Source organism: Pipra filicauda, unplaced genomic scaffold (assembly GCF_003945595.2).
Source record: "Pipra filicauda isolate LSUMZ 115617 unplaced genomic scaffold, ASM394559v2 scaffold71_size5581439_pilon, whole genome shotgun sequence".
Lineage (NCBI taxonomy): Eukaryota > Metazoa > Chordata > Aves > Passeriformes > Pipridae > Pipra > Pipra filicauda.
Genome location: NW_024104887.1, coordinates 1060123 through 1280836, shown reverse-complemented (window position 1 = coordinate 1280836; position 220714 = coordinate 1060123). Strand labels below are relative to the sequence as shown.

The 220714-nt window shown below is 41.2% G+C and overlaps 2 protein-coding genes across 2 annotated transcripts; one reads left to right on the top strand and one right to left on the bottom strand.

Moving 5' to 3' along the window:
* Nucleotides 1-14050: 14050 nt before the first annotated feature.
* Nucleotides 14051-44125, bottom strand: MUSK (muscle associated receptor tyrosine kinase). Its single transcript, XM_027710297.2, has 9 exons — nt 44029-44125; nt 39893-40019; nt 36572-36723; nt 35034-35161; nt 34448-34589; nt 20406-20530; nt 18636-18795; nt 17123-17129; nt 14051-14394 (listed from the first exon to the last, which is right to left on the bottom strand). Exons 1-9 carry the CDS (start codon nt 44123-44125, stop codon nt 14124-14126), a joined length of 1209 nt encoding a protein of 402 aa, XP_027566098.1. The 3' UTR covers nt 14051-14123.
* A 46388-nt stretch (nt 44126-90513) lies between these two features.
* On the top strand, nt 90514-213217 carry SVEP1 (sushi, von Willebrand factor type A, EGF and pentraxin domain containing 1). The gene is made up of 50 exons (XM_039389307.1): nt 90514-91113; nt 107240-107495; nt 108696-108872; nt 131928-132086; nt 132329-132508; nt 138060-138239; nt 142241-142438; nt 144867-144985; nt 146405-146534; nt 147199-147306; nt 147512-147643; nt 148949-149143; nt 150180-150301; nt 152254-152362; nt 154267-154455; nt 154767-155000; nt 155502-155663; nt 156356-156517; nt 157347-157508; nt 158092-158186; nt 159324-159420; nt 160025-160138; nt 161006-161119; nt 161939-162140; nt 162938-163095; nt 164236-164437; nt 165114-165289; nt 166600-166724; nt 171161-171284; nt 171816-171986; nt 174059-174232; nt 177210-177329; nt 178088-178264; nt 179055-179139; nt 179454-179645; nt 181969-182136; nt 184168-184840; nt 186251-189030; nt 190223-190448; nt 191562-191717; nt 193387-193450; nt 194140-194313; nt 195266-195439; nt 195895-196068; nt 196434-196610; nt 198110-198280; nt 203318-203413; nt 206097-206192; nt 208936-209029; nt 210663-213217. The coding sequence occupies exons 1-50, from the start codon at nt 90595-90597 to the stop codon at nt 210691-210693; spliced, it is 11073 nt and encodes a 3690-aa protein (XP_039245241.1). The 5' UTR covers nt 90514-90594; the 3' UTR covers nt 210694-213217.
* Nucleotides 213218-220714: the final 7497 nt, after the last annotated feature.

Here is a 220714-nt window from a genome sequence, read left to right as displayed (position 1 = left end):
TCTGGCACTGGGAAGCTATTCCCTGTGTCCTGTCCCTCCATCCGTTGTCCCCAGTCCCTCTCCAGCTCTCCTGGAGCCCCTTTAGGCCCTGCCAGGGGCTCTCAGCTCTCCCTGGAGCCTTCTCTTGTCCAGGGGAACCCCCCCAGCTCTCCCAGCCTGGCTCCAGAGCAGAGGGGCTCCAGCCCTGGCAGCATCTCTGGGGCCATTAATCCATTAGGAGTCAAACCCAAATGCCTTTAAAAGCGTTAGAAAGGACAATCTCTTCCTTTTCACTTGCTCCTTCATCCTTCTCTTCCCCCCATCACTTCCCTGGCCTGGTCTTTGCTTCCCACCCTGCTCAGCACCGAGGGTGAGGTGAGAGCCCCAAGTAGGACCCTCCAACCTCTGGAATTCAGCAGATCTCTTTTATCAACAGTGAGATCCTTGACTCTGCCCAGCAGAAAATCCACTTTGTGCTCGGTTCTTGCTCCCAGACACCCGTGGGCTGTATCCCTGCAGTTCCTTCTCCGAGCTCTCTCCATTCCCTCTGCTAATTACGGGACACAGCACCAGGATGTGCTTGGGAGGGTGGGGGAAAGAAGCTTCATCCCGAGTTTGTTCCTTCGCTGGGGGTGGGGAGGTGAAGAAATCTGCTGTCACAGCCCAGGCAGAAACAGCAGCTGCCATCCTGCAGCCCCGTGGAACACGTGTTTATCTGCCTCGCACAGAGCAGCGAAATCCCGCCGCAGTCATCGCAGGGAACGGGAGATATGGAAACAGCTTTAAGTTTCATTTTGCTGGCTGTCGTCTCCCTTTGTCTTTTTTATTGAGCAGCAGTAATTTAACAGCGTTGTTTGACTCCTGTTCAGGGCTCTTTCAGTGCCTTGTGCTGTATTGAGTTTCTGTTGAACGTTCAAGTGCAGCGCTGCAGTTTGATGCCTGATGGAAAAAGCAATAATTATTTCATTAATACCAGGGTAGAACTTGTCCATACTGAACAAGAAAGCAGAAAGCACCGAGTGTGTCATGTAAAATAATGTTTCTCAGCTTTGTTTTTGCTTTGTTGTGGAACAAAAGAACTCATTCTTTTGTACCTGTACTCATTGTGTACTCTTGCAACCTCCTCTTTTTGGAGAAGAGACCTCCTTTGGGTTGGAAGGGACCTTAAAATCATCCAGTTCCAACCCCCTGCCGTGGGCAGGGGCACCTTCCACTAGCCCAGGTTGCTCCAACCTGGCCTTGGACACTCCCAGGGATCCAGGGGCAGCCATAGCTTCTCTGGGCAACCTGTGCCAGGGCCTCCCCACCCTCCCAGCCAACAATTCCTTCCCAATATCCCATCTAACCCTGGCAGTGGGAAGCCATTCCCTGTGTCCTGTCCCTCCATCCCTTATCCACAGTACAACTCTGTTGGAGTTACCAATTCACGCTTTACCTGAAAACTTTATTTCATGACCATATTTGCAATATAAGTGTGAAATACTCTTATTCTAAGTAAAGAGGCTCCAGTAAAGCATGTTAAAGAGTCCTCCATCTTAGCCCACTGGAACTGGATCCAGAGCCAGGATCGTGGGATCCTCTGCTCTGCTGAATCCTCTGCTTTTCTGTTTCAAAAAGGACAGTACAATCCCATGGAATTCCTAAAGCTCTTCCAGCTCTCAGAGCAACCAGGAGGCTGAGAACACAGTCCAGAGGGATCTAGAAGGCCACTGGAGAATGAACATGACCCCTCCAGAAAGAACAGAACCAAAAGACAGAATTGAGGGAACACAAAGCAAACAACTGAGAAAGAGAGAGTGGTTTGGGGGAATCACATCACAGAGTCGTGGAATGGTTTGGGGTGGAAGGGACCTTAATGGCCACCCAGTTCCAACACCTTCCACTCTCCCAGGTTCCTCAGAGTCTCATCCAACCTGGCCTTGGGTGCTTCTTTTTGTTCTTGGGGGAATGTTCTTCGCTGTGTTCATGCACAGAGCATTGTGGGGGTGAAACCTGGAGTTTAACTCTGGAAAGAGAAGTCGAACCCGGTCCCCGTGGTCGGATGTGCCGATGCTGTGGGTGCTCTGCCAGTGGGTTCGAAGGAAAAGCAAACCCAGCCCTGTTGTTTAACATGAGCTGCTCCTCTGTGATTGAATTTAGGGAGAAATACCAGCCCTGTGTAGTGCTTGGCTCTGTAACAGCCTGACTTTTATGAAGTGCCGGCGTTTCTTTGCGAGGGCTCGGGTTTGATTGTTGCTGACACCGGTTTTAGCTTTGCTGGCTCTGTGCTGGAAACTTGCCAGGCACAGCAATGTGGTTCATGCCCTGGAGCTTGCAGGAGCTGGGCAAGCCAAGGCTGGGGGAGGAGGGAGGGTGGAACAGGCTGTGTGACAGTTGTTTTGTCCCCTTTTCCCCCCCTGCAGACGGTACCAAAGCCCATCGCGCTGGAGCCCTGCTTTGGGAACAAAGCGGCCGTTCTCTCCGTCTTCGTGAGGTTGCCTCGAGGACTTGGGGGAATTCCACCACCAGGACAGTCAGGTGAGGGTTATCCTTGTCTCTCATGGCTTGGTATTAACTCCATACTCCTTCCCCAGCCTTACAGATTCACCTTTCCTGATCCCACAGAGCTTGCTGTTCCCACACCCCCGGGTGTTTTAGGCTCCCTGGGTTGGGTTCTGAGCTGAACTTTGAGGCAATTCCTTGGGTCAGGTGGTGGATGAACATTTGATATTTGGATTATACTTTAATTAATGCCTGGGGGAAAAGGGCCATCTAGTACAGACAGCTTAGCAGGTGTTCCTTACGAAAAGTAACTTGTCACCGGCCTGTTCCACTTCATTCCCAGCTCCATTTGTAGGGAGATGTCAAGTCATAGAATCATGGGATGGTTTGGGTTGGAAGAGACCTTAAAGCTCATCTCATTCCACCCCCCCTGCCATGAGCAGGGACACTTTCCACTAGACCAGGTTGCTCAAAGACCCATCCCTGGAAGTGTCCAAGGCCAGGCTGGAAAAGGCTTGGAGCGACCTGGGGTAGTGGAAGGTGTCCCTGCCCATGGCAGGGAGTGGAACTGGGTGGTCTTTGAGGTCCCTTCCAACCCAAGCCATTCCATGATTCCCTGCCCTGCCCTGAGGAGGTTGCAGAGATGATGGATCCCTGGGAAGTGCAGTGGAACCTCTATGCCCACGTTCTTTCAGGTTTATTGTCGCCCATCTACTGATGCAGAAACACCTTCAATACTAAGGGTTCACCCTTCAACATTAAGACTTTCACACCCATTAATCCTCACACTTCCTGCAGCTTTTCCTGCTCAACTTTCTCCCTGTTTCACCTTATTCCAGAACGTTGGCTGGAGTTTAATCTCTTCAGCCCAAACACTCTTCAGCTCTGCTCAGAAAATTCCACGTATTTTGTGACCTGGAGGCTTTTCCTCAGCCATGGCTGTGGGATTTGCTGCTGTGACCATTTTGTTCCCTGACTCTTTGCTCTGCTGTCCCCCAGGTCTCGCCGTGGCCAGTGCTCTGGTGGACATTTCACAACAGATGCCAATTGCCTACAAAGAGAAATCGGGCGCCGTCCGAAATCGGAAACAGCAGCCCCCTGCACAGCCAGGAACCTGTATTTGATGCATGGACATCACAAACTCTCTAGGGTTTTAAACAAAATGGAAAAGGAATACCGAGGAGGAGGAGGAGGAGGAGGAGGAGGAGGAAGATTTCCAAGTTGTGTCCCAAGAGACTCGAAGCACTCGGAAAAAAAAAACAACAAACAAAACAAAAACGAAACCACACCTTCCTTGATCCCGACTTTTTTCTCTCTCATCTCCGTGCTCTAGTTGGCTTTATTTGACAACTGCTCCACTTAAGTTTTACTGACAACGTGGCTTCAGGTTGCTCCTTTTTTTTTTTGTTTTCCTTCGAGTTCTAAGTGAAATAATTTTATTGCAGGGGGTCGGTGCCGCCGGTCCCTGCTGGGTGTAAATAGAACAGTAGTCCAATATGAATGACACTCAGGTTTCTACATGGAAAGTGCTTTGTAGTTCATGTATTTATCAAACTGTACAAAAGAGAAAAAAAAAAAAGATCCAGTGTTTACAGGTGTCAGCTCTCAACACATAAACACTACTATTAATCTTCAAAGCATCTCCTCATCCTTTGTTTTCATTTAGTGTTTAATTCCTCCCTTCATTACTCGTTTTCAGTGGAACTCTCTTCCAGGCACAGCCTTTTTTGTTTGTTTGTTTGTTTGTTTGTTTGATTTTTTTAAGTCATCACGGTCCAGGAATGCAAAAGCTGGGATGGTTTGAAGGTTGATGTCGCTCAGAACCGCGTGAAATAACTGGAAAAAGTCGGATGTTGCTTTGGAAGGACTCGGTGTTTGCACAGTCTTAACCTGCTTGGAGTCCACCACACACAAGTGCCTAGACTTGAACAGATCTAGGGAGTGAGGAGACTGCTCCACATGCTTTTGAACACCATTAAATTCCTTTGAAATATCTGTACACTCAACATGCAGAGTTGCCCGAGGCAGTCTGTGTTCTCTGTCCCAGGAAAATGGCATTTTCCTGGCTGACCAGCTGCTCACCCAGGTGGAAATACCTGGAGGGCGAGTAGAGTTTCGGCGTCTCACGAGCAAACTCCTGGTTCCACCAGCGTTTTCCCAGCAGCAGTTTGTGTTCCAGGTCAGGTCCATCAGATTCCTCCTGATTTTGGCCTCTTTCCTCCTCCTCCTCCTCCCCTTTCCCTTCTCCCGCCCTGGATGAGAGCTGAGCCGGGAGCCGTCGCTCCTGGGTGGTTACAGGGTTTGCTCCACCTCCTGCAGGGTGTAAAAACCAACACTCCACATCCCAGAGCGCTCGAGGATGAATTAAAAAAAAGAACTTTAAACAAAAACCAAACAGAGCAACTTGGTTTGGCCACAGGTCTGAGACCTGCTGATGTTTGAGCCCTGGTGGATGTCGAAGAAGTGGCTGGTTGGGGAAGGGGTTTTGCAAACAGCAGAGAGAAGGTTTGGCTTTTTTGGGGAGGCATCAAACCGTCTGAACTGCTCTGGTGAGTCAGGGTTGTGTTTGGAGGCTCAAGGCTGGGCTTGATGAGTTGAGGTTGTGTTTGGAGGCTCAAGGTTGGGCTCAGGGTTGGGCTTAACCCTTCTGCCTGTGCGTGGTGGTGGTGCCCAGTGTTTCCTTGGAGTCTGGAACGTGGCACAGCCAGGGCCTCAGGACGTGGTGGTGTTTTGGAGCTGGTGGGAAGGTCTTAGTGAAGGTGCCAAACTGTGTAATTATGGCTCAGGCACAGTAATTTTGGGTCCGGTCACTGGATTGTGTGGAGAACATCTAATATTTATTAAACACCCGGGAATTGCTCTTGGATCTTCTGGTCAGGTGGCACTTTCCAAACTGAAACCCAAAGCACTGCATCTTTTTTTTTAATGCACATTTTGGTGATCAGTCACATCAACCACTCATTTTTTGGACTGTTTTCCTTTTTTTTTTCTAGCCATGTATTTTGAAGAGGCTTTTCAGAGCGTGGAGTTGCTGGCAGAGGTGATGGGAACAGCCTGGTTGGTGGTCTGGGGGACCCTGGTGGGTGATAATTCCGAATTAATGTGTCATTTAACAAGTGCAGTGGGACTGCAAAAGGGTGTTGGGGCTGGAGAAAAACATTAGGGGAAAAAAGTGCATTTTATATATAAGTATATATAAATATATATAAATGCATCTGTTTCTAAACCAGAAGTTTAAATGCCCTCTGGGAAAAAGGAATTCTGGGTGGAAAAGGGGTGAGTTTTGTGTTTTAGGATAAAGGGATTTAGGTAGTTTTAAGTTTTACCTGATGCACAGATTACCTCAGACAGATTCATCTCCTTCCTAACTTGCTCTGTGATAGGACTGACCTGAACTGGAGAAATAAGACTGGACTAAAATCCCCCCCTATTATTCCATGTTTTCAGCCACGACGCTCATCCTTATGTTTGGAAATGTCTTCTTCTTGCTCTTGCAACCCTTTTTTTTTTGGGAGGAAAACTGCCACCTCACGTGGAGAAAACCCTTAGGCTTGAGTCTCCCTAGGCGGGACAGAGCTTAAGGAGGGGCTTAAATTTCTTGCTGAGATTATTCCTGAGCAGAAACAGCTCCAAGAACTGGAGGCCCTGGAGGGGTGATAGATTTTTTTTTTTTACATTCATAAAAAGACATAAATATTGCTTTTCTGTGGGGGAGGGTTTCCCACCCCTGGAGAGATGGATTGTCAGGTCTCCAAAGCCACGAAACGAGGTGTCGAGATTTTGGGCAAAAAGAGCAAAAATGATCAAAGTTTTGAGGTTTAGCAGGACAAAAAAAAAAAAAAAAGTCAGTAGAGGGACAAGAGTTAGTGATATAAATAGCAGGGTTATTTGTATAAATAAAAGCTCCTTTAGGATGTAGCTCTGCTCTGCATCTGATCTCCAAACCGATGAGGGACAAGAGAACTCATACAAGAGCTCTGCTGCAGTTTCATCCCATCTTGAAGGTAAAACAGGGAAAAAAGTGGGAAGGAATGGGAATTTCTAGTGGTTTATCACCAAGCCAATATCAACAGTGAAGGATTTATGGGAATATTTCCTTTGGAAGTGAAGTGGGGAGGGGAAAGAACAACCTGATTTCCTGGGAGAATCTGTAAATAAATGACAAACAACACCCGGATTTTGCACTTGGACATAAAATCTCCAGCAACTTGCAGGACGTGGAGGGATTTAAAACGTGCATAAACCAGAAAAAAACCCCATTGAATGTATTTTTGATGCTTTTTAAGTGCTGTCTGAGTTTTGTCTTAATAACTCTTTCGGCTGATCAGGTGACTTTCCAGAGCTTGAAACATCAGATTATGTCTCGTGGTGTCTCACCAAGCAGGGAGGCATAACTTGATTTTTTTGTGTTCAAATGCATTTCACTTCAGTGTAGAAACCAAGGGAAAGAACAGCTTTTCCCATTGAAAAAAGGAGGGAAAACCCAACACTTGGGAGACAAGGAATAAACGTCCTTAAATTTAGTCACCACGTGAAGGATTAAGGCAGCAGTTGAAGCCTCTGTTATTAAGATTGTGGCAGTGATTCCCATCCAAAAATCACTATTTTCCATCCAAAATCACTGTTTTCAGGTGTTTAGAACCGGTTGAAATTCAGCATTTGATGTCTCAGCCCTCAGAACTTTTCAATTCTTTGAGAGGAGCCTTTTTTAAAAAAAAAAAAAAAAAGAAGAATAAAAGGTCAGAAGTGTTTTAGCCCTTTTTATTCTGCTGGGTTTCCAAATAACAAAAAAAACAAGCTTGTTTTTCTTTTTAATTCCCTGTTTTCCATGGGTTTTGGCCCGGAATTTTCTCTGGGCTGTCACAACCTGACCCCACCAGGCTCTGGGTGGATATTCTGGGTACAAGAAGGTTTGTGAGACACAACTTTGGAGTTGTTGTCGCTCTCCCTGGGCTTAAAAAGCGCTGGGTTGAAGTTGCCAAAATAAAGCTGTCGAACAGAAATCATGGCATGGAGTGTCCCAAAATTCAGTGGGGCGGTGCCATTAACACGTGGCAGCTTCCTTAGGGATAGTTTAAGTCCCAAATATTGCTCAGAAACGTCATTTCTCCGTGGTAAATGTTCCCAAGGCGCAGGGTCAGCGGGATCATGGAATGGTTTTCAGTGGAAGCTCAGCTTGTCCCGCCCTAAATAAGCTGAATTTTGAGGCTGAAACCGAATTTAGGCTTTTCCCACGACCTGCTGGAATTCCAGGGCCGCAGAGCCGAGGCCAACTCTCCATCCAGGTGTTTTCCAGCTGCTTTGCCTTTCCCACAAGCCCCTGAGTTAGGACATCAGCTGCATCCCAGGAGCCTTTTCCCTGGAAACAGGGCCTCACTGGTGAGGCAGCAAAGAGTGGACTCTGCATTCCCAGAGCGACTCCCAACCTCATCCACCCGCTCCCAGCCAGCAGTGGATGCCTCTGCTTCTCCCATTTTATCCATTTGGGAATGCCACAGGGAAGGGGAGGGCTGAGCTGCAGGAGCAGGTGGGAGAGGGAATTGTGAGGGGTTTATTGGGAAGATCCTCAGGAGCTGCGGGAGGAAAGGGGGGGTCTCTGTCTTATTTTTGGGCGCGTTCTTGGCAATTTTTGGTCGAATTCCCGCTTTTCCCGTCGGGAGCTGCTGAAACGAGCTGGGTTTGCCACGCCAGGACTACGACAATGTGTGTATATGCTGGTTTTTTGCTGCATCAGGGCAGGTTTTATTCAGTTTATTCCCTTTGTTCCCACACTACCCCCGGGCCGTTCGTGTGCGTCTTCCAGGTACTACAATTCCTTGGCCGTTCCCTCTCTCCGTTTGTCACCCATTCCACAAACCCTCATCAAGGAGAAAGAAGGAAAAAAAAAACCACAAATTAATAAAAAAATCACAATTGTGGAGGAGCGTTAACATACGTCAGTCCATTTTTTTACAAAAAATTAAAAAAAAAAAAAAAAGAGAAAAAAAAGAGAAAATAAAAATAAGAGTTTTATATTACTCCGAAATTTGTGCACAATAAATGTTCTTTCAGACCCTCGAATTAATTGCATTCTGGATTTTCTTTTTTCCCCCCCCCCCCTCTTTGTCCTGTAATTATTTACGATTCTTCTGTGTGTTCAGACTCGGGCTTAGTTTGTTAATATGTATAATTTAGCATTTCTTGCATTCATATGTAAATAGGAGCAAGTATTGTAAACTATTTCATTGCTGGGGTCGTGGGTGTTATACATACACACATTTAGGACTGCAGTTTTTTGGTATAATTTTTTTGTATTGTAAAATAACAGCTAATTTAAAAGCCGGAACGAGGAAAATCTTGGGAGGTCTGTGCATTTTAAATACAAATGTGAAGTACCTGTATATAAATAAAAGTAAATAATGCAAAATCTTTCCTCTGAAATAAAAAGTAGATGATCTGGTTAATTTTTTTTTTGTTTCCTTTTTTTTTTTTAATTGATTTTGTTTATTTGTTTTAATTGGTTTGTGTTTATTTAAAGGCTCCTGGGTGGGGTGAAAGGGGAGTTTCTTCCAGGGTGGATCTCGAGGGGTTCCTGCCACATCCATGGAATTTGGGAGGAGGAAGGAGGGACGTGTCTCCCATCACTTTAAATAATTAAAATAGTTCAATCTGTAGATTTTAAAGGTAGAGACAGTAATTTAACAGTTTCCATTTTAATATATATATTTATAATATTTATATATATATATATATTTAGTAGCCCATCACCATGACATGAACCCAATTTTCCCACTAAACTTCATTTGAATCCCTGTGCCAGGGCCGACAATTCCCTCCCTCAGCTCATTTTGGACAGCAGGATAAAACACAGGGATGGGGGGGTGTGTCATCCCTGCTCTGGTTTGCGTTGGAGCAAAGAAAAGAGGTAGGAAAGGAAAGGGAAAGGGAAGGGAAGGAAAAAGGAAAAGGGAAGGAAAGGAGAAGAGAAAGGAGAGGAGAAGGAAAGGAGAAGGGAAGGAGAAGGAAAGGAAAGGAGAAAGAAGGGAAGGTTTGGGAAGGGAAGGAAAGAAAAAGGAAAGAAAAAGGAAAGGAAAGGAAAGGAAATTTCAGGAAAGGAAAGGAAAAGGAAAGGAAAAAGGAAAGGAAAAAGGAAAGGAAAAAGGAAAGGAAAAAAAAGGAAAGGAAAAAGGAAAGGAAAAAGGAAAGGAAAAAGGAAAGGAAAAAGGAAAGGAAAAAGGAAAGGAAAGGAAAAAGGAAAGGAAAAAGGAAAGGAAAAAGGAAAGGAAAGGAAGGGAAAAAGGAAAGGAAAGGAAAGGAAAGGAAAGGAAAGGAAAGGAAAGGAAAGGAAAGGAAAGGAAAGGAAAGGAAAGGAAAGGAAAGGAAAGGAAAGGAAAGGAAAGGGCAGGAAAGGAAAGGAAAGGAAAGGAAAGGAAAGGAAAGGAAAGGAAAGGAAAGGAAAGGAAAGGAAAGGAAAGGAAAGGAAAGGAAAGGAAAGGAAAAAGGAAAGGAAAGGAAAGGAAAGGAAAGGAAAGGAAAGGAAAGGAAAGGAAAGGAAAGGAAAGGAAAGGAAAGGAAAGGAAAGGAAAGGAAAGGAAAGGAAAGGAAAGGAAAGGAAAGGAAAGGAAAGGAAAGGAAAGGAAAGGAAAGGAAAGGAAGGGAAAGGAAAGGAAAGGAAAGGAAAGGAAAGGAAAGGAAAGGAAAGGAAAGGAAAGGAAAGGAAAGGAAAGGAAAGGAAAGGAAAGGAAAGGAAAGGAAATGAAAGGAAAGGAAAGGAAAGGAAAGGAAAGGAAAGGAAAGGAAAGGAAAGGAAAGGAAAGGAAAGGAAAGGAAAGGAAAGGAAAGGAAAGGAAAGGAAAGGAAAGGAAAGGAAAGGAAAGGAAAGGAAAGGAAAGGAAAGGAAAGGACAGGAAAGGAAAGGAAAGGAAAGGAAAGGGAAAGGAAAGACACTGTACTATAAAGTTTGTGGACTTGTTGTATTGGTCAATTTATCACTTATTTGCTTATTTCTGCAGTTATTCTTGAGAGTTTGAGTTGAAAAACCAGCTTTGTGCAGAGGTTACTTTTACTGAGTTCAGCTGAAGTCCTTAACAGATCCACAACTTTTCCAACCATCACACAGTGATTCAGAAAGGTATTGTTGGGGTCCATGGGGAAGGATTTAGCCAAATTCATCACCTGATGCAATCTGATTAATTATACAACAGTTTTGGCAAGAGCTGATGGCCATGACATTTGGAAATGACTATCAACACTCCAAATACTCTAAAGGACCTGAAGGATGCAGGTCATTGGGAATTCTACCAGGGCAACAGCTTTTCTGCAACACTAATGGATGCCCTTCAAGTCTGCAGGTTGAAGCCATCAAAGCTCAGCTGCTCTTTGCTTGGTTTTAGCCAGTGCTGGTTTATTCCTTCCTCACTTCATGGAAACCAGAATGCAGCCAGATGGCATAATTTATCTTTTTTATGTTAAACAACATGTGGAACAGGAATGACCTTCTGAAGTAAAGAAATGCTTAGATAGGGAAATGAGAAAAACTTGCATTTGCTGAGACTTGGGAGATCTGGGTTGAATTAGCTCTGTTCACTCCTGGAGCCAGAGCATCCTTAAATAAGACCTTTATTCAATTGCAAAACACAAAAGACCCTTCCTCTGCAATGTTGTCTGCCCCAGCATTAAAGGAATGTTATCTTTACCACAGACCCACCCTGGATGCATGGTAAGGCAGCCAGAGGGAGTGATGATCAGTCTCCTCTAGCTGGGTTCATACCATTGTTGTAACACTTAATGCTGAGCAGGGAGAGCTTGATGAGATCATATGCAAAGATAACTTCAGATTATTATTAGAAGTTTCATGTCACGTAAATGACAGATGGACAAAGAACAGTAATGGCAGAAGAGAACAAGTGTGGCAGTAGTGTTTTTAGGGACCACAAGAGACTACTTAAGAGGAGGTGGGGACACTTAGGCCCAAACAAAGTGAGACATTTTCCAACAAAAGACAGTTCCCTGCAGCCTTGTCACTTCATATCAGCAGTGATTGAAATAGAAACTGAGGATGTTTCTTTTGCTGTCACAATAGCAGCCAGTGGCAAAAGGCAGACGTAATCAAGAATTATGAAATGAGACATCACTTTTCTTAAAAACTCTCATTTTAATCAACTTACATCTTAATTTACATGAAGTGAAACTTTTCCCATGTTGCTTTTTTCTGTTTCATTTCATATTGTTTTATTCCCTGATCACTTTTATAAAAGCTTTACTTAGTCTATCAGTTGTTATTCTGGCTAGATAGCTCCCAAACCAAAATGAACATTAAAAAAATATGACATGGAGTGAGAAAAACTGGTGCAGAGAATAAATAATAAGACAAAACTACATGAAAATATGTCAAGGGGAATATATCCCTCAAAAACTGGGAGAATTCTCCCACCTCTGAGATGGTTAAATTTTTACTCATGAAGTATTTCAGCTGAAAACTTGTGTAGTCTAGCCAGTGTCTGCAGAGAGGTATAAAGTTGTCAGTAAAAAGTAATCAAGATAATTGGAAAGTAACCAAGACCACGTGAGATGTGTTAAAGAGCCCCCAGACCTCTCTCAGCTGTTCAGAAGTACATATTAGATGTGTGAGTTTTCAAAAGGAGTATTGGGGTAGGGCTTTGGAAGAACTGCTGTCCAGCTGATGTGCTCTGGGAACAAGAATTGGAAAGGATGCTGTTACAGGGCTTTTGTTATGAAGAAAGCTGCATTAAAATTGGGGGGGGAGGTGGGGGAGGAGCAGGGGGGAGGGGGTAATAATCAAAAAAAACCCAACACTGATTCATGGATTTGAAGAAGAATGATGCCAGGCAAATCCATTAACATTTAGACATATTTGCAAATGCTGTACCTGTTAGCTCAAGATCAAGTGCAGATTTATGTTGATTTATGTCACTCTGACTTTAGAACTGCCCCAGAAGTGCAAGCCTTCAGTCACTTACCATGAGTTCTGGTCCTACAGGGCCACATTTGAGTAGAAGTAGATGAAGCAAGGCCCTGATCTAACTGAAATGCTTTGTGGAGCACTGTGCAAAATCCCTAGCTGACAAATGTGCCGTACATGTGTGGCTGAAATATAAATACTGACACACATCTTGAAAAAAGGCACAGAGATCATGTACTTAAGGGCACAGTGACAAAGAGGAGAATAATGAGGTGGCAGGGAGAAGTCTGCCAGTAAAAAGCAAGTTTCATTACTTGGCTGCATGATTATCTGTGGATACTTGCACATACACTTTTTTTTGTAGCATATATGCCACCACTCTGTTGATGGTGGAATACTGAACATCATAGATACCAAATAGAAAACTGAATGTATAGTCAAGCTGCATACTGGGCTTTTCCTCTGTGCCTTTGTTTTAGAGACCTTAAAGGAGGAGCAAAGAGTAAGATCCAGATTACAAAAACAATGTGCTGCTATTGCCCTGAAAAGCCCCTACATAACTGGAAAAATGACTGCCAGTAGACCATATCTAACCCAAGTCCAGCTGGCACTGTGCTTGCCATGTCTGCACAGAAGACTTGTATTTTAGTTGAGACAGTAGAGTTGGGGCTGCTCTTCCAACAGAGACCTGAATAAATTTTTAAAAAGTGTTTCAAGGAAGATGAGAACAAAGCACTGCACTTCGGGCAAGGATGTCAGTTGCCCAAATGTGAAATGGGTAATGACTAGTCCTCCAGGGGGTGAATATGCTAGGAAAAAAAGAAAGCTTCATCCTGATATATCTATGAGGGGCTGTCCTCGGCAAGACACACCAAGCAATCATAACTCCATTATAGTCAACAGTAACAGAACTTGGACCTGGCCACAAAAGGAAGAGCTATGTACAGAGCTTGGAAAAAACTGGTTTTTCTAGTCAGAGAAATGGGGAAGATTTAAAATCTCACTGCAAAGAGGAAGGGAAGAAACTCGCCTCCATGGCCGTGGTGGGAGGACAAGGAATGAGGGAAGGACTGCTCAGGAGGTTGCATGAGGAGGGAGCAGTGTCTCTGCCACTGGGATGTGTGCACAGATATCTGTCAGCAGTGGATTAGTGAGAGATGCTTTGGACTCCTCAGGGTCCCTGTCAGCCCAGTTTCAATGGACATTTCTCTGCATATGGAAGGATATAAGAGCCAGACTGGAGTTTTGGTTTAGTAGGTACAATTACAGTGTCAATATCTCTGATGTTGTCTTTTTTTGTTCCATCTTTGTCTTAGTACAAGGTGCTAAATGATTGCCTTGGCCAGATTTATTGCATAGTCTGGGGCTGTATTTAGTCAAAGTTCTAAATAAACAATTACTTTTGATAGTAATAGTAAGTACAGACTGACATAGGAAGATTTAACTGATAACAACATGTTAATTATTTAAACAAACTGTGTCATTCAAATGGATACTTCTTTTCAACACTGTCCACTAAATGCTTGATATAATACAAAGGTCTGGGCCTGGAATTCAGTCCGTACCCTAGCAATGAGCACAGACAGAGCTGAATCAGTCATCTCTGGGTGTACAGAGAAGAAAGCAAAGGGAAAACCTATGCAAAGCTAGAGGGCCCAACTTCACTTAATGCTACTGCAAGCCTGGTCAGTCCCTCACCACTCCACAGCTGCCTACACATCCCCATGAAATGAAAGTGAAATATGAGCATTTTTTTCTTCATTTACCTGCACACTGGTTTTGGAGCTGGCCCAGCTCCGGAGGGATTGCACTCCTGGAAGATGTAGTTACACAGCAGAGACTCAGCAGCCGGTTGGCAGAATGAACTCACCATTTTCAGTTCAGTCCAGGCAGTGTGCACAAGCAGCTCTTGGGTCTCCTCTGGGTCAGCATAGGAGGAGTTGAAGAAAACAAGAGCATTCTTCGCCAAGATAGCACTGCACACCTCACCTCTGTAAGTGCTGCAGTAACCTGCATCACCCTTGTACAGTTTGCTGTTGAGGACAAGAGAATACACACATAGAGTAAGCTCACAGCTCTAAATAGCTGTAGGCTCACAATGCCTAGGCTCTGTTTCTGAATAAAGTAGAATGTATAAGGCTAACAGAGGGCAGAGAAGATAGCAGACGGTTATAATCACTAAATCCAGCTAATATATTCCAAAAATGAAAATTCTGCAAAGTACCCTGGTGTGAGCCCTAGTGAGTTCCAGGAGTGAGGATCTTTCCAAGTATTGTGAACTTTATAACTGGGCAAAAGACTGAGCAATCAAACACAACCATGGCCTAGCATGGCCCCTCACCCTCTCCCTAGGCCCTATGGGAAACCATTTTATTTTCCCTGCAGTAGGTATCAGCCATGCTTCCTTTTGCAGCCCTGTTATAACTCAGTGTTTTTTGCTCTGCTGTCTAACAACTGTTTAATTTAGGATGGACTTGATGAGCAAGAGCCAGAAAAGTCCAATACAACAGGTGCCAGGGAATTTTTCACAAGATCAGATCAAATTCCTGCCTGCCCCTCCTCAGCTCCTGCACCCCTCCTGACCCTACCTCACTTCCACATGTGTTTAGGTGGGAGACACAGAGAGGAGGAAGACACAAGTCTCTGAATTTTTTCTTCCTGATTCTTCCCTTCAAGGTCCATCTTCTCCTCTCCTAACCATATCTCCCACATTGCAAACTCTTGCCACAAAGGATGGAGACAAAGCTATGCAGGAGCAATAAAAAGCACACTAGGCCCAGCTCATTTGAGGGCCATTTATTTATCTTTCCTGTGATTTTTGCATCTAGGAGATCCCTCCCTTCTTCCCTACAGCCATGAAAATGGAGCAACAGGGCAAGGGAAGTGCACAGGTCAGCTGTAGCTGTAGCTTCCACAGTCACCCAACAGCAGCAAGGTCTGTGGGTGAGGAGATGCCCTCTGCCTAGGCAGCCTGTGGGATACAGTGTCCTTAGCATGGGAGGGAAACCTGGGTTAACAGACTACCTGTGCGTGGGGGATGGCCAAATCGGGAAGGGAGGAGGGCGGGGTGCAGCTGTCCCCATTGCTCATTTGGTCAGTGTAACTGGGGTCAGGGAGTTCAATTCACAACATGCCAACCATTTGGAGCAGTCAACAGAGCTATTTGTTTCTTTGCCTTGTATTTCTTTCCCCTGTTGAAATAATCACCCATTGTTAACTCTGGGTTTTCTTGCTGTTTTTTCTTCAGAAAGCTGGACATACATGGACAAGGAATTACACAGTATGCTCACATTTCTCCTTTTCAAATGCTGCTCTCTGCAGATGACACTCCCTGGCCCTGTTTCAGCTGCTATACTTTGGGTTCCATGTGAATTTTTTTTAAATTATATTTTTTTCTATTTCACATTGGCTAAAAAATAAAGGAATCAACCCCTTGAGATATTACCAAAACGGCAGTGATGCTGTGACACCCTGCATCATCCCAGGCTCCATGGACATGCCTTCATGTGACACAGGTGTCCCCCAGCATGTTGCACCAGTCTCACAGCCCAAGACATCACCCTGGTGTACAGCATGTTGCCCCAAAGCGATGCAATGCCCCCAGCACCCTGATAGAACTGTTTGTGGCATTCAGGGTTCATGTTGTTTACATTTTCCCAATCATACCCATTGTGCTTAATCTGAAAGTTGCTACCTTCCTGTGTCCAAGAGGCAAAAGCAGGGGCAGGTGTGCATGAGGCTGCTGTGCTGCTGACTTTAGTGGGCTGCAGAAGCTGCCTGACAACAGCCCTCAGTGCTTAGGCTGTGGTTCCTTGATTTTCTAAAACATTCAAGGAGATACAGACCAAGTTGCAATGGAGAAGTAGCAACAACGTGTTTCTCACATTGCCTTGTCACAGAAAGGGAATTTCGTGCAGTGAGTGTTGAGAACATCTATGGGACTGAAAGGCTCAGCATTTGACCACTGCTCCCATGCCTGTGACACCTTCACAGGTGCAGGTGTAAGGCATAGGTCTGCCATCATCACTAGTGGTCACTTAATCACTTACAGACTTCCTGAATCAATCTAGCAAGCCCCTGTAATGGAGACGATGGCCTTTGCAGGGGGCCTGTGTCAGCAGACTGGCAAAGCCTTCTGCTCAGACTTTCTCAGGCCATGCTGATTTCTCTGAGGGCCAGAAGCCCCCAGCCCACCTCCCAAGCTAATCCTCTCTTTTCCTTCCAGAGTGATCTGCCAGTGCAGCATGTAAAAATATGGTAAAAACAAAAATCCAGCTAAATTGTTCAAAAATTATTACGCAGAGGTGCATTTCCCATCACACATAAGTGGCTTTACCATTCATAACTGCTTGGAACAAATTTAAACTTCTCTTGCCCTAACCTGGTCATCACCAAACCAAATTACATTTACTGACTGTGTATACACAGGAGTTTAACTTGCAGTTAAGCTTTGCCGTGTAAGTTTATAAGGTCAAGTGAAGTTGTGGGTCTGTAACTGTGAACAGAATTTACTACAAAATATTCTGTCCACTACTATATTTCAAACACCCCTACTGTTGTGTGACCCACCACTTGCTTGATAGAAAATCATTCTTATCTACCTGAGCTCAGTCTCCAATTATGCCTCTATAAAGGAGCTCAGTGTACCCTTCAGGTGAACCTCATCTGCGTGACTGGCATACGGAAACCCTCTCCCTTTATTTAAGCCAAACTAACCAAATCCCCTTGGTTCATCACAAAGCCACAGAAAGTCATTCTTACCTCCACTCTGCCAAGAAGCACCAAATCCAGGAATTGTGATGAACCAGGAGAAAGAAGAAATGGAAAAGATATCAGTGACACTTCATTGCTCCCTCTGAGATGTATAAGTTGGCATTTCCATGATAGGAAATCTGTCTGAGAACCATAAGCTGTCTGAAAAAGAATGCACCTAAATTCTGTCCTTTTTTTTGTACCTTCTTGTGGGGAAGAAATGTTGGGCAACACTGGATGCTGTAAAGAGAGAAGTAATGAGGAAGAGGAAGTGCATTGTTGACTCAGTGCCAGCTGAAGTGGACTGTTGCACCCTAAACTCACATTTTTACCCTGATCCTTTGGGTCCTACATAACTAGCAGGTAGCACCCTCTGTTTAAACCACCCATGTACTCATTACTTCAGGCAGCAGCTGTAACAGGTAAGAGAAACTAGGGCTGGAGATGCAGCACTGTCACATGACAGTGCCCCCAGCTTGCCAGTGCCACAGGAAGCTGGGCTGTGCCAGCCAAGGACCAGGACACCTCTGCCCTGGGACTCTTGTGAGATGGAACAAGGCTAAGGCAGACTCCTGATCAGGTCTAGGCAACTGTTCCCCTCCTGCTAAACACAGACAGCCCAGAGGAGAGCAGTGCAACCCCTCCCACCAGCCCAAAGCACCTGCCCTCCCCACTGCATTTGTGGGACAGAGACTTGCCTGGGCTAAAAGCAGAAGTTGAAAAATACAAAAAGTACGGAAGTTGTGAAATACAGCATCAAGTGCTGAGTCTCTTACAAGGCAGAGCTTGCTGCTAGGTTTCAATGCCCAGTGTAAGAAAGAGCATGGTTATTTTTTCAACAAAGAAGCAGCTAAGGCACAGAGAGAAGAACAGGTGCATGCCTGGTTAAAAGCAGGACCAGGGCTATCATCCCATGTCCTGTGGGATTGCTCTTTCCTCTAACTATACCTCCCTGAGTGTCCAAAGAGGGAAGGCACAAGATGCCACCTTTTTCTCTGTGTGCCCAATGTTGCTAGCTAGCTCTGACCTTTGGTATTTCTTCCCTTTGGAACATCTTTTTCACATTTAGGAGATGTCTCTGGAAGCAGAGATTACTCCAGACAGGGTGGGATACTACTCTGACAGCAACCTCCCTGCTTTCTGGATGCAATCCCCTGTGAAGCTAAACTGTTCAAAGCTATTTTCACTTTGCTGTTAGGTGATACCAATGCTGGGTCATGGCCATGACTTCCTTCACATGGATGAATTTACCAAGTGCACTTCTGGGACACAAAGTACAAGACAGCATCAAACATTCAGGAAATGACAGCTGTGGCAGTCTCCAAAGTATAAGAACATATGAGGAAATAGCCTGGTGGGGGATGCACTTGTACTCAAATTTAAGCCCCCGCACGCCATCAGCTTTCCAAGGCTTTCCGTCTTCCTCCAGAGTACTTCACGCCCCTTTCTTCTCTCCCAGTAGAAAAGCTAAGACTGTGATTGCAAGAGTAAAAAATTAATCACCCCTTCTCTCCCTGCCTACCTGAAATGCTGATGGTTGCTGCTGCTTTTGCAGCTCCAAAAGTTTTGCTGTGTTTGTTCGTGGCAAGGCAAGTGAACAGGCCAGGTCGGGTGACGTACACCTGCAGTCTGGAATCAACCACTCTGTCCTTGACACTTTCCATTATAGACCCTGCAGAAACCTAAAAGAGTGAAAAGCCCAGTACAGTGATATTTCCAACAAAGGGGCAAACAAGCAAACTAAGGTAAAATCTAAGAGGTACAGCCACAAGCATTTAAATTAGCAGAGAAAGATGTGGCATATAGATGGAGGTGGCAGAGAGCTAAAGCTGCTGGGGTTACTTTCGTGCTTTCATAGCAGCTGAGTTCACAGACAAAAGTAAATGTTAAAGGTCTCTCCTATGTCACACTTCCGCAATATTTTTGCAATTATTTGTCAGTTCCAGAGGGCCACAGTCGCAATTTGGCTCATGTAATTTATCTGGCTAATTACTCCAGGACTTCTTGTAGTAGATTGTTTGCCTCTTCATGCCTTAGCAAGGAAGGGCACAAGGTGACTTTGTGGACATCTGCTATACAGAGGAAGAAAAGAAAATAGTTTGGAAGTCATTGATACTGGATTAATATAACCACTGCCACACTTTCAAAGCAGTCATGAGCAAAGAAAGTGCTATAGCTCCAACACTTCTGCAAATATCTAGTAGATTTTTTTTATCTCACAACTGGCAATATGGAAGGGGCTGCAAATGTAGTGATTTTGGCCAGATCAGAAATTCCCAGGTAAATGAGCTTGGAGCCTGCTAATTTTGGCCAGTTGGGCTTGATTTTATCAAGTCTTTCCTGCTCATATGGAATTCATTGAAGTAGGAGGGCATGGTACATCAACCTTGTAAGAGCAATAGGAAGGAGCAGCATTGCCTGCTTTAATCTTCATACTGAGAGGAAGCATCAAATGTAATTCAAGTGAGATATGTTTGACTGTGGATCCCAGAGGTGTGACCTGACTCTAAGAACAGTGATAATTGTCTCCCTGGACCCATCCCAGCAAAACACTCTACCTATGTTTCTAATTGAGAAGACAGAGATATCAATCTGACCTCCCAGAGGGTTAGTAGAAATGTGCTTTCAATGAGATGTTTCAATGAGATGAAATACCCATATGTATTAACAGCTACAATTGAAAAAGCAAGAAGGAACACATCAGTGCTGTATCACATCTTTTGTAAGTAGATTGGATCCTCTCTAAAAAGAAAATGCCGAAAAGAAAATATTTGCTTTGCCTCACTCAAGTTCAACTCGGAATTGTGGTAAGAGAATGTGCATGGGAAATATGCTGTGGAAACATGGGTATTTTACCTTAAAACAGTTGGCTCTATCTAACTCCTTGGTTTTTGTTATTTTTCAAATAAGCAATTTTACCATATATTTGTTACCACACTAGAAAAACGGAAAGGGAAGATAGCTGCAGAAACACTTAAACCCACAATAAAGTCCTAGAAACCCTGGCTTGGAGAAAGGTTGAGAGTGTCTAAACCACCCTGCAGCCTGGGGTTTCCAGATCCTAAAAAATTCACTCATGCAACACCCTGAAGAAGGGGGAGAGTGTTTTTCAGAAGAGAAAGTTGGAGCAGAGAGGTGAGGTGGACTCAACCAGATTGCACAACAAGGTGCTAAGTAAGGCAGAAATAGAAACCACTGGTGCTGGCTCCCAGCCCTGCATTTTAGTCCCTGGGCTGTGCTTCTGTCTGCTAGCAGTGCTCCAGGGCCAAAAGCATGAAAAAGAGGCACTTACAGCTTTCCCATTTTCCAGCCAGGTGACAGTAGGGACTGGAAGACCGGCCGCCGTGCACCGCAAGGTCACCACAGAACCAAAGGTGATATTTTGGGATTCGGGAGCCTTCAAGATTCTGGCAAACACTGTAAGAGAAGAAAAAGGTGCTAGTTGAACAGTAATGTAAAGCTGAGGCTGGTGCCAGCATGGGGGAGCTCCCTCTCCAGTGTGTCTTGATATAAGCCACAGCTCCATGAGTAAAAGAAAAGAATAGCACAGGCTTCCCAGTGAGTTTTGGGAGAGGAATGAGGAGAAGAAAGAAAGTGACCAGAGTGGTTACATTACAGACCAAAATTTTACCTCTGGAAACTTCTACATCGATTCGATGTAGAGGGGGTAATGTGCAAGAAAACCAAGGGCAAACTCATCAGTAGCATGCAAATGGAACAGCTTACAGCAAATACCCAAAGTTACCATGCTGCCCTGCCAAGGGTGACCTCCTGTAAAATTTGCTCAAAACCATCAAGGAAGACCACCGGTGTGATCGCACACCATGAAGGTTAAGGGTCAGACAAACTCCTCAGTCTGATCACAGTGATTAGGACTTGCCATGGATTGGGCAAACAGCAACATTTTCATTGCCGTGACAAGCTGCCCCTAGGGGAGAGAGTCTAACATCGAGTTAAGGAGGAATGGCTGGCAAAGACTTAAAGAAGTTGAGATTACAGTAGGAAAGTAGATTTTTAAAGTGATTTCTCATTTCTACTGCTATTGCTTCTTTTGTGGCAATAGGATTACTGGGCAGTTTAAAGACAAGCGCTCTCCTGTCTTCAAGAAATTTTATTTTTTTTCTTTGGTGGGGTGGAAATAACAACTGAAGCACTTTTGCTGAAAACCTACTTCAATCCAGAATCACAATTCTGATGGTCTTCACAAGCTGCTGTACTTGGACCACATAGAGGAAAGCAGAGAAGAGATATTTCCCACCTGGAACATTTGAGTTTTGACCCAAAATTTTTAATAGAGATGCCATAATGTCTATACCAAAGCAAGTTGAATAGCTCTGCCATTTCTTACTCCAATTTCTCATGCTTAGTGAGTAACACCTTCTGGCCTGCACAGCAATGACTAAAAGTCTCCAACAGAAACTTTAGTAGGCAGAGGAATTTCTCTTGGAATTGTCAGACAAGCCTGATATCTTGTTTGCTACTTTTTCTATCAGTATGTTATCAACATATCTGATCAAGTCACAGTCTTCTGTGTCTCTGTCTGCCCTATTCAGAAATAGAACATCTGACTCCAATATTTGGGACAGGAAGGCTTTGCAAAATTTCAGTTGGAATGAAAAAATATATGCTTTCCACATAGTCCTTTCACCCGGTTCTGACCTGGGATGGGACTGAGATTTGTTTTAACAAAGAGCCTAAAACCAGCTTTTCCTCATGGATAGGTAACACTGGGAGTTAATTACAGAATGCAAACCTTTTCTTCTTAGGAGCACAGTCATTCAGTAGACTCCTGGGCAGGGTTTATTTTAGGAAGATTAAATTTAATGTCATTGAAGTGAAAATGGGGGGAGGATAAACATTACATTGAGTTTGCTAATTCTTCTGTGTGTTCCAAGCAGCACACACACACTGTGCTCAGTGCCTCTTCCTTAAAGTCAAAGCAGAGCAGCATCAAGCTTCTGCACCGTACTACACTTCAGCGAGACAGCAGCTATGAACCTCCATCACTAACGAGTAAAGCTGCAGTCACTGGCCAGGGACTTTTCTGATGGATATTAAGTAAAATGAAACCTTTGCCTGAAGTTTTTCTTCAGGCCATTAGCACCAGATGGTTATGAATTCAGACCTGAGTGTTACAGGCCAAGCTCGTAATTACTTTTATACTTCATTTGGAGAAATACTAAACTTTGGGCCTATCCCCTGGCAGCAGTTACATTCTCATGGCTTCTGCTGAAGCCAGCACGTTAGATCCCAGAGTGGAACGCAGCCCTTGGTGTTTTTCTCATGTTGCTCAGTGCAATGTTGGGATCCTGCCCACGTGATGACTCCGCTGCTCAGATCATGCCCAGCTTAGTTAATACAAAGTGACTAACTACCAGCACTCAGTCATGCAGGCACATATGTCCTCCTCCGTACTAGCTGTTCTCCTAAGATCTGCTACGATCTTTAAACCAGGAATAAAAAAACCACACTTTTTGAAAATGACAATAGCACAGGCAGCATGCAAAGCCACAGTGAGTGCCGTGGCTGGTCCAGCTTGTGCATGGCATCACGCCTATGGAGAGGCCAGAAAGCTGCATCCCACTTCCCAAGGTCCTCCCACTAGCACTGATCACAGTACTTCCTTTAGTGGCACACTGCTGGCCTGAGAGTTGTCCGCCAGCATAGGGAAGGCAAAGGGCCAGGCTATTCAACCTTAAAACACCAGATACAGGGATAAAAAAATCCAGTAACAGCTGCTAAACATTCACATGTTTCTTGTGGGAAGTACTGCATGGAGGAATGGCTAAATAAAATTTGGCCTATAAGGAAATAAGGTCATTTCCAAAGTGTTATTTCCAAAGCGTGGAGGAATTGAAACTGCTGCTATCCCTTGTGCCACCATGTTAACTTTCAGGACCTTCAGAACTGAAGTTACAGATGCAATTCCTTAACATTTCAAGTACTTACGCTTGCATATTTTAAAAAAGTATTTTACTTAAAGTTTAGCTATTTAGCCTAAGTACTTAGCTGTAGATACTTTTATTGCAATAACCTCGGGGGAGGGGTTACATTATTTTATTTTTAAATGAGAAATTTCCTGAGACAACGGCTGGACTCCCCAGATCCCAACAGTGACAGCTCATTGACATGCCCAGAGGCATATTTTCTAAAGGGAATTTTCTTAATGACTTTGGAAAACAGTATTAAAAATAATAGCATCAACTATTTCTCAGCCACATCACCTATGGGTGAATGATCAATGCACTGCCATTGTTGTCAGACTTAGGTGCTGTGGGAAAGCCAGGACAGGCTGTGTAAGAGCAGCCAGTGTCACCTTCCACCAGAGCAAAATAGGGCAAGACCCCAGGATGAGCTCAGGGTCCATTTTGGCAACTGCATCAGCAAGGAGATCTGTCCTGCGGTTAAATGGCAGAACACAGCCACCAAAACTCTGATTTCTACTTTTTTTCTCTCCACTGAATTACACAAAGAAAGAAAGAGCCAAAGGCAAGGAAGAAATAGCAACTCTGATGGCGCAGCTGGTAGGAAGAGGTGGGTAAAAGGCAGGAAGAGGAAGGATCAGGAAATAGTAATAAATGTTTGTAAAATTCACATTATTTGGTGGGCTCAGGACATTGTTTTGTTCTCATTTTTTCCTCAGAGTGAAAATTCCCAACAGTCAGGTGATTTTTAACTCCATTACTTGTACTCCTTTTCTGGATCCTCCTGAATGTGGATTTTGGCAGGACCTTTGCCTGCTTAGCCACATTGTCACAAGGTTAGCAACATTCACATCAAGACCCCCAGGCTCTCAGCACTGGATTTACCCAAAGGCATGCCAAAAAGCAGTTAGGACAGGCAGGCAAGAGGGCTTCATTTATTTATTTATTTATTTATTTATTTATTTAAGCAGAAAATAAAACAGAGGAGCTATAAATGAATCCAGTCATCTAAAAGCCAAGCCAGCATGTCAAATTTCACTCCCAAGCCCCTTAATAAACGTCCTTTCTTTTACAGCCCCGGTAAATGATGTGCTGTGCACTGCAGGGCTTGCTAAGAGGTATCTGTACCTCAGCCAGCTGCTCTTGTTTCTGAGAATTGCATAACATCATCCAGTCCAAACAGTAGGGCTTTAATTCAGTCACAAAATGTTTATATCATGAAAAGATTAAAGCAGCACCCCTTCCCCTGGCCCCTCTCTCCCCTGCCCCCACTTTGAATGGCTAACTCTTTCCAGGTGACTTTGTTTTCCCATTGCCTTTAACTGAGCTGTGTTTCATTTCCCGGGTTTGGGGCCTGATCCTGCAATCCTGCCAGATGCCTGCCCTCTGCCTGGATAAGGCCTGTTTTTTTGTTAAAGCAGATTGGATTGGGTCAGTCACAGCCAGACAGCTGCGTAGGTGGCCTGGGGCCATGCTGCTGCTTTTGGGAAAGTACAAAGTGATGCCCAGAGCGTCAGGACCATTCAAACATTTGTTTTGGGGTGTGGGGTAGGTTGTATTTATACAAAGCCTACCGTGGCTTTGGTAAACCCCAACTTTCAGAGAACATGAGCAATACTTACTCATGGACATGAATTAACCCAGCTTGTCAACATCCACATGTGTTCATGTCCAAGAATTTGTTATTAGTCCTGGCACAGAGTAAAGCATCCCTGATAGTCCAAATCAAGATAAGACCACCAGGAGCTAAACTTGTATTGGCAACCACCTGACTACAATAGGTGCACAGTCCCTTCCCACCACAGCCCAAGCATGCCCTTACCTGTCAACCAGACCCAATTTGTCCATACTGCCAGATCTGATATCTCAGCCTGCTCCCCTTTCCCCAGTGTTTCTTTATATAATGAAAAATGGCCTTTTGGGTGACTGCAACCAGGTCTTATGCTTTCTTTTTTTTTTCCAGCTAAGCTGCAAAACACAGTGGATAAAGGCAAATTCTCTCACATTTTCTTCTGGTACAGCTGGTGCCATGTTGAGCTCCCATGTGCCTACATTGCTGCAGCAATAAGCTATGTATTGTCTCAGAAACTTTCCTGGTATAAATACCCTAGTAAAGACTTTGCACCATGCAAAATTCTTATGTAAGCACTTAGGAGCAAAACTGCAAGCATTTTTTGTTTGTGTTTGCCAGTGTTCCCTTAGCTCTTTCACAGTTTGAAGCATGAGAGATGGAAATGACCTCTCTACAGAGGATAATGTTCTCTGGGCTGGCACTTTGCTTACTAATCCATAAAAAATGCTTGCCACCTATATGCTCTGAAGAACCATGAACTTGTGTCACTATGATCGCAGTCTTTTGCCAATGAAAAGTCCAGTTGTCTAAATCCCCATTCAGATTCATTCATCTCATATCCATTCACACTTCCTGACAAGTCTAAACTGGGCAGTCAAGGAAAGGTAACAAGTAGAGGGGCTACCATTTCCTTCCCACCGGTGAGAGATGAGGGAAGGTCTGACAAATACGTTTTTAAGCGCATAGAAAGCCAAGGCATTTGTGTTTTCTGCCATGAAATAACCTGTGTAAAATCAAAAAAATTCTTGAAATGCCAGGGCCAAGAACAGGCCACACACCCTGTTCATGGATCAGAGGTCACAGAGACAGCCATGCCAAGCTGTGCAGCAGCTAGTCACATTCCAAGAGCCAGGGCTGAACAAGCAAGGCACAGTCTCTGCAGCTGACATGACAGGACCAAATCCCAGCTTGGTGAACAAAGAAATTCTTCAGTAAGGGTAGTTAACAACTCCTCTCTCAGCAGCAGCAGCAGGCTCTGCACATGGCTTACCACTTCCAAAACTGACAGGTTAATAGTTAAATCCCAAGATAACCGTGAGGTCAGTTTCACTTTGATCTCCAACTATTTCTTACCAAAAGGGCAATATTTATCTTTTCTGCAAGTCTACCAAGTAAACATAAAGAGGAGCAAAATGGCTCAGGCAAAGTTGATATAAGACACTTCCACTTATCTCTATCAAATTGCTTACCTATTTTTATTTAGTTCATGTCCAAACGTGCTTATTGCTAGAGAACCATCTGTATACAAGTTATCAAAAGAAAAAGAAATGTACAAATGCAATAGGAAATGCACACAACCACTGTATTATTTCTCAAGGAACAGCATTATTAGGTATGGGCCCCAAAAGAGCAAGCTGAGGAAGAGCTGTAAGCAAGCAGTACTTCATCGCTCACTTGCCCCTCACCCTGTTATCATGGTTACCTGGGAGGATAACCTTCCAATGCATCTGAAATATCCACATTTTGTACAAAATCTCAAAATTTCCAAGCTCTTCTGGCTCCTGATACATGATATGGTTGGCCTGGGGCTTGTAGTAGTCCTTAATACATCATGCAGCACAGACCAGCCTGCACAGCAATACATAGGTACTCAACCTGGAGCCTGAGGCTGTGAGAGAGACAGCAGGGACAATTTAAGATCCCTGTGGAAGGGAAACAGAGCAAAGCATATCATCTCCATCCTGAAGCATATCCCTTCAGATTCAAAGCTCTAGTGTCTAATATCAAAGAAAGTTTTTCTTAGCAAGGCAATAAGTTTTCAAGGTAACTTTATTCTAGGATGAACTCCCAGATTTATGGATGGTGGGACAATTTGCATCAGCAGAAGGACTCATGTTAAACACAGTCATTAACTTCTCAGCTGTGAAAGACTTTACATTGCATGTAGATGTCTCTGGAATCCTAAAAGGAGACATCTCAAATATGCAACGATATAATAACCAGGAGTAAAATGTAAGTAGATAGCTTATATCCTGTGTAACTATATAAAATCTGTTCTTTACAAGTGTTCATCTCTATATACAGAGCAAACACCAGATTCAAGGACAAGTGAGGATAGCATGTTCAAATTACTTCCCAAGGAAATGAACAAGGAAATTCTTTTCATGTCAGTACTGGTCTTATATATGTATTTCGTTTCTTTGAAGGAAAGACCCTTTTAAGCCTCCCCATGTCTCTTCTACAGTACAGAGACATATCGTGTGCCATTTAACTCTGACATTACCCGTTACTGTATGTGAAATTGGAAAGGAAGTTTCCAGCCTCCTGAGTCAAGGAGCAACTCCTTTGCTTATTCCATTTGTGATCACAACCCACCATGACTGCTGCCAAGGCTACCAGTCTGTCTGCAGGTACCAGGAGATATCCACAGCTATACACAAGTCTCTCTCTCCCTCTCTTACTCTCAGGAATTGAGCAGGCCATTATGGGAATCTCTGGGATACCCAAAAATGAGATAAATCTTGCAGTATCCTGACATCTGGTCTCCACCAAAGGCTAATAGCAGTGCCGTAAATCTAATTCCATGCCATATGAAAAGTACTTCCTTTCATCTGCTTTGAAGTGCTGCTAGCAGTACCTGCTAGGATGTTTCTTGTTTTGCGTGACAGCAATTAGCCTGTTCCCTGCTCACCTTACCCATCAGGCATGCTTGATTTTCAGTGCTGAAAACTCAACTAGTCCCTCCTACCTCAGAGATCCATCTTTTTCCAAATTCTCAGCTCCCTGTTGGATATGCCCTTTTTGTGAGGGGCTGCCTGGGGCTGCAGTCACTTCAGGATAGTTGTCTCAGTTTGCTCTAACCCCCTTATCCTCTACTCTCTTTGTTGCTGTGTGGGAAGCACATGCTTCCCAGCTAGCCAACAGTTTAAAACAAAGAAGAATTTTATCTGCCATATTTATTTTTTTCCTTAAAACCACAACTCATGCAATGATGTAAGAACTTCATATATTTTTTAAGTGCTTTTCCAAACCCTTTGTTAGAGGTAAGAGTTTTTTGCAAAAGGAAATATTAGGCTCAAATGTTTCTTAAAGAAGAATTGTGTGCTTATGCCTTCTCAGAAGCTTCATGCTCCCAGGAGGCCTGCACTGCAGCTCCTCAATGCAGGAGGCCACCCTGTGACACTTACTCAAAGGCAGCATGCATCTCCTGTCAGTGTCACAGCAGAGCAAGACTCAGGAGTAAATTGAATATCTCACGCTTGTTTGTTCATTTGCCAAAGGTCTGGGGCTGTTTTCTTTCTCCTGCAGCTTGCCCTGTTACCCTGTAATTAGGGATATGGTTGTATCTGCGGCATCTGAGATCCTTGGGATGACTATGGTGAATGCCATAGGTAGGAGAAGATTTAATGAGATATTCTAGGCTTTCAGTTACACCCATGCCACCCTGCTGAGGCCAGTCAAATACCTTGGTGTAATTACAGGCAAGCTTGTTCTTTCCCTGTAATGATGCCTCCCCCAAAAACCCTTGCAATTTTTAACAGCAAACTGCAGCATTCACCATTTACCGTTGTAGGACACAGCCTGCAGGTACATACACCAGCATCAATGAAGATAGGGAAGGCTATCCTGTCCCAGAGTTTCTTCCTCTATTCACAGCAGAGCCAAAGACTCTTCCTCAGTGTTGACATCAGAATTTCCACGAGGAAATTTCACTCAATACTTAAATGAAGATCTACAAACTTCCTTGCCAGTCTGCTATTTGGCAATTCACCTCACCCAAAACATCCTACCTCAGAAGATGGCATAGATAAAAATTCTGATTTCACCTTGATATTTAATCTACAGGAAATGCGGCAAGAGTCAGGGTCACAGTGCTGACGGGCTGCTTTGGTGGTCTCTTGCTATCTCTCTTTCCTACATAGTCTATGCCAAGTACAGACAAGTTGACACAAAACTGTAAAAAACATTCTGGATGGCACATCAGGAGTCAGCTTTCATTTGAAATAGAGACCATCTCTAAATTGTGGGCCACCCAAATTGATAGATTACCTGCACTAAATACATACTTTCACTCCTGTTACTTGAATTTGGGTGTGACTTTCTAGTCTGTTGATTTATCTATGATGCAAATTTGTCCCAAGACTACATAAAGGTCCAAAAACCGGATGAAGGAAGCCAGTGCTTTACACTTTATGGGATAGTTAGTTAACTAAGTACCAATGGCATTGCTTTCTATTGTCAGCCTTACTGCTGTCTCCTCACTAACACAAGAATTAGATAAAATTGTTTTTAAAAAATCAAGAATCTAAATCAAATCTGGCAGATCCTTCCTTCTGTAGGAATGATTCTCCGAGGAAAACCCTCCTATTTTTAAGGCTAAGGCAGTTCTCAGAAGTGGCTTATAGGGGAACATTTTTGTGGCCTGTGGCAGGGTATTATTTTAGTAGCTAGTAATAAGCAATAAAGTCTGGGCAGGAAAAGACTTCAATCTATCAGAGTTGGAATGTAAAATCAAATATCTAGTCAGGGGAGTGTGGGGAACATTGTTTCTGTGCTTGTTTTGATTTGATTGCTTTGTATGCTGTCACATAATAACACAGGATCAAATGGAACAGCTACACTTCAGCAAAAAGGTGAATGAAACTGACCGGATAAAGAAAGGATCACTAGCACCAGCTGACCCCATTCTGATTGTTAAAAATTGCAGAGAAGATTTGATCAAAAAATGTTATTAAATCCATGAAGAATCCCATTTGTTTCTTGTTAAACATACTGGATCTTCCAGCACTTGTCCTGGTTAATTTGTTTATTTGTTTCCTTACAGATTTGTAACTGCTAATTTCTAGACATGGCTCTGTAAAGTGGTGGCTTCAAAGCTAAACCTTATCACACTCTATAGTCCAAAACTCCTGAATTCCACCATTCTCTGGTGCCACAGGCTGAAGATCAAGCTCAGTTTCACACAAGTCACAAGATGGAGGTTCATCTAACTCTGTACACAACCAACAGGACTATCCGTGTACCCTTTCCTTTAACATTACGGTTCACGTATTTATTCCTTTTTTCTTTCTTTTTCAACATTAAAAATGCATCACTGGGCAAACTGGGAATTCAAAGGTTTCACTAGCTGCATACAACACCTAAAAAGGCACAACAGGAAGGTTGTTCTTCATCCTTAGGGAAAGAAAAACCTATTGCACAGTCCCAGTAGACTATTCACACTGTCTTCCTACATCAGAGGACTGCCACACACATGCTTCTGTTGGATTGGAAGGACACCTCTAGGAAGAACATTCTGCCTTCAATTGTATTAGTGCCCAATCCATCACAACCCTTTGTACATTTCAATGACAATAACTCCATCAGTTTCCAGAAAATGCTCTTTCCATAGCTGAAGCTAAAAATAAGGCTAAGGATGAAACGTGTGGTTCATGGCTTTATGTCTCATTTTTTAACAGTTGTTACGTCTAATGATCAATTTTCCAATTTCCTTTGTGACTTTTTATTTTGAAGAATGAAGAACGTATAAGAGAGGAACTCATTCTACTAATTCACAAGATGGCACTTTCCTTCTACCAAGGAGAGAAAGAAACATTCTCCAAAACAAAGCAAAAACTAGAACACGTCAGACAATGAAGTCTGTAAATCATCACAAAATTTACTGGTTTATGATTGTTCTTCAGTAGATACTTCCTATTTGATGCAGGAGTTACATATACTTTGAATACTTGTTATAAGCACAACATCTGGAAAAGATAGCAAGGGATTAAAGCAAAACCATCTAGAGGAACTTATTTTGCATATTAAGAAAAAAAAAATACCAGGCAGCTTCTCTCTGTGTCTGAGTGACAAGCATGCTCTTAACTGGAATGTTCCCATACCTCTCACCAGGAAAGAGCTCATGGCTTTAAATTTAGTCTTTTAATATCATATAATTCATACACAACGCATATGAAGAATATCATTGTGATACACTTCAAACCTTGGGGACTACAGAGGGTGTATGGTTTAAGGCAGAAGGCCCAGAAGCTGAACCTGAGGAGCTCATGCACAGCTTTTATGAAACTGGTCCTATTAGTGGACCGGATCAATGTCGCTGGAAATACCAATGAAAATCAAAATTCCTCCTGTTCTACAGCCTATGCATGAAGGGAAAAACAGACAAAGGTCTTGCAAACACTACAGATTTCAAATGTTCAGACAAGGTTTAAAAAATACGTTCTCCGCACAGCTGAAAAGTCTTTACCCTGTCCTGAATTTTCACTGACATCAATGGGAATTTCTGCACTTGAGGACAACTCTCAACACTACTAAAGGCAATAGCTGCTCTCATATTTATTTCTAGAGGAAAAACTGGTGAAACTTGATGGAACATCTTAGCCATCTCAGCCAACATCTTGTAAATAAACTTCAGCCTTCAGACATCTGTGTCTGAAGGTAAGCCAGGTAAGCCAGCAAATGCTTCTCTTCTACCGTAGTCCTGAATCTTGGATTCATCCAGGAATCTTTCAGTCAGAGATTCATTTTGGGCATCAGTATAGCAACCAACAGGAAATTTTTAGAAATCCTTTGGCAATGAGCTATTTCATTGAGTATATAAATGCTCTTCTACAGTTAGCAGAAGTGTACATTATCAAAACTGATAAAGTAGTGATTAAACATCTAGTTAGCAAAATCCTTAAGGTAATAGAAAATTAATACAAAACTGCAGGTCAGAAATATGGCCTCCAGGAAATTAAAAACACATTTCTTGGCAAACAGCCAAGATTACAATATCGTTCCTTTATCTCAGTGCATATATTACCTTTTGTAGACCTCTCTGGATGTACAAGCAAGAACAAGAACATTCACACACTAATTTTAACTGACCCAGCAGACTGATCGTTGCTTATTTGTTTCACTTTGCAGAGTAGTGTGGAGAAGGCTTGTTTCTGCCTATTGCAATTCTGCTTCATGCAAGTACTTTTACTAGTCCTTTTTTTCATAATTTGAGTGGGTTGTAACTAAAGAAATCAAATGGGGAAAATACAACCCAACACAATTATACAGCTTCTGCAGAGCTGTAAACCAGAGCACTAGTGGAGAAGCACTTCATAGTGACTTCTTTCTCTCTTCCACTCTTAAATCCACCTCTCTCTCTCGCTGCTTTCCCTTTCATCCCACCCCTTTATCCAAAACCCACTGCTGTGTGCTTACGCAGGAGGTCAGGAATTAACAAACAAATTTCCATGCCAAATGTGTAACTTACAAATAAAACTTTGTAAGCTTTTAAGTTTTGCAGACTCTGACTGTTGTCATTCCTTTCAATGAGGACCTATGAATCTTGGGTGCTCCCTTCCCCTTAAGGGTGGGACACCACACAGGACTAACGCTGGACCCATTAAAAAGGAAAGCTCACAACAGAAATCAGGTTCTGCATGATCTAGATTTAGCTAGGTATAAATATTTGCACTGCTCTTTGAATGAGCACTGGCCTTGGAATTAAATATTCATAGTTATCCAGCCATGCTTAGTCATTTTATTTTAATATTAAGCCACACTGTGCAGAGTGGTGACTCCAGTGAATACTAGCACCAAGATTTAAGGAAAAATATTGTAGTATTATTAGAGAAGCAATGAACAGCAATTTTCACAAGTTTTGTGAACACAGTGTGTGCTCAAACACTACTACTGGAGTGTAGTTTTCCTGCTTTGAGTAATTTTAGTATATTATTTACTTGGAGTTATTTTAAAATTCTGCTACTAAGGGGGTAGGAGAGACAGGAGGAGAGGGATACTAAAAGTAATAATAAAAGAGTTATGTGAGGGTGATGTGTATGTGTGTATGTGTTTACCTGCATGTGTACACAGGTATATGTATACGTATCTATGCATGCTAAAGATCCATGAGAATTAATCTAAAGTACCATGAGAGGAAGGGATTTGAATACACAGCAAGCTGCAGTCAGATATAATAGCTTTGGATTTTGGAAGCTAAAACTGTAAACCAAGCATACATCAGTCTAGTTTGGGTGACAGCCTGAAATTAGATATATTATGTAAGTGTTCTACCAGAGAAATAAAGGTGAGCCTGAAGAACAGCATTTCTTTGTTCACCCAACACATGCAGGGAATATGAGGGCATAGCTTGTGTGGGAGCACTGAGCTCCCATTGATTAATTAGGAATTAATCTTCCTCATTTTAAAAAGAGCATTCATATGCTCTCCTTTTCAGGTAGGATATTAGTGGATTATTTTACCATTCCTTGAATGAGCAGGCCACTGCATAATTCTGCAGATGGGGACAAAAGAAGATATCTACCTTAGCAACCTGGATTTCTGGTGCAATTCCAGGCTGCTTTTAGGTTCCCTGACTGGCTCTGGTAGGTCTGGAGCAATAAAATCTCAGTTCCTGAGGCCCAGAGAGGGCTGTTTGTGTGCATGGCACCAAGTATTTGCCATTTACAGTTTAACCCTTGATAAGCCTCTGCCCATTGCCTCAGTGACGGGGCAAAAACCCAAGCTGTTCACATCAAGATCCAACTGTTTTCATTTTGCCTCATCACTTTTATCCTGGGATAAACATGGCTCTGAATCTAGACTAAGAATAGCTATCTTCCGGATTTAAAGCTATTTAAGGAATTTCTGACACACTCAAAATCTATATGTATAAATATTAAAAAGAGAAGGGAAAAAAAACCCACCTGGAAAATTAATGCATTCTTTAGGGAAACAGCAGACCTACAGTGATTTCTAGTTGGATCTAATATACCTGATCCTGCTCCCAGGTGTCAATGTTCCTCTTAGAAATGAGATTGCACCCAGGCCAAATGTAACCCACAACAATCTTTTGAAGCTTACTAGGCAAATGGAAACCCTTCTGCACTTTCCAGAGTGTGGTCATTCTGAATCAGAAATAAAAATTAATTCATATACTGAATTAGTCATTCCTCCACCCACTCTACAAACCCTTACACAACTGAAATTCTCTTAGAAGATTCAGGAAGATAGAATGCCTTGTTGCCTATGTTTGGGTTTTCCTGCAGTCCACAGATCTCAGCACTCTAAAACTGTTGATGATTTATACCACCAAGCAAATATCTTCTCTACATAAAAGATAGACACTGAGAGCATAAAGACCAGAAACTGAAAAATCAATCTGGTGTTCAGTTTAGCGTGCAGAAAATGTTCAAGTCCACAATGAGGAAAGCTCTCCCTCTCCCTCTCCCTCTCCCTCTCCCTCTCCCTCTCCCTCCCATCTCCCTCTCCCTCTCCCTCTCCTCTCCTCTCCTCTCCGAACCTCTCCTCTCCGAACCTCTCCTAACCTCTCCGAACCTCTCCTCTCCTCCCTCCCGAACCTCTCCTAACCTCTCAGAACCTCTCCTCTCCTCTCCTCTCCTCTCCTCTCCTCTCCGAACCTCTCCGAACCTCTCCGAACCTCTCCTCTCCGAACCTCTCCTCTCCGAACCTCTCCAAACCTCTCCGAACCTCTCCGAACCTCTTCCTCTCCTCTCCTCTCCTCTCTCCCCCTAAGATGTTTTTGTTAACATCAGTGTAATACTTCAGGTTAATTCAAGTTAACCAGGTATGACAAGGAGCTGGCACGTGGAGCTGGAGCCTGGTGCAAGGGTTACTCACCTTCCACTACAACAGTTGCGGGTTTCGAATAGGCTGTGCCCAGACTGTTCTTGGCTACACAACGATACTGTCCTGCGTCTTCTCTCTGAACATTGTGTATCCTTAAATTCCCTGAATCGAGGACAGCAATGCGAGCAGTCTCCTGCCAGAGGAAGGAGCAATTGAGGTGAGGCCTCTACACGCAGGCTGCACACAAGCAGCACCAAACATCTGTTTACAAAGATTGGGCTTACATGCATGAACATTATTTGTGTTGTCCTACAACTGAAGGATTTGGGGCCAGCTCTCCCCGCTCAGCATTGTCATGACAAACTCACCCATCCCTATTTTTGCGATTTTTGAATTATAGCTTCAAAAGAGCTCTTATTTATGAGAACACTCACAAGTGCTTTCATCAGCATTTGTCCACAATTAGTGTAATAAGGATATAAAATATACGATACAGATATCCAGAGAGATGAACCCTGGATTTTCCAATGCTTGCTTTCTAGCAACTAAAATTTACAAATACTATAACTGATGATAATATTTAACACAATACCTTTAAGAAATAATTATCACTACTTAAAAATCATTCTCTACTCACCTTTACAACTGTTTCTCCTTTGACCCATGAAACAGAAGGTTTTGGATTCCCCATTGTAGTGCATGGAAGAACAGCCTTTAAGCCTTCTATTATTTCCACATTTACAGGTGGTCGGGTTATTTTGGGTCCTAAAATTTTAAAAGTCCAAAATTAAAGTTGAAATGAAGCTAAGAGATACTAGGACAAGACAAATTCAGAAATTACATCAAAAATTTTTATGCTTTTTCTCTATATTGCTGAAAGGTGGAGCAGTCTTACTTCATCATGAACTGCCCTGGAAAGAAAGAACTTTCTTCAGCACAGCATTAAGTTTCAGTTTATGGATGCAAAAGCAGTTAACTTACATGGGTTATTTGTTTTCCTGAGTGGAGTTTGATGGTCATTTGAATTAAGGCCTGGGCTAAAATCCAAATTCAGATAAGAGTATTTCCAGTATTGAAGAATGTTTGCATTCCAGGTTTTGACATTCTTCACTGTGTAAACACTGTCTTGTATGAAAGTTCAGATCTGGATTGAATTGATTTTGAAACAGTTTTAACCCAGGCTTGCCTCTAGCTCAACAAGAAAGGCACGTAAACTCAATTAATATCCCGAATGGAAGGATTTATAACTGTGCTAGTTAAAAGAAGAAATGATCTTTAAAGAAAAAAGCAATCAAACTCCCTTAAAGTTAATAATGGATAAATTTAAATTTTTTTTTGCCCAAGGAACCATATGGCCTAGCTTACTCTGAGCAGGGAGTAAAAAAGATTGTCATCTCAGTATTTTGGGAGACCTGACATTTTGAGTCCCTTGCGTGATACTGAACCAGCAGAAAAACAAGCTTCAAGAGAGCATCACCTTCCAGCCCCCACCCGCCAGTGACTGGGGTGCTGTAGAACTCCAGAATTACCGGACCTGGAGGGTCATGCTCATTAGCACAAACAAATCCTTTCCTACAAACAGATGCTTTAGCCAGACTATACCTCTGCTGCCCTTTAAAGTGTTTGTGTTAGCAACTGCAGCCATATGAGTTCAGTTTCACCAAGTTCAGAACCTACATTGCCCTTTGCAAGACTAAGTACTTTGCCTTCCATGTAAGATTATGACATTTACCTCATAGTGCTCCGACCATTCCACACTACTACTGAGAGCACCTAAACATCATTTACTCGCTTTTGCCATCCTCAGGCAGAAATCTGCTTAGTGAAATTTTACATTTAATATTCACAAGGGATTTATGCAATGTTACCATGGAAGTCTAATTTATCAAATTGTGCCTCTTTTATGGAGTTTGCACAAAAGGCATTCTTCAAAGTATTGGGATTTATCCCCTGATCCTGGCACAAGTGTGTGTTACTCAAAGTGAATAATCAGAACAGCATTAAGTTAAGATATGACCCAATATGCTGTGTCACTGCCTCAAAGGACTGCACCCAGGCTCATGAGAACATGGGTCTGCCCTGAACAGAGATCACCAGGGGCCATACCTGGGGGTCTGCTCAGGCTTTCAATTAAATACTCACATGGTGTCAGGAAGAAATTGCATTCCCACTTACGCATTTTCACCTGGAGAGCCCCACAGCTCTGTGCAGCTGCTCCAACCCCGTTATCTGCTGTGCAGCAGTACACCCCATCATCACTGTCCTCAACGCTCAGAATGGTCAGGAGCTGCCCGTTCCTCTGTATGCTGTACCGCGTGTCGAACAGCCTGCAGGGCACAGCACAGATCGTCAGGGCTGGGAGAACAACAAGGGACAGAGAAGGGGAGTTGCATTTAAATCTACAGACAACTGACACTGCTACAAATGGCAGTAAGCTTTACCTTTTATTTTCAACCTGCAGGGGGAAGGAAAGGTGCTGAAAATGTTGAGTTGGGCTTTAAGATTCACTTAGATTCTCACTAGACCGTGCAGCTCCTGACTGCCACTGGTGTAGCAGCAATTCTTCCTCCATCCAAATATCGGTTAAGTAAATAGGTATCATATTTTGTTTTCTGACTGGCTAAGGACAGGCATGAGCACAAATAATCTTTTCCAGCTGGGTCCTGTTAGCTGTAATTGTGCAATGCAAAGGAAGGACTGCTTATATAGGAAGTAGAACTGGCTGAAGTTGTTTAAAGAAACCTTCTCCAGAATAAAAAGGAAAGCTTTTTTCACTGAACAGATAAAGTTACACAAAGATTTATACTGTTGGGAAAATAGACACAAACAAGCAACCATGTATTTTTGTGTCTATATCAAGGAGCAGTTTTGTCCAATTTTTTTGGAAAAAATGCAAACCAACAAGCAAAAAACCAAAATGAAACAAGCAAAGAAATGTGATGAAGCATTCTCAAGGTTAGAGGATTCAAGGAGAGCTACAGTTTTAACAAAGCAGGATTTAACCTGGAGACTTCAGAGAAGACAAGAGAAGCCCTGAAGTTGGAACAATAAAGATGTAGGATATTGTAACAAAATATGTGGAGCAAAGACCAATTCTATATGTGAACATAATAGGGGGGCATGGGGAGGGAGGGGAGTGGGGTAGGGTGTGGGTGAGAGCAAGGGAAAAGCAGAAAGGTGATGAGAAGTCAGAGGATTGAACTCTTGATTTTCATTACAAAAGTGGAAAAATATAAGAAAAGTTCAGTAAAAAACGTTTGCACAGCATTTTGTAAATTCCTTTATGTTTGATTTTCACACCGTCATAGATGATTTTTGGAAGCATTTTCATGCACCTGGACTTTGATTCTGATGAACAGTAGCAGAACAGTTCTGACCTAAGGATTGTCTCCCAAGCTATCACAAATATCTGACACCTAAATATGTCCTGTTTTGTTCTTTTACTGTTAGAAATCGTAGTGTAGTCACTGAGTAATCTGAACGTGCCATTGACAAGCACATATTTCCTTTTAACAGCCTTTTGCCTTTCAGTCTTATATCTCGCTCCTCTTTTTCACCATGGGAAGAAAAAGTGCCATGAACTCATCCACAGTGTAAAAGATGTGCTAACTCTATACCCTTGTTTCCCTGAGAAAGGCTTATTGTGGACAGCCCTGTCCTGGGGCTTTTCAGTCAGCACAGGGCACCTACTGGTCTCCTTGCACAAGTTTTGGTGCCAAAAGAAAAGACACATCCAGAATACTAGTGCTGACAGCAGTCTCTGTCCTGGCCCTATTCCCATCGAAGTTGAAAGTTTACACACTGTTCTGTTTTGAAGGTTAGCCTAGCTGTCTGTTCAGGATGCTGAGACTTGGCAAGAGAAGAAAATCCTGTAAATAAAATAACTGATATTAATTGCTTGCAATAACTAGGCCCTTTGAAGTTTGATATATACACAGAGGCACAGAAATATATTTATATGGAGTTTTATTCAGAGAAAAAAGCCCGCTGATTCGATCCTTTTTCATTCTGCAAATATTTTCATATGAGTTCTTAGAAAGTAGCAGAAATATATTCAGCTTATCCATTTCCCTGTCTTTGGTCTGAGCTTTTGTACCCAGCAGTACTGAATATTAATGCCGCAGAGCTTTGTGAAAGTGAAATGGTTGCTGATATTCATGTTGTTCCAGAAGCCTTAGTAAAGGAATGAAGCACCTGAGCTCTCTGGCCTTACCAGCAGAGATGTTTTTACCTGTATTTTTCTTTTTGGTCAATGTTGTGGAAAAGGCACTCTATCTCAGAGAGAGAATGGGATGGCTTTTAGAAAGGTATGTTGGGCTTCTAGAAGTGGGGATGGTGGTACGAAATGGTCTGGTTTTCATGTTATCTTAGAACGCATAGAGAGTGACCATTTTAAAGATCTGGGGAGAGAAAGGCACGGCCCTGCATGAGCGACGTCCTCTCCCAGCTTTGATTTTCAGTCATGGTGTCACTGATGGGGAAGGGATTGGGAGAAACATGACCTGATTTGGCAATAACATCCATGGAAGTTCAGACCTCCATGTTGCAACAAAGCCAGGGTCAGAGGATTAAGCCCAGGGTTTTGCTGAGGTTGCAGGCAATGAAAAAAACTGATTTCTGAAGGCTAGCATGCATATGTGTAAGTTTCTGCTTTCCTCCTATTTTAAAATTATTTACCTCCTGCTACCACTGACTTATTTGGAGTTTCCCAAGCCAATGGTTCAAAGACTCTTTGGATGCTTGACCACAACAGTGAGAACCATGCTTCAGGTGACCATCTGCCTAACATGGACATCTCTTGTAGAGAATAGGTATTAACCAAGAAAGGGAGTGCTGTAATTTTCCTTTGCAGAGGGAGTCACTAACAGCAATCTAGAATAAGAAACATGTGAAGGCATGTGTTAGATGTAACGTGATTTCAGAGCTGGAAGATCAAGTACAATTTACTTTGTAGAAGCCTGTCTATGGCAACAGACCAAAAGCAATGATAGCAACTTCCATAAGACACTTCCAAGGCTGCCGCCTTCATCTGCATCCTCATGCCTGGTGGTTAGCGTTTGAAAGTGTAACAATGAGAAGCCACTTTCCTAGAGTCAGATCCAGAACTAGAAGTAAACAAGAATAGCATAGTGTGACCCATTCCACACAAAGTTCCCAAGAACATTGAGATAGGCAACAAGTCTTGCAAAGTTTCTTTTAAATATCATACAGCATCCTCCCACCTCATAAACTGAGGAACAGAGCGGATTGAACTGCCTAAAGCTAGAAAGAAAATTCTTGCATAGCTTGTAGCAGAAACCAACAGTCTTCAAGCTCAAGTTTGTGAAGTTGCTCTTATCATTCTGTAAGGAACACAGATTCCTATATAATTACAGCCACTCACCCTCTTCCCTGCCACAGACCTATTTTTATAATTCCAGATATCTCCTTTATCACAGAGGAAAGCACTACCAGTTTTGGCAGGAGATGCTGGAGCGGGTTGGGGCTGCTCCCTACCTGATGGGAATGCTGTTGCGTGTCCACGTAATCTCCGGCTCAGGGTACGACTCCACTACACAGACAAACTTGGCCACGTCCTCTACCAGGGCATCCACTGTTTCCAAAGGAGTGGTGATTAAGGGAGCTGTGTGAAGGAAAAGAAAATGAGAAAGCCTTATGGTGACTCCTGGAGAAAGGCACATAGACTGCCAGACATCTTTGGTGGAGGCAGCTGTCCCTGCAGGGTCACTCAATGGCATTTTGCTTTGTGATCTCTCCACAGGGTGCAAAGCAGAGCAAAACAAGCTCCAACAAGCCCTATGGATCCCATGTTTCTAAGCCTCCTCTCCCCCAGGGTTCACAGCACTAGGTGGCATACTGCAAGAACATAGATGAGGCTATCCCCGTGCCAGGCTGCCCCCCTGGCATTGTGTAGGCTGGAAGTGCAAGGAGCAGCACACCAACTGAAGCCAAGCTGATCTTCCCCCAGAGTGGGCAGAGTGCTTCTTTATTATTTCATAATGCATGAGATTTGGACTTCTTTGTCATTATTACAGGATTTGTTCCACTCAACTATTTATCTTTTTTTTTTTCAAACACCAAACCTATTATATAGCACTATATTTTTCAAAGCCAGGCTCACACAGTCATTAGGGTCCTTCAGATTTGTGTCATTACTGGTACCTGCTCTCTTTTTCTCACTTCTTCTTTACAAGTAGCACAAGAGTTAGAAGTCTGATAGCTATGTCTGATGCTTATTATCAGACCTGTTATCATACCTGTTGTGATACTCAAATGCATCTTTAGAAACACTTGCTGTCACTCCAGTAAAAGACTTGAATCATAGCTGGAAGGGATTAAAGCATAAGCCTAGTGAATCACTTTCCCTGCACATGATATGCATTGCAGCCACTGTCTCCAAAGACACTTGAATAACTTTTAATCTATGGCTGCAAGGGACACACACCCATACTTGTTGGACTGGATTTCATTGATTATTGTGCTGAGATAAACTAATTTCATACCATATTCCTAAACACCACCTTGAAAATTCATAATGGATACAGGAGTCTTCTTATTCCTCTCTGACTGTAACAGTATGTGGCATACTGTTTGTGTTTTCGCAGGACAATATCAACTGCTGTTTATCTGCTGGCCCTCCTTAGTATACTAAAGTTTAAATTCAGGGAAAAAATAAATTATAACAAATTTACCCCTCCCTCCTAAGAAAGGGGAAAAATAGAAGATACTCAGATTTCAGTGACTGAGAATAATAGAAAGTCTACACCTCAATGCTTTTTCAATTTACATGGGAGTCAAAATTAGAATCTCTTTGGAGTTCTGCCGGAATAAAGCTAGAGGAAGAAAGAAACAGCTTCCACTATCAGGTTTATGTAAAAATCTTTACACTTTTGACATTTTATTAGAACAAATCTGCATCAATAATATTTCTATATTTTATAACTTCAAGTTCCACCATTGATTACCAGTAATGACTGTACTCATATAAATCTCAAAACTATAGCTAAGGTAGTACTAAACATTATATTAAAGAAAAATTAATTAAAATAAGTCCATGACACACTCACTGTTTAAGATCACTGCTTAAATTGTATCACTCTTCAATGTATTGGGTCATTTTGGGTTACATTAGATAGAAACAATCTCTGTATTGCACCCCCGATAAATTCTATGCCAGTGAAACCAAATGGAAGATTTCCATAAAGCCTAAGTTTTCCTGCTACTGAAGGTTGTCTTAGAAGAATAACCCCCACTGATGGCTATCGTGACTACTTCAAAAGGGACATTGCTGGTTTTTGACAGAGTTTATTGTCTTTTGATGGCATTAACCCTGGAGTTTTGCAATCTAATTTCATATAGTATGTTTTCATTGCTGCTGTCCGCATGCCTTGGTCTCCGGTAGGATGCTTCTAACACTGAGAAATGTAAATTTTTACAGTAATGATAATTCAAAGCAACCAGTTTTATAAGTGTTGTCTGCATAAGCACAGCCGTTCTCACAAGGAATAAAGCTACATTTGTACCAAGAGTCAATATGCGTAACTACAGTAACTTATTCTTTTGGGCAAACAAGACCCGTCAGCTTTACCTATTAATAAATTATCTAGAAACAGTTAAATACTTTTATGGTGTGTCTTTAATTCAGTGCATGACAGAATATTGCCTACACCTGGTCTCATCTGGCACCTCCCAAAAGCCAGCACACAGCTCAGAAGTCTGTAAGCCTCTTACTTACGAACGATACTGCCCAAACCAACAGCACAATGGTAAAAAGAGAAGGAACTTCTTTACAGCTGCCTCCCCAAATTCTGAATCCTCAAAGAGCAGCTGTGACAGCAACAGTGATGTGGTATTTCCTCGTATGCTATTTTTTACCTTTGTGATGTTAAAATCAAGTGGAGACAGCGAGCAATGATGCCATTTTGTTGTGAGGCTGCAACAGAGCCCCAAAATGGCTGAGATGCTGCTTGCTTTTGCTTCTAAAAGCCATCCAAACTGCTCAGGTGTTGCTGTCAGTTCATGTTTTCTTCAGAAAGCACTCAAAACTCTCAAAACTTGGGATGCCTATGCTACCAGATTTTAACATGGGAAAATAAAATCCAGTGTACGGACATATCTATCAGCATACAGAAATGAAGCCAATCTTTTCCATGAGTAGCCCTTTGGGTTTTCTGACATTTTTAAGGCAACCCTGTGGCTTTAAGTAATACTGAAAATCAATTAACTTATATATGTGCAAATCCACATAGGTGCCCTTTCTCTGGGTGTCAGCTGTAGTTTCCCGAGATAGCAAAATGACCCAAGGCTGGTCACGGGACTACGAGAAAGCAAATCCCCTCCTATCCCCAGCCCACCAGAAGCTTTCAGATTGCTTGGCTTTGGATCTGGATTCACATTTTTGAAACCAGACAAGCCAGGCAAACAAAATAATGCAGAAAGCAGAGCCAGTCCCTCCTGCAAAATTGCAGACACCTAGAGAAATTGCAGTTCCTCTGGTCAAAAACCGCTCAGTTGTGTTTCCAGCTAATGCTGCAAGACCTCTATAGGGCAATTGGACTACAGTCACCTCTCAGCTTCTCTCGGGGAACAAGTCGATTCATCCACCTGATGCGATGTTCTAGAATAGGATATGTGTCTGTTCATTGTTCTGTGACACCAGGAAAAAAAATGGTATCCTTGTCCTCTTTGTTCTTCTTGCTCCTCAGATCCTGCCTTACCACAGCATTCAAAAAGACTAGGGTTCACTCAATTATTTTAGTGCCTTAGGAAAATATTTACATTTTTATTTCAAAAGGTTTTTATGAAGGAGATACCTCTTTTTTTTCCATTTTGAGAATAATCTGACTAACAATTATAAAAGCACAGCCTTGCAAGAGCCGCAATGTTTACCTAACATGTGAATAAGATTTTGTTTTGTTTTCCTGAAGCTGCAATGTTTCTAGTATGCGTTGAATGGCTTTGGACAATCATTGTGCAGCAAAAATTGTTGCCCAAAGCATTATCAGATGGTATGTCCAGAAGACCATGGTTGCAACTAGTACCTCAGAGAGTTTCCTAAGCAGATTTTTTTGTCCAGTTCTTTTGCTGGTTAAAAATATGTGTGCATGTGTCCATATGTGTGTGTGCACATAAGATAGGAAGAAGGTATAATAACTTCTATATTATATCCTATACAAACAATGTATGTTTGTATTTATATACATACGCTTTGTAAAGACATAATAGCTATTTAGTTCTTTTGAAGTTTTATGTACCTATTAGTGTACACAGACATGCCAAATATCACAAGTCTTGGGCTCTGCAGCAACAGGTACTATCAGCCCTTAACTCTTCTGAGCTTCCTTTAACAGGAGAAATACACATCCCACCCAGGCTGAACCCAAAGATCCCTCTGCCCATTACAATGGACTACATGATCTTCATAGACAAAGAACCTTCAATTCCAGAATATTTTCACTGCTATCCTTCTAAAAGCAGTGAAGTGACCACTTAAAGCAGAGCATTTTTGTCTTTTTTGGAAACACTACAGCACCACCCACCCTGCCATTACCAGAGACACCCCCCTCTTTGGAAAACCTCTTTCAGCAAGTGACAGAAGAAGAAGACCAGGGCAAAAGCCCCACCAAGCAAACCTTTCAGGAGTGTCTCAGCCAAGCTGAGGGCTGCCAGGGTGAGGACGTGCACCAGGGGCACCTTCAGCAAGTCATTCATGTTTGATCCAGAAGGCATCCGGCTCCTTCAGGCGAGGCGTGTGGACCTCCCAGCCGGCTGCATTTCGGAAGCAGTGCTCAAGCAGAGCTTCTCTGCTAGTGACAGAGTGGGGTCTGAGGGATCTAAGTATAATCAGGAATTCTCCCACCCAGCGGTGATGATGGACATGGCCATCTGGTGCATATCCACTTTGGTCAGTGTGAAAGCATGGGGCTCATGAAACAAGAGAAAGCAAATCCCTTCTGAATTCCTTCTAAGCAAACAGAGAGCAGTACAATGGGCAAATGCATTTCCAGGGCAGTACCCTACCCCAGTGCTGCAACGTCAGCAGACCTTCATTCCAGCACCATGTACGTGCAGTAGTGGAAAAAATGCTTGCCCCTAGATTTTCCTTCAGTTTAGTCACCCTCTTTTCCATTTTTTTCTCCTCTCTCTCTCACATACACTCCCTCTTATTATAACCTTTTAAGATTGGCTTCAATATGCCACCTGTTGTCCTGCTGATAGCATTTCTTTCCTTAACAGATGCATTTGCTGGAGCAGGAGAGGTTGGCATTGGTGGCTGAAAGTGCCTTTCTTTGCCAAGAAGGTTATCAGTGTTTGAGAACCAGGGCAGCATACTGAAAAAAACAAAGCCTTATAGCCTTATCCTGGAAAGAGATGCCAGAATAAGTAAATACCCACAGCAGAAGTGAAATTCATAGCATAGGAGAAAAGGACCATTCCATTTCAACAGCAGCAGCAGCCCAGGGCAGTTGGGCATGGGTAAAGGCATTACTGTAGGGAAATATGACTGTTGGACATTGATATTAATCTTTGGAAATATCTTATTAACTACCGGGTCTCTGCCTAGGGTGAAAGACTAAAAAGCAGTTCTCATTTTCTAAGAAGATTTAGAGGAGTATTAGAGTCAAGCATATCTCCTGACTCACTTTGTCTTGCCCCATCCTAATACAGTGGTTTACATGTCATATTCTTATTCCAAAATATCAAGTAATTTGTCTGCCTGTTTTTCCAGCACACGTATTTATACGAAAAATGTTTGCAAAGGGGCTTACCACTGTGGAAAGGTTGATGTGGGGGCAACATCTGCATGAGCAGAAGAGAAAAAGGTGAATAATCAAGCTGGAAAGAACCCATGCTCATTGAACATGATTCCAAATAGATTTCATCATGTTATCAGCAGAGTGCATGACAGCTTCACGCTAAATTACATGGTTTGAGGAAAGGGAATGCACAATCATAACATACCACAGTAAAAGGTACTTTGAGATCTCTGGAATTTTGTTTATGTGCTGAAAATCTTCATTTCAACCACTTCTTAGCAGTCATTTCTGCCATGAACATACATAGTTCAGCAGTGCTTCTTTTGAGGAGTAAATGGAGTAAAACTGGCCAGCGCTATGAGTGTGTGAATCCCTATGATTTGGCATGGCTTGATAATGGCAGTGTTACTGTGGGGACATGCCATGGCTCTGAAGATGAATAAAGCCCAAAACACTCACAGAAGATGTCAAAGATATTCCAGGAATACTGGAACTAGCAATGACAACAAAGAAAACAAAAGACAACAATGAAACAACAGTAATCCTACCAGGCAACAGAGAAATCCTGATTCATGGCTGAATTTACAAATATTTCTTTTGTTCAAGTCCACATATAATCAATTAATCTGGTCCATAGAAATGCAACTTGGTCTTTTAGAGTAAAATTCTCAAGTTTTTCGAGGCTGCCTGTATGTGAGAGGCCAGCAGCTTTGAGGAGGGAAGCAGCAAGGGTGCACGGGGCCTGAGGTTAGTGCATGCAGGGACATGTGGGTGCATGCTTTCCAGGAAAAGACCACACAGTACACGCTTTCAGGCTGTCTGCTGGCTGGAAGTAGGCTTGGAGCTGTGACGAAGGAGCTTGAGATTTGAAGACCACTTGTTTTTTGTGTCTGTACACATCTGCTTACCTTAACACATAAGGGTGCGCTCTTTCTCCTGGCTTGCCTTCAGCAAGGCACAGACAATCTGGGTGGTTCTTGGAAAGCATTTACCTGCCAGACTTCAGATTCAGGTGAGGCTGACTGTCTGGCAGTTCCCTGGATCCTCTTACCTGCCCTATGACTGAGTGACATTTGCTTTCTTCCAGTCCTCAGACACCTCTCCTGGTCACCACGACCATTCAAAGGTTTGGTATGAGGTCCAACAGCACACCCTCTGTTGCTGGCTCCTCCACCTCTTGTATCAGAAAGTTATCATCAATGCTTTCAAGTACCTCCTAGATTGTTTGTGCCTTGCTGAAGGCAAGTCAGAAAAAGAGCGCACCCTTACCTGCTAAGGTAGCAGATGTATACAGACACAAAAGACAAGTGGTCTTCAAATCCCAAGCTCCCATATCACGGCTCCAAGCATACTTCCAGCCAGTAGAGAGCCCAAAAGCATGTACTGTGTGGTCTTTCCCTGAAATGCATGCACCCACATGTCCCTGCATGTGTTACTGCTTTCCTTCTCAAAGCTGCTGCCTCTCAGATACAGGCATCCTCACAAAACATTTGACAGTGAAAAACACTGACCACTTGGGGCTGCACACAGGCTTCTTACACAGAAATGAATCAAGGTCATTGCCATAGGGTTATGGACACACCAGTGCTCCCAATCCACCCCGCCCACTTTGCCAACAGTACCTAAAGGCAGCACAAGCTCCTTTGTATGTCACGAAAGAGCATCTTTGACAATGCATGCCAGCACTAGGGGAGGAGATAAATGTCGTTTTAGCTCTTTTATTACACATTATAAATCACTTCTTTACAGGGATCCTGAGTGGAAGCAGCTGTTACAGTCACTGGCTCCAAGAGGTTTAACTCAACCTGCAACACACATACAGCCAGTAAGTTGTTGTTGCTTGTGTCAGAAGAGGGAATACTGTTCTCATTGTAACATGTAAAGAAATAAGCTGTGCTGCTGCTGTTCTTTACCCTGCACTTGAGGCTTTTATGTTTACTGTTTTGGGTTTTTAAATGAAGTTTGGGTTTTTCTCTATAGTCTTTTAAGAAACACAGACCCATCCCAAAGCCCCACTTACTGTGTTTAAATTGGAGGGTTTAAGGCACATTTGGCTTGGCCTCTACCCTCAGCCATCTGGACCAGTCTCTGATCTCCTACTAATATTTCAACACTTACTGAGCTCTGATGTCTGAATCTAAAATGGTCCTCCCTTTTTCTCTTGAGATTTTGTGGCAATTGGGAAACCTAAAAATTGCATTTATTTCTTGCTATCATCTTGCTGTAAAGTTTCCTGTAATTTTTCATCTCATAGGATCTGACAGTACTGACTAAGGACAATCTAAGCTGCTGTACTATATTTTGTGGTGGGGCAAAATTTTGTAGTGTTATGAGATGTAATTACTGTAGTAAAATGGTGTAAATACTGTAATGAACGAGGAAGATCCCTTGTCATGCATCTAGCTAACACTGCACAGTGTATATAACACAGAGGGCACATTGAATGAAGTTATTTCATAATATATAGAATTAATTTCTCTGATGGGAGACCTACCTCCTATTTCAGCTTGTTGCCCACATTATCCAGTCCCACACCGCAACAAGGAGAAAGATCCCACCTTCAATAATCCTCTCCTCCATGAGAAGATAATGCTGTGACAGTGCTGAGCTGAGCTGAGCCGGAGATGCCCCTGTTTGCCCAAAAATGGATGCCACAGGAAAGTAAAACCCTTTTTCCTCAGCCTCTGATTTCGGCCTTTTATCCTCTGCTTGCCATCAGAAGAGTGCAATCTGTGGGGCCAGGATGACTGCTGACACAGAAAACCTGCTCTCCATCACATGGTACTGCAACCCAGCAAGTGAGAAACAAGACCTGCATTTAGAAACAGTTATAGCATAACCCTGGCTTAACCCCCCAGGGAATAGGGGGAAGGAGGGACTTGGTGGGGATTCCCAGGCCATGGGAACAGCATGAAGGAGAACATGTCCCTACAGAATTCCTTCTTGCAGAAACAAGGAAGTGCTTCAGGACAGCAGTGCATTAGGGATTTAATATATCCCATTGATTTTGATCCCAAAATACTGCATCTTGTAAAATCTCACTCTCAACAAGAAGTAAATTCAACTTCATCTTGATTCAACAGCAATACCTGTGGTTACTGCACAAACACAATCACTACGCAATAAATTCTGGCTATTTAATAAGAGAACTCCTGTGAGTAATATTTTAATTATTGCCAACACCTCTTTAAAACAACCACAAATAAAACCAAGGAACACCACAATGAAATAAATATATGTACAGTGATATCTCGTGTCAGATTGGAAAATGCGCAATTTTCGATTTTTGCCTGTCATTATTTGTTGATCTTGTTTGTTGTTTTAGATTGTGGAGTAGCAAAAGCCAAGAAGCAGGAGTTTATAGGCATGCCACAAGAAGCCAACCAATTTGGTTTCAAACATAAGCTTCCAGCACAACTGGTTTCAAGTGAAGGTTTGTGGTCCTGTGCATAGTGTGGAAATCAACTGTCCTGAGTGATCATAGAATCACAGTCCTGTAACTACCTTTTCCTTCCATCACTATAGCATCTCTGAAACTCACAGCACCTCTCTGCAGCCAAATGGGATCCAAGAGGTGTTACAACATATGGGTGTGATATGAGGAAACACTCAAGTTTCAAAAGTACCTGCACCCATGCAATAGCATGTCTGCCAGTGGAACTAGACACCTGAAATGGAGCTGCCGCATCCTGCCAGCTGATGGCGGATTGCCATGAGTGGTTGCAGGAGGTGTGCAACACCCAAGTCCCAGGGGCATCCTATCCCCTTTCATTTCACTAAACTGTGAGCAGCGTGCTGCGACATGTGAAACAGCTCCACGAGCCTTTTCCAGACAAGATAGCTTTTTTTTCTGTTGCTGTGATAGAAAGAAGAACTTCGCAGACTGTGCAGCTGAGGAGTAGCTGGTGACATTTTTAGACACTGTACCATATGCTGAAAAGCATTTTGGGGGGCTTTGGCTACACTCATTAAAAATGAGGAATTAAATTCTGCTCTGAGTTAACCCCAGGCCACCCCACTGACGTCAATGGAGTGTAACTGAGAGCAGAAGGTTGCCTGTGATCTTTATTTCTTAGAGTTCACCTGCTGCTCATTTGAAGCCATAATCCTTGGTGACATCCCAGTCATTTCTACAGGAGAGAGTCTTGCACTGCAGAGATTTGGTCCCAGTGCAAACTTCACTTAATGAGCAATTCTTGGCTATAGTGTATTGGACCATCCCAATATCTACCTGCTAAAGGAGTCACATTGGCTGCTATTTAAAAGCTGTTGTGTATTATTTGGAAGCACCACAACTAGCATAGCATGTATGCGTATGTCTCCTTAATCAAATGGCGGATCTTTATCCAAAAGATGCATTCAACACACTCAGCACACTTGAAAGCAAGCACTGCAAGAGTGATATGTACCCAGATGACATGAGGTAAGAAATGGGAGGAGAACCAAAGACACAAACCTCAAGGAAATGTCCTTAGCAATGCACAGCTCCCCATGGAATATGGGCCCCTGCATCAGCTGCAGGGGGACTGCAGACTTCTGCTTTGTGCAAGAACCACAGCAGCGTTCTGTGTCCCTGTGAAGCTTCTGCAGCCTTGCAAAAAAAGCCTGTGGGGCACTCAGAATGAGAGGAGGGAGTTCAGGAGTCCCTAAGGTGTTACAAAAGAGGGATAGGTATGGGATTTTGCATGTGCTTGATGAGCCTAGGGAACAAAACTAGACAATGAGAAGAAAATTTTGCAGGTTCCGCATAATAGGCAGCATTTATGACAGGTATGAGATGTTATGCTCAGACTGGTGACCTGTCACTAGTGGGGTTCTGCAGGGCCCCATCTTGGGCCTTGTGCTCTTCAACATCTTCATAAATGGCTTGGATGAAGGACCAAGTTTGCAGGTGATCCAAAAGTAGGAGGAGCTGTTGACTCCCTCGAAGGCAGGGAGGCCCTGCAGGGAAACGTCGACAAATTAGAGGACTGGGCAATCACCAACACCAACTCTATGAAGTTCAACAAGGGAAAGTGCTGGATTCTACACCTGGGATGGGGCAACACTGGATGTTTGTACAGAACTGAGGAATGCGAGGCTGGAAAGCAACTCTATGGAAAGGGATCTGGGGGTCCTGGTCGATGGCAAGTTGAATCTGAGTCAGCAGTGCCCTGGCAGCCAGGAGGGACAACTGTGTCCTGGAGGGCATCAGGCAAAGCATCACCAGCCAGCCAAGGAGGGGATTGTCCCGCTCTGCTCTGACCTGGGGTGGGACAGACCTTGAATATTGTGGCACAATGTAAAAAAGATATATTAAGCTATTGAAGAGTGTCCAAAGGAGGGCAATGAAGATGGTGAAGGGCCTTGAGGGGAAGCCGTATGAGGAGCAGCTGAGGGCACTTGGTGTGTTCAGCCTGGAGAAGAGGAGACCTCATTGCAGTTACAGCTTCCTCTTGAGGGGAAGAGGAGAGGCAGGCACTGGTCTCTTCTCTGTGGTAAATTTTGACAGGACCCCAGAAAATGGTCTGAAGTTGTGTGAGGAGAGGTTTAGATTGGATATTAGAAAGAGGTTCTTCATTTCTACCACCAAAGGCTGGTTGGGCACTGGAAGAGGTTCCCCAAGGAAGTGGTCACAGCACCAAGCCTGACAGAGTTCAAGAAGCGTTTGGACGATACTCTTGAGCATATGGTGTGACTCTTGGGAATGATCCCATGCAGGTCCTGGAGTTGGACTCGAGGAGTCCCTTGTGAGTCCCTTCCAATTCAGCATGTTCTCTGATTCTATGAAAATACCAGCATATGCACAGGATTAGTCCTTTAACTTCTGTAGACTTGGGCTGTTGGCCCTGTCCCTGCCTGTTGTTGATGTAGCACCATTAAACATGTTTGAAATAAGGGCAATTTGAGCAGTTTGTAGGCCTGCCCCTACAACCCAAATGTGTGGCCAGCATGATGTCCTTCTGTCATTTAATGCAATGTGAGTAATTAATTAATTATTATTAATTAAATAATTAAGTAATTGTGCTTCAGCTGTACAGTTGGTCAGAAGATAATAAAGATGGGGGTCAAGGGTTTGCACCTAAGCTGAAATTGTCTTCTAGTCAACTAAACCAAAACACTTTCATTCGAATATCAAACAGGGCAGAAGCTACCCTGGATAACTCTGCAAGAAGCTGATGCTCAGCAGGTAGCCTTAGAGCCCTTTCTAAGAGCCAAGGACCTGCCAAGGAGCAGTGACTTCTCCTATACACACCTTCCCTGCCTGACATGCTGTTCCCAGAGGACAGGTAGAGGGGAACATTTGCCTGGGTGAGGCTCCTTTCTCCCCTCCACCTCCTCCATCCCAACCCAGATGGAGAGGGGGTTTCTGGTCACTTCTTCAGCACATTTCTACCTTGGACCTTCTTCCCCCACCAGTGGCAGATTTGCTGTGGGCAGGTGGTCATTGGGAGAGAAGTTAGTGTTAGGGAAACCTGTATGAGTTCAGAAGTTCCCCAGGAGTAGTAAGCATCCTTGTAGTGGTGGCCAAGATTTCACTCTGCCCTAGAAACCACTTCGCAAACAGCACCGAGCTTTGGTCCCCAAAATAGCTTACAACTCGATCAGTCAGTTCTTCCAGTCAGTGCTTCCATGGAAAGCTTTTGTCTGGAGCATTTTCATAATATTCACCTTTTTCCTGTAAGTAGCAGTAGCAACTCTGGAGCATCCAGACAAATAAAAAATTCACTGGGTCAAATTCATCTCCTCTGACCACTGCAGCAGGCATGCAGCACAGCTGGAATTCCCCCTCCCCAACACCATGTTTAATGCACTGCAGCTGCTGAGCAGTGCCTGACAGCACGTCTGGAGGAAGCAGGGTCTTTCCCATGGCAAGATCCTCGTGTGGTTGCAGACTAGGTTCTGCCAAACTGCAGAGCCATCCATGCTGCTTGGACAGGCCACACAGCCCCACACGGTGCAATCACCTGTGCCCTAGGGCCCTCTCTGCCCTCCAGCAAGGGATAGATCATCACATTCCAAATCTATGACTCTTTCCTGGCCACTTGGGGTCATGGGATATGCCAACGAGGTATGCACGAAGACCCACTACTCTCTTCACAGGGGCTCAAAATCCCACTTTCACTGACACCAGGGGCCCAATTCCTACTTGTGCTGATAAGAAAGTTGAAGATGGAAGACAAAAAAACCAAAATGGACTTGAATTTCAACAAAATGCCTACAAACTTCCCACCAGTGTAAACTGCTATCATTCCCTTGGCAATAGTGGAGCTATGCCAGTTTGCCCTTGCTTGAGAACTTTATATATTTGATTAACATCACTGAGACTTCATCTTTTTGTCTTATCTGTGCATCAGAGTTTCCCTATGCCGTGTTTATTCTCTGTGAACACTCTGCTCTCCCATGCCCTACCTCCAGCTGAAAAAGAAGTGGTTTAGCCCTTGAATACATTTTAAATCAAGTCTCCATGAAGACTTGTGTCACAGAGACTGTGTAGAATCTAAATTAAAACTTCAGTGGATGTATCTTCCTACTTTAAACCAAATCAGACCAGGAGCCAGATTTTGCATTTTGAATATGAAGTTTCTGTAAAAAGTCTGAATCTTTTATAGTGTGCCATGTGTGAAGCAAAATGTAGTTTCTTTTCACCGGACCTAGACAAAGTGAGAAGGCTCTATAACAGCAACCACCACCACCAGTCTACATCTGTACTACTGATCCACATGAGGTGGACAACCTTCCAATAGCCTGTTGGTGAGGCCCCATTCTAAAATGCAAGCCACCCTTGAGAATTGTTTTAACATGGCCCAAAAGTGGGCCAAATAAGCCACTCAGTAGTATGGACTTGGAGCTTCTAGCACTGGGAGCATGTCCCGCTGTGCGATCTACAGGTATATATGGAGCTACAATGTCCCAAAGTCAGGGAGCCCCTTTTAGTGCAGCAAGGAGAGGCTAGACTTTTGTCCAGACCAAAAAAATGTCTTTGGGATATCTGGGTGTTAGGCTTTTCTTCAGTTTACATGAACCCCAGAGCTGTTCTCCCCAATCATGCCAGTGTGCTTTTCACACCAGCAGGAGTACCCAGGACAGCCCTTCACAAATGACAGTCACTTTCCTTTCCACACCCAGCAGAGTTGGGCACTTATTAGGCAATCATGTACAGCTCTCTGTAGAGATCACAGCCCTACCTCCAGGAGCTGTTGTCACCAGTGCCAGATGGGGATGCTGGTCCCATCCAATATGCTTGTTCCAGTAAACTCCTCTCAAACACTGCTGCCTATCACCTTCAGCTCAGAGCTATAGCACAATAACTCACCCACACTTTGGTGGAGGCATTGTCTTCTTCCCACTCAGTTCTCTCCTTTTCCTCCTATGAGCAAGGAAAGCATTGCAAGGTCATGCAAGAGGCAACATCACTCACTAGCATTGTCAGGGGTCACACAGCATGGGATGCATTTCTTCCAGAAGTTCCCTGAGTGGGATGAAAGCATGTTACTGAGTAATGCACTATTTCATCTCCCTAGATACTAGGCCAGAAAAAGGAGGAATCACTCATACCTATAAAGCCACAAAAGCACACAGAAAGGATGTACATAGAGTCAAGGTGCATATATGGGTGCTTTACAGCAGTGACCAATTTGGTTTCTGGGATTGTTTTTTTAACATGCATGATTTTGAAACTGTAAATGTGTGGTAGCACATTTGTTAAGGCACCTCCAATGACAGATGCATGACAGAGGCTCCTGGGGGCTTGCTTCTGGCATGTCAGAAATGCATTACAGAGCTACATTGTTCAAAACATTCAGAGAAAAAAAAATCCCTGAATTAGGCAATTCTGTCAGGCTGAGGAAATAAGAAATCAAGCTGAAAAGCTGAAAAATATATTTTTGAGAATACACTAGTGTCCCTCAGGCATTCAAAAATCATGAGTCAGGCCTTAAAAAAAATCATAGTTGGCTTAAACATAATAGTTTGGGGGGGTTAGTAACCTTGCATTGTCTGTACTATTAATGGTCACAATTTTAAATTCTTCTGGAAAAACTGGAAATTGAACTGTATTTTGTAATGAAGGCAGAGATTCTTACATAACCTAACAGCCCTAGGGGTTGAAGCATTAAACAGAACACCAGATAATGCGATAAAATTCCAACTGCTGAAAATGCTGGAGCTAAACTAATTTGTGTAGCCCTGCCATAGGTTTGGAAGGTGGTTCAAGAACCCACATCCACAGGAGTAGTGTTCTCTGGTGAAGTCATTCATAGATATAATTTTTCCAGGCTGCAGTTTTTCGATGGTGGCTGTCAGAAATCACACGATTGTTCTGTTTCAGTCCATGGAAAAAGTCTCTCTGAATAGGAAAAAAGAAAAGCCCCTGAGGAACACACTTATGCAGTGACAAATGAACTAGCAGAACAAAGCATAGCATTTCAAAGGACATTCTGAGGTTTTAGAGGCTTTGCTTAGGGAGAATGTCTCCCATTGTATTTCAATAAATGCACCGTATTCCTCTAAAACTTGTCCCCTGTGTATCGCATTGTGGTGACATTCATGTAGCATTAGGTTTGGCTAAAATACATTTATTTATTGCTAACAACTTGATTTTTAAAGGGGCATAAAGTTTGGTTCAAAAGCCAGAAAAAATCTCAGCTTCTGACACTTTTATAACTCACAGAATCAGATTCACAGAATCAGACAATATCCTGACTTGGAAAGGACTCACAAGGATCATCAAGTCCAATTCTTAGCCCTGCACAAGAGTCACACCATGTGCTCAAGAGTATCATCCAAACGCTTACTGAACTCTGTCAGGTTTGGTGCTGTGACCACTTCCCCGGGGAGCCTGTTCCAGTGCCCAACCACCCTCTGGGTGAAGAACCTCTTTCTAATATCCAGCCTAAACCTCCCCTCACACAACTTCAGACCACTCCCTGGGGTCCTGTCAAAGTTTACCACAGAGAGGAGACCAGTGCCTGCCTCTCCTCTTCCCCTCAAGAGGAAGCTGTAACTGCAGTGAGGTCTCCTCTCAGTATCCTCTTCTCCAGGCTGAACACACCAAGCGTCCTCAGCCGCTCCTCATATGGCTTCCCCTCAAGGCCCTTCACCATCTTCATTGCCTTTATTTGGACACTCTAATAGCTTAATATCTTTCTTATATTGTGGTATCCAAAACTGCACACAATATTCAAGGTGAGGCTGCCCCAGTGCAGAGCAGAGCAGGACAATCCCCTCCCTCCACCAGCTGGTGATGCTTTGCCTGATGCCCCCCAGGACAGGGTTGTCTATCCTGGCTGCCAGGGCACTGCTGACTCAGATTAAACTTGCCATCAACCAGGACCCCCAGATCCCTTTCCATGAAGTTGCTTTCCAGCATCTCATTCCATGTTTCTGGAATTGTTTCTAAATATGGAATTGTCCCCAGTCAAATATGGGAAGTGTTTCTCCCCGGGTAAAGTGCATGATAACATCCTTAAAGACTTGGGAACCCACCCCAGATCCATCCTCAGAATTCAGAGATGCTTCTTGCTGCTGTAGGGATGTGATTGTTTTCACCCTAGGCCTTCCTGGAGACCAGCTTGTAACCAGGAATGGACTAGAAAAGTGACAAAGGAAGTATTCCATATCATTCCTTTCCGTAACACAACATATAAAAAGGCGCAGATAAGAGAGTTCGCTCTCTTCTCTCTTCCGATGGCTGAAGGTGACAGGTCTCTCCATAGACAGGCTTTGCTTATATAGGCCAGGGCCTGCTACTCAGACCTGCTGTTATCTCTGGTCTCTCCGGGAGGCGTGGGAGAGTTGGCTTCTGCCTCGCACAGCTCTGCTGTCCCGCTCAGGGAAGTATTTAATTCGCTTTTATATTTATTCATTAGCTCTCTATTAACGGGTGTATTTAGGAGATATTTGTTTTTTTGGTTTCTTTTTATCCCTGTTTTCCACCTCCCTTTTCCCTTTTTCCCCCTCGGACGTTCTCTGTTGTGTATAATATATTCAAATTGTAGATATAATTGTAAATATATGTTATATATATATATATTATATAATCCCATTTTGTTCGAACTTCTTTCAGTTTTTTTCCCGTGGTTCATTTTTTTTTTCCTTGCTTGGGGAGAGTGGGAGGGGTAAGAGACAGCTTGGACTTGGCAGGAGAGCCAGGCCAAACTGATACGAGGGAGAAAATTCATGCAGCCAAAGCTCAGTTGGAGTTGATGGTGCCAGAAATGTGGGGGACAAGAAAGGAGTTTTTTCAACTATATTAATGGCAACAGGCAGTACAGAAGTATCATCAGCCTGTTCCAGGATGAGGATGGTCACCACACAAACAGGGACTGAATAAGGCAGAAGGGTTTAACTCTGTCTTTGCCTCTGTCTTCAACATGGATGATGGATCAAGGGCATCTCAGTGCCCTGAACTGGAGAACCATAACTGTGAGAATGATAAACTCCCTGTTGACCCTGAAATTGTTCAAGATCTGCTGCTCCAGCTGGATCCCTACAATTCTATAGGTCCTGATGGGGTTCATCCCAGAATTCTCTAAGAGCTAGCTGATGTCATTGCAAAACCCCTCTCTATGATTTTTGAGCTGTCTTGGCAATCCAGAGAAGTCCCATCTGACTGGAAGTTGATGAATGTTGTCCTGATTTTCAAGAAGGACAAGAAGGAGGACCCCAGAAACTCCAGACCTGTCAGTCTGTTAGTCCCTTCAGTGCCTGGTAAAGTGATGGAGAAGATTATTCTGGAAGGTATTGAAAAACCCCTGAAAGACAACGCAGTTGTTGACCAGAGCCAACACAGCTCCATGAGAGTAAAGTCCTGCTTGTCAAACCTGATTTCCATCTATGACAAGGTAACCCACCCAGTTGATCAAGGGAAGCCAGCTGATGTAATCTTTTTGGAATTCAGTAAAGCTTTTGATATTGTCTCTCATGGGATCCTACTGGACAAAATGTACAGCACACAGCTGGATAAACACATCATGGACTGGGTGAGCAATTGGCTCACGAGTGGAATACAGAAGGTGATAGTGAATGGGGTAACATCAGACTGCTGACCTGTCACTAGTGGGGTTCTGCAGGGCCCCATCTTGGGCCTTGTGCTCTTCAACATCTTCATAAATGGCTTGGATGAAGGACCAAGTTTGCAGGTGATCCAAAAGTAGGAGGAGCTGTTGACTCCCTCGAAGGCAGGGAGGCCCTGCAGGGAAACGTCGACAAATTAGAGGACTGGGCAATCACCAACTCTATGAAGTTCAACAAGGGAAAGTGCTGGATTCTACATCTGGGATGGGCCAAGCCCACGGCCAACGTCTGGATGTACGTACAGACTGGGGAATGAGATGCTGGAAAGCAACTTCATATCTGATTTTAGCCTTGAAAGATGAAGGCACTCAGTGGGCTGGAAGAAGGTCTCAGATAAAGGGCATTGTGCTAATGAAAAGAATTAATGCTTGGTGTGTTTACCCTGGCATCATCAGCAGATGCAACCAGCCTATCTGCTCTGTTTGGGAATGGCATTTCTGCAACCCAAGCAGGCTCATTCAGACTTTCACACTGAGTGGCTGCACATCACATATTTCCATATGCTGCCTACACTTGGAGAGGTCAGAAACCCACTCTGAACACCACTGCAAAAATAAGCAGCTTAATTTCTTCTCAGCAAAAGTTCAGAGGATCATGTTTGTGGCATACAAGCTAAAAAGTATAACCTGGGAATCTCAAACTGAGAAACTAAGGACCAATCAAGGGTGCTTGAAGTCAACAGAAAGTCTGTTAGGACACAACCTACAATACATCCTGTGGCTTTTTCACCATCCTTGTGCTGCCTGTCTGAGTCTGCTTCCAGCCTGCTGTCTTAGGAATGCTCTTTAACTCCTTGCTTCAGAATGGAGGCATTAATCTGTAAGTATCCACATGAATCACTGGGCATCACCAGCAGCCAAGTGACTGTGCAACCAGTTCAAGAGGCAGTAATTAAATCTTGCCATAATAATAGCTTCTCTACTTATTAGCCGCTGTCCTGTAAGTTACCTTGTTGAGCAGACATTTTAGCACTAGACTGAGAGTGTGGGAAAAGAAACCTAGCCAGAAAATCCCTGACTGTTGTGGCTGAAAGTGTGGGAGCATTTCCCTGGTGGTACCAAGCACCACGAGACAGCAGAAACACGGGGCACAAGGCTCAGACTGCTCTGGGTGGGACACCAGAACAGCAATGAAGAGGTCTAGTATATTTTCGCCCTGTTGTAGGTAACTGGTGACCTGGGAGCCAATGAGCATGGCTGGTGCCTCTTACAGGGTCTTCAAAAGACACCTTTCCCCCAGCAGTGTGGACATTAAGGGCATGAAGCTTTACAGCGGTACTCAGCATAGGAGAAGCTATATCACAAACACAACATTCATAATGAGCAAATGGGAGCATAATAACAAAGGGATAGTTCTAAAAGATCTGCCAAGGTGCCAAAAGATTTGTTGCAGTTATGCCCCTTTATTTTGAAGTTTATATGCATTACAAACATATTAAAAAAGTCAAGTAGCAGTTCTAATAATAATAAAATATATAAGTTGTTGTTTGGAAGTGGATTACAAAGATCTGTTCCACTTCTTTGCAGAGATATACATTAATTTCAAAAGACTTTGAATTACAACTGGGAGTCATCTACAAAAGCTTTTCCTATGTAAATTTTTCTGTGCATCAAATATTGATCCTACAGAATCTCATATAAAAAACTGGCAATGAACAAAAATGCAAGGAAAGACTCCTGATTTTAAGTTGGATTCTTATTCAATCTTCAGATAACCATTCTTTAATGCTGTGTTAAGTGCCTGATTTTATCTAAAAGCTATCACATTTTAAAAGTCATTTAATATGGATCATAGAACACTGCCAAGTTAAATCTTTCCAAACACTAAGAAAAAAAAGTAAGGCACTAAAAAGAAAAATGCATTCTGGGACTAATTCCCATGAGATTTTTAGAATACAAAGCCTCTATTATATTAAAAGTACTGATAATTCATAGGAATAGGTCATGGATAATCTTACTTTGATTTAATTATGCTTCTATTTATAGTAGTTTAAATCCAACTGTGTTTGGACTACTAAAACATCTGCAGAGTGGTTTCAGGTTTGAGGAAAGGCGACATGAATGGGGTAATGTGGTGCATTGCCCATTCGCTGATCTGAAAAATACCCTCACTTGGTACAAAACACAGCATCCCCTGTGGACTGGTTTTAAACCATAGTCCCTGGCAATAGCAAGTGCAAAGCCTAAAGAGACTCACTCTGTGCACCACAATTAGACAGAACTTCAGGTATATATCTGAAATTGTGCACCTTATTTACTTCCAGTGAGCTCACTCTTTCAACAAGAAAGAGTATGAGTCAGAGTATCTGAATTTCCAGGGACAGAGGAGCAATATATTCCTCATAGGATCAATTTAAAAAGTCCTGTTGCTCAGAGGAGCAATACATTGGGCATGTGCAAGTTACTGAACTAGAGACCATTTTAAGAAAAGTTGAAGATGAACTTGGGAAGCTACAATCAAGTCAAAAGCAGGTAAGAAATTAAATTGTGTGTAAAGTCTTTCTGGAAGGAAAATTCTGCCTATCTCCAGAAAGAGCCATTGCTGTGTGAGTTCCCTCCTGAGCCCCTGTGCTGTCTAAAGACACAGAATTATCTGCTTCCTTTGCATACGCCCTCCACTAAAAGGATCGCACTAGGCCTTGGACATTATTTACTATTAAACTCCTACAGAGTAAGACATTCATTTCCAAGAGACTCAAGCTTGAGCTGGTTGAAGCCATTTCACGGGGAACACTCAGACTTGGTCATGTTTTCATTCCTTGTTGTGGATCACAGCCCTCAAGAAATATTGTTCAGTGATGTGAAATTACATACAGTCTGGTGCGTGTCATAAATCTTTATTTTGAACATGTGGTCTTAAGACCCACCAGTACTCCAAGAAACCAGTATCTGGCAACTGGATAATACTGGGCATCCACGATACAAGGATTAAATCAAAACTATTAAGATAATAGGCCTGGGGCCTTTTTGTCTCGGAAATGGTCATTATTATGAAATTTCATTAAGAAAGTCTGTTTTCCTATGGCAATTTCTTTGACAGGGCATGGTCTGTTTGGTTTTTTAATTGGATGATCCTGAAGACTCTAGTTTGAAACCACAAGGAAATCCATCCATAGGTTGTGGCAGATAATGCTGTTCCTCATGGCTGAAGGCCAGGCCATTGATAGCACAAAAAAAAACTGTGAAAAAAATAACACAGTTTGACATGTCTAACAGGAAAAAGAAAATCTTGACTGTTGGGACACCAGTTCCTCCCAGTCCACTGTTTTAACAGCCCACAGGATAAACTGCAGAGTTGACTTGGACTGGATGGGTCCTATTCCTGCAGTCTCTGTCTGTCTTGTTCCTGGCAAAACATGACCACAGCCTTTCTGACACAATTTAATGATGCTGAAAGCCTTGTGCAAGTAGGCACTGGAATTTTTCATAACTGTTTTCATGCCTCCATCTCTGATTTCCTTCACAGGGCATGATCCTGTCAAGGGCACAGACGGGGAAAAAGTCCATTCTTTCAAAAGCAGAGAATCTGGTTTGTTTCTATATTACTGTTTATTTTATGACAGTGTAACAAAGCCTGTAAATGTTGTTAAGCCAGAGTCAGTATTAGCAATGGAAATCATTACTACTGCTTTAACTGACATTTTGTTAATGTTATTGTAGAACTGTCTCATGAGTCATGACAGGATGGAAATTAATTTGTCACTGCTGTAGGTCTCTTTCTTTACTATAAAGCTAAAATTTCTCCTCTTCATCTGCTCTAGTGTCTGTAATAAAACTAATAAACCAAAAACATGCTTGAACATCCTTGTACATGCTGCCTTCTCCGTGGTCAAGGCATTTTAAATGTTGTTTTGCTTAGGTAATGGAACAGTTGTGTGAAAACTGAGGCCCTGGAGAAGGCATCTCTGAAAGTCACATAACAGCTCTGGGTTCCTTCAGCCTTTGAAAAAGTATATTCTTACAGTCTTCACAAAGAAATTTGCTTCTGGGGACTTTGTGGTGTAAAAGTCATGCCTCCTGTCAATTCACAGCACAGCCAGCTGTCCCTGCCCAAACTCACCTGCCAGCATGGCAGCGTTATAGAGCCCATGTGGTCCCCTTGGCAGCCAGCAGCAGATCTTCATTCCTTCTTGCGATTCAAAGGCTTCTTGACGATAAACTAAAATACAATGAGACCATATAAAGAATAAGCAAGAAGGTGCATATTCTCCCTGGTGACCACAGAAGGTCCTTGCAGCTATTAGGGCTGGAGCATAAGGCATATGAGGGAAGGTAGAGGGTGCTGGACTGGTTCAGTCTGGAGAAGAGAAGGAGAAGGATGGACCTTATGTACGGTCATTACATAGTGCACAAGAGGCAAGAGGACATGATTTGCAAAAAGAGTAATTCTGGTTTACTTATTAAGAAAAGTTTTTCACCATGAGGGTGGTCAGACACTGGAAGAAGGGCTTGGAGATGTTGCAGGATCTTCAGCCCTAAAAATACTAACATTTTGATGTCACGAGGCACACAGTAATTGGTCCTGCTTCATGCAGGGGGTTACACAGCCAGAGGTCCCTTCCTATTTCATTTTTTCCATGAGTTAATGAAGTCTTCCAAGGGTTTGTTGGTTTAGTTCTTCATCTGAAGAACTGGTTTCTAATGTCTGTTAAGTTTTTCTGCCTTGAATTTAGGAAACTCACAGTTTCAAGAAAAGTCTTTGACCGACTTTCCACATAAGGGCCTTTATCCTAAAAATTCCAGCAGGAGAAAATAGGTAGATCCTGAGACAGAGAGTTTTAAAGAGGAAATTCCTCTTCACTTTTTCTTTACCTGTTAGAACATGAAATTCTTCTATTTGTGCAACCATTTTGCCATTGTCTGCAAATATGTTCATCCCTTTCTTCAATACACCCAGACTGCAGCAGTCTGTTCAGTTTCTAGCTGGTGGCATAATCTGCATTTTCCAATGTGGATTATGACTGAGACAGCTGCAAACTTAGCTGACTTCACCTGCACTCTCTATGTCTGCTTCCAAACTCTCTCAAGAGTGAGAAAGTAGGAGTGTTCATGCTAAACTGTTTCTACTGAAAAGCTTTTTCTCATTTTCAGAGCTTGAAGAGGCCTTTCTCCATTGTTGAGGGATTTTTACTTTATAAATTAAATTTAGCCTTTACTGAAACTTGAATTTGTTGTAAGTTGGAGGACTGTAGTTTGAGGGAGTTTGTGATGTTTCAATGTCTGAAAGTGATGCAGTCAGAAAAGCTGGAAGAAATTAGACTCAAAATGAAAAACAACTTTTCTTGAAAACAGACTCCAGCAGTGAGGTCTGAGGAAGCCTAAAGCGCTTGTCCACATGTGCAGGGATCCAGCTTTGTCCCTGGGAAAGTACGTCTACCTTCTGTGACTGATGAGGAATCTTAGCCAATGGTTTTCCTGCCTTGTACCTGAAGAGCAAGATCTGAGTCCGCAGCACACCTCCGCCTGCTCTCTTCGCCCAGGCTGGTGCGTGGCTCCATGGCCTGAGCATCCTTGAGAAGATGACAGCTCCCCTATGCTCTCATAGCAGCTTGCACGTTCGGCATATGCATCCAGCCATGAAAGGACCTGCGGACATAGAAAACGCTAGACTTCTTTTCAAAGACTTCAAACATGTATTTTAACACTTTAATGTTTCATTATGCCAGGATGTGCTTTGACAATATACAGAGGAAACAACAGTGGGCTTTCTGTCTGCCAACTCTATTATTTCAGGTGAAACTTCAGCTCTTGAAACCAAATCCTATTGTGAAACTCCTTCCAAATCGCTTTCTGTGAGCCTGATGCATATTCTGCAAGTTCTGAAGCAACACAATGCCCCTCTCATGACACGAGTAAACTGCACCACTTTCCTCATTTCACCATGGCTGTCTGGTTTTAAGCATTACAGCAATACAGATGCGTATTTGAAAGTTGAGAAGAAACAGAACATTGACAGCCTACATGGTGTATTGGTCTACAACAAGGGTCTCTCTTGCTTCAGGCAGAACAGTCTTATCAGAAAACGACCTGAGAAGGAAAACACTGACTAGTACATGACAAACAGCTGATCATCTTAGGGGCTAGGAGGGGTTGGCATGACTAATTTCTATCCCAGTAGCCATGTCACTTAATTCAGTTCTTCTGGAAAATTATTGGACTTGAGAGCTTGTTCCCAAAACTGCACCAAGTTTCTCTAACCACTGCCTGAGAAAAGCATGACCATCACGCCAGCATGTTACCCACAGTTTTCACAGTACCCACAAATTAAGACCTGAAGGGCATTTTCTCATATTTACTGAGCAAGACTGATAGACATCATGTCCTGGCTGTTTCTTATCTTTTCTTCTGTCTCTCCAATCTTCAGTCTCTTGACCCATGACTTTCACTTCACACACCCACACACATTTTCCTAAATAAACAGATCACATCACTAGTCAAAATAATAGAAGAAGTGAGGAAAGCTACAAATCTCTTTCAGTAGATGTTGCATGTTAGCATCTGGACTTGTCACAGATTCAATGCTATGCTGCAGAGCAGATGGAAACCAAGAGTGTACTTCCATAACACATGAAGATTTGCTCAACTAAGTAAAATGAGAAAACCTAAATTCTTTTTGTAGGTCACAGATTGTTTCTGTTGACTTGGCATTAACTACAACAAAGAACTTTAAAACAACAAACAGGATTTGGCTCCTAATACATTATTCAGGAATACATCATCTTGCCTCCTTCAGCTACAGAGAGGTTTTGCCACCCTTATCGACTGAAGCAATAGAGCAGAGCACATTCAGCCTGAGACAGTATCTAAAGCTCTTGAGACATCTGTTTTTCAGAAGGGCTTTACTTTTTCGTGGGTGTATAGATGCTGTCATTGAATGACAACAGAAAGCTGTCCAATGTGTGATTCAAGTCAAGGAAAGCTCTCTTGCAAGTTGACAAGGCAAATAATTAAGTCTTCTTTGTCACTTTTATCTTATCAACTTCGTAAATGTTCTCTTGGGTGGGAGAGAATGGGAGGACCGCCTAAGATATAAATAAGGTCTGAGATGATCCCTATTGCTTCCTCAAACTGTCTTTAAGCAGGCAGCTTGTTCTTTGTGACCATTACTTCTTGGCTTCTTTTGCATACTTGCTTTGCTTGTTAGAAGCACTGATTTATGAGATGGGGAGTGTCTGTCCATGAGCAATTCCATGGAGATCATTAAATCAAAGGCACAAAAGACTTGTCAAATGTTAACAGCACTCAATCAATAAAATCTGACACAGGTGTGACTCAGTAATCTAGATGCCATGAGTATTTTCAGTAAACATCAGCCCTGATTTTCATCTCTTCTTTTGGTTTCTCTTTACTTAGAGCCCTTTCATAGGCTATAAGTTATAGAGGGCAGGAAAACTGTTATATTTTAGAAATAGATGGCTGCTGCCTGACTTTATCTGTGAGTAAAACACTGGTGCTAGTAGCTTTCCCATGTGAATATTGAACAATTTTAATTGTCCAGGAGGAATCCCTCTCCTAAGCCATGTCAGATATGGAAATTATATAATCTAAATATTAAGTTCTTAGGTGGAAATAAGTATCTATTCCATAAAGTGTCCAGCACAGCTTAATACCATCTCCAGCAGTTTGTTCTTTGTGAGCATGGTGACATCTCGTGGTTGAAACTGTGACCAGTTCATAAACAGAAACAAAGTTTCTGCAAGGGATAGTCTAACATTTTTACATAAGTTGCATTGTTTGGGCTGATTCCAGGAAAAGAGGCCACAAGTGGAGAAAAAAATTAGATGCTAAAGTTGAAAAGCAGAAGGTTTGTTTTTAAAACAGCTGTTGCTAAAGAGGCCAAACAGACTCTGAAGCAGTGCGGTTCAGGAAGTCAGTTTCTGGCAGAGCCAGCAAAGATAAGATTCAAATCTGCTTCCACCCTCTACTGCACTGTCTTCAGATAGAGGTAGGTGAAGTGATTGTCTGGGGGATGCTGACTCAGTGTGACTCCCCCCGACCGCTGCAGGGGCACTTACACATGCACTGTCCTAGACCACTGGTGTGATCTTGCATGCCTAGAAGATCAGTTCTGGTTATGCCAGAGAGCATTTTCGAATGTTGGCTAAATCAAGAATAAGGACAGCTGAGTAACATGTACATTCAGGCCACAAATAATCTGTTTTGTTACTAAAAATCTCAGCTTTTCCAGACAAGGAGTTTTAACAAAGTATGCGTTTAGTATGTACATACAATTTTTATTGTGGTTTTGGTTTGGGGAGGCTTAAAGCAAAACCAAACCTCCTGACTGTGAACACCTGAAATATTTCATTCAAACATACTGGAGGAAGAATGGTCTGATGTTTTATCCTTGTTTTTCCTTCTCCATTCCTCACAGCAGAGCTCTTACTGATCTTTAATCGCTTTTCTGATAAGAAAAATGTCCAGATTTTACAGCTGCTGTGTTGTATTGATTTATTTGATCAGTAAATACACTCAGTGTCTTAGGAAAACATTACTTAGTGCTAAACTTTCTAAGCATGTCTGACTTGGGTACATTTTCTGTGATTCTAGCCAATGAAATCCTGTTATGCAACAATTTACTGTAAGTGAGAAGAAAGTGAGAAATGTTATTATAAAACCAAAAACCCCCAAACCAAAACAAAAACAAAGCATCAAAAACACAAAAATAAACAAACAAAAAAACCCCCACCTCTCTGCATATAGGGGTAAGTCATGTTCATGTAGCTAGTTCCCAGCCATTCTGCACAAGATATAAAAAACCTAGAGCAGGGGCTGAGTCTGAGCTCACCAAGGCATATTCGCCACCTGTCTGGTGAAGGATACTGTGGAAAATATTCTTGCCTCTAACTTCAGTTAACTAATCTGTTTCAAGAAAATTTGGAAGTTGGTCCTTGATCTTCTTCTTCTGTATGTGTGAGTGGGGATTGTTGTCCCTCTTAGAGTTGCAGTGATGCTAGAGGCTTGTGGAGAATGACAGAACACCAACATGGTCATATCTGTTCCCTCCACAAAGCCAGAAATAAGCAGAGCTGGGACGTTGCGGAGGGCTGAGGAGGACAGTGGAAGTGATTTTGAGGTTGTACTGCAGGCAGCTCAGTGAAGGGTTTTTCACCAAAGACCTGGAAACGAAGGCTTTGCTAAAAGGCTGTGCAAAAAGTAAACTTTGGAGATTATAAGCCCTGGGTTGCTGCTGACCCTTTCCTAGATGTAGTGCTGAGAAGGGCATTCTCACTGAGCAGTGATCCCAGGAAGGAGTCCCATAGGCATGGCCAGACTTCCCTTTCCTCACCCCTTGGCAGGAGATGAACTCTCATGTCAATCAGGAGAGCCAAAACAGCACAGTGGAAGCTGTCATGAAAGGGAATAGACCAGGACATGAATAGGAGACTATTAATTTGTCATGGAGCTACTCCAACTCAGGCATACAAGTTTTCTCTTATGGGCTTCACGGAAAAAGACCTTTTTTCCATGAAAGTGGTACTCACAGGAAGAAGGGGAAACAAGAAACAGGAATGCTTTTAACACCAGCACAGATTATGTCATCAATTTCTACCTCTGCCAAGCAGTGAAAACTGGACCAGGTGTTCACAAAACAGCAATATATTATGCATGCAAACTACATATAACAATAGCTGCTGTGTTCACATATGGACCTTCTGGTTGAACAGAAGCACTTGGCAAAGGCAAAGCCCAGGGAACCTACAGCCTCTCACCACGGGGCACAGTGAATCCCTCATGGGTCTGTGTACCCCATGCAAACTGCAAACTGCTGCACAGGCAACTGCCCTTCCCCTTCCCTGGCTGGCCTCCATCACTGGCCCCTGGGAAAGTAGCCTTCAAAACATATAAAGCCAAAGATACAGGCTCACGTTTCTAAACACTCTCTCAGCTTGAGACAGGAGGAGGATAACCATGTTAGGAAGGTGACCATCTCAGCATGCAAAGAACTGATGAGACAGAGGAAAGTTCTGTCCCTTATAGTCTTTCTTTAGAGGGACAGTTTTTCCTTTCCCTTAAAAGATTCATATTGATGTCTCTTTTGGACAAATTATCTGGACTAATTTCTGTTTTGATTCAGCATGACTTCTTTCTTCCTTTTTCATATAATGTCTAATCAATTCTATGAATACACTGGCACCAGTCAATGTGCTGGGGAGCAAGTCCAGTATTCATCTTTGGCCATCAAAGCATGCAAGAATGTTTTGCCTAGAGCCAAGGTAGCCTTCGTGGATAATTAGGTGTAAGGTTTAGTCTGAGGTTCAGGCTGTAATTGCCATACATATCCCTGTAGTGATGCCTGTTACACTGCAACTTAAATTCCCTCTGAGACACCCTTGTTACTGTTGGGAATATGATGCAGGAGGCAAACTACATGAGGCAGAGGGGTTATATAGTGTAGTACAACAGGAGAAGAAGTGTTGCTTCCTCACTTCAGTGCTTCCTGAAAAAAAAAGAAAAACCCTAACAAAACACAAACCAAACCAGGGATTTTGTGAGGGAGACTATTCCAGTTTTCGTATGAGCTCACAGATAATACTGCATTGAATGGGTAGTTACTTCTTTCACTAGCCAGAGGACATTGTCTGTTTCCCCTGAAAAGAGCATTCCAAAGCTCAAAGTATTTACCCCAGAGCAAAAGGCTGGAGACTCTACTTCTGGTCACTCCTATAAATGCTTAGGGTGCATTGCTCTCAATACCAGCCTTTCAGGAGCTGCAGAGAGTATTTTACTCTAAGTCAGACTTGTGCAATGCCTCAGCTCATGCTGGGTCTGCTGCATTTTAGTTATTTTGGAATGGGTTCTCCTAAGAGCATAAGAACTTGCAGGTTTGGAGAAACACGAGCAACCTTTAGAGGGCAGGAAGGTTTCCCTCAAAAACATGTGAGACTTCACTGTTTACAATCTGCATTTATAACGCGTCATAAAATCCATGCCAGCCCCTCCTGCTGGCTTTTCACCCCAGTTTGGCTGAATCTCAATGATGTCCACAACAAGAGGCTCTGGCAGGGTGCACGGCCACCCACAGCAAACGTTGCCATGTGGGCTCCTTTGATCTGGATGTCAGGCAGACTTTGTGACAGAGGAAGCAACAAGCAAATGTCAAGCTGTCAGCTCTGGCCAGAAATAAGCTTCTAGTGAGTGGAGCGCACAGCCGGGTGGAGAGACTACCCTCCAGGTTTGGCCACTCTCAGACCTCTGAGGTGCTCTCCCCACTCTGTAATTTAGTTTCTCATCCCTCACTAATTGATCTCAAAGGCCTGTGGGGGAAGGGATCAAAGTAAAGTTACTGCAAAATGTTGTTTCAACTCATAAAGTCCCTGACAAGGGAAAAACAAGAGCAGAAAAGAGAAGTCATACAAAATTGGGACTGGGAAAATATCTATCAATGGATTTTGGATCAGCCCTTCAAAGCTATTCATAACTAGATTTTGTCCTCATCGCTTTCAACATAATTCTCTGTTCCTTCACCTGAAATGTTGTGACACCAACAATTCTGATGGATAACTCTGCACATGCATCTACCAGGGCCTCAAATGCAGGACCATTTCCTGCGGCTTAGCTGTAATGGAGGTGATAACAGATGCTGCAACAAGGCAGACAGAAGACGGGGCAAGAAAAAAGAAGGACAAAATATTTTCCTGTATCTTCAGCTGACAAGACTGTTTATTCTTCTACCATCCCAAAATGGAGAGGAAGAAGTCTCAAAGAAAGCAAGAGTATTATTGGGTTGAAACAAAAACAAATTATTATTGATATTTAAATGAAACCGAATATTTATGGAGTCAGATTCCCTTTGGATAAACATAATTTTAAGTGTTGAAATGGCACAATTTGATAGCTCATGCTTTCAAACATCTATTTTCTTGCAGTCTCAAAACAGACTAATATTGCTTGAAAAAACTTCATGGGGAAATGCCACTTCTTGTTGTCTACTCTACAGTGCATCACTTTACCCTGAGGTAAACTATGAGGACACATAAGATTATGCCAGCAAGTACAAGTGACTAGCTGCTTGGGTTTTTTGACTTCCTTTGCTTCATTTGTGCTGCTTATTTCAAATCACTTGTGGGTGGTATAAAAAATGTTTAATGATCTCAGTGACTGGTAGTTGCTCAGATTCTGCTCAGAGCCCTTGGGCACTAGAGCAGCTTCAAATGTCATCTATAGTATGTAAATATTTGAATATTTGCAGCCTCCATAATTTTAAACTTTTCTCATATCTGTCTCTGACCAAAAAAAAAATCATAGAACATGCAATAATAGCTTACAAGTTCCTCTTTTTTTGATTGTTTGGTTTTTTCCCAAGTATACTATAAAGCACAGCTCTGACCGACTCCTTATTTTTAATCAATCTTCATCAGGCATTGCAAGCATGTCGTGTTCAGCAGAATCAGATGGGCAATCATAGAAATTGGTCTTTTTCAGGTTTGGATCATATATTAAGAGAGCATTTGTACTAGGACTGTCCAAGAAACTGCTATTGCTTGTGATCTTCCAGCAGTTTCTCCAGAGCATCACCAGAGGGTAGCAGGATGCTTTGCTGCAGCAGCTGCTCCTGGGTTGCAATGGTGAGCTTGTACAGACGCCCCACCTCACCTTGCCCTGCATTTGTTCTCTTGATCCACAAGAGATATTAACCTCCTGAAACAGTAAATGTTATTTACTGTCTTTATTCTTTTGAAAGACAGCACAGAAAATTGGTACTGAAATCCCCACCAGAAGACTTTAGGTTGTTACCCTCGCATGGCAAGAAGTGTGCATTGGGGCTCAGATTTAGTGGGAAGACCAGACTCACTCTTCACACACACTTGCAATAGCAGTCACCATTCTCTGATCTTCTAGTTTCAAGAGCAAAATCACTGAAATAGTACCCTGTCTTCTACACTTTTCAGAGTTGCCTCTACAGAAAGCAGTTGCTAGAACGCTAGTTTCCGGGATGCAGTTTGCACAGCTTTGCACAATTGCTGCTTATTTGTGAGTACTTGCAGGACCAAAGGTGCCTGCTTCTTCACAGCAGTGCAGACTTGTTTTCTTTCTCAGCATTGATGGTGTTGGAAGGCTTCCCAGCTAGAACCAAAATGGTTCTTGTCAAGAAAGTAAGAAAGTAAGCAAAGGAGAAAGCCATGGATGTCTCCCAAGAACTTCAATGCACCTAAATCAGTTCCCACTCATTGGCATAGAGAACCACAGTGTTCATAGGTGCACTGGCATGTTGATACTGCTGCTTTTACAAGCTTCATTTGGGAATGTCTGGGAACAGCTCTGCAGAAGGAGAGGACCACCCAGGGTGGAGACACTCAGCTGATCTAGCAGCTACTACACCAGCCCGTGTGTGGCTTGGCTGGACCAAGTCCTTCCTTCATAGGTAACCTTTTCTCCCTGGAGGAAGGGGGATATTTGCTCCACCATGTAAAAAAAAAAAAAAAAAGTGCTATGGGCATTCGTTGATGTTCAGCAACTGAATCATACAACCATGACCTGAATAGTTGTGGTCAGTTTCCACTAGATGATGCTGCAGCCTCTCCAGGGAAAAGGGGCTATTGCTGTTAGAAGGGAAAAAATACATTTTTAATTTTAACTATAAATTTAGCTGAAGCACTGTTTCTGCTCATCCATTCACTTCCAAACCCTAGTCTTCCATCTTATACTAAGGGTACTCTAAGTGAAGTATTTTGCATAAACAACAACATGTTTATGAGCCCAAATGACTACCCACCTACTCAAAAAGATATTCAAGCCTGGGTGGCAGCAGATTTCCAGTGTTAGCCTGAAGTTCCAGATCTCTTCTATCATCCTACTTTCTTCTGCATAAGACATTATCTAGGGTATCCTAATATCAGAGTTTGGTGGTCTATTTCCAGCATATGTCTGCTGCAGTCAAGCAGGGCAGATGTCCAAAATTCTGCTCCATTTAACTGGAAGCTGAAGTGACTCTTCTGGTAAATCTATGAAGTGGTAGCAACGGGGCTCATAATTTTAGGAAAACAAACCTAAATTGTCATCTTTCATGTTGTAGTCATTGGGGAAAAAATGAGAGGGAGGGAAATTGTGCGCACATCCTCTGTGACTTTCCTAATGACACTCTCATTGAAAGTAATTTCTGCCAAATGCTGTTTACTTTTTGCTGTCAAATCTGTCTGAATTAATCATAAGCAACTCGACTGAAAAGTCAGACTTGTTCTCCTCTGCTTGCTAAGTGACACACAGATTGAGTGCAAGAAACAGCCTGCCAATAGCTCCATCAGGAATCCTGTGTCAGTACAACAGCTGAAAAATAGAATACACTTTGCCAAGTCTCCATCTTAGCCCATGGTCTCTCCTACTGCTCTCCCATGGGTGCAGTTATATGGCCAGAGTATGGAGAAGGCTTTGTTGTGCAGAATTCTCATCTGTGTAGGTGTTCTTGCACTGATGAAAGATTCAAAACAGAAATAATGCAAGAATCTTATTTCAGCCCAGGCTGGTGACACACAGCTTAGGACTGAGAGAAATTAAGCTTGAATGGCAAAATATATGAATTTGGGAGGCTGCACGAAGCCAGACTAGTGGACTAGGGAGCGGTACATGAGATGAAATTAATTGTGGTAAATTCCAGGATCTCAAAACTGTTACAGGCTTTAATGCAGCCTTCATGGGGTAGCTGGACTCTAGAAGAAGATGTCCTCAGTCTCTCATCCTGTCAACACCTTTTCTACAGTTAAAATACCTGATTTGTCCTTGGCCTTCCATGTACTTCATAAGGAGTTAGATCCATATCTGTCCAAGTCACATGGTCAGTACTGTAACTTTCAGGAACTGGTTATAACTGTGAAGATTTTCAGCTGACAATTCTTGATGTTGCGCAAAGTCTTTTTGAGCTTGACCAAAATACATGACTTCTTGGTGCTCCAATTCACACAGCTGCAAAAAGTGAAGAACTCAAGCGAAAGTGAACAACCTTCTTTGAGTTCCCGGAAAAACTGCTGACAAATGGGAAGCATAAATAGTATTTTTAACTGTAAGCATAAGAAGAGAAAACTGGCATGTTGAGTGATCTCAGATGCTTCCACACGAACAGCCAAAGCAGTGCTCAGGAAGCCCTTTGTCTCCCATGTGGGTTACATATATCCTAGGCAATCACTGTTGCTTTTTTATCTCCCCATGCACTTTTTACGTGACAGAGGTCTGTATGAAAATGAATTACAGGAGACAAAAGCTTTTCTCCATGTGATTCCCATTGAGGGGACATTATTGTCACTGTGTGGTCTCCTCCCTACCTGCCTAACTCCTCTGTTTCAGAGAGAGGAACAAGGAAACTTCATAAACCAACACACTAAGACAGAAACACTGGGGATTAACTGTATCATGGTCTTAGAAATCTAGAGGATTTTGCATAGCCATCCTCTGCCTTCGCACTGATAATGCTTTGTCTGAAAAATCCTTGTCAGTTTGACAGAAAGAGCTAATTCTCTGCAAAGACATTTTATGATTTAACTGACACTAGCATGGTGAAAATCTGTTTGTTCTCTGCACCTCAGAATCTCTAAGCCAAGTATCATGGCTGTGATCCAGACAAGCTTTTAGTATGAATGTACACTCTAAGCATGTGCATCAACTTATCTGATGCAAGCATTAGCATAAATAAGAGCTACCATAACAGAAATGTTCTCTGGATTGCATATGTAAGAATTCATCTCATCAAAATGGATGCTGAATATCCGCTTTACATGCACTTTGCATTGTTCCTCACTTGCACGGAAAGCTTCTTTAAGAATTTTTTTGTAACCAAGTGGGAGGGAAGGGAAACAGATTAAGAAATGCCCCTGCAAACACGTACAATGACAATTTCAAGTTACCATGAGCTTGTATAAAGTCTGTACAAATCCTTTATAAGTTAGTATAGTGAGGCTTGTTCTGCATTATTTTTGGAAGCTGGGTGGGGTTCCTCCACCGTCATTTCCAAATTTCTTCTGCTGTCTGTACAGGCCTCTCAGGCTATCCCATCTCTTGGGTGATACATCCAGGTCTGTCTGGTATTCCAAGGCTCTGACCTAAAAATCATGTTTAAACAACGCCCCTGGGAGTAAGCTATCCTTCCCTGTCTGTCTTTAAGATGGGTGGGAAACAGACTTTCAGCTCTCAGATATGCACAATGCTCTGTTCTTGCTGATTCTGTCCAGGTTAGCAGGATGCACAAACACACCCAAGAACACAACTTCTGCAGTGACAAGCTAGATACGGCTTACAACAGAACATGTCTTGCTGCATTAGTAAGTGGCTTGTTTTATGATAAACTGTAAAGCTACTCTATCACGTTTATTGTACTTTGAGGCACCTGAATGAAACAAGACTTTCCACTGTCGAACAGCTGTGTTAAAAGTACTGACTTGCTTACAAGCAGGGAAACATTCCAGTTATGTAAACAGCAGAGAATTAGTTTTCTCCTCTGCATTCCTAGAGTAAGCTGGCTTTAGCTGAGTCCATAACTTCTGTGTGTGCTGTTCCCTTTGCTGTCTCCACACACATAAATTGATCTCTTTAGAACCACAGACTGTTGGCCACTTAAACAAGGGGTTTCAATGTGTTCTTGTAAAAGCCAGCAAAAGATTTTGAAAAGACTTTGAGTGACCAGCTCTAAAGTGCATTTCCAAAATAAGCAAAAATTGCTATGCTGGATGAGGCCAAATGCTGCTTTGAGTAGCAACCATTTCCAAAATCAGTCACTAATGAGAGTTTAAGAAAACCTTACAACAGGACCAGTTAAAACCCCTTTGTTTTCTCCTTCTCCTTCTCTCTTTCTTCTTCTTGTCCTTCTCCTTCACCGTCTTCTTCTTCACCTTCTCCTTCACCTTCCCCTTCTTCTCTTCCTTCTTCTCCTTCTTCTGCTTCTAAGTTTAGACTTGAAGTACTGAATTTAATAGAGTTTAATAGCCATATGTAGTTCTCTTCCTTGAACCTATTGGACCTATCTTTACCCACTTCTATCACTGTCCTCCACGATGTTCCATCCTGGTGATTTTCAGAATCTAACTTCTGTAGTGTGTATAGCAGAGAAGAGGTCAAAAAAAAGGGGGGAAAGAACATAATTTTGTTGGTTTAAATTGGCTGCCTCACATTTCCAGTCTGTTATCTTTAGCCCTTGAATTATTACCTGTACTAATTCTCCATCCTCTACACTTCTACTTTATATAGTTGTATTCTCAATCATTGTGTTCCCAGAAGCAAGAGTTATTTCACATATATGATGACTTTTTTGTTCTATTGTTTTGTTTGACTCTGAGATGAGGCAAGAAAACAGGCATATAAGAATATTGATGTGACTACATAACAGGGTTATATAGGACTGCAATTTATTTACTCTGTTTTCTCTCTGTAGCTATGAGAGGAAGATGAAAGGATTCCTTTCTTATTTTTCCCCACAACATATACAGGAATTTGAAATTCATGAAGTGCAAGAATACTGTCACAAAAATGCACAGAGGGCTCTGTTTCCCCTTCATTTGGATTGGACCTCCATGTGGACCACAACAACAGAAAGCAAATGGAAATTATGTTTGAAATAAAAATACAAATCTGGGAGTCATCTTCTGCAGCTCAAGCTCATTTCTTCACTCTTCTACTTAGGAATGCTGTCTGCAGCGTACATTGCAGTCCAATTCTGCATCCATCCTACTAAACTGACTCCACCCTATGAACAAAAATGTTATAAATTTTCTGGTTCGTTGCCTTTATAAATTCAGCTTTGACAAATAACACTGGTCTTCTAACCTGCAATGCAACTGTTTCACCTTGTCTTGACTCTTTCAGATGTATTTCAGGCAAAAGAGCAGAACAGACAGCTTCATTTCACCTATTTGATAACTAGTGTCTGCGTGGTCCTCAAAGTAAGGCTGCTCTGGAATGTTAGAGATAGTGAAAGCCTCATATAACTAAACAAACAGTTCAGAATAATAAACTGATACATGCAATTTCCTGTATTGTCTCTTTGGAGTCAGTGGACTCATGAGGCTCCTAAGTGAGCAGGAAAAAGACAAATAGCTCAGCCAAAAAGAGATGTACCATCATAAAACAAACACTCTGTAAAAGCTCTGTCAGCTGCAGTGGATGTAATTCCATCTTTTCAATCTGCAATCAAAATTGAGATTATCGGAAAAAAGAAGTGTGGGAAGTTTGAAGGATGTGTGTCAAGGCATGCTCAGAAGTAGCATTGGCTACAATGGTCCCAGCATTAGCATTTATTCTGTAAATAAAGTGTGGAAAATACATTATGAAAATGCACTTTTCAGGTTTCATATCACATAAACATATGGAAATGGGGGCCATGTTCTCAAATGTTGAATACTGTCCTCTTTCTACTCATACCAGGGAGAGTTGCATTGGTGGGTACATTATTTTGCATGATGGAGCTTATCTAAGCAGCAAGTAGCATTAGATATGCACCTGTTTGCACCAATTATTGAAAAATTCATGGATTCATGGAATGACAATGAAATGCATTCTCCTTATGTCTCTTCTATTTCTGATGGATTTTCTTTTTTTAAAAAACTGCACGGGAAAAAAAACCACCTGATCCCTTTTCCAATCTGGAGATGAAGTCTGATGCTTCTTAAATAAGTAGCAAATGTTTTCTTAGCCACACTGTGTTTGGCATTTGGGTGTAAGATAATAAATCTGATGCGCAGCTTAAACTGACTTTAAAGGACTCTGTACATCCACATAATGCTGCACCTTCACTGAGTTTATAAATAAAATCAGAAGAATAGCATGAAGTCAATAGACCTGCAAGCCCCTGTTTCTATCAACATATATGCTTGTCAAGTGTTTGGTAAGCTACTATGAATATTTGTTGGTCTAGTTAAAGAATCCAGCAATATTTGTACGGAGTAGCTAGCCAAGTGAGAGGCATAGCTTTAATTCAGACTAATCCAGTGTGTGCACGTATGTAGCAAGACCAATTATGTCAGCACTCCTTATTCATGATAATTCCTGCCTCACTTAGTGCAAGCAATTTTGTCCGAAGAGTCAAAAAGACAAGCCAGCTGCGTTTTTTCCCAGCCTCTGAGTAACCACTTTTGCAACTTGAATGTATCCCTAAAACTTTTCAAGTGGTCTTAAATATAGGATTAAGGTAGCAGTCAGAGATTGCATGTTTCCCATGGCTCTCTGAAAAAAAAGGTGTTCTAGACACAATACAAACTTTAAAACATTTGGAAGGCAAAAGCAGCAGAGCTTGCCAGAAAATGACTGTTTCACAACAGCTCTCAAGGTTTCAAAACTTGTTTTCAATGTGTGCTAAAGGAAAAACAAAGCTCTTCCAATGTTTTCACGAGGCAGAATCATAATAAAATGGATCTCCCAAGACACAGAAGTTCTCCACCTCTCAGCAGCAAATCTCTCACGTTCAGCTCAAGAATCCTCTCAAACTGTAGGTAAGACTTTATCCAAACTCATGTTTTGTTAAATGAGGACGTTTTGAAAGCCTTTGGGTACATCCAGTGGGTCTATCAGCTTTAAACCAAGTGTCATCTTGTGGATCTGACAGAAGCTGAAGGTTCCACCACACAAGCCCCGGCCCAAAGGCAAAGGTGACAATAGAAACACTCTGGATAACTTTTCTAGGATATGATTTTTTTTGTTGTATTTCTTAGTCTTTTCTAAGTCCTACATTTATTGCCTGAATACAATTCTTCCTGTTTCTCTTGAAAATAGATTAAAAAAAATCCCATGGTGAGGAGAGCATGCAGAAAAACCATGTCAGAAGAGCAGAGCCATAAGCCTTCCAGAAAGACACATGCACATGCTGCTTTTATTTGTTCTCATAGTGTAGGAGCACATTTTGTATGTTCTGCATACTCACTCATAGGATGCCAGAACTTTTGCTGATGAACTTATCATCTTGCCATTTAACCTTTTGCCACAACTATGCAGACTATTTAACAACCCAGGCTAAGGAAGTTAAAGTTTTTAGGCATACTTGCACAATGATCTTAGCATTTTAATGTGTAAGTGGTCAAATCTTTCTATATTCAAAGCCCAGAAAAATAAATGAGCTTTCCCATTTTGCTTCATGGGACTGTTAAAGATTGTTTAATGAAACAACAATCATTTTGACTTTCCAAGGTCATGTGCATGCTAGTGACAGAATTCAAATATAAAATGTCAATGCACTCTTAATTAGGACAAGATGTCTGAACAAAATTCCTTCTGTCCAAAGCATCCTCTTATTCCATGTGTAGGATAATTAAAATAAATTACGCCCATGAGAAAAGCCATGCTCTATCATCAAAAACCCACATATCTAGATAAGTTTCAAATCCCTCCTTGTTTTGTTCAGATAAAGTTCATCTGTCTTTATTTGCAATTGATCTGACTTTGCTTAAGCTTAGTGCAGTGGGTTATGGGGCTTTTTTGCCTTTGTGCCCTCCGTGATTAGGTTAACGTCATTGAAAATAGCAATCCCTAGCCCCTCTACTTTCCAGCTGCCCTCATGCTCTTTATCTTAACCTTTTAGGCCTCCCATATTTGGCTATCCTTAAGAAGCAACAATCTAGAGTCATCAACAGGTCTTCACCCTGAGGTTATAAGGTGAGGCAATGATTAGATTGCAGGGGAAATGTCACACTTTCCTCATAGGTATAGCAGTGGACAGTACACTTCACCCCATCTGTACTCTGGGGAGATGGTTTGAGACAGGCAGTTGTGCCAAAGACGCTGGAAGAGGATGAAATGCTCTATTATTTATTTTTCTAATAGATACTTCATTTCCTGTTCTTTCTTTTCAGTGTTTACATAAGAAAGCACCTCTAGCTCCACCGCATTTTATGGTAAAGTCCACTAGTAGTAATCATGTGCACACATAACAGTATATTCAACACCAAAAAGAATAGTTGACCCTAGCCTTTAAAACTAGAAGAGCACCCTCCCTTCTTTCCTATCATCTGGAGTAAGAAAACTAGCCTCCACACATAAGAGCAACTGTTTCCCTTACTCCTCACAGTTTTCCAAGAGTTCCTCATCCCTTTTCTACTCTGGGTCTTTCTGAACAGTTGTCTGGGGGGGGGGTGGTTTACACTGGAGTTTTAACACTGCAGAAAAACGTTTCCCTTACTGTATACTCTTACATGTGCTTGCAGGAGAAATAAGTAAAAGTAAACAATGAAGGGGAAGGGATGAAATGAAGACAAAAAACTTTCTTCTTTCCATTTAATGGAGGAGGGGAAATCCTAGTTATATTTGTTATTTTAGAAGGTTCTTGCTTGCTGGTTTGTAACATATGCAGCTGATAATAAATTAAAAAAATTTGGTATAAGAAATTAGCAGGTTTTAAACCTCACAGTACCCTTTTGTGGAAAAAAACATTTTTGTATTTTTGTACCCTTTCATTAAGGACAAAAAGCAATTTCCGTTATTATCTCCTTTTCAGTTCTGCAAACTTTACTTTTTGAATTAAATGTTGTACTCCTCTAAATCCAACTGTTTAATGACTTCAGAGTGAATTTTAGCTGTCGCGGAACTTGGTTTCAATTTCAAGTTTTTTTATCATGTATGTCTTTCCTGCCCAGGATTACATATCTGGACATGAGCATTAAATGCATGTATGAATATCAATTTCTTTATGACTTTCTGTAGGCATGCTGGCAACTCTTGCAGCTGTGAACTTGAGCTTGCATAGGACAACACAAAGTAAAGAAGAGAAATTGAGAAATAATTTTGGTGTTCATAAATCTATGGGAGTTTAAGAAACACACACAGTAGCATAACTAATTACTTTTTTAAGGACACCACAGTAGTAAAACTTGTTTATAGATTTCATGCAGCATTAGGCTTCCTCTTCCCTCTTTTCCATATAGACTTTTTTTCAGTGTTTAACAAGTACAGGGAACTTCAAAAAAAACATGTGAATGTACTCTATGCTTCATTTTCTAACATTAACACTTTCCTAAGTTGTAATAATGTGGATTTGTAATATACTGTATTTTTTCTCCCTGAAACAACATCTCAGCCATGGCCATATTGATCACCATAACTGGTCTACTCTGGCCTCCAATCGGGAGGCCTGGAGACACACCATCTATAACGCAACTGTCTCCTTTGAGAACACACGCAGGATCACTCTTGAGGAGAAAAGACAACGCAGAAATCGTGCCTTGCAGAATTTACGACCTAAGGTGTCTTTCTGCTGTACCTTCTGCAACCGGACTTGTCTATCTCATATTGGCCTTTTTAGCCACCAGCACACTTGTGACAAACGTGGGTAGTGCCCTTCCCAAAACTTCGTTCGCGAAGCCTGGCCATGATGATGATGATGTATTTTTTCTTACAATTTTTTAAAATACAATAATATTACACTCCTTATCAGTTTATTTTTACAAGTGGAATATGAAAATCTGCAAAACTCTTGCTCATGAAAACCAGAAAACCCTTCAATGCAACAAGATACTTTTACTTTCTATAGTTCTTGAAGGCCTTATTACCTAAATAAGAAGAAATCACGGAAAGATTTTTTTTTTTTCAGTGATTGTGGTAAGAAGCACCACATTCCTGCTTCTTTCTTCCTCTAATTTTAAGTAAGATTTCTTTCAAATTTTTTTATCCAAATTGCCATGTCTACTTGAAAGTTACAATTCTCATGAACAGTGACCAGAGAAAAAGAAAGTAAGCTTCTGCTAGCATGGACCTAGTGCATAGAAGCAGAGGAAAAAGGAAAAAGTATCATTTTATGTTTGGATCCTAGTAAAGCTGGTGTGCTTTAAGGTGACTAATTACAGTCTAGTTGCTATGGGTACTGACATTGTCAATTATCTTCGAAGAGTTAACATATTCTGTTTATTTGGAAGGGCAGGGACAGTCACTGCTCAGAGCCTGTCCATTCTTGAAGATGGACTGAAGACTATGTGGCCCCCACTACTATCATCCAGTAACAAAATTGCTTCTAAAAGTCTTACTCTTTCCTTTTTAAGTGATGTGATATGATACAACCTGCAAACACCTTAACTAGCTCTATCAAACTGTGTGAACCCATGGGCTGACACTTGCACATGCACAAACAAAACAACATAGCAACAAAAAGAGAAGCAATTCTTGTATATCTGGAAAGTAAAAATGTGTTCCGTGTAGAATGATTTTGCAAGTGCGCGTAATCAATTGCAAATAAATAGGAAAAGTTAATGTTTATAAACAAGAAACTTTGAGTGTAAAAGATAGTTTAAGCTGGGGTGAAAGAAGCCATTGCTTTCATTCACAAAGAGAGTTTTCAAACCAATTATGTGCTCTTATGACACTTTTGCTGGAAGACATTCTAGGGATTGTATCTAACATGGAATTCTGTCATTTTGTTGGCTCATTCTGTGCATAATGGTGTCTTAAAAATATGAACAGAAATTGTCCCCATTTTCCTGGTGTATATGTAAGAACAGTCTGTGTCTATCTGTGTCTATTCCAACTTAGAATTTAGAATCAATGTAGAAGCCTATGGAGGTGCCATCTGCTATTTGGAGACCTGAAGGAGCTATCTGAAGGACTGGAATACAACCTGGTTACTAAACACTGATATCACAGTATTGCACTGATATGTTCAAAAGAGGAAGGAAAATCAAGAGCATATGTTTTGTGTGTACATTCAAATGATGAGGAGGGAAAATGCAAACGCTAACTTTGGAAGGAGAGTTGAAACCACCAATGGGCAGGAAAGAAAATAACAAAACAGTACCAAAGTGCCTCTACATACAACTCATGATTCATGACCTTCAGTTCCTACCTAACGGTTGTTAAAAAGCCCTGGAATTTCCCTCCCTACATGTGAATAGGCATGATTTATAACTTGTTGGATAACTTCTCCACACTGCCCTAAGTGATTCCATCCCATGTTTCTGGTAAAAATGTGTGCTTAAATCTTCAACTCATATAATTTTTAAGAGGCTTGATCTAAGCAAACTTGAAGTTGATTGATTCTCTTAAAGGTCCAAAAGCCATAAGACTTACACTAGGATCCACCAGGCTATTATAACTCATCTAGAAAATGGGGTTGTAGCATCCTCAATGATGAAGAGTGCTGCAAAAAGCAATAGATGCTAATTGCAGCTGAGCCTGCTCATGCAGTGCTATTTAGTGCATGGCCCTGATGACAGCTCTGTAACCTGGAATGTCTGAGAATAAGACATTGCTGAAGCAGAATGAAGGTCTGCTCTGCTAGCTACCCTCACCCAAAGCTCTTCACTCCCTAAGCACTTCTTTCCTTGCCCACAGTACCTGGTACAGAGAAGGCCTTTTTCTTCAGCGATGACAGAGACTACATCACAGCAGGAGAATCCTTAGACCAACTCTATCCAAAAACTTGGTGGTTTAATGCACAGTAAAAAAGTTTAATCACAAGAACTTCAATCAACATGGGACTGAAGGCCAAAATGAAATCATACTTTCTTTAAAACATAGTTTCAATTACCTGTGTCTGGAACAAGAACAGAGCACAAACGTACACATAAGTAGAGTAGCTTTATAAAATGAAGGAGTAGTACCACTGAGTCAACCAGAAATGACTTTTCAACATGACTTCATTCTTGCACACCTCAGTTAATTTCAGTAGAGAAAAAATCATTTATTCCTGTTTATGTCAAAAATAGGCTTTGTACAACATACAACAAATTTATTCTACATCTTTTTCCCCACGACTTGTTAGTAAGTAGTGACAGTACTGACACATATAGCAACTTTTTCATAGTATTACGTGAATTTTTAGTATAAGTTGCCCCTTGACAAAAACTGTGCAACTCATCTTCTACCATACACTTTGTAAAGAGATAGTAATTAACTTTGCTAATGTTTTTTCTGGTCACAATCATCCTTTTATTTCAGCTGAGGATCATACTTAACTTCTTGAGAAAGTTCAAAAAATGGCAAACATCAAAAACAATAGAAGTGAGAGCATATGTTGACTGAACTAGATTCATCTAACTCCTTCTTCCTCTATGGTCATGCAATACTGATCCGCTGACACATATGCAGGAAATCTTTGTGACATGTAGATAAGTATAAGACCATGGAAAAGGTAAATAGCAAGATATAGTTCCAGACACAATTTCTGTACAGAGACCAGAGTACACAAAGCATATAGCTCATCATACTGATGTATTTTCATGAACCAGGCGGAGAGACTTGGGGCCAATCACTTACATGGACACATGTATGTGAAGACAGAAAGACAATTCTTTCCTCTATGCAACAAAATACAGGTATAACATTTAGGTGATTAGCTTCAGACTCAAATCTGGGCTTATGAAATGGTGTCAATTGCCATGTCTCCTTGGTTTCACTGATTTCCAGAGTCAGTCCAAATTTTGGGGTCTTTCTTAGACCTTACTGTGACAAAATTTCCATCAGTAATAAGGACGAATTATGCTTGAATAGGCACAGAAGAATTAGACCCAGAACACTCAGTCTCAGTTTGAGTTCCCTGATGTTTTATTCTGTTTTGCTGAAATTTTAGTATTTATCTAGCCTTTGTTAACCACACAGGAAAGGAGACACTTTGGACTGTTAACAATAGGCTATAACCTGAATGTCCCTTCAATCAGAAAAAAAGCCACATGAACCAAAGACGTCAGACTGCTAAAAGAAGAACTAAGCTTACTCCAAACACTTTTTTAGTTTAACTGCTGCAAACATGTAGACTTTTATGTGATTTCAAGTGGGCGAGGGAGCCAAACACAAAACCCAGCACATCCTCCTTTATGTTTGCTTTATCTTCTGATGGGCTGATGAAAGGGACATGGCATAGTTGTGCGCGTGACTTCAAATAAGGGTTTGTAAGCTCTTGGGGTGCTGAGTGTACCTACTGTTAGTACAGAAAAGATGCAGCAGATGTCTGGAAGAGGACAGGATAAAGGTTGACACTCTTCCAGCTGTCCCAGTATTGTGACATGACTGCTGGCTAGGATGCCCCAATGCTGTCCTCATTTATGTGTAAAAGAGGTAACTGGACCTTTCTACTGCTCTAGCTCTCATTTCAGTTTTTGCCTGCTCCCATTTTAACATCCTGAGATCAGTGTTAATTATTTCTGCTGTCCCTGAAGTTAGCTAAGAAATTCATACTTTTTTCTGTAGGTGAAAAAAGAGCATGTTCTCTCCCCAACCTTGCATATTTTCTTTCTCTTGGCACTGCGTTTTGAAGAGCTCTTTGTCCTAGATGTGTATCACAGTAACTGAAAGCATTTCCATTTTTCATGTCTTCAGTCCTGGGTTGGTTTAATTGCAAAATAATATTTTTTGTAACATGTATACGAACTCTCAGACATAGGAAGAATGAGTTTATATGAATATAATATGAGCCATACCAGACTAGACTAAGGATCTAGGTTTCAATCTTCTTTTTAACTAAAACATTTTAGGAAACAGTTTAAAGCTAGGCAAGTGTAGTTAATACTGTCTTAAAATCTGTGATAGACCACTCCAAATTTTCAGAGATGGAAGAGATACCTTTGTACTATGTTGGAGAAACAGGCACTGGAAGGATTTTTATTCCACAGTTTTTTTGCACACAAACTTGTAGTATACACTGCATTATTATATAGCTTGAGTTCAACTGCTCAAGTGCACACCAATGTGTGAAGCATCTCCTTTTGTAAGAGGTCCCTGACATTTTCACTTAATGACATGTATTTTTTTATTAGAAACAACAGTGAAGTCTCTCTCTGTGCATCACCTCTGTTTTTCCTCATAACATACTATCTATCCTACTCTTTTGCCTGTCACACCTCTTTTCAGTTATCTCTTCCAGGATGAAGATAATTTCTTGTCTGAGAGCAGTATTTTCATCATAATATCCAAAATACACATCTAAAATATGTTATATTCATACATGACACTAAAAGTTGTATGAATTTTAATGAGGAAACTGTATCCTTGGAGACTGGAGTCCTTTCTTATCCACAGAGAAAAGTCACATTTCTCCTGCTTGTGAGTTTCTGTTGCAATAAAAAAGATCTCCTCCACATGCCCCAAGCCGTCTTTCCTTGACTCCTTAAAACTGCAGTAGCTCTGGAAATTACTGAAGTCCTCATTCAGAAAAGCACTTTCCAAACATCCTTGTGAAGACCATTTCTTAGATTCTTTGGGCCCCATTTGATAAAGCGAAGAGAGTTCAGAAATTTATTCTCATTCTCCAGAGCACCATCCTGCTTTGCTGAGTTAGTGCAGAACATCTTGTGAAACACATATGTGCAGTGAGCAGTAACTATGCAATGTAAGGAAGCAGAGTGAAAGACTGATGGTGCTTTTGCATTTCAGTACTAGAGTACACAGCATGTTTTGAAAAAGCAACCTGAAATAGCTTGTCTACCAAACATATTTTTTAATTGTGCCAGCCTATTAAGGAGCAAAAAATGCCATAAACAGGCTTCACCCTACAGACCTTGTTTGTATCTTGTCCTGTCACACTACAGCCTGCAAAGTCTCCAGTTACCTTGAATATGAACCTCTCTTTTATGATCAAAGACATCTTCCACATTTTTCCAATATTCACTGTCTGCCTAGATCTTTACAAAAATCATACAGCACATACTTCAGGGTGTAGACTATGACAAAATATACTCACTTTAGCATGAATGTACAGTGTACTAGGCCAAAGACAGACTGACTTTGTGCTTATGAACTCTGATGAGCTTAACTTAGAAGTATAGTCAACATCTGCTGTGCAGACGGAGACCAGCAGATGTTTTGATTTTGCCTACCTTTTTTTTAATCTTGGAAGCTAGCCATATGATATTCTTATTGTGCACTGGGCTTGTCCACCAGTAAAGACAAAATTCTTATGACTAAACTTTGTCATTGTCTGAATACTAAGAAGCAATATGAATCTTGTTTTTCTTTTTTTAAAGCTTGAACTAATAACCCATAACTTGGCTCATTCAAATGCTTGTTTGCTCTGCTGAAGTCTAAAACGCCTAGACTTCTGCCTGAAAGAAGAAACTTTTGGCAGACTGACTCTTCTCCTCCTACGTAATAATCTTTTTCCAAAGTCATGTGGACAGATATTTTGCTCTCATTTAAGGGCCATGTATTCTCTTCAGTGTGTGTCAGAACTCCCAGAGGTGTCAATGGGATTTGCATGTATAAATCAAAAGTGACTGCCCTCAATTTGTTTTGTGTTTAAACAATGTTTATGTGGGAAATCTGAACTTCAAGTTTCTATTACTGAACAATTTATCTTAAAATAATTAAAGCCAGTGAATTACTGATATTCAAAAGGATTGCGAAGTATCTATCCCAGTTTTTAAAAGTAAAACAAATTATAATGTAAGAGACTACTCTCCTTTTTTCCCTCTTTTTTAAGAGTATTCTTATATTTACAGAAAATTCTTTGTTTCTTCAGTATGTTTCTTCATGTTCTGCTTAAGCCAAGAGCTGAGGCCTAAAACTGCGGAAAAAAAAATCCACTCAGTTTTTATGAATAAGATCTTAATAGCCTAGCTTTGGTTCCTCAATACTGAATGTATAATGCATCCTGATCCCTCCTCCTCGCTCCTTTCACTATTGCCACTTAGAAAGAAAAAAATAAATAAATTAATGGTCAGAAACTGCTCAGACAATGTGTCGAAGCAACATATTTTAACATAGGGAGCTCCCCACAGCAGACTCTGCTTTGCGACACGACTGCAGACTTGCCTGGTCTTTGTCATAGTTTGGGGGCAGTGAATGAAAAGCGTAGTTAGAGCTGCAAGCAGGTAACACACTACAGTTCTCAGCTGTGAGAACACACTCCAGAACTCAGGAGCTGGACCTGGTCTTTCTGCCTTCCTCCCAAAAGGCACAGGAGGAAGAATTTTCCCTTCTTTCCACCCGTTTCCTAGAATAGCTCTGCTGCTTTCACTTAAGCCACCAAGACTGGATATAAGCTACCAGGGACTGGCACTTTTCTGATACTGCATCAATCACTCCCCTGTGGCCAATTTCAGGGGTCATTTTCTGAGATTGGAAATATTTCTACTCCTACTCTGTAAATACTATTCCTGAAAGCTTTGCTCTTTCTATAGAGCCTTAAACACCCCCCACTGAAATCTGCAAAGGGAAGTGGACAGCACCAAGTAATCCTGTACTCTGGCAATGGCTGAAAGCAAAGAAAGACTAGCTCTGCTAGCTACGTATTGTGTAAGGTTTCCCCAAATCAACACTGTGGACTTGAGCACAAAGAGAGTCTTAGAAGCAGCTTAAGTAACATCAGGTTCTGACTTGTGTTCTTAAGCTGTCACTTTATCTCTAGCTGAAATTTAGAATGCTGAAAGCTTTCTGCAGAAACTTAAGAACACAGAGAAGACATTCCAATTGTGGCTGTTTCTGCTGTGGCAAGAAGTTGCTAACAGAACATCCTTACTGTAAAAACAAAAATTACCTGCATTCCTTCAAAAATTGTAGGGTATGTGATATTGCGGCGTTGTCTCTGCAGGCACAAATACTGTGTGGGTTGAGTACAAGGATGTGTTCTGTACAGCTGTATTTGGGGGAACACAAAGGGGGAGGAATACATTGCTTTTCTTCTCCATATTTGGAAAGATGCTTGGCCATGTTTCATTGAGTAATTCAAGCAAAAAGCTATTTGGCTAAAGGACAGCAATCCTCAGACTGTTTGTTTGCAGAAGGGTTTTTAACTGGGGGTAAAGATTTCCCTTTTGTTTAGTAAGCAGGGTGGTATTAAACGACCATATGATCTTGTGGGGAGACAGTAAAGAATTACTGGAATTCATGAAGTCTGTGGATTTTAATAAGACAATTAGAGAGATACAGTAACGTGATTGTAGAAGCAGCTTAAGTGCTGCTTTCAAGCTTTCCTTAAGACCAGTCAGCCCTCTTCTGCCACATGACAAAGGCAGTTTATTCACAAGATCTAATGTTTTTTTGTTACCTGCTGGTTTGTAATGGAATAGTCGCAGTCCAGCATCACCTTCTTATGCACACTGTCATCAAAAGCCACATGAAACCTGCATTTTCTGTTCAAATAATGAAGCCCAGGGCAGATATTTTGACCGTCAGGGACGCTTAAAGTGGGAAAAACTCCTTCTGCTCTCCATTTTCCCATCTGCTACAGATAAGTATGAACCAAAGCACAAATAATATGCATGAATACAACAGGGAAAAGACCATCAAAAGAAGAGGGCTTAAGCGCACCAACATGGAAAGGATTTGTAAAGAGCTGGCAGGCAGGCTCGGAGAAGGCAATTTCATTACAACAGAGATTTCCCCTGGAAATGCTGCTTTCAGAAAAGCTTAGTGAACATATAGTGAACAGAATGCTTGCTGTTTACACAAACACACACACACGACCTCCACCAATAGCAAGGTGGTTTTTTTCTCTTGCAAGAACAACCTCGTGGAAAAAATTCCTTCTTGAGGATTTCACTGGATGAATTCAAGCTTTTAAGTTAATACCAGACATTTTTCTATAGTTTTCTTAAATCACATCAGGAACACACTTGAATACTTTGGCTGCCCTCACTCTCCCTCATACCATTAGATCGTGCTTACTACAGATGTTGATACTGCCTTCTCAGAGTGTCTTGTAATGCTTTACTATCTCCTCTCTGCACAACTAGATTGAATGTCAACGAATGTAAAGAAAGCTACCTGTGTTATGTACAAGGGAAAACATATGAGAAGAGTTATTCACTATATACAGGTCACTGATTCTTTTCAAAGTCTTTCTCATGCTAATTACTCAGGGTCTGAAAGGAAATTTCTCCTCACCATTCAAATTTTCCTGGATTTTGCTTCACATCAGTACCATGCTAGAGCCTCAGTCTTGCATACACAGTCAGAACTTAGCTGTTCACCTATTTACTCCTTTTCTACTGTGAACTCCCTGTGTGACAAATATATTTACATTTCACACTGATGACTTCATTCTGCTGCCCTGTACACATACAAATACAGCTTTTATTTACACCAGTAAGAGCTTCTGTGTAGCATGACTGCAGGAGCTGCATGACCTAGGAGAATACACATTTTCACAAATTGTAAATGTATTGAGGATTAATTTATAATTGCCCTGTTATCTTTTGCATTCATAATTTTGATGAGATCACTAAGACTGACATCAACTGCTCTGTTCTCACAGTTAGTCACCTCTGATTGCATACTGGCAGTACAGGAGGTGCATATGAAAGCTGGCCTTTGATATTAACTGTCTTTCCTTTGCTAAAAATATTTCTAATACATTTTCCTTTGCTTTGCTTCTGAGTCCTAAAATGTGTGGCATTTATAAATATGAATCTGGCTTTATGTAAACATTCAGAAAACAACGGAACTAGCAGTTAGTTTCCCAACAAACTAAACCAGTCTAGAGAAAAGTACTTTTTACAATCTGAAAACTCAGGAGTAGCAGCAGTACATCATAACTGCAATGGTCCACTACAGTTAGGAGCATCTTGCAGAAACCAGACTCCTCTTGGTTATACTTTTCCATTCTTTCATTCTGCTTTGTGCAAAGACCAACATGATCTATAGCCCAGTACAGTGCAGAAGAAGGGCATTGTAAGGCGTACTAGTAGTGTGACTCAGACCAGAGCGGATGCAACTACAGCATCACTTCTTTAATCTTCCAAAGATCAACGATGCAAATCAACTTTCCGAGAATTTTGGTGGTTGTAGCAATTTTCAGCTGCCTGTCCGAAACAAAAAGTTTGAGGAGTAGCCCAAGTGTGATGTTATATCCTTTATTTCACTATAACATTAGCAGAAACTGGTCTGTCCACCAGCTATTCATCCTTCAGTACCAGAACTACTCTTCACATTTGACTCCGTAAGAGTGTCTGATTGCTATCTTCTCTTCAAGCACTAAGTCGCAGAAGTATACTTCCTGCAGAAGAAACAGATTTTTGTGAAGCACTTGGACTACTACATAAAGTAAAAAAATAATGTTGGATCCACATATCAGATGCATCATTTCCCTAATTAAATATCTTCTGTCACTTAGTCTCCTGTCATTTGCAGCCAAACTTGAGTATTGCTGGAAAGTCAAAAGGACAGTATTGGATCAATTTTCCACCACTGGGAGCCCCAGTGAACAAAGAGTAAATAATTCCATTACATGTAAACGTGGGGTTTGACTTGCAAATGTACCAATGTACCTGTGTATTCCATAGCACTGTGATATGTCAACAAAAGTAAACTAAAGGAGAGAGGAGGAATAGAAAATGTATAAAGGAAGGAGAAATACCAACTAAAGGCGAAGAGTTGTAATCAACATGTTTACATGGCTGATCTATCCCAGGGGAATGTTTGAGACCGAGTTTCTCCTGGAAATGGAGTTGATTAGGTAGAAAACTGTTTTATACTAAACTAATGGCTAAAATAAACAAAAGTTCTTGCCTCATAACAGTCTAGAGAATTAAATCTGTAGCGAGGTTGGTTGAAGGAATAGTGGGTCCTGAGTTTGGGCAGGAGGTCTCTTCGGGAACATTTCTCTCTTCCAAAGTGATTCACAGACAGCAAGACAACACAGGAAGAAATTTCCAAGAAATGGCTTGTAATCGCACACGTGGCTATAAGGAATTTTTCATAACAAACCCAAGTTATTGTCACTGTTGCTACCTCCATGTATATCTCTCTATATATTTATATACACATATCGATGTACACCCTTGTGGACACACACCCCTCTGTATCCAAACACTTCGCCGACACTTCGGTGAGACATACATCAATAGAGTATTGTATGTACATCTTGAAAGTTGGAAAACTGAGTCCACAGATGGCTGAAGTGAACAAGAGAGTGAAACTGTGACAGCCGGGAGCGGGACCAGAGCATTCGGACCCTTCAAACCTCCCAGCCGCAGGCGCATCCTCCGCGCAAAACAAAGGACTAAATTAACCACGATTAATTCAGCACGTGTCAGAGCAAGCCCTTGCTCCGTACCCGCGAGCAGCAGCTCCAGCCCGCGCGGCGGGGAAGCGGAAAAGGCGCTCCTCTCTTTTCGGGGGGGGGTCCTGCCTTTTCGCCCCCCTTTCCCCCCCCCCCATCCCCCGCTTCTCGGAAGCCGGGCATCGCTTCGCTTCGGCTCGCCGCGTTTCCAATGACCGCCAGCTGCCGGGCTGGCCCCCGACAGCCGTGTGGGACCCATCGGGGCGGGACGAGGCGGCGGGAGGCGGGGAGGGACGGGGGAAAAACGTTACCGAAAGGCGCGGGGGGGGCAACCGAGAGGGGGGCGTGCGAGGGGCAGCGCCTCAGCCGCGGGGGAGGCCCGCGGGGGGATTAAAGGGCGCGGATACCTGCGGGGGCAGGCGGGGAGGGAGGAAGGGAGGCAGGGAAAGAGGGACAGGCCGGCCGCCCCTCCGAGCAGAGAGGAGGTGGGGCGTCAGGGGGCGACCAGCCGCTCTCCTCCCGCGGCTGCCGGCGTGTCCCCGCGCCTGCCGCCCCGCCATGTGGACCCTGGTGGCTCTCTGCTGTTGGGGGGGGCTGTCGCTGTCGCTGTCGCCGTCGGTGCCGCAGGGCCGGGCGGGCGGCCCGCCGGGCGCCCTCTCCCGCGCCCCGACTTTGGCGTCACCCGCGCTGGCGGCGCCGGCGCTGCCCGATACGACGGAGAGCAAAGTGGAGAAGCTGGGACGCGCCTTCAAGCGCCAGGTGCGGCGGCTGCGGGCGCGCAGCGGGCGGCTGGAGCTGGTCTTCCTGGTGGACGAGTCGTCGAGCGTCGGGCCGGCCAACTTCCTCAGCGAGCTGCGCTTCGTCAAGAAGCTGCTCTCCGACTTTCCCGTGGTGCCCGCGGCCACGCGCGTCGCCATCGTCACCTTCTCCTCGCGCAGCAACGTGGTGCCACGCGTGGATTACATCTCCCGGCGGCGGCCGCAGCAGCACAAGTGCGCTCTGCTGGGACGCGAGATCCCCGCCATCGCCTACCGCGGCGGAGGCACCTACACCAAGGGCGCCTTCCAGCAGGCGGCGGTGAGACGGGGCGGCGGGCGGGAGCTGTGCCCTGCGCTGGGGGGCCTGGCACCGCGGTGCGGGGGCGTGCGGGGGTGCGGTGTGGTGAGGAGCGCGGTGAGGAGCGCGGTGGGATGTGTGTTGAGCGGTGCGGTGAGGGTGAGGTGAGGGGTGCGGTGAGAGGAGCGAGCGGTGGTGCCGTGAGGTGCGGTGCGCTGCGGCGAGGGGACGTCTCGGCAGCGAGGGGAAGCGCGGCTCAGTGTGCGGCGCAGGAGTGCTCGGGGTGTTGGGGCGTGACGGCTCGGGGTGTGGTGTGCTGGGCAGTGCGTGTGTGCGAGTGTGTCTCTCCGTGCCGTGCGACGGTGTTCAGCATCAAGGGATATAGGGCTGTATGATGGGGTGTGGAGTGGTGTAGTTATAGTCTGGTCAGGGCAATTAGTCATTATCTGCCTGTGCTGTGGACGCCTGCGATTCCCATATTTTCTGCTGCCCTTGCAAACAAATGTGCGAAATTCACTCTTTGAAGGGGCATGGAGCCCCTGTCTCTATTTCAGAAGTGATATATATGAGACAACTCTGGCATCTGAAACGTCTACCTTGTTTTATGGTGGTGGGACTTGGGTACCCAATAGCTATCAGCAGTCAGAGATACCAAATACTGTCACCAGGAGACTACTTTAATTACTGATGACTGACAAAGATGCCCTTAAGTATGTATATTATACCAGTAAATAGAAGCACGTCCAGGAACGTTTTCAGACCCTGGAACGCAATCATCTGTAGTGTTGTCATACAGATCATGGCAGAACTTTGCTTTAGACAGCTCCTGGGCATGTATTCACACTTGATCACGCTGAGAAGGCTTCCCAGTAGATGGTTCATGGACGGCCAGTCCACTCTGGAAATTTTTTTACCAGGCTGCTCCTTGTCATTTGCCCTGTGGGTGCAGGAGCAACCCCCAAAGCAACTCTCGTTTTCTGGGGTTTTTGCGTCTAATTTCTGGTAGTGTTCTGTAGCTGAGCATTGGGTGTACTTGTCTTGACACATCTTATGCATTCTCATACAGAGTTGAGGAGTGAGACTGCAAGAGGTGCATCACTGCTGGGCATGTGAAATTGGCAAAGCTTATTCTCTTCTTCACATTTGGCAGGAGAAAGCAATTGTCTAATGTGCTCAGAGCTGCACAAATCAAACCTGTTTTAGGAAAACACATCCCTGTATTAGATCTTCCACCTGAAGCCATGTTTCAATATAGATCCACATCAGAGGTGTTGTGTGAAATGGTTAAATGATACAAGTTAAAAATAACGGTTACAAACAAAATGTGAGCTTAAGAAATACCATCTGTTTTCTTGATACAAAATCTTGACTAATGATATATTTAAAGTGAAATAAACAAAAATTCCCTTCAGAAACCTACAATTTAGTTTCATGAGCCCAGCTAAACTTTGTGGCTGCAACAGCATGACTGTCATTTTACACTGTGGTCTTATAAGAATGTGGGAAGAAAAATATTCACATGGTGACAGGGAGAACTGCAATAGAATGACAAGGTTAAATTCCAGTCTGCTTGCTGGCTCTTGATTAAAGATACTGTACTGTGGTTTTGTTCAGTATGATTTCTTCATGTCAGACAAATTAACATCTTCAGGAAACACTCTCTTTTCTAGACACTTTTCTGAAAATGAGTGTTCTAAGCTTAAAATACTGCGATTGGAAGATCTCTATTTAAAGTCTAACAGTTATTCCCTGTCTAAAGTTATTCCCTGTGGACTCTTACACTGCTGTCTTTTGTTTTTAACTGTATTTTGGTACAACTGTAATTATTTCTTCTTTCACTTTTCTAAAATGTCACTTTTTTTTCTTATGTTACACTTTAATATGGGGTTTCTTCTGCTTCTGACCAGAATTCTCTGCTTCTTTTCCAAACTCAGAAGTCTCTGTGAAGCATTATGAAGTCCCCAAAATAGTATCAGTTATGTGTTCTAGTAACAGACTATGAAGCAAAGTGCACAGTTAGAATAATCCCAGCACTTAAATCGTCATGCAGCACTCTTGATTGTTAGAGATAAAGTGATTAATTCATGCCTGTGACAGTTCTACGGAAACTACTGTGGGGGGAGAGAGATAAGTGAATTCTGCAAAGTCATCAGGCTGGTTAGAGTTGGACCTGGGAACACCAGTGAACAGGAGCAAGATTTACATAGCAGTTGTTCAGCAGGTCTCAGAACCTGTGGCAGCAAAACCATTCATTTAACGCCATCCTAAAACCAGAGCTGCTCAGTTTGACAAGCTGCTGTGCAACCACGTAATGTCCATCTTCTTTGAAAACATAAGGGAGTTCTCCTTGGCGCTGTAGTTTTGCATCCTCTCCAAAGGTGCTTCACAGAGCGGAGTTTCTCTGTTTTGTCAGAGCTGTCCATGCTTATTTTTAACACTTTTGCCCCACTTTGACATTCCTACCCAGCAGATTGAAGATAAATTCTGTGATGTTTACAGAAATATGCTGGATGTACCACAAGAGACAGTGGCAGGAGATACCACCTTGATCCAGACGGCTGATCCAGGTGGTGTCAATGTTTGGGTTTGATACCTTGTTTGGGAATTTCGTGCCACACTTGAGCCAGCAAGTGCTTATGTTCATCAGTCTTTCTTTTAGGGCACATGCAAACCATCTAAGAAAGGGGAAGAAACTGAGCTCACTCATGCAAAACTCTCTGGCTTCAGTTTTTCACAGCATAAGTTCGTGGGACAGCACAAACTACATGCAGCTTATGTTAAGCAGATTGCTTATTGCATTATGGAGAGCTACAGAGATGTTGTGACAGCGAGAAAGAACCAAAGCAGAATTGAAAATACGAACAGGTTTGAGTAAGCATTGGTGTTGATGACTAAAGAATACATATAAAACCCAAATATCTTAGTAGTCATAACTTCTGAATTTCTGAGCTGTAGGCACCTGTATTGGAGCTTCTGATCCTAAGAGATAACCACTGCTATCATCACTCACTGTGCCTCATGGGAAGGATGTGCATTTGTTGCCAGATGAGTTCTGAAATAGAAATGGGGGGGTCATCATACGATGTTGGAAGTTTGATGGGGTGTTCTTGTCTTAGCAGCCAAGACTCACACTTACATATATGCCAGCATTGATGTGCCAGCTTTATTGATGAACAGTTTAAACATCCTGAAGCTTCACTGGTTTTTGTGGGCTACTCTGCGTTGCAAACTCTTGACAAAATAACATTTGCTTCTAAGAGGACAGACTTGTTTCTGTCTTTCAGTGGAAGTAAAATGGGAAGCATTTCTCTTCAAAACTGAGCTGGAAGTTGTAGGTATGTACTGCTATTGAGCAGAAGTCATAGATACCACTCAACCAGCCTTAGACAAGCCAATTTTTCTAAACAATCTGGCAAAGTGGTAGCTGCGGGAGGCTTTGGGAGTCATTCTGTGTTAGTATAATAATTGTTGCATTAAAAAGTCTTCTGGCTTTTGTATTTCACCATCACTCTATACAGTGGTATATGTAAGCGGAAGGTTTGTCACAGCACCTACAGAATAAGGTGGCACATTTTCTGAGTATATGGTCCCTGAAATCTGGTTTTGAATCTAATGTGGATCATGACAAACAGCCAACCAGCATGTCAAATCCAGTGTTCTGTTGTTGTCCAATTAAAAAACATTTTAAAAAGCCCCTCAAAAGAATGTAAGCACATATCAATTGAGAATAAACAGTTATAATGCTTATTTAGTGCTTGTTTAAATAAGTAATGGTGGCTCTGTTTGTTCGGTATGTCAAAATCGTGAAAGTACAAGATGCAGTATTGTTGCCCGCTAGGAAAATTAGCTTTTAATTTCAGTGCATTTGCAGATTCAGAATCTCATTTTCAAATTAAAAAAAAAACAATTAGTTGACACAAAGGAAATTGAAAATCTTTTCACAGAATCAGAGAATATGCCACATTGGAAGGGACGCACATGAATCATCGAGTCCAACCCCTGACCCTGCACCCATTCCCAGGAGTCACACCATGTGCCCAAGAGTATCATCCAAAATCATCCTGAATTGTCAGGCTTGGTGCTGTGACCACTTCCCCAGGGAGCCAGTGTCCAACCACCCTTTGGGTGAAGAACCTCTTTCTAATATCCACCCTAAACCTCCCCTCACACAACTTCAGGCCGTTCCTTCAGGTCCTGTCACTGGTCACCACAGAGAAGAGACCAGTGCCTACCCCTTCTCTTCCCCTCAAGAGGAAGTTGCAACTGCAATGAGGTCTCCCCTCAGTCTCCTCTTCTCCAGGCTGAACAGCCATGTGCCCTCAGCTCCTTCTCATACGGCTTCCTCTCAAGGGCCTTCACCATCTTCATTGCCCTCCTTTGGACACTCCAGTAGCTTAATATCTTTCTTATGTTGCAGTGCCCAAAACTGCACACAATATTCAAGGTGAGGCCTCCCCAGGTCAGAGCAGAGCGGGACAATCCCCTCCCTTGACCAGCTGGCAATACTTTGCCTGATGCCCCCAGGACATGGTTGTCCCTCCTGGCTGCCAGGGCACTGCTGACTCAGATTCAACTTGCCATCGACCAGGACCCCCAGGTCCCTTTCAGTGGCACTGCTTTCCAGCCTCTTATTCCCCAGTCTGTATGAACATCCGGGATGGCCCATCCCAGGTGCAGAATCCATCACCTCTCCTTATTGAACTTCATACAGTTGGTGATTGCCCAGTCCTTTAACTTGTCCTGGTCTCTCTGCAGGGCCTCCCTACCTTTGAGGGAATCAACAGCTCCTCCCAGTTTTGTGTCATCTGCAAACTTGCTTAGTATCCCTTCCAGTCCTGTGTCCAAGTCATTTACGAAGATGTTGAAGAGCACAAGGCCCAAGATGGGGTCCTGCAGAACCCCACTAGTGACAGGTCAGCAGTCTGATGTTACCCCATTCACTATCACCTTCTGTATTCCACTCGTGAGCCAATTGCTCACCCAGTCCATGATGTGTTTATCCAGCTGTGTGCTGTACATTTTGTCCAGTAGGATCCCATGAGAGACAATATCAAAAGCTTTACTGAATTCCAAAAAGATTACATCAGCTGGCTTCCCTTGATCAACTGGGTGGGTTACCTTGTCATAGATGGAAATCAGGTTTGACAAGCAGGACTTTCCTCTCATTAAGCCGTTCTTACCATGTGCATGGTTCAAGGTTTTTTTGTTTTAAAAAAATGGTGCCCTCACTGAGAAGATGAGCATTCAGAATCATGTATGTTGTGTGTTTATCAAAAATGTGGTTATGGGTTTTTATTCCTATAACCTCTGCAAAATGAGCAGCTGATAACAAGAGAGCAGCAGATTCTAAACTGATGATCTTTGGCATCATGCTCTAAATATCTTAGGTCATTTAGAGCTAACTGATTAGATGACAGTGTTGGGGCTCTCTAAGTTTTAATATGGCCTTGACAATCTGTATTAAAGATACAGTGGAAAAAAATGAAGCCAGCCTGGTTTACCTCTGTGGTCACCTCTGAAATTGCAGAGCTATGAGGTAGGGACTACTGGTCAAATTGAAAGTAGAGTTCCTATCAGCAATCACTAGTGTCAAATCTAAATCACCACTTTTAATCAGTGTAGTGTTTGTGAAAAGTACTAGTCCTGCTTACTACAGCTTTGCATGAGATTTGTTCACAAGATTAATGCATCAGGGTCAGAGGCAAGGTACACATCTGCACATTGTTCATTGTCTTTAGACCTGGCCTGAAACGTGGCTGCCTTAAGAAATTATTAAGTAATTTTTTCTCTGACTTTTTGGCCGGGACAGGCAAAAAGTGCTCTGCTTAGCATCATGTCTGGGGCTGGCTAATCAGGATTAATATTTTCTTAGGTTGAAAACCTGTTTTTTGGAAATTGATCTGTTTGTGCTTCCAAAATTGTGTCTTGAATTTGGGTCTAAGCAGAAGTTGTGATTTGGAAGTCTGGTGTTTAGCAGATTAGTCACTTACTATCTTCCCTTTAACTTAAGTGCAGTTTGTTTTTAAAATGCTAAAATATGTGCCTTATAAGAAGCACTGAAGGATTCTGGTACATATCCTTCAGCCTCATTCTTCATTGAGGCGAATTGAGTTTATAACTGTGAGGTAGTAAAGGGAGACAGCCTGGCTTCAGGCACAGACTGAAGTGAGTCTGTACTCCAGTAGAGACCACTGGTAGGGTCATCTCCACGTGTAGTGCCTCTATATGGCAGTTCTGCATTAGGTGTGCTGAAGCCCTTTATTCCGGTGCTACCCTCTTCACTGAGTATGTAGGAAGCTGCAAATGCATTGATACACCATCTTACTCTATACTCTGAATTGACTGCCTGCTTAACCTCACTATTTTTTCATGTTCTTCTTTCTCTGATATCCCTAGAAGCAGTACACTTGGTAGTTCTGATGAATAAAAGGCAAAAAATACTAGTGAGTGTTCTGTTCTTCATTGCTTTTTAAAGCATTGTTTTTCATGGCTTGAAAAAGTCACTTGCCAGTTCCCTTTAACATTTTGTACTACCCCTCCACAACATGGGCTTTATACCTTTGAACATACTGCAACAGTATTTTCATGCTAGTACTAGGGATAATTCAAAATATTGTATAAAAAGAATTGTTATCTGATGTAGTGATTTAGACTACTTTCATGCAAAATTCATGGCTTATTAAAACCTGGCTTGTTAGCACTCAAGTTACCATCTATGCTTATACTTTTGCACAGCTCCTGGCCAAGGAATTTGCTCATGTAACTTTGAGAATGGCAAATCAGCCCACAAACATTACTGTTCTCTTGTTGTTTGTTGATTTCTGAGTGCTTATTGTGGCATATTGTTTATCGCTTGTTGCACTGCTGTAAGTTTGATCAGCAGTATTCAGAGATGCTAGTAAAGTAAGGTTGGTTTTTCTTGTGCAGCCACACCCCTACACTCTTCTGTAGAAGTTTAAAAAGTATATGAACCTGAAAGCTAGGCAAACCAATATGACACTTAAAGAAAATAATCCATTCCGGAAGCTTTTCAGGATGACAGCTATAATTATGAGTGCCAGCATCCACTGCGTTGCATATCTGCCAAGACAGACGTCCCTTAGAAGGCACACTCTGTATTTACAGTATGGTACTACAAAGCCTTTAGCCATTTCCCAGTGTAACATACAGAGGCAGAAGCGAGAAACTAGGGATATTGCTGCAGGAATTAACACAAATCTCACTGATATAATATCAGAACTAGCTGCACAACAAATTAAATCTTTCACAGCTGTGGTATGTGGATGACATCACCCTAAATGTTTCAGGAATAGAGATTCCTTTTCAGTATAAAGCCATTTTTTGTTGTTGTCTCAGGACCTTTGCCGGAGGGGTCTGATTATAAGTACCTTCTGATCCGCAGTCCTTAAAATTAGCACCTTCACAGAGAAATCAGTCCTAGCATGTGCTTTGCTCCAGAGATACGAAGATAAACCAGAAAAGCTACAGAGTGGTTTGTTCCAAGAGAAGGAAATAAATTCCCAGCATTAAAATTTTGAAGAAGTTAGGACAAAATAAGTTGGTTTATTTTTAACGAATTTCCTAGTCTTACGAGAGGTCTTTACACCAAAACACATCATGTTTAGCAATAGTTCCTAACACGAGCTTCAGTGTTAATATTCCATATGAAATTTATTTTGCATGTTCTATGATACATATTTTATCCTTTGTCTTCCCATTCCACGTGTTACTGGAATTTGTAATTCAGATTTTACAGTGAGACAAAATGTTTGTTGTGGTCAGAATTTTTTGACTTTTCCAGGTGCAGAAATTAAAAGCACTATTGCCTTTAGCAACAGGTAGGCTCTTTATATGACCAGGAACCTGTTCAAATCTTGGAGCAACTTACTTCTCTATGATGTTAACACAATTCAAAACAAAGGCTTTTTTTAAAATTATGATGCTCCCTTTGGTTCAGAGTCTCACTGGTAACTTCAATCAGTAAGACATGAGCAGCAATCTGTAAAAAGCTTTAGCATTCAGTGGCGTGGTGCTCTGCTGGACGTATACAGTATAAACAGGTAATCAGGGACTCTTATTTATCTCCCAGACACTCCCCAACACCCACTTGGTCTGGGACAATTCTTAGCAATGATAATCTCTGTTAATGTTGCTCAATTCTAGCAGTCCTGGAGCAAAAAAAAAAATATTCATATATATAAAAAATAGATATATTCAGAACATAATTGAGCAGTGGCAGCCGGCAGTAGATGGGCAAGGTTATGAACTGTGTTTGTCCTTTTGGAATTGATTTTGCTGTTCAGCTCTTTTTTCCCTCCTGCTTTTTTTAAAATAATAAATGTTTAAAGCAAACACAAAAGAGACAAATATTTGGCAGATGCACTAGTCAATAGTGTTGTGAATGCTTGGTCTGAAAATACATGGAGATCAATTACATATTCAGTAAAATATTTTTGAGTCCTTGTTTTTATTATTAGCAGAAGACTGGAGCAGTACTGGAGAAATCAAGTCACAGCTTTGTTACTTTAATGATGGAAATTGCTCACAGACAAAGAAAACTAGGATTTTTAGTTTTTCAAATCAAACAGATCTATTAACAAGATGATATTTTGAACATGGCACACAACATAGCAGCATATAAGGGCCTCCAGTAATTTTTGGAAGTCGTGATAAAGTTGTTAGAAGGTTGTATAGCACCAAGACCTTAGAAAATGGCTATGTACGTAACATGCTTTGTCTTTTAATGTCCTGTTTAGAAGACCTCAGAATGATAGAGAGTGAAGGATATGTATGTTAGTTGTTTTCTGGAAATTAGGCGCATTCAGTTCTTTCTAGTTCAGGGCTCAAAACTGCAAGCCACACAATTTCAAGTCGCCAGATCCAACAGTCCTCACACAACTGTGTAAGCCAAAATTCTATGTAGTAGTTCCTGTTTTTGCAAAGCCAGTGGTGATTTTGAGTTATTTGTTTTTTCTTTAGGTTGCTCAGGACTGTGTCCAAGTTGGGTTTTGAGTATTTCTGGGGATGGAGATCCTATAAACTCTCTGGGAAACTTGTTTCAATGGTTGATCACCCTTGTAGTAAAAATGTTTTTTCATAGAATCACAGAATCTCAGAATATGCTGAGTTGGAAGGGACCTACAAGGATCATCAAGTCGAACTCTTAACCCTGCACAGGACCATCCCCAAGAGTCACACCATGTGCCCAAGAGTATCATCCAAACGCTTCTTGAACTGTCAGTCTTGGTGCTGACCACTGCTGTTTGACCACTCCCCCGGGGAGCCTGTTCCAGTGTCCAACCACCCTTTGGTGGTAGAAGTGAAGAACCTCTTTCTAATATCCAACCTAAACCTCCCCTCACACAACTTCAGGCCGTTCCCTCAGGTCCTGTCACTGGTCACCACAGAGAAGAGATCAGTGCCTGCCCCTTCTCTTCCCCTCGAGAGGAAGTTGCAACTGCAATGAGGTCTCCTCTTCTCCAGGCTGAACACACCAAGTGCCCTCAGCTCCTTCTCATACGGCTTCCTCTCAAGGCCCTTCACCATCTTCATTGCCCTCCTTTGGATTCTCTCCAACAGCTTAATATCTTTCTTATGTTGCAGTGCCCAAAACTGCACACAATATTCAAGGTGAGGCTGCCCCAGTGCCGAGCAGAGCAGGACAATCCCCTCCCTCCACCAGCTGGTGATGCTTTGCCTGATGCCCCCCAGGACAGGGTTGTCCCTCCTGGCTGCCAGGGCACTGCTGACTCAGATTCAACTTGCCATCGACCAGGACCCCCAGGTCCCTTTCCATGAAGTTGCTTTCCAGCATCTCATTCCCCAGTCCATACGAGCATCCAGTGTTGCCCCATCCCAGATGTAGAATCCAGCACTTTCCCTTGTTGAACTTCATATGGTTGGTGATTGCCCAGTCCTCTGATTTGTCCAGGTCTCTTTAAGTGGAATTTTGGTCTTTAAATTTGTGCTTTTTGCCTCATGCTATCAAAATTCTTTATACATCTTCTTTACTCCCCCACTCATTAAGTATTTATATATATACATGGATCTATGTATATGGAATATTTATGTACATAAATTATATATATATTTATGTATGTAATTCAAGTATTTATATATATGCATGGATATGTACATTTTGCCTTCTTTTCTTCATCTGAACAATTCTAGATCTGTCAGTCCTTCCTTAGATGACATGGCTCTACATGTCCTGGCCATGAGCATACCTGGCCTTTTTATCTGTGTGCTTTCATCCATAGATTGGTGGTGTCTGACAAAGTTGTAAGATTTACTGAGATGATACTTTGCAGTTACTCAGAGCACTATTTAAATATATCCAGGTTATTTCTATAGATACATCTTTTCTCTGAATTATGAGTGCATTTTTTGCTAGGGAAATATCTAATGAAAGCTTTAAAATTAGTTAATTTTTTTTTCTGTCTAGGTAACAGCACTAGAGTCGCTCTAGAGCTTGTGTAGCAGTGCAGAAGAAAGTAGTAAAAGCTTGGAAACCAAAACCTCTGACTGTGGAATATCTTTTAGTTCATTTGATTGGAACAGTGAAAATAGCAGTGTTCAGTGACCAAAAGAAAAGGTGGTAAAATCAGAACTTTGCTGTTTTAGAGAGGGAGTACAAGAGGTATAGCTAGCTCTTTTATGTAAGGGAATAGCAGCATTTGTGTCATGATGAAGGGGAACTGTACTTGTCACCCCCTGGCTTTGCATTGCTCTTGTGAGTGAGCAGGTTCCTTAGGGTTGCTCTGGATTCAGTGATAAGTGCCTCATCTCCACCAAAAGCTATGGTTGATTCCAGTACTCATTATTCTTTTGTTTATAGAATATTTATTTGTATAACATTTTCTGCCAGATTTGGATCTTTTTACCTGCAGGAAGGATGAAAGCAAAGAAACTTTGAAACAAAGGTTGAGCATTGCAAAGAGATTTAGCATTGCCATTTCCTTTGTGAATGACATGCAGATCTGCTTCTGAAGCCATCCGTGATAAATTAAGACATACTGTTTTAATATTCAGATGAATATATATGTCAAATCTATGCAGTACTTAATAGTGAATATGTTGTATTACATATAGTTAAATTCTGTTATATTATGAAATGGGAATTATTCCTTTTATAGTGAATAAGTGATCCTCTGGGAAAAAGGAATAATCTCATTCTATTCAGAAATCATCCCTTAGACTGTAAGTTTTATGTTATTCCTAGAGTGAAAAGAAATTCAGTGTAAGTGGTCAACTGGTATAGTGGAGCTGAATGGCTCTTTAGTGGAGGGCTTTCTGTTTTGCTTCTGAGATGCAGTGGTGGTTCTTCCTGACCTATAACAAAAAACATTCTCTTAGGTAGTGTATTTCCTACAAGGTGAATGCTTGGATAATGTTATTTTGAGGGCTGGGTTCCAACTTAAGCCTTTTAAGGTAAACTTCTCCTAGCAAGGATCCTGGAGCTGTCTAACATTACCTAAGGCTTAGTTTGTAAAGTGAGAGAGGTTAACTCATTTCAGTTTGTTTCCCTCTAGACAGATTTATTAATAGCCAGTTCTGTATGGTCAGAATCTTCTTTAAAAGCAAACCAGAGAGTAAGGACAGGGATCAGGCCCAAGCTTATATGTTTACATACTGGATGCAGATGAGGTAATTGAGGCAGTAACAAAGAACCTTTGACAACATCCTTGCTGTGTCTGTCAAGCGACTGAAGGAGTCTTTGCCCTTGGATGCTTCTTGCCTCCTAATTTTATATTACAAACTCCATATTAATGTTAAAAACACTAAATTTAGAGGTTTAGCTGTTTTTGTGACTTTACTAATGGGATTTAACTTCCCTTACAGTAGTGAATTTCTAGAGGAGGATTTTGTACGACAACTCTTTTGTTGCACAAGGCTTCATTTTTTAATTCTAAGGGGTGTTATTGGCACAAAAAATTGGGCAAGTCTGTCAGATATTTGTGCACCCTAAACAGACACTGAACACAATACAGATGGTAATAACTTTTTGCTAATGTGAAAAGAATGTTTTAGTTAAGATCTGGAAGGTTTACTGAAACTGACTGATCTATCACTCCTGTAAAAGAATTGTAGACAAGAAAATAGTTACTAAAATGGTAAAAGACTAGATATTTCTAGTGACCCCACGCATTTCTTGTCAATCATCAAGAGCACTAATTGGTTTGTTTTGTTTGTACTTACCCCTTATTAATTTACAGCATTGACCAAATGGGCTGTGTTCTCAATTAAACGTCATTCAGCACTGTATTTTGAGTTATAGCTTGTACTCAGTTTCATTTGACAATAAATCAAAAGCAGATGCGGATATTCATACCAAAGAAACAGGTTCTCAGGATCCTTTTAAATTCCTAGTACCATTTAGTGGGCTTTTAAACTGTATTTATTGAAGAGCATGACGATTTATGAAGGGACTGCAAAGCCTTGTCATGAAAAAAAGTCATCTTTATATAGATACAGTCCATGAAGTTGGCAGGGACTGGTGAAATACGTGGAATGATCTCTGTGTGTGTTCATAAGTTTAGGGGTTAAGTGAACACACATTTAAAAATATATGATATTTCTGTTGGGGAAAAGAACAGCTTTCAAAACCACTTTCTGGAAAGGAAAGGAGAGAGGTTTCTCAGAATAGAGGAATGTGAGTCAGGGTTAGAGGAAACAAAGATTATCTGAAATGCCACACAAATATTGGAGAGAAGAGCTAGAGTAATGTGGAGTGATACCTGGATTGTCAGCAGCTCTGGATGGTGGCCTTTGTCACTGTGCTTTCACAAAAAGAAGCGAAACACTAACTTGACCACCAGACATACACAAATTATTTAAAAATAGACTTTGGTCTCCCCTCCACCCCGTGCTGAATGTTTTTTTCCTTCCCTTGTTATTTCCCTCTGCCGTTATACAGCAGGGATTCTGTGTCTAGAGTTACAGCTGCAAGACACGAGGGCCAAGCTGTTCAGTGGTTTTGTTTTGTTTTGATTTCTAGGGGCAATATGTAGCAATCTTGTCTGTTTGTCTGTCTGTTTCTATATTCAGATCCCCTGATGCCTGAATATTCAAGTCTTCATGTAGCAGGAAGACAGCCTCATGCTCTTTTACCTGTTAGCTCAGTTTGTGTCTGTGTGTGACAGAAGTGCTGTCCTGAAGAGGTAATTGCTCTTTGAGATGCAGAGAACAAAAAGCTGTTTGCTGCTTGCCTTGTCTGAAAGTCATGTAGCTAAGGTGTATTTTCCCCTCAGAAATGGTCATTTGCTCCTCAAAAATGGTCTTTTACTGATGCTTCCCACTTACTCAAACCCTCATCTTTTAAGAGGGCTTGGTAAGCATTTGTTCATGGGATCAGGAACTTTCTCGATCGCATAGAAAGACATGGAGAGTTTGTGTTTCAGCAGTTTCAGAGTCTAATTTTGTAAAACAGAGATCCCTGGTAATTTACTAAGCAGAATTAAATCATTTATGAGGTCTCTGTTGTCCTGGCTAGACTACTGAGGCACAAGCTAGTTGATTCACTGTTCATGCAGACATGTTTCTGTATTTATGGAAAACATAGAAGTTTGATTACTATCTGAGTATCAATTGCTGAAGAACTAGGGCAATGTGTAATGCCATCCACTACCTTCGCCTTCAAAGTTTGTGCACCTTTGTGTTATGCACAGGGAAACAGATACTACAGAAATTGCAAAGCTACATCCTTCAAAATTAAGCTTTGTTCCCCTTTCTGTGCATGTTATGACATAATCACGAGTTGAAATGGTATGCTGCTAGAGCAAGCTGCTTGTAGATGGGATCTTCAGAGAATTGCACTGGCAATCTCTGTTATGTGTCTTAATCCTGTGTAAGTTGTGGGTTTTCCTCAGTTACACATATTCCACAACTTGAGTGTATTTGGGGCGTACTTTTCCACCTTTATTATGTGATTTGCAGATTGAAAGTTCTTTCTTCAAAGCTCAGAGATGCTGTGGTTGCCAAAATCAAAGAAGTATGGATGGAACATATGGTTTTTTCATCTTGTTTTTCAAAAAAAAGCCCTTTTCACTGAAACAGCGTGAGAGAAACATCCTAGTGGAGAATTTCATCCTGAATACTTAAGAAGTTGGATAGAAGTTTAAGTTGCTTATATTCTATTTTAAAATAGCACAGTTAATGCTTAATATGTTAATTATATGTTAATTATAAATAGCACTACCCTCTCTGCCTGCAATGTCCCTTGTCTTATAGCATCAGTTTTACAATCCATTTTTAAAATAAGGCATTTGTACTTTTTTTCCTATTTGTCTTCGTGTTGTCTTTTGTCTTGTCTTTTTTCTTCCTGATTCTTTTCATTCTAGCTTTCTACTTCATTCCACTTTTTCACTTCATTCTGGTTTTCCACTTACGACTTAAACAATATGAGGAACAATAGGTTTGACTTGTGAAGGGTATTTTTGTCCAAGAGAATTTGGTTTCACTCCCTTTGGGTTTTGCATAGAAGCAGTAACAAAATCAAGTCCAACAGCAAAACATTGCTTGGCAGTCTCTCAGACCACAGTGTCAATGGTATATGCTTTGATTTGCGGTCTGTGTACTTGTTTTTGTGTAGTATCTACCTGAAATCAGTGATTCACCATCCCTGGAGGTTTTTAAAAAGAAATTGGATGTGGCCCTTGGTGCCATGATATAGTAATTGAAGTTGGATCAGGGGTTGGACTTGATGATCTTGGAGGTCTTTTCCAACCCAATCTATTCTATGATTCTATGAACTGACAAATCAAAATCAAATGGTCCTGAAATCAGATCGTCCTGGCCTGGCTTACTGAGAAGGATGTAAAAACTCTGCGGGTTATTTAGACTCACCTAGACTGTATGCTTTTGTTTGAGCTCAAAGGCAGATGATTTTACTTCATAAGTTTTACTTTAAGATTTTGTAATAAAACTACTCAACTCAGGTCACCTCCATTTTTGGAATTTGTGTTTGTTAAGGGTGGCTTAAATACATTTACCTACTCATCATACAACAACATGATTTTTGGAGTATCATTCATAGGTCTGTCAAATGTGGTCTTTTGTATTGATCGTAGCATGGTACGATCTATTATTGAAATAAACATGGTAGTTATTTGCCTGCTACCAAACTGAAGGTCAGAATCTAATTCCTTCTACAGAAGTTCACAAAGGAAGGAGAAAGTACACCTTCACAATCCTTTGCTTTAGGGCTGCAGTCAGCACCTGACCACCAGTAGGAGATTGGTAGTGGTCCCATATTTACTCAGACTCTGACAGACAGTGGCTAATCAGCATGGTAACTGCATGGTTTCTAGTCCATGGCATGTCAGCATTGCATTTTTGGAGGCGCTCTGCCTGTCATCCAAAACCAAATGTACTTAGAGAGTAATTAGCAGTGCAGTAGTGCACTGTCAGACTGGAGGGATGAAATGGGCAGGAATCTGTGGCATTTGTTCTCACTCAGGTGCTACTGAGTAGTGTCGCAAGTGTTTTGTGTGAAGTATTAGAAAGAATGATCCTTAATCTGTAGATGGCAGCAGGGTGGAAGGGACTACAGGCAGTTTTGATGCCCTAATGGACAATCTGAAGTGATGCTAGCAAACCATTGTAAGGGAGAAAAGGACAATTCAACAGGAATGATGGGAAGTGCTGTGCTGGGGTTAAAATAACCAACTGTCCAGATGGTTGTTGAGAAAAGACTAAGAATAAATCAGAAGTGTGGTTTGTAATAGTGGATCAAAACGTAAGATTATGTTAAAATATGTTAGATCATATTTTGGGTCTTGCACTAGATTTTCAATGTTTGGATTACCTGTTTAAGCAGAAGACAACAAAGTTGCTAAAGCACTGGTCAGAATCATTGCTGTCTGATTCATAGGTGACTATCAATCAATGTAAAAAGTGTCTCATTTCAGATGGTGTTGTGATTTCTGTGATTTTGCAGACTGTGACTGCATTGTAAATTAGCGGTTGGCCTTGTTTAACCACAGGCTCTGCTTGCAGCTGGTTCACCTTTGTTATAGTGGGAGATCTTGCAAGGGCCTAATTTATCTGTATAATTCAAATAAAAGGAGTCACATCATGAGGGAAGTAGTGTACAGATCAACCACTGTTAACTCTTTGCTGAGGTGTGCAATTTCATTTTCTCTTCCAGCAAATATTGCGGCATGCCCGTGGAAATTCCACAAAAGTGATATTTCTCATTACGGATGGATATTCCAATGGGGGAGACCCAAGGCCCATTGCAGCATCCTTGCGTGAATTTGGAGTGGAGATCTTCACCTTTGGGATATGGCAGGGGAATATCCGAGAACTGAATGATATGGCATCCCACCCAAAAGAAGATCATTGTTACCTTCTTCACAGTTTTACTGAGTTTGAAGCTCTGGCACGCAGAGCTCTTCATGAAGGTATTAATGTACTAACGTCAGAAATCTACAGAGAGCAGAGGGGTCTGAACAGAAAGATCTCCAGTAGTGTCTTGCATTTACATGTCATATAGTGTTGATTCCCTTTTGTTTCCTCGTACATTCTAGCGGAGGTGTTTGTTCCTCCATTAAAAGCATAAATTTTATTTGACTAACTCATCATAAACAAAATGTGAGCAAAATTCTCCTCATTGATGTATATACGTATTTACATCCATTCAGCTCTTCATTTTGTCCATGAAGAACAGCCTGTATTCTTAGCCCAACGTAGCTTGTGCTGGAATGGATGAACCTTACATGATTGCCCTAAAGAGGCACCTAGTATACACTTCAGGACTAGACATAATACCTTTTGGTATCTTACATAACAACAAAATTTAGTCTGCTCAGAACTGATTTAGAACTCTCTGTGTAAGAGTAAATACAATTGTTTTTATGACCTTATACATTCAGTAAAACTGGCAAGTGCAAGCGATAGAATGAGTTTGGACTGTGGTTTTACCCTCTTTTAATCTGCTATATTCTAGAAAAAAAAATTCTTCCTGAAAAATAGAGTAGGTTTAGACAAGCGAGAACACACAATGAAACATTTGTTTGCAAGGCTTGACTGAGGCTTAGAAATGCATTTTCATGCCTTAGACTAGCCATTTGCATGAATTTGCTACAATTTTTAAAAACATGTGGCTTTTAAATAAGCAGGGCTTTACTGCCTTTCTGGTGCGTTACTGCTATCCTGTTTGTTCCCGGTAAGGTTGGATTGGTCTATGTGAATGTGCCAGAAGAAAGACTTGGGTTTTTTTATGGTATGACCAACTGGTTACACATGCCATGACCAAATACTCTTCTGATGCCAAATCTGGCATCCACCAAAGCTGGGAAAAGCTGTCTCAACAGCTTCTGTTGGGAGTGAGTCTGCATTCTGGCAGTGTTAGACTCAAATGAAGCCAAGTGAAAAAATTTGAGTGCACTATGGATTTCAGTGAGCCTTTTTCCAGAACAAGGACACCAATTTATTTTCTTTATTACATTTTGGGCATAGCAAGGCTTTGCTTCACGCTGATGTCACTAGTACTTAGAACTGGAACTTAGGGTTTTTAACAAACATTCCACTAGTGGCATAGTATGAGGCTTGTGTGAGAACTTCTGTTTGAATTTTTTGTTAATAAGTTAATACTATTTCAGACCTACCCTCTGGCAGCTATATCCAAGAAGATATATCGCATTGTTCCTATCTCTGTGAGGCAAACGAAAACTGCTGCGACATCATGGCAAGCTGTAAATGTGGTACTCACACTGGCCAGTTTGAGTGTATATGTGAAAAAGGGTACTATGGGAAAGGACTACAACATGAATGCACAGGTGAGTCTCACGTCTCAGTATTTGGGTTTCTCTGTATGCCCTGAATACGTGGCTAATCCAGTTGAGAGTGAAAAGATTTGTTTGGAATTATGGATATGAACCTGGATCAGAATGCATCCAAGTCTGGAAGACTCTCTGACTGAAGACACAGAATAGCTCTAGCAGATAAACTCACCTCATACCTTGTCTTCAGCAATAGCTCAAAGAGATGCACAGGAAAGAGGTAAGAATCGGGCAAATGTTCTGACAAAGTAAAACTTCCTTAAAACACAGCACATCAGAAATTTGTTACTAGGAGTTTACCAAGTCTCAGGTAATATGTTTTGCTCATAGTACCTATTTCCTTCATGAATTTTTCTGATCATATTTTGAGCTTTCATAAACATCCCTGTTTGCGGAGGGGCTATATATCTGGATCTTTGCAGGATAAATTCTTGGCAAAACTTACAGTCAAGTAAATGTGCTTTAATTCCCTCATGTTGACTTTCAATTACTAAAGAGGAAGAAAGCATTTGGGTCACTAAAGAGAAACTTGTCATCACATTTTGGTGAGATTGTTTTTGTTACTACTTTTTGGAAATGTCCTTTTAATAGTATGCATTCAAAGTCCATGGTTAAAATGACAGCACTTTACAATTATTTGTTGCAGTATTGTATTATATTATATTCCCTGCCAATTAACACATTCTAATTCACTTAGTGCTTCTGGAACACCTTTCCTTTGTTCTATAGGCAGGCAGGAATTCACTGAGGTTTGAGTGCAACATCTGTAGAGGAATGTAGTTCAGAATTGATGTCAGCACTGGCACATGACATCAGAATCATATTTTATGTAAGTGGGTGCAGCTTCCTTGTGTACTCAATTAACTCTTAACAAAGACTATTCCATTTTGCTTATTTTCAGTTGTAAATCTAATTTATTTTAAATCAAATTTTCATAGGATTTTTTTCATTTGTCATTAAAGTCAATTTCCTTCACCTCAGGTGCCCTAGTAATCTATTGAAAAAAATAGATACAGCATTTCTGCCTCTATCAGTAGCTTGTGTCATTAAATATTGTTTTGAGCTATTCCTAAAGATAATGGGCCATCAAAAAGACTCTTTTGGTGGGGTGAGCACACCTTTCAAGCACCACCAAAAATGGTAAAAGTCAGATGTCTTTAAAGGGATGCTTTGCAGCTGCAGACAAAAGTTGCATTTTTACTTCTTTGGCAGGTGCTTCTGAAATAAGTTTGTAGAAGGGGGTTGTATTAGATGATTGCAGCCATCTGCTGTGTATGTGAAAGTAATTGAAGTTGCATACATGTATTTTAGGGGGAATTTGACCTGAGTAACTCAAACCTATTCTTTATGTCTGTTCTGTTCAACTGCTGTATTCTTCAAGACAGATAAAAAAAAGTACAGTATGTGTTCTTTGAAGGAAAAATGGCCTATTTTGAAATCTTTTATTCTGAAAAGGATTCCAACCTTTTTCTTTTTTTAACATTTCAGAGCTGAGCATAGCTGTGAGTTTGTAAAGCTGTTGACTTGTAAAGCATAAGGAATCTTAAGAATGCATCTTAACTTTTCTTCACTGTATAATGTGCAAGAAGACTTGTGGCAAGTTTACAATGACAGGACTTCAATTTTAATTGAGCCACTTTTAGCTTTTGTTTGGTTAAACATGCAGATAGTCCACTAGCCCACGTTTGTTTAATACAGTAAGACTTTTTTTAAACAGTTTTCATTGAGATGGGAAATTGTTCTTCTGCTGTTATTTTTGCTATATTTATCTGTTATTTTTGCTATTTTGTTTATTTTCTGTGAATATTTTCTGCATGCACTTGTCTTCTGCATTATACCACTCTGTGGTTTTAAATATGAGGCATCAGAGGAACATGCAAAAATCGTCATAATAAAAATTCATAGCTACCAGAAATTACTCTCTAGGAAGCTTCTATAAAATAAAATAGCCACATGCTTAGTACCAAAAAGTAGAAATTGGCTTCAGTGCCCTCCTCCTGTTCTTTGTAATAATGTTCATGATGTGCCACAGGAGGAGGAACAGACTGACTGTTTTCTATTTCAAAAAGCAAACCAGACAAAAGCTTCTTGGCCAACACTAGGAGCCTCATGTGGCCAGAGATGTCTGTGACAATTGTGGCAGAGGAAGGGAGAGAGAGGAAGAAGGGAGGCAGTATTGTGATTGGTCCCAAGTATTGTAAAGTACATGAACACCTCTTCTTCAATACTCTTCACTTTTTCTTCTCCTTCTTTTCCTTGATTACAAATATTGAGTTTCAAACTAGACAACAAAATAAAAATTCAGAAATCAGGAAAAATAAATTTCGTGAGTTTCACTGAGATTGTGTCTTCCATTTCACCAGTAAAAAGGTGACCTGTTCAAGGTAACTGCACCTTTTATAGAAGAGTAAAACAAATGTCCAGATCTCTATTTGTATCTTCTTCTCTGTCATAGAAGATTAGGATATATGTTTTTAACACAGTCTTTTCACAGGCTGTGGGGGTTTTTTTGCAAGACTCTTCTGGTAAAGTTCTATTTTAAGATACAAGATGATGCAAATAAAGGATGATACCCATCATGTTCATCTCATCAATTACTCCTAAACCTAGCCACAGTTACTGGAGAGATTAGGAAATTGTTGTATTATAACTACTAGTTTCTTTTATATAACATGTAGACTCCATTTTCTGTATCCATGAAGATGATGTGTAGTTCACAGGGCAGAACTAGTAAATTAATTCCATGCAATCTAGGCTGGTTTTTTGTTCTTTTGTTTATATTTGGTTCACTGTTTGGCTATAATTATTGAAATGTAGAATTTCATCATAGGTATGAGTATTTAGTAGGCTGCTTAGGCTTTTATTTAGGACTATGCAGCATATCAGTCATCATATGCACAACCACTAGGGCAACAGTTTTTTCTTCAAAACACCACATGGTTTAGATCTGTAAAGAACCTTTTCAACAAAACCCAGAATAATATGAAGACTTTACTTTTTTTTTTTTACAAATTTTGATTCAGAACACATTCACTGAAAAGACTTTGAACTGAGAAAATGTAGGTCCAGCAAGGCAGGGGAGATTTGCATTTTCTGGTTTCTTGTGTTGTGGACCCAATTTTCAGCAGAGCATTTCTTCCATGAGATTTTCAGGATTGTTCCTGTTAAGAATGCAAAACAAACCCCGCTGTTCATAAATTGGATAGCTTTCGAGTTAGAAAAAAAATTTGTGTTTAGTATATTACTAGCAGTTCTTTTCTTAGTCACACAGAAAGAACTTTACTTCCAGTGGTGATTCCAAGAGCCTAGTCAAAGAAAAGTAAATATCTCTTCTGCCGTGCTGTCTGTTTCCTCCCTTCCTTTTGAGAGGAGCTTCTACCCCACAGGAGGCTGAATCACCCTTTCTCAATATTTCTTTATGGGAGGTGTTTCTTTAGCTATCTTGTAGGAGTTACTGGCTTAATGAAGGTTTGCCGACCATCTTGAACTTACCAGACAGTACTTGGAAATTTTCACTGAGTTTACAAGATCCCTCCAAGTCCGAAGGGATCCATACTTAACAAGACATGTAATAACATACCTGTATTCTTCAGTAGGTGCCTAGAATGAATCTGGAGGAGAACCACAAACAGCACTTTGAGATTCCCATAGACAGGGAGTGAAAAGAAAGCAAGAAAAGGGCTGTGAAAAAGAAAGTGTACAAAATGTTTCCAGTCATAGTAAGATTTCAGGCTGAATTTGCCTTTGAATCTGAAGGTTTGAATTAGTTCACAGAACTGCAGATTTTTAAGCTCTTAGAACTTAGGTTCTTGCTCTCTCACAAAGCAATGCTATTTAATGCTTTCAGTCATTGATTCTGCATCTTAAAACTTGGCAGAAGTTTGTTTTGATTCCTCTTTTCTCCTTTGCTTTTAATTTATAAATCAGAAAAATACTCTTCAGTTCTAACTTAGCTATCACTCCAAGAAGGCTCCTTGTGAGACCAGCAGCAATTGAAAACTGACAAATTGAAAAAGGAGCCTTTCTTTGAGGAAAAAGTTAAATGGCTACTACTACTGTGTTGTTTTGTGTCACATAAACCTGCAGATCTTGATAAACGAAAAGAAGAAAGCAAATAAAAATTTTAAAGAGGATAAGTTAGAAAAACTTGGATTACAGCTGAGCAAGGAAGTTTGGATGTACATACTTAATGAGGCATTAATGTAATGCTTACAAAACCTGATCAGTTTGGAAAGACTGGGGGGTTAGAGTCACCTACTGTAGGGACAGAAAGGCTTTATTGGAGAGACCTTTTTCTGTGTACAACATCTGTCAGTCAGTGATTCTCTCCTTTTATTGAACAGCTCTCTAATCAGGAACCCATTTCTGTAACCCTTTGGGAGATGAGATAATTTGCTATACTTTACTCTTTGATTTGTAATTTATTTGTTTTTTAAAAATTATACTCCCAAATTTGGTCTTCTTTTGTTAGGGCTTCTATTGAGTGTCTTCTTGTCTGTGACAATATGCAGAGGTTCTGTTGTGAAAAAATGATTGGCTGTCATGTAAAGAGGAGGGATGCAAACTACTCATGACTAAGCAATGGTGAATCAATGTCTAATTAATACGAGTAAAAATATTCCTTACTGCCATTCTATGTATTTTTTTCCTCTTTCTTATAAATCTTGTGACTCTTTATGGGTAACAGTTTGAGGATAATATTATGATGATTAAATACAGAAGAAATGTAAATGTGTTTTTCTAGTGAGGGTATCCTTTTGTGATTAAACTCTGCATTAACATGATAGGTGATTACGGGAGAAATATAAATCAATCTGCTTTTCCACTGAGAGTGCTGGAAGACAAGTGGATGAGAAAGGTGAATATAAAAAACAAGTGCTATACACAAGAGTATGGAAATTTAGTAGGTTAATTATATTTTTAAAAATCTTTTCAAGACTTAATAATGCAAACCCATTAATAATTATTGTTTTCACAAAGACTGAAGAAAATGGCTTTTACAAGTATTTTGTGTGTAAAATAAATACATTTAGAAGCATGCAGACATGGTCTTCCAGATTTTTTACATTTAAATCTGCTTTCTCAAGAATTTGTTCCCTGAAGCCCAGTATTTCCTGCTTTGCTTTTGGAAATTCAGGTAGAGGTTCTCCTACTTGTTGCTGTAGGAAGCAAAGCAAAGGGAGAGGGAAAAAATTATTTGGATGCTGCAAGATTTTTGAAAATGAAGGACACCACAGAGAAGAATTCCTTTGGTTTGATAATTTAAAAGCATGTCATTTCCCACCTTTACAATGTGCTTTGTGAAGATGAGGGTGGAAGCTTCTTTTGCTGAGTCCTTCAAGCCTTATGACCTTGTACCCATAGAGTGATACCAAAATGTTCCTAAGGCATGGTGTGTATGAAGTGATAACGGGTTTGTCAATTACTAAAGTGTTTCTTGTGATGGTATAAAACCTCTGTGATCTGCTCTTCTTCTGAGAAGTCTGTGAAGAGAAACAGAAGCAAAACAAGTGGGTTATTTCCAGGAAAAAAAACCTGGAACTGATGAGGTTGGAATTTTATTTTCTTTCTTTTGGAATCTAAATACTCACAAGTCAGGTGGGACAGATCATGCAGATTTTCTTGAGGGCTTTCATTTGTTTTCTTGGAGGATTGTCGCTCTGTTTAAGATAATGTGAACCCCATAATTTCCAAGGTGGAATTTAAATCCAGATCCAGTCCATTAGTTAAAATCTTTAACAAACTCTAGAGTCAGACACTGAGCTCTGCAAACCATAATAAAAACGTCAAAGTTCTGATGTCTAACCCCAAGGGCTGTGCCTGCAAAATTCTAAAGAAGAAGCTTTTCTTAGTTAATTTGGTAAAAGTTTTTTCACATAAACAAATGGCACACGAAGCGTCTGGTGATTTTTAACCATATCCATAGCTTTGATAAGCCAGTTGAAGTGGAACAGAATTTCCAATAGTTTTAATGAGTTCTGGTCCTTGGAACCAAGTGACTCACTTTTCACCCTTCAGCAGGCCTTGTGTATCAATTTAAATACATTTTCTGTTGCAAAAGCAAAAATTGTAAGTAACATGATAGCTAATATGGGTAACAAAGTTTCTATGGTATATATTTTTGTAACTCTGTACATGTCACTTGTTTCCTTTGAATTTTAAACCTAACTGTAGTGGAGAAAACACACAAAAACTAAAAAACAAACAAACAAACAAAAAAACCCCAACAACGACAAAAAAAACCCATATCAGCACAAAGGTTTTATCTGCATTCCTGCACCATTTCTGAGGAAATTCTTTAAAAATTAAGCTGTAAGGTGAAGGTTCAATTTTGATATATGCAGACCAGAAAAGCCGAGGTGTAGTTTTACGTCTGTACAAGGTGTTGAAAAACATCCCATCCTTTCAAACTAGATGTCATCTGAGGCTTTAGAAAATAAATTTCTATGCCCAAACTTTTGTTCTTTTGTAATAAATACAGAACTCTTTGTGAAATAGATTTGTGATGCACAAGTTACCCTTTTTTCCTTATCTTGGAAGTGACTTGTCCTGGTCTCCTCAGAATGTCATGAAATAAATCTTCCAGACAAAGTACGTATGTGCAATCTGGGGAGAAAAATCAACCATTTGCAGGGCTTAAGAGGAGCTGAAACAGGCCTCTGATTAGAAATAGACATGACATAGAAATAGCCTCCAGCTTTCTGTGCCAATCAGACTTAGGCTCTCTGTGGAGCACCCAAGCTGTTCTTTGGCCACAATGCAAACATTACATGCAGTCATCCTAATGAAGAAGGCTCCAGGTGTAAATGCAGCACCAGCTAGGTTTAGCCTTTGGTCAAATGCCTGTAAAACCTTTACTGTTAAGCCTGGGCTTTTCCCTGAGACTCTTGACAGGATAAAAAGCAGGTTCTCTTACCTTCATTCAAATTTTACATGATTTGGAAACATTTTCAGCTGTACAGTCATGGGAGAGGTGATAGTTTACAAAGTTTATGCTGAACACGCCTTCTTTAACTGCTTGAAATGTTCCTCAGCCAATTATCATTGATTTTTAAACAGTTTAAACTCACACCATTTTAACCCAAGGATCCAAGGGAATGGCCTGAAGCTGTGTCAGGGAAGGTTCAGGTTGGATATAAGAAAAAGGTTCTTCATGCACAGCGTGACTGAGCACTGGAACAGGATCCCCAGGGAAGTGGTCACAGCACCAAGCCTGACAGAGTTCAAGAAGCACTTGGATGGTACTCTCAGGCACATGGTGTGACTCTTGGGGATTGTCCTGTGCAGGAGTTAGGAGTTGGACTCGATGATTATTGTGGGTCCCTTCCAACTCAGCATTTTCTGTGACTCTGTGATCAAGGGCCTTTGATAAGCCTTTGATGGTCTTGCAGATTTGAAAATCTGTTTCAGGATTGGGACTTGCATCGTACCAGGCACTTATTGGAATAGTTGTCCATCAAATCCCTTAATGAAAATCTTTCTACTGCAACATTCTTTTTTTACCTCTGTGGATCCCTTGGTGACATCTTGCCTTCTCTACCTTGTCATAAACATATAGCCAGGATGTTTTCATAGACATGCATGCACATGTATTGTTCCTGAATTTGTGCTCTCTCACAAGTTAAAAGCAGACATCTTAGCATGCTGTGAGCTGTTAAGTAGCTCTTGTCTTAGTGGAAAAAAAAAATCCTTGAAAGAGTGCATCAGGGATGAAACAACATAGCAGTATATAGCAAAGAGTGTTAATTTTTGAAGGGAGGAGAGAGATTAAGAAACTTAGAACTTGTTTTAATTAACTGTTTTGTCCATAGTGGCTCTCTAAGGCTCCAAAGCTTCACCTGTAACTACTTATGTCATTGCCAGGATGTAACTTACTCTACAATTAACTTGTAATGTTTAGTGTTAGTGCCTGTACATGTGAGATTGTGAATAGGTATCAGGATTTCTAGCTCATAAAGTTGCTCCCAAAGTCATGTCAAAGTTGATTCGTTTAACTAGACTGGAGCATAATGCTCTTAATGTGATAAAATCAGGCATCCCCTGTGTCTCTGCATTTGGATTTTGATGGATTATACGCAATGTTTTTGTCACTTAGACAAATTTGACTCTTAACTCTCAGAATCAATTTTGAATTTAACATGGAGTTTAGGAATATTTTCATTTTGTTTTAAATCCTTGTCTGGACTTATGCTGTGAAATTCACTCTACCCAGGCCAGTGAGTATTTGCGGAGTGCCTTCTCTGTAAGAATGAGTTCTGTTCCTTTCAACATTTTAAACAAAATCTTCTACTTTTCTCCCAATATGAAAGAACTATTTTGTGTAAAATGCAATTTGCATCATTTGCGAATGTTCAGAGGTTATTTTTGTTATTTTTCGTGTTTTCACTGAGAGGGAGAAGAAAATATAGAAGCAAAGGTGCACAAAGCTCATTGGGTCAAAACCTGTAGTTAAATAAGAGATTTGTTTGCAGATTTTGACCTAAGCAAAGCCTTTCAAGGGTTATGTATCCAAAAGGCAGTAGAGGTGGTCCTTCCACTATCTTTTGTCCACTTGGCTACCACCATCATAAGAAAATAAAACACGATAGTGAGAAGGGTTGAGATGGCTTTTCTGTTGCCTCTTCTGTGCAGCCCTGTCCCACTGACATCTCTGGGCGCTCTGTGGAAAACTGTCTGGCAGGTTCCTCGGATCGCTTCACTTCAAGGAGGAACCCTCTCTGTCTTCTGCAGCTATGCTCCTCACTCCCTCTTGCTGTGCACATCCTCTGTTTCTTCAGCTGCAGGGGTCCAGAAGTACTTCAGGTTCTGGTACCGCTTGAGCAAAGGCAGTGGGCAGCAAGAAGAGTATGTTGGAAAAAACACCTTGATGAATACGGGTCAAAAACCTACTAAACTTAGAGCAGAATTAGGTCATGTGAGTTTCAGATATTCTATTATAAGCTTAATATATCTGCCAAGTACTCAACAGCCAGAATGGAGCAGTTTGGTTGACTGTCTTGTAAGCAGCCTTCTTTTCTTCTATCGCTCTAAAAACTTCTCTCCCAGAAACAATACTAATTGCATAGCAGAGTGTGGTCTGGTCCCTTGGGAATGAGAAGGCAGCAGCACAGATCAGTTTCATCAAACAGGAAATTGGTTTCTCCTGGTTCTATTTGTGTTTTGATGAAAAGAGAATCAAGACTGTGCACATAAATGGGAACCTCTTCAGGCCAAAACCCTAGAGTTTAATTTGTTACCATGCAAAACAAAGCCAGAACAGCAACTCACTCTTCCAATACAATTTGAGAAGTTCATTTTTTTCTCTCTAGTCTGAAATTTATTGAATAGGAAGTATTTTAGTCGGCAAGAGCGGGAAGAATTAATGGACCTTGGGGTGGGTGGGGAGTTGAGAAACATTAATTTTTCGAAGTGTGCATAACGTGGTTAAACATCTAGCCTAATTTTAGTCATGTCATTAGGTATAATTTGGACCTGACAGATTTGAAACAAAACCCAGTAAAATTAAACACTAAATTGCAGGTTTTTAGCAGTGTAAAGCATAGAGGAATAGCAAAAATCTCCATCTGTGTGACTGATTCTACACAGAGCTGCACCCATTATAACAACCGAAGATCTGGCTCCTTCTCCTGACCATTACAAAAATCGGCTGGGTTGTTTTTTGTTTCCATGGCATCAAAAGAAATATTCTGGGGATAGCTAAAAAAAAAAGTGGAGTTTTGCCCCAGAAAGTTCAAAGAAAGGGTGTTCCCTTGTAAATGCTAGTAAATACCCATACAAAGTTTCCATGTCCTTGTGGCATATAGTTTGTTTCTCAAACAAAATTGCCAGAAGATAAAATACAAGAACTTTTCTACACTGTGGCTACTAAAGCTGCATGTCTTTTTCCACAGGCTATTACCATTAATTCTAGCCTGTTTTTTGGTTAGAGCTTCACAGATTAGTTAAGAGTATAACATTTCTATGACTATTGTCAGTCTTCACTTCAGCTCCAGTTTTTAGTTTTATGGCAAAAAAGTGCTTGCTACGTTCTCTCTGTATTCCCCTGAAAAAACCTCTTCATTTGAAAGTACACATAAGTAATATTTAAAACTGTATCAAGACAGAGACAGGAAATACAAGTGTTCTGGTCCAGTCCAGTTTGGAGGAGCTCTAGTAATTTTAAATGCAGCAGATAACTGTTTAAATCTTCTGGATCTGTTTTACCTCTGTGACACAGCAGTACCATGAGTCTCAAGACAGCAGGTATGAAGAGGAGTTTTCTTGCAGGAGTATGAAGTGCTTCAAAAGTCACTCAGGTAACTCAGTTCATAGGACTAAGTTTTTCTAAATACCAGGAGGGGGGTGGGGGGCTGAGTAACCTTATTCTGAGAAGTCATGGCGTCAACACAGAACATAAGGAATGCTTGACAAGCTTCATGGTTATACAACAGAAGAGCTACATGTAGTGAAGGTGGTGTTTTCTATTATTGTCTGTCTCCTAGAGACATTAGTACGTGTACCTGGATATACTCCAGTCCTTTAGCCCTATTGCTGCTGTAAGCTTGGCAAAGAATATCGCATGAAATGCAAATGTTGAATTTCCCTCTTTTTACAGTCTAAGACTTTGCCTCAGCTTTGTGAGTATCAGAATATGCTGTCACTTGCAAATCTCTTCACTTGAGTTTTTATATCACTGTGAATTGTACGGGAGTAAAACATATATTTTTTTTCTTCTGTTATTTCTGAATGGAAATTCAAAATGCAATGCCTTATGAAATGCAACACCATTTTTAAAACATGGAACTTCTGTGAGCATTCATATTCTTCCTGATTGGCCAAAAACACTTCAAAGAACTGTCACAGTGGCAGCACAGAGATGCAGGTTAGGTCATGGCACAGGAATACACAAAGGCAAGGGCACTTGGTCTTCATTAGTGACTTGATTTCAGCAATTACAGTAGCTAGGTTGTATTCATGTGTAGCTTTTTAGGTGGACCAGTAGCCCACTTTGTGTCCACAGTCCAAACCCGTGAGAACAGAAGTAATGTGATCACAAAAAATTGGACTGAGAAGGACCATACCAGCCTCAGACACTGAGGCACCCTGTGGCAGTATCTCTTTAATATAACAGTAGCTGAGGTTTACCTTCTTTTCTACCTTTTCACTGCTTAGCAGTGATGCTCCTTTTCAGTACTCATAAAATCATAAAACCATTTAGATCAGATAAGACCACTAAGATAACAAAATTCTGACAATTAACATAGCACTGCCAAGTCCAGCACTAAACCATTTCCCTAAGTACCATGTCTACATATCTTTTAAATACTTCTGGGTTTGATGACTCCGCCACTTGCCTGGGCAGCCTGTTCCTTTTGGTGAAAAAATTTTCATAATATCCAACCTAAACCTCCCCTCATGCCATTTCAGGCCTTTTCCTTTTGCCCTCTCACTTGCAACCTAGGAAAAGAGACTAACCCCCACTTCACTACAGCTTCCTTTCAGGTAGCTGTAGAGAGTGATAAGGTTCCTTCCAAACCTCCTTTTCTCGAGGCTAAACACCCCCAAGCTCTCTCAGATGTGCTTGCGCTCCAGAGCCTTTTCCATCTTCGTTACCCTTTAGACAAACTAGCTCCTCAGTGTCGTTCTTGTAGTGAGAGACCCAAAGCTCATCCATGATAATGGCTCTCCTAGACTAGGTGCCAGAGGAGTTTGGCCTAGATGCAGTACTAAGCTACACTGTGGCCCCAAGAATGCGGTTTGCCTGGCCCTCAATTCCAGCTGAAAAATGAGGTCTCATGCTCTGCTAGCCTCCAGGATTCTGTTGTCTTCACTCTCTTGATAGCACTTCACCTTCACCAGCATTTCTTCAGGTGCTGCCTGGGAATTTTCCACTCTGTCACAGTCAAGAAGGCAACTTTGCACCCTGAGAGCATGTGAGAAGCTCCTTATTGCTGTCTTGTTTCCTTGTTTCTTTTCAACTACCTTTCCCTCCCCTGTAACAGATGGAGGTGATGGATTACAGCTGTTACTTGTCTGGTTTTTGCTTCAAGGATGAAGCACAGACAACTACTAAAGGTAGTGAGTTCAAGGTCTGTGAATGCGATGCTCCCAAAAGCTGTCTGTAACATCTTAAATTTCACTCCCAATGATGTTAGAGATTGATTTATTCTCATTACTTTTAAAGTAATTTTGGGAGGCCTCCTACATTGAAATAGAAAGTGCAGTGCCTCATACATTCCTACATCAGAGAGTTTATAATTTGTCACTTGCATCCCTCACTGGTTCACAGTCTGCAAAAGCAACTAGCCAAGAACTTGTCTCCAACTCATGAAAAACTGGGATACTTTTAGACAGAATTAATTATCTTGTGATAACTACCTAATTGGAATCAAGTGCTGTTTAGAAATAGATTTTCTAGCTAAATATCTGTGGTTTAATAATCACCTTGGGTTAAGTCTTGGTTCTATTAAGCAGTGATTTAATAATTATTGCTGCTTACCTTTGTTTTTCCTTTTTGCTTCAGATTGCAGTTAAGAGTGTTCCCTCCTTCTTATTCTCCATCTCTGCAGATGTAGATGGTCTTATTTATGACAAAAGAGCTTAGAAGAAGGGCATGCAATTAAAGGAGAGGGTAGGACCAGAAGTGTGGCAGACCTTTTATCTCCCTAAACATGCAAAGAATCTTGCTGCCCTTTAGAAAGAGAACAAGTGATTCTGCCTCTTAAAGGTGGAAAAATTACCTTTGAAGCTGAGAAGAGGATGGAGAAGTAGGGCCCACAGCAAAAGTTTCACTTAGATGTGCAGAGAGGTTGAGCCCCTGACAGTTCTTGAGATAATCTCGCTCTGCTGTTTTCCTCCTCCCTTTCTGACAACAGCAGTGGGGTATTTCATTCTAATTTAAACAGCTGCCCCTCAGTAAAGACCTTGGATATTACAGGTTGCTACTTTAGCACATTTGGTCAATACTGACAACAAGAAGGGGCCTTAGAAACACGACTTGCTACCCAGGGATTCCTTCTTTATGGGAGAACTCCTGCATTGCAGAAAATCAGGCTTTTGCAGAAGGGATGGAGACTAGTTTTTTGACTGTCTAGTGGGGGATGCAAAAGTATTGTTCAGAAATGTTTTAATGAAAGTTCTTCACAGAAGGAAGCTTCTGTGGTCTGCGGTCTGAGATCCGAAGACTAAGGTCTCAGGGTGTGTGTTCGGTTGAAATACTGCAACATAATCTTTTTTATATTTCAGCTTTTTTAGTATAGTTTTTGCAGTGGTGAAGTTCACTTTGTTGGCAGTCACAAGACTTAGTACTCAAAATCTGAATTTCTTCAATTCAGATCTGAGGTGACCCTTTTCCTTGCAGCACACATTGCCTTAGAAAGAGTCAGATATGTTCTTAAGGACTTCCTTTGTGTCTCGCAAAGAAATGAGAGGGCAGGGCAAGGCAAAATGGGGAAAATGAAGTGAGAAGCAGTCACTTTTCCAAATGTTTCTTGAGCAGTTAATAGTGAGCATAATGATTTAGTTATCTCAGTGCTCTTGCGTTCCACAAACAAGACCTTTTTTTGATCTACATATTTAGATAATATTAAATTAATTCAGAGGACCCCGTCAATTTCCATAAGAGTTTTGCTTGAGGAATGGAGAATGGGATTTATGGCATTTTTCACAGTAAATCATGGGTATCGGGAGTGATTCCAAGAATTAAGCAGAAACTATAACATCAAGATTACAACAGTTTGCTGAACTCTACACAGGGATAGCTGGGCTAGTTTCACAATATCTAAAAAAATAATTGGCAAAACCACCACTTTTTATTGCCTGGTTATGGGCCTGAGCCACTGCATGTGCCTCAGCCATCTTAAGTTAACCAAAAGCTGTGTTTCCTACCCTGGGCTGCTAAGTAAATAAACATGGAAATAGTGACATATGTTCTCCATCTGCACAGTCATGTGGTATATCTTCAGTGCTCAGAAATATTACTTAATAGACATATAATCAGTGTTGTTGAAAAGTATATTTGATGATAAAAATAAGGGATGTGGAAAACAGGCCAAGTTTGGCACCTAATGCAGTAGTGACAGTTTATTAAGGGTCTGGCAGAAATGGCTTCACTTTCCTGTTTATAATAACTTTTACTTGCTGCATTCCCCATCTGTGATTGAGCAACAGGAACTGCTCTGATCTGCAGAGAAAAGAGGCAGAAATAGGTGTCTGGTTTGTTGGGGTTTTTTTATCTCCATGATCATATGAACCAGCAGCTGCGAGGAATGGGTGTTGGAGGCAACAGCAGAAAGGGAGCATTTCACATTAGACTAGTAAAAGGATTCAGGAACATACAGGGCTCTATTAATATTTTGCCAGAGAGAAAATTCACAATTTTTGCCTGAATGAGAAGGGGAAAATCTGAGGATATGGAATCTCTCAACTACTCCAGGATTCCTCCCACAACTTGCTGCTCTCAGGAAAGCCAGTTTGGTCATTCAGTTTGATCAGAGAGTAATTTTTAGTTACATTAAGTCCCAAGAATCACTGAACACAAAACTATTCAAGTTGCTGAATTGGTGAACACATTGGAAATGAATCTTGAACCACCAGGCACGTTCTTCACTGCATAAACCTCCCAGTGCTGTGAAGCTTCGGGTGCATGCTTTGCCGACTTCTAAACCCCAGTCCCTTATTTTGTTTAAATTGAGGAATCCCAGGAGAAGGTGATGTGTAGAGTTAGCTGTAACATGAGCCTCTTGGTCCCTGCTTCTGGAAGAAAGAGTGGGCTATGCTGAGCAATTGCTGGCTGTGTTGTGATTTCAGCATGTCCCAAGAGTCACGGGCAGGGGAGTAGATTCTCACTTCTGTCCGGATTCCTCTGGGTGCAGCACATTAGGAGTTGTTCAAGAACCAGTATTTCCTAAATAGCAGGAAGCTACACAGAGCTCTTAGAATAGTACTATTTAGAGTAGCATGGGCTATCATATCACCAGTGATCAGGGTTTGCTGAGGAATGTGTGCGTGTGATCGTGATAAACGCCATGCCCAGAGGAGCCTACTATATAGTAGTGCTGCTCTGAGCAAAGCATTTTCAGAATTTATTTTCCCTTTTAAGTAAGGGTCCAATTGTTTGTGAGGTTTTAAACACAAAACCTTCATTTGCACATAAGTAAATTCATAAATAATCTCTATTTGCATAGCAAACTTTACACAGTTAACTGAATTAGTTTCCCAGAAAGACCTTTTTGTAGTTTTGAAATTTGTTTTGTACTTTTAGAAATACTGAGTAAGATGAGGACAGAAATCAGTATTCAAGCTCTAAAAATCAAAAATACTGGCATGAGCTGATACCCTCAACTGATAGGCATGTGTATGTTTGCTTTGGGTATCCCCACCAAATATATCACCAAGGCTGGATTTTATGTCTGTGCAAACAGCAAACCTGTGAACTGTCTAAAATGCCACTGAGACTTAAACCAAAAGAGGTTCATTTCAGTACATGAATGCCATTTCTGTGTATATATATTGCACAAGTTGTCAGGATCTGTCTTGTGAACATGTAGCTTGAATGAAACATGGGTAGGCTTCTTCTAAAGTTACAATACCATGCATGGAATCAGGATTTTCTTTTTCTATTCTTGAGTAAGCCACATACTTTGAAACAAAAAGAGATGGTACCTTCTGTAAATGCATATATAGTAGTCTTTGTTTCTATCATTGTTAAACATTTAAAATACATCTAACAGCTCTGTGTCTTTACAGTGCAAGTGTGGCTCAACTATGAATCTGTTTAAGGCACTAACCATGCTTCTAATGGGTAATAGTTGGTCTGCTTTTTAAAAAAGAGTCTTAAAAATGGGCATAAATGGATTTTCTATAAATTCTCAGTACTGCTGTGACCAAAGAGGATATTTTGCAGTCAGAATCATTGCTTTGCAGTAATCCTTTCTGAATGTGCTGGCCCCAGGCCTACCCAGGGATGCTTAGCACAGTTGTGGCTCACAGCCGGACCTCCCTGTGGAGAATGTCCATGTAGGCTTCCTAACTTTTACAAGCAGTGGTAGCTCTTGGGCTTACCATTCTTCAAGCAGGCAGATTGTTCTCCACATTGCGGATGCTTGCGGTACTGGGACAGGATGTTCACCCAAGGGACTGCATCTCCTTCCAGGCGACTTTACTGTTCTTCTGCCCCATGGGAGAGGACCCAAGATCCTTATTTTTATCAGGAATAAGCTTTTTCCTCTTTTCAGAGGAAAGAGTTTCAGTTTGTTATGACTGTTTAAAGTGCTTAGAGATCTAGAGGTAGTGTCATTGCAAATTCTGCAAATTCTACTTGGTATTGGAATATTGCAGTTTGAATGTCTGTAAACTCAATTAAAGGGTTTGAATGAACCCCTCCCTATATATCATATATAGAAGTACTTAAACTTCTGAGTTGTTTCAGACTGCTGTCCCTGGTTGAGAGGAAATTTCTAAATCTAATAAAGAGATGGATCAAAATACATCTCATGGGAACAGAGACGACATCTAACTTGTAAAATTGCTAATCATGTTGCTGTGAGAAGGATACTTAAGGAATACTGACAAAGAGCAGATGGGTGAGCAGGTTCAATGCTGTCTGAAATTAATGCAGAGCACATGTTGGGGATAACAGGAGATATTAAAGAGTTGGAGAACATGCTGAGACTTAGCAGAAATCTTTCCCTGATCTGTACACGTAAACACAAGCTACTCATTTTCCTTCACAGTCTTTGTACAAGTCACACATGTCAAATGTTTAGCTAAAACCACTTCCTTGCGTATTTTTGTAATCATAGCATGCTCCTGCCTTGTTGTTTTGGTTTTTTTTTTTTATAGCATTGTACATTTTGCAAACTGCAGAATGGTGAATTACAGTATCTGCCAAAGGTTTAGATTTCTTTCTCCTTAGCTTCCTAAAGGCATTTCACGTGCAGAATGTGGCCAACCTGACAAACCTACCATATAGAAGATCTTAAGTAAAACCACCTTCCCAGGTAATGAAATGTGACAACAATAGCTGTAGTTTCTGGAGGTGGTGTCTAGGATAGAGACCCAAAAGTCTTTAAGAAGCAGGCCTTCATGTGTAGGTCCAGTAAGATATATTTCAGAGGCCTATTTTTCTGCTAGCCTAAGCCAGGGGTGGCTTGTAAAATAGTTACAGCAACAGCCAAGAGATATCCCTTGAAATACATGGAGATGGCAGAGGACTGGGGACTATCGTGCAGTCATGGCTTCTGTCAGTATGTGTCTCGTGTTATTCATCTTCTTCCCTTGCAGAGGCCATACACAAATGAACGATGCAGCAGCAGCAGGATGACTTTTGGAGACAGGAGGGAAATTTGAGCAGTACTGCGTGCTAGTACTAGAGGACATGCCAGACTCATCTTCTGCAGCAGCAGGCGTGAAAGTCTGTGGCTGCATGGTGTGGAACAGGGATCTCCATTTTCCCCATGATAGCATGCCTTATTCTTGTAAAGCATATATTCATTGTGGCAAATGTAAAACATGACTAATGGCAGATACAGCTACCAGAGCACTTGTTTCACGCACATGAAGGTCAGGCTGACATATTTTCTAATTTTCGGGGGTTTTGGTTGTTTTTGGGGGAGGTTTTTTTGTGGGTTTGAGGGTTTTGGTTGGGTTTTTGGTGGGGTTTTTTTTGCTGTTGCCAAGGCATAAGATTCTTAGATGAAGTAAGGCAGTGGGGTACAGACCCCACAGCTTCAGACTACGATTCTCCTCCAAGGACATAAATGTGAGTTAGCTTGATGTTTTGGTTGTGGATCTTCTACATAACTTCCAGTAAATGAATAAAAGTACAAGGCAGTATATGTCAGGTCAAAGATTTACACAACCAAAAATCTCCTGTCTCTTTATGTCCAGTAAAAAAAACTAAGGAAACAGGGAAATAATTGAATACAAACATCCAGTGCTCATCACTTAGAAATTCTGTAACCTATGAGTTGCATCATTTTTTGTGAACAACAGCAAACGAAGTAAGAACAGGTCTCCATGGAATACTCTGATTCTGGGATAGATCTGTTGAATATGTATGTATGTAATCAGTGTCATAAAAGTAATTACCATAGCATAAAGCCAGTTTGATTAAATGGAAAACTAGGCTTTCTTTCCTCTTTCCTCAGAAGTTTGGAGGCTAAGTTATAAAGACTATTTGTGATTTGCATCAAGGTGTCATTTCATTTAGGCTTTGCACTTATGGGGAAAAATGAGAATTTACAGACTACAGTCATCAGAGTAGCTGTGTATGAATAGAGCTCAGGTCGCTGCAGGAGAGAGCAGAATATTGCTTTGCTGATTCCTGCTGTATCCCGCAAAAGATAAACTCTTAATCGGATCCTTCATTAGCATAAAGTGTGGAAAAAACGGCTCGTGTCAGGGATTACTTAGTAAATGTAGTTAGTGGCAGAAATTATGCATTGAAGAAAATACAAAATCCCTCAAATTAATCTTTGAAATACATGGAGTTTGACTCTCCTCTCTCTTAACACTGGGATAATTGAAGAATAATTCCATTTCAGTGACTTAGTGTGCTAGTGTAGCTGGAGAGGAAATTGAGTTTGCCTGCTCTCCCAGGATTTTAAAAGTCTTACATTTTTAAGGCAGAATTGTTTATCCTAAAATTTGTACTTGTACCTTCAGAGGAAGAATTATATCCTGTATCACAGAGTAGAATCCTTTGACACATGATCTCCAACTATTTAAATCCAGACTGGAGTCTTTATGCTATCGTGGGGGTTCAATACTGGTTGGCTTAGCTTTGCCAATGGCTTTAGTATTTGCAGTTTTAAAAAAGCCAGACTAGGTAATAATTGTTTGGTGAATACCTGAAATATACCTTTGTTTATGTTGCCACTTTTACCATGTTAAATTCTTCATGTGTGAAGATTAAAATGTCAGATGTTTCCTTATTGTAGGCAGGCAGGGCAGGATTCCTACTGAATTTATAAGTCTGTCTTTTAATTTTTTAGTGGACTTCCCTAACATTCCGTGTTCATTGTTCACCTTGAAGCAACATCTTGACATATAGTTATGCTGTCAATACAGTTAGTTGACTGAAATGTTTTTATGTCTGCCCGTGGGTCTTTGTTTTCTGGCAAACCCATGTCATATTTCCTTTCTAGTGATTTCTTTTCTATGTGCAACTTATGCATAGGTAAGGAAGTGTGTTCCATTGGTGGCCTACGGTGTCGTGAAGCCCGTTAATGTTCAAAACCAGAAGAGACATGTTGGATTTTCTTAGAGTTTTTCAGTTAGTTGTATACCTAGGAGAGCATAACTGAGGAGGAAAATGCAGGAGGCATGCTGAAGTAAGCATGTGTTATTTCATTATCATTTCTGGTCAGAAGGTTATTGCACTGTCATTACCACAGATAATAGAATCTGCATGTGAATTGTTGATTAGCTACCATTTTATGAAAGCAGATTGTTGTTGGTGACAACCTCAATGTGCGCTGTCTTTGTATACTTGGAGAGTTTGGGCCTTGTGCTTGTTTGAGTTAGCACACTAATCCCTGCTTCCAGATATCCTGTAATGAGGAAGTAACCCTCTGGTGTAAGTCAGCATTCACTATTCTCAAGAGGAGAATTATATTGAACAAAAAGAATTTCCTTGCCCCTCCCCTTGCTTCTGGGCAAAGAACAACATGGTTCAGATATAGAAAGTAGTTAAATCTTTTGTTGAGCAAATCATGTATGGAGATGAGCACATAAGTTTCCTTTCTGTTTAAAGCTAATACTGTTAAATTTTTTTCCCCATTTTTTAAATTCTTGCCTTTTTTGTCACTCTTGAGAGTGCCAGATTGGTGCTTATTTACACTGGGGTTCATTCACACACTGTTTTGAGGCTTCTTGTACCATGATGTTGTTGGAAAGGAGAATCAAACCTTGAAAAAAAAGTTTAAATTATTTTTACAGATTAGCACTGGAGAATATGGTGCCTCCCTACAGTCAGTTTTCGACTGTGTAGAGTTAGTGGGTGCATACTGGTGGACTAGAATGCAACAAAAATTTGACATTGCTTGATTCTTGGAGGAAAGCCCAGAGAGGTACCTGTGTGATCAGTGATGGACAGAGCCACACGTGCTCCTCAGATGTCCTTGCCCCTCAGTCTCTCGCTTAGCTTGGAATGCATCACTGTGTGTAGACTTGGGCCATGCTGTATTGCTCTCTGGAGCAGGAGAGGATGGGTCTGCAGTCTACCTGGGTCAAGTATGGACAGTTCAGAGCAGATGGCCGAAGCTCTGCTCATCCACAACTGATTTTGGATTGTTTTAACATGAACTCTGGCCAGGCTAACCTTTGTTACTGTGATGGAAATTCACAGCGTGCTTATGCTCCGTTCTTAAACCATCTCTTTGGCATAACAGGATAGACTGTGTAATCTCACACACTTGGAAATAACTCTGTAAACTACTGTTTGTTTTCTTGTGAAAATTCTGAATGTAACTCGTATGGAGTTTTGTAGTTGAATATGTCTAGGGAATATGTGGGATCAATGAGCAGTTCGGGGACTCAGACTTGAAGGAAATTCTACATAAAAAGCTGAGATAGAATATAGCTCGACTTCCTGTAACGAGAGTGATAAGCATTTGAAGCATTCAAAAAGAATCAAGACGTTTGGGAAAACATGTTTTTCTCAGTAGAGACATTAATAACCATGTTAACAGTGTTATTTACCTCCTGCTGCTTCAGTGGAAAGAGCAAATTGTGTGATTTCAGAATTAATAATTTTCTTCAAAGCCAGACTGATTCAAAGCCCTAAGCAAATTACTGGGTTTATTGTTAAAAATGCTCACATCAGAAAATGGGTGATTATTTTCATACCAGAGTTCTCGAAACAGAAGCAGAAAATTGCTGCTGCTTCTTTATCTAAGCTGAGGTTGCAAGAAAGAGAGAAGTTAGGGTTGGGGAGGTTTGTTGGTTTGTGGTGCGGTTTTTTTTGGAATGAAACACAGTTTAGATGTCATTTTATATGCCACACAAGGAACAGAAGAGACTAATTTACTTCAACTGGCATATGGAGGGCAGCTTTGTCATGCAGCAGGTCCCCTGTGATGCTTAATTTTCACTCTTTCCTGTATCCTTTTGGATGCACTTCATCACTTTGTGCTGCATACAGTTTTAAAAAGGATGCACAGAGACTTCCATGAAGTGCCATATGGAAGTGTTTCAGAGATTTCAGAGTAATACCTCTGATACTTTGCCATTTTGGAGGTGATCATCTGAAGCATGAAAGAATATTTCAGAGAGATGTAATGTCCAAGGTGGGAGTTTCTACACAGAAGAGATGAAAGAAGCAGTAACAGACCAAGAGGAATGTCTTGCGTGGGAAGAGCAGGTGAATTATAGGAAAGGGATTTTTTTTCCAAATGCTTTTCTGAAAGTCACAAAACAAAATGAAAAATTCCCAGATAAATTTGATTGGATTTTTCTTCCCTACTTCCTTCCTTATATACTTTGTTTTGTATTTATATCCTTTACTGCATAGGCATTTTCATTGTCTTCTTAAAACTGTGTTTAAAATACAAATTTGTGAATTCAATTTACAGCGCACAAAATTGCCTCTTAACAATAAGCCACTCATTTGCTTTTTTCAAAATAAATCTGCAAAGCTTTCTGAAAAGTGAACAAAAGTATTTTCTTTGGAAAAGAATCGTGCTTCTTCTGGAAAGAGTGCCAGCTCTTAATATGGGCAGATTTTTTTGAGGTATATTCCATAAAATTTGACTTATAAAAATAAATTCTCTCATGACAGAGTCAGAGTATCTTAGCACCTAACTTGCAAAACAGACAGAGCTGGTCTAATAACTACCAAGAAGAGACTGATGCTGATAGAATCTCCAAAATGCAGAAAATATAGCTAAATAGGAGAGAGTAGGTCCAGAAACAGGGCACACCTAATTATGTAAGGAGGAAGGCACTTGAGGGTGTTTGTGGTTGTAACATTCTCTATACCATTCAGAGATACATTAAATGATACAAACTGATTGTAGTGAGGGGAGAATATGACAGCCTGACTTGCAGTCTGCAAGAGAAAGTGTGGCCATTTTGTTGACAGTGAAATTAATGGAGAGCTTTTTTGGCTGGGTTTCAGTGTTAATATTATGTAACTTTCTCAGAATATTTTCTGAACTTTTCATTAGGAATTAGGTTTTTCAGCACAAGTGTCCTTGAGTTCTGTTTCAAGTGATAATCTGATCAATCAAAACTTTGCTTTAGCAGTACCTGTTGATTAGTCACTCCCCTATTTCACACATCATCCTTGTGAAATAGATTAAAATAATTGTGGTTATTTCCTGAAGAGTAGAATTCAAGACAGAGAGCAAAAAGATCCTATTTCTCCAAATCTCTGCCTTTGAAGACATCTCCTGAATTTTTTTAAGGCTTGTGTGTGTAGGTGCACAAAATTAAAAATATGAAATGCAACATAAATGAGTGCAAAAGCTTCAGGGAGCAGTTGCTTTGATTAATTGCTTCGTTGTTTGTGCCTCATGCATTTTAGCACATATAGTATATATAGATCATATATAATCATAATGTGTAAATCAAAGGCAGGGAAGTTTTGCTGGCTTATGTTAGCTCATTACTACCAATCTGTATGCATTACACTTCTGTGTAGTCTTGAATGGCAAGGATTTAGTCTGAACTAATTTCTTACACTTCTAAATCAAGAATGTCTTCATGAGGTCTGCACAGGTTTTGTCAGTGAAAATCTGGTATGTCTTCTGAGACTTGAGTTTCTTTTCAAGGTGATTAGTCATGGGCTTAATATCAGTCCCCAGACAGTCACTGTAGAGAAGTCCACCAAGTCTGGTAGGCATTAGATCACACCTTTTAAGAACTCTGCACTACTTTAAGTGGAGAATGCTTCTATCCTGAGTGACACTGGATATATTAGGAAGGAAAAAAAGTAATGTAAAACTGTAAAGCAACACACCTGAAAAAATATGAACACACCTGAAAAAATATGAACACACCTGAAAAAATATGCTAGGTGAAAGGTTAATATCCTGAACTCCTTTATACCATGTTTTCTTTTGCTCAAAGCTTGTCCACCAGGAACATACAAGCCTGAAGGTTCACCAGGTGGAATTGGCACTTGCATCTCATGTCCCGATGAGAATCATACTTCTCCACCAGGAAGTACCTCCATTGAGGATTGTACATGCCAGGAGGGATATCGTGCTGTAGGACAAACCTGTGAAGGTAAGTTTTGCCATTCAGGAACAGAATAGTCCTGGAATGCACAGTGCAATGCTGGGACAATTTTATTATGTGGTTTTGCACTGTGAAGGACATGCCAAATTGCAAATTCCCTGTGTCATTCCAAAACAGCAGCAATACCAAGCCACGGTTTGAGTTAGAAATTTTAAAAGATTGTTTTACTTCAGTAGCCTGTTGCATTCCGGCTGGTATCATAACTCTGTTGTGGTTGTTTAATTGTTTAGTTGTTCACTGCCCTGAACTGAAGCCCCCGGAAAATGGTTACTTTGTCCAGAATGTCTGCAACAATTACTTCAATGCTGCGTGTGGGATCCGATGCAAAGCAGGATTTGATCTCGTGGGAAGCACCATCCGACTTTGTCAGCCAAATGGCCAGTGGTCTGGATCAGAAGCTACTTGTAGAGGTATGGATGTCATGTGTTTGAAAAGTATTTTTCTGTTGGTTTAGTTTGTTCTTAACAGTGGTTTTCTTTACTCACTAGTAGTTGGGTGCGCAGATCTGATCCTGTTACCACTTGGGTGAAAGAAAGTTCCATACGTAAAATCCCACTCCAATCACTCCATTTCCCCTCCTTCCTAAAATGGAAGAAGGACGTCTACAATAGAAAATACGGAGCAGGATTTACTAAGCAGACAATCTTCTGCAAGTGAATCTACATTCTCCTTCCTTACACCCCTCTTCACCTCTCTCCACTTAATTTCTATGAATTTTGTATCTACATTATGTAAACCCAGTGAACCTAGCAAGTGTTTAAATATGAAACCATATTTAGACCTTGCCACATGGCTGTTTTAGAACATCCACCAGACTCTTGGCACAGAATAGCATTGGGAGACATTAGGCATAGAAGAATTCCATTTTGCTTTCTTACAGTTTCTCTTCTTACAAAAAATAGGAAATCTGCGGCCTTGAGCATTGTTTTTCGAAGAATTTTGAGTGGAGTTTCACTAGGGAACAATTGACAGTATCTTAGAAGTTTTATACTGAAGTATACCTTCAGTATAAAACAATGTCAGCTGTAAAAGAAATAAACAGAAGGTGTGAAAGGGAGAAGACATGGGAAAGAGCATCCTGAGAAACCTTATTTCTGAATTTTCTGATAGGAACAGAGTTTTGTTTTGCTGTCACTTGTGTCTGCCTGAGGTTGGGTTCTTGATGATTTAGAACAGAAGCTACAATCCCATATATGTATATCTGTCTGGTATGTTTTCCAAGGAGACCCTGAAAAAAAAAAAGATAGCAGCCCTTATGTCCTCAACAGCTACAGGATGTAGTTCAGCATTTTTAACTTGACTTTAATACACTTGACATTAGCATGCTGCACAGGAAGCTAGTAAATACAAAGTCATCAGCACATTCTGTAACTCTTGCCCTGGCCTTGTGTTTGGGGAAAAAGGCAGGGTAGGTCCTTGGAGGCATTAGCACTTCATGCCAGTATAGCAAACACAGCAGCCCTTAAAGAAACAGCAAGTCATGGTTCTAAAAGAGGGGATCAGATCTAGAGAACAGTTTCTCAGGACATTCTTCCTGTAGTAGTTCACTTCTACTTCGATTTTAGAACTCTTCTTCAGATAATCCTAGAAAACTTAGTTTTCCCTTTTAGCTTCCAGTGGCAGAAGGCAGGTAGGAGAAGCTTTCAATAGAAAATAAATTGTTGTCCAGTACCATGAGGGTCTCTTGAGAAGGACTTAGAGCTGTGGACTTTCTAGCAGTCCAAACATAAACTGAAGATGCATACTACTTCAGGTAGACTGGGATACTAGGAAAGAGCACCCACCTGTCAAAGTTTCTGTCAGACAATATGTGTGTAACAAAAAATCCGGGGAATTACGGCGAATTGAGGGATAGGGGGAGACCTCCAGGCCTTATGCTTCCAGCCCCATTACCTGCGAGGTGAATGCCCTTCCCCCCACCCCAGCACGTGGCCCGGTGACCCCGCAAGGAGCACACACAGACCACCTGGGAGGGACGGACGAAAGAGGAAGTTTATTGTGGGGTTGGGGTTTATAAGGCTTTTAGGAAGGTCAAAGGGGACCAATCACAAGTTCAGGGTCACACAAAAGAAACCATCAGGTAAGGGGTCAACAGCCAATAGGAAAGGGTTAAACAAAGGACCAATGGGACGCCTCGGGACATCTTCCCAGGACACCTTGTATGGGAGACAATAGCTTAACAGGGGGTGTTTGGGAGAGGGATACAGTGACACTGCAGAAAATACACAAACATGTTGAGACATGTTTAAACTACAGTAAAAACTTCTGTTTCCATAGGGTTTGAGCTGTTTTCCTCACCAGTCCATTTCTGGCAGGACTTTTTCCATACTGTATATGGCAAATTCATTGCCACAGGGGAAAGCTGCAGTCAGCCACAAAGAAAGGATCCTTCATCTTATTTTCTACAGAGAAGTGGAAGATTCTAATACTTGAAAATCTTGCTGGAGCATTTAACAAAATTCACCTATTTGGTGTTGGTGTGTGATCTTCCTTTAATAGGGAATTTGGAAGATGGGGGAAAAGTCTGCATTGAGATCCTGTCTTGATATTGAGTTAATATCGTTTGAAGCATTGAAAGGATATATTTTTGCTTTTTATATGTCGTTGTCCATCATACTGAAGACTTCCAATTGAAAAAAAAAATTAAGAAATCCCACTGTTACATGTGCTGGATCTGCTAGTCTTGATTCACTCAGACTATGAAAGGGACCAAGATCAAAGGCACAGTTTATAGCTGTCTTGTTAATCCCAGGAGTATTTTATCACATAAATTAGGAAGGGAGAGTGAAGGAAAATCCCTTTACAGTGCTTGGATTTTGACATTAAATACTCCTCAGTTCTTCTGCTAGCTAAAATCTGCTGTGCTATTGGAAACTGATTAATGCAGTCATGTCATGCAATTATGGGTGACCCATGAAAAAAACTACAAAGCGTATATTTAATCCAGAAAAATGTATTAGGAGAAAACCCAAAGCAAACAAAATATACTGTTATTGTTTTTGTTGTTTCCACTGCCTTTATGAGAATATTCCTTGGTCGTGGAAAATGTCTTGATAAGAGGGTGGGTTGGTGTTTAGTGCCTGGAAGCATTACCAAGGTGGGCTCAGTTACAGGTTTCTGCCAGAGCCGTGCTGAGGCACTGAGTAAGCATGAACATTGAAACGACTGAGGAGGCAAGAGCACTACAGCTGTGTGGTCCTTCCAGAAGAAATGGCTAGACTTCCCAGGTAGTGGAAGGCAATGCCTTCTCTGTAGGCACATTAACATTGCCAAGAGCCTCCTCAGCGCTCTTAATTCATTCAGGCTTCCTCAGTAGTAGAGTTTGGTAGCATTTGCTTCTTTTTGCTGCAGATTGGGTATTAAAGACTTCTGTAGAAACTTTAAAAGAGAAAGCATATTTTCTTGTGTATAAAGCATGTAAAAATGTTTCTCTTGCACCCCCTACCAAAGTTAAGATACAGCATATTATGAAGCTTCTCTGAAGCTCAGAGTGCCTCTCACAAGATGGGCATTTTAAGACCTTTTTTTTAACTCTTAAACACACTCCCTAGAGGATGCCCAGGTATGTGCAAGCACAAAAGTAGTAGTACTTTAAGGAGTTAACATGAGTAAACATGAGACCATGGTAATGTAAAGATGTATTGGGTGCATCTGAATGGCTTTTCCCCTTCTTTCTTATCCTATATCCTATAGGTTTTGCTATGGACTTTTTTTACACTCAGGTACCACCACAGCTGTTTTCAGAAGAAACATTATTTAGTGTGTATTGTTTGTAGCTTTCAAAGGCTACTAAAACTACGATGTAATTACTGACATTTATACAGCTGGCTCTCATTTGAAGGAGCACTCAGGCTACATGGCCATTTATTATTTTGAGGGTGTATAGTCGTGTCCACTTGTAGGCATTGTTCTGTTTCATCAGTGTGCAGAGTAAATAATTACTGGGAAGAGGAGAGCTTGCCAAGGTGGCTTACCTTTGGGTGCATGGAGATAATGTTTTGCCTCCTGCCTGATAGCAGCAAGAATGGGTTAATTGGTAAAATCAGCTTCCCAAATCACAGCAGGGAAGTTATCCAGCTCTCTGAAACCACCCATCACTTGAGCTTGCCCTCCTGCCAGCAAGGTCAGTAGAAGCTGTGGAAAACAATCAAGTGAGAACAGAGTTCCTCTTGTGAGGAAGAGATGAGAGGCTGAGGGAGCTGGACCTATTTAGCCTGGAGAAGACTGAGAGGGCATCTTGTTAAAGTATATAAGTGTCTGAAGAGGATGGAGTCAGGTTCTTCTCGGTGGTGCCAAGCAATAGGACAAGAGGCAATGGGAAGAAACTGATGCTCAGAAAGTTCCACCTGAGTATGAGGAAGAATATGTTTACTGTGAGTATGACTTGAGCACTGTAACAGGCTGCCCAGAGAGATTGTGCAGTCTCCCTCACTGGAGATCTTCAAAAGCTGTCTGGAAAAAATCCTGTACAACGTGTTCTAGGATGACCCTGGTAGAGCAGGGAGGTCAGACTAGATGTGCTCTAGTGGTCCTTCCCAGCCTCAGCTATTCTGGGATTCTGTGAGTTTAGGGAACTGCAGTCTTCTTGGCTATATTTTGAACAGTCACACCGTTTGCCCTTGTGTGTTTTTCTCCCTTCAATAATTTCTGAACATACTGAGCAGTATCTACCAACTTCAACTGAAAGCAGAGTTTTCAACTAGAGTTTTCTACTCGTTTTGGAAAATCAGTAGCTGATTATTGATGTATCATCATCACATAGTCATGCCCAAACAGTAGGTGTGTACAGCTTAGTTGTCTGAGGGACCCAAGGGCCAGGCAGGGTGTGTAGCTCAGAGTCTTGTCCAGCAGGGAGCAAGGGGACAAATGCTGGAATATGAGACCCTAGATGAAAAGAAGGAGGCGGTGCAAAGGAAAGAGGTTTAGGTTATGACACTGAAACAAAGAACGTAAGTCTAGGTCATACCTGTACTACTTTTTTCTTACTACAATCATTCAGCTGTTTTGTCATCAATCTTAACTACAGTGTAGCTTTGTGCTAAATTGCAGCATCAGAATTCAGTAGTAAACACGTAAGACAACCTGAGGATCACATTCTATGCCCTACTTCCTTTTCTACACATACATATTGCACAGGACTGCATTCTTCTTGGCATCACACTACTTTCAGTGTTTGCAAGACATTACAGGAGAAAAGCTTCTGTGCTGAGCAGCAGACAGGACTGTCCCTGTGCTCAGCACCTGGAAGGGTCTCTTCTGTCTCAGCAACAGCCTGATTTGTTCCTTTTCATCTCTTATGGACCTGGTGTATATAAATGGTTTGTATTCCTTCTTCCTCTTTCTGTGTCCTCCAGCATGATGAGTGTCTTCTCCTCTGATTTGCAGAGACTTACATGTGTCTGTGTCTATCAAAACACTCCTGGAGTGCCTGAGAATGTTCCTGGGCACTGGGACACTGTCATCCGACCTGTTAATAGGCTCTTAGTTTCTTCCCTGGTGTGCAGTCAGCCCATACCAGCCTGCCAGATGGAAATCCCCCAAAGAACTCTCAGACATTGTTGGAGACTAGAAACTTCCAAAGACACAGACTTTTCCACAGGATTCCATTTGGCTGCAGCTGTCCCATTTTGAAGGCTCATAGACATTACTAGCACAGGTCACACACTGTGTTCCAGGTGCACACTTGGTTTGTTAGACTGGACTTATGTCAGAACTCTGATGAGCTTGGAGATGTGTGCCAAATCTAATATATTCTACGTAAGACTGTTCCAGGAAGAGGAAGGCATCAAACCTTTGAAAAAAAATCCACTCTGTTCTAGCTCTATTCCCTAAATTTTTACAAACTACTGTAACTAGTGTACAAGCCAGTACTTTCCCACCCCTAAAAACCTGGGTAAACTAGTGTAACTCCAGTAATTCTCAGTGCTGCAGAGTGAACTGGTGGGTTTTTTCTCTTTGCAGTTCGAACATGTCCCAGACTTCGGTCTCCTGAAAATGGACACATCAATTGTTCAACAGCTGATATCTCTTACAAGACAGTATGTTTTGTGACCTGCAACGAGGGCTATGAAATTGAAGGAAACAGCAAACTCACCTGCCAGGGAACCTCACAGTGGGATTCAAAGGAGCCAAAGTGTGTGGGTAGGTATCTGATCTGACTCTGTCTGTTCATGTCAGAGTGCAACCTTTTCTGATGTGCTGTCATGGGTGAGAAATTCTCCATTTTTTGATAACTGGTGAAGATGAGATAGGAAGGAGAATTTGTTTATGGATGTTTTATATGGGTTTTTGAAGTTGGGGAAGGACAAAGGAATTTGTAAATGGAGAAAGTGGACAGATTATCATTTAAATCCAGCAGGGACTGATGATAACTGAAAGGTTGTTGTTGTTGTATTTGGTTAGTGTAAAGGCACTATCACACATTGTGTTGCAGGAAACACATGAATTTTAGGTTTATACTGTGGATTAAATGTGAACAAACGGGGGTTTGAGTTACTACCTTAAAGCTGAAGGTGATCTCCAAGCAAGGACTGATTTATGTTAGCCAGGCACTGTGAATGCAGAGTAAAGGTGAGGCGGTTGTCACTTCTGCTGAACTCCCAGCAGGAAATAAGAGTTTAGACAAGTTAGGAACTAAGCACCTATAAGTCAGGATTCAGAGGTCACACCAGTTGTGCAGGGGTAGGTAAGCACATGTTGCTGTTCCAGAAATAAAGGACTGTAGGCAGAAGTACACATTTAGACTAGGGACAGGTATTTAATTAACTTAGAAAAGTAAGATGACGAAATACGGTTGAAACACCTTCAAGGGTAGACAAAAAAAAAAAAAGGCACAGGCTCGAAGTCCAGTAATTCAGAAGGTGATCTGGTGCTGACTAGTCAGGGTGTAGTAGGTGTAGTATAGGTCGCCTGGGTCCAGTAAATGTGATGCTGGGAGGGTGACTTCGCTTGAATTGTGCCTAATTTTTTACTTTTTTTTCAGTTTTAAAAATGTGGACTTTGCATGAGGCAAGAATAAATTTCTAACTGTAGGCACATTCTTTAAAATGATGAAAATAATCCACAAGAATTAATTTATCAAGACAGTTTTTTAAGAGATCCTAATCTTTCTTCTGTTAAAGTCAGTGGAAAAACTTCAATTAACTTCAAAAGGAAGGGACCCTGAAATCCTGTTGGAATATTATAATTGGAAGATTAACTGTATTCATCAGTTGAATTCATCCTTCCTAGCTTAGCATTTTGATTAATAAAATCCATCTCTACTTTGTATCAGAAGATTTGTTCACACCACAGAATATTGCCTCCATTCCTGGATTACACATGGAAATATCTTTTTGATTGTCACAGAGGGAAGAGTGTTAGCTGGAAAGCATCTCCTCTGCTTCTTCTTGTGACTGGTGTTTAGGACAAGCTTGCTGAGATTCTGGTTCAATAGCAATGTGTGGAGTTTTATTCAGGGAAGGATGCAAATCAGAAGGCTAATATTGTGTCCTCCTCAAAAATTACTCTTTATACTCATTTTCTGAATGATCACCGTTATCATGGAGGTTTGTCTGTTTATTTTTAGTCTGAACAGCTCCTATTATTTATCATCTGCTACATAAAAGGTACCAGAAATCTTGCTGTATTTAGGCCTTTGTAATTGATAATTTATTAATTTCAGATCCTTCTGTTAGAAAAATGAAATGGAATTACCTTCAGTCTGTTATCTTGAACCAAATTTCTTGGACTTCAGGGTACTCTAGCTCGTTTTCTGAATGCCTTTCAGTTTGACTTCTCCTCTCTGCAAAGTTTGCCATATTTGCAAGTTATTCACTGAGACTGTACCACAGCCATCTGTAGCCATAATTGACACTGTACCATAACATTGCCTGGATTGTTTACAGTCACTTCTGTGAAGTCTGTTTTCATGCATCTTTTTCCAAGAGACTAGAAGCTAGTTCAGCAAGTATGGATATTACATATGTTTTAAATTTTTGTCTTTGTCATTAAAATTACTGTTAGCAATGAGCTACTATTGAGTAGGCTACATATATTATAGGTGGCTGACAAAATGTCTGCTGAAAAGGGAAGCTTTGTCATTTGTCCAATCTGGAGAAAAAAAATCCATGTTCTTGTGTTTCCTTCCCATTGGCAGAAATTGAATATCCATCATGTTAAAATTAGTGAATTTTGCAAGATGCTGTTCTGTTTGCTTTGTTCAGTGTTTAGTGAAGAAAAGTAAAAATACAGATGGCATCCAGGATGTTGATGCCACCTAGCGTTGAAAGAATTACTGCCCCACACTTCTAATTGAAGCTGGCCAATTTTTTACCTTGAAACAGTGCCTGCAAAGCAATTGAAGGAAAGAGGCATGATTTACTTTGTGATCTTCTTATTTGTCACAATATTGAAGTTCCTTTTGATGTTAAGACTTATAATACAGTGTTTTGTTTCATCACAGGTGGTTGCGGGTGAAAACAGATTCTTGTCTCTCCTTAGAAGTACTTTTCTCTTTATTAATTCCCTATCAATATGACTAATATCATGGATATCACTCTGCTTCTCATTAATTCCAGACTTCTGGCTCAGCTTGATCAAATATTGGAATTGAGCACAGATAGAAAAGCTAAACAGCACTATTACAGTTGTTTTTCTGGTAAAAACCTGCCCCACTTAAAAGAGATTCCCTTGGGCTAGATTTACTAAAGTTTATCCTGAATGTTTATCAATCGTTTCAGGATTGTGCTGTACTAGGATTTTACTAGTGTACCTGGAAGTGTCTCAAGCAAGAGATAGGGCTGTTATTTCTTCCCAAAGAGCTGCAGTTTCCTCTTGTTTTCATGCTTACACCTTTCACAGAGTTTCTTGTACTAGTTCCCATTTTAATACTTCTAGCGTGTGCTTTCAAATACTGCTTTTCTAATTTGTGATCTTTTTGCCATTTGTCAGTTACCTTCCTGTGGTAAGCAACCAAAAGATAGGGTTTGTTGGGGTTTTTTGTTTTTCTCATGAAGTTGTTCCACCTTGCAGAGCCGACAGTATCTGCCTGCACTGGATAAATATGTTATCGTTTGTGACCTTTACATCCTATTAAAAAGAAGCGTAGCTTTTAATTGCTTGGACTTTAAACACAATTTCGGTATTGAGGGTTTAAATTTCAGGAATTACATAGAATTCTTCCAATCTTTAAATTTTGTTTCATGCAGAAGAACCAGTTTTCAGTTACTTGCTACATATTTTGGGAAAGGAGAGGAGAGAGAGGGAGGGGAGGGGACAGAATGGGAGAACAGAGGAGGGGAGGGAGGGAAGGGAAGGGGAGGGGAGGGAGGTGTTTTGAATGTGAATCACTTCTCTATCATTAAACCATTGGTAAGAGATGAGCAGAGCTTCCCTTCTGTATAGCTGGGTTGAGTTGTTTTTTGTGTGCCCTTGGTCTACTCTCTTCACTGACAAGCTATAAAGAGTTACAAGTCTTGTCATTGACTCTGAATAATGGAGAATTCTTCTTGTGTGTTTGTCTACTATCTATTGTAAGAAACACTGCTGAAATTCTATGAACTGCATTCAGTTTGCCCTCTTTGTTAATGCCTCCATTTTTGAAGTAAAAATGACGTCACACAGTATGAATGAGGAATTAAACCTCAAGAATGAAACTTCCATTTTAAACCTTTAAGGAACCATCAGCCCTTCCTGATTATGGAGAGAACCTGTAGAGAGTTCACGGCAGGGTGTCTTTCTTCCCTCATTCTTATTTCAAGATAGAATGCAGAAGCTGTAGAAAGCTGCAGATAAATTCCCTCAGTCTTGCTATGATCTGGTTTTCATAGAAGGCAAGGGAATGCAGGGAAAAAGGAAAAAAAAAAACAGACCCAGAGGGTAAGATATAGTGGATCTACATGAAAAATACCATGTTTCTCTTCCAGTGAAGAACATGAGCAAGAAAACAGAGGAACTAATATCCTGGGTGCTGTTTACTTCAGTCAACGCTGGAGTACAAAGTTTTGTCAGGTTTTACTGTTTTGATGCATTCATACATGTACAGACTTAAAAAGACTGTGTATTTTGTGTTCCCGCTAAGTTTCCGTATGACTTTATTTGCAGATTTTTTTGATTGTGTAGTTTGTGTGAGTTACAAGTCATGTCCTACTGTTCTTTTGCAGAAAAGCGTTGTCCCATCCTCCATAAACCAGCAGGTGTGGCAGTTCTCCCTCCCAGATGTGGGCTGGAACCTGCTGTTTCTGGGACTGTGTGCCAGCTGAGCTGTCCCCAGGGATTCATCTTGTCTGGAGCTAGAGAAGAACTAAGGTGCATTTCATTTGGGAGATGGAGTGCAAACATCCAGGAGGCTCTGTGTAAAGGTAGAGACCAGCACAAAATCATGTCTGTGTACACGTGAGCAGAATTGAAAGGAAGCACACAGCAGATAACTGAGTGAGGACAGGTTTGAACTGGGGAAAGTGTGATTTAAACAGTGTATAACAAGTGTTGCCTGTACCTCTATAGCTTGGTTGTCAGGTTTAATTGTAGTTTGTAATAAAAGTGTGGAGTTCAGAGGTCACTCAAGTGTCACCTTATAGTGCTCATCATCAACTGCCTTTTCTGGGATCCATCTCATGAGTCCGTTGTTGGGAAGCTGCCTGATAAAAGGCCTGATCTACAGGGAAGTTTCAAATTTCAAAGTAGAAGTAAAAACTCTTAGCTTAAAAATAGTCAAAGTGGAACCCACACTTCTAGTAAAATAACAGTGATAATAATATTACTACTGGTTTAGCACAAGTTTATGTAAACCCTCTAGTCAGAGCAAAACTGTGAACGCCTTGTAAACCCTGGCTGATAGACTATAGAGGAATGTTCATTTCAGTTGTCTTTGATCTGACTATGTCTGTTGACATGTCCCAAGCCACGGTGCACAAGAGTTAAGGCCAAAATTGTCTAACACAAGTGTATTGGCTGACGCAAGTGTATTGGTTGAACAGGGAGTATAAAGATAGGTTGAGGATGGTTACATGCATTTTGGAATGGTTCTGCCATGTTTACCCACCTCTTTTAGAAATGTTAGGCTGTCTATTTCCTTTCACACATGCACAACTGGATTGGAAGGATTCTGGTTTTGGATTATAGCAGAATAAAACCAAAAGTGCAGTTTGTCAGGGAATATGCTATTCACCTCTTCCTGAAATGTTGTTCTCCTAGAATTATTATTTTCTCCCCCGGCTGAGGCCCTACAGTCACTGGGTGAAAGAACAGTACAGAAAACAGTTATAGCAGTCATCATGCCAGGTCACTACAGAAACTGAGGCTTTTTTTCCCTGTAAAGGCCAGGAAGATTTTATCCCCCTCTTTAAATGTACTATTTTCCGCTCTGTGATGTACCACATTGTTTTTCTGAATCTTTTGTGTAAACCTGTGCCAAACCACAGCTTTTAATATTTGATGAGATCCTAGCATAAGATTACAAGCTGACGTGTTCAGATAAAGGTAAAGCAGCATGGCTTGTGTTCAAGTTTTTACGTATTACCAATGAATAAAGCAAATGAATGAAGTAGGAGGCACTGAGAAACTATGAAGGTTATTCTTTTTTAGTAAAAATGAACAGTTGCATTTCAATTGCTTTCATTCTTGTTATTATCTTTCTCTGTTTTGCTGCCAACATAGTTGGCCAGTTCAAAGTGCCATTTTCTTTATGATTTATTTATTATTAGTCTTTTTACAGAATTTCACTTTTAGATGGAATTTGCCCCAGCCTGGAGGCTGTGGTCAAGGGAGTGTGAACCATAACTGGTAGTTACTTATAAGAGTGCATTTGTAATAAAACTTTAATCTGAATCAGTTCAGAGGAAAACAAAATCACTTGTATTTATTGCTTTGCATTCTTAACTATGGAATTTAATTGCCTGAGTTATGTCTTTACTGGAATTATTTAGTAATAAAAGTGTAAGTGATATCAGTTCTGAGTTGTTTTAAAGCCTGTTGGGCATAGATGAGTTCAGAGCCAAATGTGTCCTTGTCTCATGAGTCTAGAAACCATTTATCAAGCAGCACTACAGCAATGAAATAACCTGACCACAAATGTTTTGGGAGGCCCTGTGCCAGGAAACTGAAGAAGCACTTCAAATTTGTCAGAGAAACTTGAGGCTTAGATGTTGGTGATGATGTTACCCATATTGTATCACCACTCCTTCGAAACCATCCAGCATTGTCACCTGTCACCAGAAGACTCCATTTGTCCTACATAATGCCATATAACAGGAGTTTATTAAGGAGCATTTCCAGCAGCTGCTGCCCAAATTCTTGCCATTGGTTATTTCAAGTCAGTTCCACACCATGCTCCAGAGAATTTGAGTCACTAATGTCACTAATGTCATAGTATGTATATCATGTCACAAATACTTAAGAGTTTTTTTGAGTCACTGATTATCTGAAGCAAGTATTTTTGTCATGTGTGTGGATAGTGAAAGGATAGAGAAGGAAGGGATGAATAATAAAAGAAACAAATTAATTCTTATTTATTCCTTGTTTTTTGATTCTGTGTAGAAGTAAGTCTCATTGCGCTCAGTGATGTAAAAAAATACAGCAAAAATAAGTCCTTTCCCCAGGAAAATTTACTATTGAGGTAGGAGCCAATAGGCAAGAATTAAGAAGGGGCAGAGATAGGAAGTAAATATGTACATTTATATTCCAGGCAGTATGAAAAACAGTGGTTTTAACAAGTTTCAGTCTAACCATTACAGACATTTTACTTCTGTGATCCCACATAGAAAACTATTTTGTCTTTTTCTGGGTCAGATATTGAAGCGCCTCAGATCCACTGTCCAGACAATATTGAGACTGTGACTCTGGAACATCATAACTCTGCTAATATCAGCTGGCAGGTACCAACAGCTGAGGATAACTCTGGAGATGAGGCAAGTTAAAATCTATATCTGTTTGACTGGAGGCAGTCTTTCTGATTTCAATAATTTTATGGTTCACTAGAATTTCTTTGTTCTGATAAATAGGAGTAGAAAAAAAACCTGCTAGAAAGTTTGTATCTTAAAAATTTAGCATTTTCTGTCTTGATTAGAATTATGAGGTACAGGACACTGCATGGAATTTCAGTGCATAAAACCTCATATGGTTAATTTATGTGGTCAAAAGAAAGAATGTGCCCTTGTTTACAAGATGGAGACATCTGCTTTAAAAATGAGCACTTAGAATGTCAAGAAGTTTAATAAACTCTTCTCAGAAGGAAGCAAACCAGTTCATTAATCTAAAAGGTTAACAAGTACACAGTGTGATAAGTAAAAACTCATTTCAGCTTTCTGAGTGAGAAAGAGAAACCTCATTTTCCTGTGCAAGTTCAGAAGTGGGCCTTTGGCTACTGTGGGTATCAGAGATCTGGAAATGGAGTTGCAACGAAAACTTGCTCCAGAGCTGTTTCATAAAGAGTAACATTTCCTACAGGCTCATACATGATCCATTTACAGCAACTGAATGCTTTATCAGTAGTCAGCGGAGGGACAATGAGTCTGTGTGTGCTTTTAATTTACTGCAAACACAGGAGTTTTTTGCACTAAGAAGTTGAGCTATCCCAGTAAAAGATATTTAAGTTCACACTTTCTTTTTCTGTAGCATAGTCATGGTCAGGTACTGTAGCTCTGCTGGCACAGAGTCGTTCTTTGAAATGTAGAAGTCAAGTGCCTTAGCTCTTAGTTGTAAGAAGTTTGTCAAAATCGTGGCTGTCAGGTGAACTAACTGCTGTTTTACACGTGAAACCATTTCTTTTAAAGACAAATTCCTTAAGACAGTTCTAAGCCATATGAAAAAGCCACAGACAGTATATGTGTCATTTACTCCCAATGTAAAGTTCCTTTGCTGTGCCAGAACATATTGAAGCATCTGTGGGCTAATGACTCATACACGTATTTAGATCAAAACTGGATATGTAAGTACTTATAGCCCACAATTGTCTCCTCCACTAATTTCCCAGGTCTGCTGCCCTTGCAGCTGGAGAACTGAACTGCAGACAGGTTCTGAGCTGATGTAGTTTGTGTTCAGTGCAATTAGGCAAACAAAGTTTTTTAATGCACACTGCTGTAAACTGCAGCAGGTCAGGGTCCAAATCCTGACTGAGTAAATCCCTGTTGCTATACAGAAGGCAGACTTAAGAAAGGGCATAGAGTACTCTGTTGCAAAGTCCATCCTCATTACTTTGAGAGGCTATTTGTATTAAGAATGAGTAGGCTTAACATTGAGGGATACTATTCTGTCAATTTTTTGAAACATGAATATCATGATTAGTAACCAGCTTTGGTTTTTAAATAACAACTGTTTTCCTGTAACAGGTCTCAGTTCGTGTTACCCCAGCTTTCATACCACCATTTCTTCTCCCAATTGGCAAAGTTGACATTACTTACACAGCAACTGATAAGTCGGGCAATGAGGCAAGCTGTACGTTCAGTGTCACGGTTATTGGTAAGTGCTGTTAAAAGTCAATGAGGGAGTCTGCCTGTCATGTTTGAAACCTTCTGATTAGTGCAGAAAGAGACTGGGAGTCACTGTGGCCCTTATATGTACAGTCATAAGCCCAGGAGCGTTATCATCTCCGCAAATCCTTTGCTGATCTTTGGTCACTGTTAGCATAGTGTGCAGTCATTGCTCACAATGTTTGGTTTGGGTTGTGTTTCATTCTGCCATTCATTCTGAATGTTAAGATTTCCCCTCACACTGGTATATTAAATGCTTTATTGTATTGTCACTTACTGCCTTCATCATATATCTGTATTTAATTCTTGAAATACTCCAACAGGATTTCCAAGGTTTGCACACATTGCTGATGCAAATCATTGCTAAAGTGTTTCTATCAAACAGTTGTGTTATTCAGCAGTCCTGTAGGTAGTCCAAGGTTTGCTCTGTAGAAAGCAAACACTGCAGAAACCATGAGTTCAGTAGAAGAATTAGTCTTGTCCATTCACTCAGCATCTTCCAATTGCAGAAGCTTCCAGGTGTGCACCTTTATTTTATCTTCTGATGTGAGCTTAAAACTGCTGCTTACCTAACTTCTTCTGATGATAGATGCCATTTGAGTTTGGCAGTAGTTCTGTAAGCTAATGTCATGCCATCCTTTCAAATTCTGCAGATGTAGAACCTCCTGTAGTTGACAGATGCAGATCTCCACCACCCATGCAAGCAGCAGAGAGTGATTACCCAGCAACATGGGAAGAACCAGAATTTTCAGACAATTCAGGTGAGATAGTGCACCCCAAAACAAGCATGCAACAGTAGAAGGCTAGAGAACCTGTTCACTTGTTTGAGGTTTCTTTTATTTATTTGTTTTCAAGAACACTTAATTTTGAAGATGTGCTGCCGTTTGCTTTTCCATTCATCAAGATTGAGTGTCAGTAACCCTCTTTTACTTACTGATGTTTTAGATTGTCTTTTGACTCTTCTAGGTGGTCCGTTAACTGTCACTAGGAGTCATGCACCTGGAGATCTCTTTCCCAAAGGAGAAACAACAGTTCAGTACACAGCCGTGGATCCTTCTGGAAATAACAGGACATGTGAGATCCACATTGTCATCAAAGGTTTGTTGTCTTCATCTCCTGCTCAAGACCATATGTCATTGATCTAATTGAATATCATAAAGGATGCAGGAATGCTCCACTTTTTCATTTAGTCTCCACTTTTTCATTTAGTTATTTCCATTTTATATTGGAGTCACTTGAAGGCAGTCAGGATATTTGTTAGTATCAACAAATAAATTGTCTAAGACTGAAACAGCACAATAGTGAATTTGGCCCTATAAATTCAAATTTGAATGTAAAAGCATTAAAATTACTATTCATTAAGCAGTAAAACTTATAGAAATGGATTCTTTTTTTTTATATGACAGATAGCATGTCAGCTGTATTAATACATAGTTACTCCAGTCTTGTTTCAAATCTATAATTAAAAAGGAAAACTTTCTGCCAAATTTTCTTTAGTCACCTACAAGTATTGTAGCAGATAATAGAGCACTCTTTAGATTTTAGAATCTGTCTGTACCTATAGATATACTACTGCATTTTGTGTACTGCGTAGACATCTTTTCCTCACAGTTCACTTTCTTCTTTAAAGTCCAAACAATAATTTGGCAGATAAAGTATTAAGGATGAAAATTCTACTTTCTAGTTTTTATGTCTCAGCTGGATATCTGTATAAAAAGATCAGTTAGTGAAGAGAGAATTTAAAATCATGCAGACTGGCATTTTGGTTATAGCTTTTAGAAACCATAAGTTGCAAATTGATGTGCTAGTCTCTGATTTGCTCTAAATCTTAGAAAGAACAAGCCAGTGCTTAGAATTGGCATTATTTCAAGTTCTATACCACCTTAGACTTTTTGTGGTTCAGTATTTGTCACATAATGTTTTCAGATGTTCACAACCTCCTTCACAGTAGGAAATATAAGCAAAAAATTGAATAGCTGAGGTTTTACAGTCAGTTCCCCCTAAGATTATTTTGACAAGTTCATGTGTTGTTGCAATGGTGCAGGATGGATAATGTTTAGTTTCAGAATTCAAGATGTAATTTAGTTTACTAGAATTCATTGTATGTAATTCATGTTAAAATTTAGATTAATGCTTTATATTATTTTAGTAAATAGTTTCTCATATGTATCACAACTTTTTTTACCGTCTTTGTGTTTCTGGATTTCAAATTCCAGTGGCAGAATTTGAGAATTATTTAGCAGTAGCCTGATCCTTACTTTGTGGAAGTAACAAATAATACTTCAACAGAGGCAAGATCAGGTTAATACTAGGTACTTTTGGAAACCCTCTCAGTGCCATTTTCCTGCAGGATCACTTATTTCACCACATTCATCAATATATAAATCTTTGTATTGTTTACAGGTTCTCCCTGTGAAATATCCTTTGAGCCTGCGAATGGGGATTTTATATGCACATCAGATGAAGCAGGAGTTAATTGCACATTGCACTGCGCAGAGGGTTACAGCTTTTCAGAAGGATCAAGTGAAAACTACTATTGTGCATATGAAGATGGTCTCTGGAAGCCACCCTACTCTCCAGAGTGGCCTAGCTGCTCTTGTAAGTCTTACTGTTACTAAAATAAATCTGCAACTCACCAAACACTATGTTTAATGATAAAGTAAATAAAAATGTTTTAGAAATTTTGACTTCTGTTTCATTATAACAAATGTCCGTCCACTGCCTCTGAATTGTTACAAATATTATGAAATAATGCTTGGAAGTCTGTAAATGTGTTACTTCAGAAGCTGTCTGAAACACAAGTATAGCAGTGAATTTGAATCCTAGGAATCACAAAACAGCAAAGACGCAAAGCAGACAGGTTAATTGAAACAGTTTTTTTACAAACACTAACAGGGTCTTTTCAATAAGAATAACCAGAGTATTTGCAACTTATTGATCCAAATGTATAGTGTGCGCTCTATTTACATATCTAATTACCACCAGATCAGAAGAGTTCATGTGTTTTCTTTGAGCTGGACACATGCAAAACTTCAGCTGTGGAATTTTCCACCTTTGGTGACATTTTTAAGATGAATATATTAGAATTACATTTGAAGCCAGTCTTGGTACCACGTTGCATCCATTTCCATCAAAGTTGATTTCTTGGTTTCAGCAAAAAAAGAGCAGTGTTTCAGCTATGAACAAGCAAGAGTTGTGTTTCAGAGCTATTTATCAATTCAAAATCTGTAACTTGGACACTTAGGAACTTAACTCTGATTGAATTCTGGCTGATAATTTTCCATATTTAGCCTAGCATCATTAGTAATAAGAGTTTTAATATTTATTGCTTCTCTCTCAGTAAAAAGTAAGTATGGAGTTTGTTGACAGCTTACAGGTTTCTTCCCTTAAGAAAATGCTGAAGTACATAAATGACCTTTCTTTTAATGTCTTCTAGCTTTTCCAGTAAATTTGATGCCTGCCAAAGGGTTGTATTAACTGCATTGGCTGAGATATGAGTGATCCACTTAGGCTGCTGGTTTAAAGACAGTGCTTCTTACCTTATTGTATTCCAGTTTCAGCCTGAATTATCTTGATTTTAGCTATAAAGCTTTTACAGTGATCAGTAAAAATTTATTTCTCCAAAATTTTTCAGTAAATCGTTTTGCAAACCATGGGTTCAAATCCTTTGAGATGCTCTACAAAGCAACACGATGTGATGACAACAGTCTTCTAAACAGATTTACTGACGCATTCCAGAGCGCACTTGGTAAAATGGTAGGTTAGTAAATACTCCTTCCCTTTATATACTTCTTAAAAAATATACATAATTGTTATTTTTTCCAGTTAACTGATTTTGTACAAGGAAAGTAACTCATAAATGAGATCTGTGCTTTTTCAGATGCTGACAAGTCATCTTTAAAAATAAAGATGATTCCCTGGCATTTTAATGTAATTCAGCTTAGTCTTCAATGTGGAATTATATGGGACAGCATATATGTCCAAGTAGCTTAGGGATCTGCAGGTAGATTTTCAGTAGGCTTCCAAATAGAACCTGTGCAGTTTTGAAAACCCCAGTCAATTGTCCCCTAACCTCAGTGTTGTTTTTGAAAGTTGGATGTGATAGTAAAATAAATGCATTTTAGCATATGTGTGATATATATCCATATAATATGAATGAACATACATATACAAATGGATAATTCCACATTTGGTGTGTATGTCCAGGCACTTAAATCCAGTAGTAGTGATTTGCTTGGGTTTCTTGAGGTTACGAGTTCTCAGTCTTGTCATTCAGAGCTGCATGGCCCTGAATTTGAAGAGGTACCGTGTTACTTCTCTACCATGTCTCTTGCTTTCCACTTCAATATCACAATCTCCCTTCTTAAACCACAAATCTGTCCTCAGCTGAAAAGCAGAAACAGCAGAACTTTTAGTTGTGGTCTCAGGAGTGGGTGTCCAGGCCAAGTGTGACAGCATTGTTCCAGTAGAGAACACTGGCTTTTTGCAGAACATGGCTCATATGCAAATAAAAGCTTTTCTTGTAACTAAAAAACATTGTTAACACATACAGCTAATTGGCAAATTCCTTCAATTTTGGAATATATGCCAGTAGCCCCTGTCAAATGGCTGGAAACTTACATAACACGTCAGACAATGTCTGATGCTTGGACCTAAATGTCTGTTAATCTCTTGCCTTGCTTCAGGTTTATTCTCTTCCAGTAGAGAAACCTTGACTGGTTTTATTTCTGTTTCTTTCCCCTAAGAGCCCAATACAACCAGGTTCCAGTGCTTAGACAGTTACTATTGGGAAGCAGAAAATAAAAAGGAAAAAATACATAGTGAGCTTCCAAGCAATTACATCAAAATGCAACGGTCTGGGAAAACATTCAAAAAGGCTGGTTTGAATATGCTTATTCCTATTCCCAAGAATTTGAAACTCTAGCAGAGATCTGAAAGGGGGGAAGGAATGGGCAGGAGCCACCTTTCCAATGAAAGTTAATATGGAAAAAACAGAACAATTTCAAAACATGGCCTAGGGCCAACTTGCTTCAAACCGTTCTGGAAAAAGCAAGAAATACATACTTTATCAAAAATCATGCAGTCATCTATTCATGTCTAATCTCCACTGCTTTTATGGAGGGAAGAAATAAATGATACCACAAAGGTTTCTATTGAGTTTTCTGGTTTGTGATTTCTGTCCTCCTGAGATTATTTTCTCTGTCCTCTGAGGTTTTTTGGTGCATGGGTCCTTTTCCATGGATAGGGAGAGGTGGACATGAAGAAATAAGATTTGAAAGCTAGAAAAAAGTGCCAGCATTGTTGTCAACATGACAGAATTACAAGTAACATAGTTGGAAAAACTACAGATGCTTTTAAACACGTGAGCTCACCTGTCATCTTTTGTAGGGAGAAACAAGCCTGAATTTATTTCTGTATTCTGGGATTTCACATGCAAGAGTGGTTAACTGAATTGACATCTCTTAAAAATAAAAGATCTTCTATAACAAAAAGTTTGCACACCTGCAAGTTGCCCTCTTATTTCCCAGTTTTATCAATAGAACATGCTTTTTTCAGCTGACCTTGCCAAGGTTGTAAGAGACATGAAAGGGGAAATGTGATGTCAGTGGCAGAAGCAGTGCTTTACATTGTAACTAATTTTTTTTAAGTTAGTGGAGAAGGCTATGTGGTTTTATGTTTTTTAATGTTATTCTTCTTTATCTTGGAAGGTCCCATCATTCTGTAATGACGTTGATGATATTGACTGCAGATTGGAAGATCAGACACAGAAACATTGCTTGGAATATAATTACGATTATGAAAATGGGTTTGCCATTGGTAATTATGGATTCCATAGATTTTTAGCCATCCAGGTTTAATACAGCATAATTCCTGCAAAAATGTCTTCTACGAGATACTTTTTTAAAATAACTGTGGCACTTGTAATGTAATAAACAATTACATCATAGGTTTTATAAAAATATCGTGTAACTGATGTCTGGTATTGATGCTGCTTGCTATACAGTGTAGAGGTTTGCTGAGGTGCCTCATGGTGGGGAGGGGAGAGAAGGGCACACACACAGAGTCTTAGAAACCTGCTTGGTTAGCCTACAAGAAAGCAACTTTTTAAAAATGTGCAGTTTCAAACCAAAAGACTGAAAAGGTACAATAAATTGTTTTGGAGATTGTTATGAAAATGAGGAGCATCTATGATGCTGGTTTGAATCTGCACAGAACCCTCACTGTGAAAAGTTATACAACCTTAAGTTTGCCCAGTAATTGTGAAATTACATCCTGTGTGCAAGGGCAGGTTTTGCACCATGACTGCAGCTATATCAGAGTGAAAAGAGTGACAGTCCTTGTGTCTTGTGGCAGTGATTGTTTTACGACAAGTAAGTTGTCATTTTCAGTCCGTTTTCAAACAGGTTAGTGTCCATGTTGTACTGCTGTTGTCCTTGGCCTTTCTGAGTCCCATGGGGGTGCTCAGAGCAGAAAAGCTGAAAATGCATAACTTATATTACCTATCTGAGCAGAAGGCATTTTGTCAGGTCCACATCACAATGTGTACTCTGTCACAGGACTGTGTTTCTTTTACAGGTTTATAGTGGAGTTAGTTGGTAGAGTTTCCTGCTTGTGCTCACCTTTTAGACATGCTTCACTCAGTCTGAGAGCACATTTGTTTGTGTTCAGACGTGGGGCAGGGCTGGATGTTCAGTCTGCAGTTGTCATCAGGGTAAGGACGAATGCTGATGACAGCTGGAACTAACCTGTAAGGGCATTTGGAAGAAACAGTGTTAAGGACATGGAATGTGAGGTCCTATTCTCTTCTGGTTCATTTCAATCTCTTACCAGAGTAACCTTGTTGCTGTTTTTCAGGAATTTCTCATGATTTACACTGGGGAGGCAGGACAGGAGAACTCTCCTCAGGTCATAAGAGACAGCAGTTTAGAAAATTAGTTGTGGAGTACTCATACAGTATTACCCTCAAAGTTGTGGGGTCAACTTGTCCTAGTTTCCACTGTAAATTAAGCCAAATTTAGTTCACTGCTAAGAGGTAATTGGCAGATTTTTTTTCCTATGTTTATGTTTTTTAAAAATAAGCTAGATCAATGAAATAGACCATGCCTCTCTACAATTAGTCAATATGAAGAAGTAGATTATACACAGAAACAATTGTTTGTTTCTGATTTAAAGCATGTTGCAGGTGAAGGATATTATACAGGGGCCGAATTTGGCTCTCTGCATAACAGAAAATTCCGGTCTGGAGGTAATGAGCACATAAGGTGATGCCTTTTTTGAGAGGCCAGACAATGTTACAACTGTTCAGGAGTTGTGAGAAGATGCAAAGAAGACATGACATAGGCTGTGCTGTCTGTAATTAAGCAGGAAGAGGAAGAGCAGTATGGAATTGTTTAAGATGTTGCTGGCAGGTGAGAGTGAATGCAAGACAGAGGAAGAAAGAATTGCAATATGTAACTTTTGTAACTATTTCTCTAAAGCTTGGCTAACTGCACAAGACTGAAGATCTCTACCATATCAGTTAGCAATGAGATTGGTTTGTTTTTTTTTCATTAGTCAAAATGAGGGTACAATAGGCACTTGTGAGGAGACAAAGTCAACAGTCATCATCTGAAGTTTCAAACAGACCCCATTCTCTTGGGGTTGTATTTTAGAAATCAGTAGAGGTATTTATTTTCCACATGATGTTGTTTCTCTTTTTGTTCTTTCTTAATGTCCCACAGGACCTGCTGGCTGGGGGACAGCAAACCACCTGGATTATTCGTATGGTGATTTTGTTGATGCAGCACAAGAAGAAGACTTATCCAAGCATCTCTCTGCCTCTGTAAAAGCAGCACCTGCTCGCATCAAAAGGCATAAGCTGAATGTTCCACTGACTGACCAAAAAATCAAGTTAATATTTAATATCACAGGTGAGAGAAGTGAAAATATTGTCCTCCACTTCCTTTTTAAAAATAGTGTTTCAGTACATTCAGTAAAACTTCTTCAGTTCACAAAAGCCTGGTGAAGATGCAGATTGACAGTTTTCTGGACACAGTCATAGCCCCATTTCACCACAGACTTTCTGCTTGAGGGAAAGATCACAGCCTCATATTCATGGAGGGCTTTGTGCTTTCCACTTTCCACTGACAAGCTTGAGTGATGCCCTCGATATATTCCAGAGTACGGTGGAAGTGCTGACTGTAAAATCTGTGTGTTTTCGTGTTTGCTGTTTATATTCCAGCTAGCGTGCCACTGCCTGATGAAAGGAATGATACATTGGAACTGGAAAACCAGAGACGGCTCCTTAAAACTCTGGAAACAATCACGAACAGGCTGAATAGAACTCTCCATAAGGAACCCATGTATTCTTTTCAATTTGCATCTGAACTCATTGTAGCTGACACCAACTCACTGGAGACGGAGAAGGCCTTTCTTTTCTGCAGGCCTGGTTCTGTGCTGAGAGGGAGAATGTGTGGTAAGCCAGATGACTTGTTTCTTACATGTATTTGGAATCTTTTTGCAAAGCAAGGTTTTAGAGGATGTTTGCAGAGGGTTATGATTTGACACAGTCCAGAGATTGTGTCTCTCATAACAATAAACTGCAAAAATGCTTTGCACAGTTTGACTTCCAGAGAATGTTTATGTTCCTAACTAAGGCCTGTGGAAAAAAGGATGCTTTTGTACCCAGGATTCCACTCCCATGGGGAAATCAGGCATATCCATGCTTGGTCACACACAGAAAACAGTGCTTGGTATGCAGTCTTTCAACCCTGTTAGTCTTGTGAGTGATGCGTAGCTAAGATAGGGAATTGGATTCCATTTCCTGTGCATAGTTAAATTTTTGCAGTGTTCCAGAGAGATACCCCATCTGCTGAGGAACAGAGTCACATTTCATATAAACACAGTTTGACTAAATGGGAACTTCCAGGGGCAAGATTTTTCACTCTGAAGGAAACTTATGTTTCCAACATTACAGTCAACTGCCCTTTGGGTACCTATTACTCCCTGGAGCATCTTACCTGTGAAAGCTGCTGGACTGGATCCTACCAAGATGAGGAAGGGCAGCTGGAATGCAAAAGTTGTCCATCTGGTAGCTATACTGAATATCTACACTCTAGGAGCATCTCTGAATGCAAAGGTGAGAACTTTTGTCTTATTCAGACAGCAGCTTCTGAACGCTTGGTGATATCCTTTTGTTCCCCATGGTGGAAGTACGAGGGTACTTCATACTGGTGTGAAATGAGGAGCATTCCTAATTGTACCTTGGTGCACATGTATAGAGAAAAATGCAAGTTTTCACCACTGTTGTAGCTTGCAGGATGCCTGGGTAGATGTTTTAAGAAGACTTGGCCCTTGAAGATTTGCTTCATTTCTGTCTTTCATTTCTGAGAATGTGATCCCATTTTGCAGGGACTAATAAACTTAAAATAATATCATTTTTGTCATTGCTAGCCCCACTCCACTACAGTGCTGAGACATTGAACAGCTCAGAACCATTATCTCTTCGTGACTTGTTCTGAAAAAGAAGTTGGTAGTTTTATTTCCTTTTTGTTGTCTTATTAATTTTTTTGATTGAAATGAGTTGCAGTAGATTATCTGTGAAGCTGATTGGAGGAGAATTCACTGGTTAATAATTCACAAATGCACTATCAGTAGCTTACCACAATTGTCTTTTTTTTTTGCTCTTTGTACCCATGAAGTCCTTCAGAGTAGAGTAAACTCCAGAAATAAAAGTCTTTGTGACATGTAGTGTGATTTCAGCATTATTTTCAGAGATCGGAAACCATGTTGGAGATTTGCTTAATATTTCCAAATTCTTCTGCCTTACAGCTCAGTGCAAGCAGGGAACATATTCATCTAATGGTCTTGAGACCTGTGAAACATGTCCACTTGGAACATATCAGCCGGCATTTGGATCCAGGAATTGTATCTCTTGCCCAGAAAATACATCAACAGTAAAAAGAGGCGCAGTAGATGTCTCAGCTTGTGGAGGTTTGTAACAAAAGGAGCAATGAGACCTTTTTTAAACTAAATACTAAAAATTTCCAAGTTGTTGTTTGAACATCAGCTAATGTAATTCAATACATCTGCCTGAGGTTGAATTCCTCTTGTGGTTGAGTGTGGACCAAGCAACATTTCCCAGCAAAATGATAGGTCATTTCCTGATACCCTGATAATTTCAGTTGCCCCCCTCCTGATTTCCAAAGTGGACTCTTATCTAAAGATAAATAAAATGAGATACATGATGGGTACCTAAATGAAAATAAAACCTTCTTCCTTACAAAAGAGAAAGGGAATGATATTTGTCACTGTTATCTCTGGAACAGCTCCCACATTTTCTGTAAAAAATACTGAATTTTAACAGAGTTTGTTCCATAATGCTTTCCAAGAAATTCTCCTCATCTGTCTTGGACAAGCTTCGCCAGAATGATTCCCGGGGTAAATAATCTGTGGGGATTGATGGTACAAAAAAGCCTTTTCTTCATCATTACTCCTTCTCAAAGGAAAAAAATTAAAACAGGTGTGAGAGATAAAAGAGAAAGGAAGTTCCATTCGAAAGCTGCCCCCAGAGCAGCAAAAGTAGTAGAATTAAATACTTCCCTGATATTTCCATCGTCCTTTGCAAAAGACATGTCACCTCATAGAAGAATTTAAATAGGCATTTCCTAGAGTTGTGAATTCCTGGCAGGTTTCATCCTGTTCCTTTTAAGTTTAAGGAGGGACTATGAGGGGAGGAAAGTGATCAAAAAGAGGTGAGGGAAGGTAGGGTGGAGATGCAAGAGATCAGATCACTCAAAAAATTGGCCTTTTTTTCTTGCAGTACCATGTCTTGCAGGCGAGTTCTCTCGTACAGGTTTGACACCTTGCCACCCTTGTCCCAGAGACTACTATCAACCAGACCCAGGAAAGTCCTACTGCTTGTCTTGCCCCTTTTATGGAACAACTACTGTCATTGGTGCCAGATCCATCACAGATTGTTCAAGTAAGCCAAATTATCTCTGCTGGATAAAGTGAATAAAGGGATAATATAAGGAGAGCCATCAGTGGTCTTAACAAAAGCATCCCACTTACTCTCTTCACAAATGTAGACCTTTGATTCCAACCAGTGAAGTTCACAGCTGGTTCTGCCTACTGATGTTGCCTTACAGTCACAGAAGCGACTGTGTGAATCATAACCAGGCTCAATAAACAGAGTATACATATGCAGAAAGTGAGTGTATGTGTACACTGTGTATATATATATATATATATATGCTGTAGATATATATATATAAATATACACTAATATCTGTATACATGCATGTATCTGTTTATAAAAACATATAATTTTTTCATATGTACACACATGTGTTTATATATAAACACATATATGTTTTAGAAATGTATGTCCTTACAAATACATATTTGTTTAACAGTACTGTAAAGTTTGCTTTTTATTCCCACAAATTCACTTTTTTGCAGCATATCTTTAGATGCATTTCTAACAGGCAGTTATAATGCCCTCATGGAATAGGGACCTTGCCCTACAGTGTCATTAACAGTACTTTCATATCTTTCTTCTTTAGGTTTTGGCTCTACTTTTTCAGCAGCTGAGGAAAGTGTAATGATGGTACCAGCCTTTCCAGAAAATATCAGCAAACAGTACAAAGTCAGCAGTCAGGTAAGGACAAGTGTTATTTATCAGTACTATCTCAAATGAAAGAAAAAGTGCTTTATGCAGCAGTGAATGACTAAGACCTTTTCTAATGTCATTGTTTTGCTGACAATATTTCCTGAAGAGATGGAAGCAATGGTTTAGGGGGCAACACTCAAACTCTCTTCATAATCATAGCAATACTTTCATTGAACAGGGGAGGTGGCATCAGCTGTTGACAATATTTAATTTTGGAATTAAAGCCTTTACCTGATGAATGAAAGATTTATTACACTTGTAAACTACACAGAAGACGTTCAGCCAATATATAAAAAGTAGATTGACTATACTCAGTCATCTGAGGTCTTCCATATGCTGAATTCCAGAAACTGCTACCAATCATCTAAATCTCAGTTGTAAAGTCTTGAGTTTACTATACTAACATACACTTGAGAGGAGGCAAACAGAGCTCCCTTCTACTGTGAGTACCCCTTTTGAAACACAGGCAAATCCTTGTGTGAAACTACTCTAATGACAGTGTTTGCCAGAGATGCCTCCCACCATCTCACCCCTAGTGTGTAACCCTTGACAAGGCTGCTTTGATTGAGTCTAAAATTGGGATATTGTGTAAACAGGAGCAAAGTTGACTCATGATAAATTTGGCCTGAACCATTATATAACATAGGGACAGATGACAAACTTATCTCCTGTGGTTTTAGTTGATCATTTACTCAAGGGCTTTGATGCATTCAGGTTTGCTACAATAGAAGAAATAATGCTACACCGTGAAGTTCTGTGCCAGCTGACCTGATGGCCAGTAGCAGGAAGTGACTAGCTGATGTCAAAGGAGGCAAAGTGGAGAATTCACAAATAAAGGATATCTTAATATAAAATGTTAAGAATCATAGCTAAGAAAGTTATGAGGGAATAACTGTGACAGTCACATTTTGCTGGTTAAAAGGTAATTTTAAAAGAATGTTTGAGATGTGTGGCATTTTTCTGTATGAATAAAAACAAATAGTTGGTGTGCTGCAGAGACAAAGAGGAAGAACTAGAAGTTAATGCTGGTGACTTTTTTATCCCATCTTTCCAAAGTGACTATAGGGTGTACAGTTTAATTTCATGCCACCTTTGCTGTAATTATATCATTCATGCCTCTGGCAGGTCTTTCATGAATGTTTTCTGGAACCATGCCACAATAATGGGACATGCAAGCAACTGGGAAGTGGATATATCTGCATATGCCCACTTGGATATACAGGTAAAAAATTGAGAAGCAGGTGGAGTAACTAATATGTCTCAATACCTTTAACATGAGCAAGTGTAAAGGAGCAAAACATTTCAATATAGCCTAACTAATTGGAATGTCCATCATATATTTAGAATACGTATTAAGAAAGTAAATACTTCTTCATGTTCTTGCTGAATTATCTTGTATTTAGCAGAAATTATTTTGAATGGGATTTCTTTTAATGGAGTTAGTGCATTGGAAAATCCTATCACTTGCCAATATTTGTGATTAACAAAAGCTGGAAATTTGCACTCTAGATGGAAAACTCCACTTGTACTTGTACTGTGCCTGTACTTCTTTTTGGTGTTGGCTTCCCAGTTTCTTCAAAGCAAACAGATGTCTCATAATTCAGCTGTTATCAAGCCTACTTGTGACAGATATTAAGTGCCACTCTCTGGAACTGATCAATCTGTTGCCAAACATGCATCACACCTTTCTAATAACATTTTGCCTCAGGTCTGTTAAAACACAAACTAATAAGAAGATAATAAACATTAAGTAGTCATGACATCTCCGTTTCTGAACAATTTCAAATTTTGCCTCCCTATTCTGAATCCTTTATTTTGTGTTCTAGGCTTGAAATGTGAAACACAAGTTGATGAGTGTAAATCATCTCCTTGTCGAAACAATGGAATGTGTAAAGATGGCATTGGGACCTTTGTTTGCCATTGTCAACCAGGCTATTCAGGTAATTTCACTTCATAGCTTTTCTTCAAACAGGCATTGTTTCTGTGCCAAGTAGATAACACAAAACACAAGTGCTGTATAATTCCACACCCATGGAATTATAACAGGAAAACAATCTGATCTACAGGTTAGAGTAAGGTTCTACTGCATGTGAATAGATTTTGAAATAAAAGGATGAGCATTTGAGGCTGGGGGGGATGTATGTACGCTTCTCTTTTGTGGCATTTTCGGTCTGAAAAAAGGAATAAAATTTAGAGAAATAGTAAACACTCACAGGGAAAGTGCTTGTGAGACTGAGTGTGGCCTGACTAGACAAAACATTTTTGCAGTTGCTTTACTGCTTCCTATGAATAAGTGAGGGGGCTTTTGCTTATATTTTTTCTCAGTGTTTTTAACTGTCATCTGCATGCACATTGAAGGTATTGAAATCTATGGTGAAACTAACATGCTTGAGTACTTTACCAAAACAGCACCTAATTTTTTAAATCTTGAAATAAACTATCAAGGAGATAATTTTGTGTGATTAAAAAAAAAAAAAGGCTTTCTGTTTTCCACAATAAATAGTCTCCCTCATTGTCCACGTTTATGGCTATATATTTATCAACAGCAGCACCAGCTGGATTGTTTTTTAAACTTTATAAAGACATACCATGGACTTTGCCTCTTTCGCATCCCAGCATCTAAATAACACAGAGAATCTCTGTAGGTGTTTGCAGTAAAGCAGTCAATGATGGAATTTTTTCATCTGCTCTCAGTGGCCTTTGTTATGCCAGCAGTATGGTGTTGTTCTGTTTTCCACATCCAGTCACTGCAGCATGCAGACAGTGACTATGTCTTGATCATGCCTTGTAATCCTTGCTGTTTGAAGGTGTCTTGTGTGAGGAAGACATAAATGAATGTAGCTCCAGTCCATGTTTGAATGGAGCCCACTGTGTTGATGGCAAGAACAGTTACCACTGCACTTGTGCAAAAGGATTCACAGGTACACCTTGTTTTGTTTAAGTCAGCCTTTGCTCTTTCTGACAAAACAATGTCTTCCTACCCTGCCCAAACTATTTCCATCTCATTGCTATATAGCAATATATTTATTTTATATATATATATATAAAATATGTTGATATGGATGTACTAGATTCCTTACGTCCATCTAATCTGTCAGAGTTTCTGTAGTGTAAAAGTGGCTTCAGAAGGATTTACTAAGTGCTAGGTCTTCTATTACTAATTTTGCCATGAACCGGATGTGAGATGTTTAGGAAAGAATAAGGACATTCACATGGGTTCTAATTGTTGGTTTTAATTTTATTTTAAAAGAAAAATATTATAACAATAGACAAGATGGTCTGTATTAAAACTACTCCCAATCCCCATACTTGGCTTCCTTCTGCTTTCATACATTCCTGTAACAAATACATGTATTTCTTATCATGTTGCCGAAGAGCTCAGTTTCTTCATTCTTCAGTCATTGTAACATAGAGCTTCTTTCACATCAGAAATCCCAGAATTCTGGCCTTCACATCTCTCCTTAGAGTTAATGTTTCAGCCAAATATCTTCTGTAGCAGATTTAGTTGCTCCAAATAGTTCTTCAGGTGATTTTCTAATTCAGCCCAAATTACTCACATGATGGTCAAGATACATTTAAATTCCTCACAATTTGCTATGTGTTAATTTCTATAACTGCAAAGATAGTTCCGGAATTCTTCTATATCCATTTAACAGTCCTTGAAAATGAGAGATGGCTTAGTAATTTTCTTTCTTAAATTGATTCAAACCAAAGCTATTACTTTATTCTTTTTTTCTCAGGTGCTCACTGTGAAATGGAGGTCAATGAATGCCTTTCAAACCCATGTCTTAATAGGGCTGTTTGTGAAGATCGAGTTGGGAGTTTCTCCTGCAAGTGCCTCCCAGGTTTTACTGGTGTCTTGTGTGAAAGAAACATTGATGAGTGTCTCAGCAGACCCTGTAGGAATGGAGCTACATGCAGAGATGGTATCAACAGCTTCAGGTGAAAAACAGATGATTAATGTAATACAATGTGGAAAGTCAGGCAGATTGTGGTGTTTCAGACTTCTTAGATTTCAGCAAGCCTTTTGGTAGCCTGATCCAATATAAGCGGTCCACTTATGAATACTAAAAGAGATTTTAAAAGACAAGAAAATATATCATAGTGTCCTCACTCTTTAAAAATTCCAAGGTAGACGGCAAAGAAAATATACAGAGTTTGGAATGTAAGCATGATAGGACTGCATGGTTTTAATATTGATCTTCCAAAAGAATTCCACGTTCCTTAACTTCAAGGGCTTATTTTCCTTTCCATGAGAATAACAGGTGATGACCGGATGACCAGTTGTGTATCTGGTAATACTACATTTCTATAGCTTGGGAAGACCTGTACATGTTAAGACTATACAGGTTAAAGTGCAAACACCAATGGTAACTTCCATATATTTATTTTTATGTTTTAGGGTACCTGAACTCAGATCAGAAGTGGCAAATACCAATAGCAGTGTCATATCCTAGATCACTGTATAGATAGGTGGTCCAGCTGTTAATGTCTGGGTTAAGTAACTCTTTCCCTCCCCATATCCCTAGAAGTTTTGGTGCTTTTTAAGCACCTTGGTTTTCAAAGTAGCAGAGGTTTCGGTGCCTTTTTATACTGCCTTGTGTATCTGCCTGAAAAGTCAAATACTGGTTGATTTTTTTTTCAGTATATGCCACTCCCATTGGCAGATCTGGCCTCATGGCCAGAATTCCTTGTTATGATGGCTGCCACCTTTGAAGTGTGCTTCTCTTCCTCTGTAGGTGTCTGTGTGTGACAGGGTACACAGGACTGAACTGTGAAGTGAACATCAACGACTGTGACTCCAATCCCTGCTTAAACCAAGCCACCTGTGTGGATGCCTTGAACTCGTACGTTTGTAAATGTCCCCCTGGCTTTACAGGCAGCAGGTGTGAAACAGGTACAAAGGACTAAGTCTCAGACAAAGGTGGCTTGACTAAGTCTCTGCACAAGACTTGCACTGGCTGGGCTGATTTCATACAGCTTCCCCCGAAAAGCAGCTAAGATGGTGGGACTGAGGGGCTGAGTGAAGCCTGTGTGACTGCAGTGTTAAGTGTAATTGCAAACAAGTAACAGCATGTGTGCAGTGTCATTTCTCTTTTCTAAGGCTTGGCTTTATCATTTTAATACCCAGTAGGTCTATCAAATTTAATTTGTATTTGCTGTGTATATCTGAGTTAATTATCTCTTTCTGATTCTTGTATTTTGTGTAGGGCTTTGCATCACAGGGTTAGTGTGTGGTAGTTTTAGCTTTAGAAGTCCTAGAGGCATCAAGTTCCCTACGGGCAAAAAATTCCCTGTGGTTAGGCAAAATGGGTCACACCTAGTGAAACTTCCTGGGGGATGCCGGAGGTATTTGAACTACAAAGCTCAAATCCATTTGTCTTCTAGCCATGCCATGAAAATTATAAATAGTTATAATAGTTGCTGGTGAGTCTTTAAACAGAAGTGGAAGAAGCCATGTTGATTTTACGGAGACAGTAGAGGACACTCAGGTCATTTACATCTGCCATCCTGTGTCAGAGTTTAACACCCAACTTTCAGTAGAGCTCCACTTGACAATTTTTACATGTAGCATCCTTGTAAAGGGTGTCACTCTGCACTGAACAGCAGCAGAAAGTGCTGTTCCAGTAAGTTCAGAACAGGAAAAATCTTGTGTTGTTTTGTTGGATTTTTTTTTTTTTTGAATCTTGACTCTCATGAATTAAATGGAACCAGCTGATCACACCTCTTTAGGTTATTGGATGGTAGTGGGATGTGTCCTTTCTTTGATAGAGGAAAGCAAGTTTCATGTTCATTGTTAGATAGTCAGCTTCTTTTCCAGTTGTTTATCTTCAAACACTGTGTTTTCTAGCCTTGGAAAGCTCTGTGTGCTGGCTGATGTTAGACTGCCAAACATTCTTTCTAGCTCTGATCAGTTTAAAGTGAATAGTTTTTGTAGATGGACTGCGTTCCATTTTATTGCGTTTTCTTAGACTCCATTTGATTATCTTTCCAGATTTGCAGGAATGTTGCTCTGAAAACTCTTTGTCTGTTGCAGAACAGTCCTCTGGTTTCAATCTTGATTTTGAAGTCTCTGGTATCTATGGATACGTCATGCTTGATGGTGTTTTACCATCTCTTGGTGACATCACCTGTACATTCTGGATGAAATCCACTGACACCACAAACTATGGGACTCCCATTTCTTATGCAGTGGAGAATGGAAGTGATAATGCATTTCTTCTGACTGATTACAATGGGTAAATCACATTTCTGCTTTTCTGTAGCTTACAGATGTCTTGAATTGATAAAGAAAATACAGAACAGAAGTCTGAATATCAGCTTTGCCTACTTTGGCATAGAAAAATCTGCATCCAAACTCCATAGCTGAAGTTGTCTCTTTGTTTTGTTTTTCTCCTCGCTTTGTTTCCTTTACTTTTTGCCCAATAGAAGACTAATGGTGAGAAAGCAGTGAATTTAGAAAACATGATATTCTTTTGTCTGAACTACATTCACATCATATTTAAATGACTCATTGAGACAATTAATGGATTGAATTGGAGCTCAACACTCAGAGTACTTGTAGCATGACTCTGAGCATGACTTGTATTTGTACGAAAGCAGAGTATGACTTGTAGCATGACTCCAAACTCAACCAGCTGGTTCAAGAATCCACTGTGCAGCCATGACTTGAGTCTTAGTATTTGGTACAAAAGCGCATTACTTATATCGTCATGCTTTACGTGTGGTAACCATACCTTCCAAGTCCTCTGAGACAGATATCTTGTACGATGAGCTTTCAAGAGAGATTTCTTATATGGTATAGACTCAGTTACCTTGTTAGGCAACTAACATTTCTTTGAGTCATGTGAGACAGACCATGCTTTTAAAGTTGCTGCATGCAACTGAGTATGCCTTCATCTGCCTTCCATGCAGCTGGGTTCTTTATGTGAATGGGAAAGAGAAGATAACAGACTGTCCTTCAGTGAATGATGGTAACTGGCATCACATTGCGGTCACATGGACATGCAGGGACGGGGCATGGAAGGTGTACATCGATGGAAAACTGTCCGATGGAGGCAGTGGACTCTCTGTTGGATCAAAAATCCCTGGTATGCTTTATTTATATTATAGCAGATCTGTTGCCTTCATTCTTTTTTTGTTGCAGAATTTGCCATGCTTGCAAGAAAATGTTTATTTTGGTGGGTTTTTTATATCTTCACATTTTCAGCATTTAGGCAGGGCTCATGTTTGCTGTTCTTGTCTGTGAGGACAGTTCCCCTCACTCAGCATCACTGAAGACAAAGTGCACATTTCTAGGGTAAACTAGTAGGTGACTTGTTTTATGGATGACAGAGTTTAGTCCACAAAGGAACCTGTGCTGAGCTGGTTCTGGAGTGGCTTTGTGAGAAAAAGTTTCTCACACAGCAAAATTCAATTTAACTGGAATCTCCCTTACAAATGTGTGTGCAGAGTTATTTGATTTTGCCTTCTCCTGTTCCTTTCACACATCTATTTAAAGTTATGTTTGCATTTTTTCCTATCAAGGCAGTTTTGCTGTTTTATTGTTTCTTGTGGTCAGTGGTCTTTATGGTAATATCAGAAGACATGAAAAGGAGTACCTCCAGCATTGAAGAGCTGTAGAAGGCCTGACATCCTATGGCTGCAAAGAGATTTTGTTTTCATAGTGTTTGCATGCTGCCACCACCCAAATTTACATACGGTTTCAAAAAACTATCCATATTCAAATAAAAAATAAAATATTGAAGCATTTTAGTCCATGTACCTTATACTTCCTCTTGTCCTTCACAATTACATTGGCATTATCTCCAGAGACAATACCTGAGGAAGTGTGCTGTCTCTGTTACTTTTTGACCATGTCCACATTCCCTACAATATACAAAATGCATGTCCACATGCTACTGGTCGAGGAGAGGAAATTTAGCTTGTGTGTCATGTCAGAGCACTGACTGTCTAATCACTAGTGTGCTTCTGAGGCATGTAATCGCATTTAATCTGTATGATTTGTAAGTTTTTGTTCAAAGCAGGAAGTGCAAGGTAGCACTGTAAAGTATGCCCCCACCTGCTCCAAACTGCATTTTGCATTGCTGTGTAGTATGTTTCAAATGCTGAGCTAGAAATGCTGTCTTAGAGCCAATATCTTTCCGAAAGCAGCCACAGGAAGTTTCTGCTCTCACATGTATTTCAGAGTCACTCCCAAATTATATTCGCTTTCCTCAGTCTAGTATAAGGCTTCCCAGAGGTTTGCTGAGAGAGTTTGTTGAAGGTGGCTGGTCTTCTTCACTGCAAAATCCTAGTAATACAGAGTAGCAAAAGTTTTGTTTTGCTTAGTTTTTAATCTTCCTGTGAGATCCCTTCTATAAGTCTTCATTTCCTATCCCTGTTTAAATTCTGAATTTAGGTGGTGGTGCACTTGTACTGGGTCAAGAGCAAGATCAGAAAGGAGAAGGATTCAACCCAGCCGAATCTTTTGTGGGCTCTATCAGCCAGCTCAACATTTGGGACCATGTACTTTCTCCACAGCAGGTAAATCCTTAACCGCAGTGTTCGAGTTCAGGGCCCTGAGTGTGGGTGAATATTTGAAAAAGCATTGCAAGTTAGCATATTGGATAGACCATAGACCCCTGCACCCACAGAAGTCAGTGGGGACCAGATGGAACTCTGGCTTAGAGTAGTAAGATTAGTGTAGTAAGTAGAGTAGCTTTGAGCAAAACTAGGTCTGAGTTGCCTTCTATTTTGACTGAGCCTTTCTGTAGTATGTGGCTTTGAAACAGAAAGCAAGACGTGCACAAAATCCAACAGTCCTGCTAGAAGAGAGATAAAAACTTAATGAAACAAGCTAAGTGCTTGTTTTACAGATTACAGTTCCCTAATCCTGCTTTGTGAAGGCAGTGGTAAAACTTCAGAGGGGAGACATCTGAATTTCTGTCAGTGCATTAGGCACTATTAAAAATCTGAGCTATTTAGTACCAGGAAAGTCTGAATGGGCAGGATAACTGCATATTGGGCTACATTTATTCAGGTACCAAAAATAAAGGCATGGCAGCACTAAACTTCCACTGAGTTAAGAAATTAGTATAGATCAAAAGATGTCTGCAAGGACAGTGATCCCTCAACTTTTCTGGGAGATAAGCTTCAGTGTTCAGTTTTCCCCATAGTGGGATTTGTTTCTTTATATCTAGTTGGCACCTCCCGCTTGCATTTATGAGTGCTGGTTGTTTCCCACACTGCACTGCTGTGAAGAGCCTGACTACTCTATCTGACCTGATTACCTTTCTCTGTGTATGGGGAGGGGTTGCTGTGAGGTGTCTCCACAGCAGTTTCTGCTCTAGGCTGAACCAGCCTCCCCTCACAGAGCAAATGTTCCATCCCATCCATGGCTTTCTTGCAGTGCAGAGCCCAAAATGTAATGTAGTACTCCAAATGTGGTCTAATAAGCACTGAGAAGGAATAATCACTTTCTTGGTTCTCTGATTGTAACCACGTTCACACAGCCAAGCATGCTGTTGGTCCACAGCTGGACAGTTCTCAGCTCACTGTCTGCCAGAGGCCCTAAGTCCTTTTCCACAGAGCTGCTCCTGCTCTTGTCTTTCACCAGCCTATATTGTTCAGAGGTTTTTCCTTCCCATTTTTTGTTGTTGAATTTCCTAAAGTCTGGATTGGCCCTTTACTCCAACCTGTCAAAGTCCCTACAGATGCAACTCTGTCCTTGAGCTAACTGGGCCTCTCAGTTTGATATTACGTGCAAACCTGATGGCAGTGTGCTCCATCACCACTTCCTGGTCATTAGTATTTCAGTCCTGAAGGTCAGGGGTGTTAAACTGTTGGTAACACTTGAACAGCAAGGACTAGCGTTCAAAGTTGGAGGCATTTCTTGGGAGAAGGATCTTTGACTTAAAAGGTTTTGCTCTTCTCCTGGTGTTTTTTTAAAGGTTTTACCACTATTTGGTGGTTTATAGCTCTTTGTTATCCATGCTCCAAACAAGAAATAACAACATGAGCAGAAAACAGAAGTAAAGCAGAATCCCGGCTTCCAGCATCCAGATGTCTCCTCTCTTTTTCTCTCTTTTTCTTTGCTACTTTGACTCTCTACTAAGTTCAGAACTACCCTACCATCTTCTACGTGCTTTGCTTTTGGGGTCACCAACTGTTGCATTGCCAAGTCGGGTCTTCAAGTTTTTGTTCACCAGCAGTTTTGAAGCTGATAAGCATACATGTGATTTTACAGGACACACTGGTGAAGAGTTTTAAGTATGATTTTCTGAGACTTTCTCAGTAGTCACCTGTCTTTAATGACAGACTTGATTAAATTCCCATTTGCTTCAGATGCAATACAGTTAGGATGAGAAAGAAAATCCTGCCCTTCATTTATGTTATCCATATTACTCATCTAAAAAGACAGATGTGACACCAAACAGGAAGCCGAGCCAAATAAACTTCCTATAAAATTTTTACCTCATTCATTTCAGAGACTGGGATGGTAAATCACTATCATTATCTGTTATCATCAGTTTTATTCTGGCCAGCTGGAACTGTTCACTAAGTCTTACCTTCCTATTTTCAGTCATAAGGGAAAGCAGGGTGACAGAGTATGTTGCCTAATGAATGAAGCGGAGGCGGAATCCAGTCTTTAAGATTTTTCATTGTGTAATTTTGTTGCTCATCCAGTAACACCACCATTGTGTCATGAGTTGCTCATCCACTAGCACATTAGTTCTCTATGGGTAAACCAGCAGTCTGGTTGTTTTGTTGTTGAATAGACAGAAATAGGAACATGGTTTGTCTATAGGGGACTGTAAGGTCCTTTCTGGCCCTCCATCATATGCCTTGGAAGGGCTGATTCCCAGACTTGCTTTTCCCATGCTGTAAATTTTTCCATGTGGATTCCTTGCAGTTTGTTTGCAGCCCTTGGCTTAAGTGGTTTCCATCAGCACATATGGCTGTAGTGAGATCTTTGAAATGGCCTCAGAATAAACAGAGCACATTGGTTTCTTCTCCAGCTATGCTAACTATAGAAGAGTCTGATCTACCTCACTGAGTTCAGAGTAGGGGCAACACGAGAACAAATCACTCTGAAGTTCATGATTTACCGTCCTTTTTCACAAGGATTGACAGTATAGCACATTATTCTTGGTAGTTGATTTCATCCCCTGGAAACTTGACAGAAGCCAGTCACCCATCTGAGAAAGGCAGTTTCCCAACTGAACTGGGCACATCTGTGCTTTCTAACCAGCTGGCTATGCCCTGAAGCCATGCTGCATGTATTGTCTAGCCTGGCTGTGCTGAGATATACACAGTCCACTGGACTGCTCATCTTTGCTCTTCTTAATTCATTTTTTCACACTACTGAGGGAAACGTTCCTTTCTCCCTGCCAGAAAGTTACTGGAATGACCTTCCAGGGGAAAAGAGCCAAAGCGAAGGAAGTATTCTCAGTAGCCTAATTAGTAATGTGTTCCCTTAACTGAATAACCATCTCTTCTCCATAGACCACTTCTCTCTTTGATATTTTAAAAGAAGAGGAAATTCTTAATTATCCCTTCAGTGTACATTTTTCTTTCTCAGGGCATGTATGGGGTTTTTTCAGCAGTTCCTTAGCTGAGGTATGACTGTGTCTGCCCTGTTAGGAAGAAACATAATGGGAAGCACTGTGCCAGTAATACATACACCTTAGTCCCAGTAACCTTATGGGGCTATTTTTCCTTTCTGTTCCTGAAGTTACACTGAATAAAGGCAATGCAGAGTGAATTCCAAGCCCTGGTCTTTCATTTGCAGTTTTAAAATACTTCTATGTAGCAAAAATCTCCCTGAGCATACAATGAAACTAAACAGCCTTCTATTTTATAAATGTTGGAGTTTGGACACCTGAGTTCTTTTCGAGGGACTGCTATGGAATATTTCTGTGACATCCCAACATTAGGAGTCTCTCTGCATGTTTTTACTATTGCACGTAGCTTAAACTAGTTTCTGAATAATTTAAAAGTCCTGTGCCACCTGGGATTGTAGTCCCCAAGTTTCTTCTGTTGGTGGCCAAATAGAAATATAATGATGTTACTATGTTTAATAGATTATCAGAGTCACTGTGAAGTAGAAATATTTTTACCTTACTAGTTTTTTTTTGTTTTCATCAAAATATAGTAATGAAACAGCTGAAGAATTCCCATTAACATTTCAGTTTCTTGTAATAAGAATGCAAAAGAAACCCTTTGTGGTGCCATTGAAGGAGTTCTGTTTTAAATGGAAAACTTTTCCATCAAAGCATATGACCACATCTCTCAAGATATTAATCTGCTGCTGACTTAACAGGATGTTCTTTTTCTTCTCCTAGCCTTAGTTTGCCTATATAGTTCCTGTTTAGTACACGGTTAGTTATGGCCCTGTCATGCTTTGATTGAAGTCAGTGCCAGTGCTGCTGTTAGGTGTGAGCAGGCCTTGCCTGCAGTATTTTAGAGAGCCTAATGCATTCAATTCACAAAATTTGGAAACAACAAATTACTTTATCAAGCTGTTCCTTTTTGTGTTTCTGTTCCTTAAACATGGTGCAGTGCTAGCAGAGTCTTCAGAATGCATATCTTCCCATTAAGTTCCTTTTGGCTCCTATTTGACATTTTCCTTCAAATAGATAAGTGTTCTCTTCAGGTTGCATTCTCATATCTGTCTGTTTCTGTGACGTAGATGTGTTTTTCTTTTATGCTAACAGATGCAATTGTGTCTCAAGAACTGAGTTGCATTCCTTGCTTGTATGTCAAGTAGTGCTTAAGGTAGTGACTCAGTATGGCCACAGCTGGATGGCTTATAAGTACGAATAATAAGTACTTCAGCCAGGAACCTCTTGTGCTAGAAAGGATGAACATTACTCATGATTTGTTCTAGTGTTGCATGCACACATGAAAGGAATATTTTTTTACTTTTCTTTGCTATGCTGTCCTTAAACATCACCTAATCAACTGTTTTAAATCCATAGGTAAAATCTCTGGCTACATCCTGTCCAGAAGAACTGCAAAAAGGAAATGTACTAGCCTGGCCAGATTTCCTGCCAGGAGTTGTTGGAAGAGTGAAGATAGATTACAAGAGTATATTTTGTGCTGGTTAGAACTTTACTTCCTAGAACCCTTTCTTTTTCCGAACAATATTATAAGACTCTTCTATAAAAGACATCCACTATGCTAGCTTGAAGCTTTTGCCCTAGCCTTCAATAAATTACTTTGATAATTTGACAGTTAGAACATGCAGTTTTTCATTCCTCAAATTCCAGGGTTTTGTAACAAAAGTTCATTGAAATCTCTGATGGAGATTTATTGCTTCCTGAATTGAGATGAGGAAAGAGTGAAGATGGTGTTGGGTCAGGAAAAAAGTTTTTCATGCCTTTTATTCTAAAAATAATTGGATTATATTAAAATACCTACTGCCTCCTCCCTTCTTTTCCTGCAGATTCCTTTTCTGATGTTGAATGTTGATGATACCCAAAACCCTTTGGACCCAAGCAGAATGTAGCATGCCTAATACTTCCCAGAGCTCTTTCCTTGATAAACTTATACAGGATCAAACAATCAGATAACAAATTTATTCATTCAGCACATATCTGTATCTCTCACTGTATGCATATATTTTGTCCACAGACTGTCCATCTTTGCAAGGATCCATACCACATCTGCGGGCCTCTTCTGCTGATTTAAAGCCAGGGTCAAAAGTGAGCCTTTCCTGTGATCCAGGCTTCCAAATAGTGGGAAACTCTGTTCAATACTGCCTTAACCTGGGACAGTGGACACGGCCTTTTCCCCGCTGTGAAAGTGAGTTGTCTCAGTGGGTTGACAGGATTAAGTAACCCTAACTTTTATTTGGACCCTGTCATTATTCATGGCCTGTTTATTTCTGCAGCTATCATGCACTTGAATCATCCATGTTACATCATATACATATATGCTTAAAACTAAACTCATGTTTTACTGAGCAGAAACTATATCACAATCAGATTCATACATGTTTTTCAGTCAATTTCTAATGGTCAGGACAGAAATGAGTGCATTTGCATCAGCAATCTGGTACTCACAGCTTTCCTCCCCAGTGGCATCAGGATGTGGAAGATGCACAGGAAGTGCTAGAATTTCTATGGAATTTTTAAATCTCACTGAGAATATCTGATTTGAAGTAGAAGCCTTGACTTTAGTATGTTATGAACTCATTTCTTTAAAGGCAGCAGACTTAGAAGTACTCCAAGACTTACAGTATTTCTTCTAAGGAACTGGGCTGTGTGCATTCAGTTTGCCAAGTTTCTTTTGATTCTATGATTCCTGCTCCTGTCTTCTCCTTTCCCTTGGTTCTCCTCTGCTGTGACTGCACTTGTGACTGCAGTTGCATGTGTTGGACCTGATTACATTTTTCATTTCAGCAGAATAATAAATTACTTCTAGAAGCAGGTATTGCATGATCCCAGAATTTATACACAGTTTGGAGAAAATCATCGAATCTGTTAAAAATGCCTTTAAATTAGTTTGATCTAAATTTGATGTGATTTTAATGTCTTCTTCTTTATTCAGTTGTTTATAGCACAAGTCCATGCTCTTTCTCATGTTCTGCATAAAGAATAGTGTGCCTGTGAGGATTTACCCAAAAACAAGTCCTGCTGGGCAGAAGGAAAGTTCACTGGCAGAGACAGCTTTGCACTTTCTTGGTGTGTGGTCAAGGACAAGCCACCAGAATCCTGTTAGTGTTTCTGTTTTCTCTATATTGGGGCAGACAGTTGAGCTCAGGGGGTTGACATGCCACAAACATGCTGAGTGAATGAAGGCCAGACTCACCCACTGGCCTTTCCTTTCAGCCTGTTCCACAAGTACCTGATGAATGAAAGTTGGTTGAAGATACCTATTTCCTTCACAAGCAACTACAGGCTTTATAGTGGACTGTGTGGTACTGAAAAAGTACTGACTAAATCAGGCTCAGTGTAATCACTGTCTTCACCCACCAGGATCCTTTTCCTCTTCCTGCTACCAAAGGCTCCCAAAACCACAGATTCCTGACAGCCCATCTTCATTACAGGCTTTTCAGCTCTATTCCTCTGCAGCAAGCACTTGGCTTCCATTACCACGGGCTTTAAATTATTCACAGTGTCTTTGCACACAGCTAGGGAACAACGAGTTACTATAATCCATTTAGTTACAAAGATGAGTAGTGTAGCTGTTGGAATAAATTCATATCATCTCAACTGGGATACAAAGCAGCAGCTCTGGTAGAACAAGTAGCAGCCTCTGGCAGGCAGGTACGGGAGTGTCTTCTGCTGGCACAACTGAGATCAGAAGGGCTTATTTACTATAGTCAATCAAAGTGATGCCGAGGGTTGTATGTGAGGTCAGTTCCAGTCTCTCCATCGTTCATGGATTACCTGGTCTCAGGCCAGCACTGTAACCTCTCACCTACTGTTAGCTACTTTTGCAACTTTTGAACGCAGTAACACTAAGCTTGCTTTTCAATGAAGGGAAATAACAGCAATCTCCATGAAGGCTAACTTACTTTTCATTTTCCCTTAAAACTCACCAACCATCAATGACTATTAGAACTGTCCTATATCTGAACGGCATCTGCTCAGACCTCAGTCACAAATGTCTCCTCCAGAGCTATCAAAACGCTCTTAGCAGGAGCTAAAGAGTCCTGCTAAGTCTCTTATTGACAAGTGCCCACAAAACAAGACCCTCCACGAGACTTGGAACCAATTAGCTACCTCAGGAAAGGACTGGGGCCTCTTGCCAATGGGATTCCATAGCTACAGAGAAAAAAAATCCAGCAGTGGCTCTCATGTGGAATTATTCTGAAGTTGATCTGTGTGTGCTGTGCTAATATCTGTGCTCTCTTTTCGCTCGTTTTGCAGGAATCAGCTGTGGAGTGCCTCCAACTTTAGAAAATGGATTTTATTCAGCTGAGGACTTTTTTGCTGGCAGTACTGTTACCTATCACTGCAACAGTGGCTACTATTTGTTGGGTGACTCCAGGATGTTGTGCCTGGATAATGGAAGCTGGAACAGCATTTCGCCATCTTGCCTTGGTGAGATGTGCCATACATTTGGCTGCATGCAGTGATGATCTTACACTTCTCCTGTGCCATTAGGTTTGAGTGGGAATTCATTCTGAAATTGTGAAGACTTACCAGAGTCACAGAATCATACTCCAAAATACTAACTTTTCTGAAATGCCATGCTCAGCATTATGTGAAACCAAAACTGTATTCTGACACCTTTGTCCATCCTCTTGTATGCCACATACCCTACATGTATGAAATATATACTTAGTAAGCCAGCATTGCACTCCCAGCCTCTCTCCTTCCAGATCTTGCAGTCCTTGCATTCTGTGCTTATGACCTGTGCATTTCACCATGCTTCAGCAGGTTGTCAGTGTGCTGTGCTCTTTGAACAGGTTCTTTTAGATGTTTCACATATGGAAGTTGTAGTATTTAGTATCAAATTTACTCGAAGATAGTTGATACTAGGATAGTTGATGATAGGATTTGTGATTAAAGAGAGTGATACTAAATGTACTGTATAACATAATGGAAATAAATGCAAGTTACGCTTGACATAATACAGTAATTGCAATACACAGTTCAGTCACAATTCCAATGTGTTTCCCACTATCAAGCTCTATAATATATGCACTATCATGACATTGCACATCACCAGTAACTGGGAATGAATGTGTGGGTTAAAGTCAATTCAAGCTCATTGCTAGTTGTCTGGCATTTACATTTCATGTCGACCTGAGCCACATATTCAGTTGCCCCTGCAATGCATATCTGGCTAACTCAGGAAGACAGTCACACTCTTTTGATGAACTCAAGGAGAAGCACTTACACCACCAGTTGATGCACTCAACTGATGATAGCTGTTTACCTAAAAGAAAGGCCACCTTCCTGTCCCCTTAGTCCCTGGGCTTCATGGGCAGATCACCTTTGCTGAAGTCCTCTGAGCCTTCTTTCCATTGTGGGGGTTTATCGGTCAGTCACACACGCCTGTCAGGAAGCAGCTGCAGCATTGAGAGGGCTGGGAGTGCCCTCATGGACACAGGTCACATAGTTGCCACTCTGTAACTTACCTGCTGGTGAGCTGGGTCTGATGTACCAGGTGCAGTGGCACAAGCTGAAAGGTGAGGCAGACTGGCATGGTACTGTGTACAGGGGATTAGGTGTCTCTGGTCTTGCAGGGCCATGTCTCCAGCACATCCGTGCTGGAATCCACTAGCTAGTTGTGCTTGAATTGCTGCTGTCTTAGTCACGCCTGAGATGGGAGTTGCACAGTAAAAGTCTGTGTGAAAAGCCCCAGTAAAAAATCAAATGTGTGTTTGATTTGGCTTAATTCTGTGTAGCACCTAATTTTTTCAGTCTTGACAAGAGAAAGAAAAATGTCAACAGGGTTTATTCTGTCAAAATTCACTTTGGAGTAGCTTCCATGTGGTTTCATAGCATCCTGTCCACTGGCACTCCTTCAGAACTTGCAAACAGATCATCCAGACTGTTGTTCCTCTCTGCTTTTCTCCTTTTCACTTTATCCGAGGGCCTAAAGAAGAGCAAGTTCAGATCAGGTGCCACAAGGCTGTCAGAATAGTTCAACCTCTATGCAGTAGGAGGCACCATGTTCAGAAGGAAAAGGCCTATGCCCCACCTTCCAGCTTGCCTTGTCTCTCATAAAGCATAATGAGAAAGTGAAAACAAGAGTGGTTTTGGCACCCTGATCCACTCTTTTACCCTTCTGATTCACACTTTAGGCAGGTGCTAATGAAGCCTAGTACACCTATGCCCTGGAGCATTCCTTTTGCTCTGTTATGGGTCTGATTCACAGTGTATTTCTACTTCATTGCCTTAGAAGACATTACAGAAGAAGCAGTCATTCCAGTTCTGCTGTGGTAGCACTTTGCATTCTCCTGGTGCTTGTGTAATTGGCAATTGATAATTAATGTGCAGTTGTCATCCTGCGTGTCAGAAAGAAACTCCTTTTCTTTTCAGAACATTGTTGTGCTCTTTTCATGCTGGTCAGACTCATTCAGCAGTAAAGAATAAACACACCAATTCAGCAATTGTGCCGCTTTTTTAACCAAGTTGCCTGGTTTTGCTGCAAATTGGCAAAGAACCCGGGCTGTATGTCTGCATGGTATACTTATATCAACAGGTGTCCTCTAGCAGGTCACGTAGATGAAGAATTGTTCTAACAGTCTCATATATATAAACAGTAATCCCTGTTGCCAGCACTTTTCAGTTAGATACTCTGAAACTGACTCTTTGCAATGTTGACCCAATGTTTACATAGTTTACATACTAAGGACGTTTCTTTACAGTTAAGATCAAAAGCTGATATGAGGTATTCTGGAGAGAGGTTTTTTTTGGTTGTTGGTTTTGTTTTGATTTGGGGTTTTTTTCTGTGCCATATCAAACCACATGGATCATTAATCATCAATTGTCATTTTTAGGCACTACTATCATGTAAATAATTATTTATAATAACTAATATATTTTGAACTCATTTTAACTTTTCTGGCAACTGCAGGCACTTCTTATGCCTAGTCTAATGAAATGCTCTTCAGCAAAGATGGAACTCTAATATTTTTTGTTCAGAATGTTGATATATACAGGATTTCCCAAGCAAGTGTTTAATGCAGAAATCCTCCCTCATAGTGTCTGTCCAGACTACTAGTAACAATAGTTACAATACCTGTTCTTTTGCAGTTTGGAAACTAGATACTTTTTGTGGAAGAGCTTACTGAAAATTAATAAGTTTTATCTTTGATTTTCTCATGTTTGATGATATTGTATAGTAAGTTATAATTAAAGTTATAATGTAACTATAGTAAGTTATAAATATTTATTTAAATATTAAATCTTTTTACCAGTGGATAAAAAATGTGATTGCAGTATGAATGATTTTTAATTATACTAAATTAATTCCTTTTGATAGTGAGACAAATTTAAAGCAAATACTTATTACAAATAACACACATCTTTTTTGTTGTGGGTTTGTTTTGGGGGTTTTTTTTAGATGTTGATGAATGCGCTGTTGGATCAGACTGCGACGAGCATGCATCTTGTCTCAACACAAATGGATCCTATATTTGCACTTGCATCCCTCCTTACACAGGAGATGGTAAAAAGTGTGCAGGTATGGGAAAGAAAAATGTCAGGCTAACCTTTCCAAGGTTCTGTATAGGCCAGTATCCTGCCTCCCGCTATGGAAGACAGTTGCCGGTAATTGATGTTTAGGACATGCTCTCATGTCCAGGTCACTTTGTACTGGATGAGGCTGTGATGAAGTGTCTCCTTTTGTTTTTTTGAGAACTCATCTCTCCATACAGACAGAGATGTCACTGGGATTCTGCTCCAAAACATACACACCTGCTAAATGTTCTTGCACATGGAGCACAAGACCTGGGAAGGCCACAATGTGTCACTTCTCAAGAGCAGACCTGTGCAGTGAAGAAATGTTTTAATACAGGCATCTGAGTAGGTCTAGAGCTGCTTGTGAAAATATTAAACAAGATAATTTGGATGAAGACAACAAGACAGTGGCATGGGTTGAAGTAAAAGGTAGCTGAGCTGATTTCTTGTTTAGAAATGGACATGCTGAAATGGGCTTTCCCTCGCAGAGGGAAAAATTGCTGTGAGATGTGTTTGCTTCTAACAGTGAATGCAAACTGAGTTACAGAGGGCTCTTCCATGTCAAGATCAGCTTACTTGCATGAGTCTTCAGTGTTTGTCACTTACAGATAGAACAGAGAAAAGCTGGTAAGGCTGTAAACTACTTATGAGTGTTTTCCATGTGCTTTGCCTTCCTACTTTTAGAAAATTCCCAAGAATATCTCCTGCAATTTGTTTATAAAACCTGACAGTTATATTAATCATAGTTTCTCTCTTCCTCAGAACCAATAAAGTGCCATAATCCAGGAAATCCAGAGCATGGCCATTTATACGGGGACACTCACAGTGTTGGCAGTGAAGTAACGTTTTCCTGCAAAGAAGGATTTCAGCTGACAGGGGTGACAAAACTTACATGCCTGGAGTCCGGAGAGTGGAGCCACCCAATACCATATTGTGAAGGTGTAGTTCCTGGGGAGAATGCATATTGTAATGTGACTCTTTAGAAAGATGGAAGAGGGAAAGTAGTTGTGTATTGCCTTTAGAGACCATGGCAGCTTATGAGAAACCCTGTCTTAGTGGATCGGGGTCTCAGTGTTGAAGTCTCTGTTGTCTTAAGAGGTGTAAGCACAGTTGTCATATTTGTAGTGGTACTCTCTTATGCAGATTCACCATTGTGACAAAATTATAGACTCATTTTAATGCCAGCGTTAAAAGTATATTTTTTCTCCACCCAGCCTCCCATTTTCAAGGAACTTGAGGGAACTTAATGACTTAAAGATCTTTACCTGTTTTTCAGTGGATAAAAAGCATTCAGAAAGGACAGGATGGTGCATGTACATATTCATGGTGTAATTGCAGAAATTGTTTTTTTTAGAAAACCAGAATAAATGAGGTAAAGCAATAGGGTAAAATGAAGAGGTGACAGAGACTATGTCAAAAAAAAAAAAACAAACAAACCCAATTGGTTACTTTGTCAACAGAGAGGGGTGGATATGGAGTCCTCTTGAGAGTCAAGCATATAATTTGTAAAGCAGTTATAACTAGCTGCTTCCAATTAGTTCAATCTCTCAGTAAGGTGAAGTCAGATAAAGAGTCCTAAAGGTCGTTTATAGCTTAATCAAGAACTCAGTGTTGCCTAAGGGCTTTACCCCTCTTTAAACCTACTTAGGGAAGACAAAGCAGATCCTGATTTTCTGTTCTTTTGTATTTGTATTGTATCAACCTCTTTTGTATTCCCATCTTTTTAAAGCTATATCCTGTGGTGCTCCAGTTATTCCAGAGAACAGTGCCATTTTCGGCTCAAATTTTACATACCACAGTAAAGTGGTGTACAGGTAGGAATTCACTATGTTTGAAGTGCTGTGTTAATAACTGATTGAGAATGTGGCAGCAAATACGAGTATGGCTGAATTGAGAGAAGGATCAAAATGAAGGAGAAGCAAGATGGGATTAAAGTAATAGAAAGACATTTGGTCATAGCTGTGCCTGTTCATTAGCAGAGCTAAATGTTTACTCTAGTACTACTTTTCTATGTCCTGCGGAGCAAGGTGGTTTATGCAGGTGTGGATGAAGAGAGAAAAGGAATGACTGATAACGTTGTGCATAAAAGGCTCTGTGTTTGATAGCACTTTTTTTTTTCCTAACTCAGATGCAATGATGGGTACAACTTAGTGGGCGAGAAGGAAATTCTGTGCCTTGCTAGTGGCGTTTGGAATCATCCTCCCCCCTCCTGTGAAATGGTGACGTGCCCTAGTCCCCAGGATATCAGCAATGGAAAATACATTCTCAGTGGCACAGCCTACCTTTCCTCTGTGTCATACACCTGTGACAATGGATACAGGTAAATGCAGGAACATTTCTGAGCCATATTCAGGCAGCATGCTTGCAAGAAGCTCTACCTTATGTCTGAGAGAGACAAAACTGGAATTGCTCAGGAAGATAAAATACTAAAACAGAATTGAAAAAGACTTCTTTATATCTTGAAGGTACTTTCTGTATTTTATCCTGAATTGGTGCAATTCAGAAAAGTCACTCAGGAATTGCTATATGCATATATATGTGATACTTGCATTTTATCATCAAGCTCAGAAAAATATTTTGAATATTCAGAAAAATAGTTTTCATAATTCTTGAAAGTTCTCATTTGTCTTTAAAGATCATCATACCCCTACAGCTGTAGTGCACATCCAATATTATTTTTGATATTCTTTTACAATACCTTTTATGAAGGAACCTTCTGGAAGCTACTAATTCACTCCTTGAACTCTTAGTGGTAGTAATTTATTCTAGCCTTTTATTCTGTTTTACATTTGTAAGCAGTTATATTGGAAACACTTTTTTAATATGCTGCAATTAAAAATTATCACAGTAATGCTATATCCAAGGATGTGACTCTTAAGTATGGGTTTCTGCCTCCCCGATATCTTCTTGTACCTCTAGCAGATACACCCTGACAAAAGTGGTCTCACACAAACCTGTTTAGGTTTGATTTTTTCTGTGCTTTCCTGCTGCAAACATTTCCTTGTCCTGATGCAGGCAGGTAGGTGAGGTGTGTTCTTTCAGCGAATGTTTTAATCATGTTAAAACAAATGGATACCTCAGCTGCAGTTGAGTGTAGTGTTGTCATAGATTCACATTGTGAGCTTATCTGTATCCCTCTAAACCAGGCAGTGTTTTTAACAATACAAAACAGGTTTTTTGCCGTGGACTTTGGACATATAGGAAGAAAATACCACATCAGTTTTGACTCTTTTCCTTTACCTGTCTAGCACAGCTTGATGAGAGAGGTCTTCTGTACTGTGGTCACCATTCCAGAGGAAGGCCTCCCAGAGAGTGTCTGTCTTATGCGTTATTTCTGTATGTCTCTTCCTTCATGCACCTCTTAGGTGTTTTCAGTCTTAAACATATTGCCACAGGTAGGCAGAGCCCACTTCCCTGACAAGGGCCTATGCCAAACCTGTAAGGGTCACACAGGTCAGTGTTGCTCTTTTCCATTAACTGTTCATCCTGGAGGAGAGGAGACTGAAAGGAGACCTCATCACAGTTTACAGCTTCCTCATGAGGGGAAGAAGGGGCACAGGCACTGATCTCTTCTCAGTGGTGGTCAGTGACAGAACCCGAGGGAATGGCCTGAAGTTGTGTCAGGGGAGGTTTAGGTTGGATATTGGAAAAGGGTTCTTCACCCAGAGGGTGGTTGAGCCCTGGAAGAGGCTCCCCAGGGAAGTGGTCACAGCGCCAAGCCTGACAGAGTTCAAGAATTGTTTGGATGATACGTCAGGTACGTGGTGTGACTCTTGGGGTGGTCCTGTGCAGGGTTAAGAGTTGGTTAAGTCATGTTAGAAGGGAGCCCTTCTAACTCAGCATATTCTGTGATTCTGTGATTTCAGTCAACTAAACATGGGGGTCTAATACCATTTGAGACCAAGCTGTAGGGAATCAGACACTCCTGTGAAGGGCTCCCTGGTATGATGTGGGACCTATGAGGAACCCATAGCCAGCTGACATAGCAGTTGGAGGCCAAGGGTTTCACCCAGGACATCTCAGAGTGGTGTTGCACACCTCTGTTCAGACATCTGCATCACACCTCTTGAACCAATGCATTGCTATTTCTTCAGCTAAGGAAACAAAAAAAGACTGTCAACTTCAAATGTTGTGGCCATTCACTCAAGCAAAATCCTTTACCTCCTGAAGGTTTGGGTTTTTTTGAACAAATCTGAGCTGGAGAATTTCTTTTGGTCTTCTGGGTGAAGATAGTCATATAAGTCCTTGAGTGAACAGGGTCTCAGATGGAGGCCTAGTTGTAAGTTTAAAGCCTGGCGTGGTGCTGATGGCATACAAGTAAATTTTTCGGATAAAACAAATATTTATTTCTTTTGTGTTCAAAGATGGGGAAAGCTACAGCAAGACTTATGTATGTCTGCACAGAGCATTGATGGCCCACACGAAATCTGCCAGCTTTCTCTTCAAAGTAATCTGGAGACAAGCTTTTTTTTTAAAGCGTCAGAGTGCTTTTTCATAAACAGAGGGTGAGATTCTGGCCTCTGCTGAAGTCAGTGAGAGACACCCCTTGGTTTCACTGGGGCCAGGAAGCAAAACACCTCTCTTGCTCTCTGTTCCTCACTTGGAATGAAATGGCAGCCTTAATAATGATCTTTGTGTCTCAGCCTTCAGGGACCTTCTGTACTTGTCTGTGCATCTTCAGGGAACTGGAACAGCACGCCACCAGCTTGCAACATTGTGTCTTGTGGATCCCCTCCTGCCATCAAAGATGCGGTCATCAACGGAGATAACTTTACTTTCGGAAACACGGTCTCTTATACGTGTAAGGAAGGGTATGTAGATTAGCACTACTAAGAGTCAGGACAAGTAAAACTGGTGCACTGTTTCACAAATCCTGTATAACTGCACACTAATTCATTTTTACTACTTCTGTCTTAACTTTCTGGAAGTTAAATGTGATGGAGATTTTTTTTGAGGGCTGTCAAGTTGGTATGATTTTTTTAAAGTTGTTTCAGGGTAGCTGAATACACTCTGGAAGAGGAAAATGGAGAGTGGTCATGGGGAATGATAGATCAATTCACTAGGAAGCTCTTTTCCTTGGAGTTACTACAGAACTAGTACTTCTTTGGTAAACCCAAGGCCCTGATCATAACAAGTCCCTTACGTCTCATTAGGCTGTAAGACCACTGTTTGGTGCAGTGGTGCAGTTTAACAACTATTTGTTGTGGTGTTCTAAAATTCTGCTTCCTTAAAATTATGGCTCCTTGTTTATTGAGGTGCACTGTTTTTCATTTATTTCTATCTACTCGGTGTAGTGACCTTTTCAGACCATATCATCAATGATGAGGCTCAATTTTTATGATATTGAGGATGAATGTATTGCTGGACTCTGATCTTGCAAGAACCTTTGTACGTGGTTATCTTTACGGCTTGTGAGCAGTTCCACTGAATTTCCTGAAACTGCTCTGCCTCAAAGGCAGATCACGTATGCAGAACTTTTTAAGCCTGAAGTGACTGGATTATTTTCTACTCCTTTTTGGTGTTAAAGGTTATATTGATAAGCCAGCATTTTTCTTATAAATTTGCTTTGCAGTATTATTTGAAACATATACCTGAGATTAGCTCAGTTGGTTAGAGCATGGTTAATAACGCCAAGGTTGTGGGTTCAATCCCTGTATGGACCATTCACTTAAGAGTTAGACTCGATGATCCTTGTGGGTCCCTTCCAACTCAGAATATTCGGTGATAATTGAAGCAAAATATCCTGTTTTCTAGCCCGTATTATGGTTTTAAAAGCTGCTTCTCTCTCCTGTGGAAGCATTTTAAATGGGATAGGATAGCAGTGTTTAAAGACTATCACAGCTGTCTGTCTGTGACAGTGGATCATATTAAACATTGGCATATAGTAGGCTCTTTTTCTGGAGTCCAGTCATGAGGTGTGGAAAACAAATCCTGCAAACAAGACAAACTGCTTTTACAGGTGTTGCCACCAAAATCTGAACAACTGGTTTCCAGCCTGCAGTTGGAAAGTCACTGGAAGCATTGCAGTAGTTATTGTTTCTTTGCTTTCTGTGAAAGCACACCACAGAGATCTCAAAACTAAAGGAAATAGCTGTCAAAGGTACTACACTATTGCCTGGTGCACGTTTAAGCAACAGTTTTAAGTGCTCTGATGAGGAGCATGGAATAAGGCCTGTCCCTGCATCCCAGAGACAGATTAGAGAACTACTACACTAACAATATTCATGTAATAGAATTTCATTGTAAAAGATGAGGTTTTTTTCTACTCAGCATTAATTTTTTAATTAACTTTTATTACAATTTTTACAGTGAATTTTTAGGAAGAAGCTATTATGCAATTCCCTTGTGTATTATTGGAAAGAGTATCTCTGGATAACTCACTGAAGGGCTTCTCTTTGCTGACAAGTGTGATAATAGATTGATAGGGCTGGTACAGGAACCCAAAAGGCCTTTATGGGCTTTTGATCTCTTTCTTCTCCATTCAGTTTTGCTAAACAGGAGTAATTTCTTGGTAGGATTATTTCTTTGAGGACTGTATGGACTGTTTCAGCACAATGCTAGGGTTTTTATGGTAGTTCCAACCCAAATGGAAGTTCAGAAATGGTAATCATATGGACAGATGAGAGAGAAGCAATATATACAAGGTGTGCCAGGATATCCATCGTTGTGATATCTCACTCATAGATATGTGGGTTTTAAGATTTTCCTTTTGAAGTTGATCATAGCTTTTTTAAAGGATCCTGTTCTTCTGGGGTGCTAGCAAACAAACTCATACTGCAGGGGCTTCAGGAAACCATAAGTAGTGTTTGACAATGTTTGTCTTTTTGACTTCCTATCCACAGTTACACATTAGTTGGCCCTGCAACCATAGAGTGCTTAGCCAGCGGCAAGTGGAGTGTGAGCCACCAGCAGTGCTTGGCAGTATCCTGTGATGAACCACCCCATGTGGAAAATGCATCACCAGAGAGTGGCCACCGCCTCTTTGGTGACATAGCTTATTACTTCTGCTTGGATGGTTACAGCCTGGCTGACAACTCTCAGCTGCTCTGCAATGCAGAAGGGAAGTGGGTGCCTCCAGAGGGCAGGGACATGCCCCACTGCATAGCTGATTTCTGTGAAAAGCCATCCACCGTCTCATATAGCATCCTAGAATCCATTAGTAAAGCCAAGTTTGCAGCTGGCTCCATCGTGAGCTTCAAGTGCATGGAAGGCTTTGTTCTGAACACTTCGGCGAAGATCGAATGCCTTCGAGGGGGCCAGTGGAATCCTTCTCCTTTGAGCATCCAGTGCATCCCTGTTCGTTGCGGAGAGCCTCCCCACATTACCAATGGTTATGCCAGTGGGTCCAACTACAGTTTTGGAGCAGTGGTGGCTTACAGCTGCAACAAGGGGTTCTACATCAAGGGAGAGAAGAAGCGGACCTGTGAGGCCACTGGCAACTGGAGTGGCACTTTGCCCACATGCCACCCAGTGTCCTGTGGAGAACCACCGCAGCTTGAGAATGGCTTTATTAAGGTACAGAATGAGTTTTTTCATCTGCCTGGTACCATGGCAAACTGAATACACTGAATACACTTTCACAACTGCTGCTGTTGAGGTTTTCTTTTTTCTGTTTTGCTCTCATTATAAAATTGAGGAAGCACATGAATGAATGGAATAAAAACAGGGGAAAGTGGGTGGATTTGCAGCAGAATCATATCTGAAAAGCATGGAGACTTCCGTGAGATTTCCTGTAATAAAGTGGGATTTCAGTTAGGAGACTCAAGATGCCCTGTGACATTCAATTGATTTCCTTAATGTCTTATTCTTCATTTATTTGGTTCAGGGGTAGCTTTCCAGTACCTTCTAGAGGCACTTGAACTGTTGCCAGTTCGCAAGCCTTGCTCTTTTAACTGCTATGAAAAAAAGTCAGATTTGCAATAGATAAATCACCTTGGGATTTCTCATCTTTCAGTGTGAGAATACTTCTTTACTGAAGTCAGAATTTCCCTTTCCTTATCAAATTACATTGCAACAATGCCTGAAGTTAAAAATCTCCTTGTGGCAGCCCAAACCAGTAACAACTGCTTAACCTGTGTTTTGCTTTGATGTACAAGGATAATACTGTGGTAAGGAAGATCAAAAACACTGTTATAAAGATTGAACTTTGAATTTTTGAATCATTTTTCTACTGAACATCCCTCATCCTTCCTTAAATCTAACTACCAGATTTGCTAAAAGTTGGAAGGGGAGCAATTGGCATCCCAATTCCTATGTGGGTTCCCAGTAGTAATAGCAAAAATTTCTGTTCAGACTCCCACAGAGATATGTCCTCTAATTAATGCATATCATTCTGTTTTCTCTTCCTTATGTAGGATCACTCCTTCATATATTTTTTACAGTTAGAGACATTTTTTAATACCTCAGTCAGAGCTCAGCCTGCATCTTTGAGGTGCTCCTCAGCTGCCTGCTCAAGGCCCTGCACCTGCATGTATGGCATTTATAAACGTCTCCTTGTAGCTGTACATTTGAGGGCTCCAACCTTAGGTACAGCTGTAAGCTAAAGAATCATGGCAACAAAAGGCCATTTCATGGCAGCTTCTCCTGACCCATTTCTTTTCCATCTTCCTGTCCACACATTTTTTGGCTTCATGGGTCAGGAAGGGAGAAAGCAGGGGAATTATTTTCTAGCTTTTGCTTTTTAAGCCTTGAATTTTCTGTTTTCTTCTGGTAGTGCTCTCAGATTTCCTGACAGCAGAGTGCATCATTTGAGGTGAGACATTCTTTGTCAGTTATTTGCCTTCATTCCTTTTCAGACATCCTTTACGGCTGCCAAGGATTCAGCTAGAAGCTAGACCAGGAGAACACAAGAAATTAAATCAGTCTCCTGTTGCCCTAATCTTATATCTTCGTTTCAGACGTGTCCCTGTCTTGTCTGTTTTGCAGGAAACAACTGGACACTTCTTTGAGAATCAGGCAAATTATCAGTGTGAGTCTGGTTACCAGATGGTTGGGAGCTCAGTGTTTATCTGCCAAGCAAATCGGCAGTGGTACAGTGAGTCACCTCCTTACTGTGCTCCCCTCAGCTGTGGAAAACCACCACCCATCCAGCATGGCTACTCCAAGGGAGAAACTTTTGATATGGGCTCCAAAGTAGAGTTTTTCTGTGATGAAGGCTATGAGCTGATTGGAGATGTTTCCTGGACATGTCAGAAGTCTGGGAAATGGAGCAAAAAGCGAAGCCCCAAGTGTGTGCCAACAAAATGTCCAGAACCACCCTTGGCAGAAAATCAGCTGGTCTTGAGGGAAGTGACCTACCAAGTCGGTGTTGTACAGTTCTCCTGCAAGGAAGGTTATGTTTTGCATGGCTCCTCTGTACTAAAATGCTTGCCCTCCCAGCAGTGGAATGATTCCTTTCCCTTCTGCAAGGTTGTACAGTGTTCTGCACCTCCCTATATCCCCTTTGGTGACCCCTTGACTTCATCCCTTCATTTTGGTAGCACTGTGAAATACATCTGTGTGGATGGGTTTTTACTGAAGGGTGAGTCCACCATCAGATGCCAGGCTGATGGCTCATGGAGCTTGCCTTTGCCAGAATGTATTCCTGTGGAGTGCCCCCAGCCGGAAGAAATTCAGAACGGCATAGTTGATGTGCAGGGCCTCACCTTCCTAAGCACAGCCCTCTATACATGTAAACCAGGCTTTGAATTGCTAGGGAACACAACTGTCCTCTGTGGAGAAGATGGACAGTGGCTTGGAGGAAGGCCAGTTTGCAAACCTATTCAATGCCCAAGGCCTAAGAAGATCCTCAATGGCAAATATTCATTCACAAACTTCCATTATGGGCAGACGGTTAGGTATTTCTGTGACAGAGGTTTCCAGCTCCAAGGGGAGGAAACGCTGAGGTGCCTAGAAACAGGAGAGTGGAGTACAGAGGTTCCCTCTTGCAAAGCCATAAATTGCCAACCCCCTCAGCCCATTGAGAATGGTTTTGTGGAGGGTGCAGATTATAGCTACGGGGCCATGGTCATTTACAGCTGTGTACCAGGCTTCCAGCTGTCTGGCCTTGCCATGCAGACTTGTGAAGAATCGGGCTGGTCTAGCTCCACGCCAGCCTGCCTTCCAACAGACTGTGGCCTACCTCCTCACATTGACTTTGGGGAGTACGTGCAGCTGAAACATGGGGAAAGACGTTCTGACCAGGAGGGTGTTACAGAGAGTCCCTCCCTTTCTCTTACGTTGTTGGCTGACAATTTTAAAGACTTCCAAAGTTCCTTGAAGGAGGAAAGTGCAATGCAGCTCACCACTTTCTTATTTGGAACTGTCATTTTATACACATGTTACTCTGGCTACGAGCTGCTAGGAAACCCTGTTCTAGCTTGCCAAGAAGATGGGGCTTGGAACGGTACTGCCCCCGCCTGTGTTTCAATAGAGTGCACCTTGTTGTCACCCCCAGAGAATGGTTTTTTACATGTCACTGAGAACACTCTCGGCAGTGCCGTGCAATATGGCTGTAGGCCAGGATTCACACTCATTGGCTCTGACACGCGACTGTGTTTGCCAAGTCGGCAGTGGAGTAACACTGCTCCATACTGCAAAGCAATAACGTGCAATTCACCTGCCCAGCTTATGAACGGGAAGATAAGCGGGGGAAACTACACATATGGTAGTGTTGTCTACTATGAGTGTGATCCTGGTTACCAGTTAAATGGCCCCACAGAGAGGAGATGCCAAGAGAACCAGAAATGGGATGGCAATGAACCGATCTGCATTCCTGTTTCCTGCAGCCCACCGCCAGTTTTGGAAAATGGTCAGGTGACTGGAGAGGAGTACACATTCCAGAAACACACAGAGTATAGCTGCAACGAAGGTTTCCTGTTAGATGGGGACAGGAGTAGAGTCTGCCTTGCAAATGGAAGCTGGAGTGGAATCACTCCAGTTTGCAGAGCTGTAACCTGCCCCATGCTGCTGCCTCTTCCCAATGGAAGAACTATTGGCTCAGATTTTAGCTTTAAGAAAGAAGTGCACTATCGCTGCAATGAAGGATATAGCCTGCAAGGAGTGTCTACGCTTACCTGCCAGAGTGATGGTACTTGGAATTCAGAAGCTCCACATTGTGAACCAGTTATTTGTGGACCCCCTGAAGACATCTCCCATGGCTTTCTGAATGGCTCAGGCTTTACCTATGGGCAATTTGTCCAGTATGTGTGCTTCCCCAGTTATGAGCTGCATGGCAATCCTTTACGGCAATGTCTGTCCAATGGTTCCTGGAGTGGAAGCCTTCCATCTTGCCTACCCTGCCTGTGTCCTACACCACAGATTCAGAATGGGGTCGTTCTTGGTACAGATTTCAGCTGTGGGATAAGTGCTCAGTTTCAATGCCTGGAGGGCTTCAAACTGCTGGGGCCTTCAGAAGTCACCTGTGAGGCACCTGGCAAGTGGAGTTCTGGGTTTCCTCGCTGTGGGCAGATTTCCTGCGGCTCTCCACCCATCATCCCCAACACATTTATCAATGGGAGCAGCTCTGAAGATGAGAACACCATCATCTATACCTGCTTGACAGGTTTTATCATGAAGGGGAGTCCGGAACTGACTTGTGTGGAGACTGGTGTATGGAAGAAGCCATACCCAAGCTGTGAGCTGTTAAGTTGTGGCCCACCACCACCTGTCCCAAATGCAGAGATTCTTGGGAACACTTACACCTATGGGAGTAAGGTCCAGTACAGGTAAGGATGATGCTGCTATTCTGTTTTCATAAAAAGTCGCTGAAGGAATGAAGATGAAAGGTTAATGTATCCTCAGTTAGTGCAAGTTTTCACATGCTCAGATTGACAAATCTCATGTTCCCATGCACTCTATGAAATATTATTTGGATGACTTGTGAAAACTCCAGAAAGGTATTTCAGCCTGTTGAGCTGCACTTCTCCACTGACTTTAATTTCCCATTTGCTTTCCTCTTCTTCTCCTCTGAAACACTGATCTCAACATACAGGTTTTGTTAGCAGGTAACAGCAACAGCCAGCAGGGTATGCAATTTTTCTCCCCTTTTGGCACTGTATTCATGCTTTCGATCTGTTTCAGGTGCCTGTTGTAATACATATGGGCTCATCTCTCTCTTGTCCCATTTTCTGTGCTGCAACACTGTGCTGTCAGCAAGTCAGATACTGCTGTCAGCAGTCCTTTGTCAGATACAAGAATGAGGGGTTTTTGGTTAATGTCCTGAAGTGTGTATGCTGCAGAGCTCTTTCCTCCAACAGGAGGAATGCCTTATCAGAAGAAAGATGGTTTTCTGACAGAAAAAGCAAATAATGGAATGGGACAGAACTAGGAGATGGCAAGTGGATGAATTTAACAGTATCAGTTATTTCTATGAAGCTTTGACAAGGTGAATGGGTTACTTGTCACTGCTATTCTGCAAGTGAACCCACTTGTGATAGCTCTTGGTAAAACACCATGTGGAATAGAACAAATCAGCCTTAAATATCTAAAGAAATGGCCTGTCGTCAGCCTGAGGCTTGGTTTGTTCTTGGAAGAAAGTGAGATCATCTTTAGAATTACATGGTGTTCCCACATACTGTTTAGCTCACCAAAGACCCCCCATGCAAAAGGAGGGGCAGTGTAGGAGCTGTACTAAGGCATTCAGTACCCTTCAAGCACTAAAGCCACGGGCTCACTTCCCGTTGTGATGCTGCAGCAGCATGAAGGAACTGGAGATGAAGTGTAAAGTCTCCAGCTCTTGCAACTGAATGAACCCAGTACAGACATGGTCCTTACAGGCTTACCTTGAAATAATAGAGAAATCTCAAGGTATGCTTATTAACAACTAATACTGAAAAATTACTGTCCTGACTTTCTGATTTATGGGTTAGCTCATTCCTAGCTGCGTCTCTGTGGTCAAGTCTTCATGCTGTGTTGCAGGTGCCTGGAAGGCTACACAATGGTGACAGAGGTGGATGTATGCATTTGCCAGGAAGATGGACAGTGGTCTCCTCAAAGTATTTCCTGTTGGCCCAGGAAGTGTCCCCTCCCAGGAAATATCACTAATGTAATGGTACTTGGGAACAACTTCACTGTGAACACAAGCATCACTTTGTCATGTGTAGAAGGCTATGTTCTGGTGGGAGCAAGCACATCTACATGCAAGGTATATTTTTTTAGCACTGTTTTATTTTGATGGCTTTATTGAATTAGGAGTCCTTCTTATACCGTTGTAACCTTTTGGCCTTTAATTGGACACAACAAAAAAATTCAAAGCGTATCCTGCAAAATATAATATGCTTACTTGTTGCCCAGTAAGAACAATTATTAGTTTTCTATGTATAGACCCTCAAAACTAGAAATTAATGATTCCTTCTTCTATCAAAAGCTAATGCTGTCCTCTTGTAAAGCATTTATGTTATCACATTTCAGGCATTAAATCATGTCTGCGATTTTAAAAAATTACGTCCAAGATTTCTAATGCATTTTGAGGATTGTATACAGAGCACTTTTTCTTCAGACTGCCAGGCAACACACATTTTAATCCACTGCACACCTGTAGAAACTTGAATCCTCTGTATGCTAAAGAACAAACATCCTCATCAGTTCCACTGTTAATCTCTTGTTAGATTAGTTGCGGACAACTTTGTCTTAAGCTTGTAAATAGACTTTTAAAGTCAGTAAGTATGCTTAAATGAGAAAAGCTAAGCATGCGTGTTTTTGCAGAATAAGCACTTCACAAGGAAAGGTTTTCCCCTTATTTTGGGGAAGATCTGTTTGTTTCAAACATCTCTGGAAGTAGGAGTAGGTATCTTTGACAAGTATTTATTTAGGTATCAGACTTCCCTTATCAAGTCAGGGAAGGCAGCTGAAGCACTTAGTCATGGTGTTAGACGTTCAGCCAGGAGAGAAATAGAAAACTTGAAATTAGGCAGATGTAGTTTTCTTTCTCCTAATGTGTTCCCTGAGCAATTAGGTGACCTTGTACAAATGAACTTGCTTGTCCAAGCTGCTTTTTCTCATTTTACTTTTTGTTCCTTCTGTTTTAAGTCTTAAGCTAAGCATTCCTGCCAAGGTTAAGATCCAGTCTATGTTGACATCTTAAAAGCGTTACTTAAAGTACTGAGTTTTATTAAGAATTTCATAGATAGTATTACATTAACCACATCTGTAACCCAAGGCAATTGGATGCTTCTACTATAATTTTTCATTTTCATTTATATATGACTTAAGCATATAAAGTGGGGCCTTTACAATTCTCATTACATTCATTTTTCAGGAGACTGGTATGTGGGTGCCACCATTTTCTGATGATATCTGCATTCCTGTGTCCTGTGGAACCCCAGAGTCTCCAGAACATGGATTCGTGGTTGGCACTAAATACAATTACAAAGATGTGTCTCTTTATAAATGTGACTCTGGCTATGAATTACAGGTAAGTAAGCTCAAATCTCCAGCACTTTAAACCTGTAGTTGTCATTTTCAGTTCCCGTATGATGGCTGTGGACTGTCTGGTCCTCAATGATGTATTCCCTTAACTGGCACAGAAGCTGGATATCTGCTGGTTTTGTTATTGCCAGTGGAATGCTCCTGGTATGACTGGAATGGTCTTTGAATGACTTAAGAGTATAATTGGAGCAAATATAAGAATCCTGTTCAGGGATACATGTCCAGCAGATATCTTTCAGTGTTGGGCTTTTTTTTTTTAACGGAAGCCCTCTGCAAATACAGCATTACACATGCTTGTGACCATAAGTGATGGAAGAGTTAATTTCTCATGTATTGCTCCATTTACCTGGTTCTCGGGACAGAGTGAGATTGCATTCTTCCTTCCATTTCATAATGTCATAAGCATTATGTCTGCTGCATTGTGCCTTTCAGACTTAAAGCTCCTGATAAACTCCACTGCCCTCAGTTCTATGACATTGCTAGATAGTATTAAAGTGATATATCAAAGAGAGTACAGTTTGTTTAATGGCAGCTTTATTCCCTGATGGAGAATGAATCAAAATTCTTTCCAGTGTTTTTATTATGGCTTTTATCCCTACCTGAGCTCTGGAGGAGCGCTGCTTTCCTGATATCAGGACTCAGGCTAGCGAGTTCAGAGCTGCCTCAGGTGTGTTTTCAAAAGCTGCAGTGAATTTGGAAATGCTGAGCATGACCTCCACCATCCCCAGGTGATGGCAGTCATGAGGTGGTGAGGTGTTCTTAGGACAGAGTCTGGATCTTAACACTGGTTTTGTGAGCACCAAGCAGAATGCAAGATATTGCTTCCTTTGTACTATCATAACACCAGTAATAAACTGAGAACTTCACGCATGTGAATTCACTGAGAAGTTAATTCACTCAGTCACTTGGTATAAGAATAAGAAGAATTTGGAGAATGCTTAGCTAACAATGCATTTATTTTTCATTATCTTGCCAAATATACAATATCACTAGGGATGGAGGTGTTGGTATTTGGACAGAAAGGTAGAGTTGCTGTTTCAAGTAATTTTTGGAGGTAATAAGCCTGTGCTTTCATACAGTAGCAAGTTTTTCCAAGTTTTCTATTCCAGTTTCGCCATCTAGTGTCAATTTGTCTCCCTGCTGTTTAAGAGAAGTTCTGTTTTTTCCTTTGTGAAGCAAAATCCATTGGGTGTGATATCATACAACAGTAGTCATACAACAACAGAAATAATGTCATTTATAGGCAAATTTAACAAATGAGCGCTTGGGATGTGTTCAAATCATCACATCACATTTATAAAACACGAGCTTGTACTGTTGTTGAAAAAATTGCTAGTTAGATTTCCTGTGAGTACTGGAAGGAGAAAATTTGTCATCATGCCACATGCCTGGGAACAAGAATGGTAAAACTGACAAATAAAGATGATACTTCAGGAAGAAGGACAAGAAAACTAACTGGTCCTACAAAAGTTTGATTTAGAATCACTTTGCAGGAAGTTCTACCCAAGTAGACTTGAGCTGTAGCATTTAACTTTCTCTTTACATGGGTTGCATGTGAAGAGAAAACCTCCTCACCTTGCTGGATACTAAAGTTGATGGGAGAAAAGAGGTAACTAAGTAAAGTTGTTCTTTGAGCGTTTTCTTTTCTTTCACAGGGTGATGCAGAACGGACTTGCCAGGAAGACAAGCTTTGGAGTGGCACAGTGCCGGTGTGCAGAAGTACGTTCCACCTCAGTCTTATCACTTAACGTTGGTCAAGGGCGATATTACACAACAGAAAACACTAATGCACGTTTTGCTTTATAACTCATACTGTCTGCATTTACCTAAAAATTTTTGGTAAGTACCACTGTTAACAACCTGGAAGAGTTGCAGAATTACTGGTATGTGCAGGTAGTGGTGTGAAGGAAATCACCTTTCTGCCTTGCTCCTGCTGTCTGCTCTGCAGACAGCTTCCAGGTTCAAATAGCTTTGATGCTTGAGGTCATGATTTTTGGGGTCACTGAGGGCCTCTGAACACATTAGTTGCCAGCAGTCACAGGTACTTAGCATCCTCAAGTGTAACTCTATTAATTCTCAAAGGTACTTCACTTCTGTGAGATGTCACTGGCTGCAGTGCCAAAATAGGAGTTTCTACATAAATGTTTATATGGACTTCAGCTGTTGGCTGAAAGTGGCAACAGTTCCTTGAGGCTTCCTGCCAGCACAGCCACAATAGATTTTCTGTTTAGCAAGAACTGGAAACACCAAGCACGATTCTATTCTGCTACTCAGTATCAAATATCTGGCAATGACCAGACAACTGCTGTGCTCTTTCCCTATTTCTCAGAGTAAAACCTGTGGAGAAGCTGTGAACAAGACAGGCCATGTATGTTATGTTTGATTGGAAAGTATTGCTTACATTACAGGAGTATCATGTGGACCGCCAGACGTGATAGAAAATGGATCTGTTCAGGGAGAGGAGTTCCTGTTTGGCAGTGAAGTTTTTTACAGCTGTGACCCTGGCTTTGAGCTACAGGGACCAAGCCGAAGGATTTGCCATGTTGACAAAAAGTGGAGCCCTTCTGCCCCTATATGCATCCGTAAGTAGCAAGCAGCGCAACATGATGTCCAGGAAATTTAAGAGTGCTTTGGCTGGCTTCCTCTGTCTTCCCCTGCAGCAGGGGGGGGCTGTAAAAGGAGGAACCAGGAGAAAAGCCAGCAGAGAAGTTATCATTGGCAGCTCCTCACTGATCTGAAGGGAGCTCCTTTTGGCACATTAAAATGGCATAGAGTCGTGCTCAGGTCAGTAGAGTGGGAGTGAGGCCTGCTGTATTTGACTTGTCTTGCACTGTATTCTGCGGAGCCTTGGACATCATGTTTGTCCCTGCCATGCCAAAGCTAATGTATCCTGGCCACTTCTGAAGACCACGACTGTGCTCCATAGGATCAAATCTTGGCTCACTGTGCAATAGAAGATGGCTAATTGTGGGAGCAAGGAAAGAAGGATTTATTACTTATTTCATACAGCTTATAAATAAAATGCCAATTATAGTCTTTACAAATAAATGATTTTCCATCTTCTCATGGTGGTATCATAGTCCTATCCCTTGCATTCTTCTCTGTCACCTTTGATGAATTTGCCTGGTCTCCACAGTGTGGGACAAGGGGTCAAGATCCTTCTTAACTAACGTCATTTTTCTTAAGCACGTCTTGAGATGATCTTCTACTGTAGGGGAGCAAAGGAGACCGCAAATGCAGCATCTGGCCTACTCAGAAGAAATATTCCACATAGCTCTGTTGGATTGAACACCTCAGAGCTTGCAACACCATCAGATACATTTGGGCACATTCTCATATGTCTGCAATGTGAACCCCAGGAGAAAGAGCAGGGAAGGCATTGTATAACCCTTCTCCACATAATAGTTCACAGCTTCTTGCTTCCTGTCTTTCCATCAATTCAGTGTGCGAACAGACCTGTCAGACAGTGTGTAACTGACAGACAGAATAGCCTTCATTGTGTGTATAAACCCCAAAAGTTTTCTTCTCTCCTAGAAATTACTTGTGGGCTGCATCCTTCCATAGAAAAAGCAGAGGCCATTTCTACAGGAAGCACATACAGAAGTAATGTAACCTTCATGTGCAGCTCCGGATACCATCTTGTTGGGCCCCAGAATATCACATGTCTTGCAAATGGGAACTGGAGCAAACCCTTGCCATTGTGTGAAGGTAACTGTTCGGTTTCATGTCCTTGCGCATTCCGATCTGGGATAAGCAACAGCTCCTCCCTTATTCATGCATAACATATGATCCAGGGATTATGTTTCTAGAAACTATTATGTAATGTAGGGTTTCTGGATTATCTGTCAGTATCAAGAAAGAACATTTTACATGTTCTGCCCTACTGACCCTGTATGAAGTCATAAATGTGTCCTCTCTTCCCCGTCACTGACACATTTTACTGACCTGAAAAAACATAAGGCTGCAGCTTTTCACCATTACTGGGAGGAGCTCCTTCTCTGGTTTGGCTGCACTTCCTTCCCTGGGCTACTGAACTCTCCCTTAATGTTCTTCATGACTTATTAGTCTGTGGCTGCTTTAAACATATTGTATGACTAATTTAGGAATTGTTGGAAGTCCAGGTCTAATGTCAAGCTGAATTAATGAGACCTCTGTCTTTGCAGAGACCAGATGTAAAGTTCCAGTTTCCTTGATGAACGGGAAGGCAATTTATGAAAACAATACAGTTGGCAGTACAGTAACATATCTCTGTGAGAGGGGATACAGCTTGGAAGGAGAATCTGCAGCAGAGTGCACAAGAGATGGAAGATGGAGTAATCCCTTACCTGTCTGTAAACGTATGTGTTCACTTTGTAATGGAAAAGGGGTCTTCATTTGTAAGCATTACAGGCTACTCTTCCTTTAAACTGACAGTAAATCAAAGCAGCTTTCACAGATCTTTGTGGAAATGCAGTGTAATTTTGTTCTGGACCAGCCATGAGCAGCATTTATTCTTGTAGTTTAAGAAATAGGTTTGGCCTAAATTGGGAGATTTGTTGGTATGCATCCCATTTTTGCAGAGGAACAAAGGGAACACCTTCTATTTCTATTGCTTTTCATATGATTTGGTTTTGAAATCCACAGAAACTGTTCTAAAGTGTTCTCTTCCTTCCATCCCTTTTTCTTCCCTTCTCCTTTTCCCTCACACCCTTTCTTTGAACAGCAAACCCTTGTCCTGTGCCTTTCATAATCCCAGAGAATGCCCTTCTGTCCGAGGTGGATTTTTATGTTGGTCAGAATGTATCCATCCGATGCAGGGAAGGCTACCAGCTGAAAGGGCAGTCTGTGATCACCTGTAATGCTGATGAGACCTGGACTCCAGCAACAGCTAAGTGTGAAAGTAAGTACAAGACATGCAGTTCTACAGGGGTTGGTACTTTCCAGAGAATTTGTGACCACAGCTGTGTCACATGGGAGCTTGGCAACACAGACCTGTCAGCAGAGCTCTACACCCAGGTGCAGGCATTCTGGAAAAAGAGAGCTTTTGTCTGCCATTGCCCTACTGAGAGATGAGTCACTCTGAGAGACCCAGGCACATAAAGATTACCTAAGAAGCTCTATGGAAGAGTTATGTTTTCTTTCTTTGCAACAGAGTTATTTTTTTAAAAGGATCCAAAGTACATCTGTGTGGGTTGGTGCCCCAAGAGCATTCATCCTACTATCTACTAGGCCCTTCTGTAAATATCTTCTCAATTTACCTCTTGCAAGCCCTGGAGCTAGGATTTGTTGTTGGATACCATAAATATCCTAAGAATGATTCCTGGAAGATTATGAGTGACGAGACAAGCGTTGTAGCGAAGGTGCTGCCTTTTATTTTATTTACTGATACTGACAGAAGACATCGTGTCCTTTTGCAAGCACGTCTGAAAGTCTTTTGGCTTCTTGCAGGCAATATTGTTTAGATTTGTGGAATCATAGAATGGTCTGTGTTGGAAGAGACCTTAAAGATCATCTAGTTCCAACTCCCCTGCCGTGAGCGAGGGTGCTGTTCACTAGATCAGGTTGCTCAGGGCCCCTGCTGGCCTTCAACACTTTTAGGGGTGAGGCATCCACAGCTTCTTGGGGCATCTTGTTGCAGTGCTTCACAACCCTCTGAGTAAATAATTTCTTCCTAACATCTAATGTAAACCTGCCCTCTTTCAGTTTTAAAGCGTTGCCCCTTGTCCCATATCTATCTGCATTTGCAGAAAGTCCCTCTCCCTCCATTTTTATGATTCCTTAAGATACAGGAAGGCTGCAATGAGGTCTCTCTGAAGCCTTCTCTTAGCCATGCTGAATAACCCCAGCACCCTCAGCCTGTCCTCATAGGAGAGATGCTCCATCCCTCTCATCATCTTCTTGGCCCTCCTCTGGACCCGCTCTAAGAAGTCAATGTCTTTCTTATGCTGAGGACCCCACAGCTGGACTCTGCTCCAGATGGGGTCTCAGCAAGGGCAGAGCAGAGTGAGATAATCACCTCCCTTGACTGCTGGCCACTCCTCTAGTCAGGCAGCCTGGGCTTTCTGGGCTGCAAGTGCACACTGCTGGCTCATGTCCAACTTTTCATCCATGAGAACCCCAAAGTCCTTCTCCACAAGACTGCCCTTGATGACTTCTTCTCTCAGTCTGTGAGGGAAAGTGCAACCCACATGCAGTGCTTTGCACTTGGACTTGTTGAACTTCATGGGGTTGTCATGGGCCCACTTCTCGAGTTTGTCAGGTCCCTGGACACCCTTTTACTGATTTATCATCACAGGTGTGTCTCTGGCTCCTGCCCTGGACAGCATTGTGTCCAGGTTTAGAAACTGTATCATGTAGGCATTGCAGTTCACCTACCTGTGGATTATTTCTTTTGTTTAGAGATATCTTGCGGTCCCCCAGCTCACGTAGAGAATGCTCTGATTCATGGTAGCTTCTATCAGTATGGAGACATGATCACCTATTCATGCTATAGTGGGTACATGCTGGAGGGGCCCCTGCGGAGCATTTGCTTAGAAAATGGAACATGGACAACACCACCTACCTGCAAAGGTAAGACTTTTTTAATGAATAGAAGCATATTTTAACTTTCCGTAAGCACAGAGCTTAGCTGCAATAAAAATTAGATTGAAATTTTTGCTAGTTTCAGTGCAGTCATAGTTTCACTCAGGGCATTTAAAGTCCAGGTTGTTGCTTTATTTCCAAGTGAGAGAGGGCTTCTACAGTTTTGCTCTTAGTCTGTGGTAATCTTATAGTTTCTTTCACTACAGTGTTGTATCACAGAGGGAGGATCTTTTATACTGTCATCGTTTGTAAGAAAATGACAGAACCAGCCATCTTTTTGACGAACTGAGCTGTTTCAGATAAGCGCTGCCAGTCAGTTTTTCCACAGTCAAAAATCAAGCACTGCAGAAAACAAAATAGAACAAATGAGTGCTTAGTCCCTCACTGTGTTTAAAGTGTGACAGCTCTAAAAATTGATTTGCAATAAAACAAAGACAGATTGATACATTTCACTAAATAATACACACTAAGTACTGATAGAAAATCCATGAGTTTAACAAAATACCAAAGACAATGTCTAGCCTGTCTACCCTTGACATACCAGCAGGTATATGTAATCTTTTGGTCTATTGAGCTAAAACATTCACTTGTTTAAGTTACAGAATTAACTCTTCAGTACAGAAGATTCAAATAAATAAAAAGTTTTGAACAGAAAATGGGGGAAACAAACACAAAACATATGAGACAATAAACGCAACACTTAAAAATAGATATAAGCGTATTCAAATACTAACTTAAAACCATGGAGAAGGAGTAGCAAAAGGGTTCCGGGCTTATAGGGCATTGATGGAAGAGATATTGCCATCTACCATATCCAAATCAGAAGCTTGACTAGCCTTCTGCTGATGAGTTAGCTCCACCATGGAGTCTTATTGGGGAACAGCCACCATATGACAAACTGACCTTTAGGTATTTTGTTTAGAAAGCAAAAAACCTTAGGACACATCAGTAGCCAGTCACAAGAAGCCCTATTCTCTAGGCTTGAGAACTCACACAGAAGAGAAAAGGTTCCAGAACCCTCACCTGGGAACAGTGGAGCCATTATCCGAGTTGTCAGTTTTGTATCTCCTCCTGCAAGTCTCAGCTCCCCATGTCAAAATAGAAGCAACAATTCTTCCTGCCTCAGTGATTTTCTGTTTAGGTCACCTTTGGAGGTGGAGGATTCTGTACTGTGCTAAGCCTGATTAATCAAGAACCCCTCGTCAGTTTCTTTTTTTTGGTACAAATTCTGACAGCAAAATGTTATGAGTGCTAAGACCTAAGCTAATTGAGTTGCCCTACTCTATGAAAGCAGGCACTCTGTTAAAATTCTGTATCTGATTATGCCTAAAAATCACTGATCAGTAGACCATTTTGAGGAGACCCAGAGCCAAAGAAGTGGGCTTGTAACTCCTGAACATTTCAGGAATCGAGAAGCTGCTCCTGGAAAACTGTTTTCTCTTGGTTTTGTAAACAGGGCTTGCCATTGCCATTAAGAATCACCCACTGAGTAGCCAAGTAGAGAAGATCTACAGTAAAAGCACTAGAGTTATTTCAGATGTCATGAGGCATCCAAAAGTCCTGTTAAAAATTTACATTCTCAAAGCACCAGGCCATTTTTGAAAAGTTTGTCAAGTTTGAAAAGTATGTCTTCATTTCTTTCTAAACTGTGATGGCAACAGAATTCAAGGGGTCTCTGCATAATAGCTACTCTGCCTAAGATAGAATTCACTAGCAAAATTATTTGGATATTATCTCTTTAAGATTGTGGCACTTCAGATTCTTCAACTGCCCCTTTATTATCGCCAGCATTACTTTTTGTTTTTATTTAATATTTATTAGTTACACAGAACCCATCTACGTTATGCCAAGGAATGTAATTTTGTGCTAAGAGAGGTTCTTGACAGTGGGTATCAACAACCAGGAAGGGCTGATCTGCAAAGCATTGTCCTGTTTGCAGTAGTGTGAAGTCTACTTGGGCTGTTCAGAGAAATATGTATTAGGGAAAATTATTTCAAAAAAACAAAGTGATGAGGTGGATAGAAGATGAGGGTGGAAAACAAAGCAGAATAACCTGTGTATTAAGGGAGGGGAATAACAATTTGCCCCCTCTTTTCACCTGAAAGGGGAACTAAAAAGAACCAAAGGGGGAACTAAAAAGAACTAAAAGTGTTTCTGAGAGGACTGTCCTGCATTTTCATGACACATGGCAAAATAATCTTTCAACTGCTTTTTAGTTCATGTGAGTGATTTACCTAACAAAAGTCCTACAGGACCCAAGCCTTTGTGGTCTACATCAGAAGCAACATGAAAGCGCTCTTTGTAATGACTCATGCTGCATTTCTTGTTTGTGGCTGTATGAGTTGATTATTAATGTGTCCTAAGCCTGCTTGGAATGTTCTGTCCTGGTTGAACAGGTTAGTTAACGTAAATATTATAATTAAAAGCAGACTTCGTTAACTTCTTAGGAAAGGCTCTCACCACAGCTGCACTTGCCTGAATCACTACTGGTTAGAGGTTGCAGGCCAGATTCTGATCTGAGTTTCAGGGGTGGAAGTATTAGCCTGGATCTCCTGATTGTAAATAGCTGCAGGACTCAGCAGGGTGCACAGATGCACACAGCTTACCTGACTCCAGTTTTTTCTTTCTGAAGTGCTCTAGAATCTGTCTTGTCTGTTTGCCCTCTGCAAACATCTTGCTGACCGGGAGTGGTCAGTGTGGAGCTGCCAACCAAAAAGTTCATACCCCATCAGCAAACAAGAGCATTATGAGAGGGAAGCTGAGGCCTGGAGGAAATTGTTCACTTGCAGCCACAGGGAATCTTTTTGGCAAAGCTGAGAACAGATAAGAGAACTTTTTTCCCCGTTCTTACCCATGTTTGTCTTGCAGCAGTGCAATGCTTCTGTGTCCTGTGAAGATAACTCACAGGCATGGACTTACAAGGAGATCTCAAAAGATTGATACCATGGATGTGAGATCTACTACCAGTAACTGAAGTCGCAATTCATGGTTCCTATTCTCTCCACAGCACATCAGGACTGCATTTGCCCTGCTTGCTTTTACAATAGCCAAAAAAAGATAATGAGATCCCAGCTTAACTTCCAGTCCTGTGCCTTTCTCTAGTCTTGTCTGTCGAGTTAAGAATAATCCCCACAGCTACAGACAAATAGTCCAGACAAATAGTCTCTGCTTGCCTTAATTGGTGTATAACAAGTGCACACCTAGGGATGATACTGTCTCATTCAGTTTCACAACCAGGACCTCAGCAGAAATCCAGGAATAGCCTATCTCTGCCTGAGATCCTGGATTGCGCAGTGGCATGGAGTTTCTGTAATTCATAAAAATTTCTGTACAGCAGTTTCTGTAACTCTTGGAATATTTGCATCTTCTCCATTGACAGAGAGAGAAAATACATTTAGAGACCGTTTTTCCTGGGCTTTGAATTTATTGTGGGATATCATTTCTACACAAATCTTTTATCTCATAACCCTTTATACATTCATGGGATATTGTTTAAGTGGTGTGGATCACACAAAGCTTTAAGTGGTGTTTCATTGCACAAAAGAAATCTGTTTGGCACATTATTCTGCTTTAGTCAACACCCAGCGACAAGCTGTCTGTGTAGTAATAGATATTTTTACAACAAAAATTTTCAAAATCGCCGTTAAGATATTGCAACTTCTGCTAACCTGCCAGAGCCCAAGGTCTCTTCCCATTCTCATTATCAGCTGACACTTGATGGGAAGGCTCTTGAGATTGAAAAGTAAAATGGCAGAGCTTTGGCCTCATTTCAACAGAATCCAAGATGTAGCTTGTAGCTTGGCATGGCTTAGGTCCAAGAGTGACTCAAGTTTGGCTCTATGAGGGGAAGATTTGCATTCTTTCCAGTGTGAATTTCAGGTCTGAACAGTGTTTCAGTGTGCTAATCCACTGTCTGTATTTAATACTGATATTGAATGTGATCTGAAACACTCAAAGCCTAAATGCATATTTTGCTCACCTAGTAACTAATTAAAGATATGATGCAATTAGCAGTTCAGATTGAGTTTCCTGAGATTACTCTGTGCTTATAACTACCACTAATTAGATGTCAGTCTGATTACTTATTTGTTCTGTAGCATCATCTTGAAGCCACAGTTTTTGTTCTTCATAGTATGTACACCAGCACAAAAAGGATTGTACTTCCTCCAATGATCTTTTTGTCTAACATGTTTGTACATAGCTTGTCACCTGATTTTGTAAAGTAGTCCTGGTTTCCCTGGATATGTGAGCCAAGATAGGGTGAAATGTTATAGAAAAGATGATGAAGTCCGAAGTCTGTTCCGTCCAGGCAGCATACTAGGCTATCATGATTCCCAGATTCCCAGATTCCTCACTTTTATGATCATGTGCTTATTAATAGGTATGCAAGCCAAGCAATCACACTTGGGGTTCCAGCATTAAACACTTACTGTGCCACTGCTGCACCCGTTTTGGTCACTTCTCATTATGCTGGATGATAGTGCAATAAAAATTGTTTGTTCTGCTACAGTGTTTAATTTTACTTTCAACAAGCCTTATATTATGCCAGACAGCATTATCTTGGTGTTTCATACCAAAGTAAGAAGAAAGCATGATTCTATGCTAGAGTTAAATTAGAAGGCATAGGGGGAGGGGAGAGGAGGGTAATAGTTTTTTATGAGATAGGATATTTTTCTTGTTTTACAAAGATTAGTGGGGAAAGCAGATAAAGCATAGCATCAGCCTTGAAACATTGTCTAAGTAATTCACCCAATTTTGCTAAAAACATATACGTTTGCATTCTTGTCTTGGACAATTTTTGATTGTCTTAGTGGTTCCCACATTCTGGCTTACAGTACCTAATCAGACACACAGAGACAGAAGTAGCCCTTGAAATCAAAATCAAATAATGCTTCTTTGGGAAGTGCAAATGCACTTGTTTGTTCTACTCTAAGCTTTACAACTGCAAAGATCTGTGCAAGATGCTGAATGACTAAGCTTCTAATTCACCATGTTGAGTTTGTGATGAAATTGTATTGTTTTCAGCTGTCTGCCGGTTCCCGTGTCAGAACGGTGGCGTCTGTGAGCGACCAAACGCCTGCTCGTGCCCAGATGGCTGGATGGGTCGTCTCTGTGAAGAGCGTACGTATATCATCCCTAAGTGTAATTTTAAGGATGTTGTAGGTAAGACAAGTGAATTCAGTGCAGTGAACCAGCTGGAAAAAATGAAGGCATAAGAGCCAAAACCAGAAAAATCATTACTATATTCTCCTTGACAAATGAAAGAAAGAGAAACTGGTGGCTTGCTTCTATCCCCTGACATCTCCAAACCAAAATAAGCACTTTTTTAATTGATGTGATTTTGTTTGTGGGTACTCTTTCACTATGGTTGAAGAACAGATTGCTTCAGTTTTCCAAAGTCTGGTTTTAGTAGCAATACATGATCGTTTTGGGGAACAGGGACAAGAATGAAAGAGTGTTCTACTGACGGCTGCATTACTCTCTAGGCTTCCTTTTCTATCAGTCTGTGATTATGAATCTGATCATTAATGTTCAAATAATGCAACATGTCCCCTTTTCCACACTGTCCTTCCTGGTCTGTGTACCTGTACCCCACAAATTCTGGGCTGGCTTTTCGTGTCATGGTTAGAGAAGTGGATCTGTTCTGGCTAAAAGAGTAAAATCTGACTTAGCTCTGTCAAAGATTCCCTGGGTGACATTGGGAATACCAGTTTGAACCATGTTTCCCATTTTCTTCATGGTGGTCTTAGCACAAGGAATTTGGGAGGTTTAGCCCTTTCATGTTGGCATAGCTCCTGCATGAGAAGCCTTATTGCTGTACATATAGTAAGGTATGGGTCTCTGTGGATAAAAAGGGAAAGTACCCTTACTGTGTGTAGTATTTGGTATGACCCTGACATAAAGCTTTAGCATATCTAAGAACATCTGCAGCAGGGGTGGTGTCACTGTCCCTGACTCTGAGTATACATGGAGACCTACAAAAACGTGCAGATTCTCGTGTAGTTCTTGGAGAAGAATGTGGTTCAAGGATTTAAGATGTATCACATCTTAAAATGGTCCTCTGAATCTGCCTCTGAAGTTTTCAAGTCTTCTCTGTGGCAGTGTCAGTTCCACATGGCACAAAATACAGGTATGATATGATACAGGTAGATACAGAATGAGGAGATGTTCACCAAGTTTTGTCTTTCTGCAGTTACAGAGACTCCAGCTATGTGGTGCATTCACACAGCCCCTCTTTTTCTGTGCCTGTGTTGTCTGTCAGTATCACCATAGCCACACATGCAAGCTCAGCCCTGCATGTTTCAGTTTCAGCAGAAGAGGATTGAGACTTGTGTCTGACAAAACTGTGTTTGGTATCCCACAATTGAGTTTATTAGCTTACCATCAGTAGTGATACTTGAAGCATTCTCCAGGACTAGAGGGCAAATTTTTTTGTCCCAGTCATTTTGATCTGTTGTCCCAACTCAGACCTTGACAGCTGACTAACCAAGATCACACTCCATGCAGATACAGGCGCTAGCTCTCTTCTATTTTTTATTTTGGCATGGGCAATTAAGAGAAGGGAAAAGAATTCCTACGACTGGTTAGTACCCCCTCAATTTTGCAGCATTGCTTGTCAAGCAAGGTGCACCAGTGAACAGATAAGATAGGTTTAGTCTTTGGTGTTGAGTTCTGGAAGTCAAAGGGATTTTGAGCACTGATCTCTCAGGATAAGGCCACAGTGAGTTCTGACAGAATTCAGTCATCTTGTAGTTCACAGTAAATTTCACAGAAAACAAGATAGATTAATCTCCCTGAGAGAGTCCTGACCACTCTAAAAAAATACACAGAGCACTACTAGTTTAATAACTCATACAAGTATGTCTTGGTGATACAGGTTAGTCCTGTGAGCTCCATGGGAGTTCGCTATTATTTTCTTGTCCAGGCTGACTGCATCTGCTCAGCTGGCCCTCTGCTGTGCAGCAGAAGAGGAAGAACTCTGCATCAGTGCTCTGCAGCTTCCACCCACCCTCCCAGTATAAAACTCTACTGAAAGTGCCACTCAAGGATCCAAATTTGAGACCCAGCTCAACTCTTGCTCTTAGTAGAGCATTTTCACACAAGTACTTCATTCATTTAGGGTATTGGAGATGATAGTTTTGTGAAGGTACTTAAATCATAAACACATTGAACAGTTTTGCAGATGTGCTCACAGGAGCAGCATAGCTTGATTGGTGCTCAGTCCAGAGGCCATCAGCTGCTTGGTATATACTTTGTTTTTTCCCCAGAGCTTCCAGCTATAGCCTGTTTCACCCAAAATGCCTTATGTCAAAGCCATCTTTCCCTGGGGATCTTGTGGTGTCACCTGTCGCAGCACATTTTCACTGGCCCAGACCAAGTGCTTTTCTGTGGGCAAGGCATAGATTAACTTGTTTTGGATATTACATTGTGGGAGCCCAGAGAATCCATGCATGAACCAATTTTGTTAGCCACCATCACAGAAATGGGCAATGTCTATGGATATTACAAGTGAGAAACAAGCAAACAGCCCTGGTTCATTTCCTGTGAACACAGAGCCTACAAGCATCTGAAGGACTCTAGCAATTTCCCCACTCTGTCCATTTCTTTGTCATTACTCTTTCTCGTATCTGGTTGCCATGCCAGACATATTTACTTCTGCCTTGTGGGTAGATCATGCTCAACTCTACTGATACTGCATGCAAACACTTTGAGGGGTAGTACAGTCTCTAATTAAACATAAGTTGTTTTTTTGAACACTTTGTTCTTTATTTTCATGGGAGATAATTCTGTCTCTTCTCCTTAGCAATATGTATTCTGCCATGTCTCAATGGAGGTCGCTGTGTGGCCCCTTACCAGTGTGACTGCCCCCTTGGATGGACTGGATCACGCTGCCATATGGGTAAAACTTTTTCTTGTGGGTTTTTTTTGCTTTTTATGACTCTACTAGCAATAATTAGCACAGTTCACTAAGGACTTATAGAAATCCCAAGCTTCTCACAGGAAAACCCAGGCCTGCAATAACATTCCTGGAGGATTTGCTGTCCCCAGCTGTAAACTACTTTCTAGGAAGTCCCTGATGATTCTTTAAAATGCCCAGAAAATCTTGCTTCCAAAAAGGACAGATAGCATTCACAAGCAGTGCAGACAGCAGAGGATTTCCAAGAAAAAGAATAAAACTAGACTGTCCATTCCAAAATGTATTTGAATTTCATTTTCATCTTCAGCACATGCAGGTCACCATTAAACTCACAGACAAGCTGCAGGTACTACAGAGGTTTTTCACCACATAGCTGTCTGGTTTGGTGGATTCCCACTTATTGCCTGAGTACTGATCCAGGGAATAGAGCACAGCAAAGGAAGGATTTGAGGGTGGTTGAGTTTAATGGGTACCTGGTATCTGGGTACTTTACTTTAGGTATCATCTAAGTTCTCTGAACAAATTTAACGTGTGCTGCATTTTACTAAAGATCTTCCTTGCACCTAAACCAAGTCTGAAGGGCATGGAACACACCGAAATAGTGAAGGGTAGCGAGAGGAGTTGATTCTAGGGTCCAGATTTGTGCCCTAGCAAGTCAGCTTGTGTGAGATGAGGCTGACTGCAATTATGGATATTTGAACTCAAGTTTGGAATATGTGGTTCCATATCAAGGCTGAACAAGTGTCAGTTTTTGAAACACTTATGCCTGTGAAAACATTCAGCAACTGAGTGATCACTGAAATGTCTTTCAATCGTTATTAAATCTCAAACACCAGTAAATATTAGCTCTTCTCAAAAAATTATTTTACATTTTCTTCACTGTATTTTTATTGTCCAGGTGCACTTTAATTGATTTTTAGCAGAGACTTAACATGAAAGCCTAGTTTTGCTTTCCTGCAAGACTTTGAAGTGGCTGATAGGGTGAGCTGGAGGAGGAATTAATGCCTGTTAATGAATGTTTGTGTTATTTGTTTAACGGGTAAGAATAGTGAGTCTGGTGGATAAGCTGTGTGATGCACTGCAAACACAACTATCCTTCAGCAAATTAAAGTTCCGAAGTGAACATTTTAACTCTGAACTACTGTCTTTTGAAGGGACTCTTTCCTAGAACATAATGCATCATTTCCTCTCATATTTCACAGGCTTTGCAGCTATAATAGGTGCTTAAGGAGGATAGATGGCTTCTTAGCTTTTGGGTCAGCAATTCAGATCTCTTCAGGCTTGACTTGTTTTTCAGCAGCTGAAGTAAAAATTGTAATGAACAACTGCATCTGCGTCAAGGCCCATTCATAAAAGCTCATAACCACTGCTTATGACATTTTTAAATCAATTCGTGGTTTAGCTACTGGTATTGACATTTTGCCATAACAGAGAAATATTTTGATTAACTGATGGTCTCACAGGAATAATTATGTGCATAAAGTGAGAGCTAAAGATGTTTCAATCATATGCTTCATTCCAGAATCAGAAGTAATTTTCAACATGACATGCTTGGTGCACTTAACTGCATAGGCATGATCTATCTCTATAACCTCCTACCGCTGTTCTTGTTTGGCCCAGAGAAATTAGAGTATTGTATTTCTATCTCCTTTTGCATTCCTGTGATTACTCATTTCCATTTCCTGTAATTCCGTATTAATCAGTGTTTTCTGATGCATATTCCTTGCAAAAATATTACCCTGCGTTTGTCCTCACTGGTATCTTTAGGATTGTCCTCTACATATGCCATTATTGGCTTAAAATTCTTTCAGTTTTTCTGCAAGATAAATGTCTGCATTTGAAGGACCTCATTAAGTGAGTCTCCAAATCTGTTCTGTAAATTGTGTGCTTCTTTATCTTTCAGTCTCAAAATTGATAGGAAGACTTGAAGCTTTGACTTTTGTTTGGTTACTTGGTATCCTTGGGTTTGACTGTCACACAAAAGCATGTACAGACATTTCACTGCTGGGTCAGCATGACCTGTAGGGCAGACTAGTGTTTGGTCTCTAATTCAAGTGCCTTGTTTAAACCTAATCTCACCTCTTTGTGCTATCCAGTGTCTTTCAGGAACTTACTGTCGTTCTCTGCTTCCTTTCCTTCTCTCCATGCAGGTGCCATTTTGTGAAGTCTTACTCCTTGTGTGCTGTGATCTGCAAAAGACTTTCTGAAATTTAGCTTCTTCTGCTTATTCTGTCTATTTCTATACTTTTTTACCATGTCTAGTATCTGCTTGCCCTGGCTGCTGTTTAGCTGTCACATTCCTTTCAAAAAAACATTTTATTCCTAGAAATTCTCCTGTTCATCTTCAGACTCTTGTAGTCCCTCCTCCTGCTTCCACTTGCATTCTTTTTTTTTTTTGCTTTAATTTGCGGCAAAAATAACAGAATTTTTAAGCCAATGTAAAATTATACACTGTCTGTTTCATCCAAGTCATACACTCCAGCAGATAGCAAAAGTAGTGGAAGTAGTGAAATCACATTCAGCAGAGGTGTGCTTCTAAGGCTGCCCTTTCCAGAGCAAAACATCTTTCACAACAGACTGACAGCTGATGTTTAATGTTGCAGTTTTGAGAGCAGTCCGTTCTTAACAGAATAATGTCAGATGGATTTTCAGTGCCCTGTTCCTTAATCAACTTGCTGTGGGTGTGCTCATTAATGCAACTTTGTGTGTGTGTATTTGTATGCAGCTGTTTGCCAGTTGCCTTGCTTAAATGGTGGGAAGTGCATACGACCAAATCGGTGCTATTGTCCCCCATCGTGGACTGGACATGACTGCTCTAGGTAAGTGTTGCTGAGCACTATCCCATAGGTAGGCTGAATCACACCCTACTGAACTCTAAGTATGAAGAATGTGCTATTAATGTTGAGCATCTCTAGATCCTGCGATTCAGTGACCTTTAGATGGCTCATGATTTATGGGCAGTCTGGAAAGACCTTAGAAAGTACTCTGCAAAATAATTGCCAACCTTCCAGAAAGGTTTACCTGTAAGCAGACAGGCACACCTGCAATGTTGAGACTGATTTTTCATAGTGTAAATGTAAGTGGGTTTTTGAAATGTAATACAGAATGTTCTTCAGGAAATGTTGGTGGCCTACTGTTTACTAATGTTCATTTTGAGCTGTATGTGCCTCAGCTGGGTCCATGTTTAGGACTAGGGTCATGCAAACAGATGTTATAAATAGTAGGTCTTCTTATACCCAGTGTTTAGTGATGTAATCATCTAAAGAGTACAGCTCTGTGCCCCTGAGGCAAGTCTCAGTTCTAATCACCTGGCAGCGCTAGGGCCATGAAACATGTGCAAGCAAAAATGCTTATACTTCAACTCACACAGGCTGCTGCTGAACACATTGGTCATTATTCTGGAGAGCTAAATAAGAACCAGATGAATATTAATATTTTGCTCCAGGAGACAGACGAAGCCTGTGACATTGTAATGTTTTTCTAGTCTTCTTTCTGGACAGATAGTGACAGATGTTCCTCTCTATCTCTCTGATATGCAGTTTATCTTCAAGCTATAGAAAAGATGCTTGCTTGAGAAACTGTATTGTCCAAAATGAATAGTTTTCATTTGTCAGCTGTGATTATATATGCCTTAGTGAAGCAACTTAAATGTATTGCCAACAAATAGTATCCAGCTTTAGACTGAAAGGTACACATCTGAAGTTTAATAGTATTTCCATTTAGGACATGAAGCAGAGAAGCCCATATCCAGTGGATATAACAGCCGAAAATAATGGATTTTATTTCTGAGGCAAAGCAAAGTTTCAGGCTATTACCAGACTGGACTCTTCTTGTTTTGTCATTTTGTTGGGGTTTTTTGTCCAAGTCCATAGCTATGTGCAGTATTGTGAAGTCTGAGAGAAGAAGGGTCATTAATCCTGCAGGTTTGCAGTCTAGCAGCTTGTCCCTTCAAGAGCTGTCTGAGAGGAAGTTTCCCAAACAGAGCTAGGTGAGTGAAGGGAATTAGGACAGAAACAAGCACTAAGATCTGTTTCATAATTTGTTAAACTTTGGCCTCATCTGCCTGTGGCTTTTCATGGGGTATGATGCCATTCTGAGGGCTCAAAAACCATACAGGCGGAACAGGAGTAAATACCATGAGAGCAAAGATTTGCTGCTGCAAGTTAACAAGGTATGATTTGTAAGGGAAAGCTAAAAGGGCTAAAAGCTTTTATCAGCATCCAGGACAAGATTAGCTCTAAACCACCCTGTGATGAGCCCTGACTTAAATTAAATGTCAGATATCTCTGTTTCCCATGCCCAGTCTCTTCCCCTATCAATATGCCATATTAAGCTGTGACACTCTAATCCCCGATATAAGTTAAGACACCATCCTCTTGTGCCTCACTGGTCATCTCGTTTGGTATGTTCAGTACAGCACTGATTTTATTTTGTTTGGGTTTTTTGATGCAGGAAACGGAAGGCTGGATTCTATCCCTTTTAACATCAGAGCAGCAGTTCTACATTCAGATATCTTTCTTCAGGCTAGGCACCATTGGAATCTAATGCATTGTAAATCAAGTCCATTGCTTCCCTTCCCCACCCCCAGCTCCCTTGTTTTGTATTTTATTTTGTGATACGTTTTTACAATACCTTTGAATTTTTAAAGAACTCCTCTGTATTTTTCATTTACAAAAGTATTATCAAATATATGCTGCTACACAGACATCATACACACATACACATACAAATGTAAAGATTCCTACAGTCCACTGAAGGGTTGTGTAAAGTGAAGTCCCTCCCATTTCTTACATACAGTGAGCTAATTAAACTGTCTTATACTGCCAACTATGATTAAACGGAATGTGGCAATTCTGTTTACCAGCTGCCAAAGCATACTACTGTCCAGCAACTCAACAGTAAAGAAGTGTTACACAGGGCTAACTGAGCCACCAAACTGTGCATTGGGCCTGTTTCTGAAGTTAAGTTGATTAAATTATAACTACATGTGATAAAGTCTATATTGTAACCACAGTTTCTGGTGAGCGCAAGAAGAAGACTCTGTAAAGTACTTTGTGTGACATCAGCTTAGTTGGAGAGTTATTTAATGGGAGGCATCGGCATGAATTTTACCTGAGGTGTCTTGGTAAAATGTAAAAGAGACAAGAGAATATCATGTCATTCAGTGAAAGATGGACCAAGCCTAGCCAACAAGAGCCTTTGAAGCTTTTTGGCCTACAGGCAGTTCAGGTGTAGCTCTAAAGCTGGAAAATCTAGGATCCAGCAGTGGGAAGCAGGTGGACCACTGAAACTTGCACTTTCCATTTGCCATGGGATTCACCACTGGCTTGTAACCACCATCCCTTTCCTGTGTAAATGAAGTACATATCTAGCAGCTATCTGCCAGGTGAATGATTTAATAATACCTGGGGTTTGGGTCCCAAAGTTCGACTGCCCTTAAGATGGAGGGAGAAGGCACCAGTTGCATTTACAGGTGAAACTTCACTATTTCCTTGCCAAAAGGCTGTATTTTTGTTATGCAAAACTGGAAAAGGCCTCTCTTGAGTACACACATGGGCAGAAGTGCTCAGCTGGCTGAGAAATACTGAGAGCACACATGCTGTCAGATTTCTTATTCTCAGACTGTTGATCCCATTGCATCTGAAGATAGCACACACCTCAATGCCATCATTAAGTCATGCTCTGTTGAACTGAGATGCTAAGATTTACCTATGATTAAGTAGGGTGGTGGAATTACAAGGCAGAAATCACATGCATTTTTCAAAGTCACATGTTTGGTAATTGTTGTCAGTTAGCAAAAAGTCTGATCTATGAAAGAAGTCGTTAAGAGTCAGAACCTGAGAGTCATTCATCAGAAGCTCCATTTTTCCCAGTAATAATAGAAAAGTGTAACTTACAGTCAGCATTGGGAAAGAAAAAGGAGAAATAAATTTCACCTTCTGTAGCATTCCTGCTTAGTTACCACCCCCCCGAATAAGAGTGTGCACAACTGCCCCACTCCTTGCCCCTTTATAGATGTACCTTCCCTTTATGCATGAACTTGTATACAGGAAAGTGATACTACACCAAAATGAGCTCACAGTAACAGGGCTCTAGTAAATACTGACGCATAACTGATGGCTGTTAGCCCAACACCAGAAATGGGGAAGAAACAAACAAGTGAATTTGTGAGCCAGTAAGAGCTTTCAGCCAATTAAAAGAAAAACAGAGAGGAAAGAATAGGAGTCATTAGGGGATCAGATTAATGTGAATGTAGATTCCTTCTCAGTGGGAGCTGCAACCAGCTGAAGAGTTGTGGTTTTAGCTCCTACAACCTTCTTTTTCTAATGGACTCTGCTAGCATGTAGCAAAAGTCTTCTGTCTCCCAGCTCCACAGCCACCGATGTTTACAGCTTCAACTGAAGTTAGTGTTCAGTAAGTAATGTCCACATTTCAACCCATAATCACCACCATTTGTAGGCACTTTGTTCCTTAAACTCCTTGCTGCCTTAACAGCAAATGAAGGGAAGCTGCAGTGAGCCACACAGGACTTCTCAAGGGAAAGAGTGTACAAGTGAGAAAAGCAGATCTTTATTTATATGTCATTCTCATGGTTTTGTCCCTTTTCCAGTGTGTTTCTCTGGTATGTCCCCTGACTCTGCCCTGGTCATCTCCAGAGCAGAACAGCAGTGGTGAGGAGAGAGCTTAGAGGTGGCAGGACATTGTTGGAGAGTTAGGGCTGCAGGATGGCTTTTAGCACCCCAGCTTCACAATAGTGACTAGTACATGGAGTCCCGAGATCAACCCAGTCAACAAGTTTCATAAGGAGATGTGGTGTTAGGACAGAGTAGCTGAAACTAGAGGCTGTTATATTAGTGTTATTGATGATGTTTTGATACTTGCTGGAATACTTTCCCCTCCCTACCCAGTACTGTATTGTCATTTATGTCACTGCTTGTTGTGTGTTTTAAACGACTTCCATGTGATGCACTTTACACTGTAAATAAAGTTGCACCCTGTTTAGTACCCATATGGAGACAACATTGCATTCTTTTCTTAATGCCTCACAACAACAATATTAACCTACTCTTTAGGACCTTCTGGCAAAGCCCAGTTATCAAGGAAATGGAACTCCATTCAAGGAAAAAGACAAAATAATTGTCAGCAATCTTAAAAGGATGTGCTGGATTAGTCCAGATTTGATCTTCAGATAAAAATGCACTTGGCAGCTAATTTCTCAAATCCTATCTGCTGCTAGGGCATATTTTAAAACCTGTAAGGGCCAAATTTACCACTGGCATAAAGAGATGGATTAATACCTGCTTCGCTCACTGCTTACACCTGATGGAGATATGGCTTGTTTTGTACTGCACCAGTACTGGAATTTTTAAAGCTATGGGGGCACTATATTCATGGAGAGATGAGGTAAATTTGTACTGTAGCAGAAAGAAAACTTTGTAACTCAAACACCACTCCTCCAAACAAGGACTGCATATGATATAACAGTCAAAAGATTTAGGGTGTGGAGTTTTTGGAGGTAATATTGTAAGCCTTTCGATGTTTTGATACACAGGCATCAGTGGAGACTTGGAAGCGCAGAAGGCGGTCAGTGTTTCAAAGCCAGCAGCCCAAAAGGTGGTGTGAGGTTACAGACAGTGCTGTTAAAGAAGCCCTGAAACTTGATGTGTATCTTATAGAAAAGATAGAAATTTACATCTCAAATTTGCAGTACTTTAAATACTGGTGATAATCCTGAGTGGAAACAGCTGGGCTGCCTTTGCATGTGGACTCATATCTTGTGCATGCTGTAGAAATACAGAGCACTGCCTTATTTAAAAGGAAGTGTGGTAAGAACAGCCTCTTTCCCTGGCCCTGTTCTCTTTGTTATGAAAATTCAACAAGCTAAAATGCTGAAGGGAGTCTACTGACACCTATGTCTCTCTGCTTGGAAATACATTGGAAAAGGTTTGAGTGTTGGCTGTGATCTCACAGTGGGGCACTGGACAGGGTTAATGTGTGCCAGCAATTGTTACTGTGAGGAGTCACCTTTTTACCTTAGCAGATTGAGCAGTGATCTCTTTTGCACCTCAGCACAGGACAGTTTGTGCATCTCTGAATTGTTTTAGAGCAGTTTGGATCCTCACTGCAGAAAGGATTCCTGGTGCTTTTACCGCACTGCAGATTCTTTTCTGGGAGAGCATACCCTGACCACACATTTCCTGCAGCAAGAGATGGGCATTGCAGTACCCAGAGGCAGGCCAGGTAGAATATGCAGTACCATTATTGATCTATTTCTCCAAGGTTATTTCCATTCATGTGCGTGATGCAGAGCACTTCTTCACGTATCCGTCCCATTTATGGCAAGCTCCTCTCCCAGGAGCCAGCCTGCACTTCCATTAGCCTTGCTTTGTAGGCAGACTTGTCGCCAGTACCTACCAATATCAAAGTCTGCATGCTTGCCACCTCTCCCTGCTGAGCCTGAAGCACTAAAAAAGCTGATATTCTTCATAAGCTGATTGAGGTGGTTCTTCAGTGCAGGCTGGTCCATCCTGCCAGATGTCACTCATGTAGGTGGACAGCGTGACCACTTTGTGCTACAAGAAGCACCATGCATGGTCTAATGAAACAGACACTTGAGTTTCTTACAGTGGAGAGGCTGTGTCATGACAAGAAAGTCACTTCAAGTCTTCCCATTTTATGGGTGAAATGAGCCCCTCCTTCTCCACTAAGGTGATACAGATTTTAAAAAGACAGATGAGATTTAAGCATGATTATCATCTTTACTTATGGTAGGTGTTCTGCAGATGTCATTCGCACACCTCATTCCTTGATCAGTGGACCACCACTCACCTTAATCTTTCCAGTTTAGTGTCTTTGCAGAATGTAAATCTTCCTCTTTCAAGCTTTCACTTGCAACCAACATCTGCTGAACAGATTCTCCTGAAAACTCAAGTTCTCTCTTTATCTCCTGAAACTTTGAAGCTATGACAATGTCATTCGGCGCAGACCAGCACCAGTTCTGTTTGCACCCAGAGCTTGTGTGCATGGCAAAGGCCAGAAAAGGAGGCTGCTGTGCAGGGACAGGTTGTCACTGTGATGCTCCTGTCCTGCACCACCTAGCAGGCCAGGAACATGGTAAGGACTGACCCTGCATCTCCACTCAGCACTTTTCTCTCCTTGATGACGATTTACTGTGCTTTTCCCAGCAGTCTCAGGAAATCAGTCTGTCCTTATGCAACCAGGTGGTAAAGAACAATTACAGCAGTCTGCCACTCCCTGCTCATCTATGCTCTGCAAACAAACCCAGGGCTTTCCCAGTTGGCTCTTAGTCATGCCTTCACCTCCTTTCCCCTCCTAACTGCTTCCACATAACAGTCTGTTTATTTTGCTTTGTGTTCAATATCCTGGCTATAGTGCTTCCTTCACAGTTGGGAGTGGCATGATTTCTTGCAGCTTACTCAGAATTGACCAGGATTCATTGGATATGAAACCAGCAGCCTCACTAGCTGGGAGGGAGGCACAGTGGGAGGGGTGATGAAGCTGTCCAACTGATGGTGCAGGCAGGCTGGCAGGCTCTGCAACACACAGCAACAGCCCTAAGGAGCTGAGCTCTCCTCCAGCTGTTGCTGCCACGCCTTGCCTTGCCTTGCCTTGCCTTCCTCTTGCACTCCCTGGGCATCCTTTTCATTTTACAGATACAGGCTATGTTTGCAGCTGTAGGGGGGGGGATGTCTGCATTTTCCAGGCAGACACTAAAAGTATGGATCTGAGGCACATCCAGATGAGCTTGCAGTAGCTGGGGAGAAGATGCTGCTCCCTTCTCCCCCTGCTCTGCAGCAGTTTGGGTTCATCCAGTGGGCACCTGCCCCATTGCTGTGGCTCAACTGATTTGTGCAGCATTGTCCATGGGGCTGCAGCTTGATAGACAATGTCATGAACAGTGTCCTGAGATGGTACACAAGACACAGGAGTCCAGCGATGTGCAGAGATCCCATCTACCTCTGTGCAGAGTAGGCAGGTCCAAAATATTGCTCAGTGCCAAGGGAATTATAAAGGGAATTACTGTCCTTGGCTGTTTCTGGAGAGCTCTAATGTCAGCTGGGAGCCTCCGAGCCACACAAAGCACCAAAGCCAGGCTACATGACCATCCCCAGCTCAGCCAGGGAGATAAATGATTCCCCAAGCAAAGGGTTGATTCACAACATGCTCTACAAAAACCAAAACCTCTCAGTTGGACTTCTTCCTGGCTCTACTGCTGCCTGTCTGCTCTGGCAGAAGAGGAGTGGAGCCAGGCACTAACACCAGGCACCAGGCATGGGAGCCCAGGAAGGGCCATAGTCCATCTCAGGGAGTAGAATATGGGCAAAAGTGCCTGCAGTCATTACTGGCAGTGTTGAACAGGGACAGCCTTGCAGCTCTGCCCAGGGAGAACCTGGGCATGACTCCAGACCCGTGTCGCCTGGCATGGGGCATTAGGGGAATTCCAGTAAGGGAAAGTTTTTCCATGCTGGCAAAAAGAGGATGGCAAAATGGGAGACTATGTGGTATGACAAGAAGAGAAACCTCAATCATCATTTGTGAACGAAGATTTGGGAAGGGCACTACCCACGTTTGTTACAGGCGCGTTGGTGGCTACAGAGGCCAATACAAGATAGACACGTCCGGTTGCAAAAGGCACAACAGAAAGACTCCTTAGATGGTATATTCTGCAAGAAACGATTCTTTCTGCATTGTCTTTTCTCCTCAAGAGTGATTCTACATGCTTTCTCAAAGGCATCAGCAGCGTTATAGATGGTGTGTCTCCAGACCTCCCGACTGGAGGCCAGAGTAGACCAGTTCTGTAGATCAAAACCTCAATAAAGCTGCAGTTTAGAAAGCACTTAAGTATATAGTCATGTCATACAACCATTAAGGGTACTTAGCTGCACCTATGCAGTTAAAAACAAGTTTAAGCATTCTTCTGGACTGCAGCCTTAGTCATTATGGGCTTATAATAAATGTGAAAAACTGTGTCTGCCCTACAGACACTGGTGAGATGCTGCTAAGTGCCTGGCACTGAATATTTGCTGTCAGCTGAATGCAGAAGGCTGATAAAAGAGATGGCTACCCAGTCAGACCAGATGTCTGGTTTGATTTTATTAAATAGCTTGGTTAACAATCTGGTGTAAGGGATAAACAGCTCATTAATCTGTTTATTTCAGGGAAGTGCTGTAAGCACCTATGAGAATAAATTACATGAAGGATAATCATATTAAAGGGAAGTGATGTGAAATTAAAGTTAGAAGTGACAAGTCAGTTCTTCCTGAGGTAAAAAAAAATTAACGTACCCCTGGGGAGTGAGGTGAGTGTGAAGGCAGGTTGATGTCCTGGCTATTCCCACCCACGCCTCCTTTGGGCTTCATGCTTGGGAAGAAGCAACACTGGCGGAGTCCTAGGCAGGAGAGAGAAGAGCAAAACAAAGATCAGCCCACAGCACAAGGGGGATGCAAGAACAGAGCTTCTGTGATTTTTGTTTAATCTCAGTTTTGGTGCCACAAGGTTATGATTTCTCTCTGGCTAGCACCAGTGAGATAATGTTACCGCCAGTTCTGTGTATGCTGGCATATGAAGCTAGCAACTTCTGGCAGCTCCTGTCCACATGGGAGGATAAGGAATGTCTCAAGGGCTGGAATCATGACACTCTGAAACAGCAGATAAATAAGGGAAGATAAACACAGCCAGGCAGGAGGAAGCAGACCCTGGTTGTGCCACCAAGGATCACATTGCAAAGCACAACAGGGTCAGCCCAGCCCTCCTTCTCAGAGTGTGATTTTGCAGCCTAAATGTTCTAAAAGTATAGGGTTCTCCTGATTTCATCCCTGGTAAGACTACATAAGCCAGACACAAGTGGCTGCTGTGTATAAATACCATGTCTGAAGACACTTCAGAGAGGAGTCACTGAGTGTGGCTGTGGAGATATATAAAAAAATAGGATTGAAAATAAGTAGAGTAGATATCCCATTGCACCAAAAAGCATATGGGCTGGGTTTTTTCTGAGAAAACACTGGACTTCATCAGTTCAGTTAGTTTAAAACTAGACATGATATGACATGAAAAACACACCATAAAGTCAGAGAGCTCAAAGCAGTAGATTTCTTATATTTCTGCTTTCAAGAAGCTTCCTGGTTTTTTTCAGACTTTCAGGGTATTTATGAAAAAATGCAAAAGTGGTAGAGGATGCAGTCTGGCGGGGGATGCATGACTTGTTACACGGACTGGCACTTCAAAAACCATCAAGCAGCTAAGCACTGAGGATTAGAAGGAGGAGCCCTGTCCCTCTACCTACATTGCCAAGAAGATCTATAATTGGGCCTTAGGGCAATTGAGATAAAAGCTGAGCAGCAAAAGTGAAGCATAGAATCATAGGATTGTTAAGATGGAAAATAGCTTTAAAATATTTGAGTCCAATTGTTAACTTTGCACTACCAAGACCACCACTAAACCAAGTGCCACATTTACATGTCTTTTAAATACTTCAGGGATGGTGACTCCACCACTTCCCTGGGCAGCCTGATCCAATGCTTGGCAACCCTGTCTGTGAAAAAATTTTTCTAATATCCAATCTAAACACCCCCTGGTGCAACTTGAGGTCATTTCCACTTGTCCTGTCACTTGTTACCTGGAAGCAGAGACTGATCCCCACCTGGTTACAACCCCCTCTCACATAGTTGGAGAAAGTGATAAGGTCTCCCCTGAGCCTCCTTTTCACCAGGCTAAACAACCCCAGCTCCCTCGGCTGCACCTGATAAGACTTGTGCTCCAGACCCCTTCCCACCTTCATCATTCTTCTCTGGACAGAGGCTCCCGAATGTCTTTCTTGAAGTGGTAGGCCTAGAACTGCACACAGGACTCAAGGTATGGCCGCACCAGTGCCAAGTAGAGTAGTACAATCCCTGTCCTGCTGGCCATGCTATTGCTGATACAGGCCAGGATTGGCCTTCTTGGCCACCTGGGCACACTGCTGGCTCATATTCAGCACCCCAAGGTCCTTTTCCACTGGGCAGCTTTCCAGACACTCTTCCCCCAGCCTGTAATGCTGTCTGGGATTGTTGTGACCCAAATGCAGGACCCAGCATTTGGCCTTGTTGAATCTCATAAAGCTGGCCTCAACCCATTGTTCCAACCTGTCCAGATCCCTCTGCACAGTCTTTCTGCCCTCCAGCAGACCAACTCTCTCACCCAATTTGGTGTCATTTATGGACCACTGAGGGTGCACTTGGTCCCCTCATCCAGATCATCGATAAAGACTTTGAACAGGACTGAGCCCAATACCGAGCCCTGGGGAACAACACTAGTAACCATTTCCCCTTGAATTATAGAGGCTTCATTCTACTCCACATCCCTGTCTTCCAGTTCAGCTACCATGAGGACAACTGATCTTACTATTAAAAACCAAGGAAAAGAATACCTGAAGTAGTTCAGCCTTTTCCTCATTTTTTGTCCCTATGTTTCCCCTGCATCCAATAAAGTATTGAGATTCTCCTTAGCTCTCCTCTGGTTGCCAATATGTTATATAAACATTTTATTGTCTTTTACAGCAGTAGCAGTTGGGACTTGGCCGTTCTATTTTCTCCCTGCATAACCTCATGACATCCTTGTCATCCTTCAGAGTTGCCTACCCTTTCTTCCAAAGGTCATAAACTCTCCTTTTTCTCCTGAGTTCCAACCAAAGCTCTCTGTTCAAGTGCAGGTGGAGGTTCAGGGTGGTACAAGAATTTGCCTTCACAGGTGTCAAGTCAGGCTCTTCTTGTCAGATACGAAAGGGACTCTGTCACATTTGAGGTGTGGTTGGGTGCTCTGTCTCCCTCAGGTCTGTTCTCATCACCAGCAGATGTCTTTGGACTCAAAAGCAGCTGCAGATATCCCCAGTAATCAGTGTTCACAGTTGGGCGAAGGCCCTTCCTTCTGTGTCGTTTAATGAAATTCAAATCAAGGATCAGGATCTATCTGAGGCATCAGTAGGCTAGAGCAGGAAATAACAGCCGGGGTGAATACCTGTCAAAGGACAACAAGAGCACAACTGGATTTTCCACATAGTCCAACACCTCAAAAATTTCCATGGGGAAATAAAGTGACTTGGATGGCACTTAATCCAGAAAATCTCTGCTATTAGAAAACCTTCATGGCTGATATCCCCATCACATTCTATACCTTCCTCATGCACATACACGTGTACAGAGGTGCCAGGGTCTGCCATGTGTGGCGAAGTAGTGGTAACTCCTGCCAGTTCCACATCTTCCTGCTCTGTACCAAGGCATGGATGGAGAGTGGGACTGCAAGGCACAACCCAGATCACCTGCCCATGGTTAAAGTGACTTCTCCTAATTTAAGCATCAAAAGCCTATTGGTGAGATGTTTAGTCGTGCCCTGCCTATGCAGGCAGGGCATCTTCCGGGCTACAAACCACTGAGCCAGACCCACAGTAGCCAGTGCCCTGCAGCCTTGCCCTGCCCCACAGTACGACCCCTTGCAGAGGCAGCACTACT

What these genes read in the sequence shown, in the direction of transcription:
- SVEP1 (XM_039389307.1), top strand. Translation starts at nt 90,595, where the DNA reads ATGTGGACCCTGGTGGCTCTCTGCTGTTGGGGGGGGCTGTCGCTGTCG. An exon ending in AGATGGTAAAAAGTGTGCAG is followed by an intron (nt 177,330 to 178,087) that starts GTATGGGAAAGA and finishes TCTCTTCCTCAG; the next exon opens with AACCAATAAAGTGCCATAAT. An exon ending in TTGAGAATGGCTTTATTAAG is followed by an intron (nt 184,841 to 186,250) that starts GTACAGAATGAG and finishes TCTGTTTTGCAG; the next exon opens with GAAACAACTGGACACTTCTT.
- MUSK (XM_027710297.2), bottom strand. Translation starts at nt 44,125, where the DNA reads ATGCCTTCTGGATCAAACATGAATGACTTGCTGAAGGTGCCCCTGGTG. An exon ending in CGCAACAGCATTCCCATCAG is followed by an intron (nt 36,724 to 39,892) that starts GTAGGGAGCAGC and finishes TGTGCCCTGCAG; the next exon opens with GCTGTTCGACACGCGGTACA. An exon ending in GGCTGGAAAATGGGAAAGCT is followed by an intron (nt 18,796 to 20,405) that starts GTAAGTGCCTCT and finishes TCACTCTTTTAG; the next exon opens with GTTTCTGCAGGGTCTATAAT.